Source organism: Podarcis erhardii, assembly GCF_964252035.2.
Source record: "Podarcis erhardii genome assembly, chromosome: 1".
Lineage (NCBI taxonomy): Eukaryota > Metazoa > Chordata > Lepidosauria > Squamata > Lacertidae > Podarcis > Podarcis erhardii.
The window spans coordinates 24,057,249-24,335,363 of NC_138497.1; the positions used below are offsets into that span (position 1 = coordinate 24,057,249).

At 42.9% G+C, this 278,115-nt stretch overlaps 4 protein-coding genes and 1 long non-coding RNA gene across 7 annotated transcripts; 1 reads left to right on the forward strand and 4 right to left on the reverse strand.

Annotated features, from left to right (window-relative positions):
* Nucleotides 1-2,689: 2,689 nt before the first annotated feature.
* PSMC1 (proteasome 26S subunit, ATPase 1) lies at nucleotides 2,690-17,149 on the reverse strand. The gene is made up of 11 exons (XM_081863786.1): nucleotides 17,046-17,149; nucleotides 14,771-14,824; nucleotides 13,365-13,461; nucleotides 12,301-12,425; nucleotides 11,235-11,420; nucleotides 9,637-9,765; nucleotides 7,803-7,899; nucleotides 6,613-6,802; nucleotides 5,474-5,625; nucleotides 4,281-4,435; nucleotides 2,690-3,021 (listed from the first exon to the last, which is right to left on the reverse strand). The coding sequence occupies exons 1-11, from the start codon at nucleotides 17,046-17,048 to the stop codon at nucleotides 2,887-2,889; spliced, it is 1,323 nt and encodes a 440-aa protein (XP_081719912.1). The 5' UTR covers nucleotides 17,049-17,149; the 3' UTR covers nucleotides 2,690-2,886.
* A 44,643-nt stretch (nucleotides 17,150-61,792) lies between these two features.
* On the reverse strand, nucleotides 61,793-227,005 carry LOC309344993. Its single transcript, XR_014157965.1, has 2 exons — nucleotides 226,970-227,005; nucleotides 61,793-62,573 (listed from the first exon to the last, which is right to left on the reverse strand). It is a non-coding gene; the product is annotated as an uncharacterized lncRNA (long non-coding RNA).
* Nucleotides 62,941-127,402, reverse strand: KCNK13 (potassium two pore domain channel subfamily K member 13). The gene is made up of 2 exons (XM_081864025.1): nucleotides 126,172-127,402; nucleotides 62,941-64,442 (listed from the first exon to the last, which is right to left on the reverse strand). Exons 1-2 carry the CDS (start codon nucleotides 126,515-126,517, stop codon nucleotides 63,520-63,522), a joined length of 1,269 nt encoding a protein of 422 aa, XP_081720151.1. The 5' UTR covers nucleotides 126,518-127,402; the 3' UTR covers nucleotides 62,941-63,519.
* On the reverse strand, nucleotides 133,167-157,281 carry TDP1 (tyrosyl-DNA phosphodiesterase 1). Of its 2 annotated transcripts, XM_081861661.1 has the most exons (15): nucleotides 156,209-157,280; nucleotides 154,916-154,959; nucleotides 154,075-154,130; nucleotides 152,780-152,876; nucleotides 152,152-152,186; nucleotides 148,374-148,466; nucleotides 145,936-146,106; nucleotides 145,535-145,613; nucleotides 143,752-143,937; nucleotides 143,256-143,304; nucleotides 142,520-142,586; nucleotides 141,651-141,758; nucleotides 141,399-141,501; nucleotides 140,733-140,841; nucleotides 133,167-133,635 (listed from the first exon to the last, which is right to left on the reverse strand). In XM_081861661.1, exons 1-15 carry the CDS (start codon nucleotides 156,747-156,749, stop codon nucleotides 133,562-133,564), a joined length of 1,812 nt encoding a protein of 603 aa, XP_081717787.1. In that variant the 5' UTR covers nucleotides 156,750-157,280; the 3' UTR covers nucleotides 133,167-133,561. The 2 variants fall into 2 exon arrangements, with proteins under 2 accessions (XP_081717787.1, XP_081717788.1); XM_081861662.1 differs by lacking the exons at nucleotides 133,167-133,635; nucleotides 140,733-140,841 and having other exon boundaries at nucleotides 141,651-141,754; nucleotides 156,209-157,281.
* EFCAB11 (EF-hand calcium binding domain 11) lies at nucleotides 157,457-216,696 on the forward strand. Of its 2 annotated transcripts, XM_081866824.1 has the most exons (7): nucleotides 157,457-157,615; nucleotides 161,743-161,838; nucleotides 166,134-166,179; nucleotides 171,575-171,676; nucleotides 172,406-172,496; nucleotides 215,324-215,430; nucleotides 216,407-216,511. In XM_081866824.1, the coding sequence occupies exons 1-6, from the start codon at nucleotides 157,544-157,546 to the stop codon at nucleotides 215,400-215,402; spliced, it is 486 nt and encodes a 161-aa protein (XP_081722950.1). In that variant the 5' UTR covers nucleotides 157,457-157,543; the 3' UTR covers nucleotides 215,403-215,430; nucleotides 216,407-216,511. The 2 variants fall into 2 exon arrangements, with proteins under 2 accessions (XP_081722950.1, XP_081722949.1); XM_081866823.1 differs by lacking the exon at nucleotides 215,324-215,430 and having other exon boundaries at nucleotides 216,407-216,696.
* Nucleotides 227,006-278,115: the final 51,110 nt, after the last annotated feature.

The window sequence follows — 278,115 nt, forward strand, 5'->3', positions numbered from 1 at the left end:
TATTTGTATAGTTGAATTCCTGGTCTGTGCTGGTAGCCACATTTATTTGCAAATAAATCCCACCATAATCAATGGGACATACCATCAAATCTAAGATCAAGCTCACAGTTACGTTCTTTGGAGCTGCACAGGACCTGGATAAGGGAAGACTCTTGGCATTACTTTAAAAAGCCAAGATTCTTTGGGGAAAGCCAAGGCATTTAACCCATTTTCCAAATTGACTTAAACTCTTCTGTGAAGCAGGATAAAGTCCCTTTCTCTTAGAAAGTCCTCCTACCCGCTTGCCTGGTTAAAGCTTCTTCTGGCAGAAACCTTAACCCACATTTGCTGTTAACTAGCATTTGGATACAGGTTCCAAATACTGCTGAACGGTGAAATCACATCTACCATGGCCAAGATCAGTACCTTAACCACAGCTGACGTAACCAGGAGCATGCAACTGCAGTTAAGATCCTGGGAATATTTATGGGTGAAACCCAGTGGTGTCCCTGTTAGAATTCCTGTTCCATGATTGCAGTCATGGGATTGTTGTTTTTCACATGATGATATATGTTTTGGCTACAAGAGTGGGAAGTGTCAGAGACAGGAAGTTTGTGTTACTGTGTTCCGTGAAGTGGGACTATTGTCCTTTGTTCATTCTCTTTGCTGTCTAATGCTAGAGAGGGAGCCAATCAGACAGCAAAGAGAATGAACAAAGGACAATAGTCCCACTTCACGGAACACAGTAACACAAACATCGTGTCTCTGTCACTTCCCACTCTGTGGAGTGAAAACATATACCATCATGTGAAAGACAACAATCCCATGACTGCAATCATGGAGCAGGAATTCTAACAGTCCCACCAGCAGAACTACTTCCCTTCCCTCTGCCCCACTTTGATCCAGAGGATTGGAAGATCCTCTAGAGCAGAATGGCAGGGGGAGGGAGGAATTGCAAGGAAGAGGAGAGGAAGGAGATGTTGCGTTCATAAGAAGTCCACTCACACAACAATGGATGTCCCCCTAAGTGTTCTCATCATAGCCACAGAATGACATGTACAAAGAACAGTGGTTGCTCTGGCAACAGAGCAAACAAGCTTAATTAATCCACGCCGTTGTCAAACTGAATAAACAGTACATGGATGGACGGAGAAATGTGTTGCTCAGGAGTGTCCCAAGTATTTGTAAGCACAGCTCACCTACAACTAGTGACGAAGAGAGGAGATGGCCCTGTCAGTGAAATACAATCTGCAGGCAGCCACCTGCTCATGGCAGCTCCTTTGTGATTATACTCCTCTAGCAACATCTATTTCTAGTGCTTAGCGTTGTCACAGCCTGTCTTGTTCAGCTTGAGATAATACGAGAGCAATTTGCTTTCGACGTGGTTTAAATTGTTCACCGGAGCCATGAGAAACCCCCTCAGGCTCAGAACACATGCTTCATAATTCAGAAGGAGAGGGAATCTGCTAGCAGTTAATGGTGCACCTTGTAGTGCAGCAGAGAGGTAAAAATACGGCCCCAGCTGTTTTGAATAATACACATACACATAAACGCAATTCAAACCCCTTTCAGTTTTTCTGCTGCTTTTTGCTTTCTCAGGAGGAAAGAAGTGCCTGTAGGCTTGTTACCTGTAGGAACTCTCCCCATACCTGAATGCCAACAACAGCTGTGGGTTAACTTCCCTCGCTCCATGAATGCACGACCCAACCTGGAGAATCTCTGTAGGACCCCAAAGCCTGGAATTCCAACAGCGGTTTGACCATGGAAGTTATGTTTATGTCTCTGTGATTGACATAGTTATTCAGACTCTGACTGCCCTGTACCCACAGACAGCACTGGCCGTGACATCTGACTCTCAATCCATATTACCATTTTGTGAATCTGGCACATTCTTAGAACCAGGCAGGAAGTGATGAAAGATGCAGGGTGTTCTGTTCAGCCCTCCAAGTCATTTTGCTTCTTCTGGTGCATCTTACTTCCACTGAGCATCTGTTACCACATGCTGTCTAACTGCTTATCTGGATGGATTTTCCAATAATGTGGGCTTTTGAAAGCAATCCCAGCAGAATGTTTTTCAACATTATTTCGGCATTCTTTCTCAGTCTCTGTGCAATCACATAAATGTCTGTGCAGCTAGGCTGGATTTTTGGCAGGCTTCCCACAACCACCCTTAAGAGCACATACCAAAGGACATGGTTTCCCCACTCAGTTCTTTCCACTACAGTGGTAGCCTCCAAGCCTTGTTTTTTTATTATTATCCAATTTCTACCCAGCACTTCCTTCAGATTCTCTTGCTAGAGTGTTTTTTTCTGTTGCAATTACCACACTTAAGTACCCATTTCTTCAGCTTTTATCCTCCCTTTCTCTTTTGCAGTTTTATCTGCCTCTCTCTTTTTGTACATTTAGTGCTGTTTCTTTCCTCAATCACCTTTTTGTGCATCCCCACCCAGACTGGGTTTATGGCTCAACATGGCGCTTTCCCATAAGTGCCTGTCCCGTGACAGCAAAAAACTTAACACCTGAAATTTTGGAGATTCGTATTTGTGACTTAAGCTATTTACTTCTAGTTGCACCCAGGACTAAATGTAACCACCAGCCGTGGAAAAGTTATGGAGTCAATTGGTTTGCAGACCAAGAGGCAGGCAGACAGGCCAAGATACACATCAGAAACCATCATTGCTTAAAATCTTAACCCATTCATTCCAATCCATTTGGAAACCAAGGTTTTAATGGCAAATAAAGTGTTTAAAACTACAATGTGGAGGAATTCACTTAAACAATGCTTCAAGCAGCAAAAGCTTTTTCTTTCCGCCCAAGGCATTTAATTTCTCATGCTTTTCCTGTACTCTGAAAGGAAGGTTCCAATAATTTCTCTTGCCCCAGGACAAACAAACAAAAGGTAAAAAGTTACAGATAGAGGCCCTCTGGGGTGCCTTCTTGTTTCTTATAAAGAACATTCTCTTTTGATTTTTTGAAGTCTTCGTTTGTTACTTTCATTCTCCGTTCCCGCAGAGCCATCAAGCCAGCTTCTGTGCAAATAGCCTGCCAGAGATGGAAGCCTCTGGTTAGAAAATTATGAATCTCACTTTTATTCAATGCAGTGAAAAAATAATTTTCAGTAAGCAATACTTGCAATATTGTCCAGCTAGGGCAGCAATCCTATGCATACTTACTTAGCAGTAAGCAGCACAGCACTGGCAGAGACTTACTTTTAAATAAACCTGCACAAGATCGGGGCATAAGTCTGTCAAGGTTGGTTCATAGTTTAACTAAACAAAAAGGCAACTGGACTGTAAACACACAGTAATCTTTACATACTATTTTTGGTTCTTTCCATCTCCATACTGAGCTCTCACAGAAGCAGAGCCCAATGAATCTTTTCAGCATTTGAGTGAAATGCCAAAATCGAAGTTTTTACAATGAAGTGTCATTGGGTTTAAGCAAGAAAATGAAGGAGAGATCTTGTGAGTCAGCCATGGTGCACCCACCAGTGAAAGACAAGGAAGCAAAACAGGCCAGAGCCTTTTCAACTCTGCAACTCATCTCTTATCAAGACATATGAGCAAGTGTCTCCATACCTCCCTGTCTGAGCATCATACTCAACTGCAGAGGTCCTCTTAGTTTTCCTGCATTCGGGGTTAGCCCCCTTCCTATCAATTCCTCCAACCTGTGCCAATGCTGGCAATATTTCAGCTCTTGTTAAAGCATGCCTCATGAAACACACCCAAGCCTTTTCTGGTGGTTAATGTTAGGAATTAATTAAAGGGGCCCTTTTGATTATCAGTTGCATTTTATCTATCATATTGTGATTTTAATGTTCTATCCTTTTAACTTGAACACTTGAGATGGATTACAATGAATGCAAGGCCTTAGCTGCTCCCTCCTTCCCCACGAAAGGCATTCTGCAAGTGTCACTGATTCCTATAAGCTTCTAGTAAAATTTGGCAAAACATTCAAGAATTTCTTACCCTTGTTCCATGAGTTTTGGCCCCTCATACCAAAGACAGGCCCACTGCCAAACATCAATGACTTTCTAACTCAGGAGGAGGCAAAATAGCTGACCAACATGGGAAATACTTCCATGACACGGGACATTTGTTATCAGGCAAACTGGAAGATGCCAGTTCATATTTTTTTTAAAAACTAACCCTTTCAAAAATCAAGAATGTTCAGGTAACAGTTCCTCTAAAATCTGATAAAAATAATGGTGTTTGTGAGAAGGGATAAAACATATGAGGAAAGGAGGCTGAGATGATTCACTGTTAAGAGGAGAAACTTTAATTGGTTATCAAGCATCTTACCTTAATATCTGCACCAGAAAGATCGTCTTTAGCCATAATCAGCTCATCCAGTGTGACATCATCTGCCAAAGTCATTCTGCTGGTATGAATCTGAAAGATACGCTTCTTTGTTTTCTCGTCGGGCAGAGGGAATTCAATCTTCCTATCAATACGTCCTGGGGATTGAAAAACAAAATCCAGGCAGCTTAGATTTTTACTGAGATGGAAGGATTTCCTTGGGAGGTGGCTTCACACTGCGACTAAACAGTTTACTTCTTAAAAAAACAGTTTTATCCTGGAAATGATGGCATGCCATCTGAAAAGCAAATAAGCAACTGCAGCATAAACCATTTTGGGCACCTTCTACTCCACAGCTTATAGGGATGCAGGTGGCACTGTGGGTTAAACCACAGAGCCTAGGACTTGCCGATCAGAAGGTTGGCGGTTCTAATCCCCATGACGGGGTGAGCTCCTGTTGCTCGGTCCCTGCTCCTGCCAACCTAGCAGTTCGAAAGCACGTCAAAGTGCAAGTAGATAAATAGGTACCGCTCTGGCAGGAAGGTAAACGGCGTTTCTGTGCGCTGCTCTGGTTCGCCAGAAGCGGCTTAGTCATGCTGGCCACATGACCCGGAAGCTGTACGCCGGCTCCCTCGGCCAATAAAGCGAGATGAGCGCCACTACCCCAGAGTTGGTCACGACTGGACCTAATGGTCAGGGGTCCCCTTTACCTTTCTCCACAGTTAATATGTTCCCCCTGACTAATGGAGATAAGCATCCCCTGAGGTTAAATTTCATAAACTACATATTTCTCTTACATTTACACCCTGCCTTTCTTCCATGGAACTCAAGGTGACCCATTGAGGGTTTCCAGGCCATCTCCCATGTAGGTACTGACCACACCCTGATTTGCTCAGCTCCAACAAGTTTGTTGTATTATTTGTCTTCAGAACATACCCCAGGACCTAGCATGCAGAACTGTAACTGCTCACATCCCTCATTTTTCACGCCTCCCTCTCCCCGGCTTCTAAATCTAGATTATGAGCCACTGAGGGAGAGGAACTTGCCCATTTTTGCTTGGATAAAAGTGTCATGTCCAGTAATAACATCAATAAAGAGTAAGCTACATAAAGGAAGCAGTTTATTGAGAAACTGCAACACAGTCAATAGTCAAACACAAAAAAACAAGTGGAAATAATTTCCAACACAATGATCACCTGGCCTGATTAAAGCTGGATCCAGTGTTTCTATTCTGTTAGTGGCCATGATCACTTTTACATCTCCACGTGAGTCGAACCCATCTAATTGGTTCAGCAGCTCCAGCATTGTTCGTTGGATTTCCCTCTCGCCCCCCGAATTTGAATCGTATCTTTGGAGGAGAGAGAATAACATGAAAGTAAGTTGCATGCAGCAGTCTCCACAGAAGATCACATTTCCCTTTATCTCTAAATAAAATCACTGAGCAATCACAGGCAAATAAGTTATGGCACAAGCAATAGCTACACAGAGATCTCCCCCAACTTCTTTTTTAAAATTTCCAAACCCAGTGGATGAGATACCGCATTCCACTGGATGGGTAAGAGGCTGGACTCAAAGCTGGTAAGCTTTGCTTACTTGGCACCACATAGCTGTCGCAAGTCTTTTCTGCCCCTTCTCATTCCCCCTGCTCTCAGCTGAAATAGCACAAAAAGCCTTCAAGATGGGGAACAGGTGCTTTTACAATACCATCAGATTTCATGAGCATAATTTGCTCTGTTTAACACAGCTGCATTTCAGTAACTTCTATCTGGTCTTCCTTTGAAATTTTAAGTGACTGCCTTAGCCTCCAGTAATTATTACAACAGGTCTTACAAATGGCTCAGTTAGAGAAGTCTGAGAGTGCTCTGGCACCTATATTACATCAGAAGTTAGCTTCATAGCATCTTCAAACTTACTCCTACAATGAGGGGTAGAATTTTTAAAAAATGAAAGATGGGATTATCAGGATTATAGGCAACTTCTGGTTTAGGCACAGCCGAATTGACGTGCGATCACATACACGGTGCCGAACCTGGAAGGAGCCCCCAAACGTCATAAAGACGTCATGAAAAGGGGTGGAACGGGCGGAGCTGGCTTACATGTGCTCTACAAATGGACTCAGGGGTCCAGAATGGAACCCTCGCACAAAACAAGGATTGGCTGTGTAGCAAAAACACCTGTGAGCAAAAGGAAAGTAACCTTTGGGGAGCGCAGAATGCAACACAGCTCCTGTGTCCCAACTCCTATCATTGATTGACTGGAAAGAAAGGAAAAAATGAAACCAATTCACAGAATTGCATTTGTTACATCCCACATTAAAGCGACAACAATGTCCTACCTTTTGGTACCTATAGCATCGATTTCATCGATGAAGACGATTGACGGGGCATGCTCCTCAGCCACTCGAAAGAGTTCTCGAACAAGCTTTGGACCATCTCCTAGGTACTTCTGTATGAGTTCAGAACCAACCACTCTCAGGAAGGTGGCAGAGGTTTGGTTTGCCACTGCTTTGGCTAATAATGTTTTACCTGTTTGATTTCCAAAACACAGTTGAATTTAGAGCTTGCAGACACAGTGACTAATCTGCATTACACTGCTATGCATGCATGCAGTTTGGAACTATCCACAAGGTACCCATATTGTCTATGAGAAATTAACTTCTGAGGTTAGGCAATCTTACAATTCAGCTACAGCCTTGGAAGTACTTCAAAAAGGTTCCTACAACTTGAACTCATGCTTCCTGGGGGAGATGTATGCTTTATATTTATATTTTGCTGGAAGCTGCCTAGAGTGGCTGGAGAAACCCAGCCAGATGGGTGGGGTATAAGTAAAATAATAATAGTAGTAGTAGTAGTAGTAGTAGTAATAGTAATAGTAATAGTAATAATAATAATAATAATAATAATAATATGATGCTTGACTGGAGTGCTGGTGTAGAGAAGCTATTTAAAGGAACGTCTGGAAAACATGGCCATAACTGGTGAAGATGTTTTCTAAAAAAATAATAATAAATATATTCAAGGCAGTATACAGCCAAAAATTAAAACAACCAAATCAACACATAAAATATCCAAGTCAGTTTAAACCCCAAGACAATATAAAATAAAAACAGAACTATTAAGTAGACAAAGAGCTGGAAAAACATTTTGCAAACTCAACTTACAAAGGCACAACAGTCGTCAAAGACCTTAACCTGCCCCCAAAGATGCCAGGGAGGTAGCAGCCTTGGGCTTCCTTGCAGAAAAAGCTTTCCAGAGTTTCAGCACTGCAGCAGAAAAGGCACTGTGTCTTGTGGAGCCAATCTAGCCTCCACAGAAGATGGCATTTTCAGCAGCACCTCATATTAGCTTATCACACCCCACATTTCAGAACCACACTGTTATAAAGAACAATGCCAGAGATAGTAGCAAGACCTTATTGCTCCAGCCTCCAGGCAGAATATCTATGAGCTGTGTACCAATCATGAGGTGAAGCCTGGAGTGTCAACATTTAGAGACATATAGAACCAGAATGACAGAAGAGTAATACCTGTGCCAGGTGGTCCATACAGAATGACTCCTTTGGGTGGCTTGATACCCATCTCTTCATAATATTCAGGATGGGTCAAAGGGAGCTCAACAGACTCCTATAAGAAGAAGCAACAACATATCTATCTGTATATTAGCTCTTCCTAGCTGAAAAAAAAAATCACAGGCTGGGCAGTGAATTAATGATCAAAATTAGAATTTTCAAAAGTGAATGTTAACACTGAGTATTTTAAAGCAACAAATGCCGGCAACTCCAATGTTTCCAACAGACACCAGTGTGATGAAGGAGCTGGAGCGTCAAGCTGAGAAACAAGAGCCCCGAGAAACAGAGATCTGAAGCGTCACTCAGCTTGGATAGTCCCAGGCAATTCTCTGTAAGCCTAATTTCTCTTACAGGATTAAAGTGCACAATTTCTTTGCAAGTTGCTATAATACATACATACATACATGAATGTTTTTCACCATCATCTGGGTCTCAAAGTGGCTTACAATGATAGAAACATGAAATATTACAATATACAAAAACTTAAAACGTATATTAAATTTCAAACATTTAAAATCTCATAAATTAAAACACCAGAGAAGCTTTCATGAGGCAAAGGCCTCCTGAAATAGGGTGGTTTTAACTAGGCACCTGAAATACAGCAGGGACAGTGCCTGCTTGACTTCTAGTAGAAGGATATTCCATGGAGTTGCACCCACAATGCTGAAGGCACAACTTCTCACTGGCATGAGCTGTGCATCTGCTCCATGGGGGACCACTAATAGTGCTTCCTCTTATGATCTCAGTGATCAGCTTGGGACTTAAGGCAGTCCTTGGGGTTTCTTGGGCCGCAGCTATTCAGGTCTTTGCACAAGAACTGTGAACCTGGTCCAGTAGCAAAGAGCAAGCCAGTGCAGGTCTTTTAACACTGGTGTAAATGTTAACAGGCAAAAGCTTACAGTATTATTTATTTTAGGATTTATAAACTGCTCTATATTCAGAGAATACTCATATAAAACAGTACAGATCATATACAGTAAAACTTCCGTGAACGTCTGACTTGTCTAGCGTCCATTCCGGCAAACGAAGTACCGGAACGGATTACATCCGAGCTTGCCGCTTGCTCATGCACAGAAGTGCTAAATCGCGCTTCGTACATAAGTGCAAACCACTCCACGTGAGTGCGTAGATGCAGCGCTTTGCCCTGCGTCCTTTTCGGCTAATGGCTGGGGCTCCAGAACGGATCCCGGCCGCAAAACAAGGTACGACTATAAACAGTATTTTTAAAAAATGAACAAGAATTAAAAACTGCAGAGATAAAATATACTCGTTTTGAAAGGCTTGGGACAGAAAAAGATGATTTTTCAACAAACACTGGAAAACAGAACAGGAGGTTGCTTCATTTCTAAAGGAAGAGAATTGTAGTGGGCTGGTGCCTCAGCACTACAATCACATGCTCAAGCCGCAGGGACATGTGGCACCATCAAGAGAGATCATTACCTGGCCGCCTCTCCGCTAAGCAAAATACAACTGAAGTTCCTGCAATAGTTGCTGAATCAAGTAAATACCGGCACGGGTTTTTTATTTATTTCTTTTTTTAAAATTGTGACATAATCAAACGTCCTTCTTCTCCCCCCTTTTTTCTTCTTCCAATAATATTTATTGAATTCCCTACAAACATATTACATACTATAAAATCAATAAAACAAAAATAAGAAAGATAAAAAAATAAAAAACAACAACAGATATAACAAATAATAACCAAAGATATAACCACAAACACATATACAATGAAAATTAATTAATTAGTTAAACTTCCAACTTCTTTCATCAGTGCTGAAAGTATAAATACCTTTATTTCTTGAATCTGGTTATCTAAGCCTCCAATATCTGCATATGTCTCTTGAGGGGCTTTCTCCACCTTCATCACTGTCACTAAAGGATCTGTGTCATCCATGAGGACTCCTATCACAGCGTGGACCTAATCAAAACAGGCAGCAGCACCAATAAATAATATTGCATGTAATTCACTTGGGTCTGGGTTGGAGAGAAACAGCACATTTATCTGAGTGTTTGTCCCATTACTAGCAAGGAGGCAAAGCATAAATGTCATTGACATAGGTCTGTGGGCCAGCTCGCTTGGTCAAAATCAACGCCAGAAAAGGATGCCCAAGACCACCCCAAATCAGCAGCGACCTCTGCTGCTTCTGCCTGCTCCAAAGTACAGTGCTATCTGGCAGATCTCTACACCACAGCCAAAGTTTGTTTGTTTATTTATAATAAACTTACTGGTCGCTTGTCACCCAAAGGCTGCATAAATACACTGTACCATAGAAAAAGAAGAGGGGAATCAAATAAAACATATGCCATATCGGGAAAACAAAAAATGAAACACCAGCCGCCAGTTACAGTAACAGAATACATTAGCAGCACACAAACAAAAAAGTTCTCGCTCGGAAGAGTCAACAGCAAACACAAGTAACATAAGCTACTGAGGCCAGGTTTTGGTTGCTGCATATTGGGCCCTAAACATGTCTACGAATACAAATGCATGCAAGAAGAATAGTGTGATCTAAGTTACGAACAGGTACAATTCCAGCATTCCAACAGTAACTTCAATGAAAATGTCAACTGAATTTCAGACGCTGCTGCCAAACTGCTGCAGCCCTATCGGTCAACAGGGCAAGTTTGCTACATATCCAATTAAGCATGGCTCAGGCTACATCATTACACCATGCTGCAACACCAGCGACAAAAATTAAAAGAAACTGGTATTGTCTGCCACTTTCCATTGACTAAGCTTTCCAAGGGAAGTGGCAGAGCAGATGACAAGTAATTATCCTCTCATGAAAATGATTTCACAGCTGATCAAAAGAGGCACTTTTCTTTTTGCTTTTCTTCATACCTTTCCATTCTAATCCAAAGAAGCAACAACCTGGCGCTGTTCAAATCAGTAGGAATCTAGAATCTCATAACTAGCTGACCTCATGTGATCAGCTCTCTCTACACAGGGGTGTTTACTTTCTCTGTTGCCCTCCTCCGAGTTCTCCATTAAGTTTGAATCCTTTTCAAATTTGTCATGCCCAGACTACAGCAGGTAGTCAAAATGTGCATGGTGCAAACTCAAGACTGCAGCAGAGGGAAAGGCAAGAAGCAGGCTGGGCTGAGAACTAGCTCCATTTGGTCCCGTCTCTCTCTGAACTGTTTCTATTCCATTTTAAATATTGGTGCCCAAGTTTGTTTTCTTCTTCCTCCTCAACCTTTTTTCCTTTTGTGCCATGTATTTTAGATTGAAAACTGGCACGCAAGGATTGTCTTACTTGCTCCTGGCGGCTCTGGGAGATTTTTGAGCTTCAGAGTGGGGCACAATTTTTAAAGATAAATAAATATTAATAAATGTTACGCACTTTCAGAGGCAGACTACTCATCTTTAAATATGACAATAATTACCTTATGATTAAGCAGAACTGAACACCCTGGCTCCAGCAAATCCTTGTCTACAAAGGAGAGAATGCTAACATAGTGCTCTGATCCCACCGACGTAGACACGATAGCATGATTATCATCAATAATCTCCTCCAGTGTCCCTACAGACATCGGGGTCCCTCTCAGATCATCCACCTTTGATCTCTCTTCCTGCAAACAAAAATAAAATGTAGGTATGCATGGATTGACCATCACCCTGCCAACCTTCTATGTCTACAGTAGAGAAAGGACTGATAGGGCTCCATTTGGTGGCAGTCCCTACCTACATACAAGGGCCTCAAGCTAATTCCATTATGTTAGAACAGAAAGTCTGCAAATAGGCAAGATAGCAAGAATGTAAAACTGACAATAGGTTCTGCTTAAGTTTGTGCTTCTTAAAGTCCTAAGTAATCAAGCTTGTTTTATGCCACCCTATCTTACCTAGAGTAGGTGAGTCCTGTGCATCCTTCTCAATATAAATCTATATTGTATTGAGAACCTTGGATGTCATTTTAAATGGCTTTGTTTGTAAACCTTATAAATAGAAGAGCAAGCTAAAAATGTGATGCATTGGATTTTCCTTTCTTTCTTTATCTTTATTTGCCAGACCAATAGCTACTATGGTATACTAAACTTGCAATGTAGTTTCTTTAACACACTACCTGAGAACACCTATAGGGCTTATTCTGTTATGCTTCTAACAGAAACATGATTATTCTGCTTCATAGAATAGCTTGAGCCAATAGGACGAGGGAAAACTGTAGCCCTCCTAATGTTGCTGGACTACAGTGGATTTTCAAAGTGCAGAAATAACCCACGTCCATTTTGTTCTCCATATAATAAGCACAGTTTCAGAAACATGGCAAGGTCATTCACGATTCTGAACAATTTATTGTGGAATGAGATTTCCTCAGGCAACGCCTGTTTCACTAAATGAATAGAAGAGGCAGAAGGTAGAAAGTATACAAACAAATGGCTTGAGATACAGACTGGAGCAAGTTAATAACTGGAGATGGATAAGTACAGAGAATATTTGCCTCTCAACATATACCTCTTGCTTTTCTTCCAAAGGTTTCATCTGTTCCTGGTTCCTGATGAATTCTTCCTCCATCAAAAGGTAATCTTTTATTCTTTCCAGCTTCAACAGTTTGAGTCTGCACTGGGTGTGAGGGGTTACTATAAAGAAAAAGGCAAAGAATAAAAATATTCAAATTCTGTGAGTGAAGCTTTGGGGAAAACACTGGTATCTTCATTCTTTGGGATTGCCAACTAAATAGGATTTTTAAGCTCTAACCATTTGCCTGGGTTTCCTGCTTTCTACCCTTAGCTACTACTTTCCTGTGAATGCAAGGGGAGCTATCTTATTCTGAACTGCAGTGAGAAGGAGCTACTGTACTAGATGGAAGCATGTTGAGATTTCATGTCGAGACTCTTGTGTGGAGAGGTTATATGCCAGCAAGGTGCAGCAGAGTCTTCCGGTAGAGGAGCCATGATGATGATGATGATGATGACAACTTATTTTTGAGGGATAAATGTGTTCATTATTTACTTTACTTACTTAGGTTAGTATATTGCCCAACATCTTAATGTTACCACACAAATCCCATAAGAGATTTTAAAAACAAATAATCACAATAAAATTAGAAGAAATAAAACCAAGGGTAGCAAACCACATAAAACAGCATTAAAAAGCACTAAGAGCACAACTCTAACTATGTCTAACTCAGAAGTCCTACTGAATTTAGGACTTCAGCCTAAAAGATTTAGTTTCAAAGCAAAAGGATTATAACAAAGGGTGCCAGGCAAGCCTCTCTGGAGAGGGAATTCCACAACCAGTACAGTACCACTGAAAATGCCCTCTCTCCAGTAATCACCCACCACCACACCTCATTTGGTGAGCACACTCAGAGAAAGGCCTCTGAAAATGACCTCAGAGTCAAGGTAGGTGTATTTGAAAGGTTGTTTTAATATGGCTAAAATCTGCTCTGTGCTTCCAGTATTTGCACAGTAATCAGACTATAAATTCTAAAAGTTGAAAATGACTAGACACCTACAGGCAAACACGTCCTCTGTGATGGTCCCTTCCTGAAATATGCACAAACCAGCTGCACTTACCCAGTGGAAGTTTGCTGGCAGCATCTGGTCCCTTTGTCTTCTTCTTCTTTTTCCCCACTCGAGTTGGAACTGGAGGCTCATATTTCTTCTTCTTATCCTTTTTTATTTCAAGAATCAGGTAGAAAGAGTCAGAATGGTGAAAGAATTGACCCCAATGAAACCTGTGCAAGAGTTAGCAGTGCAGTGTGAAGAAATATGATTGCTGACCAGGGATGGAGACCTGTGGTCCTTCATATATTGTTGAACTACAGTGGTGCCTCGCAAGACGAAAATAATCCGTTCCACGAGTCTCTTCATCTAGCGTTTTTTTTGTCTTGCGAAGCATCCCTATTAGTGGCTTAGTGGATTAGCGCTATTAGCGGCTATTAGCGGCTTAGAAAAAGGGGGGGAGGGGGAAAACTCGCAAGACGTTTTTGTCTTGCGAAGCAAGCCCATAGGGAAATTCGTCTTGCGAAGTGCCTCAAAAAACGGAAAACCCTTTTGTCTAGCGGGTTTTTCGTCTTGCGAGGCATTCGTCTTTAACCACTAGTCATGCTGGATAGGGCTAATGAGAGTTGGAGTGCCACAGGTTTCCGACCCCTGGCCTAGACCAGTACAAGGAGAAACACTGAAGCAACTCCAATCTGCAACTCTTACCAAAAATCTGGGAAGCAAGTTATTAATACAGAGCTCTCTGATCAATAAACTACAACCACAGGTTTCTGACTGTGTCCTAAGTGACCTCCAAAGGTCCACTATAGACAATTTCCAAAGGTCCACTATAGACAATTTCAACTCCAGCAAACAGGCTGAGATAACACATCCTCCTCCATGCTGCTGTGATTCTTGGCAACTGGAGCTAATGCTTCACATCTTACTATGTATGGCCTTAGAAATCAAGATCCAGGTGGCTGGAGAAACATAGTGTGTCTCGGAAACAAATCAGCGCATAAAATGCTCACAATTTGTCCAAGAGGACTGCTACTCAGTTGGCTCCAAACAACAGAAGGCACAAAATGAGATGTATTAGTTATGCGGTTGGTAAGATTACTTAAATACTGCTATGGAAAGGACAGAGGAAGTTTATGTTGGTGAAAAACGTTTGTTTAAAAGTTTCTGATTACAAACTCTTGATAATCACTGTAGTACTAATGGATTCTAGATTATTAAATTCAGTATTTTCCTGTGTGTCAATGTAACACAATGGTGACTGATAATGTTTTATGATTAAGGCATTATCTATATGCAGCAAGTAAAGCCATCTACATTGCAAAAAAATGGGGATACTGTAGCACAAATTCAATTACACAATGATACACCCGAGGAAATGCTGCCCAATTAGCACAGAACAGATTTTCTAAACAAAATTGTATTGCCGCATTTCTCCAGGAATTACAACTGATAAAGACATTTTTACATTTTCTTACTTTGTCATCCTTCTTGCCACCTCCAGGACCATGTCCACCACTCTGACTTTGACCCTAATAATGGGAACAAACAGAAGATCAAATGGCATACTAAAAGTCAGTCTACTTCACATGCTTGAAATATACAGGGACCTCCCCCTCCCCCCCTTACACACATCCCACTCACGCAGAATCGCATTTACGCGAGTCGCCGCATCATAAACAAATAAATTGCCCTTCCCTTGACCAGTGGCACAGGAGGCACTTTTTCCTTGCCTCCGCCATCCTGGCACCAGTGGACCCATGCCCTCTATGGCCAGCTGCTGCAGCTGCACACACTAGCTCCCCTCAGGCAGGCAGGCCAGGCAGTGGCCCGAGCAATTTCCAGGGTGAATCTGTCTCTCTCCTCTCTGCGCACTCTCCCTATTAAAATGGGGGTTCTTCCCACATTACATGATTTCATTTATGTACACAGGGGCCCAGAACATAACCCACACATAAGTGTGGGGGGGGGGGAACCTGTACTAAACATATTGATATTCAAATATTTACACCATGAACCAAGTCCCATTCTACCTGTAAGTTTGTAATCCTATCCGCACATCTGAGGAAGCAAGTCTCAATGAATTCAGCAGAAATGACTTTTGAGATATTTAGGATCATACTGCATGCATGTTTAGGACTGCAGCTTAAGATGTGCAAAACAGATGCAAACTTCCAGCATCTTAATGAAATTGGAAGTACAGACTATGATCTGCCACACTGCAAAAGAATATAACTTTTAGTTTCAACAAAAATTCTTCACAGTGAAGTGCTTTTAAACAGTAGTTTAAAACCAAACTGACAAATTCTCAGTTGTGTTTGGAGAGCTAGTCATACTATCCTAGTGATATGCAGTCCAATCCTACATATGTTTACCTGGAAGCTTTATAATGTTCTGTGGGGTTGCTTCCAGGTAAGCGTGCATACAACTGCACTAAGGGCCAAAAGCAGGATGTCCTCAATTCAAATCACTCCACTACCATAACTGAGTAAATGGGCTTTCACAGCAACCAGGGCAGCTTACGATAAAAGCCAATGCGACTGCCCTGCACAACCAACCTTCCAATGAGAAGCAACCATGTGGGCTTTTATAAGTTAAAAGCTACTGCTGCGTTTTTTGTTTTGTTTTTTAGATCTGCCAAGTGGTTAAAGAGTTTTACCCTTTGACTCAACGGTCTCTTGGAATCACAGCTTTACTGGGGTAAACAGGACACAAAAACCTCCGTAAACAAACAATTCATATGCAGAGACCTGTACGCGTGAGCCACGATTCACACACATGTGAGGCATGAATACAGTGGGTGCTCGGGTTGCGAGCGTTATATGTGCGGGAAGCACGTCCGCAACCCGCAGCGCCCGCAACCAGCAGCGCCGTGTCTGCACACACGTGGGTCGCGATTCAGCGCTTCTGCGCATGCACCAAAACCCGGCCGTAACCCATTCCGGTACTTCCAGGTTCGGCGCGGTGTACAACCCGAAGTGTCTGTAACCTGAGGTATGACTGTATATTTGTGTGCATAAGGCATGTGAGATACTCAAACAAAAACAATTATTATTTCATTGTTTGTACCCTCCCATCTGACTGTGTTGACCCAGCCGCTCTGGGGCACAAATGTCTGTGCAGTCCAGTGGTACCTCCGGTTACGTACTTAACTCGTTCCGGAGGTCCGTTCTTAACCTGAAACTGTTCTTAACCTGAAGCACCACTTTAACTAATGGGGCCTCCTGCTGCCGCTGTGCCAATGGAGCATGATTTCTGTTCTCATCCTGAAGCAAAGTTCTTAACCCGAGGCACCACTGCATTGTATAGATAGACGGGCAGGTGTTTGTGTGTGTGTTTTCCACACCAGAGGCTGGCATTGGCAGATGCGACTAGTGGCCACATACGTCTCACTTTAGGCGTCACCACAACCGACGAGCGCCAAGGCCGTCACAGCCTAACTCTTGACAGCGAGCTCCCAGAAGGGGCCCGGATACCTCCGCGACCATCTTCGCCGCCGCAGCCCGGGGGCGGTGGTGGAGTGGGCCCTCGAGGCCTTCAGCCCCGCTCTTCCTTACTCTCTGGTCCCCCCCCGCCCCCATCCACCCCGCCTCGAGTAGGGGGCGGACCATGACACCGCATTAAATCCGCGAAGCCCACGCAGAGAGACGGAAGCGGCAGGATCCTGGTCCACCTCCCCTCCTCGCCACCTCTCGGTTTCTCCAGGGGAGGCCCAGCTGCGGGGCCCGCAGACCGAAGAATCCCCGGACTCACCATTCTGCTCACTCACAGCCGGCCGCCGGAAACTGAGCGGACCCTTGAAGCGCCGGAAGCGGAAGCGGGCTCGCTACGGGCCGCCGCGAGGACCAAAAAGCATGCGCGAAGCAACAGCGGAGCCGATAGGGGGCGGAGCCAAGGATGGCAGGAGCCTATCAAAAAGAAGGCTCGGGGAAAAGGACGCCCGCTTGTTTCTATGGGAACGGGAGAAAGGGCACTGTCGTAGATGTTTTGATTCCCTGGGGGTGGAGGACGGGTTGTGTGTGTTGCAGTGTGCCCCAAAAGGGTATATTTAGAAAATAAAATAAAAATGCTTTAAATGAGTTGATCTTGGAAGGGGCAGGAAACTTTTTGGAAGAGAGGGGTTGCAATGGAAAATCTCTTGGCGTGGATTTGGGAAGAGAAAGGGAATTAACATTTTGATAAATAAAGGATCGACGCATGCTGATTTACGTGCAAAAGCTCTGTTGTTTCGGTTAAAAAAATAAAAAGGATTTATGTGAAGTGCATGCTCATATTAAACGGCCTGCTGATGATCTGAAGAAAAATGTGTGCGCGTTGCCAGCACAGTTGAAGGCGATATGATTGGAACATGCAATAGTTTTTTTCTGATGCAAAGACAGGAGTAGCCTCAGATCTGAGTCGCTTTCCACGGCCCTGGAGCGAAGTGATCTCTGGTGGGTCCCCTCCTGCATTGGTGCCCACCACAGGGTGGGTGTGGAAAACACACACACAGAGTTTTAATTACATAAAATGCCTCATCTCGGAGCAACACTATATTAGGGAAAACTTGATAATTAAAATGGTGAATAATTTGCAGATATACCAGTAGGTTTAGAATTCTGTTAGACAGAGCTTTGAGGTTAAGGATAGGAGAGGCAGAGGGAACACTGCTTTCCTCCTCCTTTCCCTGAGTGTGACCCATACACCCACCCCCAATCCAGGGGGTTGAAGAAATCCCTAGAACAGCAGGTATGCGAGGTGCATGGGGAGAGGAGAGATGGAGAACAGTTGCACAAGCAGAAATCTTTGCACTGATGAAATATTTGCCTTAGTGCTATGTTAGTCACCAGGGGGCTCTAAAATTAGTTATACTCCCAGGTGGAGTAAGGAGAAATAATTTGTCAAGCTTACTGAAATGTGTGTCCTTTAGCCTTCTGTGACACCGGTGTTGATTCATACATTATAATATTTAATTCCTATTAGTTTTCTCTATTGCCTAGTTTTCTTAGTTGCCACTTAATTAAACCATTATTTTTCTTTTTAAGATTTATACTTTGTTTACCACAACTTGTCTTCCTAGGTTCTTCTTACAGCCTCCCATGGAATTTAAGGAGAAAATAATAATAGTAATTTTATTATTTGTATATATGAAAAACAAGCCTTTTTTGTCTGCTTTAAACCATGGGTAGGCAAACTAAGGCCTGGGGCTGGATCTGGCCCAATCACCTTCTAAATCCGGCCCCTGGACGGTCCGGGAATCAGTGTGTTTTTACATGAGTAGAATGTGCCCTTTTATTTAAAATGCATCTCTGGGTTATTTGTGGGGCATAGGAATTCGTTCATATATTTTTTTCAAAGTATTGCCCAGCCTCCGACAAGGTCTGAGGGACAGTGGACCGGCCCCCTGCTGAAAAAGTTTGCTGACCCCTGATCTAAACTCTCTGTACTTGCAATACTACAAACTGCTTTCAAAAATGTAGGAGAAAAAAATAAGCCAGCAGAGGGCTCTGCATAACTAAATTTCATAAAGTTGATACATTGCAAGCAGAGGCCAAATTCAGGATGGATTTACACAAACCGTGCTCCCTCCCCCCCCCCCAAATGTTTAGGGGTACTCTCACTTTCCTACTCATATAGAAATACTGCCCCTCAATGAGGCCAAACATAGATTCACAAAATGTTTAGGGGTATGCGTACCCCTGCGTACCCCCCAGAAAAAAAGCACTGCACAAACCTATTGATTGGCTACATTGTCACAGTAGTTAATAAAGATCACTCTTGCTTCGCTCTGTTGTAACCCAAGAAATATTATGCCTCTGGCACAAATGTTACTTAAGGAGGAGGATTTGTGCCTTTCAGGATATGTCAGAATGGCCTCAGACTAGTTTAGTCAAGAAACTAAACTCTACCACTATTACATAAATGGGTACTCAGGACTTGCTCACACCCCTATTTTGATGGAGATAAGCATGATCTGCAGCCTGATTCTATGAATTTACTTGGAAGTATTTATATGGTACCATCAGTGTACAGCTTTCTACCTGGCGTAGCTGATTAATAAAGGATAGCAAATGTAAACTGCGAGGCTACAATTCCATAAAATCATGGAATTATAAAGTTGGAAGGAACTTGAAAGTCATCTAATCCAACTGCCTGCAACGTGCTGGATCTGCAATGTCAGATGCATCTGCATCATCCCTTGCAGATGGCTGTCCAATCTTTGGTTAAATGTCACTCCAAAGAGAGCCTCCCAAGGCAATTACTTCCATTGTTGAGCAGCTCTTACCATTAGGAAGATATACCACTTTAAAAGAATATTTTGTTCCCTCTGGAAATTGGTCCTTGTGTGTAACTTCATTCAATATCTCTAAAGTGCACCTGTACTGAAGCTTTGCACTTACACCCTGACATTCCTGCTTCTTGTGAACATCCAAATCTCTTCCAAAGGAGAGTAATCAGGGCAATTATGCTAAAGCTCTGGGGACAGCTCACACACAACCATTTGCATTTAGAGCACATGCTAGGGAAGTTGTATTTTGCCTTTTCAGAGTGACCGTGTTACTCAGCATGCTTACATGAAAGTACACATTCCTCTGAGATCAGCATAGCTGTCAAGCGTCCCTTATTTGGTGGGAAGGTCCCTTATCCCAGCGCCGAGTCCTGCTGCTGTCCCTTATTGATGATGTCCCTTAAATTTCCTGGGTTTCAAAGGAAGCAGCTCCTCTCCCTCCCTCCCTGCCAGCCAGGGAGGAGGGAGGCTCCAACTGTGTTGCTTGGCTGCGTTGCTCACCCGATAAGGAGTCTAAGAACGACTGGGGGGGGGTGGAGCTTGCATGCCTTGTGCCGATCAAATTGGCCACGTTGCCTGGGGACTTGCCTTTGCTCAGCGCTTCCCAGCGGAGAGGCGACAGTGGTTTTCCTTGCTGCATCCCCTTTGCCGGGTTGCTGCGTTGTGGAAACCACTGCTTGAGGCTTCGTTTGGCTGCTGGCTGGGATTTCTGCCTTTGGCTCGGAGGGGCTCAGAAGTTGAACATACCTGTGCCCGGAAAATCTCTTATTTGGGCTGCTGATCCCTTATTTTCGAGGCTGCTGGTCCCTTATTTTCAAAGCTGTAAGTTGACAGCTATGGAGATCAGCAGGACTTACCCCCAAGTACATGTGCTTAGACAAGGCAAGGCATGATTTGCACCACGCTCCTCTTTACTGAAGAACAGAGATTTCCTGTTTAATCTGCCAATTTTGCTGGTAAAAAGTATATATGCCAACTTCAGGGTGGGTGTGGAAGCCCTGCATCATCATCATCATCATCATCATCATCATCATCATCATTATTATTATTTTGCAGTATCTGTTCCTGCTAAATCTGAAAATGGCATGAAAATATTTGCTTGCTGGCTAGGTGGCCGTAAGGAAATATAGCCAGACAGTTTTTATATCTGAAAACTGGCCGTCTTGAAGAAACAGTTGAAATACTGTGTGAAAGATAAGGAAAAACAGTTTTGATTCCTTATGACTACAGGAAGACAAAGCTAATAGGATATTGTGTGACTAAGCAGATCTCTTGCTGAGAGCCATGTTTAGTCTTGCCCTGCAGGGACACCACAAGGGCATTGAACACTACAAGGGACTGTTGATGAAGACGGGCATGCTCTTTGGTTCATGATTTTAAAAAATGTTGCTTCCTGTCTAATAGCTTAGCCTTCCAACAAAGCTCTGATGGCCAACCTATGATATTGACTAGGGCCAGCACTACCAATAGGCAAACTGAGGGAGCCACCTGATTCACCATCACCCATGTTGAATTATGATTCATCTGCCAGTCTAGTTGTCTTCTGTATTTGAAATGGGGACGGGGACTGTTATGTACTGAAGTTCTCACCCTGGGCCAGCAGGGGGATACTGTAGATAGTTTTCACTCAGGTCTGCATATGCAAATAAGGAATTGAAAGTGACTTTCAGTGATTGGATAGTTACAGAAAGTTGTTACTGTTGCTTTGTAGTTGAGCTCTATATAAGCAGGTTGGCTGAACCCTTCAGCCCAGTTCTGTTCTAGTCTATGAATAAACAAGAGCTGTCTGAAGAATCTCTGTGTCGTCTGATATGTTCACCCACAACTTAACAGGAACCATCTTGTCCTCTGCCAGTTGTTTGCCCTCCAGATGTTATTGAGCTATAGCTCCCATCATCCCCTGGTCATACTTGCTAGGGCTGAGAAGAGCTATAGTTCAGTAATATCTGGAGACCCAAATGTTCCCTACACCTGTCCTTCACCTTAGCCAGCCAAATATCTGGGGCTGTTAACCACATCATTTGCCCTTAAATATGTTGTATATCTTTCAGAAACAGCTATCATAGGGGCCCCTTTCTCCTTGCTATATGATCCTGATCCTGATCAGTCTTCCTGTGCCTGCAATTTGTCCTTAGGCATCCTTCCCACAGGCTGGACTTCATTTACAGTACTTACCAGCAAATACAAGCATACATGGACAGAGATGGTATATTAAAATATAAAACGAGGGATGAAACCTAACCTTTAAAGAGTCAAGCATTTTCTTAAGGTCTTACATGTGAAATTTATTTAAGCTGCCAACAAAAAAGGAGGGTGCCGATAACCTTTCTGCTGTGACCTCTTACTGCCAATCGATCAGTGTGGGGATGCAAAGCCAGAGTGGCAATTAATTATCCTTGAGAGTTGTGCTAAAAGTGGTTCTCAAACTTCTTTTTCTGGGCCACACTTTCAGGAGAAAAATTTGCTCACATCACACCAATTTCCCTCCCTTAAGAAATACATTGGAAAACAAAAATAAACAACTCCTAGCAGTGCTTGATTTAGAACACAGTTACTTTATAATATGATTGTGGGACATCCAAAAAGCATAAATCAACCACTTGAGAATATGAATCATTCTCAAAATATAATTATAAACAAGCCTCTTACATATGTACCTTAAATATTTATACAAACTCAATGTGACCTTGCTTTTGCTGGGTAATCTCTTTTATATTAGGTCTAATTTGAGACAAACAAATTCTCATCTCCTCATCAACACAAAGAAGCCTTTTCCTTTGCTGATTTTCATATTTTTCAGAGTTGAAAATCTCTCTTCACAATATGTCTGTACTATACTACACGGAAATGTTTAAATGTTCCTTTGATTGTCTTTGTCCTTGAATATTCCAGCCACACTTGCCATCCTTTCGTGCCAGTGTGGTGTCCCAGACCCACTGTGCTAAAAGGCCTTTTGTTTTAATACTATGGTATTAGGAATGTTAACATGAATAAAATGGGGGGGGCAGGTAAGCCCCGCCCTGCATAATCAATCTCATGATGGGGTGCACACACACCATTTGAATAGCAATGCCCATCAACTTGGGGGGCGTTCCTCTCAAATATTTTAGTGGGGTGCGATGACTCCTCAGCCCCTAGGAGTTGGCTCCTATGTATGGTATAATAATTTCTCTTTTAGGCAGAGGTGTAGTGGTCTGGGGTCAAAGATCCCTTACCATTCCCTTACTCCAGTGTCTTAGAGCCCAATTGGCATGATTTTAGCCATTGAGAAGTTCTTTGTGCTGATTGGAGCCAATCAGAGAGAAAGGAAGTGAGTATTGGTTCCTAGGCTCACTGAAGTAGGCATGCAGGAAGAATACTGAGGAGGATTTGTTCTGTATGCTCCAAAGCTAAACATTTAGGAACTCTGAAAACAGAAGCTGCTTCTGTTTCAAGAGAATGGTGTACAAATTTTGTTGTGTGCAATGGAACTTATTTATTTATTAAGTTTATATACCACCCTTCATCTGAGGAACTTCAAGGAAAGCACAGAAGGCTAGAAGAACAAAGTTGGATTCCCTTGGATTCATAGGATGCTATCCTTAAGAAAGGAGCTTCAGAGGAATGTTTTGCCAACAGAAATTCATCAGGTGCCTTCTGTTTTAATCTTTGAACATCATCTGAAAACCATTCTGTCACTAAGTTTATCCAGGCATTTAAGAAACTATCTATCTGTAGTAGTTAATTGATCCCTAATTTTATTTTATTTTTAATTTCACCATTTAATTTTTTTACATGGTTTTTATTGTGCATACATGTGATTGTTGTAAACTGAAGGTGTATGAAATAAAGATATAAAAATACAAGAATGCAATGAAGGCAGACAAACTTTTAGATCTGACAACAGAACACAGTACAGGAAAGCAAGGTGAGATCTGGAATAAGCAAAGGAAGTCCCTGGAATCAAACAGAGTCAAGCCAAAGTAAATGATCAAGATTCTAAGCCCTCCTTTTTGCTGTGCCAAAGGCACATAAATATTTCATGAAAAAAACCCTTTGCTGAAAAAAAGAGTCAATTCAAAGAAAATGCAAAAAACAAAAGATGCAAGAACATCAAAGCAAACAGTAAAAACAGGCTCTGTAGCAAGGTAAAATATTCATCTGCTTTATACATTAGAAATGGACATATAGCAGCAGGGAAAACAAATGATGCTCAAAGTTGAAAATATAATGCCAATTGACAATGGTCGTGGATGCTTCCCACCTATATTGAATATTATGCTTGTGGTGATGAAGCCTCTCAGCATAAGGCTACCAACAGCAGCTTTGCAAGAAAAAATTGAACACCCCCCCCCCCAACATTCGTGATATAAAAAGGTACAGGATTTCAGCAGGACATTGCAGGCTATGTACAGAATGAAACAGTGTGACATCTCCAAAACTCTTGCTGAAAGTTGGAATCCAACAACATCTGGGAGGCTACAGGTTTCTCATCCCTGAGGCAGACAGAAAGAGGGATGTTATGTATTGAAGTTCTCACCCTGGTCACCAGGAGTATTGTGTATATAGTTTTCACTCAGGTCCACCTAAGTTAATTTAGGCGGGAAACCCTGGGGTGTTGCTATCACAATGTTGACAGCCGGCTGCCTATAAAAGCAGGCCGGCTAAGCTGTTTGCTGTTCAGTTCAATTCCAGCTTACTATAAAGAACCACTTGGAGAAATCTCTGTGTCGACTGCTATGTCCACCCACAACTTAATAAGGGACTTGAGCTTTTTATAGGTGTCTGCCCAGGGGCATAGTGTAGAAAGGGCCAGGAGGGCCGTAGTCCCGGGAGCATGATTTTGAGGGGGAGCAGCCAGGCACCCACACGCAGGGATCCCCGCCAGGGGTCTCTGGGCCCTGAAGCCTGGGCTTGCCTTGCCACCACACCCCCAACACCCTTGCTGAATGGCTGCTTGGTCAGTGTTGGGGCGATGTGCCTGTCAAGGGCCAGGTCAGCTGGCTGACCGGGCTCCCCCCGGTGCGGGTGGGCAGGTTGCACAATGCGGCGTGGCCCTGTCAACCCTCCCTATTCATTTCAATGTAATTATATTCCAAAAGGGATAATTAAGACCACAGCCTCAGAGCTAAATGCTGTGGAGCTGCTACAAGAACACCATATCTGATTCCTGGGAAAGGAAGCAGAGCTACTCAGCAGAGCTACCTTTCAATAATAATAATAATAATAATAATAATAATAATAATAATAATAATAATAATAATAATAATTTATTATTTATACCCCGCCCATCTGGCTGAGTTTCCCCAGCCACTCTGGGCGGCTTCCAACAAAACACTAAAATACTATAACCTATTAAACATTAAAAGCTTCCCTAAACAGGGCTGCCTTCAGATGTCTTCTAAAAGTTTGGTAGTTATTTTTCTCTTTGACATCTGGTGGGAGGGCGTTCCACATTGCGGGTGCCACTACCGAAAAGGCCCTCTGCCTGGTTCCCTTTAACTTGGCTTCCCGCAGCGAGGGAACTGCCAGAAGGCCCTCGGCGCTGGACCTACACTTGATCCAAAGTCCCATTGAACTAATGCATAGGATCACAACACCCACCTATGATACTAGACTTTCAAGAGTCTCTTGGAACTCAGTGGGACTTATTTCAAAGTGAGCATTGACAGAATTTCACTGTAAATGTCTTAGAATTTCACTGTAAATGTGCTCGGTTGAATCTCTTTCACTTCACACACAAATATACCCCCGGGCATATTTGCCTGTAATTTGGCTGGAAGGGATTTCATACATTTTGGCCAAAAGAAGGGAAAGTTAAAGCTTTATTTTACACAGAGCAGCTCAGAACCCAGATTAGGTATTGGAGAGAGCACAGAGCAACTCAAAACAGTTAAGATTTTTTTTTTAAAATGCACAGCTAGTCAATATTAGGTGTATTATCTTTAATGACATGCTTTAATGCTCTGTAACATTTCTTGATTCACAGGTCTATTAATGCGTCTGATGACAAGAATTCAGTTTGTTCGGATTTCATGAATATTTCATTGCCACATGTCAGGATACTGAACAGGCTAAATAAGGTTTAATTTCTACCTTTATTTCTTCAAGCACATTATTATAAGCACCAAGATGTTTTTTAAAAATAAAAAAAGGACAGAGTCATATCTTGTGTGCATTGCAAGGGTGTTTTGTTCCTCTGATCAGGGGCATACTTAGGGGTTGTTCATGGTGGTCCCCCCACCAAGGGTGCAGGCCAAGGGAGGGGGTACAAAAATCTTGCCTTTCCACTCTGGGTCTGAGTAGTTAGGAGCTCACCCATCCATCTGTGCAATCCCCTGGGCTTCTCCTCCGAAGAGTCTCTGGGCCCTTTAAGGAACATATACCTACCTGGAGATGCCAGGGATTGAACCTGTGGCATTCAAAATAAATGCTCCATCACCAAGCTACAGCCCTTCTAGTGTCAGCAATCCTGCATTTCCCTTGTTCCCTAAAGGGCTCAGAAACTCTGCTCTGCTCAAGGATTCAGGCAACGATTTCATCCACCAAGCTCATGCAACATCAACTCCCGGTTGTCAATCCATCCCCATCATTCGGCCTGGACACTGAGGTCCAGCGCTGAGGGCCTTCTGGTGGTTTCCTCACTGCGAGAAGCAAAGTTACAGGGAACCAGGCAGAGGGCCTTCTTGGTAGTAGCTCCCATCCTGGGGAACACCCTCCCATCAGATGTCAAAGAAATAAACAACTACCTGACGTTTAGAAGACATCTGAAGGCAACCCTGTTTAGGGAAGTTTTTTTTTTTAAATGACTGATGTTTTGATGTATTTTTAATCTCCTGTTGGAAGCTGCCCAGAGTGGCTGGGGAAACCCAGCCAGATGGGCGGGGTATAAGTAATAACTACTTCTTCTTCTTCTTCTTCTTCTTCTTCTTCTTCTTCTTCTTCTTCTTCTTCTTCTTCTTCCTCTGTTGTTCATTTTCCAGCTTCCCATACTTTACCAATCTTCCCAGGGCTGTCGCATGCAGCACAACAACAACTACATTCTGTTTAATAATATATTGGGGGGCTGATTTCAATCTCACACATAAACTGCAAACACCAGCTCTAATTGTTTCAGAGAGTCGAAGTTAAAGAGTGTACTGTTGTCAATCAGCGCATCCCAGAACTTGAGGCTGTGGGTGCAGTGGCGTAGCGTGGGGGGTGCAGGGGGTGCCAGCCGCACCGGGCGCAACATTTTGGGGGGCGCACTCGCAGCTCTCTGCCCCTACCTGGCTCACTCCCGCTTGCAGCGGCGGCAGCAGCAGCAGCCTGGCGAATAGGGCGCGCGCGCGCAGGGCGCATGGAGTGGCAAAGGCGAAGGAGACGAGGCAGAGGCTGCGGGCTGGCGGAGGAAACAGGAGAGATTCAGATTGCAAGCAAGCCGGGACGCTTCGTCGGCTTGGGGAAAGCCCTGCGGGGGCCAAGGGCACGCGCCTCGCTTTGCTGGGCGCAGAGGTGGGGAGGGAAGAATCTCCACCCCTCTCTCTCTCCAAAGGGGATTTACACCAGCTGAGCTGGGTTTCGCCTCCTCTGCCACGGCCTGGGGACAGCTCCTCGGAGGAGAAGGACGTTGGGGAGCGCAGAGAGGAATCGGGGGGGCCGCAGCTCCAGCCATTGCCCATCGCCAGCAGTGTCCGTGCCTCCTTCGGGGGGCTCCTCAGGGGGCTCCTTGAGGAATCTGGGCAGCAGGATCTTGGAGACGCTTTGCCTGCGAGGCAGCTGCCCACAACTCCCGGGGCCAGCCCGGGCAGCCAAGTGAGACCCCTGCTTCTTCAGAAATTTCTCCAAAGGCTTCATCCTGCCGACGGCAGTGGGGGCACCCCGGGGCTCAGCTGGGCCCCAGGACGAGGGCCCTTTTCAGCTTAGGCCAAAATTGGGGATCAGGGGCGGCGCACTCTGCGTGCCTGCGGCGGGGGTGGAGAGACGTGCGATCAAGAAGGTGGCAGGGAGCTGCCTCTTTGAAGAAGGGAAACGTGTCCTGCGTTGGGGAGGGGGGATGGAGCGGGGGCGCTGCTCTGGCCAACCTTACCGAGCGTGGAAAGGCTTTAGGGGGCGGGGTGCGCGGGGTCCTGCTTGACTCTCCCTGCAGGGGGAGTGACCAGAGGCGCCTCCGATGGCTTCGCATCCTGACGCCCTCCTGAAGTGGTAGGCGGCGAGAGGCAGACAGGTGGATTGCCGTTTACTCTTTGGCCACGCCAGAAACGTGGCGAGCGGGCGCAACATCTGGGGGTTAGGGTTAGGGGGCGCAAATCCACGGGTTAGGGGGCGCAAATTACTTGCCTTGCCCCGGGTGCTGACAACCCACGCTACGCCACTGTGTGGGCGTTGATGGCTTTGCAAAAGGGGTTTGCATGCCCTAACTAAGACGAGCTTGCAGTATGCTACAAAATTAAAATTCATACCCAAATGCTGTTCTATTGCCAAATTCAGCAGGATAAAAAGATAATCAGAAAGCTGCACAGACAAACACGCAAGCAGTTCTCAGGGGACAAGAGATGTAACCGAGTGAGATATCCCTGGGGAGAAACAATTGTGAAAGTGCCTCTAAAACTTTATATTGACTAGTGCAGGAATATTACAGCTAATAGAGCGTGTGACGTGATCTTCATTTAATTACTACTGATAGCTCATGATGTGTGTTTTTCTTCCAGATGAAAAGCAAAGTTGCAATTAGGAATTATTTTGTACTGCAAGCGAATGAGTAAGAGTCATTTCTTGCTCTAGAGAGCTTTTATGTGAACAAAGTAACAATGTCTATTATGAAGAGTTTGGGCTATAGGGCGTCAAGAACATAACAATTCACTGAGAAGAGAGAAGGTTTTATGGCTTTGCCATCCTCTGGTCCCTGGGCTGGTGACCCAGGTCTCCCTCTGGCCTCTGTGTTGTCCAATCCAGAGAGGTTGATCTGATGTTGGATTTCTCCTCTCTACTACTGTAGAAACCAGTGGTGACTGGTGCCTATTGGGACTGGGAGGGTGGAAGGCTGCAAGGCCAACAGAAGGTGGAGCCAGAGCCAATCTCAGGCCCAATCTGATGCCTGATCCCTCCTCTCCACGGCTGCAGAAAGCTCTGTAGCCCTTGCTCTAGCAACATCAGAGCTCTGGTGCAGTAGGCCTGGGATGGATCAGGAATGCAGAAAGTGTGGACTGGAGCGGAGCATGAATCCACAGGGCCTGTAGCCTCCAAAGCACTCCCTGCAACCAGGGAGATAGCTGCACCAGCTCCAGGGCTGGCAGAGAGAATTTCCCTCTCATCATTTGTAATGGGAGAGAAATGGTTAAAGAAAAGCCCAGAAAAGGGCAGAGGAGCACAAAGGCATTGGATGAGGTGATTTGTCTGCCTTTGGTCTTCCTTCCCCACCACTTTAGGATTGCAACCTTAATTACTTGATTCAAGCCAAAGATATTATCTGAAGCCACTTGATGTAGTTTAGTGCCTGAGTCTCTGCAGGAAGTTTGGGCCTAGTCCTTTTTTGGATGGGAGACTGCCTTGGAAACATGTGCGCTCTGCTCTGAACTTAGAATTAAACTTTCTATAAGGATTGTGCTATAAGGCCCAGTTATACTGAGGCCAATTCATGGACCACCATCAATGTTCTTCCTGCCACAGGGATAGGAGGCAATGAATGCTGTTTTACCACATCCCAAAGCATTATAAATTAAGTTAATGTTGCATGTGTATATTGCTACATTCACATCCATTATTGAATAACTACGTCTTTAGTTTCAATCAGCCTCTGATTGCAGCGCTATCACGAGGTAGTGGGGTTGACATAACTGGTGTAATGATGTTTACTGTTGATAATGCAAAATGAATTGACTTAATTACTCAAATCAGACATCACCTCCCTTAGCCACAAATCCTCTCTACACCTGTTTTGGCAGCTGCTGGTGAAATGCCATGCTCATGGGTGACACTTCTGCCACTGTTTGCACAAAGGTAAGAAATTTTCTGGAACTGCTTATGAAGGAGTTCTAGGTACATGAAGCTAGAGCCAAAGATTTACTGTAATTCGTTAAGCAAAGTGCTTTGGATCCTTCTTTGCCATCCAAGGAGGAATAATGTTCAATATGGTAGAACTGGTTAAGATGCAGACAGTTCACTCTAGTCATGGAAAATAATATTTGGGGTATAGAGAGCCTTTAACTAAAGGGAGACAATGAAAACATAAAGCCCTTCTGGGTGAGAACCACACTGGGAGCGTCCGCAGTACCCAAGGGAGAGGTGCAGTAAGGCCCCTGGATGTTTGAAGACTGTGTCTTGATCCAAACTATTGGAAATTGATGCATCATTTGGAGTATGTGGGTATTTCGTATACTAATTTCTTATTTCTCTGTTAGGCATTATTCTCTTTCCTGTTTAGTTTAAAGCTGCTAAATTAGATTGGTTTAGTTGTATTTGTGTTTTATACAAACTTGTACAAATTGGGTTGCTTGTACTTACTTATTAATATTATTATTTCTAATAGTTTCACACACACATATATAAGTTGTATACAACCCTTCATCCAAAAATCTCAGGATGGACCACAGCATAAATATATGTATCTAATTGTATTATTTAATTGTTCACCTACTATATTGTAAACCACTTTGGGCACAATTTTGTGGGAAAGTGGCATACAAATAAACATGATGATGATAAAAACCCTTATTTTCTAGGTAGTGCTGCTGTTAGGGCAGAACTTTGGGGGGGGGGGCAGAAGCCCAGGATCTCACTCAGCAAAATGAGCCACAGGGTCCCCAACCACAGCAAGTCTGCCTTGCCATATTTTGAACTAAGTGAAATAATACACACAACCATTTAAAGAGTCACCAGTTCCACAGGATCATTAAGTCCAGAGTCCAAAATTACCTAATTGCACCACTACACTCAGGCTACTAGCAGATTTGAGGGGGTTTTTTCCAGTAAGACCATGGCATGACGAGGGTGGAAGGGAAGGGTTGATACCACCACATGTGCCATGGTACCAATTCTGCTTGCCCTTCCCCTCACAGATGATAGTGGGGCAGAGAAGGTGGAGGAGGTGGAGACACAACCAAGGAAGTAACTGGGCTAGGTGGGAGGTAGCCATCCAGGTGCCATTGACAACAGACACAATAGTGCCCACATTCTCCTCCCTTCCTTAACATGCACCTCCCATCCAGAATGAAGGCAACATGAAGGAAGGGACAGAGGACAGGGAGTGGCTAGGTAGAGGAGGGCAAATTATTTTTTATTTGTCAAGGTTGTTTTACTTCTTCACCACCCTCTTTTGGCACAGAGAAAGTTCACATGAGAAAAAGTGGCACAGTACAGCTCTGAGTTGATGGAAGACTTGGCTGTTAGAAGATTCTGGGTTGGAGGCAAACATCAGGGGCAAAGGGCAGGTGTTTTTTTACTTCATAACCCTTAAGAAAACCTTTTTGGCTTTTATAAACAAGGATCATAGAAGTAATAAATGATACAAATAAACAGACCAAGTCTTCTCATGACATTTGCATATCGCAAAAATAGGGTAATAAATTTGCAGTGGTATCTACAACATACGGTTCCTTATTAGGGGTCAATGTATAAGTTCTTGATTTGTGAATTGCTTTAAACAAAAGCAAAGGGGAAACAGGATAGAACAGAGTTAACAGATAACATTCAACATTGCATAGCTAAACGCCTAATCAGGAGCCCTGGTGCTTGTGCTTAGATTAAGTATGAGTAATAGCCATTTTCCCTCTTACGTCACCAGTGAAACAATATAAAGTGTTGGTACTTCACAACAATGTTGCCGCATGCAACACTTTTCTCAACCCACAGAGCAAGTCGATTCAATTTGAAAACTTGACATAACATTCCATCATAAAAAGTGTTGTTGTTTCTGAACGAAAAACCACCTCTCTCTTTGTGTCTGCATGCGCATGTTTACCTCTTCCTTTGTAATTAATTGGAGAGATAGCAGAGTGTTTACCAAGCACTACCAGTATATTGATACACAGTTTTCAAACGCCCTTTGACTCTGAATGTCAGGCTTAATTAAGTTGCTTTGATGCAGTTTCTACAGAGGGAGGCCTAGTTTCCAACCTTGTCTTAGGGTCAAAGTTTGGCAAACTAATATCAGTGTACTGGAAGAAGCAAAGATCACCAGTGTCGAAGCAGTGATTCTTCAACATCAACTTTGTTGGACTGGTCATGTTGTGCAGATGCCTGATGATTGTCTTCCAAAGCAACTACTCTATTCCAAACTTAAAAATGGAAAGCATAATGCTGGTGGTCAACAAAAGAGGTTTAAAGACTGTCTCAAGGCAAATCTTTAAAAATGTAGTATGAACACTGACAACTGGGAAACACTGGCCTGTGAGTGCTCCAGTTGGAGAACAGCCTTTACCAAAGGTGTCATGGGCTTTGAAGACACTCGAACTCAGGACTCAAGGGAGAAACGTGCTAGGAGGAAGGCACGCTTGGCAAATCCACACACTGATCAACTCCCACCCAGAAACCACTGTTGAAGGATGTGTGGATCCAGAATTGGCCTCCACAGTCACTTACAGACTCATTGTTAAAACTGTGTTTATGGAAGACAATCTTACTTGGCTATGAGTGATCGCAGAAGAAGAAGAAGAAGAAGAAGAAGAAGAAGAAGAAGGTTAAAGGTAAAATTAATTTGGTGTCTCAATTTAATACCCCAACCTTACATCACCAGAGCCATTTTTAATTTGAAATAATGTCTGGTCTCAGTAATAACAAAGTACTAGGGCAGGGACTTGTTGGAAAGTCAACTGGACTGTCAGTTTGCATTTCTTAGTGCAGAAAGTACCGTATTGATCTGATGTGTAAAGATCTTCCCTATTCTAATTAATCCAAGAGGGTTCTGGAAGCTTCTCTGTGTGAAAGAAACAAACAGAAGGTTCATAATGTTTGGGTTATTCCTTCAGAGAACCTGAGTACAGCTGGTTTAAACTGGTTCTCTTATCTCTTTCTCTCAACGTCATGCTGACTATAAAAGGAAGGCCAGAAGGAGCCTGGGTTTCACTTTCTTTTTCTATCTCTTTTCCTTCTGGTGTGGTGTTCTGTACATGCAGGGGTACCTCGGGTTACATGCGCTTCATGTTACAGGCTCCGCTAATCCAGAAATAGTGCTTCAGGTTAAGAACTTTGCTTCAGGATGAGAACAGAAATCGTGTTCGAATTGATGCTTTTGAATTATGGTGCTGGAGGAGACTCTTGAGAGTCCCATGGACTGCAAGAAGATCAAACCAATCCATTCTTAAGGAAATCAGCCCTGAGTGGTCACTGGAAGGACAGATCGTGAAGCTGAGGCTCCAATACATTGGCCTCCTCATGAGAAGAGAAGACTCCCTGGAAAAGACCCTGATGTTGGGAAAGATGGAGGGCACAAGGAGAAGGGGACGACAGAGGACGAGATGGTTGGACAGTGTTCTCGAAGCTACCAGCATGAGTTTGTCCAAACTGCGGGAGGCAGTGGAAGACAGGAGTGCCTGGCGTGCTCTGGTCCATGGGGTCACGAAGAGTCGGACACAACTAAACGACTAAACAACAACAACAACAACACTGTAAAGTTTGCATATTGTTTTGAAAATTGCAAATTTGTTCAGTTCTCCTTGAAATGTGAATTGAATCACATAGGAGAAGATACTTGATGGCAGCAATGGATTCTGCCTTTGGGAACATGGGAAACCAACTGCTTAGGTTTTGAAAACCAGGGTAAATAAAAGTGCTTTAAATTGCTGCTTTAAGGAAAGCTTTTGCACAGGTAATGAGCTGAACTTGAGGAACCACCTCCCATGTGCTTGGGAAAGTTAATGGCAACCTGTAAAATTGCCCAGATGATTAACTGATAAACACTTAAGCTTTTGAGAGTTTTTGGTTTTATCCCATCTCCTAAATACAAGAGCCTTAGTTGTGTTATAGCTGTTTGCGCATATATGGTTATGAAGTACGTATATAAAGCAAACTCATAGTCTCAGCGTGGTAAGTCTCTCCAGAACAACAAATCTCACTCTCCACATTATGACTTAAAAATAACAAAGGGCGCTTGAACTAAAGGTATGGATAAAATCACATCTAGTTTGACCCTTACTGCCAAATTGTATGGTAAAGTCTCATCAGTTCTGTACTTCCCTTGCAGCTGGTGATGCTGGTCTAGAGAATTACTATGTGATTCTGCCAACCCACTTAAGGGAGCCAATTAAAGACATTAGAGGAGCTCAAGAGAGTCTTGCCCACACCAAAGTATTTTTCAGCAGCAACCACCGTAACATTTTTACTGGACCCAATTGCAAAATGTCAATAAGGGAAAGGGGACATGCCATATAATCAGTTAAGGAGTAGAACTGCCAATAGCAAATTGAAAAGGTAAGTTAAAGGCAAGGCTAGGCCATGCTTAAATTAAAATGGCACCTGGAACAAAAGTACTAACAATAATCTTGACTTCCTAGACCCCACAGATGTCTTTCATATGTAGATTTTGAAAAATATATGGTCAGCTGATTCCAGAAAGAACATGGATGTGGGCAAGGCTGCAGCAATCAAGCCTTGAGCTTCAGGAATCAAGCAAGTCCTTAAGCTATTGCCTAAAGGCAGATACACACAAAACACAAGAAGCAGCCTTATAGTCAAGCAGACCATTGATCTGAGAGATGGAGAATTAGTTGCTCTCTATATGTTGTTGAACTCCAACTCCCATCAGCCCCAGCTGACCAGGGATGGTGGGATTTGTAGTCTCCCTACCCCCTAGGAGGTTCTTCATCAAAGTCTAAGCCAATAATTATTTGTAAGCTCTTTGAGATGCTCTCTTCTGCATCTCTCTCATGCTCATTCGCTCATGGTTGCTACCTAGATTTGGGAAGGACCATAGTTCAGTGGTAGAGCATCTGCTTTGCACACAGAAGGTCCCAGGTTCAATCCCAGCATTCCTGATGGGTCGGGGCGAGACTCCTTGTCTGAATTCTTGGAGAGCAGCAGCTGCTGATAGCCTGTGTAGACAATACTGAGCCAGATGGATCATTGGTGTGGTTCAGTATAAGCAACTTCCTATGTTCCTAGACATTCTTATGGTGAAACATTTCTGCTGGGAAATGGGAAGGCTTTACACTTCATTCAGAATCACAGTTGAAAAATATGGTTGCATATTGGAAGAAAATGAGAGGGTAACATATGATGTGGTCTTGTGAAAGGACATGCTTTGAAGAACACTGATATACTTGCGGTTTTCTGGATACGATCAACTTGTGATATTATTGAATGGCCAGGCTTTCAAGACATCATGTTAGGTAAAGGGACCCCTGACCATTAGGTCCAGTCGTGACCAACTCTGGGGTTGCGGCGCTCATCTCACTTTATTGGCCGAGGGAGCCGGCGTGCAGCTTCCGGGTCATGTGGCCAGCATGACTAAGCCGCACAGAAAGTTTATCTACTTGCACTTTGACGTGCTTTCGAACTGCTAGGTTGGCAGGAGCAGGGACCGAGCAATGGGAGCTCACCCCGTCATGGGGATTCGAACTGCCAACCTTCTGATCGGCAAGTCCTAGACTCTGTGGTTTAACTCACAGCGCCACCCGTGTCCCTAGGCATCATGTTACCACACACACAAAAATAGATAAAAGTTGCCTTGTGAATATTTTACCCTCAAAAAGACATTGTACAAAATTAGCTCCTATTGTTTATGGAGCTGTACCTTCACTCCCCATAATTGCGGTGATCCATTATTTTGCTAATTAACAACATTCCCTCTGTTATTATGTATTATCTTCAAAAGGTCTTTTAAGTGCATTTCCCCCTCTAATGTCTAAACTCATTTGCAGAATAAGAGGGAGACCTGCTTACACTCCTTTGTAATTGCCCTAGGAATTCAGTATGGAAGCTATATCATAATCCTGGGCAGAAGAGTGTAGGCTGAATTGATAAGCAGTGGGTCAACCTCCCCCCTCCCTACATATCTCTAAAATACCGTTCCCTCTTAATGGCTCCATCAGTGAGCACAATGCAGAGAATGGAGGCTTTTAGGCACAGGGTTTCCCTACACACAGGCAATAGTACATAAGTAACTGAAAGGAACATTCATAGCAATCTCAGGCCATTATGTTTAATGGAAGTAAAACCGTGCCTCCTTTTGAAATGAAATAGTGTTACAGTGGTGGGAGGAGACAAGAGAGGCAGATGTTTTATACTCTGCCAAACCTCCTGGGAAGAACTCAGGCTGTAGATGCTGAGAGGTTAATCAAAGGGTTTTAGTTGCTCAGTACATTGTGAAATTGAACGTGGAATTGTTATTTACATAAAATCAGGTAAGGATAAGCAGTGCAAAGTACCCAAGCAATATAGCCTTGTGCAATGAGGAAGGGTTGTTTTTCCTTATTCGACTATAACCCTGTTATAGCTTTCTCATTATGGTATCCTGTTGCATGTTACTGTGGCTGATAGCAAATTCGTCAGCAACTCTTCAGGATTTCAGACAGGGGGATATTCCTCATCCTGCTTGGAGATGCCAGAATTGAATCTGGGGGCTTTTGCATTTGAAATTTGTGCTGTGCTGCAGCCTTTCTCCTTAAAAAACACACCACACATATTTATCCCCACTGAGGAACATAAGTACATTATACTGGGCCAAACCACAGGTCCATTTAGCTCAGTACTGCTTGCTCAGACTGGCAGCAGCTCTCCTGGCAGGAAATTTTCCCCATCCCTACCAAGAGACACCAGGGACAACCTAAGACTTCATTCCTGCAAAGCAGATGCTCTACCCAGCGGCCCTGTTTCAAGCCTCAATACTGAACCTGAGCACAACAGCAAAGGCCCCTGGGTCCAGACTCTCCAAGACTGCATCTAGCAGTACTTCATCTATCCCACTGGGAGTTCAGCCTTCTCACCCCTTAAGACCTTGTGCTTCTTTGGGCTTGCTCACCAGCGCAGGCAATTTGGTTCACAATAAGTTATGGAGATGCTATGGAGTTCTGGACTCCAGACCAGGGGGCTGCCCTTTTAGGGTTCTGCACTTCTCAGCAAGAGAGAAGAACCTGAAATGACTGGTATACACCCAAAGTGTTGCGTTCAGAACTGTATTGTCAGAAGTACAGTACATTCTTCCCTGGGCTCTATCCAGGGTGCTGAAAACCCTGCTTGTGTCTGTTTTTGTCTCCTGGAGCCCTAAACTTTGGTTGCACCAAAAGCAGGTCATGTTGCCTAGCTCCCATTTATTGAGGGAGTTTGCTACAGAAGCTGCCTCCCTATTAAATTTCCAGCACCTACTGAAGGGTTTTTTATTTTTTTATTTTTCTCCAGCAGGCATTTTAATTGAATCCTGATTTTTATAGTTTTAAACAAATGTTTAAATTTCCATTGTATTGCATGTCTTGTACACTGCTTAGAGACAATTCTAATTAAGCGGTATATAAATAGTCTGAATAAAATAAGTAAATCATAGCAATGGTTCAGGCTTTCTTAGTGTCAAACTAGGGGTGATGATAATACATGTGTGAGCTTTACATGGGGAATAGTATATTTTGTACATGAAGATACCCTCATATGAATAAATTTAAAGCGACAAAATATTTTCCAAGCATTCTAAAACGTAAGTGCAGATTATTATAAACATATGAAGCTGTCTTGTATACTGAACAGAAACACTGATCCATCTGGCCCAGAATTGTTTGACTGCTCCCATCAGCCCCAGCCAGCATGAGATGACGGGAATTATAATCCAACAAGATCTGCAGGTTTCCCACCCAGATGTGAAAGTCTTAGACAAGGTCTTTCCTAGCCCTGCTCTCTGAGAAAATGTTCTCTAGAAAATTGAAGCTGGTTAGACCTTCTGCATTTGCTAGACCCTTGGGCTGTGGGGCCACCCTTGTGAAGAGAACTGTCCATAAAAAGTTGCCTTTCACCAAATTTCTTCAGCCTATTCCAGTTGATAGAGGCTTTTCAAGATCTCCAGCAGAAAGTTCCCCCAGTTCTGTTTTCTGGAGAAACTGGAAAATGGCCCTTAGATCTTCTGCATCTACCATTAAACTGAAGTGCCCTCAAATCTAGAAAATATATGACCAGAACAATGGGGAATACAAGAAGCCAGACTCAACTGAAGGATAATCAGCAACTATGTTATGTTTTTGTCAGCATTTGATAGATTGATCGCACAATCATTTTCTGTCTGAAATTCAGCAGTCTTTTGTTAGAGTATTCACAGCTCTCCTGCAAACTATCTGCTCACTTAGCCCATTAACATTCAAGGGAGCTGTAAAAACCCATTGCCAGTTGATGGAGCAACAATTAGCATGACATAATTCCATACTAACTAATAACAAATCAAATTATTTTACCCATGTTTCTCATGTAGGCTCTTAAAAATGACAATCATACACAAAACCGAAATGTAACACACACACACACACACACACACACACACACACTCCCAAGGCTAGTGTTGCAACTTGGATTTTAATAATGTGACAATTATTTTACTACATACAATTTATCCCGAGATGGATGACATTTCCAATTTTAACCAATCCCATAAAATTTTTCTAATTATCACTACACTGACAATGGCTTTTTACAGCTCCCTTGAACTTTGATGCAAGTGTTAGCAATTTATTGGTTGTTATTATTAAAACTAATTATGTACAGAAAAGCATAATATCGTTCTGCTACCACTGGAGATTAACATTCATTGGTCTGTATTTCTACTTACATTTTCCTGTTCTAAACCGAAGATGAAGAATATTTTAATCTCATGATCTTAGCACACATGCATTTGGGAAAGTGGTTTGTCTGCCTGTTCTCTATGGATTTGGGTGCCTTTTGATATGTTGTTCACTTTGGCATGAGGGCTCCTGAGGTGGAGGAGCTAGCTGGTTTTCAGCTACATTTGGACACCAGGTGCCATTTTGAATCAAGATGGCAGACTGAAACTTTGTCCAGCTTGGTGTGGCAGGTCCAAACTGCAGTGACTTGGGTGCCAATTTGATGTGACATTGCCCATTTTGGTGTGACAGTTTGAAAATGTGTTGATTTGGATGCACGGAAGGGGGCAATGATATCTTCAGACACATCCAAGTTGGTGCAGCTTAGAATGGCCACACCAAACTGGTTGAGAAGTATCTTCAGAGGCATCCTACTTGCCACACTTGCCCATTATGCCAAATTGGGTGTGGAATCTGGACTCCCTAATTGCAGGATCTGGCTGTTTTCTTTGATGCAGAACCCAAGAAAGTGGGGACATGTATGCATTTTTCTTTCAGATGCAGAAATGGCAGCCTGTACTAGCCCTGGAACCATTAATTGCATGTGCCTGATATCTTTGCACAGATCTTCTGTTGATGAAAGACGGATGCTCTTCCGTGTCTCTTTCCATTGAAGTTTGAATCTGTATATTCTTGCCTGCAATAAATTAGGTTGCACATTAACCTTTACACTTGCAATCAGTAAAGACAAACATGCAAAAGGGGGAGGCAGTAAGATAACTAATGTATTTGGGCCCAAGGAAATGGATGCTAATTCACAATGCTGTGGACTTGATTATGTTGATAATTTTTGTTTTTGCATTAACGTTCCACTCAAGTCCTAATAATGAGACCCTGAACTGATAGAATATATCTACTAAATATTAATCTTTATATCTGACTTCTTTGTGATAAGAAAAGCACCCAGCATCTCATCTGTGTTTTTGTTAGACAGATCTGAACTTTTCTGATGAAAGAGCATGTCAGATACTGCCATTATGTGCTTTGCCCAGGCAGCATCAATGTCATCCAGCCATTACATTCACTGCTTTGGAAGGCTTTGCAATTACACTCCAAGTAAGCCAAGACCAATTCCTCTTTTACCTGGCTTTTATTTTTCCTAAAAAGTTCACTGCTTAAGTTAATAGTAGATTCTTGCTTTTACAAGCTGCCTTTCCCCATCAGACACATTCTATAGAGTGAAATTTGGGTTTGGGTGGAGATAGAATGGCCAGTGGCACATCACCAGAAAAGCAGAAGTGTATCACTTTTTTAAAAAAGAAAATACAAAAGATGGTGCAAATCTGCACTGAATTTGCATATGCAAATATATTCAAATTTAGAAAGACTAATTATAAATGAAATATAAATATATCTTACCATAGTGGGGAAGACTGTGACCTGCTTAGTCCAATATCCAGGTGGAAATTCAAGGCCCCTGTTCTCTCTTGTAGTTCTTTATCTTTAAACCTGACTTGGACATCACTGAAGGCAGAGGACTGGCCTCTGAAAACCCATCTAACAGGAGGTGTTATGTACTAAGCTTGGATCCTAGAGCAATAGGCAGGTAGGATTCTAGAATGCAACAACCTGATTGGCCTGCAGGAGCAGCCCAATCAGACCCCAGGAGGAAGCTAATCAGCCTATTAGGCTGGTAGGATAATAGGATGCAACAACTGATTGGCCTGCAGCAGCAGCAGCAGCAGCAGCAGCCCAATCAGGCTCCAGGAGGGAAACATAATCAGCCAATCAGATGGTACTCATTGTGTAAATAATGCATATAAAGCCTGAGGTTTGGGGGAAATTCAATCACTGTTCCTATGAGCTGAAATAAAGAGCGTGAAATTGCTACTCGACTCTGTATATTTCAGGAGGGATAACTCTGCACTGTCTCTCTGAGACTAACGATTGCAGAGGCTATTTGAGCTTGGGTTCCAGCCCTGCCAGGAGATGGCAAAGTCTGAACAGGGACCTTTTGCTTGCAAAGCATGTGTTATACCACTAGGGATGTGGGAGAAATTCAAAACAGATTGCATTTCAAGGCAATTTGTACTTTCTGAAACACAACCAGAAGAACTGAAACAGAGCCATTGTGTGAAATTCACATTTCTTTGAATTTTACAAGGCAGTTCTCCAGCCAAGCATTGTGCGCAAAGTGAGAGGAAAGTGTGCATAAAAATGCATATATCCATGGAAATAGCATACAAAAATTGCATCAATAATAATAATAATAATAAAATAAATAATAAATTATTATTTTTTCTACCCCGCCCATCTGGCTGGGTTTCCCCAGCCATTCTGGGCAACTATCAACGGAGCATTAAAAACAGAATAAAACTTCAAACATTAAAAACTTCCCTAAACAGGGCTGCCTTCAGATGTCTTCTAAAAGTCGGATAGTTGTTTCTTTCCTTGACATCTGCTGGGAGGGCATTCCACAGGGCGGGTGCCACTACCGAGAAGGCCCTCTGGTTCCCTGTAACCTCACTTTTCGCAGTGAGGGAACCGCCAGAAGGCCCTTGGCACTGGACCTCAGTGTCTGGGCTGAATGATGGGGGTGGAGATGCTCCTTCAGGTATACTGGGCCAAGGCCATTTAGGGCTTTAAAGGTCAGCACCAACACTTGGAATTGTGCTCGGAAATGTACTGGGAGCCAATGTAGGTCTTTCAGGACAGGTGTTATATGGTCTGTGTGAGGAAAAGGCCAAAAAGAAAAACCTGAGGTAATTTGTTTACCCAGGGAGGTTCTGATCATATAGCCTGGCCAGCAAGTTTACCATTACAGCAGCGTTGTAATCATCTGGAACTTGGTTTTTGTAAGAATAAAACAGGGGGATAAAGGATAAAAATGGGGAATCCCCAAACTTGTTGGGGGAACAGCAAAGCATCGATGTGATGGAGGCAAAGGCTGCTTGTTTGCTTCTGTTTTTGGACGGCTGGAGAGCAGCTGCCCCACCTGAATGACAGGAATAATGTTGGCAGGGACAGGTAATAAAAGCTTTCCTTAAATGACAGGGTATTGACCCATTTTATTAGATGGAGAGACACCAACAGGGCTGCATGCCAACATATGGCAAAGTGCTGAATGATTACCAGCTCTTAAATGAGTCAGAAGCCATAAAAAACCATCAAAACATATTGTAGCCAAGCATTAAGAATAACTGCTTTGTTCTTTTTCTGCAGTGGACGGTGGGATTTTGGGACCATCTCTGTTTGCTTTTATAAATTCTTGGTATTTTGGCTTCTTTTAAGATTTTCTTTCTCTGTATTACATGTTTGTTAGTTGATCCTCAGCTGTTAAAGATCATGGCAATAAGCTTATCTCACATTACACCATCTGCCAGCCTGGCCCGTAGTCTTCTAACGTAGTTTGGTGGCTTTCAGATTGCTCATGCAGATTCACTATTTAATTAAGCAGCATTTAACATGTAGCCCATCTGGAGAGAGAGAGAGAGAGAGAGAGAGAGAGAGAGAGAGAGAGAGAGAGAGAAGAAAAAAATCTGTGGATCAGTTGCAGGCTTGCAGCCTATGAGCCATGTAACTGATGGCAACAACCGAGGGCTACTGTTTCTTCCTACCTCCTCTGTAAAGCAACCCTGTGTTTTCATTCTGGTGCAGAGGCAAACAGAACCCCTTTCGGTCTGACGCCTGCATGACCCTGTGGCCCATGGCGGGGGGGGCTTCTGGGGCCAGCATTCCAGTGGGGCCAGAGGCAGACGTGAGTGAGCAAAATTATTATTATTTTTTAAAATAATATTTATTAAAGTTTTAAATGTTACAAAAACTCCAAATTAAACAAAAACTTGACAACACATAATAGATTTTTTTTTAATAAAAAACAGAAAAATAGAAACAATTAAAAAACACAACTAATCTTCCCATAACTTATCTTTCATTTGCTTGTTTCCTTGACCTCCTCGCACCTCCCTTTTTTGTATTCTAGTTCGGTTAGCTATTTCAGCAAATCCTTTCCATCTTTCCCAATTTTTATCCTATAATTTATCTTAATATAATGTAACTTTACCTTTCCTCCTTTCATCCATTAACAATCTAATTTTACTTAATCCTTTATAATATTTCTGCTAAAGCCACATAACTTCATTCCAGCCTCCTTCTAACATTCCTTCATTTTACAATGTTTCTGTAGATAAACTTTAAATTTCTTCCAATCTTCTTCCACCAACTCTTCTCCCTGGTCTCGCATTCTGCCAGTCATTTCCGCCAGTTCCATGAAGTCCATCACCTTCATCTGCCATTCTTCCCGGGTGGGTAGATCTTGTGTCTTCCGTGAGTGAGCAAAATTAGGCTGACAAAAAGATTTCTTTCTTTCTTTCTTTCTTTCTTTCTTTCTTTCTTTCTTTCTTTCTTTCTTTCTTTCTTAGTACGCTCCATTGCAGCTGCACAAAAGCCACAAAGTTTCTGCATTCCTTAGTTACTCATGCATCTCTTCAAGACTGGATTAGTGCAGCGTGTTGCATGTGGGGCTTCTAAACCTGGATGCACCCCTGAGCATCTGATCCTCAACATTTAGCTCTGGAGCCAACTGACGATTCCCAGGTAAGATCCTCCCCCTATTGTGTGGGCAGGTAGTCCCTCCCCCTACCTGGCCTGATCACCTTGGCAACGCCTCCCCAGGCGGGATTGGGCAACTGGCTGAGGTAGGTGGAGACCTGCAGGTATCCCACCCGGGGAAGGCAAAGCCAAGCCTGTGCTAATGGTGCCGCATAAGGTGCAGGGGGCTGCACGTGACCACGCAAAGGGCGCCCCCCATTTAATGTGGGGAGCGGTCATTCTGGGATAAACTAATCATGCTTTGCCTTCCTACAGCCTCTGAGAAACAGCAAATCCAGGGATCAATTGGTCCTTGAGAAGCACCTTATGGCTGGTTCAACAGGTCCTTATTAAGGAGAAGCCCAGTTGCAGCTGCTTCAATGATAACACCAGGAGCCCACCAGGTCCCTTGTTTCGGCTAATCTGTAACCCAGAAGCACCAGCCACACACTGCGGGAACCTTCACTTCCTTCTTAACAGCCCTTGCTGCTGAGCATTGTGTTGCTCAGTCCTCCATTGTGATCCTTCCTGTTTTGCTAATGCAGGGAATCCAGAGAAGTAGAGCCTTCCTAGCGCTGCCATGTGATACCAACCCTGTTTTATGCAAGGACGACTTTCTGGTATCACTGAGGTTGGGTAGGAAGCTATTGTTTTTATTATTTATATATTGCATATACACCCCACCTTCTTTTCTCCAGTGAGTTCCAGGTGCTCTGCTTCCTCATTTCACAACAACCCTGTGAAGTAGGTTAGGCTGAGATGCAGTGTCTCACCCAAGTCACCCCATGAGCTTCATGGATGGCTGAGTGGGGATTTGAACCCTGGTCGTCTGGCTCCTAGACTGACACTCTAACCACTACACCACACTGGGCCTTTAAGCAGCAGCTTATAATTCTGGGCAACTCTGTATTGCCTATATTGTGTAATTGGGGAAGTGGCAGTGATGGGGAGAGCAACAGGAGGACTGTGCTTTTGATTTCCACATTTAAAGTGCTGTGGGGACTGCAAGCCACGGCTTGTGCCATTGCAACCACCGCTGGTCCATAGGATGTGAGCTGCATGCAACCTAATTTGGCAGATGTTCTCGTTTGTGATCAACAGAGCTCTGTGAGAGAACTCATTGTCATTTTATGTATACTGAACAGGGTGTCAGTGTGATTTGAGCACACCTGCTCATCGAGTCCCTGGTTGACCCGCAGTCCAAATGAACTGCTTGCTTCAATCTGCTGACTGGATGCTGCTGTGTTTAATTTAAAACCTTTATTTACTTATGCTTAAATCCCCACAAGGAGTTACAAAAGTGGGAAATAGGAGATGAGACACAATCAGTTTATTTAATAAATATGCCTATTTTCAAGGTATGCTTTCCTAACAGAAGGCAGATATTTCATTCTTTGGAGTTGTAAAGCTAACACACACACACACACTTTCCTATCCACACTATTGAAGGAAGCAACAATATGTTGGCATGACCTCATGTTTCCCCCCACCCTGGTTCCTTGGGCAAGGATATCAGCTCACATAATGTCTAGACATTGCTTAAGACTACACAGCAGCCCAGGCAATGCCTTGTTCTTCATTCAAGCACCACCCCAAAGTTAAATGTACATTGCTTTGAGCGAGAACAAGGGATGGGAGCCCTTTGCATAAATCCCAGATTTACATGGATAAAGGCGCCTGACTCATTACGCGGTAAAGCAGACATCAGTGGGAGAGGGACTACTATTCAGTACAGACTGAAGCCAGATACATTACAACCAGCTATTTCGCTGCAAATTCCTAAAATCAAAATTTAATTGAACATGGGTTTCAATTAAAGATTATAGATTGGGAACACTACATAAGAAGAACCTGCTGGATCAGGGCGCTGGACCATCTAGTCCAGCATTTGGTTCTGTGTGGTGTAGTGGTTAAGAGCGGTGGACTCGTAATCTGGTGAACCAGGTTCACGTCTCCGCTCCTCCACATGCAGCTGCTGGGTGACCTTGGGCTAGTCACACTTCTCTGAAGTCTCTCAGCCCCTCTCACCTCACAGTTTGTTGTGGGGGAGGAAGAGAAAGGAGAATGTTAGCCGCTTTGAGACTCCTTAGGGTAGTGATAAAGCGGGATATCAAATCCAAACTCTCTTTCTCACCATGGCCAATCAGATGCCTATAGGAAACCGGCAAGCAAGACCCAAGCACATCACACTACAGTGGTACCTTGGTTCTCAAATTTAATCCGTTCCGGGAGTCTGTTTGACTCCCGAAAAGGTTTGAAAACCAAGGCGCAGCTTCCAATTGGCTGCAGGAGCTTCCTGCCCTCAATCGGAAGCAGCAGAAGCCATGTTGGATGTTCGGCTTCTGAAAAACGTTCACAAACTGGAACACTCACTTCTGAGTTTGCGACGTTTGGGAGCTGATTTGTTTGGGAGCCAAGCCATTCAACTACCAAGGTACCATTGTACCTGGTATTCTCAGCCTTACCAGAAGATGCTGTGGATCGAAGTGGGAACCTTCTGTATACAAAGCAGATGATGTACCACTGAGCTATGGCTCTTCCCTCAAATTCACTGCATTTTAACCATAAACAACAGCGGGTTTCTTGATTGTTATTCTCTCACTGAGCTCACATAGAGCACAAGAAGGATAACGTTATTCATTTGGCAACATCAGCAATGTTCCAGGAACCCAGCGCCAGGTGCCCAGTGGTACTTTATTGAAACGCCCAGATTCCACGAAGAGGTCCGGGACATTTAGCACCTTTTCCAGCACTGTTCCTTGTTGCCTTAACTGAATACATAAACCCTTTTGCAGCATAAGAAGTCTTGCTCTATGAAACAGGATAGGGAGAATCCATCTGAGAAGAAAGATGCTGTGAATTATAAACATTTTGGCACATGTGCAAAAGAAGTGCTGTGCTGTTGTTTTCCATGTGAAAGAAAGCAGCAAATGTCACTTGTGGTCGAAGTGACAGAAGCAAAAACTTAAGTTTTTTCATGTAAGCTAAGTAAGACTTTCCTTGTCATGTTTCAGATTCAATTCAAATAAACTCTCAGGACCTCAATGTACCACACAATCAGGCAAAACCAGAACCTATAATAATCTTGATTCCAATCAGACGTGCTAATCTTCAAGAAGTACATTGTGGTGCAGGAAGACGTGAAAACTCATTTGGCTGCTGCACATCGGATAATTAACTGGTGAGGGTTATGTCTGCTTAGGGGGGGAAAGGGCAAAGGCTGCAAGAAAATGCAAAGGAGTGCAAGTGGCACATTTTCAGAAGTGCCCATAAATATTCATCAGACTTAAATGCCCAAGGTCCATTGTGTCTGAATGGGGTAAGTGACGTAGCAAAACTCAATGATATCTGTTAGATTACAAAGTCACTTCTCGTCATTCTCATCAGTAACCTATAGTTCTGAATTGCCATGATGACCATCACTGCATGATTAAAAAGCTATGAGTCAGCCAGGAAGGAGGACCAATAATGGGTGGGGAAAGAGTTAACATGATAGTTTAATAAGGTATAGGTTGTGAGGAGGCAAGATGGTTCACTTTTTACTTGCCCTTGCTCTTGTGTTATAACAGCAGTTTGATCCGACCTCCATGCAGTTTCACCTGTTGATTTCCACAGATCCGTCAACAGTTAAAGACATAGGAGCGGGCCAGACCTTTTTTTCTGATCAGTTGGCAATTCCCCAGTCAAGGCAGTCCTCCCTTGATTTAGTGCCAGGGAAAATTCTGGCCCGGAATAAATCATTGCTAATGGGAGATTGCCTAAATAGCAATGGGGTGGAAGAACTAGCCAATAGAAATGCAAGGGGAGTTGTCAGTGATTCAAAGAGGCAAAAGTGCCATGGGATAAAGAGCATGTGCCAAAGACAAATGGAGAGGGATGCCATCCATAGGTGTTCCTCTGGTAATGCTAGTAGCCTTCGGGCACAACATGGACAACCTGAAGACCCCGCCATAGAATTGCTGTGTATGGCAATACTGGGCCCCAGTGCTGGGGATATACTGTCCCTCCCCCTGCCCAAGACCAAAATGACCAGGATGATCTTGAGGTGGAGAATAAAGTCAAGGAGAATCCAATATATGAAATGGTATAGTAATAGGTGATTTCAATTGCCCTTACAAAAACTGGGCAAACGTATATTCTGATCATGACAAAGAGGTAAAATTTCTGGATATCCTAAATGACTACAGTGGTACACCTGGTTACGTACTTAATTCATTCCGGAGGTCCGTTCTTAACCTGAAACTGTTCTTAACCTGAAGCACCACTTTAGATAACGGGGCCTCCTGCTGATGCCGTGCCGCCGCAGCACAATTTCTGTTCTCATCCTGAAGCAAAGTTCTTAACCTGAGGTAATATTTCTGGGTTAGCGGAGTCTGTAACCTGAAGTGTATGTAACCTGAAATGTATGTAACCCGAGGTACCACTGTACACCCTAGAACAGTTGATTATGGAACTGACCAGAGGGGAGTTTAAGCTTCCCATTTACCAATCTCCATATCTGTTTAACGATCAGTTGCTGAAAGACAACAACAAAATAACAACAAAAAGGGAGACATTTTGTTTTTCCGGGAGATGCATTATTGTTAAGGTTGCAGTGCCATACTCACTTACTTATTAATAAGCCTCGCCAAACTTACTGTTAAGTAGACACATTAAGTGCCGTAAATAAGTGTCTGTCAAGACAGCAAAAATACCACAACACTTTCAGAAAGTATACTATGCAGTGTTGTAGCACCCAAACCTCACATAATCAAAAAGGAGATCTTTCGGCTTGCTCAGTGCAAAACATGTTTCTATTTTAATTCAAGGGGTTGAAAACAACCCTCCCTGCAGCTTAGCATAGCACTTGGTGACAAAAACCATTGACAGAACTAGGAGTAAACCTGCAATGAAAACACGAATAATCTTAATTTAAGCACATTAAGATTATTTATTAAATGTAGACTACCCACCTTCTCCAAGAACCACAGAGCAAAACACAAGGTACTCCTGCATCTGTTCTATCCTCACATCAACCATGTTGAAGTGGGCTAAGCTGAGAGATGGCGTATGGCTCACACTAAAACAGGACATTTTACGGCAGAGGTACTCTTCATGCTCTAGGGAGGGTCTCCTCGTGAGCCACGAGGATGCTCTAGCTCTCTCCCGCCATTTCCTGATATGATTTTGTTTGTTTGTTTGTTTATGTCACAGCGTTGTATGCAAACACGGTTGCATGCGAGTAGAAAGCATGTAAGTGGGGCTGCCTGTACACAGGCCCATGACAAAAAAATTGCGTATATGAGAGAGATGCAAATTTAGGTCTCTAAGCAAGTTAAGGTTGGAGCTGGGACTTCACTGGAACTTCAGTACACCTAGCAATCCTGCAAGGAAGATTTAAAAGCAGGAGAGGAAGCACAAAAGACTCAAGGTATCTCCTAACACTACCCCTGGTTCAGTGCACAGACCTTAGGAGTTGGTAATGTGGAGTTCCATGCCACAAAGCAAACCTCTGTTAAAAACAATGGAGCCAGGAGACTTCGTCTGTGGCCTGCTGAAATGTCTAGTGAATAACCTGTGACCACAAGAGCTGTCTTTCTGACTGCTAAATCAGATTACCTTATCTGATTTCCACAAAATATAGGCTTGGCATTTTGTGAAGTTTCTCTTAAGGTTGCATTTAATGGTGGGGGCACGATGATGAACAGCATCAAGTCATTCCAGTGACTACAAAAAGCTCTTTAGTTTATTTAAGTTACATACGGGCTTCTGGGAAGCAAAAACCACAAGTCATTTATTACGGCAGATTCAGATAACTACTGACCAATCATCTTGATGTCAATGCCAGAAAAGGTCCCAGAATAAATAATTAAAGTGTCATTCTGCCAGCACTTAGAAAAAGATTGTGTGATTACTAAGACCCAGTATGGGTTTCTCAAAAACAAGTCATGCCAGACAAATATCATTTCTTTTTTTGATACAGTCACAAGCTTAGTGGATAATAATAATAATAATAATAATAATAATTTATTATTTATACCCCGCCCATCTGGCTGGGCCTCCCCAGCCACTCTGGGCGGCTTACATAAAAACCAAAAAACCAAAAATACAGTAAAAAAAAAAAATTTTATCACACGTTAAAAACTTCCCTGAACAGGGCTGCCTTAAGATGCCTTCTGAATGTCAGGTAGTTGTTTATTACTTTGACATCTGCTGGAAGGGCGTTCCACAGGGCGGGCGCCACTACCGAGGCGGCCCTCTGCCTGGTTCCCTGTAGCTTTGCTTCTCGCAATGAGGGAACCGCCAGAAGGCCCTCGGCGCTGGACCTCAGCGTCCGGGCAGAATGATGGGGGTGGAGATGCTCCTTCAGGTATACTGGACCGAGGCCGTTTAGGGCTTTAAAGGTCAGCACCAACACTTTGAATTGTGCTCAGAAACGTACTGGGAGCCAATGTAGGTCTTTCAAGGCCGGTGTTATATGGTCTCGGCGGCCGCTCCCAGTAACCAGTCTAGCTGCCGCATTCTGGATTAGTTGTAGTTTCCGAGTCACCTTCAAAGGTAGCCCCACGTAGAGTGCATTGCAGTAGTCCAAGCGGGAGATAACCAGAGCATTCACCACTCTGGCGAGACAGTCCGCAGGCAGATAGGGTCTCAGCCTACGTACCAGATGGAGCTGGTAAACAGCTGCCCTGGACACAGATTTGACCTGTGCCTCCATGGACAGCTGTGAGTCCAAAATGACTCCCAGGCTGCGCACCTGGTCCTTCAGGGGCACAGTTACCCCATTCAGGACCAGGGAATCCTCCACACCTGCCCGCCTCCTGTTCCCCAAAAACAGCACTTCTGTCTTGTCAGGATTCAACCTCAATCTGTTAGCCGCCATCCATCCTCCAACCGCTTCCAGACACTCACACAGGACCTTCACTGCCCCCACTGGTTCTGATTTAAAAGAGAGGTAGAGCTGAGGATGAGGGGAATGCTGTGGACATAGTGTATCTTGCTTTCATTAAGGCTTTTGACAAAGTTCCCCGTGATATAATTGTGGAGAAGCTGGCCAAATGTGGGCTGGACGACGTTACTGTCAGGTGGATTTGTAGCTGGTTGACTGACCGAACCCAAAGAGTGCTCACCAATGGTTCCTCATCATCAACCTGGGAAAAAGTGACAAGTGCGGTGCCACAAGGTTCTGTCCTGGGCCTTTTGTTATTCAATGTCTTTATAAATGACTTGGATGAAGGAATTGAAGGGATGCTCATGCAATTTGCAGATGACACCAAGCTAGGAGGGTTAGTTAATGCTGTAGAAGATAGAATCGGGATAAATTGCAGTGGAAGCAGGACTTAGTTTGGAGTCAGACTGGAGTTAGGCAGTGGCGTCACAACGGGGGGCGGGGGGGGGCAATGCGCCCCGGGTGCCATGTCTGGGGGGGGTGACAAGAAGGCACCCCGCGGGGACTCGTGGCAGCGTGAGCAGTCACCGCGGTGGCACAGCCACATGTGAAGGATCCTCCGTTCGCGGCTGCAGCCGCGAGCGGAGGATCCCGGCGGCAAACCGCTATGTACAGAGCATGTGTGGTGTCGCAAGCATGCACTGTACGTAATGACACCGCACATGCGCTGTACATAGCCGTTTGCCGCCGCTGCCGCTTCAGCGCCGTATGGACGGTGGTGGGATCCCTCCATTGCCGCTATAGCCGCATGTAGAGGATCCTCCATTTGCGCCACAACCGTGAGCAGAGGATCCCGGTACTGTCCGTACGGTGCTGGCAAACCGCTATGTACAGCACATGTGCAGCGTCACGCACGGCACATGCGTCATACATAGCGATGCCGCACATGTGCCCTACATAGCAACACCCCACCCCGGGTGTCGCGACGCCTTTGTTCACCGCTGGAGTTAGGATCAGGATATTAAATTGTTGGGCATTATTAAAACGACTCTTACCGTATCTGAGATAATGAAAGACAAATAATGTTACTTTTTCACATATCAACAACCACCCATAATTAAATTATGAAAACTGCTGACATAAGAAGCTGACATAAGAAGCTGCCTTATACCACATCAATCCACTGGTCCACCTAGCTGAGAATTGTCTACAGCAGTGGTTTTCAACCAGTGTGTTGTGGCACCCTGGTGTGCCTCGAATGATGGTCAGGGTGTGCTGTGGGCAACACTGGCCTCTGTCCCTCTTTCCTTCCCTCCCTCCTCTGATGCCCTCTTGCATCTCTGCCTCCCAAAGGCTTGCACAGCTGTTTGTTGCAGCAGCCCTGGCTACAGGCTCCCCAGGCGAATGGTGCCTCTGGGGCCAGCGAGGGGGGGGTGTTTCCAGGCCCCTGTGGGACAGCGTGAGGAGGCCCCTCTCTTTGTGGCGGGGGGGGGGGACAGCTCAGAGACCGGGCGGCAGCTGTGTTTGCTCAGAGGACTCCAAAAGAGAGGGGAGAGGCAAGGAGGCTGAAGGAACACTCCATAAGGGAGGGTGTTTGAAAAAGGGTGAGAGGCTGCCAGCTCTGCAGGCAAGGTGGGATGTAACTGGGCTCCTGAGCCCCACAGGGGTGTTGCAGAAGGAATGCAGTTGGTCAAGGGAGCCGTGGACTCAAAAAGGTTGAAAAACATTGGTCTTCAGGGACTGGGGATACTAGGGATTGAATATGGGATCTTCTACATGCCAAGCAGATGTTCCACTACTGAGCTATAGCATCTAACTGATTGGGAAAAGGATGCTAGGCTGGATGAACCCTTGCTCTGATCCAGAGCAAGAAGAACACTCTTCTTGTGTTCTTCCGGCATTGTATTGAAAATAAGGCCGCATCTACACAATAGATGGTAAGCAGTATCATACCATTTTGAACATTCATGGCTCCCCCCCCCCCCCAAAAAAAACCCCTGGGTTCTCAGAGTTCTTAGGAGACTCCCTTTCCCCCTAACTGAGCTACAATTCCCAGAGTGGTTTAACAGCCAATCTCTCTTCCCAGGGAACTCTGGAAACTGTAGCTCTTTGGGGGAAATAAGGGTTTCCTAACAACTCTTGGCATCCTTCACAAACCACAGTTCTCAGGATTCTTTGTGGGGAAGCCAGGACCGCTTAAAGTTCCATGATACTGCTTTAAGTATATGGTGCAGAAGGGGCCTAATACCCAGATAATGGGTCGTAGCTTTCTTATCCTGCAGAGAAGAGCCTTTTCTCAACCCAGCGTGCAGCCTTATTGATTGGCTGGTTCTAAGCAGAAAGAGATGTAATTGTAAATAGCAACAAGCACAGCAGGTAAAGGTCTCTTTCCCAAAGGTTGAGCTATAAATGTACCGACTGCTATTTGTGCATTGATCTTCTAAGTGCACACACACACACACACACACACACACACACACACACACACGGGGAAATGGGGGAGTTTGGGGGAGTGAGAAAGATTGAGTGGGGCAGTCACGGCAACCACAGGTTTTGCAATAGCATTTCATGCACTCTTAAGGCTGGAAGACAAGGACATGCACAAGACTGAGGGCCTAGGCATGATGAAACATTTTATGAACTACATTTGAAAGCAGTTCCTATAATTGTCAGGTGAACTGAACATGAAGATTTCTAAAATAATAATTTCTAGTTCATCTAATTTATTAAGGAATAATCTCTACTTTCTCTTCAAGTTCATTCTCTTACATCCTCCCCCCCCTTTAGATTCTTTTAATGGGGTAGGAGAGCTAAAATAATAATAATTCACATCTGGTAACCAATGCGCCCCTTTGGTTTCAGACAGTACATGGATAGAAGAGTCTTAAAAACCCAGAACAAATTTTCATAGTATATATTTTAGTCTGGGAGGCTTGGTTTGGTCAGACTCGAGTATACACTTTCAGAGTTAATGCTAAATACATTACAGTGGTACCTCGGTTTATGAACTTAATCCGTTCTGGGGATCCGTTCTTAAACTGAAACCGTTCTTTTTTTTTTTTTTTTTTAAATATTTTTATTAATTTCACAGAATAAAAAAGAACAAAAAATAAAATACAAAAGTTTCATAAAACATATTTCTTTTACAGGATCTTTTGGACTTCCCCACATCTTCCCGAATCTGCATTATTTATAAAACCAACTTCAGCATTTTGTTATCTTATTTCATCACTTATTGTATCTTTCATTTTGTCATATTACCCATTTCAATATATTTGTAACCCAATATTCATAATATGAAGTCTTCAACTGTGTTATTATCTTATTTCATTACTTATTGTATCTTTCAATTCATTATTATATCTTTCAATTCATTACTTATTGTACCTTTCAATTTCATGTTACCAAAATCAAAGTTATTGTAACCATAGTCTTATATGTTATAGTTAAAACATAATGCAATAAAAATTTTCCTTAATTTCACCTCTCTTTTCTTGTACCTTAGTTTTCATTTCACCTAATTACCGTTGCTGGGGCTAGTATTTCCTAAAAAGTGCATTTTCTTAACATTCATAGAGCTTATAATATTTTTGCAAGTAATCCTTAAATTTTTTCCAGTCCTCTTCCATTTTTTCTTCTCCCAAGTCTCGGATTCTGCCAGTCATTTCCGCCAGTTCCATATATTCCATCAACTGCGTCTGCCATTCCTCCAGTGTGGGTAAATCTTGTGTCTTCCAACACTTTGCGATGAGAATTCTTGCTGCTGTTGTAGCATACATAAAAAAAATTCTGTCCTTCTTTACCACATTCTGGTCTACAATGCCCAGAAGGAAGGCCTCCGGTTTCTTAGGCAAGGTATATCTAAGTACCTTTTTTAACTCATTATAGATCATTTCCCAAAAGGCCTTCACTTTCGGACATGTCCACCAGAGATGAAAGAACGTCCCTTCCGCCTCTTTACACTTCCAACATTTATTATCAGACAGGTGATATATCTTAGCAAGCTTGACTGGGGTCATGTACCACCGGTATATCATTTTCATAATATTTTCTTTCAGGGCACTACATGCCGTGAATTTCAATCCGGTGGTCCATAACTTTTCCCAGTCCTCAAACATTATATTATGTCCAATATCCTGTGCCCACTTTATCATGGCGGATTTGACTGTCTCATCCTGTGTATTCCATTTAAGCAGCAAGTTATACATTCTTGAAAGTAATTTGTCTTTAGGTTCTAACAATTCTGTCTCTAATTTCGATTTTTCCACCTGGAACCCAACCTTTTTGTCTGTTTTAAAAATTTCCCAAATTTGGGCATAATGCAACCAGTCTTGCACCTTGCTTTTTACATTTTCAAAACTCTGCAGCTTCCAATTGTCACCATCTTTTTCTATTAATTCCCAATATTTTGGCCAATAGGCCTCCATGTTAAGTCTCTTACGTGCCTTGGCCTCTACCGGTGAAAGCCACCTTGGTGTTTTGCTCTCCAGTAAGTCTTTATATTTTGTCCAGACCATAAAGATTGCTCTTCTAACAATATGGTTTTTGAACATTTTATGAACTTTAACCTTGTCGTACCACAAATACGCATGCCACCCAAAAGCGTTATCAAACCCTTCCAGATCTAGGACATCGGTGTTCTCTAACAAAAACCAGTCTTTCAACCAGCAGAAGGCTGCAGATTCATAATATAACCTCAAGTCTGGCAGGGCAAATCCCCCCCTTTCTTTCGCATCTGTTAGTATTTTAAACTTAATTCGGGGCTTTTTGCCCTGCCAAACGAACTTAGAGATATCCTTCTGCCACTTTCCGAAGCATACCACTTTGTCCACAATCTGCAGGGTCTGAAACAAAAATAACATTTTCGGCAAAACGTTCATCTTTATAGCTGCTATTCGGCCTAACAAGGAAAGTTTTAGTCTTGTCCAAGTTTCCAAATCCCTTTTAATTTCTGACCAACATTTCTCATAGTTGTCCTTAAACAAATTCAAGTTTTTAGAAGTCAAGAACACCCCTAGATATTTTACCTTTTTAACCACATTTAATCCTGTCTCTTTCAAAAACTCATCTGTTTCTGTAGATGTTAGGTTCTTAGTTAAGACCTTAGTCTTTTGCTTGTTCAACTTAAATCCCGCCACCCGACCATAATCAGATATTAAATCCAAAACTCTTTTTGTGCTAGAAACTGGCTCCTGTAATGTTAGTACCAAATCATCTGCAAATGCTTTCAGTTTATATTGTTTCGCTCCGACCTCAATGCCCCGAACTGACCGGTCCCTTCTAATCATATTCAAAAGCACCTCCAGGACCGAGATAAACAATAATGGGGATAGAGGACACCCTTGTCGTGTCCCTTTTTCAATATTGAATTCCTCCGTCACCACATTGTTTACTATCAATTTAGCTTTTTGATCTGAATATATTGCTTCTATACCATTTTCAAACCCCCGTCCCACTCCCATCCCTTCCAAGTTTTTCTTCATGAACATCCAAGAAATGTTGTCAAAGGCTTTCTCCGCATCAATAAAAATTAACGCCGCTCTAGTGTTAATATTTGTTTGTAAGAGTTCCAAAATGTCAATAATGTTTCTCGTGTTGTCAAACAAATGCCTACCCGGGAGAAAACCTGGTTGGTCTTTGTGAATCACTTCATTCAGTACTTTTTTAAATCTATTTGCCAAAATGTCTGCAAAAATTTTGTAATCCACATTTAGGAGTGAGATGGGACGGTAGTTCTTAAGTTGAGTCTTTTCAGTTTCTTAAACTGAAACCGTTCTTAAACCGAGGTGCACTTTCCCTAATGAGGCCTCTCACTGCTGGTGCCTTTCCACCGTTCGGATTCCGTTCTTAGACTGAGGTAAAGTTCGCAAACTGGGACAATACTTCCGGTTTTGCAGAGTTCTGGTTTTGCAGAGTTCCTGTTTTGCAGAGTTCGTAAACTGAATCGTTCGTAAACAGGGCTGTTTTTAAACCAAAGTACCACTGTATTTCTGCTAAATGAGCCACCATAACTGCTAGAGGGACATGAAAATTTGTGTCCCAGGCTTTTCAGACTTATCTACCTATGTACTACCTATGTAGGGATGCGGGTGGCACTGTGGGTTAAATAACAGAGCCTAGGACTTGTTGATCAGAAGGTCAGCGGTTCAAATCCTCGCGATGGGGTGAGCTCCAATTGCTCAGTCCCTGCTCCTGCCAACCTAGCAGTTCGAAAGCACATCAAAGTGCAAGTAGATAAATAGGTACCACTCCAGCGGGAAGGTAAACGGCGTTTCCGTGTGCTGCTCTGGTTCACCAGAAGCGGCTTAGTCATGCTGGCCACATGACCCAGAAGCTGTATGCCGGCTCCCTCAGCCAATAAAGCGAGATGAGTGCCGCAACCCCAGAGTCGGTCACGACTGGACCTCATGGTCAGGGGTCCCTTTACCTTTACTTACCTATGTACTATCTGGTGCATTGGTTGCCAGATGTGAAATATATTGGCATTCTTTTCAGCTCTCCTACTCCACTATTTGGGCCATTAAATTTAAAGTTCATAATTGTTAGGAAAAATAAAGGAAACAATTCACATCCCCGTATCGTTTTTTAAAAAAATGTTTTCTAAGTATTCTTTTCTATATGTTATACTTCAGCACAGCAGCTTGTAACATTCTGAATGCTGCAAAAACCCCCACAAAACCCTGCCAAGCATCATTTGGAGCACATTTCAGCTTGTCCCGCTGCAGAAATGCTTTGAATGCTATATTTAAACAGAAAGATTCTCTAACCATGTCACCTTTGTTACATTTCCTCTATTGTAATCATTGTTTAAAAAGCAAGAAAGTTATTTAAAGTGTACCTGCTGCAGACCACAAGCAGGCTACTCATTGAAGTTTGCTTAAAAGATGGGGGTAGATCAATTCAGTTATTTTAAAAAGCATTGTAAAAATTATACATCTATAATATTTTAAAGGGCATATTGAAGAATAGAGATGGGCTCACTGAAATGTTTCTTGAAGATCAGATGAAAGATATCCAGTAAATCTTAACAGGAATTCTTTGTTAAATTTCTGACGTCAGACTCTTCAGAACATTAAAGGTAAGGTTGTAAATTTTATCATTGGCAAATTCATTGAAAATGGACAGCGTTTTCTCATTTTATGTAACTGTGCAGTTAATGCCACCCACATCCCTGACAACCCCAAGAGTACTCTTAGGACTTGCATCCTACAAATTGCTCCCTAATGCAAGTCCCTCTGCTTACTTTTCCCATTTTCTCCACCTTGCCTTGCTCTTTGAAAAACTCTTTCAAGCCAGGTGCTAGAATTGCTCAGGAGACAAACAAAATCATCACAGGGGTCTCAAAAGGATGCAAGGGCCCATCTTAGTACATCATCCTTTTGGACTAATGCAACAGCTTCCACATTTGTTTCTGGATTGTGAGCCTAGCAAAAAACTAAGGGCCAAAGTACAGCAGTGCCTCGCAAGATTAAATTAATCCATTCCGTGAGGCTCTTCGTATAGCGGTTTTTTTGTCTTGCGAAGCAAGCCCATTGACAGCTTAGCGGATTAGCGCTATTAGCGGTTTAGCGGCTTTTAGCGGATCAGCTGATAAGTGGCTTATCAGCTGTTAAGCAGCTTAGGGCTTAGAAAAAGGGGGGGGAAAGGGAAAAAAACCCTGCAGGAACTCGCAGGACATTTTCGTCTTGCGAAGCAAGCCCATAGGGAAATTCGTTTTGCGAAGCGCCTCCAAAATAAAAAATCCTTTCGTCTAGCGGGTTTTCCGTCTTGCAAGGCGTTCGTCTTGTGGGGCACCACTGTATATGTTACATAAACACGTCACTGAAACAGACATGTAGGGTTTTAGGAGCCCGGGAAGCTGCCTTACACCAAGTTAGACCATTGATTGGTCCATCTGATTCAGTATTGTCTGCACTGGCAGGCAGTGACTCCCCAACATTTCAGAAGAAAGACTCTTCCAGTCCCACCTGAACACGCTGCGGACTGAATTTTGGACTTCTTGCACACAAGACACATACTTAGTATCACTAAAAGTGGCCCTTCCTCTGAACTTTCATCAACGGAGGGTAGGGTAGGGGTGATAATTAAGGAGATCAGAGCAGGTATGAAGTGAACATTGAACTCTTTCTTCCCTTTTGGAGGCAAATCTGCCTTCTGAAACTTGCAGTGTGGGCATTCTCTCTATTGGCACCAAATTCCCCACAAAGATGTTTGTAGGGTTTTTTTAGGTTTTTATTGTGTTCATTCAGATACCAACCCTGCTACAACATACAATGTTGCCAGGTTCTGCATAGCAGTGTTCAAAATTCGTCGGTTGATGACGTGTGCCGCAAACTAGATTTAATGAACACCCATATCAGAGTGCTTTGTAAATCGATAGTCATAGCCTTTTATATACTAACCTTTTATGCTCTTCCACATCCATTTAATGCTCCTAACCCTTCATTTAGCTTCTTTTAGCTTCTTTTAGTCTTTTATATATACCTTCTGTTTTAATAATTTTAGCTTTCCAAAACCTTTTTACAGATTCTAAATGACTGTACCCCACTCTACTTATGCTGGTCTATGACCGTAATAAGGGTTTGATTGATTATTGTGTTCACTGTACTACGTTTTAGTACAGTGGTACCTCGGGTTACAAACACTTCGGGTTACAGACTCCGCTAGCCCGGAAGTAGTACCTCGGGTTAAGAACTTTACCTCAGAACAGAAATCGTGCGGTGGCAGTGGGAGGCCCCATTAGCTAAAGTGGTACCTCAGGTTAAGAACAGTTTCAGGTTAAGAATGGACCTACAGAATGAATTACTGTATTTTTCGCTCTATAAGAAGCACCAGACCACAAGAAGCACCTAGTTTTTGGAGGAGGAAAACAAGAAGAAAAAAATTCTGAATCTCAGAAGCCAGAACAGCAAGAGGGATCGCTGCGCAGTGAAAGCAGCAATCCCTCTTGCTGTTCTGGCTTCTGGGATAGCTGTGCAGCCTGCATTCGCTCCATAAGACGCACACACATTTCCTCATACTTTTTAGGAGGGAAAAAGTGAGTCTTATAGAGCAAAAAATACGGTAAGTTCGTAACCAGACTATTGTGTTTGTAAGTCACTTTGAATAATTTCAACAACTAAACAGACACCATCATGATCTAATGAGGTCCCTGCACATGTGAAGCATCCCTGTATTAAATAAACAGTTCAAAAACAGTTGTAACAACTAAAGGGATGCAGCTCCCAGGAGCTGTAATTCTGCCATCAAGAAATGCAAACATGGTAAGGACAGTTTGCAGGCTAAATGTTTCTTCACTGAGCAATGAAGGTGAACAAGCTCAAGGTGCCTGAGCTTTTTTCTCCTTGACGTGAACTTTCAAAATTTGATTGCCTCAAAGTTTTTTCCATTCAGAGTAATTTGCATTGTACATTTCACCCGTGTAACAAGATCACAAAGTGCTGCTTGTCGTGGCCTGCTGAAGCTTCTGTCTGCACACCAATTTCTGCAAGTTATCCAATAGAGTTAAAATATTAAAGGAAGGCAACCGTAAACTTTGCTTGCGCTATTTTGAGCCACATGACAGTAAAGACTCTTAATGGAATTAGGTGGAGTGTGAAGCTCGGATCAGAATGTTAATGTAGCCACAATATACATTAAGGATCTAAAAAACAAACAAACACAAAAAACTTCAATCCATGGAAAGCGGCATCTTTTCAGTGCAGGTGTACCAGGTGCAGATGGCATCCTCCCCCCCCCCCCGCATTGCTAATTGCTAAGGGGTGTAGTAATATAAAGGAGTTTTTAAAAAATGCCCTGTACCCTCAGGTCACATAAAATACTAAGGCTACAATGCTAACTGGGAGAGGGCACTGTGGATACAAAGCTGGTTTTCCTGGCTTGTCCTTTGCCCTGCTGGGCTGCGTGTGTGTGTGTTTGCATTAAAAATGTTTCCTCTCCTGTAATAACAGAATGGAAAGATTTAGACACATTCAGAAATGTGTTAAAAATTCATTCAAAGGTTTGTTCAGTGGTGGCATGATGAGTCTCTAGTATCCTTCAGCTTGCTCCCAGCTGCTTCATAGAAACCTGAAAAGTTCAAGGTTGGAAATCTAGCTATTGGCTGCATTTAAATTTTTTAATGTTTTAATGTTATATTTTAATCTTGTTTTTAAGTTGTATTTCAATCAATTTGTTTTTATATTGGTTGTTAGCCACCCTGAGCCCGGTCTTGGCTGGGGAGGGCGGGGTATAAATATATTATTATTATTATTATTATTATTATTATTATTATTATTATTATTATCAATGGCTAAAGGGGCAGGACGAAAGAAGCTCATTCATTGTTCAGGGTTGATCTCATTTTCATGTCATCTTCTGGAATTTGTCCAAATATTTTTTTTGGGGGGGGAATATATAATTTTTATTAAAGATTTTCCTGGTTTACATGCATTGTCTCTTTTTTCAGGTTGTAAAGTCTTTTCTACAGATCAGTTACATTTGGTATGAGACATTAGTGTTGTGGACAGTATAAGGTCGGGGAAGAAGAAAGAGGGGAGAGGAGGGGTGGTGAAACTTCTATTCTTTTACATAGTGTATGTGTGGGGTTTTGTGTCAGCATCAACTGGATAGGTTCTCTTTCTCTTTGTTTATTACATAAAACGTTTGGCTTTTCTGTTGCAGCAGGAAGAATAGTGGCTCTTGTGTCTTCCTTCTTAGAGGCAGTGAGTCAAACCCTCCCTCTTTCTTCATTCAAGGACTCTTTCTTACAAAACCTCTGGCTCATCCTAAACAGAATTTGCTTGCCTTTTTGAACTCACAAGCCAATGTCCAAAGCACATAACTGAAAAGCCTTCCATTCCCATACTGCACTTTGGATTTAATTTCAATCCATTTTTTTGTTCAATTACTGCCATGCAAACATTATCAGTTTTAATAGCTTTGCACAGGAGTAAATGAATGTGGCTCTGATTTCCCCCACAACCACTTCTTTTCTATATAATATCTCTGTTCTCTAATGTCCTCCAGCCATTATTGATCCACCCAATTTCCTGTTCCAGTCTTTCTCTCACCATTAAAGCCATTCTCATTAGGTCCCCACCTGTTCATAATGAGCACTTGGGTAGTTTCATTTTGCAGAATTAGGAGTTTCCATCTTTCCTAATCAAAACCCTGTCATTATCATCACCAAGATATGTGAACCAAGTTGGGGATGAAGTTACATGAATGCTAAAAAGGAACTTGCCAAAGCATTTCATGTCCAAGGACACTTGTGATAAACCCTTGAGAAGTTATCACTGGAATCCGTGCCAAATCAAATTCATTTGTTGTTAACTATTTATTGTATAGCACAACCCAAAGGCCTCAAACAGCTCGCATTACAGTGTAAACACACAGCTTGGTCTACCTGTTGCAGTTTCCCAGATGCTTGATCCAACCCATTTTTGTGAGCAGAGGGGATTTCAATGTTACTCCTGATTGCTATAATAACTGTATACCTGAAGGAGCATCTCCACCCCCATTGTTCAGCCCGGACACTGAGGTCCTCCTCCGAGGGCCTTCTGGTGGTTCCCTCCCTGTGAGAAGTGAGGTTACAGGGAACCAGACAGAGGGCCTTCTTGGTGATGGTGCCTGCTCTGTGGAACATCCTCCCATCAGATGCCAAGGAGATAAGTAACTATACAACCTTTAGAAGACACCTGAAGGCAGCCCTGTATAGGGAAGTTTTTAATGTTCAATGCTTTATTATGTTTTTGTATATGCTGGAAGCCATGCAGAGTGGCTGGGGCAACCCAGTCAAATGGGTGGGGTATGAAGAAGAAGAAGAAGAAGAAGAAGAAGAAGAAGAAGAAGAAGAAGAAGAAGGAGAAGGAGAAGAAGAAGAAGAAAGTTTTAACTGTTTTAATGGATAGGTTGTATTCCTCACAGAGGAAAACAAAATCAAGGCTTTATACTAAAAGTGCTCTATACTACTATTTTTCCACACCTAATACTTCTAAGCGTTATACTTGCCATTCTTGCAGCTGTGTCATGTCGGTGGCTGATTGCCATTTAGTGATCAACCAATATCCTGAAATCATTTTCTCTGTGGGTTGTTTTCAACTACTAATTCGGCAGGTAACAAACATCTTTTATTGTTTGCTTCCAAATACATGGCCTTACATTTTGCAATGCCCATTTTCATTCCATTTCTACCATTTCAGTTCATGAGGCCATCCAATTAGTCCCACGTAATTTCTCAGTCCTTTGGAGAATTACAGTACCTTTTAAGTTAGGGTCATGTTCAGGTTGGAACAGCACACTCCCACGTTCTTCCTGTGGTTATTAATAAAAATGTTTTCATAAAGCAGGCCTTAATACGGTTCCCAAATGACCTCTGCTAGCATCTCCTCTCCAAACTGAAACTTTTCTGTTTCCCAAACTCATGGTCTTATAAAGTTATAAAGCTACAGCCTAGATAATAAAATATCAGTGTTACGTTTCTCCTGTTCCTTCCTAGCCGCACATTATATTTTGGCTTGACTGTAAACAGCAAGTCTATGAAATTATTTTGACATGTGTTTGTGCTTGATCATTTCCATGCTTTTCCATTTTACTACCCCTTTTGTAGATTTTGAGAACGTCACCTTTTTGCAGAGATCTATTGATGGTAGTGATAGCAGCTATGGATCAAGTTTCATAATAGGAGCACTTGCATTTTGAAACCTGGGTGCCTGGTGACTCTATGGGATTTAACTTAAATTTAATCTAGTGTGTCTGATGGCAGAACACTGCCTCACAATGAAAGACACATAGGCACGTATCTTTCCTTGTGAGGCAAAGTTTTGCTATCAGATACATGTGATCCTAAACAGGGCTGTTTTCCCCCAGCCAGAACTCAGTTCCGGCACCTCTCTTTCTAAGAGAACGAGGGAAGTGATAATGGTGAGTTCTGGCACTTCTTTTTCTAGAAAAATAGCACTGATCCTAAAATGTGCAATAAAACTTCTTCCTTTTTTTGCACACAAACCCACACATGATACCACTGCATGCAGATCTCCCGATTATGTCTTCTGCACATGCCACACAGTGTAGGATTCCAATGCATGCAAGAAGATAAATGGTCTGGGCAGCTGAAGGAGAAGAGATCCACTCTCCATTTCCAAATTCACAAGGCTTTTGCTATTCAGGAGCACAAAACTCAGGTGGCTAGTCACTCTTGGACCCAGTAGCGAATGACTGTTCACTAGTGAAATCAAAGGCAAGTGACTATTTCGGGGGGGGGGGGCCTAACCTGGTGTTCTCCAGATGTTGATGGACTACAACTCCCATCATCTCTGACCACGGGGATCAGCTGGGGCTGATGGGAATTGGAGTCCAACAGCATCTGAAAGCCACAGAGGAGTCACTGCTGGGCTATTCAGCTATCCACCTATGCGGTTGCTTCCTGCACCTTCCGACACACACAGTTGTTCTTGTACCGCACTTTCTGGTGCACAACATCTTTGGATTGGGACTACTACTGCAACTTTAACTGCTTGCTCTCCTGAGCGTTTTCAGGACTGAGGTGCCAGCCAAAACAAAGCGAGCAACGCATCTGCATGGTTTCTCTCCATTTCCCCTTGCTCCTAACTCAGACCTAAACTTAAATACATGCGGAAGAAGCTTGTTAATTGCAGCTACACTACATGACACCACTGGGATGTTCTTTGGCAGGGTCTGCAGGGCAAGGGTGGATCGGCGGCGCAGTGCAAAATGCAAGAGGTCCAAACTGCCAGCAACAACACTAAAGGCACCTCTTCTCAAGAGGTGGCCTGCTCAGTTAGTTCTGTCTCTGTGATGACATTTGACCCTTCATTATCTGTTACCCAGTGATCCCCTCCCAGCGTGGATGTCTCTATCCGTACTGGTCTCTGCCAGCCTGTTGTTCATAATGCCCAAAGCGCCTACGCCGCCAGCAAAACCGTTTTGTCTAGAAGCGATGCTTGCTCTGGGGCAGCCATTGGCACTGTCGGACAACTGTTTTTGCATGATGGCCAGTGACACTTTGTTAGACGCTAAGAGGTCTTTCATCGAGATCATCTCGCCGGACAGCCTGCGCCCATCTGCCTCGCTCTCGAGGACACCATCTGACTCAATGGATATGTTGCGTTGGCTCCGGGCAACTCCCGGCACCACAACATTCCTTCGCGACCGGAAGAGTTTTCTTTGGCACCTATGACACGTGCTGTCCAGTTTCCTTAATATCCAATTCACAGACTGTTTGATGACGATGGAGATCACGTTAAAGAGGGAGTAGATGCAACAAACCCCCATGAGTACGAACAGGAAATTGCCAAATTGGTAAAGGCCTCGGTTCTCATAGTGGGTGTTCTGGCCACTCACCAGGTCGCCAAAACCAATGGTGCTGAAGGCCACGAAGCAAAAATAAAGAGAGTCCAAATACGTCCACCCTTCCATGGGAGAGTACAGAGCAGAGGCACAACAGGAAACAATGATGGATGCAATGCACAAGATAAGCATGACGTAATATACGGACGGCTTCCATCCTGCCAAGCTGTCCACTTCGGCGGTCCCAGGAGTGTGATGGCTGTCTTGGGCAAGGCCCCCCCTCCGCCTTAGTTGCCTCTCGCGGCAGGACTTCATGACATAGGCTATGATGGTGATCAAGCGCTCCAGGAACAAGTTGAAGAACAAAATGGTCCCTGCACAGCCTATAAGGCCATAGAATATCAGGAAAAGCTTGCCTGTGACAGTGGCCGGTGTGGTCATGCCAAAACCTGGAAGACAAAAACAACAGGGAAAAGTCACATGGGCAAGACTTCTGAGCAGAACAGAGGAACAGGCAAAAGGGCAAGGGATGCTGAAAATAGCCATTTTCATGTAAGAATCTTTATTTATGTATTTTGTGATTTTATGTCATGAACCACCCTGAAACCTGTGGGAACAGGGCAGTATACACATTTAATAAATCATCGTCGTCATCTTTAGATGTGATCTCAGTAACAGATAGGAATCATCATAGTCATCCATGTAATGTTCTTGAGTGCTTCATAAACTTGATCTAGTATTTGTTACAACAGCCCTTCAAAGGGTATTATCTCTGTTTCGCAGATGAGTGGCTGGGTCTGAAAAAGTGTGGTTTGTCCAATGGTACCCAGTGAGTTCATGGGTGAGCTGTAAACTGGAGTTGGGTAGCACCAACAAGATCTGAGTGGCTCTAGTCATTCATTTGTGGATGGTTGACTTACTGGGATCCATCTCCTCCTGTTCTTGTGGAATTTAGAGATTAACTTTAAATGAGACATTTATCTAAATTGCTCGTACTGTTTCTTCCCATTTTATTAAGTTACCTGCTGGTCTTTTCCATCCTTCTAGGAAAGATGGGCTGGATGTCACATACACTATTTGGAAGGTGGGTGGAATGGCATTATCGCCTGCACTCATCCATTCCATTATAATTTAAAACAAAACAAAAACCGACCCCAAAGTTCCCCCAAGAGGGGTTCTAAAAGCCCTAATGGTGTGTACTCCCTCACACAGTTAGCAGTTATGCAAAAGGCCTCCCTGGTTCGATCCCTGGCATTTCCAGGTAGAGATGGGACTCATCTGAAATCCTGGAGAACCTCTGTTGGTCAGATTAGACAGGAGAGAACATCTGGTTCTCTCCAGATGTTTTGTGACTATAACTGCCATCACCCCTGAATGCTGGCTGGGGCTGATGTGAGTTGTAGTCCAACAACATCTGGAAGACACTTTGTTGGCTACCCCTAAATTAGACAACAGTCAGCTAGATGAACCAATGGTTTGACACAGTACAGGGTAACTTCCTGTGTTCTATGCATCTGAATGTGGTGGCATACCTGTAGTACCTGAAGTAAAGTGGATGGCTGTAAGCGGTAGTATCTTTTCTACTGTGAATTGTCTCTTGAGGCAGACTTGTTAGGCTTGTGTCCTTTAAGGAGAAGAAAACATTCCCCACCCCCATTTCTTCAGATATTTGGCAACAGTTATATATTTACCCATATTTATTGTTGAAGCTGCTTGCTGTGGTTATTTTGTGAGGATTGACTGAAGCTACTAAGGCTTTGGGATATTTATTGTTGATTTAAATATGTGGCAGGGCCAAAATAACAGCATATAAATGTGAAAATCAAGCAATCAGTCAGAGGCAACCGGACACTTTCAGATCAATCAAAACTATGTGTAGACATTTGTTTCAGTTCACTCCTAGTAACTTTAGATTTGCAGCCTTTGTCTTCAATTCAATCAGAGCATTTGGATTTAGGTCGAGTTTGTGCTATAAATCTGCTTCAATCTAGTACAGTTGCTTAGTATACTGTCATTTATATCACGGGACATAGTTGCTCCTCCTGGAATTGCTGCTTCTTTTTACCTCGGCGGCTTCCAAATGCTTGCTAGCCATTTTTTGTTTCCTCCCCAACATAAGGAGAACTTGGGATCCTCAAAGAAAATAAGATTCTTCTTTCTTCCCCTTTTCCTAGAAATGGAACACAGTGTCCCAAACCCTCAACTTTGAGGTTAGAAACTGACACGGGACTTCACAAAACTGAGGCCCTCGTTGGTAGAGAAGAGAGCATGATGATACTAAGAAACAGTTACAGTTTATCTTACATTTTGTCACCCTGAAAGTCTGTAATTTGGGGAGGACAGAGTGCTAGACTCCCTTTACTTTCCCAGAGTTTGCTCTAAGTCATTACCTCCTACGCTTTTGCTAAACTAACAAGGCAGTAGATAATATTCACCAAAAAGCACATCCCTTATTGCAACGTGATGTCTTTGTCCTGTACATTTAAGAGTGTTAAGAGTTTCCTTTGAGCTCCTGTCTGCGGTCTCTCTTGGCAAGGTTCCTGTGCTCCATTAATTACAGCAATGTTCATGTGGGTGTGTAATATGCTAAGCAAAGTGTATTTGAGTTCTGTGTTGTTAGCCAAAAATAAACAAATCCCTAGATTAATATAGGAATTAGATACTCATGACAGCACCACAACTTATATTATTACACTCAGTTTTATTCTGGTAATTTGTATCTTCATTATTTTTGGTGGGCAAGGAAGCATACAGCCACTGTGGTGTTGTGGTTAGTGTGTTGGACTAGAAGCTGGGAGACCAGGGTTCAAATCCCCAATGGACCACAAAGCTCACTGAGTGAGCTTGGACCAGTCATTGTCTCTCAGCCTAACCTACCTCATAGGGTTGTTGTGATGATGAGAAAAGAAAAGGGAGAACCACGAACCACATTGAGCTCCTTGGAGGAAAGACAGGATGTAAATATAATTAAGTAAATCATTTTTATGTCGGTGCAAGGCAGGGGTTGTGTTTTGTTGCAGCACCTTGATTGCCCTCTATCTTCTTAGAAGCATTCCATTTAATTGGGAGAACTAACTTGATAGTAGCTGGAAAGTCCCTTCAAAAATTTCAAAATTACCCCCCTCCCCAATTCCACTTTCCTATGAAGAATGAAGAGGTCAAACGTGCAGATAGCACAGGCACTAAATGTTATGATTTTTGACTACCATGAGTATTGTGAATGGGTCTATCACCAGACAGCTGACTGGTGAACATGGACTTAATGTAGAAAAGCTGCAATTTTCCTTAAAGGCTGTTATTATCCTTTCGGTGTCTCAGCCTTCAAATCTGAATTAGGCCAGAATCAGAAGTTTTAGCAGGATTTGGCTGAAACTGGGACAAAAGTGCTATATTTCTGGAACCTTAAGCATCATCAGCAAGTACATTGCCTGCTTTAGGAGTAAAATTGCTTCTAAAAACCCTGGGTTGGTTAAAAAAGTTGAGTGTTATGTTGGTTAAAGGAGCATAGGGACTTTCCCTTCCTCACATAGAGCTACAATTCCCAAAGTGGTTTAACAGTCAATCTCTCTTCCCAGGGATGTCTGATACCATAGTATTTTTGTGGCTTTACTGCAGGCTTCCTCAAACTCGGCCCTCCAGATGTTTTGAGACTACAATTCCCATCATCCCTGACCACCGGTCCTGCTAGCTAGGGATCATGGGAGTTGTAGGCCAAAAACATCTGGAGGGCCAAGTTTGAGGAAGCCTGCTTTACTGCATATGGGGAAAATGAACATCTTACATTCTCTGGAAACCATCAAGTTTTAACAATGTACAAATGCATTGCAGGGGGTTGAACCAGATCAGGGGTCAGCAAACTTACTGCTCCTCAGGCTGGTGTCTCCAGCGCTGATCGCGCGATGGGTGGGGGAGCGCGGACCCATACGCGTTCGCACATGCTATTACCTGCGCACTTCTGGGTCAGAGGAGCACTGGAAATAGCTTGTGTGCATGTGCACAGGCCTCCTCTGACCCGGATGTGCACAGGAAATAACGCTTGCGCATGCGCAAATAATGCTTGTGCATGCGCACAAGCTGTTTCCGGTGCTCCTCCGACCCAGAAGTGGGCAGCCGCGCAACGCAGTGTCGGTAAGAGTGGACGTCGGGCATCGCCGCAGGCTGGATAAATGAGTCCCTTGGGCCTTATCCGGCCTGCAGGCCTTAGTTTGGGGACCCCTGAACTAGATGATCCTTGTGGTCCCTTCCAACTCTATGATTTTATGATTCTATTCTCTGCTTGGAAACCTGCACAGCAACAGATATGGCAAGACAATGTGAATCTCTAGTGCTCTCCCATTACAAGGAAACTGACCCTGTGAACACCCTGGAATGTTCTCCTGCTTGGCGAAAAGAGGAGCAGATCTGTTTCGTAAGAACATTCAACCAGCATCAAGCTTTCCCACACCGAACTCTTTTGTGTCTCAGTGGATTTCCTGCATCAGCCAGGGAGGTTGGACTTGATAGCCTTTGAGACACACCAGAATCACAGGGTCGGAACGTAATTATTTCACTTCATTTCCATTTCTCCTTGTGGTGGACCTGATTATATCTGCATGACCGTGTGGCGCAGTTGTTTCTTTGTCTTTGTTCTTACACAAAGGAACTGTGCACTCACTTTTTAATAACTGGGCCATTTTAAAAAGACTCCAATTTAAATGATGCATGCACACAAACAAACAAACAAACAAACATGTAAACAACTGGATACCCTTTCGCTTGATTATTAAGCAAAATATGCCTGCTAGAAGTAACATATGAAACCTCACCCACACAGAATTAAACACCTCCGCTTCTTTATCAGAATATTCTGTCAGCACAGAGAAACGGAAATACAGGATGCTAAAAAGTATCAGGTGTTTGACGATGGGCTCAAGTATGATGAAGTGAAGATAGCCTTCCCTTTCTCATTTACAGAACCATTACTGCTAATCTGTGCTCATTTTCAGAGAAAAATGAGCACATTTGCACTAGTTCACATCCACATGGGCAAAACTCCCCTTCCTTCCTTGCTTTGTTATTTGCCAGATAAGGCCACAGTCACACACCACATATTTAAAGCACCATGATGCTACTTTAAACAGTCATGGCTTCCTCCAAAGAAGCTGTAGTTTGTTTACCTAGCTGACTGGTGGAGAGCAAAGCCACATTAGAAAGACAAAATATTTTTGCTAATGTTTGGCTTTATAAATTAGTTATTAAAATACTGCATTAATTATGTGGCACGTAGCAAGCCAGGAAAATACTCCAACAACTGAAAATGCAACACACCCACGATTTATCCAAACACTTCCTTTCCAAAATTAATTGTGCAGCTTCATGCCTGTGTACTACTCAATAACTCTATTTCCCCAAACGCTTTGATTACAAACATATTACATTTTCAAAAGGAGTGTTAGGAATGCCTCTAATGTATGCTTCAGAACACGCACGGAACACATTACATTTCAAGTTTAAAGCACCATATAACATTCCAGCAAGAGCCCAAAGGGGTGTTGTGGGCAGGTGTAGTAAGTATAGATTAGGTCAACCAAGAATCAGGACCATGGAGAGCTCAGTTACAGATAGGTAGCCGTGTTGGTCTGCCATGGTCAAAACAAAATAAAAAAATTCCTTCCAGTAGCACCTTAAAGACCAACTGAGTTAGTTCTAGGTATGAGCTTTCGTGTGCATGCACACTTCTTCAGATACACTGAAACAGAAGTCACCGGACCTTTCTATATAGTGAGAAGGTGGGGAGGGGTATTACTCAGAAGGGTGGTGGGAATGGGTGATTGGCAGATAGCTGCGATGAGCCTGTTGACGACTCTTAACGACTGCAATAGGTCTAACAGGAAAAAGCAAGGGGTGAGAAGGTGAAAAATGGCTTTGTCATGTATAATGTATAATAAAGTATACTTTATTAATATAATACTTTATTATATAATGTATAATAAAGTATACTTTATTATTTAAGTATGTATAATGTATAATAAAGTTTATTAATGTATAATAAAGTATAATATATAATATCATATATTATACATGACAAAGCCATTTTTCACCTTCTCACCCCTTGCTTTTTCCTGTTAGACCTATTGCAGTCGTTAAGAGTCGTCAACAGGCTCATCGCAGCTATCTGCCAATCACCCATTCCCACCACCCTTCTGAGTAATACCCCTCCCCACCTTCTCACTATATAGAAAGGTCCGGTGACTTCTGTTTCAGTGTATCTGAAGAAGTGTGCATGCACACGAAAGCTCATACCTAGAACTAACTCAGTTGGTCTTTAAGGTGCTACTGGAAGGAATTTTTTTATGGAGAGCTCAGTCTTTGATTTAAGACAGGATTACATATATGACTTGCAGGCATACAGTTGCTCCTGCCGTGTTCTGATGGATTGTTTGCTTATAGACTGTCCCAGAACAAAAATCTCTCCAAAAAGAACACAGAAGAAATTAAATACAGCACTAAAATGTTAAGATAAAAATGTGAACATAAAATGCAATATTGTTATTATCCACCTTGGTAGCTCAGTTGGTAAAGCATGAGGTCAGGGGAAATTTCCCATCTGTTCTTGGCCAGGAGCGGCTATTTTGTACGGTTTTATTTTATAGTTTTAAATATATCGGTTAACTGTTGTTGTTTTTGCTGTTTTCATCGCCTTGAGACAGTTGTATAGAAGGCTATTCCCATATGGATTAACAGAGATCATATGTAGAGTCATCTTTCAGAATAGGTATTTTTTCTCTAATACGTATGCATGTATGCTCTGTAACAATATGCAAATACTACTTGATTGTAAATAGAACCTCAGGGTGGTTTTCAAAAAACCCTTCAAACATTCAAATTAACAACTAAAGAAATTACAAAATTACAAAATAATAATTAAAATCTACAATAAACTAAAAACAGATGAAAACTTCAAACATAGTATATTAAGACATGTTTGTTATTATCAAGAGAATAACAATCTCGTTTATAAACAATGCATGATGCTGCTCTTAGGATACCGATGATTTATAAAATGCCTTAAATGACGAGGCTGTAAAAAATGAAAAGATTTTATATCACTGTAAAAAAATGAAACTCTGAACTCACTTTAACTGAAACAAGGCTGCATTTTAATGTTGTATTTTAATCTTGTTTTTAAGTTGTATTTTAATCAATTGTTTTTATACCTGGTGTTAGCCACCCTGAGCCCGGTCTTGGCTGGGGAGGGTGGGGTATAAATAAAAATTTATTATTATTATTTATTATAACCCCTTAACACTCTTGCATCACCCCTCTTAGTTCTGGCCAAATGATCACGTATAAACCAGAAAGGAAAGTTCACATTTGTACAGCAACACAGAAAACTGTGAATAACCAAGAAGAGTTGAGAAAGACTTGTGAAGTTTCAGGGCTTGTTCCTACAGGGTAACAGCTGTTAGATAATAACCTCTAAAACCTGACTGAGTCAACAAGTCCCTAGGCCATGGCTTCTCAGATATAGACATTATGTCTGGATGCAGCCAGTAGGGACTTTTGGTGTGGCCATCAAAGCATCTATTCACTTTGACTGGCATGGAATATGACTGTGCTGTGATCATACCACAGCCATCACATTGTCCTGTGGCCTCAAACATAGCAACAACCCTGCTGGATCAGGCCAATGGCCCATCTAGTCAGTATCCTGTGACCAACCAGATGCCCATGGGAAGCCAACAAGCAACAGCTTTCTCCCCACTTGTGATTCCCAGAAACTGACATTCAGAGGCACGATACCTCCAATCGTTGAGGCAGAACACAGCCATTACTACTACTAGCTGTTGTTTATTTATTAAATTTGTATACCACCCCGTACCCGTAGATCTCTGGGCATTTGTGCCTCTTATACTACCTAAGTGGTACGTTTCCGAGCACAATTCCGAGCACAAGTGTTGTGCTGACCTTTAAAGCCCTAAAAGGCTTCGGTCCAGTACAGTGGTACCTCGGGTTACATATACTTCAGGTTACAGGCTCCGCTAATCCAGAAATAGTACCTCGGGTTAATAACTTTGCTTCAGGATAAGAACAGAAATCAAGCAGCAGCAGCAGCGGGAGGCCCCATTAGCTAAAGTGGTGCTTCAGGTTAAGAACAGTTTCAGGTTAAGAACGGAGCTCCGGAACGAATTAAGTACGTAACCAGAGGTACCACTGTATACCTGAAGGAGCGTCTCCACCCCATCGTTCTGCCCAGACACTGAGGTTCAGCGCCAAGGGCCTTCTGGCAGTTCCCTCACTGCGAGAAGCCAAGTTACAGGGAACCAGGCAGAGGGCCTTCTCGGTAGTGTCGCCCTCCCTGTGGAACGCCCTCCCACCAGATGTCAAGAGAACAACAACTACCAGGCTTTTAGAAGACATCTGAAGGCAGCCCTGTTTAGGGAAGCTTTTAATGTTTAATAGGTTATTGTATTTTAATATTCTGTTGGAAGTCGCCAAGAGTGGCTGGGGAAACCCAGCCAGATGGGCGGGGTATAAATAAATGATGATTTTTTCCTTGGCTAAACCGACAGCCCCCCAAGGCCTAGACATTCTAATATGATCCAAAGCAATAGTCATCCCCAAACTTTGTTCCCCATGGATCTCTTAAAATTTGCTGAGGATCTTGGTGGAAGACTTAAGGATTTTTCTGCCCATTACAGCTGTGCTAGGTGCTGCATGATTTTTAACTGTATTTTTACAGACGTGCCATGGACCACTTGAATGAAGCTCATGGAACATTGGTGAGCCATAGATCAGTTTGGGAACACCTGATCTAAAGAAAATATAACTGGGTTGTTTGAACAAATAGTTTCCCCAGAAGGAAAAATCACCACCCCTTAGAACAGGGGTTGCCAACATTTTGGGACCGGCGGCCACATATCAAATTTTGGGAGAGCTCTGGGGTTGCCGGCCACAAAATAGCTACAATGGAGAACGTGGAATCACACCAAATGAGTGAGACAACCACCTCTGACAAATTTATGCTTACTACAGGAAGTCAGCTATGTTTTGATTGTGGAGATCACAGAATACTGATCACACACACAGTGTTGCTATCTAACTGGGAGCATTCTTCAGATGTGTGTGTGTGTGTGTGTGTGTGTGTGTGTACATATCACACTCATTCCTCATTTCACATAAATTGCTTAGAAGTTACCCACACATTTTGTCCCATAACTTTGTTTCTAGGAGGGTCAGAGACTTGCTTCTTTTTTTAAATGAAAACTGAGTTTAGGAAACCTGCCCAGTGGCACCAGTGAAAACCTTTGTGGGTACCAGGACACTTGTGGGTGCCAGGTTTGAAATTGTGACCCTTGCCTTATGTCTTAGAGCAGATATAAAACCAACTGATAAATTATTAGTAATATACGCAGCAGCTTCCCCCCTTATCTTAATCACAATTTATTTGACATCTTTTGAACACTAGCTCTAATTGGATGCATGAAAATTCAAACACCCAGTCGGAGTAATTGGAAGGCAATTATATTTGCATTACTGTATTTGTGTCAGACAGCAACATCATATGGATACAGAGATATTTAGTTTTGATTTCGACTTTGAGGAATAAATTAGTTCTAGGTTTTCCTGCAGATTCAAGCAGAAAATTTCATCAGTGGAACAGCTACATATTAGCTCTGTATTTGGATGTTAACAAACCACTACATTATCTTCCTAATACGACACCCAGCGGCCTAGGTTTGAACCCAAGGCACTGAAATCCAGTTTGGTTGAAATGTTGGCTCTAAACTTTGAAGATAATGGTTCTATCCTCACTTTCTTATAAAGCTCATTATATGGGTTTTGTGAGGAGAAGCTGCCCAGAAGGAGAGATAAAAATCTAATAAACAAAAATAAGTGATCAATAATAATAATGTGTGTATACTGCCTTTTTTATTTATTTCATATAATTTATACACCACTTGATAAAAAACAACAACCCTGGATAACAAATAAATAAATAAAACCATATCTGTAAACCATGTTTTCATTTCATGAAAAAAACTTGACAAATGTTCCTCCTTTTTCTATCATGTCCAAGTCTAAAAATCAAATAGTCCTCCATTAGTGGTGACTTAGAACTCTAAATTGTATGTATAGAATAGATGGGTTAAGTTTCCCTCTTTCTGGCATCTGCAACAAACCCAGAGCCAGTCAGCTTACTGTTATTGTCCTTGCATTAAATAAGAGCAAAGAAAGATGTGTGCTTGGGGACGCGGGTGGCGCTGTGGTCTAAGCCACTGAGCCTCTTGGGCTTGCCGATCAGAAGGTTGGCGGTTCAGTTCGGGGGGCCACTAGGTGGCGCATCGGAAGATGGCTGACAATAACATCTCTCCGACCCACACGAGGTAATTTGGAGGCTATGATGGGGGTAATTAGCCTCCCTAACCCCCCCAGGATTGTGGGGGGGACGGCCCTTGCCTGCTGTGCCCTATACCACCCCCGAATTTGTGGGGGTGGGGGCACTAGGCACAAAGCCCTCCTGTGGGATTTTCGGCACTCCTCGACGCCGTTCCCGATTCGCGCCGCTGGTTGCAATGATCTTTAAAAGGAACAATTTGGACATGATTAATTGCACATACATCAAGGAAAAAGGGGAGTAAATACTGCTGACAGAAGAGATCTCTGATAACAAGACAACAATAAAATACGAGAAGAACGCCAAGATACGGTATGACAAATGACTGAGGGGGGAGGGGGAAAAACCTGCCTCTACCTCTTTATGTGATTTAACAAGAAACCCCCTCCCCTAATGAGTCAGAAATTAAGGACTTAAGCTGTGGATTTAAGGCTGTGTGGAGATAAACTTTCGATCCAAAGCAATGTTTCAAGATGAAGCTGGAAAGTTAAGAGTTTTGGAGTGTCGCACTCAGAAAAAATACCGTCGCCATTTTGTGAGGCATTGTGGGAGCTCTTGGGTCTGGGAGGAGAAAGAGAGAGATAGAGTTGTTTACATATCGTGAATCAACTCCTCGGTGGGACTTAAGAGCGACAAATGCCAAAATTTACGATGGAAAAAGTGATGTTATCTATGAAGGAGATATATGGAAACCATCTGGACTTAGTGAGGAACGGGAAAGCCACACAGGAATATAACACTTGCTATCGGCTTAAGGAGACTAACAGAAGAGATCGTAAAGGAAAAAGAGAAATTATACGAACAAGATATGATGTGGCAACACAAGATAAGACTGGATAGAATTATGAACTTTGTTTGGACCGATTGGGACTGATTTGGACATTAACGCAGTAATAAGAAGATGATCTGAATTCCCCTTTGGATCTTGAAGTATGGGTTCCCCCAACAAAATTTAAAAATTTGGCTTTGTAATTCGGAATTTATATGATGTGATTTAATTTGATGTGATTGGCCAGTTAATAAAAATTATTTAAAAAAAAAAAAAAGAAGGTTGGCGGTTCGAATCCCCGCGATGGGGTGAGCTCCCGTTGCTCTGCCCCAGCTTCTGCCAACCTAGCAGTTGGAAAGCACACCAGTGCAAGGAGATAAATAGGTACTGCTGCGGTGTGAAGGTAAACGGTGTTTCTGTGCGCTCTGGTTTCCTTCACAGTGTTCCGTTGTACCAGAAGCGGTTTAGTCATGTTGGACACATGACCCAGAAAGCTGTCTGTGAACAAACGTCAGTTCTCTTAGCCTGGAAGCAAGATGAGCGCTGCAACCCCATAGGCGCCTTTGACTGGACTTAAGCGTCCAGGAGTCCTTTACCTTTTACCTTTGCACAGAAACCTCTGGCTGAATGTGGCCTACTCTACATCAGTTGCTCCGCCCCCTTTTGCCTCTGGTCCTGCCCACCACTAATACGAAGCTCCTGGAAGGTTGCCCATGAGAGACTGTAACTCTTGGGCTGAAGAAGTTCCCCCTGCCCTGGATAATTTGAAGCCAGTTGCTCCAAAGTCATTAATGCTTATCTTTTCAGTATCTGCTTCTGTACGGTAAAGCATAGTAAAAAAAATTCTGCTTGCCTTCACATCCTGGTTTGTTCATGTTCTGCATGACCTGTGATAGCTGAAACAGAACACAATACTCCAGCACAATATTTTTTTGAGTCAGCTACTTCCCTTCCCACTTTTTGTGCTGGACATTACTTACAAATATTACGGAATGGGCATCTAGCTTTTAGATGCTTTTGATTTTTTGTAGTTTAACCAAAATGCTCTGGTTAATACTCTACGGAGTTTGCAGGATTTTCAAACACAGACCAAAACCAAACTGATTGAAAAGGTCCTAAAATAAAATAGAAAAACATCACCCTGGATTTAATTTGTGATGTGAATTATGACCATCTCCTGCAATTGTTTGAAGTGGTACTTGTCAAGTGATACATTTAATTTATTCCAGCTTCAGCTGGTTCACGCATTAAACGCAGGGAACATACACCTATGCATATTTAACAGGATTTAATCTTGGGAAGAGTGCTAGCCTTAGTGATGTTCCACATTTATAGAAGCCTCCATGCACCTGTAGCAGTCTCCAGTTCCAAAAACTAGAGCAGGTGCTCAGACTCCCCCTTTAACCTATAAAATGCTGTGCCCTAGGGAAGTGGAGATCTGCCATTGTTAACAGGTGGGACCAAAGCTAAAGGTGCAAATACTGTGAAATTCAGGCGATGCAGCTGGAACATGATTTGGGCATACTCCTCCCCTCCTATTGTGTGGCCTGAATATATTTCTCTAATGTTTAGAACAGGACAAAATGCAATTATTCTAAGTCTGGTTGGATGAAAATGGTTGCCAGTTGTCTTCCTGACACCCTCCCTTTCCCGTACGTGTTTGTCTTCACTGGATTACATGTTACTGGTTCAACTGCGGAGCATTTCCCTGAGATGCTTCAGAGTATTTTCAGCATATTTTCTAAATCGTTTGCAGTCCCCACCAACTTTATGTAACCCACTAATATGCTGTGCCCACAGCGCCATTCAGGTGTTTAAGAAGGAGCTGGGGCCCCTGAGAATAAACTATAATGCTTGGGAGCTAATTTGTCACATCAAATACAATATACCGAAGATGCTTTAAAACAGAAGAACTTGGTGCTAAAATTGCACGCCATGCTGCTAAGAAGCCAGTGTTTTTTAAAGAGGCAGGCATCAGGCGCCCCTTTTCCTCTTCCTTGGCTGTTTTGTATGGTTCTCTATGCTTGAGCAGGCTGCTCAGTTTATTCCCGGGAGCTGCAGGAATCCCTGCTGAGTCCCAAAACTTGATCCACAAATGCTGGAAATTCCTCCAGTGTTTCAACTATGAACACACCACTCTGACAAGTGACCTGGCTCCCTGAAGAGATCTGTCCCCTCACTTTGACTGATGCTTGAGCTGTTAAAAATTCTACTGCTGTCATAATTTCTCACCTGTACGCTAGAGAAATTTAGAGGGTGTCCCCCCCCCTTTAAGGCTTCTTAAAACTACATGGAATGAAATACCAAAACTGAAAATACTGTTTCCGTGTTATATACATAGAAATACACTGTGCTTTTTAATAAGTAGTGATTTCTTTCTCCTCCTCTCTTTTCTGTCTGATCTCAGATGCATTTTACACCAAGAGCTATACAGTGCTGGCTCCCCAGAAAGCATGCCTCTGTGAAACAGAGGTGACAATACATAACCTTATTGGTTATTATTATTATTTTTTTGCTACTGAATTACTTTCAGTGCAGCCTTGTGATGGGGATTCTGTGGAGTACCAGATATGCTGTATTTGAACTTCCATCAGCTCCAGCCAGCATGGCCAATGGCTAAGAGTGATGGGAGGGACCATTTTTCCCATCTCTGTTTTAAGCGGTGTGCAAATTTCTTAGATCTTAGATTATTCATACAGGTGTTTTTTTTACAAGTTGGAGCTGGGGGTGGGGGGTGGGCAGGATGGAACTACATTAACTTGAGTTCTCTTATTGCCCCTCACACCAATATTCAAAATGGTCACTCAACAGCACTACAACTCATACATCTGTCCAGATACCCTTTCCTTTGTCTCTCCTTAGCTTTCTAACATTTGATGTAAATAATATGAGCCTTCATAAAAGAACTACATGGCCCAACAGAAAGGTTGAAAGGAAATACTCTAATTGTATGGACACTTTTCAGGCAGCTGCTTTGTTTATAATTCCCCCACACCAATCTCTCTCATCAAACTTCCAAACTGGTTTTTTCCTGTCTAACTATCCAGTGTGGTGTAGTGGTTAAGAGCGGTAGTCTCGTAATCTGGGGAACCGGGTTCGCGTCTCCGCTCCTCCACATGCAGCTGCTGGGTGACCTTGGGCCAGTCACACTTCTCTGAAGTCTCTCAGCCCCACTTACCTCACAGAGTGTTTGTTGTGGGGGAGGAAGGGAAAGGAGATTGTGAGCTGCTTTGAGACTCCTTAAAGGGAGTGAAAGGCGGGATATCAAATCCAAACTCTTCTTCTTCTTCAGTCTAACTATCCAACGAAGTCTCTTGTCTACACAGTGAGACAATCCCACTTAGAACAAAAGCTACTAATCATATGTAAGTGCTGCAATTTCCTCAGCCAATATCTTCATCCTTCCCTTCTTCCGGTCTTCACCTTGTCCAACACTGTTCCTTTCTTCAAAATAAGAATTATTTTTATGCCAATAATGAACATTAACAGCATTATCCAGTGGCATCAGGGCACTCACACAACTGCCGTTTGTTCTTAGGATAGCAGGAGAACTGAATCCAATGATTGTTTTGTGTTTACAAAAGAAGTTATGCAACCCCTAGCACTACTTACACACCACTGCCTGTGCTGTCACCTGCCAACTGTCTCCTTTTGCTAATGTTATAACCTCAGTCATTACCTCCAAAAAATTCTAACACGCCCCCTATTTTGGGGGACTCCAATTTCAGAAAATGGGGGGAGATGGCCAAAGTTTTTGAGCTTTTTGGGGGGAGGGACTAACAAAAATCACTCACACGACTGACAAACGCAGCCAATCGCACGCAACACTAAACCGCCAAGCGTCTGCCCACTCACAACTAGTCACAGAAATATAGACACAACACGTAGGCTAATAACTGTTAAATCATATGTAATAGAATAATGATATCATTCAAAAGGTAGAAATAAATCTATTGGAGTTCATATATACAATGTAACAAACTAGTGGCGCAGAACGTCAAGCCATGCTTTCAAGATAGGCGTCAAAGGTCATTTGAGAAAACCTTACTTCTTAGACTTTTGAGACATCTTTTGTTGAAACCTTTGAATAACCATTGTGAGACTGACCTTTTGAATGATATCATTATTCTACTACATACGATTTAACAGTTATTAGCCTATGTGTTGTGTCCATATTTCTGTGATTGGTTCTCATTGCAACACAGGGGTTTGTTTTTCGATCACAACTAGCAGCAGGAAATCGCACGCCCAATTGTCGCAATCCACAACAGCCCTTGCCGCAGCCACCAATCACCAACCCAATTGCCGCAGCAACAGCCAATCGTAAGCAGCCCTTGCTGCAGCCACCAATCACCCACCCTATCGCTGCTCAAAAGTTCCTGCTCATGGCTGCAACCAATCGCTCGCCCCCCGCTCTGCACTACCTGTGTATAAGATGACCCCTGATTTCGAATATTATTTTGGAGTAAAAAAACAAAACTCGTCTAATACACGGAAAAGTATGGTACTTTTCTCTAAACACCGTTCCTAAATATTGATACTGAACTCATCTACAAACTAGCAACCTTTTCAAAACCAGAATAAAGCCAGGGATGGGACAAATCATGTGTGCTCTTAATTTGATCACCTTGGAGAAAAATAGACTAGAACCCGTGGACCTATAGATGTTGCTGGGTCACAACTCTTTGTGGTTGATAGGAGACAATGATCCCATTTACCCAAGATTTGAACAGATATGAACTGAACAAGCAGCATAAAGACATGAAGAGCTGCCTTAAAAACGCTAAGACAGGTGCTTTTCCACTGAGGTTTAGAGCTATGAAAAAGGCAGGAGAGGCAGAGCTTCACATGGGTGCAGTTACAGTATGCAAACTTGGTCTGACTTGCAGCTGGACTCCCATACAATTTATATTTTCAGTGTATATTTTCATTGTAAAGCCTATTGGTATGCAGTTGAGAAAAAGAAAACATATGCAATAGTAGTTTTATACTGCATGTACATTATGTACTACATAATTTTGCATGACAAAATTCTATAGATATCTCACTATATATATATATGTCCAAACTATAGTTGGTGTTGATTTCAACGTATAATCCAGTCTGATTCTGGCGGCAAGTTCTGACTGCAGAAAGTTCACTGCATCCAATAGATCAAACACAGCTTCTTGCCAGAATGATCTCATAGTAAGATTCTTTGTCTCTCAGTTTTCTCACACGACAGACATTTATGTAAGACAGTCCACCCACTTTCCTCCCTGGATACCTTTCCCATGCTTAATGTTTACTTATGCATGTGGCATCTCACTTATGATGCCTCGATATGGCTAGAAATATGGTTCTTGCTTGCGCTGCTTGTTCTCCCAGTGAGACTCTCTACTCCTGGTGCTTTTTCACCCAGAAAAAAAATGAAGCTGCCACACAAACATTATGAAGCTGAGGGATAGTTTATTCCAGCAGTTTAGTCCCTGAGGGGAAAGCACTCATATTTCATATTCTTGACAATTTCGCTGTCTTGTTCCCTGTTTCCAGTAATCTGAATCCAGAGCAGGAGGGGGAAAGAGAAGTCATATGATGAACAAATCCATCATCTAAGCTAGAAAGAAATGTATTGTGAACGGCAAAAGTTATATTGGTCTGAATGCATCTAACCCCCATTGGCATTAATGTATACACTCTATGCATACTTTCCCCATATACATGCATTTTACATAGTTTTTTGGCTGGAGATCTGTGCTGCGAAATTTGGAGAAGTTAATTTCATAGGATGCAGTATTAGAGTTTGGGGTTGCATATTGTTTTGGGAAATGCAAATTAGGTAGGTCCACATTGAAATGGGAACCTAACTAGACCTATCTCCCAACCTTAATTAATCTGAGAATAATGGAGCCACCAAACAGTTGCAAATCAGTAGCAGAGGCAGGTGCGCCGAGTTGGGCCCCACATCGGGGGGGCTGTCACGTGTGCATGACATCACACACACAACACACACCCCCATCGGGCCCCGCCTTCTGGGATGTGCAGGCGCCTGCCAGGACACTCTGGCAATCACAGTGGGCAAAAATTGCCCTCCAAATTTCCTGCTTGGTGTACCAGCACCCGCTGAGGGGCAGCGATGGATTGCAGTCTCCTCAATATTGGGGGGGGGGCTGTGCCCCCCGCCTCACAATATTGAGGGAGCTGAATTCCCATGTGCCCCATATATCTGGCACCACTGAACGGGAGCCTGAGATGCAGGGGAGAAGAAGAAGAAGAAGAGTCTGGATTTGATATCCCGCTTTATCACTACCCGAAGGAGTCTCAAAGGGGCTAACATTCTCCTTTCCCTTCCTCCCCCACAACAAACACTCTGTGAGGTGAGTGGGGCTGAGAGACTTCAAAGAAGTGTGACTGGCCCAAGGTCACCCAGCAGCTGCATGTGGAGGAGCGGGGAATCGAACCCGGTTCACCAGATTACAAGTCCACCGCTCTTAACCACTACACCACACTGGCTCTCACAAGCAACAGGAGAAGCAACAGGTGGCAGAATGGTCAGTGCTTAACTCTCTCCTCGCCTTTCACTTTCCCCAACATTCTTGGCATCACAGGGAAAAGCAGCCGGGTGTTGCAGGAAAGGGTTAGCCCCCCGGTTGTTGTCATTTTATTTCCTGCAAACTGCATGCCCCACCCTAGCACTCTGTATATTCAGATTTTGTATATGGGGTTTTCTGATCTATGTCTGTTGCCAAACACCTGCTTTCAGCATGTGCCTAAGTGCGCACCGAGCATACAGGAAACACAGCTTCTCTTCTGCTGGCAAGAAAATGCCGCTGTATTTATGTGGGTGGTGCAGAGGGGGCTATTTAAAACCCTGCACCTTGGATGCGGCTGTAGAGAACACTATGTTCTGAGCACACGAAGGTTGAATCTGCCACTTCGACTGCAGCACATGGTCAAAAGGACTCCATCCTGACTAATAGCAACACACAACCAGAGAAGTTGTGCCAGAAGCAGGAACAAGACAACCACTTAATGAGCAGGTTATCTAGAACTCTGCTTTCCTGTCAAGGCCACAGAAAAAAACAGTTTTCAGCATGTTTTATTACATTTATTAACCACTTCCCAAATTCCCATAAGACACCCCAGAGTGATTTGGCAATAAAAACATTAACATTCAAAACTTATATAAAAGCAATTCTTATGTTCTGTTCAGATGGACCGGGATGCAAATCTCTACTTAAAAGGCTTGCTGCAAAATGAAATTATTTAATAGGTGCTGAAAAGATAAACAGCACAGGGGAGGGAGTTCAAAAGAGGACATGCCACCATATCAAAAGGCCTGATTCTGACATCATGCAGAATGAACCTCCTGATGAGATAATAATCTGCATCCTGCCAAAGGCAGGGACTGGCTGGTTAGATATCTTTTAGGTATCCTGGTCTCAAGCTGCATAGGGTTTTGTACACATGTACCAACACCTGGTAGCTAATTGGCAGTCAGTGCAGTTCTTTCAGCAGCGGTGTAACATAGAATCATAGAATTCTTGAGTTGGAAGGAACCACGAGGGTGATCTAGTCCACCCCTTGGCAATGTAGGGATATTTTGCCCAACGTGGGGCTCGAACCTACAACCCTGAGATTAAGAGTCTCGTGCTCTACCGACTGAGCTATCCCTCATTTCATGATGTGACGTGTCTGCACTATGCCATGAACAACTTGTTTTGCAATCAAGCTTTTGCCAATACAGTGGTACCTCGGGTTATAGACACTTCAGGTTACAGACGCTTCAGGTTACAGACTCCGTTAAACCAGAAATAATACCTCAGGTTAAGAACTTTACCTCAGGATGATAACAGAAATCGTGCAGTGGCAGCGGGAGGTCCCATTAGCTAAAGTGGTACCTCAGGTTAGGAACAGTTTCAGGCTGAGAACAGACCTCCAGAACGAATTAAGTTCTTAACCTAAGGTACCACTGTATAAATTACAGACAAATGAGCCACACAAACACACTACTGTTTTACTGGTCTTACGTTGTATTTCTGTTTTAGACTGCACATCATTTAGAGATATTTACAAGCAATACTAAGTGTTGCTGACTGCTTTAAATAAAGTAAATAAAATACTGCTATATGAATGAGCCTAGCGACGTGAGAAGAAGACTGGAAGCTTTTGCTTCTATCTTTAGCTAACCGCAGTTTGCCGTTACATGGTCAGACAAACTGTGGACAGTTTTAATTATCTATTTTATTTATTAAATTTATATTCTGCCTTTCATCCAAAGATGAAGAAGCCAACTTCAGCCTGTGGTTTATGAGGCTTGCTTGCTTCAATAAACAACAATTAAGATCAATCACAGGTTAGGTCTAATCGTAATGCGAAACTATAGCTAACTGAAAATGTGCTCAAGGATGGGTAAAATATCTTCCTCCATCCCAAGAGAATTTGGAAGCCATCAAAGGCTGGGAACACATTATACCCTTAAAGCACATGCGAAACACATTTTTCTCTCCCAGGCCCCCGGCCACCATAATTGTGGGCATTGTAGTTTGTTAAGGGTTTGTTAAAGGTTGCTGGGAACTGTAACTCTGTGAGGTATATTTTATGTATACATAATATACCCCTCACATCATTCTGTACTCATGCTGTGTTCAGTGTGACCTGCACATTTATTTTTATTTTTTACAGTATGGAGTGCTCCCTCTCCACAAACTAAAGCCCTTACTGGCACCTGAGCACCTTAACCCTCACTGGGCTTTTTATAAAGGACTTTTCCCCCGCCCCCACGCCCCTTCTGTTTTCTTTCCAGCAATTTTTTGTATGCCTGTAGGCTGTACAGTGGTACCTTGGGTTACATACGCTTCAGGTTACAGACGCTTCAGGTTACAGACTCTGCTAACCCAGAAATAGTACCTCAGGTTAAGAACTTTGCTTTAGGATGAGAACAGAAATCGTGCTCTGGCGGCGCAGTAGCAGCAGGAGGCCCCATTAGCTAAAGTGGTGCTTCAGGTTAAGAACAGTTTCAGGTTAAGAACGGACCTCCAGAATGAATTAACCCGAGGTACCACTGTATGCCCCTCAAACTGATACCTGCTGATACCTGCTGACTGTGTGTGGCTGGTGGGCCATTCCTGACTACCTCAGTAGTGACACGCAGAGAAGGGAGTTCGCTATGAGTAGATAGCATTGGTTCACAACAGAACATTTTGACTATGGAAAAATGACAGTGTGTGTTAATGAGGCAATTGCAGTCCAGCAGATTACACAAAACCAGCAAAAAAAATGAACTGAATGGGGTAACCTGACACCACTGAAAATATTATTTTGTTCAGAAAGGTACATGCTGCCTTTCTTGGGGGGGGGGGGGCAGAATCAAGGCAAAGCATGGGTCACATTGATGGATGTGCTATTTTCCTTACCCTTTCCCCCTCAGCAGATGAATCCACTGCTTAATCTATCCCATGTCACCATCAGTTGGAAGTATCTTAGAAAAATAAAATAAAACTTACCCCAAACCAAATGTCCCCTGTGAGACAAAACAAAATAAATTTAATTGTCTCCAGACAGACTTGCAGGAGGCAATATGCAATTTGTCACTATGAGCAGCTTTCCTTAGCAAACATCTGCTCATTTGTTTTCAGGTGATGGGAAGGTGGGGGGGGGGATGCTGTTCAGGCAACTTGCTCCTCCTTTTGTGCATTTTACAAGAACCAATGAAAGAGGAAGTGCAAGAGCCACACTTTCTGTTTTCACACTTCCACAGGGCCAAGAGGAGCGTATTTCTTCCCACCGTGAAGCTGCATGTGCTTCAGATGTGGGGAGGACAAAAAGCCCCCCTCATGCCACCACGAACATACTTCAGAAACAGGCAATGTATTTTTCGATTTGCTACTTCCTGTAATCCCCAAAGAGGTGCTACAGAACTATGGCTTCACATTTGCCAAAGCTGTGGCACGGTGAGATGAACACAGGAACAGAGGAAGCTGCCTGATACTGAATTAGACTTGTAGTCCACTTGTAGTCCACTACACACTTGATCGGCAGCAGTTCTCAACAGTTCAGGCAGGAGTCTCTCCCAGCCCTACCCAGAGAAGCTGGGAATTGAACATGGGATCTTCTGAATGCAAAGGAAATGCTAACAACAACAACAACAATTTATTATTTATACGTCGCCCATCTGACTGTGTTGCCTCAGCCGCTCTGGGTGTCTCCCGACAAAAAATACTAAAACCACAATTCAGCATCACACACTAAAAACTTCCCTGAACAGGGCTGCTGTCAAGGCTCTGTCAAGGCTTCTGGGAATGACGATCCCTCCCCTGTGGCAGTCAAAGGCAGATAACCGAAAAGAGTTCTTATTTATTCAGTCTTCACAGAGAGAGACAAAGGAACACTGTCTCTATAATAATGGTGTTGCTCCAAGTAAAGTCCCATACCTTCAGTCCCTCCTAATCTATGTCACCCCTGCGCCGGTTGGTCGGTGATTTCTGCCTCTGAGATTTCTGTTCTGCTACTCACACATCCCGTCCGGTTTTGGGAGAGGGGGGAATCAGGAATGCTTTCAAGAGACACTGAGTCTGTTAACTGTCTCTCTCTCTCTTCCCGCCCCCCCACCTTCTCCTTCCTGCTGCTTCCCCAATATATCCCAGCTTTTTACTTCATCAGCCTCTGAACTATGCCCTTCAGCAAACCGCTGTTCTAAATCTATACAGTGGTACCTCGGGTTACATACGCTTCAGGTTACATACACTTCAGGTTACAGACTCCGCTAACCCAGAAATAGTACCTCGGGTTAAGAACTGTGCAGGAGGCCCCATTAGCTAAAGTGGTGCTTCAGGTTAAGAACAGTTTCAGGTTAAGAACGGACCTCCGGAACGAATTAAGTACTTAACCCGAGGTACCACTGTACTGTCTGCCTCTTCCTGGGAAGGTGCAGAGAGAGGGGAGAGTGGCTCCCACCTTTCCTCCTCAGTCCAGCCCCTGACAGCTGCCTTCAGATGTCTTGTAGAAATCACATAAGTGTTTATGTGTTTGACATTTGCTGGGAGGACGTTCCACAGGGTGGGCACCACTACTGAGAAGGCCCTCTGCCTGGTTCCCTGTAACCTCACCTCTCACAAGGAGGGAACTGCCAGAAGGTCCTCGGAGCAGGACCTCAGTGTTCAGGCTGAACAATGCGGTGGACATGCTCCAGGTATAAGATGCTCCTTCTACCATTGAACTTATGGCCCTTTTCCATAATGGCCCTGTGCTTATTAGCTTCTACTGCGCTGTGATGCTCTAGAGAAGAAAGCAAACTTTCAAGAAGCTTCTGGTAGAAAGTTATTCATCTCTTTTAGCATACTATTTACCTGCACTCCATGAAAGCCTGGAAGGGAACACCCACCTGAGGGGCAGGAGGAGCTATATACCGATAGGTGCATGACAATGTAAAGACTCAAACTCATGCTAACCATTCTGTATATCCAAAATCCAGTTTATTGCCCAAGGACAGCAATAAAAAGGAGGCACATGGAATTGTAATACAACAGCATACATTCACTGTCCTTTGAAGTTTATTCACTTATTTTTTTATTTTTAAAAGATTGATATTTATAAACAGTGGTTTACAAAAATAAAATAAAATAGTAAAACCAATTCAATAAAATTGGAACCTGGACAAAGCCAGCCCCCTGCAAACAAGAACTCTACAACAAAGCAACAGATAAAGTAGTCCCATTTGCAATGGCTAACTGAAAAACATCCACAGTTATACTTGCCTTCGAAAGGCTGTCTAGAAGAAGGTGGTGGTGTGAACTTTTTACTCAGATGATTGTTCCACAGTGTCAGGGAACTGCCATCAGAGCTAGAGGTGGAGGGAAGGCTCCGGAGGGATGCCGGAGAGGGTCCCAGTAGGGAGAGAGGCAGCCCATCTGCTGGGGAAGGAAATCCGCATAACACCAGTGGAGAAGGGGGGCAGATGGGGGATTCGGAGAGGAGGCTCCAAGACTCTTCGCCAGAAACCAGCGGGGAGAGCACGGGTCCTCCGCTGCCCACTCCCTCCCTGCGCAGAAGACTTCCGCGCAGGGAGAGTAGGAGGAGACTTGGCGTCAAACAACTTCTTTGCTGGAAGAGATTCAAAAAAAGCCCACTGACGGATTCTGCTAGCGACTGAGACAGCCACGAAGTGAAGGGCTGTCCAGACAGAAAGGGTTCAACCAGGTAACCAAGCCAAGAGTGGCGGCAACTTACGCACAAGCAACCCCTAGAACCATTACACACAGCAATGGGGCTACAGCAGAAAAGACCCTGCCAGGATGGAATAAAATCCACCCTCCCCATATGATGGGGTCCAGAGGTGCCCAGTGTGTTACATGATAGGGAAAAGGGAACTGTTCTGATGTGTGAGCAGAAATGTGCTGTGCATTGGTGTGGACGTCACTGGATGTCACCCATAGCCTTTTGTTTTCAACTTCTCTTTCCGCTTTCAATTGATGAACACCCTTGGGGGGGGGGATGCGCATCAGGAAACATCAAAAAGACCACTGCATAATGTTTGTAATGCAAGCCAGGATCTGTTCGCCAGAACGAAATGTGATAGGAGGTGCTGATTTTTTCACTAACTGTTAAGAGACCGGGTCCTGCTGAGCTGCTGTTTCTGTTTTCATCCCTGTGGTTCTCTCAGCTTCGAGTGCCAGCATTCTGTTGCCTGTTGCCTGTGGCAACGCCTACTTGAGTATGCCTGCAGTGATGGCAGCAGTGATGTTCTGCCCGTGTAGGAAGCACAGTAAGACCACCGAAAGAGCTCCACTTTCTAAGCCTTCTCTGCCATCAAGAGATGAAATCCATTCCAAGCAAAGACGTTCAGAGGAGTATGCAAACATCTAATTATCTCCGGAACAATGTTCATTATGCGTACCAGTGACGCACTGAAAGGGCGTCAGGGACTTTTAATTCAGCAAGTGGATTTTGCTGATCCCTTTTGTAGTGTGTGGCGTTTTACTATGGGTGGGAGTTGGCGGGCCAGAAGGAAGGCAGGACCTACTTGTAGAGATCTCTGGTTGAATTGCAGTAGATTTGAAAGTTACAACAACAACAAGTCCACATTAGGTTGTTAAATCAAATAAACATTGGAGGAGCACCAGGTATGGGCTTTCGTGTGGAGAGGCCTGTTTTAAACGGGTGCTGGAAAGTACAGTGAAGGTGCCTGCCTGATATCAATAGGTAAGGAGTTCCAAAGTGTAGGTTATGCTACATATCTATTAGACTAATAGATATGTCACAAAAGGATAAGAATACATGTAGATAAAGAGTTTGGATTTGATATCCCGCCTTTCACACCCCTTCAGGAGTCTCAAAGTGGCTAACATTCTCCTTTCCCTTCCTCCCCCACAACAAACACTCTGTGAGGTGAGTGAGGCTGAGAGACTTCAAAGAAGTGTGACTGGCCCAAGGTCACCCAGCAGCTGCATGTGGAGGAGCGGAGACGCAAAGCCGGTTCCCCAGATTACGAGACTACCGCTCTTAACCACTACACCACCGCTGGCTCTCAAGACCAGAACTTTAAGCATCAACAATGCTAAAGCAGAAGAAAAAATCTACCTCCTGCAAAAAGAGAGGTAATCTTGAAAGGTGGGATATAAGTAACTGTAATAAATAAATTAGATTACCTCTCTTTTTCCAGGAGGTAAGCTACAGTTAGAACTGGATATGGAACAACTGATTGGTTCAAAATTTGGAAAGGAGTACAACAAGGCTGCATATTGTCTCCCTGCTTATTTAACTCATATGCAGAATTCATCATGCGAAAGGCTGGAATGGATGAATCCCAAGCCGGAATTAAGATTGCCGGAAGAAATATCAACAACCTCAGATATGCAGATGACACAACTTTGATGGCAGAAAGTGAGGAGGAATTAAAGAACCTTTTAACGAGGGTGGAAGAGGAGAGCGCAAAATATGATCTGAACCTCAACATCAAAAAACTAAGATCATGGCCACTGGTCCCATCACCTCCTGGCAAATAGAAGGGGAAGAAATGGAGGCAGTGAGAAATTTTACTTTCTTAGGTTCCATGATCACTGCAGATGGTGACAGCAGTCACGAAATTAAAAGACGCCTGCTCCTTGGGAGAAAGGCGATGACAAACCTTCACAGCATCTTAAAAAGCAGAGTCATCACCTTGCTGAGAAAGGTCCGTATAGCTAAAGCCATGGTTTTCCCAGTAGTGATGTATGGAAGTGAGAGCTGGACCATAAAGAAGGCTGATTGCCGAAGAATTGATGCTTTTGAATTATGGTGCTGGAGGAGACTCTTGAGAATCCCATGGACTGCAAGAAGATCAAACCTATCCATTCTTAAGGAAATCAGCCCTGAGTGCTCACTGGAAGGACAGATCGTGAAGCTGAGGCTCCAATACTTTGGCCATCTCATGAGAAAAGAAGACTCCCTGGAAAAGACCCTGATGCTGGGAAAGATGGAGGGCACAAGGAGAAGGGGACGACAGAGGACGAGATGGTTGGACGGTGTTCTCGAAGCTACAAACATGAGTCTGACCAAACTGCGGGAGGCAGTGAAAGACAGGAGTGCCTGGCGTGCTCTGGTCCATGGGGTCATGAAGAGTCGGACACCACTAAACGACTGAAAAACAAAAATAAATAAATAAATTTGCTCTGCAAATAGAACTTTGCCTTGTATTTCTGGAACTGAAGCTCTTGTCTAGAGACCGTCCCTCCCACTTGTTCTGTAACCCCATCTGACTGAGGGCACTATCTGGGACACTGCATATTTACTCACCATGTTAACATTTAAAAATCTGCAGTCAAATGCTCTCCTGCATGTGCTGCCTTTCTGCCAGTGCACAACAGAAATTGTGGTGGAATCAGCTGAATTCTCATTCCATTTCATGCACAGGCAGAACGCGTCAATAGCACGGTTGCAAAATGCTGCAAAGAAAAGTTAATTTGCTTTAAAAACCTACATCATTACAACAACTCTCAGAGGAATCATCTTAATTTATTTGGCAGCATATGGAATCTTAATTAAAAGAAACCCGAAGAAGAATTATACAGACTCCATAAGTACAATTTATGCTATGAGAAAAGCATAATAGTTCTGTAAATCCTATAACTAGAAATGGGACATGTGGCTGTTATCGCACTTTATCCATATGGCACCAAATTACCTTTGGGAAAAACTTCAAAAATATAGCAAGCAAACCGTTTCAAGAAAAGCTGAGAATGTACATGCCTTGTTTAGCTATCACTGTTGCATTACTATTGAGCCTCTTATGACCAGAAATAAGCTTCATAAGACATAGAAATATTCTGAATTGTGTATTGTGTGCATGTATTGTGTGCATCGAGATTGTGGCCCTCTCACCAGCCCTGACCGTTGGCCATAGTGGATGGGCTGAAAGGAGTTGGGAGTACAACATCTGGAAGGCAAAAAGTTCGCTATCCCTGATATAAACCAGTCTCCAGACTAGCAGCAAATGTCTATATTGTCTATTCAAATATTATTAAATCAAAACTTTCTAACACTCCTTGACAGAGCCACTCTAGATTTCTATTCAAGCTTCTTAACACCCAATGTATTCTCTCTCTCACTGATTCAGTCATTCCACCAACTTAGCCTATTGCCTAGTTAAATGAAAGATGCTCCTAATTTTGTTATGCATAGAAAAACTCTCTCCCTTCCTGCTGACTGCACCACTGTATCTGCATATGAGAAGCTTCTTGACCTATCTAAATCATTCCCTGGACCCACAACACACTTGAATCAGTGGCAACTGCCCAGGGCCACCTCCAGAGGGTAGCATTTGCCAGGATCCTAAAACTGCCCTAACATTTCCACTTTCCACAGGGAGTCCAAAATCAGATGCAGCCCGTGAGAATTCTCAGTTTGCATTTCCCACACCTTGCTAGATTAGGGGGGCACACCGAGAGTGCTGTGTCTGAGGGTCACCAACATCCTGCGGCCAATAGTGCAACCCCTCCCCCTAATGATTTTGGGTGGTAAAATTACTGGTGTTTCCTGAGTAGCTCTATTTTCAATACATCTGTGCTGTTGCTGGAAAAGCTTCTGGAGCCTTTTCTTATAAGGTCATTCCAGGAAGCATTTATTCATCCATTTCTGGTTCATATTCGGGCAGAAGGTGCGATCTAGTGTGCCTCAGGTGAGCTCTGGGGATTAGGCAGAGGTAAAGGACCCCTGGATGGTTAAGTCCAGTCAAAGGCGACTGTGGGGTTGTGACGCTCATCTTGCTTTCAGGCTGAGGGAGCCAGCTTTGGTCCAGAGGCAGCTTTCCGGGTCATGTGGCCAGCACGACTAAACAGCTTCTGGCGCAATGGAACACCGTGACGTAAGCCAGAGCATACAAAAATGCTGTTTACCTTCCTGCCACAGTGGTATCTATTTATCTACTTGAATTGGTATGCTTTCGAACCGCTACGTTGGCAGAAGCTGGGACAGAGCAATGGGAGCTCACTCCATCGCACGGATTTGAACCGTTGACCTTCTGATCAGCAAGCCCAAGAGGCTCGGTGGTTCAGACCACAGCACTACCTGCGTCCCTTACCTTACCTTTTTACCTTACCATTTTTTTACCAGTTACAGATAGGTAGCCGTGTTGGTCTGCCATAGTCAAAACAAAACAAATTCCTTCCAGTAGCACCTTAAAGACCAACTAAGTTAGTTCTTGGTATGAGCTTTCGTGTGCATGCACACTTCTTCAGATACACTGAAACAGAAGTTTCCAGACCCTTCTATATAGTGAGAAGGTGGGGAGGGGTATTACTCAGAAGGGTGGTGGGAATGGGTGATTGGCAGATAGCTGTGATGAGCCTGTTGACGACTCTTAACGACTGCAATAGGTCTTACAGGAAAAAGCAAGGAGTGAAAAGGTGAAAAATGGCTTTGTCATGTATAATGAGATAAGAATCCAAGGTCTTTGTTCAGACCAGGTTTCTCCATGGTTTTGAGTTTGGTGATAAGTTGTAATTCAGCAGCTTCTCTTTCCAGTCTATTTCTGAAATTCCTTTGTAGTAAATTCCTTTGTTCCTTTTTTTACCTGGGGACTACAACTTCCCTGAGCCTTCTGGGAACTGCCCTGAGACCTCCAGGTATAGGGCTGCATATAAATTCAATTAATAATAATAATAATAAATAATAATAATACAGTGGATCCAGCAGCCAGATCCTCAACACTTGTGTACTTCAAACACATTTCAATGAACAAATCAGAAGGAAGGATGGTATAAAAGGATTCCACCCACTTGCTCCACCAACTCCCCCCCCAAAAAACTTCCTAGTTGTTGCAACCAAAAGAATAATTAGACAAACAAACTGAAATTTTACAGGAAAGGAAGAATTGAGGAAACACTATCAAACAGGCCAATGTTTAAATCTGTGCATATTCAGAGGAACAAGGGGAAAGAAGCAAAACTGTATTTTCCTGCAAGCTAAATAAAAGGGAATGGAGGTTAGTGGGAAATGGCTGACAGATGAGAAGTGCCAAGCTGTCCCTAGGCACCCGCCTGCCTTCAGCCGAGTGCTGTAATGTATACCTAGATGACAGACATCAGGGGCCAAGTGGTGTGGCCTGTCTAGCAGTTCCTGGTTACAAATCACAGACTTGGTGACTGACGCTCAAAGGGTTGAGAAATCTTCATGTTATCCTATCACTGTCAATTTAACAGCACCAAAACAACTTTGTTCATGGTGGATTGATTGATTATATTTCTACGCCTCTTTAAATTCAAATGAATTCCAAAGCGGCTTACAGACAATAAATGTCAGTATAGCATGATAGAACATACTAGAACATCACAAACACAGCTTTTTTTAAAAAAATAATATTTATTACTTTTCCAACAATTTAAACACTACAAAAAAGAAGAACAATACAATACAATACAATACAAAAACACTACATAACACTAACACATTAAACAAAACAAAACAAAAACAGTTTAAAACACATCAAATAATTTCAGTATCTTATCTTTCATTCACTTATTTCCGTGACCTCCTCACACCTCCCTTTTTGTATTCCACTTCTATTAATTGTTTCAGCAATTCCTTTCCATCTTCCTCTGTTTTCTATCCTATAATTATCTTAGCACATTCTAACCTTATTTTTTCCTTTAATACTCTATTAATCTATTTATACTTAATTCCTTGTAACATTTCTACTAAAGCCATATAACTTCATTCCAACATTTTTCTAGCATTCATTAATTTTACAGTATTTCCATAAATAATCTTTAAACTTTGTCCAGTCTTCTTCCACCGACTCTTCTCCCTGGTCTCGGATTCTGCCAGTCATTTCGGCCAGTTCCATATAGTCCATCAACTTCACCTGCCATTCTTCCCAGGTGGGTAAATCTTGTGTCTTCCAATACTTCGCGATGAGTATTCTTGCTGCTGTTGTTGCATACATAAAAAATGTTCTATCCTTCTTTGGCACCAATTGGCCGACCATGCCCAGGAGAAAGGCCTCTGGTTTCTTCAGGAAGGTATATTTAAATACCTTTTTCATTTCGTTATAAATCATCTCCCAGAATGTCTTAATCCTTGGGCATGTCCACCAAAGGTGAAAAAATGTACCTTCAATCTCATTACATTTCCAACATTTATTATCGGGCAAATGGTAAATTTTTGCAAGCTTGACTGGTGTCATGTACCACCTATAAATCATTTTCATTAAGTTTTCTCTTACGGCATTACATGCCGTAAATTTCATACCTGTGGTCCATAACTGTTCCCAGTCAGCCATCATTATGTTATGTCCAACATATTGTGCCCATTTAATCATATCAGATTTCACCATTTCATCCTGAGTGTTCCATTTCAACAGCAAGTTATACATTCTTGACAAATTTTTAATTTTTGAATCTAACAATTCTGTTTCCAATTTTGATTTTTCCACCTGGAAGCCAACTTTTTTGTCCAACAAACACAGCATTATTCATATAGAATAATCAATGAATCATCAGTGAAACAATTGCAATCTATAAAACAATGTTAACAAAACAACAGCTAAATAAAATTTTAAAAAAAGCTGGTGCAGCAAAAGCTCCCTTCTGAAGGCTTCTAGGGCTGGAGGATGAGGCAAGGCAAGTGGAAAAACCCAGTACCTGCTGGCCAACAACAGAGTCTTCTACCCCACGTAACCCCAGTTCTTCCTCTGGAAACAGCTCCCTTATGATGCATTAAAGGTAAAGGTAAAGGGACCCCTGACCATTAGGTCCAGTTGCGGATGACTCTGGGGTTGCGGCGCTCATCTCACTTTATTGGCTGAGGGAGCTGGCGTACAGCTTCCGGGTCATGTGGCCAGCATGACTAAGCCGCTTCTGGCAAACCAGAGCAGCGTACGGAAACACCGTTTACCTTCCTGCTGGAGCGGTACCTATTTATCAACTTGAACTTTGATGTGCTTTCGAACTGCTAGGTTGGCAGGAGCAGGGATCGAACAACGGGAGCTCACCCCGTCGCAGGGATTCGAACAGCCCACCTTCTGATTGGCAAGCCCTAGGCTCTGTGGTTTAACCCACAGCGCCACCCGCATGCGCCCAAAGAAAACAGGGCTGTACGATAATTGCCCTGTCTCAAAATGCTGATCTAGAGCAGTGGTGAGGAGCCTGTGGCCTCCAGATGTTGTTGGACTCCAACTCCCATCAGCCCCAGCCAGCAAGGATGATGGGAGCTGTAGTGCAGGTTCCCTACTGCTGATTTAGAGTGGCATTATGCCGTTGGCTGGCTTTCTGTAAGAATATATGGATAATACATCCTCCCCTTTTTGTACATGTCCTCTCAAGGTACCAGGAGAGGTTCACAAGGGTGAACTGATGTCAACCTTCCCTCCCAATACAACTGTATTACTGGTCACTCAGGGTGCCAAGGAAGTGAAAAGTGTAAGAAACATACACTGTTTCAATTAATGTCTGGCTTTTGAAGCTACCTCAATTTTTCCCTGTGGGCTTCCTGTAATTGGCTTGGGGGAGCTCCCTGGAATTGGCCCCCCAACACACAGGAGGAGAAGAGGTGAAATCGTTTGGTCTGGCAAGCTGAAATTCTAGCTGTGATGGAGCAATCGCCCTATGCGGTGTTGAATTCCTCCCTGTATTTCATTTCCACTTTGTCTCCAATGGGAACCTCAAATTGGTTTTCCTTCTCTTTGCCCAACAGCATTGCAAATGCACTTACTTCAAGTCCCCCGGTGCAGGAATAAATAAGCCAAATAGTTCTAATGAAATGCTGAATGCGACATTTCTCTTTTAGAAGTTCCGTTCTATCAAAATGAAGAGAGAAATCAAGGGTGTATTGAACCACGAGGGGAGGAAATTTAGAGCCGCAAGCAAAATTCTGTCCCAAAAGAAAACACAGGCATATCTCTAGACCTGCCTTGTTAATTGGTTTATGAAAGCAATTAAGCAGGGCTGTAACCAATAGGCATCAATGTAGTGCAAGAAATATGTTCTACACCAAGAAACTTTTAAGTCATATCACTCGTAGAGTCACACTGTTGGATGGGAACTCAAACGTCATCCAGGCCACCCCCTGCCAATGCAATAAAATCCACTACATGAGAATATAAGAGCTCTGCTGGATCAGACCAATGGCCCATCTATTGTGGCGATCACACAGGATCCCTGGATGTTTAACGGTCTATTGATCCCTGTGCCACCACTGTGGTCGCTTCCCCGCTGCCACCAACCAGTTACTCTCTGGTAAAACACTGAGTCCAGTCAGTTGTTAAAAGTGAATAAAAAAACAAAAAAAAGTTTATTTTACAACCATTGACAAGTTTATGGTTTCTCAGCTAATATTCCTGTCAGTATCTTAGCTTTAGTTTCTTTACCGGCCTATACCTTCCTAATACCTTCTGACTGATTATCTCAACTGTTTGACTGACTCCTCTTAACAAATTCTCTCACTCTCTCACACTAGACTAGCCCAACCCACAGACTTATCTTCCCTCTCTCGTCTAACTCCAGACTGTCTTCTCAGCCACTCCAACTCCTAACTCCCACAAAAAACCCTCCGCCCCTTGGGTTCCCATTGTTTAGTCATTTTACAATTAGTTAACCCTTTCCTTATGAACCCAGTATGATGTCACACACCTAGGAGGGCAATCGCCACACCTATTCTCACAGAGGCTGATCAGATACCCATGAGAATACCACAAGCAGGATCTGAGTGCAACAGCACTCTCCCCTCCAGCAACTGCTATTCAGAAGTTTACTACTTCCACCATTGGACGTAGAACATAGCCAGCATGGTTAGTAGTCACTGAAAGCCTTATCCCTCCATGAATCCGTCTAACATTCTCTTAAAACCATCCAAGTTGGTCACCATTACTTCCTTCTGTGGGAGTGAGTTCTGTAGTTTAACTAGGTGAAGCATGAAATGTTTTCTTTTTATTTCCACATCCAGCTTCATTGGATATTCAGGAGTTCTAGTGTTGTTGTTATTTTGAAATCAAATGTAACTTAGTTACAATATCAAATGCATATCCATAAAATGAGATTATTATTTCATAGGAGTTCTAGTGTTTGGTAGGGTTGCCATAGTTTGAAAAAAAAGGGACACATTTGCTGACTTCTACTTTTAGTAATGGGTCACTTTGACAACTCTCATTTTACATATCCTGGAAAAAGAGGACATATTCTGGAAAAAAGAGGACGTATGGCAACCCTACGTGAAACCTTCCTGTGCCCACTTCCTCTGTGCATGATTTTATATGCTTCTGTCACTACTACAGGTGGCCATCCAGCCTCTGCTTAAAAATCATGAACTAGACGTTCAGATGATGGGACAGCCCACAACCCAAAGCACTGCTGCCATTTAGAGAAGACCATACCAAGCTAAATGGACACACAGTCTGAGAGTTCTAGGAACACAGGGCCCCTTGTTCTTCAATGCCACATCCACTCCTCCTTACTGGTGTGTGGAGGCTGGCTGGTGGGAGACAGGAGCAGTAAAACAAATAATGCAGAAAAGGGAAGCGTGCCTAATTCCCTAACAGGATGTTGTGTCTTTTGCACCCCTGTTCTATTTTCTGAGAATGTGGCACACTTTTCCTTTAGGAACAACTATCACAGTAGTAGGGACGCGGGTGGCGCTGTGGGTTAAACCAGAGCCTAGGACTTGCCGATCAGAAGGTTAGCGGTTCGAATCCCTGCAACAGGGTGAGCTCCCGTTGTTCGGTCCCTGCTCCTGCCAACCTAGCAGTTCAAAAGCACGTCAAAGTGCAAGTAGATAAATAGGTACCACTCCGGCGGGAAGGTAAACGGCATTTCCGTGCGCTGCTCTGGTTCGCCAGAAGCGGCTTAGTCATGCTGGCCACATGACCCGGAAGATGTACGCCGGCTCCCTCTGCCAGTAAAGCGAGATGAGCGCTGCAACCACAGAGTCGGCCACGACTGGACCTAATGGTCAGGGGTCCCTTTACCTTTACCTTTATCACAATAGTAAGCTGGAGGGAGGGGAGGGAGAGAAGGTCAGGGTGGCTGAATCTGCTTCTGGATCTCTGTTTTATTCCCAGTACATTTCATTCCCTTTTAGTAGCTGGGTCCTCTCTTTGCTTTCCAAGGTTTTTCTCTTCAGTGAAGGCTGTCTTTGATGTTGAACAAGTCATCATCAGTATTATGTTTGCATTTGTTATTTATTTTTACCCAAAAAAGCATCCACAGCATCCTAATGGATTCAACTCTCCCTGATTTTCTATCTCTTCTCTCACTTTCTTTGAATTTCATCCCTTCCTTCCCTTGTCACCTGCTGCTGCCTGTCTTTCCCCCTAACCTTCTTTTGTAAACAGCAGCAGCAGCAAATTTTTATTAAAATTTTTCTAACATTCTTGCACTTTTTGTCCTCTGTCGCCTCTCTTGCCTTTGTTGTTCTCCCTTCTCATTCGGGCTGCGTGCAGACCCCTAGATCTTCTCTGTGGCTCCCACACCAGGCCAATTCAGCCTGTTCTGCCCCGGAAGCTACCACCCAAACCTAGATCTGTCCCCAAAATAATTCGGAGGTAGGACTAAGGATTTTTAATGGGTTTTAAAATCCTATTTTAAAATAAGGTTTTTTAAAAAGGTTGGAGGGGTTGAGCATTGGCAGTACGCTAATCCTCCTACTGAACTTCTAAGTAGAAGGAACCAATCCTGCGCAGCATCAGTCATTGCTCCCAAGTAAGTGGCTTTTCTGCATGTGAGGGAAGCCAATCGTTTGTTAAAGAGCAGCAACTGGCACTGTGCAGAATCATATCCAACCCTGTGTGGCGCTACTTTTCAAGGAAAGCTGATTGCAAAGCAGCTGCACCCAACAGAATTGATGTCTTTGCTCAGTGGAGGCACGGATCCTGCAGGGCATGAATGAATGTTTATTATTATTACAGCTAAACAGCCAGCATAGTAAAACCAGACTTTCAGCATAATTTTTACACAAACATTAAAATGGTCAAAGTGGAATTTAAAAATCAACAGGGCCTTTTTTCAGGGAGAAGCTCAGTTCCGGCACCTCTCCGGTGGGTACCATTCAAAGCAAATGAGGGAGGTGTTCATAGTGAGTTCTGGCACCTCTTTTTCTATAAAAATAGCACTGACAATCAATATACTCATTAAATAGATTTAAAATGCGTAGTCAAGGAAATATAAACTACATTAAAGGTTATTTTTTTTAAAAAAATAGAAGAATTTGACTGTGAGCTGTGTCAATTTATGACTGTTTGTGGAACTGTATAATCTTTTGTTTCCTTTGACTTATGGCTATTGCACAAAATCTAGCTACATTTCTGGTGACATAGGGATCCTGCAGGGCAGGTTGCCAGGCAGGAAGGACAGCCATGGCGTTGTCCTTATCTTCTCCTGGGAAAATGCAGCAGCCTTATTTTGTTGTGTCCAGAGGTCTCATACACTGCCCTGTTCCCCCATGAAAACACCTACTCAGAGCTAATCAAACACCAGTTGGAAGTGGCTGGCTGACTAAGGACTGGCATGGTCCTGGAACCACCTCAGGACTGATTTCTCAGCACTAATTTGCACATAGTATGACAGTTATCACCCAGCTCTTTGAAGCTCCTGGTGATTCCTGTGGTGCTTTTGTGAGGAGTATGGCAGCATTACCAGCCCAGCCTTGGGCTCATGTGAAATGCTGCAGAGATTAAAAACACAGCAGTTCCATCGACCAAGGAGAACCTCATAACAGCAGTATCTTTCAAACAGGTTTTAAAGTAAAATTAGAAGTGTGAAATCTCATCAATGGAGGGGTGGATGGAGTGAGTAGGTTCTCGTCTCTTACAATTCTTTTGCCTTCGCAATAACAATTATCCCATTTTATGGGGGCCAGGGGAGCCCCCTCTCCTGTGCACCAAAGATGAGGCATTCTCCTCCTCCTCTGTGTCTTCAGCACTAGTAATAATTAGCTGTTAACTTTGAGCTAGAAATAGAAGAAGTCTCTGGGTGCAGAAATAAAGCGCTGCTTGACCTTTTCAGAGCAGCAATTTCTAACCAGAAAGTTGCAAGGATTCATTCATGGAAAATAACGAGGTGATATTAGTGTGTTCCTGAGAGGAGGCATCCGAGAAAATGTAGTACAAGTGAAACAGAATTATTAGTCTTTGTTATTTATTGAATTTATATCCTGCCTTCTCTCTCGAAGTGTGGGATGAGCAAACAACTAGCAGGAAGATGGACAAATACCATAAAAACGAATCAGACCAAATGCAGAATGAACCCTGACAGTTGTAAAATTGCCCCATAAACAAATTGCAACAAATGGAAGATTGGACATGGTGATTCTAAACTACGTACAGTGGTACTGCGGGTTATAAACTTAATTCGTTCCGGAGGTCCCTTCTTAACCCGAAACCATTCTTAACCTGAGGTACCACTTTAACTAATGGGGCCTTCCGCTGCCGCCGGTGTGTGATTTCTGTTCTCATCCTGGGGCAAAGTTTTCAACCTGAGGTACTACTTCCAGGTTATCAGAGTTTGTAACCCGAAGTGTTTGTAACCCGAGGTACCACTGTATGCTTTTTGCAAGCAAAGCAGGACGAATGCGGAGTAAACAAGTAATTTGGAATACCATTAATCAGGGCAACCATTTAGTCTTTAAAAGATTTGGGCTGTCATTCTTCACCATTTTTTGTTTTGTTTTGTTATTAATTGGCTAGAGATAGACACTTCTAACCTGAGTTGCCATTTTTCAAAGAAAACCTGACACTAAGGAGAACCCTTTGAAATAAGAGAGGCATCTCACGGCAATCCTAGTATTCAGATAGGCAAGTAAGGTAAGGTAAAGGTAAAGGGGCCCCTGATCATTAGGTCCAGTCATGACCGACTCTGGGGTAGCGGCACTCATCTTGCATTATTGGCCGAGGGAGCCGGCGTACAGCTTCCGGGTCAGGTGGCCAGCATGACTAAGCCGCTTCTGCCAAAATCAGAGCAGCGCACGGAAACACTGTTTACCTTCCCGCCGGAGCGGTACCTAAATATCTACTTGCACTTTGACGTGCTTTCGAACTGCTAGGTTGGCAGGAGCTGGGACCGAGCAACAGGAGCTCACCCCGTCGTGGGGATTCAAACTGCCAACCTCCTGATTGACAAGTCCTAGGCTCTGTGGTTTAACCCGCAGCGCCACCCACGTCCCAGGCAAGTACGGTATGTATGTCTATATGCCAAGGATACAGTACCTGTGGCCCTCCAGATGTTGTTGTACTACAACTCCCATCATCCTTGAACATTGGCCATGGTAGCTTGGGCCAGTGGGCATTGGAATCCAACTTCCTCTGGAGGGTCACTCATTCCCCATTCTTGATATGCACTCTTAAAGCCATTAGGTCAAGTTAATTTAGCGCTACTGCATACACTCTACTTTTAGAGATTTTATTTTAGGTATGCACCTAAAAATGTGACATCTGAATGTGGCAAAGAGACATTTGCATACACACACATTGTGATTGGCTGCAGCTACCTCCTGAGTGTGCACACTGGATGGCAAAGCCAGGTTTAACTTTGCATAATGTGTTGAATGGCACTCATCTTTATTGATGCATAGGTGGAAAGGCAGTAGGGGAAAATACACAAGTTTCACTGGGTCCAGATCTCAGACCTACTAGCATTGGCAAAGTAGACAGAGTCGCATGGTGTCCGGCGAGGGTTCTGCATTAGTTACGTACTCCCATGCAGTGAAGAGTTACAGCAGCAAAAGCATTGATCCTGTTTGAGAACTGTGCCGCACAGTTTTGTTCTATGTCTATTTCAGGCTCTTTTGTGCTACATTTGAAGAAGAAACACTTGCTATTGAGATAGGCTCTGCATCCAAGGCCAAGTTCTTAGAACAAATTGTTCTACATTCTAGGATGCTGATGAATGAACAGAAGTCTGTGTCTAGTCACCATGTGTTGCTTGCCTGTTTTGGGCCCCAAAGTGTACAAAACATGACCGTCATTTGCCCCCAAGCCCAAGATGTGTAAGTGAGCCAAAGCCATGTATCTTCAATGAGATTTGTGCCAATAAAACACTTGGGCTCTGGGCTGAGATGAGGAAGTGCAAGGAGGATGCTACAGAAAATGTGTTCTCCCTGACAATGAAATCACCTCAGGGTCAGAACAGCCAAAGACATGCAGCTGAGTCACTGTCGCCCTGGAGGAGGGTCCTTGAATGTGACCAAAGTTGCTCTGGGTTGTTTTGTGTGATTGTTACTAAAGCTCTTGTTCCAATTGTTGCCTTCAAGTTGATAAGCCAAGCAAGCAAAATGGCTGCATATGGAGAGAAGGGAAAAAATTTCAAAACAAAAGGAACCTGGTGCCGGATGGTTTGCATTTTGATATCTGCATGGTGCCAGTTCATAGGACGGCTGGCATATGTGCGCACACATATGCATGTGAGAGAAAGGGAGTTTGCTAGAGAAAGGTCTTGTAGATGGGGACGATCTGTCTCTGTGGGCAGAACTTCCCCCCACCCCAGCAGAATCCTTGCCAACTCACATCAGATATGGAAGACCAAGTTTTGCTCCACATAACAAAACTTCCATGTGTAGCCCATTTCCCCCCACAAGGGCAAAAATCCACCATTCACTTTGATGGGATAAATTGAAGAAGTGGACCCAGTGGTGCCAGAGGGAATAAGAGCGGCATCTCATTCCAGCTCTGGGTAAGCCGAACAATGAAGATAAAGCCTTCTCATATCTGAGGAGCCCGACACCTGCATCTGCACAGCCTGGGCTTCATTTCTCGGACACAGAAATTGCAAATGGGAGCCTTCCCCCTTAGGAACAATGAGAATAATAGATGTGAATCCCGCCCCCATTCCTGCCTACTATCATTTTTAAAAATCCTGCCATGCTTCTGAGATTTCATATCATACTAAGTTTGGCCCTCAGAATGGGGAGGCGAGGAGCCTAAAAGCAAAAGTCTCTTTCTCTCTTACTGTAAATTTGTTTGTCTGTGTGTGTGAGAGAGAAAGCAATTGCCTTTCTGAATGTGAGGGATGTGGAACAGTTGTGTTTCATATCAAACTCCAGTCAGCATCTGTATTGGACTTGAAATTGTTTTTATATATGCAGGTGTTTTATATTAGTGTTTTTTTATTGTATTGTGAAATTTGCTTTTCATAAATGAAATAAATAATAATAATACTACTCACAGTAATTCTGGCTGTTGTGATTGCTATCGTTGCTGGAATTACACATTATGTCTATGTGGATGTTTTGATTGTTGCTTTTTATTGATTTTAATGGATTTTTACACACTGAACTGCTTTGATATAAAGCAGGATCTAAAAATTAAAATTAAAAAATACTTTATTTTGTCACAACCACAGCCCTGTTCAGTGTTTATTGCATCCATAGGATGTGATGGCAATTTCCTACGGAGTATGATTGTTCTGGGCCATGCAAAAAACAAACAAACAAACAAACATCTAAAATGCATAAAACGAAACTTGAGTTAAGTAAAGCTTACTGCAAAGGCATTGAGTTTTCCACTGAACCAAGTAAAGTTCTCCTTTTTTCCTTTATCCGTCATTTAGATGGACGTCAGAATGAAGAAAATCTAGTTTTAAGCATCTCCAGACAATTATTTCAAATCCTTGGTTACAGTAGAAGCAGAAGCTTCTGTGGAGACTGATGCTTAGGGGAAATGCAAAAGAGCCGAGAGGAAGCTTATAGGTTATTTTAGCTCACTAACATTGGATTCTGCTCTGATGTAGCCCTAATAGGCAGCAGCATCTGGCAAAAACAGATATTTGTCTTACAGTGAATGTCTGTTTGAAGATGCCGATAAGAGGACATTTTGCTCACCTCTCCTTCCTACTGACAATACCGGGGCTGCGGGTGGGGCTATGGTTTCTGCCGCTATCTCAAATACTGCTGGGCCTCCTTTATGCTCTTGCTCCTTAATTGGGACTTTCTACCTTTTCTTAAAAGGGCAAGTTCTTTTTGTAACTCTTACCTTCCTTCACCTATTCCCATTTTTCCCTTCATGTTCTCTGCAGAGTGGCAGCATTTTGATGCGGTTCCAGTTTAGCAGTTTGCTCAGGGGCTGAGAAGTTAGTTGTCTACTCTGCCTGTCAGTCTGGTGAGTAGATCACTCTTTCCCCGGGAGAGGAGGCAAAGGTTTGAGAGGAACCCGCCCTAATCCTTTCCATAGGAAGCATCATCCAGTGAAGTTGATTTCACAACAAGAATTAGATTTTTTTTTTTTTTTTTAAAATCCATTTTGTAAAAGCTGAGTAAAAATTCTTTATGGGTGGGTAAAATCCAAACCAGAGACATTTGAAGGGACAGGTCTGATGACATCCCTTCTTCATCCTTCCCAAGAACAAATGATAACTCAAAATATACCCCCTTACCCAAAAGCCACTCTATTCTGGAAGCACTTAGCATGGATACTAGTCATGCTCCTTGAAGGATTTTGAAGCTCAGTACTTAAGTGTACAAGATCACACTCTGGCAATAGGCTAAAGGACAGCAGAACAGGTGGTATCCAAGGCCTGTGTTCCATTAGTGGAAGGTTTTATTATTGTGCAACGGAACTCCCCGCCCCATCCTCTCCCCCCCCCATGAGCACCAAGCACACTCCCAAAATCCATACTGGAAGGTTGGTGGAACCTCTGGAACTGATTTAGGGGGTCCCTGGGGGGGTGAGGGCAGAAGTTCTATTCTGCTAACAGAAATCTTTGCACTAATATGATATATGGCTGGGCAGGGGACATATCTCAATGATATATCAGTAATACACACAGTTTATATGCAGAACAGCGGTGCAGTTAGGTAATTTTTGACTCTGGTCCTACAGGGTAGGAGCTCTTTAGGTGGTAATGTGGAAAGCCAGTCTTCCTGGGTTTGAGGGGTCTCCTGCACATTCTTCTGAGTGGGGCCCTGGACCTCTGCCCCAATGGCACCACTGATGCAGAAGGTCCCTGGCATGTCTAGATCTCTGGGAAGAAGGCTTCTGAATGAAGATCTGGAGAGCTACCACAGGTTAAGAGCTAGCACAGAGCTAATATCATTGATCTATGATCTGACTCAGTGTAAGGCAGCTTCATGTGAAATTAACATGAGGAGAGGATAGTAGCAGGCTCATAGAATACATATTTTGCATACAAAATCTGCATCTCTAGCAAAAATGATCTCTGGAAGTAAGGTGATGAGAAAGACCTTTCCCAGAGACCCCAGAAAGCTGGTGGTGGTCAGAGCAGAATAATACTTGGACAGACAGACGACTAGACACAAGAGAAGGCGATTTCATATATCCATTGAATGAGTAGTGAATGCACTTCTGACACCACGTTATTTGTTTAGTTTGGCTCCCTGCTAAGGCATTATTGGCAAATAGGGTAGCCAGAGGACTGTGCTCCTGCACTTTTAATAGTTGTGTAGAAGAGGGAGCAAACTACATGTGGGATGTAATCCACTGGGAGCAGTCAAATACAACATTCCTTGTTTTCCTAGAATGGACATGCCAGGGGATGTTGGTCCAGCCAGTCAAAACTGGGCTGGAACATCCTTCCCTTGCATGTGACTAGAGGTGGGTGTGACCTTACCTGTCCAGGTAACAAAAGGAGGAGTCATGCAGCACTCTCTCTCTTGTTCACTTCCTTCTTCGTTGGACCAGCTTTCTAGCTAGGAATGCTAGAATGCACTGGGATTATTTCCCCATATGGGGTAGGTCCACATGTACATATTTGTAACGAAGTCTGCCTTCAAGAATTCAACTGTGAACTGATGTGAGTAAACTTCTTTTCTTGACTTTAAATAAGATTGTCAGGTCTTTATTCTTTTAAGAGGGATTAAAGGGAACTTACCAGGAATGTACAATTCGATTTGAAACAGACTGAAGTGTATAATAGTGAGGCGGCTTACATGAGCCTGCAACAAGCTATCTGCTGTGCATGTAAGAAAGGGGAATGTAACTCTGCTACATGAAGGAACTTGCTAGCGCAAGTTAGGAAGGATATTAATAAATAATATATCCTCTCCTGCCACCCTGAACATTCCCACACTACAACGGTTGAAATTCCTTCTTCTACATAAGTATTAAACATGCAGGAGCCCTGCTCTCTTTTGCTCCTGGCCACCTGATACCCAAAACATGCCAATAAAATGGGCATAAGAAGCACATTGTCAAGGAATAATTCAAACCACTGTCAGTGTTTCACGAAAACTTTAATCCTCATAAAATTTAATTCCAATCATTTTTAATATTCCACATAATCCCATGATTACTCTGGTCCAAATGACAGATTAAGAGTCTTCCCCTTGAAGAATTCATGGGGGTTTAATTAAAGTCATTATTTGCTATAGGATTAATACCTGCATATTTTCTAATGGATGTGTTTAGGAAATCAGGAAGATTACAGCTGTAGCTACTGTGATGCTCTTCAGCTCTTGGGAGGGAAAAACCCCAATCTCATTTGAAGAGTTATTCTGGAAAAGGGATAAAGACAGAACAAAATGAAACACATGCACCAACCCTAGGTAACAAGACTTCTCTTTACTAATAAAATAAAGCATACTGGCAATGTTACGTTAGCACATTCTAAAAAAGAAAAAGAAAAAAAGGAGAGGTTATAGACTGTTACAAGATCAGAGAGTCCTTATATAAGATAGTACCACCACAGAAGGTGTGAAGAACGTAACAATGGCACTCTTCGTTTCAAGAACAGAAGACTACAAAAAGAAGAAGAGTTCTAAAATAACATAATTTTATCAGAAATACAGCTCGGGGGGGGGGGGGGGATGAAGAGTGCAAGCACTCCTTAGAAAATCTTTCCATTTTGCTGATTCCAAGTAAATTTCTTATTGGAACATGGTGTCTATCGGTAATTATACTGGATAGTTCAAGTGTCCTGGCTTACAGCTTAAAGCCTTCAACAGAGACTAGTTGTCATTCGTTTTCAGAAGAGCTTCCAAGACATACTGCTAGTTCAGCTAACCCACAGCAGTCTCTATTCTGCAGATGGTATGGTTTTTTTAAAACTTTAGGGTCACTGAACGTCCCTCTTCTGCACAGCATGCTGCTAGCTAAAGACCTGTGCATGATACCTCTGTGGTGCTGCCGCTGCCACTTGCCCTTGGTTCCTACACTATCAGTTGTGCCAGAAGCCCAGCATCTTGCCTGTTGAGGTTGACTCCTGACAAGATAGAAGTACTGTTTTGGGGAGACAGGAGGCGGGCAGGTGTGGAGGACTCCCTGGTCCTGAATGGGGCAACTGTGCCCCTGAAGGACCAAGTGCGCAGCCTGGGAGTCATTTTGGACTCACAGCTGTCCATGGAGGCGCAGGTCAATTCTGTGTCCAGGGCAGCTCTTTACCAGTTCCATCTGGTACGCAGGCTGAGACCCTACCTGCCCGCGGAATGTCTCGCCAGAGTGGTACATGCTCTGGTTATCTCTCACTAGGACTACTGCCATGCGCTCTATGTGGGCTACCTTCGAAGGTGACCCGGAAACTACAACTAATCCAGAATGCGGCAGCTAGACTGGTCACTGGGAGTGGCTGCCGAGACCGCATAACACTGGTCTTGAAAGACCTACACTGGCTCCCAGTACGTTTCCAAGCACAATTCAAAGTGTTGGTGCTGACCTTTAAAGCCCTAAATGGCCTCGATCCAGTATACCTGAAGGAGCGTCTCCACCCCCATCATTCTGCCCAGACACAGAGGTCCAGTGCCAAGGGCCTTCTGGCGATTCCCTCACTGTTAGATGCCAAGTTACAGGGAACCAGGCAGAGGGTCTTCTTGGTAGTGGCGCCCGCCCTGTGGAATATCTTCCACCAGATGTCATAGAGAAAAACAACTACCAGACTTTTAGAAGACATCTGAAGGTAGCCCAGTTTAGGGAAGCTTTTAATGTTTAATAGACTATTGTATTTTAATATTCTGTTGGAAGCCGCCTAGAATGGCTGGGGAAACCCAGTATTTCCCAGTAATCCCCATGACAGCAGCAGCATTAACATGGAACAGGGTTGGGGAGCCTCCAGCTGTTGCTGGTCCACAACTCCCAACAACCCTTACTACTGGCCATGCTGGTGGAAGCTATCCAGCATCTGGTGACCCACAGATGTCATGATACAGGAAGACTGCAGGTGTGGGAACGCTACCATTTATGTATTTTTCAAGAGTGTTTACAAACTGTCAACGCCTAAAAAACATACAGTGATGCTATACAGTGGTACTTCAGTTCTCAAATGTCTCCGTTGACAAATGTTTCGGAACCTGAACACCAAAAACCCAGAAGTAAATGCTTCTTTTTCCGAACGTGCCTCGGAAGTAAAACAAATTCCGCTGTGTGTTTTTCAATTTTCTCAATCAAATTTGCAGACAACCCTTTGCGCCTTGATTTTTGAATGTTTCAGAACTCGAACGGTCTTCCAGAACAGATTACGTCTGAGAACCGAGGTACCACTGCGCGATAAAAACATTAAAACATCATAAAATTACAGATAAATAGAAAATTATTGGAAGTAACAAATAGGCTAAGGGGTAGAATAAGAATATGTGGTAGTAAATATTAAGGATTAGAATAATAATAAAGGAGAAGAGGTTAGTTAATGAAAGGAGTTAATATTTTTAGTAATATGAAGTTGGAGAACTGTTATACAGGTGATATAATGAAATTCAGATAGAGGGGATTTGAGGAAGTCAGTTATCAATGTTAAGAGGTTTAGGTATTTGAAGTAATAATTTTCTTTCGTGTTTAGTTTATTGTCTTTGTTGTGTGTTCTGTTCTGTTTTTTCTTTTTTGTGCATGTGGAAAATGTGGAAAATTAATAAAAAAAAAATTGGGGGGAAAAACATTGTAAATTTACAAGATGCATAATGAATGACCAGCACAAAATCAAATCATAATGTGAAGCTTCAGATATTATTGTTGTGATGTGGGAGCAAAGGTAATGTTTGCCTGCCCTGCGAAAATTGCCACAGTGTATTTCTGCTGCATCCACAGACTTTGTCAGGATCCTGGTGACACAAGGAGGCTCTATCTAGCACATTGTTTCCCAAGCTTCGGTCTCCAGCTGTTTTCAGACCACAATTCCCATCATCCCTGACCACTGGTCTTGCTAGCTAAGGATGATGGGAGTTGTAGTCCAAAAACAGCTGGAGACCCAAATTTGTGAAACACTGTTCTAGGTGTTGCAACACCACCAAAACTTTCCCCATGTTTCTTATCTCAAGTTTCCTGTATCACTCCCCTAAAGTCCCTGCTTCCAAAATCCTGTACAATTAGATGGTGACAGTTTCCAAGTTAAAATATATACTGCAACACAACAGTACTATAATTAACTTGCCATTTCCCCCTCTCCTTGTACCTTTTTGTGTGCACATGTGTCCCAAATCACTCGGCATGTCTAATGTTCTCAGCAAATTTGGCTATTACCTTCAATTACAAAAGCAATTTTCTCAACATTAAATTGGGGGTGCTTGGCACCATGTATGTCCAAACAAAACACTGTTGTCTTATTAGTATATATTCCATTATGTGATATTAGCCTCCAATGTAGATTGCAGAATGCTACTCAGCATGCATTCAGCTCGGAAAATGATGGTTGTTGTAGGTTTAGGCAAAATAATGGAAGTCACAGTGCTTAGTTTTCCAGGTCAACATGCACTGAGCAAACTATTTGGAAAGAGTCATCTATGCAGTGTATTGTTCAGTCCTAGGGTGCCAGATCTGTTACCAGAACATGTCACATTTTGGCAATAGACTAGGAACCATTGTGATTAGGATGGATCTGGATAGTTAAAAAGCAACTCTAACAGCAGCATGAAAATGCAAATGGCAATGACTAGGAAATAGCTAACTTTTATTGTGTTCTTTAATACAGAGCCTGTCCAACCCTAAAAGCTCAGAGGATAAATAATGAAATTAAAAGGCAACCACGCACATATACAAGAATAAAATACACTGTCTTATCTTTAAGCTTAAACAAGTTCATCAAAACTTTATTTTTAAATAAGTCTTTCCAACCAGAGTCATGCTTCATCAAGGAGCCATCTTGAATATCTCTTTAGCTTTTTTGGTTCCCCTGTTGGCCATTGACTAACAAGATGCCAGCATAACTGGGTGTGGGAGGGAGAGGAGGTCCACTAGTGGGACAGAGAAACATTTTTGTTTCTTTTCTTTAAAATAAGCACCATTTTAATTTTATTATTAATCAAGCAAGTGGCCTTCACATGTTCTGCAATGTTACAAATTTCACAGTCCAAGCCTGGGAAACGTAACTTGGTAAGAAGAGCCTGAGAAAGATACATAAGACAAAAGATGGCTGTGTGCTGAATCGGGGAACAATTCTAAATGCCTTACTTATTTGTGGAAAAAAACTTTTCCTGGGGGAGGGGAGGGGGAGGAGCGGTGTTTGAGATGAGCTGGGAATTAATAAAACAAAGCACAAGCAGAACAACAAAATGGACAAATTTACAGAAGGCTGGTTTCTGCGCACACGCCTCTCTGTTCCACCTAGGAGAACAAGAGAAATGATCAGAGCTCAAGGATGCACTCCAGCAAGGCAAAAACAGGGCGCAAAGCAGAGCCAGTGAGAAGTGTGGTGTCAGAAGAAGGTGAGCAGCCTGAGGAGAATTATCAGAGCCAGCTAGAGAGGCTTGGAGGTCCTCCACCCCTGGTCTACACAGTTCATACTCATATTAGATCCCCCCCCCCCAGAACACATGAATTTGAAGAAGAAGAAGAAGAGTTTGGATTTGATATCCCGCCTTTCACTCCCCTTCAGGAGTCTCAAAGCGGCTCACAATCTCCTTTCCCTTCCTCCCCCACAACAAACACTCTGTGAGGTGAGTGGGGCTGAGAGACTTCAGAGAAGTGTGACTGGCCCAAGGTCACCCAGCAGCTGCATGTGGAGGAGCCGAGACACGAACCCGGTTCCCCAGATTACAAGACTTCTGCTCTTAACCACTACACCACAACGTAACACAATGAGCAGTTAACCACTACACCACAACGTAACACAATGAGCAGTGTTCCCCAGATTACAAGACTTCTGCTCTTAACCACTACACCACAACGTAACACAATGAGCAGTGTTCCCCAGATTACAAGACTTCTGCTCTTAACCACTACACCACAACGTAACACAATGAGCAGTGTTCCCCAGATTACAAGACTTCTGCTCTTAACCACTACACCACAACGTAACACAATGAGCAGTTTGCCCAACGTAACACAATGAGCAGTGGTGTGTGGTCATTGGACTAAGACAGGGGTATGCAAACTAAGGCCCGGGGCCCAGATGCGGCCCAATCGCCTTCTCAATCCAGCCCACGGATGGTCTGGGAATCAGCGTGTTTTTACATGAGTAGAATGTGTGCTTTTATTTAAAATGCATCTCTGGGTTATTTGTGGGTTATTTATAGGAATTCGTTCATCCCCCCCCCCAAAAAAATAGTCCAGCCCCCCACAAGGTCTGAGGGGCGGTGGACCGGCCCACAACTGAAAAAGGTTGCTGACCCCTGGACTAGGTTTGACCTCTAAATGTTCCCCTGGCGCCTCCTTCACACAGCCCGGGAAGCTTCTGCCCGGCTTAGGGAGGGAGGTGTGAGGCTCCAATGGGTCCAAGATCTGTCCTGCCATCTTCCCAAAGCCTGCCCCACCCGGCTTTTGGATGGAGGCAGGAGGGCTCCGGCATCCTGTCAGAGCCCTGGCACCTCCTTCACAAAGCCCGGGAAGCTTCTGCCCAGCTTAGGGAGGGAGACATGAAGCTCGTGTGCATGACGTCAGGACATCACATGCATAACATCAACCTGACCCACCACAGCCCTTGCAAGCTAGCACCTCTGGCCCTAACAGTTCCCGTGAAAAAATTCACCGCATGCCACTGACAATGAGAAAACCACTGGCCTGCAGGCCTGATATGGCTCGCCAAGCTTTCCCTAGTGGCTGCCAACCTGTTTCAACCTTTCTGGGCTTGTCGATCAGAAGGTTGACGGTTTGAATCCCCGCGACAGGGTGAGCTCCCGTTGCTCAGTCCCTGCTCCTGCCAACCTAGAAGTTCAAAAGCACGTCAAAGTGCAAGTAGATAAATAGTTACCACTCCAGCGGGAAGGTAAACAGTGTTTCCGTGCGCTGCTCTGGTTCGCCAGAAGCAGCTTAGTCATGCTTGTCTGCGGACAAACACTGGCTCCCTCGGCCAGTAAAATGAGATGAGCGCCGCAACCCCAGAGTCGTCCGTGACTGGAGTTAACAGTCAGGGGTCCCTTTACCTTTACCTATGTCTTGTATGCAGGGCTTATTCTAGCATACAGCAGGACACTACAAAAGGGTGAGGGGTGGGGAGTGTGCTGGCTGCTTGCGCATGGGATGGAGGGGAGCTTAGAATAAACCTCGTGTTTGTGGTGTATGCACAAACCTTCATGTGTAGAATGTGGATGACCACACTCAACACTGGAAGGTTAGCTGCCCCACCCCAAAAAGGCTTTCAATCCTTGCTACCAAGCTACAAACAGCCCCCATATTACCTTGCCACCTCTCCCAATGTGATTTACAGTGGTACCTCAGGTTAAGTACTTAATTCGTTCCAGAGGTCCGTTCTTAACCTGAAACTGTTCTTAACCTGAAGCACCACTTTAGCTAATGGGGCCTCCCGCTGCTGCTGTGCCGCTGGAGCACGATTTCTGTTCTCATCCTGAAGCAAAGTTCTTAACCTGAAGCACTATTTCTGGGTTAGCGGAGTCTGTAACCTGAAGTGTATGTAACCTGAAGCGTATGTAACCTGAGCTACCACTGTATTTACAGCCTCTGAGCCTGGCTAAGGGGGAAATGCATCAAAAATAGACTTCTATGGCTCAGAAGAAAAATATAAAACACATCCCACCTACCAATTTGCCCAGGCTAATACCCCCAAAGCAGTATTTGAGGGCACCAGGTTGCTGAAGGATGATTTAGCACACTGTTCATAGATGATGGGATTCGAGAAGAGCAGCTTTGTCCAAATATTTTTTGTCATTCACCCACATAGAGCAATGCAGACTGGCAGAAAGAACAAACGCCTAACTCCATTAGTCTGTTGATAAAAGGTTCTTGGGCCTTTGTGTCACACGGCTCTTTCAAATTGAGGATTCAACTTTGCTTGTGAGCCCAGGTGGGTATCGTTGCAGTCCTCTATATATGTGTGGCTTTCATGAGCAAAGAATGCCACTTGAAGAAGACAAGACTTCTGCACAATTTATTTCAGATGCATATTTATAGTTTTCAGAAGCCCTGGTCCCCGTCTGCTTTACACAGAGTTAAACTACTTTTGCAAGTTGACAGGAAGACTTAAGAATTATATTGCCTACAGGGTCTTACCAACTGAGAATAGAATGGGTAGATAATATCAGCATAAACTGTACATTCCCCATCATAATTTGTTATCTTTCTAAACAGTGCAAAGCAAATGGAAGTGGTTCCCCTTTGTTCCTGTTCTAGTTAGATAAGCCATGGAAACACATTTTGACATCAAGAGGAAAAACTTGTGGAAATTTGCCATCAGATATATTTTCGGAGACCTTTATTCCAGTATTTTCAAATCGGAAGCGCACAGTTAGTTAATAGAAACAGAAGCAGATGTGTGGGAGGCAACAGGTTCAAAAAGTTAGTTTGGGCATCTGACAGGAAAAGAGAACTTTATTCTAGGGAGCATAATTGGACCATAATCCAGACAAAAGACCCATGCAAAATAGGTACATGTGTAAATTTCTGCTACTAAAATAAATAGAATGTAAGGTATTTTAATTTAGAATGATGCACGATGGACACCCCCCCCCCCGGCAATGTTGGGTGCAATTCGGCACCACTGCATTAATACTATACACACATACAAAGATAGGCTTGGTTTTGCAGCTGTTTTGCCCTATTCATTTAACATTTGTCTTAAAACAGCAGAAAAAAAATTCATGGGGAATGTGGCCTTCAATGGTTTTCCTAGTTAAATGAATCTGCCGCTGATGTCTTGTTTTATATTGTTCTTAACCTCAGCTTCTGTTATTTTTTGAGCTATTTTGTAACTGTTTTCTCTATATCACTTTGAGACATATGCAGAAGGTGATTAATAAATAACAACAATAACAGCAGTCATGATGGCTGTGTGCTGTCTTCAGTATCAAAGGTGATTTGCTTCTGAGCTCCAGTGGCTGTGAATTGCTTGTGGTCTTACCATGGGCATCTCATTGGCCCCTGTGAGAACAGAATGCTGGACTAGATGGGCCTTTGATCTGATCCAGCAGTACTATTTGTGATGGCCTGCGATTCGGACTCAGATGCTGAACCTGAGGGATCCCAGCCTGCACAGGAATCCCTGCCTCCAGAACCAGCTGAGCCGGGGCTGGGGCATGAGCCTGAAGGGTCCTCACCTGTGCTGGATCCTCAGGTGCAGGCACCAGCTGAGTCTGCTCTGGCTCCTGAGGTGATGGAGGACCCATTGCCTGCAGGTGCTCCACTCTCAGCCCCGTCAGGGGAAGCTGAGGTTGCCTCTGGGTCCAGTAACCCTCCAGTCTTTCCTGAGTTACAGAGGCTCAGGGCAGAGAGGCGGAGGGAACTAAGTTCCCGCAGGAGGAGTGCTCGCCTCCAGGACAGGAGAGGCGAGTCACCAAAGGATCGGGGCCGCCCTATGCCTCGGGGCATATAGAAGCCAGCCAGCCCCAGTCCCAAGTTGCGGGAGCAACATTGTTGGTTGCTAGTTCCTGCCAGAACCCTGGCTGCTTTTCTGCCAGAGCTCCTGACCCGCCCTGGCTCCCTGCCCTGCACCCAGCTTCAGCTACTACGGACTGCCTCCACGTTGCACCTTTGACCACGGACTGGACTTGGACCTCGCCTCTTGGGTAACCCACGGGACCAGCACCCTATTCTTATGTTCTTGTCTCATTGGGAAAGGTGGAAAGTAAATGTCAGAGGCAGCATGTCTCTGAATACTGGTTGCTGGCAAATGTTGTGTTCATGAGCTTTCCATGGGCAACTGGTTGGTCATTGTGGGGAGCAGGATGTCTCCTTATGTTCTTACCAACTTAGATAAACTACGGAGGATAGTTTTCATTATCACAATTTCTTGCATTTGTCGTTAAAAGAGTTACGTTTCATAATAATTAATTACTCTTGCCCATAATGAGGTGATGATGAGAGTCCAGTTTGGGGCTTGGCTAATTGGAAACGTAGCAGTAGCATCTCAGTGGTTTTCAGGTGGATATTCTGACAAATCTATGACTTTGTTTCATCTATTATCAATTAAACAAACTGTGAAGCAGCCAGAGGCCATGGCCTCCTCATATATCAAGGTGTATTAGTGACGAAGGAGTTTTATTATTAATAGAAATGTGTCTTAAGAAAGCCTGTTCCTGAAAAACTACTTATTACTGGGAACATAGAGTCCATTTCTCTCTTGAAGATCTTCAGCACTACTGATTTTCAGCTCATAGCTGCGTATCGCTACAAATAAGCCAGTGAGTAAGCCATTCCCGAGAAAGATCAGTTCAAAGGCAGAAAAAACAAGCAAGCTTTAGATTCATGAGTGTGTGGTAGACTGAAGGCAAACCATACCTAAGAAATCCTACTTATGCCTATTTAGGACTGGAATGAGGGACACTTATTTGTACTACAGCAGAATTCCCCAAACTGGTGTCTCCTCCAGAACTTTTGGACGCCAACTTCCATCACCCCCAGCCAGCATGGCCAATCGCAAAGGGTGACAGGCAGTGGCGTAGGAAGCGGTGTGCGTTTTTTTTTTAATAAAAAAAAACCAAACTGGGCTCACGACACTTTTTTTGAAAAAATAACCCCCACACCCCCTTCCTACACCACTGGTAGCTAGGAGAGGCAGGGGGTACTGGGCGTCACACCGCGGGGCCTGCAGAGTGCCAGAGCCACACGTCTCTCCTGAGGGGGAGGCGGCGGCCGGCTGCTTGCAAGCTCCACGTTGCTTTTTTGAGCAGCGCGGGGCTTGAGTCTGCCCACTGCCTCATCTGCCCTACAGCTATGGGGAAGGTTGCAGAGAGGCTCCATGCAGTGTGCCCTGCCTTTGCTCACCCCGCCCCCATGACCAGCTTGCCGCGCCCCCATGGGCGGCTCGCCCCGCCCCCGGCTGCAGGGCGTGCTGTGTGCCACACCGGGCACCTGAGTGGCTAGCTACACCTCTGGTGTCAGGTGTTGCAGTCCAAACATCTTGAAAACAGCAGTATGGGGAAGGCTGTTCTAGAGTATTTTGATTGATTTTGTTGGGACCACTTCTCATTAAGTGGTTGAACAATTTGATTTATATTCCGTTTTCTTCCAGGGAACTCAAACCAACATGTATCAGCTTCCCTGAAGGTCTCCTATCCAGGCATTCAGTTGTATTAATTGTTTTGATGAATTTGTTGTGTTTGCTTTACTTATTTGTTTGATATTATAGTGTTTTCAAAGCTACAATGATTACTGTGAGCTCAACATTTGTTGTTGGAAAAGCAGAATACAAATGTTAAATCAAATAAATCCATATCGGCCCCATTTAGCTTCAGGTAAGATTGCTATACCATGCGCCTAAAGACCATGACTTGTAACTAATTTAAAATTTTAAGGAGAGGTTTATTAATCACTTAAATGGTGTAGTCTTATTAAGTGGGCTGGTTTGGGCATAGCAGGTAAAAAAAGGTAAAGGTAAAGGACCCCTGGACTGTTAAGACCAGTCAAAGGCAACTATGGGGTGTGGTGCTCATCTCACTTTTCAGGCCGAGGGAGCTGGCGTTTGCCCGCAGACAGCTTTCTGAATCATGGGGCCAACATAACTAAACTGCTACTGGTGCAACGGGACACTGTAACAAATGCCAGAACGCACTGAAAAACCATTTACCTTCACACCACAGCAGTACCTATTTATTTACTTGCGCTGGTGTGCTTTCGAACTGCTAGGTTGGCAGAAGCTGGGACAAAGCAACAGGAGCTCACCGACCTTCCAATCAGCAAGCCAACCAAGAGGCTCAGTGGTTTAGACCACAGCACCACTTGCGTCCCCTTAGTAAGCCATGCTTTATAAAATCTCATCTGCATCTCACTTTGTGGTTTGGAGTAAAAGATTAAACCAGTCCCCTGGTTCAGATGTGTATGTAACGTATACCTCAGCCCACATAAAAGAGATTTCTACCCAGCACCCAGCTTCAAAAAAAGTATTCCAAATAATCAAAAGCAACCCACAGAGGCTCAGCATTAAGTTTGAATCCCTGCAAAGCAGTGTTCTACAGATGCCATCATTCACTGATGACTATTCTACACAGGAAATGAGGCGCCTGGTGGCCAATTTCATTGAAATGTCTCAAATTACAAATACATTAGTCCCTGCATGGCATTAAAAAAACCAAAAACCTTATGTAAGTGTGCTTGCTGTCTTCTTTGTTTTGCAGCAAATGCAAATTTTGCAATTGTTTTCTAGAGCAGAAATAGTCTATTTAAACAACAACAACAACTGTGGAGTGGGCCAGTTCATGACTTTGCTACCAGCCCTGGGGACCATCACTTGACTGTGTAAGTTGCTTGTGATAGCACAACAGACCCTAAGATAACTGGGAGCAACAGCCACTGGAAGCAGCAGAAGAAGGTGTAAGTCATTGCTGAAGGGGTGAAGAGTAAGAAGCTGGCTTAGCCTTCACTGCAAAAACTCAGAAGGTTTGTGATGGAATGTGTGTTGGTTGCCAATTGGAAAACCAGTAAAGCTTCAGGTTTTCTTATTTGAACCTCAGATGTGGCACCTGCAGACCTCCCGAGAAGCTGTCCTGTCTACACTGACACATCATCTCTTGATGTTCATTTCCATGAATGACACGAAAGGCTCATCCACACTAGGCTTCTGCCCATGCTTTCCACGCTCAGACCTGTGTTTCCTAGTCCCCCCGTTTCCTAGTCCTCCGCCCCCCGTTTTCCCCAGGAAAATGCACTCTCTAATGCTGAATTGGAGCAAACGATAATTCGGGTTTCTGAGGATTGCCAAGAGCGTTAAAGAGCTGGTTTCCACGAGGAAAGTAGCCGGGTGTGGGTGGGTGTAAAGAGAACCCTGATAAAAACCGGAAAAGCATGGTGGGAAATGAGTGTTGATGAGTCCTTACAAGCACTGGTCAACATCTCTTGCATGGGTGAAGCTGAATAGCAGCACCATTTAGGAACATAAGAAGGGCTGCAGCTCAGTGGTAGAGCAAACACTTTGCACAGAAAAGGTTTCAAAATTCAATCCCAGGCATCTCTAGGTGGAGAAGAAGAGTTTGAATTTGATATCCCGCTTTATCACTACCCAAAGGAGTCTCAAAGCGGCTCACATTCTCCTTTCCCTTCCTCCCCCACAACAAACACTCTGTGAGGTGAGTGGGGCTGAGAGACTTCAGAGAAGTGTGACTGGCCCAAGGTCACCCAGCAGCATCAAGTGGAGGAGGGGGGAAGCGAACCTGGTTCACTAGATTACAAGACTACCACTCTTAACCACTACACCACACTGGCTCTCAAGAGCTAGAAATGCCCTCTGGCTGATACCCAGGAGAGCCTCTGCAAGTCAGTATCCCCAGTTATAAGCTAGATGGCCCAATGGCAGAGGCATACTCAGGGTCCCTTGTGCCCTTGGCAAAGAGCTATACTGGCATCCCTCCTGCCCGCTGAAAGAAAGAAGCAGGCAAGGTTGCCTGGATAGGAGGAACGTGCTCCCTGCCTAGAAGTCACTCCAGTGAGTCCCGTTGACCCCTCCAGCAGCTTTTTCTGCTGGAGATCCTGGTGGATTCCCTGAGCTGAGGGAGAAGGAGCTCCAGGTGTCTTGGGAGGACTCCCAATGCCTGATAGGTGATTGCTGCACCCCGCCTCAGGCCTACACCCCCGGTGGGGGCTGGTTTCGCCAACCCCTAGGTACACCTCTGCCCAATGGTCTAACATGGTATAAAGCAGTTTCTTAGATTCCTGCAGGATCAAAGGTCCAACCTAAGATGCTTCTTAGGGACTTACATGCAGAACTTGAACGCAAGCAGCCTCTCCCTGCTGTAGCAATTGGTGTTCAGTGGCATGCTGTCAGAAACAGTTTATCCGGGGACTTCCGGTCGGCGCCAGCGTTTAATGGCGGTCCTAGCCTCGAGCTCCGAGGCAGGACTGCTCCGTAAGTTCGGGTCTTACCCGCTACGGCAAGCGGGGGACCCCTAAAATCACAGGCGCTGAAGCCTGTGAGCAAGGAGATTCGGTGGGCACCTTTGCGCCCCCCCGGCATCGTGAAAGAGCCTTTTTAAAGGCTCCGGAGCGGCATCAGGGTGAGCGCGGTGCTGAGGATCGCTACCCAGCTTACGGAGTGAAGCCGCGTCGCCATTGACGGAGAGCGCCGATTCCTTTCTGAAATTAACGATTGGCAACAACAATATCCGTGAGTAAGAACGGAAAATTAAAATGGGACTTTAAAATTTAGAAGATTTGGCTGAAAACGGGAAAGGCAAAATTAAGGAAGTCAGCCTCCCGGATCTGCACGATTAACGGAGCAATGAAAAGACTGAGCTGTGCTTAAAAGGAAAAGTTATTTTAAACTTCATCAGACCAGACATCGAAAGGATCTCCCCCCTGTAGAGCAGGGGAAAGGGGGGAGGAAACAGAATTAATCTAACCTGTAAAAGAAAGAAAGTGTAAGGAACGGGAAAACTTCTGCTGCCGACACTTCTGGTCAGGCTGCCGGAGTAGCGATAGCCTAGAAAAGGAACTGTCAAGCGAGCTGTCAAAAGACAGCGGCTACAAAATAAGACTTATTCGAAACATATTAACGGGACTTTGGTGGATTACAGTTTTAGTAGTAAAGTGTTACAAATTAGAGACTTTTGGTGGGACTTCCGCCTTTGGACTTTCTGTTTATTTGTAGCGGGTGCCTTTGGATGGACACAATTTCCCCCTCTAGAGGGCTTTAGCTGCACTACGGTGTATCCAGCGGGACTTTCCACTTGCAACTTTCCTGTGTGAATGACCTTGAGTTATGAGCAATCCGCCAGAAGAGATTTCAACAAGAAGTAAAACAAAGCAGGCTCAAAAACAAGCTCAAAAAAGAGGCTCTCTATCAGGAGCGGCAGCTGCACAAGAGAAAATAACAGCAGCATCAATGGATTCAATGACACAGGCTCTGCTCAGAATAAATCAGTCCTTAGAAGTACTCACCAAGCAATCTGCAGAACTTACTAAACAATCTACAGAGAACTCTAAGAAACTGACGGAGTTGACAACAAGACTAGACTTGAACACAACAACAATTTCATCTAACACAGATTCTATAAACCGTTTGATTCAAGAGTCTACGGAAACAAGGAGAATAGCCGAGAGCGCCAGGACCACTGCCGAAGAAACCAAAGGAAAGTTTGCGCCTATTGTAAAAAAAGTACACGAACATGATGCAGCTTTAGCCCTATTGGAATTGGAAAGGAAAAGCAAGAACTTGAAACTAAGATTGGTACCAGAAGAGGAAGAGGACAAGCTTGGGGAATTCCTCACAGATAAATTTCAAGATTTTTGGAATGATGAGCTAGATGGAGAAGAAGATGAATTTGTAATAACCTCAGCCTTTCGGATTGGCAGGAAGCAAGGGAAGAAGCCAAGAGATTGTTTAATTACCCTGAGATCAAAGGAACAAAGAGACAAAATATTGAACCTACATTTCCAGAAGGCCTTAGTTATTAAAAATTCTCAGATTCAGATTTTCAAGGATATTCCTAAATATTTTTTGGAGGTTAGAACTCAATTCAAAGAATTAGTTGATCTACTCAAACAGAACAATATCCCATTTAGGTGGGAATTCCCACAAGGGCTGTCCTTTAATTTCAAAGGGAAGAAAATTAAAATAAAAACAAACCAGGATAAAGAATTTTTTCTGGAAAGAAACCAAGAGGACCTGCAGAAAGGAACTGTTAGTGAGAGGGAAATACCGGACATTTCAAATCTATCATTTGGATTGAACCAAGCACCGACCGAGGAGGAACAACAACTTGGTGCAGTCGGTGGAAGAGCTACCCAGTAACAAAAATGTCTCTGCAACTCCTTAGCTGGAATTGTAATGGTCTAAACCATCCCCGAAAAAGGGGCCAAGTATTTCATCTATTAAAGAAAGAACACTTAGATGTAATCTGTCTACAAGAAACCCACATTGCTAGGACACATAGAAAACTTTTAATAAATAAGAGACTAGGACTAGAATTCATTTCATCAGATAAAGTCAAGAAAAGAGGAGTTGTGATCTATGTTAAAGAAAAATTTGACCCAAAAATGATCTTTAAGGATGACCAAGGAAGATACCTAGCAGTGGAAATTCAAACTCATGGAGAAAAGATTTTGATTGTTGGAGTTTATGCACCAAATGAGGGGAAGGCTGAATTTTTCAAGAAGTTGCATGAGACTTTAATGGACTTTTTGGATTTTAAAATCATAATGATGGGCGATATGAATGGAGTCGTATCCACAAATATGGATAAGGCCCAAAGACAAGTAATATCTAATGATGGAAGACTACCAAAGACATTCTTTGAACTGACTGACACTATGGACTTGATTGATATTTGGAGAACTAGGAACCCTCTGGAGAGGGAGGGGACCTTTTTCTCTGAAGCAAAAATGACATGGACCAGAATTGACCAAATATGGACTTCTAGTAATCTGGCATCAAAGGTTAAAAAAATAGAAATCTGCCCAAAAACCTGTTCTGACCACAATGCTGTGAAGATGGAAATGAAACTGACAACAGCTGGAACCTTTAGATGGAGAATGAATGACACTCTTTTTGGAGATGAGGAAATTTGTAAAAAGGCCCAAAAAACACTTAAAGACTACTTCGAGATTAACTTGAGATCAGATACCGAAAAAAGAGTAATTTGGGACGCAAGCAAAGCCGTGATGCGTGGCTTCCTAATACAACAGAATTCAATAAAGAGGAAAAAACAGAATGAGAGGAAAGAGAAAATCTGGAACCTAATAAAAGAAGGGGAGAAGAAACTGAGATCTAAGCCTAAATCTCATGAGATTTTAAGAGAAATAAAATTTTATCAAACACAATATATGGAACTGATGAATCAGGAAATAGAATGGAAAATTAAACAAATGAGGCAAAAGACTTTTGAGTCGGCAGATAAATGTGGGAAGCTACTGTCTTGGCAATTGAAAAAGAGACAAAAGCTGAATATGGTGACATCACTCGAAGTAGATGGGAAGTTTATAAATAAACCAAATGAGATAAGTAATTGCTTTCAAAGTTTCTTCAAGAAATTGTATAAACAAGGGCCAAAGAATGAACAAGAGATAGAACAATTTATTGGAAAATATGGCTTAAAAAAAATTTCTGAAAATAATAGAAGGAGTTTAAATGAGAAAATCACAGATCAAGAAATAGAGAGTGCCATCCAGGATATGCAACTGGGAAAATCACCAGGACCAGATGGATTAACCGCGAGATACTATAAAGTACTGAAGGACTGGCTAATACAACCATTGAAAGAAGTCTGTAACCAAATTCTCGAGGGGAAAAAGGCTCCCGAATCGTGGAAGGAAGCATTTATCTCACTTATACCAAAGACAGAAACTGAGAAATATCAAGTTAAGAATTACCGCCCTATATCACTTTTGAATGTGGATTATAAAATTTTTGCAGACATTTTAGCAAAAAGATTTAAAAAAGTTTTGTTAGAGGAGATTCACATGGACCAAACAGGCTTTCTACCAGGCAGGCAATTGTCAGACAATGTGAGGAACATTATAGATATTTTAGAACTTTTGGAAACTGACATAAATAGAAAAGCTGTCTTGATTTTTGTGGACGCAGAGAAAGCCTTTGACAATATTTGTTGGAGCTTCATGAAGAGGAATCTCCAAGGGATGGGGGTAGGCAAGAACTTTGAAAATGGTATAAGTGCAATTTACTCTGAGCAAAAGGCTAAACTAATTGTAAATGGTATGGTTATGGATGAAATCCCAATAGAGAAAGGGACACGACAGGGATGCCCAATTTCCCCTCTATTGTTTATATCGGTACTGGAGGTTCTCCTAAACATGATTAGAAGGGACCAGCTGGTTAAAGGTATACAGGTCGGAACTAAACATTATAAGTTAAGAGCATTTGCAGATGATCTAGTTTTGACATTACAACAGCCAGAAGCCAGTACAAAAAGAGTTTTGGAACTTATTGAAATATTTGGTCAAGTAGCAGGTTTTAAATTAAATAAACATAAGACAAAGGTGCTGGAAAAAAATCTCACGGTGGGGGAAAAAGACAGTTTTCAAAGAGAAACTGGTTTGGAAATTGCTAAAAAGGTAAAATATCTGGGGGTGAACTTAACATCTAAGAATGTGAACTTATTTAAAGATAATTATGAGAAATGTTGGGCTGAAGTGAAGAAAGACTTTGATACATGGTCAAGATTGAGACTTTCCTTGTTAGGCCGAATTGCTGTTATTAAGATGAATGTATTGCCGAGATTGTTGTTTTTGTTCCAAACATTGCAAATTCTAGATAAGATGGATTGCTTCAAGAAGTGGCAGAAAGACATATCTAAATTTATCTGGCAGGGCAAAAAACCCAGAATAAAATTTAAGATTCTGACTGATGCAAAGGATAGAGGGGGCTTTGCCCTGCCGGACTTAAAACTTTACTATGAAGCAGCAGCTTTTTGCTGGCTGAAATCATGGCTACTTCTTGAGAATACAGACATTCTGGATTTGGAAGGTTATGATAATAACTTTGGTTGGCATGCATATTTATGGTATGACAAGGTAAAGGTACATAGAAATTTTAAAAACCATATTGTTAGGAAAGCATTGTACAATGTATGGAATCGATATAAAGATTTGCTTGAAAGTAAAACACCCAGGTGGTTGTCACCAATGGAAGCCAAGGCGGTAAAAAGATTGAACATGGACACAGATTGGCCAAAATATTGTGAAATTATAGAATATGATGGTGAAAAGCTAAAGTTACAGAGTTTTGAGAAATTGAAACCTAAAGTCCGAGACTGGTTACATTATTACCAGATCAATGAAACCTTTAAGCAGGACAGAAAATTAGGTTTTCAGAAGGAGAGGTTAAAGTTAGAAACAGAATTGCTAGAACCCAATACTAAGAATTTGTCTAGAATGTACAATCTGCTGCTAAAATGGAACACACAGGATGAAACGGTTAAATCAGCCATGATTAAATGGGCACAAGATATTGGTCATGATATCATGTTTGCTGACTGGGAGCAGTTATGGACCACAGGCATTAAATTTACGGCATGTAGTGCCTTGAAAGAGAATATAATGAAAATGATCTATAGGTGGTACATGACCCCAGTTAAGCTTGCAAAAATATACCATTTGCCCAACAATAATTGTTGGAAGTGTAATGAACGCGAAGGAACTTTTTATCACCTTTGGTGGACCTGCCCGAAGATTAAGGCCTACTGGGAAATGATCTATAATGAAATTAAGAAAATCCTTAAGTGGACATTTGTAAAGAAACCAGAGGCTTTTCTCTTGGGCATGGTAGGCCAAACGGTTCCAAAGAAAGATAGAACGTTTTTTATGTACGCAACAACAGCAGCAAGAATTCTTTTGGCGAAGTATTGGAAGACTAAAGAACTACCTACTCTGGAAGAATGGCAGACCAAGGTGACTGAATTTATGGGACTGGCAGAGATGACCGGCAGAATCCGTGACCAGAGGAGAGAGACAGTGGAAGAGGACTGGAAAAAATTCAAAATTTACCTTAAAAATTGTTGTAAAATTACGGAATGTTAAGATGTCAAGGGATTGGATACAAAGAATTACAGCTATAAAAATTGAAATTTATAAAAAAATTTTTAAAGAGAATTAAATATAAAAAGGGATGAAGAATTGCTAAAAAATTTTAAAATAAGGATGCAGTGAAGGGGAGGTTTGGGGAAGTCGTGTTATGTTTATTTGTTTTTTGTTTATGTTGTAAAACCAATAAAAATTATTTTAAAAAAAAAACAGAAACAGTTTATCCATCTTATACAAAACAGGGATAGGGAAACCCAGCAGCAGCAGCAGCAGCACCCCATGTTGTTATTTACGACTCCCATCAGCACCAGCTAGCATGGGACCAATGGCCAGGGATGATGGGAGCAGTAGTTCAGTGACACCAGAACAGCCACACATTCCCCATCCCTACTATATGAAATTCATGAGTCCATTCTCCCAGTGCAGATCCTTATACAGCCAAAATGGCACAATCCATTCACAAGAGGGAAGTACCAGCTGGCTCAGGGAAACCCAGAAGTTTGCAGAAGTAAGCTATAAATAAATCGTTTTTAGGAAGGAAAACAAAGGGGAGATATTTCAGTGAGGACTGAACATGCTCAGTGGATATTGAATGCTAGTAGATTCCAGAGGGGAGAATGGAATATCCTGAAAAAGGGCAAGGCTGGCTGGCTAGAATTCTGAACAGGACCCCTCCAGATAGCAAGTCGCCAACAGCCATTTACAGGGCTTTTCCACAGGAGTTTGTATAATTCACTTTCCATACTGAATCCAGCCATTAAGTAGGTTTTTACATTCACACCTCCCCTCAAATGCAGGAAAAGGAAAAGCGCTGTCAGTGTCGTGAGTAAAAAGTAGCCCCAATACACCAGCAGCCTAAGTGGGATGTCTCAAAGACATCACTTACGCACACCAGACTGTAATTAACCCAAGCTATGAAAGAAAATGTGTCCTGTGCATGAAATAACCTGTGGAGCTCACTGTCTAAAGCAGAAAACTGCACAGCTGGGATACTTTAAAAGTCAATCTCATCCGCTAAATGCTATTATTACAGAGACTTGTCAATTCAGTTAACGTCAAAGCTTGTTATATCATAACATAGCTCGTCAAGGAAAAATATTTTCAAATGCTTGGGATGGGAAATATATGTTGGAGGATTTATATCCTGGGCCTCTTCATATATGGTCTCAATAATATAATGCAAAAATAAAATGTAGCTATAAACATCTGAACAAATCCATTTCTCATGTAACAACACACACACACCGAACTTTTTCACAGGTTTCACATCTCTGGGCAGCTGAACTAAAGTTCATGAACAAAGACAAAACCAGAACCAACAATGAAAACGGATCAAACTAGTCATTGCTAAGGTACAGTTAATAAAGGAATAAAGGAGCTTGGTGGTACTTCACGGAAATATTATAAAAAAGCAAAACATACAGCAGGTGGACAGAGCCTAGAGAGAAGGAAGGAAGGAAGGAAGGAAGGAAGGAAGGAAGAGTTACTGGAAAATTGACTTGCATTGCCAATGCAGAGGCATTAACATTGGACTTCCCAAAGTGAGCCTGACTTTGCCCTAGCGAGATGAAAGTGAGATGCTTTTCTAAGCACAAAATCCTCCATGTAGATATGACAATAACACAGGCATGTTCTTCAGAGCACACCCAGTCCATCACAGCTTCCAACACTGAACAGTGAAACGCACATGTGCTTTTTACTCGGCCACCCCCCCCCTTCGTACATGACAGTGTTTTCCGATTTGGAAAAGTGCTCGCAAGGCGTGAGAGAGATGCCCCTTCTTGGCGATGGAGGAAGAGAAAAGGGAGAGGCAGGCAGAGAAGAGGCGCGACCGTGCGCTCCCCTCCGCGGCTTTCTCCCACTTACCTATGGTGGAGACCACGGTGCTCACGAAATAAAAAGCCCCCGGGAAATCCCACCGGGGCAGCGTGTTGTTGATTCGGATGCCGGCCACGTAGGCGCCCTCGTACTCGCGCAGGAGCTCCTGCAGCTCGGCCGGCGTCAGGTTGAACCTGTGCGAGAAGTTCTCCAGCCTCTCCAGCCACTCCTCCTGCGCTCGCAGCTCCGTGGGCCGCTCGAGGGCCGAGAAGACGGCCGCGCCGCACAGCAGGTACGAGACGATCAGGACGGCCAGGAGCGCGAAGCGGGCGTTGTCCTCGTTGAAGGCGGACAGGCCGGGCGCGGGGCAGCAGCACGCCCCGCCGCACCCCATCTCCGCCCGACGGCGCGCCCTACCGGTGCGCCCCCCGGAGGCCCATCTCACGCGATCCGCCGCGGGCAACACGTCGGGCGGGCGGGCGGGCGGGCTGCCGGTTCCCAGAGCCTGGCGGCGGCGGCGGCGGCGACAACCACGCGATCCTCGACGGCGAGCGGAGCCCCAGGACTCCCCGAGGCGACTGTGGCAGAGCAGGGCGCCGAAGCGAAAGGCCACGAGGGCATCGCAGGGGTCCCGTCCGTCGAGCCTACCTTGGATGGAGTTCAATGGTCACCCGAGGCAGAGACGGGTGGCTGGGTGGGTGAGTGGGAGGCTTGCTCCCGAGTAGTACCGCCCGCTCGCAGTCGAGGGCTCTTGCAGTCCCAACCTCCGCTCCTCAGACCTCGGGGAAGTAGTTCTCGTCGCGGTCCACCCGCCAGTTTCTTTTTCCGAGCTACAGAGCACGTGGCCCGACTCGCGATTGGAAAAACACGAACTCCGCCCCGAAGTTCAGCTTTCTGGGGAGTCGTCGTGCGCCCGGCGTCGGAGCCTGCTTTCTGCAGAGAGCCTCGCCAAACACGACGTGATTCAAAAGGAACAAGGGAATGTTTCTCTGATCATGTGCAGAGCGCATTTCTCTCTCTCCAGCGAGCCAACACAGCCCGCGCTGACCTATCCCAAGCGTAGATCAGGGACGGTTTCAGCCCCGGCATCTTTTATTCGGTCTTACCCTGAATCCACGACGGGTTTTTCCTCTCCCCCTCCTCCTGTGTTCCTCTCCAGCCCTCTAAGGCAGCTCCCACGACCTGCGCCGAGGTTTAAGGCAAGGGCAGCTCCGCCCTCCGACGCCGCTCTCGGAGCTCAGCCTTCCCAAGACCTTGAACTTGCGGCCAACTCCTCTAAGGACCTTCGCCCCGGCCCCCTTGCGCCTTCCCACCTCTTCCACCTGAAAAGTCGGACGCCGAGCTCCTTGCTCTTCCGAGCGCGCAACGCTAGGGGCAGGCGAGGGGTTGGGGAAGGAAGCGGACCCCTTTCTGGCCGGGTTTGGACTCAGGCAGCGGCAGGGAAAGACTCCGGGGACTGACCGTGGTCCCGCGCGGATGGATGGAGAAGATGGTTGCCTGTGCCATTTCACACCTGGCGGGGATGTTCCTAAGGAGACGCCCAGATGTGATGCTCTTCTTGGGAAGCTCAGGCAAGCAGGACTGTGCTACTCGCGGCCAGCCAGGCGCGATCTCCTCCCTGCTTTGCAGGCGGTCCTCGCGGGCAAAACAAGGTTTGCAGGATCCTGCCTCCGCCTCCGCGCTGCTAGAGCCCCGAGGGGACCAGCTTGTCTCTGGATCGGTCCTGATTCGGCCGAGAGAGATTTCTGCGTGGCGCCTCTGTTACGCCCGAGAGGGTCTTTGAGTCGAGAGAGGCTGCAGGAGCAGGTGCCTTCAAGCCCATGTTTCTCTCCCCCAGTAAAGTCCCGGGATCCTCCAGCCTCCCAGCAGCTTGGAGTCGGAGGACTGCGATTCATTTAACGATGTAACAAAAGCAGTAGTTAGTTAGTCGGGAGATTGCTGTGTTCAGCGGCTGACACGCTCCAGTTTTAAAGGTCGCTAGACTCTGCCTTCTGCCTGTCTCTGCTTGATGCGTTATTGCCATTTGCAGCCCAACTTTCCTCCAAAGGTCTCAAGGTGGCCTCCCCACCACGGTTTTGCACTCACAACATGATAAACCTGGAAGCCAACCAATGATGAGGAACCAGTAGCTCTTACAACAACAACTTATTACCTGTACACAGCCCATCTGACTGAGTTGCCCAGCCATTCTGGGCAGCTTCCAACATAATACAGTGGTACCTTGGGTTACATACACTTCAGGTTACATACGCTTCAGGTTACTCCACTAACCCAGAAATAGTGCTTCAGGTTAAGAACTTTGCTTCAGGATAAGAACAGAAATTGGGCTCCGGCGGTACGGCAGCAGCAGGAGGCCCCATTAGCTAAAGTGGTGCTTCAGGTTAAGAACAGTTTCAGGTTAAGAACGGACCTCCGGAACGAATTAAGTACCGTATTTTTTGCTCTATAAGACTCACTTTTTCCCTCCTAAAAAGTAAGGGGAAATGTGTGTGCGTCTTATGGAGTGAATGCAGGCTGCGCCGCTATCACAGAAGCCAGAACAGCAAGAGGGATTGCTGCTTTCACTGCGCAGCGATCCCTCTTGCTGTTCTGGCTTCTGAGATTCAGAATATTTTTTTTCTTGTTTTCCTCCTCCAAAAACTAGGTGCGTCTTGTGGTCTGGTGCGTCTTATAGAGCGAAAAATACGGTACTTAACCCGAGGTATCACTGTATAAAAACCCAGCAAAACATCAGAGCATTAAAAGCTTCCCCATACAGGGTTGCCTTCAGAAAGTCATATAATTGTTTATCTCTTTGACACCTGACAGGAGGGCGTTCCACAGGGCGGGTGCCACTACCAACAAGGCCCTCTGCCTGGTTCCCTGTCACTTCACTTTCCCCAGTGAGGGAACTGCCAGAAGGCCCTCGGAGCTGGACCTTAGTGCCAAGGGAAGTGGAGATGCTCCATCAAGTATGCAGGACCAAGGCCGGATTACATGTTCCGCTATCCCTAATTTCAGAATGCAGGATGTAATTTTGAATGCAGTCTTTTACACGCTCGCTGTGTGCTGGATCCAAAGCTGTGACTAATGGATAAATAAGATATTTGGTGATGTTAATGCTGTGAGCCGCCCCTGCCCCCCCAAACTGGGCAATCTTATACTCATGGTGTATATATGTGCAAATAAAACCATATATCCTAAAGACACCACAGTCTCCATTCCAAGGAAAGCAAACCCTGGAAAAGTGCTGGCACCCCTGGAGTCTCTCGCTATTCACAGTATTTATTGTGGCATAAGCTTTTGTGGACCCGAGGCCACTCTTACCAGATGCACAAAATTGGTGGTGCTAGACTTTGAGGTCAAAGTGCAGGGACCCACCAAGTTGTTTTTTTAATTTTCAAAAACTTTTTATAGGAAGAGGGCAATGGGCCAGGCACATCCATGGCTGCAGATGCTCATTTTATTATTTTTACTTTAAATACTTTTTTCCTGCAATGAAGTGTTGCTTATGCCATGCTTATGCTGCCATCAGGGCAGTGAGATGTAAACCCTCATTTGATCACTATAGTTATAATAGTCCTGCGATATTTTTGCAAACTGGTTTGTGGGCTGTTGCTTTTGCTCTGTGTATCAGGAATGTAGAAGCAGTTATAAAGCATAGAATGATAATGGCGAGGTAGGAGGAGAAAAATGTTAGCTGTGGGCTTTACAGCTAAAGAACACATAATGGCCTTATCAAGATCCTTTATGCAGCTAAATCCAGGGAATAAAATTACCTAGTTGTTATCCTCAATTAGTAGCTCTATATGCACATGGGTGTAGAGAACGGACTGTAAATAGTGAAGTTAAATGGGAGTGAAATGTGGAAAATAACAGCTTGGGACAATTACATTAAAGATTAAGTGTATGCAAAATAAGCAGTGACTATTCACAAAAGCAATAACTGGTAATTTAAGAATTATTTACTAACCACACTTATAATTCTGCTTTTCTATCAGTGCACAAAAGGTGGTTTATAGACAAAAGTAATGCTTTGCATGCCAATACAAGTGATATGAAAAGCAGCGGCGACAGGGAGGGAATAAGAAAAAATTCTGGTCCAAACTTTGCCATGAAGTTATGTAACTATTATTCCAAATCCATGTTCCTCTCTTCTTCACCATCCTGTTTGGAACACAGCATGTGTTATGAGAGACTGTTCACAAATATCAGCTGTCTGCAAAGTTGCAGGAATACAAAGCTTTTCAGGATTGCATATACAAACTTCCTGCTCCAGTACTTTGGTTTTTTTATTTATTTATAGAAATGGGATCAAAGATAGCTACATTTAATAATATGAAATTCCTTTACATACCAGAAGAGGGGACTCATATTGTGAACATGGCCCACTATCGTATTTCCTCACCAGGGGATGGAAGAGCGGCGCATACATTTCAATAAATAAGAGTTTTAAAACATTGGCCCGAATTCTCTGTCAGCAGAACTCCTGGTTACAAAATATTACCACCAGCAAAAGGGAGGATTTTTGCCAGCTTCCTTCTGCAGCCCCTTGGCCCCCTAGAAAGTTACTTCAGATGATGGGGTAATTGCTGCCACATCCAGATGAGAGCGGGGGAATACAAAAATTCTCCCCCTCCTGCCAGTAGATCATCTTGGCTGCGAGTCCTGGAAGACCTTGCAGGCCTTTTCCCACCTGGCCTAGGAGGCTGGGGCCCTGACTGACTCCAACTACAAAAGCTGAGACTGTTGAACAGACTCTTGGGTTGGGGTATTGTTTTGCGGGGGTTGTTGCTGTTTTAGATATTATTTTGTATATTTATTTTAGATCTCATGATTTATGTGGAAATAGTTTAATTTTGTTGTGTACAATTTATTGTTCAGACTACTTTTGTTATGATTGTAATGTGTGATATTTCTCATGTTGTTAGCGGCTTTGAGCATGGTTTTAGCTATGAAAAGGCAGACATACAAATAAAATTATTTATGTATGCACATCGAAAGCCCTTCCAGAAACAGAAGTCCTTTTGCTTTCAGAAGCAGTTATTTGGACCCAAGCTGTAATTTATTGTAAAAGACAATAGATATTGGGAGAAATATAATTTAGAAGAGGAAGCAAAATGCTTAATATACAGTTACTAGGCAACATCTTTAGTACTGGGAGATTGCCTATATACAATGCCACTACTACAGAGAACCTTAATTCTTTATATCTACTCAGTCAAATGGCTCAAATGGGAGGCAGTCTAATTACTGTTCGTGACATTGAAAACAAAAGCGGAATAGCTGACATTATTCCTTGTTTAGTGCAATTTTTGTGAACATTCCTAAATTTTTATATGCATGTAACTGAAGTCAGAGGGTAGACCTATGCATTTTATTTTCAGCTATCAAGCTACATTAAGAAGTCCAAACATTACCATTGTTGGAAATAATGCATGGTTATGAATACCTTTTCATAATATTTTACTCAGCAGAGTTCTTGATTACTGCAAGGCTTTCATAAACTCTATACTCTTGTTCCTTTGCATATTTGAGGTTTTCCCGTTTTCACTTCACACCTGTATTGGTAATGAACCACCAGTATGAAAGTACTTCTTTGCATTTGCATTATTTGCATTCATTTCAGCTCCTTCAGGTTGAAAAAGTTGAGTGAGGGGCTGTGATATACAGTGGTACCTCAGGTTAAGTACTTAATTCTTTCTGGAGGTCCATTCTTAACCTGAAACTTCTTAACCTGAAGCATCACTTTAGCTAATGGGGCCTCCTGCTGCTGCCACGCCGCCAGAGCACGATTTCTGTTCTCATCCTGAAGCAAAGTTCTTAACCAAAGGTACTATTTCTGGGTTAGCGGAGTCTGTAACCTGAAGAAAATGTAACCTGAAGAATATGTAACCTGAGGTACCACTGTATTAGAAAGGATATCCAGAATGCAATATGCTAGGACTGAAAACCAGGGCCTATCTAGGTAACCCAACCATTGTTCTTTGGAAAGCTTGAGGAGTACCCAAAATTTGACTGTCTATGTCCTGCTTCTGGACTTCCCATAAGCATCTGCTTGACTGTTAGGAAAAGACAGTGTTGCACCAGATAGGCCTTTGGCCTGATTCACCATTTTTTATGCTCTTCTGCAGAGACCCGCCTTCACAAAAACTGTTAGGTGTAAACACCATATACTTGAGCTATTAAGAGTAGAACCCTACAATTTTCTCGATGAAGTAAATTTGCACTTTGCCTACACTATGCCATTCTGTCTCCAATTAACTAGAGCCAGAATGGAGATGGTACCATAATTTGTTTTCATTTCCAACGGCAAATTAGCCCTGAACAATTTTGTGGCTTGTTCCCAGGCATGAACAGCTTCCCAAAAATTGCATGCAACCTCAAGGCTCACTCATAAAACCAAAGCACAGTTTAAGACTGAACTAACCCATTGTTTCAATCCTAAAGATGCATGCTTCCAATTAAGCCCTATTGGAATCAATGAGACTTGGGCTACAAAAACCACTCCTATTTCGCTTCCCAATATTTTTAAACCATCAGTTAAACCTGAAGCTCAGGGTCCACTTCAGTATCTCATCTCATAGTGAATGATCGGTTATTGCTTAGAAACCAATGGATTATTATTTCTACAGTATTATACAACATCTGTCAACACAAGAGCTTGGTTTTGTACATGTTTACACAAAAGTCACTCCCGGTTAGTTCAGTGGGTCTTATTTAGGAGTGGGCACTGAACAGGAGATAGTGTCATTCTGTAGGCTAGATGTTCCCCATACACAATTAGTTACCGCTCCCTACTTTTAACGATGAAATAGGAAGCCTAACTATCTGAGACTACCGCCATAGCAACAAACTACTTTATCTACAGCATATGCTTTTATCAGGATTTCATCCTTATAAAAATATGCAAAAAGAAAAAAAATATATGCAATGCCTCGGCTGAAAAGCATTGTACAATGAATAGCATCTGTGGGGGAATAAACTCTATTTGTGAGCACAAGACAGAGTGTCAGGAAAGAGGAGAAGCCTAAGCTCATACTTCAATGACTGAAGAAACCAAGAACTTTTATTCACTTTATTTCAATTCTGCACAAATTTCTCCTTCATCAGGGCCACTATTTCCAGGATAAAGAAGGAACAGGGCTGAAAATATTCAGGCTCAGTACAAAGATAGTCTGACCCAATTGCCATGGGTCATTTAAAAAAAAAAACAGCAATGATGTTTATAAATTCAATTTTAAAAGCACTGCATTATCATAAGCTCTGGCAATATTCATCTATATGCCCATTATTTTATTCAAAATGTTTTCAATCTATAAAAAATGTACTTTTTAAAAAAGAGAAGTTAGTTTACATCCTATGTAGAAGTCCATGTTATTAAAACCAGCAAGTCCCACAGGTATATGTATTGGTTCATATTTAAAGATGCTGAAGTTTCAGGGTGAACTTGGGCTATTCATTTAGGGACCCACATATTTCCATGTGTATCAGGCGCTTTGGTGTAGGGAATATTCCAAATCCATGGGCGATCTGCAACGAGGAAGAAATGGGCAGATTTACACCACAGATACAAAACATGATGAGCCAACTGAGAAAATTAAATTAGACCTTCCATTCCTAGATTTTGATAGGAGTTAGATGTTTCACAGCCACTTCATTTTTTCACCAGCTATTAACCTTTAGAAATGAGGTTTTGCTACTCAGAAACTTGTTTGAGGTATGATTAGCTTTGACCTTTATAGCTTCGTTAGTGGGGAGTGCCCAGCGCTGCCCAGTTATGTTTAGAAACCAAAAAATACTGTGATTTTTAAATGGACAGTCCAATCTGTGGGTTTGAACCCGTCGCACTAAACTCTGGGTGAAGTCAATCCAAGGTCAAGTTTTCATCTGCCATCTTGATTCAAAATGGCACCTGGCACCCAAACAAGGCCACTGTTCCCATTGTGCCATGTTTGGCATTGATGTCTCGAGAGGAGACACAATCTATGTCAAAAAACAGTCATGTCAAAATGAAGTTTTTGTCCATCATCGTGATTCAGAATGGCGCCCATCATCCAAAGAGAAATTAAATCTACTGCCCTTACTTTGAGAAGCCTTTCTCAAATTTGATGATGAAATCTTTGAGGTATGATTAAGCTTTGATCTTTATAACCACACAACAAAACACACAAGTAGTTCGTCCCTAGGAGCATCACCCTCTTATAGCAAAGTTTAATGTTGGGGCCCATAGCCAAGGGCACTAACTGGAGCATTAATCAATATATTGAATATGTATATGCCAATTTGCTTTGTCAGAATCTGCAATATTTCATTTTCAGCTTAGCTTTATCTTAGATGCTAGGAATGGTTAATGGGCTGTAAGACACAATACACCTAAGCAATACTTACCAAATCCATTTACTGTTACAGCACTCAGACAATGGGGGATACTTTTATAGCCCTATTAATACCCCACTTGAAACCAAGCCTACAGCATTGGGGAGAAACTGGAATGCACAAAGAATACTTCTACACTTCAAAAGGAGGAGCAGGGAAGTTCAGGGGTTGGGATAGTTTTGTAAAACCAGGTACAGAGAACATTATTTCATTTGTAAAGAAAGGTCAGAACTGCATGACACATTACAGCAGAAGGAATACCAGGGTACAATTTGATTGATGTAACAGCAGCAAGACTATTACCTGAAATTTCCACAAGTGCACAAATTTCTCAACTATGATTTTAAAAAATAAATTTGTACCCAACCCTTCTTTGCAATAATCCTGAAAAGTTGGTTAACCAAGGCAACTCAGAGGGCTTCATAGAAGGGCAGGGACTTATAACCAACACTATTTAAAAAATAAGTCTACCGTATATACTCGAGTATAAGGCGACTTTTTCAGCACATTTTTTATGCTGAACAAGCCCCTCTCAGCCTATACTTGAGTGAGGCGGGCCGTGGAGGGACGAGCGGCCCGAAAGGAGCTCTTTCTTGCTGCTGCCCGCCTCTCAAAAGGGCAGGCACAGGAGCCGCAGTTGGGAGAGGTGCTGTGCTGTGCCTCTCCCAACCGCGGCTCCTATGCCTGCTCTTGCGAGCGGAAGAGGCGGTGGTAAAGAGATGAGCGGCCCAAAAGCAGCCCTTTTGGGCTGCTCGTTCCTCCTCCTCCACCTTTGCCGCTGTTGGCAGTGGCAGTGGCGGAACGAGCAGCCCGAAAGCTGCCCTTTTGGGCTGCTTGTTCTTCCTCCGCTGCTGCCGCCGCCACCGCCACCACAAGGGTTGTGGTGTGGTGAACCGGATTATACTTGAGTCAAATTTTCCCAGTTTTTTTGTGCTAAAATTAGGTGCCTCAGCTTATATTCGGCTCGGCTTGTACTCGAGTATATATGGCATATAGACAGGCTTTTATTGTAGCTCATATAATTGTTTTGCAGTTTTCTCCTCTGGTTTTACTGATTTTGTGCTGTTTTGATTTCAACTGCTATTCATTCCCTTGATTTTTATTTTTTAATTGAATAGGATTTCTACATAAAATTACCAATTTACTCTCAATTTTACATCGGGGATGTCTTTGGAAGTACTGCCAAGACTTTTTGGTTCCATCAGGCTTCCTATCAATAACTCTTAGTGCTCTAAGCTGTCACATATACATAACATTTTAAAAGCTTTCTGACAATAGATGTACTTTTAATTGCTCCATACTATTGTTTTTATTCGTGTTTCAAGTTTCCTCGGAAATGTGTTACCTTGAAAGGTAGGAAATAAATCAATAAAGTAAATGGGATAAGTAATAAACCCAGGTAAAAAGGGAATAAAGGGGGACCAAAATGATCAAGGTTGAGGAAAAGTTGCAGCATTTGGGACTTCCTACTTTAGAGAAACTAGTTCAGAACCTGTCCGTTCTGAAGGAAATCAGCCCTGAGTGCTCACTGGAAGGACAGATCGTGAAGCTGAGGCTCCAATACTTTGGCCACCTCATGAGAAGAGAAGACTCCCTGGAAAAGACCCTGATGTTGGGAAAGATGGAGGGCACAAGGAGAAGGGGACGACAGAGGACGAGATGGCTGGATAGAGTTCTCGAAGCTACCAGCATGAGTTTGACCAAACTGCGGGAGGCAGTGAAAGACAGGAGTGCCTGGCGTGCTCTGAACCATGGGGTCACGAAGAGTTGGACACGACTAAACGACTAAACAACAACAAGTTTAGAGAAAAGGTGACATGATATGAGTTTATGAAATTATGTATGGCAGGGAGGAAGTGGGCAGAGAAAAGCTTTTCTCCCTCTCCTGTAATGCTACAACTCGTGGACATTCAATGAAGCTGAATGCTAAAAGAATCAGGACTGACAAAAGAGACTACGTCTTCACACAGTTGCATAGTTGGACTATGGAACTCTCTCCCACAGGAGGCAGTGGTTGACACCAACTTGGGTGGCTTTAAAATGGGATTAAACAAAGTCATGGAAGATAAACCTATCTACGGCTCCTAGCCATTATGGCTATGCTCTGCCTCCACAGTTGGAGACAGCAAATGCATCTGACTACCAGTTGCCCTCTTGTGCCCAGGTCCTGCTTGCAGGCTTCCCATGGGCATCCAGTTGGCCACTGTGCGAACAGGATGCTGGACTAGACTGGCCATGGGCCTGATCCAGCGGGTTTTTCTTAGGTGGCTGAGCTAGAAGGAAACAGGTCTCTACAGTGTATTTGCAGCTATGGCACTTTCCCTTCTATTCCAGTGCAAGTTTGCAGTTCCTATTCTCTCAGCAGTCTGCATGTCATTTTGGTGGCTGGCACAATACGCAGACTGGAGAAACCCAAAATAAAACGCCCAATAATGCAGAATCTTTACAGACTTATAGAATCTATTTAAGTGTGTGCAGCTTTGCTAACCAAGGATTCCTGCCGTGTTTCTACTCGTCTTCTACAGAGCCACTACGAGGCAGGGAGAGAGACAAATCGGTGAAGTCAAACAGAGGCACAATGTTTAAAAAACAAAGATGACCAAGCAGAGGCTGAAGGAGCATGTCATCTACATAACCATCAAGGTCCCCATTAAAGGCCTTCCTCAAAGCCTACATACAGTGCAGGGCGTTGGGAGTTTGTTTGCAACAAAGATTCTTCCTCTGGCGAAGCTTCAGGAGGTTGATTACAGACTATCAAAAGGGCTGTCCAATACAAGCCAAGTTACAGTATCTGAGTGATACCAAGGTCATTGCTAACAATAAATACCTTGGATACACTCTGTAACAATAGGCAATATGTGCTGCAAAATAATAATAAGGACAAAGCAATTTGGAAACCTCACACAGTAGTACATACAGCAGCAGTACATTATGTACAGCAGAACAGCGCTAGAAAACTGCATTCATTCTAGTTACGGTACAAACTATAGCCTTCTATGGTCTTCTCATTTGCTAATGAAAAATGGCCTTATTTTAACATACAAGAAAATAAGACTAATACAACTTTCTCTGAAGATTTAGACAACGTTACTGAATTGAAAAGTGTTAAAACAATCCATTAACATTTATTTATACTGCCTTAACAACGAATGTGAGACGGCACCTTAGAAAAATTAGTGTTTAGTTAGGCCTGTCTAACAGGTCTATAGCAGGGCATTATTTCGGTCTACTTTTCCTCAAAGTTGTGTTGCTGTTTTTAACACTTTTAGACTTCCCACTAGTTATTCATAGAGCTTTACAAAGAGGTGTCACACTTCAAACCCTATGGCTTCACAGGAAAGGAAGCAAAAGGGTGTAACACAAGGAAAAGACACAGAGGAAGAAGCAAAGCATGCAGACATATATTTAACCATTCCAAAGGGAGACCTCACATATTGGTATATCCCCTGTTTGCTTTTTTCATGGTAGTCCTGAGTTGTACAGCTCTGGTCCACAACAAGAAAACAATGAAGATTTTGCAGAGCTGAGTTTACAGCTTAAAGTCCTGTCTGGTTTCTTTAAATAATACTTCTCCACAGGATGTAGACTGATAGAGATGCCTAACCGCGTTGTCAACTTAACTTAGGCAGCATTCCTTAGGTACCTTTCCCAACGTCTCCTAAAGGGCTGTCAACAGGAACACCTTACATTGAAAACATCGTGCTCTGCTAGGACTTGGCACTTCAGGTTTCTTGGGATACTTCACTGGATAAAATCTTGCGGCCCTTTGGCAGCTGTGCAAGATTTTGCTTACTGGAAACCAGAGGAGGGTGGAGAAGAAGGGAAAAGACATTTCAAAGCCTTTCCTTGAAAAGAATCCTCTCAGAGACCCTCAGGGGTTTTGCAATTCTATGTACCAACCTTTGAAAAGCTACCCCACTGGCAGAATTCTAATGCACACAAAGACATGCTAAAAACCCAGAAGGGAAAGCAACAATGCTTCACATTTTTTTGCTCCTTCTGCGCAAAGTGATGATACCCATTTGTAAAACAGACATAGCATTTCATCTTAAGTATATTAATCTACTGCACAATGAACAAAGCAACCTTTGATTGTATCAGCCAGAATAAAACACTCCTCTCAAACTGCACATAATAGGAAGCCATGAAATTATGTCTCCTGCAAATGCAGCAATTTGCAATGATTTAAAGAGAGACAATGTCATATAGCAGGTCAATTTCTGAACCTTTGGATTTACGACATTTTTCACTGCCAAGAAGAAAACGGGGGCTAGTCAGCTCCTCTCAAAGTCAGGAAACGAAGAATCTAGAGTTCTCCATAAGCAAGACTGTTCAATAAATGGGACCAAGGTTGGCAGACTGCATCAGTGGACCAAGGAGGTAAAGTGCCTGACAACAGCGAATGAAACTTTCAGTACAATCCTTTCCTCGAATGAAACTTTCAGTACAATCCTTTCCTCGACTTGCACACATTTTCTCCCTTTGTGCTGGTGGAGCACAAAGTTATATTTGCCCCAAAAAAACCAACATTCCATCACAGCAGCATCTCAGGATCACATCAGGAGGTATAGAAGTCTTATTTCTCTCTGTACAGCAGGATTTACTAGCAGAAGAGCAGAAACTAGGCAGAGCTGAGCAAGAAGCAGGAAGAGGTTGAAATGCTATGCTCACTTGGGACTAGTCCCAGCAAAATGTTACACCTGAATAAGAGGAGGCATCAATGAAAGCACTCTAGAGCCAGTGAAGATCCCAGTCACACCACACCATGATGGGAGGAAAAGAGCCCTATCAATGCTGCAGCTAATCATATCACCATCAGGAAAATAAAAGTCCAAACAAGGAAATACAGCTTGCTAACAGCACTCTCTCCCTTCACAATTCCAGAGACCTCGGGTGACACACATGGGATTTTTTGATAAGATAGAATGATGGAAGGGCACGTAGTGGAAAAGGTAACATTTTGTACAAACAGCAAGCCAAGGCAAACAAATACAGGAAGGATGAAAGTATTATGCTTTCTTAAGACTTCTTAAGGACACGGGTGGCGCTGTGCTCTATACCACAGAGCCTAGGGCTTGCCGATCAGAAGGTTGGCGGTTCGAATCCCCGCAACGGGGTGAGCTCCCGTTGCTCTGTCCCTGCTCCTGCCAACCTAGAAGTTCGAAAGCATGTCAAAGTGCAAGTAGATACATAGGTACCACTCTGGTGGGAAGGTAAATGGCTTTTCTGTGTGTTGCTCTGGTTCGCCTGAAGTGGCTTAGTCATGCTGGCCACATGACCCGGAAGCTGTACGCCGGCTCCCTAAGCCAATAATGCGAGATGAGTGCTGCAACCCCAGAGTCGTTTGCGACTGGACCTAATGGTCAGGGGTCCCTTTACCTTTAAGACCCCTCATAGATACGTCACAGACAAACACCCATCTGGAAGCCCAATGTCACATTCTTGTAAATGAATTTGCAAGGCACACACACAGGTATGCAAGGGAGGGAAAGGGAATACATTTTTGAAAGCCCAATTTCAGCCTATAAGCTACCTGGCACAAACGGAATCATAGGACCAGCATATCAAAGATTGAAAGGCTATTCTATTTGTTGCTACTTGTGTCCCATTCTTTTTCCAAGCTCAGACCATCATTGTAACAACACTTGGGCAGATCCATAATGACCTACCTGAGGGTTTTAGAGCCAAGCAGGATTTCCAAAGCTTGGCTGTTAAGTCCCATCCCCAGATGTGAAGCACTAGTTGCCACAGCTAGTCTTACAATGTGGACGATCTAGTCCTTTTGATGAGTGGGGTTAAAGAGCCAGACAATTCCAGTACTTTAAAAATTACTTCCATTGGTCTCTTTTGGGTTAGTCTCACTTTCTAGATAGCATCTAGAGCCAGTGTGGTGTAGTGGTTAAGAGCGGTAGTCTCGTAATCCTGGGGAACCAGGTTTGCGTCTCCGCTCCTTCACATGCAGCTGCTGGGTGACCTTGGGCCAGTCACACTTCCTTGAAGTCTCTCAGCCCCACTCACCTCACAGAGTGTTTGTTGTGGGGGAGGAAGGGAAAGGAGAATGTTAGCCGCTTTGAGACTCCTTAAAGGGAGTGAAAGGCGGGATATCAAATCCAAACTCTTCTTCTTCATCTCCCTTAGCTCCCATCAACGATTATAGTTTTTGTTTCTGCCAAGAGCCAAAGAATAAAAAAGATCTTTTGCTCAAGTGTGGTACTTGTCCTTTTCCCCTACATTTGAGGAGGACATCTTACCTTTGCTTTCATACTTCTCTGGGGGCAGATCATAAGGTACAGGAAATGATAACACTGGCTCATCAGAAAACATGTTCTCCTTCACTTGGAAGTAGCCTGCATCCAAGCCCTGTGAAAACACACACACACACACACACACAGAGAGAGAGAGAGAGAGAGAGAGAGAAGTGGTGTTACATTCAAACCATCACTTCACTTCCTTTCATGAGAAACTATCCATGAGGCTCGCAAACATATATTCTGCTTACATTTCCTTCTTCCATTCTGTATTCCTTGGTACCACATTTATATCACTGTGATGGGCTCCCTGGTTAGCAGCTACAACATATAGCCCTGTATCCACAGTTAGTCATACTGGAAGTAGACACATTGAAATTAAAGGACCTGAGTAACTTAGGTCCATTCATTTAAATGGGTCTACTCTGATAGATGTTAAATAGCTCACCCAAACTAAAGAAACAGATATTTTATTAGCTTTGTAAATGTCTTGTTCCAAACTGCACAAGACCTCAAAAGGGCAGTTTCACAACTTTTTGGAACTGTGATAACAGATGCACATTGCCTTATGGACTGATGTCATAATGGTCTTTATGTATTTATGAATACATAAAAAGACTTGATTGCATTCACTAAATGAACCATTATATGGAATTAGATAAAACTCACAAATTCTGATGGCAGGAAGAGGACTCCTAGCTCATATGATCGGATCATCATCTGTGTGCCATTTTTCTCAAACACTCCCCAAGCAGCTTTAGAAAGATTGGCACTAGAGAGAGAGAAACTCAATGAAAGAGGGACCGCCCATTTCTGAGACTCACAACATTGCTACCTATTTTAATTAAAAGAGGGCAGAGGGACCAAATGATAATCAAAGCAGCTGTTCCGGAGGAAATACAAAAGAAGTCAAAGACTTGCCTTGTAACTAGAAACCATGCAATCTTCTGGAAGTCTGGAGATGATCTCATGTAGGTCTTAATGTGCGGCATTGCGTGGCTACGACCTGATGTCTCTGCTGACCACTTGCTCAAGTATTAAAAAATGAAAAGGGAAGTTTTAGGTTAAACCTTAATTAAGATGTTTCCAAATTCACATCATTCCCAAGCGTTTCTGCCAAGCTTCAAATAAAGGCCAACCCCCAAGTTATAGATAAGAGTGTACAAAGTTTGAAGTGGCTACCCACATCTATTTTCAGTATGCACAGGAAAAGTCTTCAAACATGGTTTATGCCCTTATTACTCGTACTGTGCAAAGCAGCATTCTGCAACCATTCCTAGAGCATATGACCTGATAATGATCAACTGTGCAGGTTTAGCCTCATTGCTAAGCACCCCACCAGCACTCTCACATGCAAGAACTGTCAATGGGCACGATGCATTTAGATTCCAGTCACAATTAACTAAACCTTTTACCCTTCAATGTACAGATTCACTGGATTCAAATTACACTTGACTTAAACCAAGGAATGTATGTATGTTTACAAAAAAAAAAATTAAAAGCAGGAAGAGCACATTGTTGCTGCTCATCACTGTCTTCTTTTTTTCTTCTTTTTTTGCAATCGAGACATAAAATAACATTCGTTGGATCAGGCCACCTCAGTTTCTGAGAAAGCTTAAAGATTATATAGGAATGTACATCACAATCCAATGAGTTTTAAAAATGAACTTTCCAAGGCTTCTCTGATTTCCTTGTTTGTATGCCTATTTCTCCTGCAAATGTAACGGATCTTTTTAAAAAACAAACAAACCCAAAATGTCATTAAATCAAGAGGAGATAATTTTACTTACTGGAAGTAAGAGTGCAGCCAAAGCTGTTTTTGTGCTGTTTGTATACTGTACGGAAGAGAACCACCAGCTTAGAGAGAAAGAAAAGACCCATTACTCATAGTTAAGTGTGGCATTGAAATGGTTTCTCACAATATAATAATGAATTATTCACAAATTTTCCCTATACATGCACAAAAAACCAGATTTAGTAGGATTTTAAAAAGCAATTTACACCCCAGCCTCTTTAAAGAATACTCTATATGCAGATTTTCAATTATGTGAAATGGAACCTGCAGTACATAAAATAAACATCAAGATGGAACAGTCAATTGGAAGTGACACGGAAAATGCCAGCAATAACTTGCTAGTTCACATTAGTAGAGCATAAATTAACTATTCAATATGTCTTCCATATTTGATAAATGTATTTAGTTATGAAAATATCAAGGCCAAGACAGTTTTTTTCTGATGGGCGTTTGGTTTGTGTTGATTCTCACCTCCCACTCTGTTTTTTTCATAATGTGTTGATCCTCTATTCTTATATTCTTAGGCACTTTATATTTTATTACATAATTAACTTTCGAGTGTGATCTGCCTCAGGAGCCATTATGAGGGTTGAAAGAATGAATAGAGAAAAATGTTTTTTTTAAAAATAAGTTTTAAAATACCATGAAACTTCTAGAAACTCTTTCTGTTGTTTTCCCCCAACTTTATAATATCCCCTTTCTACACTGCACCCAAAGGCATATGTTTTTACCTGGATAACCTTCTAAACTCTGTCTCACGTTGTCAACTGATGGGTAAACCTAAAGTAACAAATTGTAATAACTAGTTAGTTATAATAAATTGTAGCTCAGTTGACAGCTATACTCTGTTGAAGCACAATTAAGCTCAAGCCATTCGTGCCAAGTAACAAGGTAGCAAACAGCTTAAGCCACAGCCCTACTTGGAAAAAGATCTGCAGAAATAAGCAAGACTCTCAGAATTAAAAATCTTTTAAAAAAAATAAAATAAAAGTGAGCAGTGAGTTTTTGCATACAACACGAGTATGGTGTTATACATTAACTCAGGAGAATTTTTAAATGCACAAAGTATATCAAGTTCAATGAGACTTAAACATTTGTCTTTTGCTGCATTCAACTCTAAGAACTTCAAAAGGATTTGGAAGATTACCCGCTAGCTGAAGTTTTGAAGGAAAATGTGTGGGGTTTTTTTTAATTTTTAAAAAGCAGTAAGTAATAAGCAAGCAATACCAGGTGAACAGGAACATCATGATTTGTCAGAGTCTTTGTGTTGTTTCCTAGAGAGGTCAAACTGTCTCTAAATTCTGAACACAGCCATTTGGACTGATCAGCTCCCAAAGATCCAATGCTCGAGAACTGTCCTATTACAGGCCAAGAATGCTGATCAGGTAGCTGGGCTGCATGCTCTTTCAAAACCTATTGGGTAGAAATTGGATACAAGAACAAAACATCACCACCTTTGGCAATTCAAGTTGTACTGGACAAAGTCACTTGATTAGCTGAAGTATGACAAAGGGATTGCTTATTATGAAGGACGTCATTAATCTGATTAGCTACTCAGCCAGCATCTCATCCAACCCTGCTTTACAACCAATGGATTCATTATAGGTATCTGTGCTGAATGCTTAGTTTCTCCCTAAAAAATACCATGACAGTGTTCCCTCAGTGTTTAAAAACAGTAGGAAAGTCATGTTATTATGTCAACAGCAAAAATGGCCAAATCCTTGGGTACCTTACAGAATCACAGAATCAAAGTTGGAAGGGACTGCGAGGGTCATCTAGTCCAACCCTCTGCAAGGCAGGAATCTTTTGCCCAATGTGGGGCTCAAACCCACGACCCTGAGCTTAAGAGGCTCCTGGCATAAGCTTCCATGAATTAGTCACACAATTGCATGGTCTGGTAAGCTGGTAGGTACGTAGAACCAGAGAACTGCAGAGTTGGAAAGGACCTCAAGGATAATCTAGTCCAACCCCTTGCAATGCAGGAATCTCAACTAAACCATCCACCCTCTGCTTTAAAACCTCCAATGAAGGAGCATCTACAACCTCCTGAGGGAGACCACTGCTGAACATATCTTACTGTCAGAAAGTTCTTCCTGATGTTTAGTCGGAATCTCCTTTCTTGTAACTTTAAACCACTAGTTTGAGCCCTCCCTTCTGGAGCAGGAGAAAACAAACTTTCTCCATCTTCCATGTGACAGGCCTTCAGATATCTGAAGATGGCTATCGTATCTCCTCTCAGTCTCCTCCTACATATACTTGGGGACAAACTGGGAAAAGCAGGGAAAAGACACCTAGTTTTATGAACCCACAGGATCTAGTTAAGAGCATAATCTCCTCCCAATTTCTCCAATATGATTTGTGGCATCACCTACCAGCAGTGCCCTCTTCTGCCATTTTACACAGACCCAAAAGATTTTTTTTGGGGGGGGGGGGTCATATCAGAACACCAATGACAATTCAGAAACTAATGGAACATCAGACCAAGAACATTCCAACTCACAAAAGATTATGCCTCAATACCTCACTATGGTCAATGTCTCTATTGTACCCAGAAAGCTAAAGATTCTCACCTCCATGCTATATCAGGAGGTATGGTCTTCTCTGGCCACACACTTCTCTGGTCTTCTCTGCAATTCTTTTAGCTGAATGTAACCTGCCACTACCTTTCGTGTACCACCAAATTTTGTGTACCACCAAATAGCCCAGTTATCAAGATAGCTTCTCAAACTGCACAATTCCCTCGATGTTCAGCACAGAAGGCAGCTTCCTGTTGCTGTACTCTAACTCTCCGCACTGGAAGAGTAACACTAACACCAAGTATTTTATAGATATTCCATTTACATTTGTGTAGCAAGTTAGAGACATGGTACTACCCTGAGCCACCAACTGAAGATGCACCTTTCTCTCCTTGTCAGTTTCCGCTGTCAACAAAGAACTACTGGAGGCAAGCCTTGAAAAAGAAGAGCTTCAACAATACATCCTTAGAGGGATAGGAATAAAAATCCAGTACCTTTCTAAGTCTGAGATGACCCCATTTCTCTTTTTCACTGCCTTGGTATCGACCTGGAGTTGACCCAAGAAGATATACTCTACACAAAAGATGTAGACACAAATGAAAGCATGCCGAATTATGGTAAAGGTTACAGTGCTTTCCAAATTGCACTATTATCAGGCATTAAGTCTTCTCAAAGATGCTACTGCCTAGTTAACTTGTTCCAACATGCAAAGAGAAAACGATTTTTTAAAAATGCAACCAGCTTTCAGTTAGAACCTTAATTTTATCACTGCTCCATTCTCACTGCACCCCTTCCCTCTATCATTCTCAACATGCTAAAAAAAAAAAAAAAAGCAAGCCAGGATTAAGAATTCAGTGCAATTCGTTGCAAAAGAAACCCCTCTCAGATTATGTACCTTGTCTCTGAAAGATCATGCTGCTTGATTATTTCAACCCATTCATTGAGAGTAGGAGAACTGTAAGACCTCAAATAGCTTATTAGGTCACACTTAAAATTGGTACGAGATTCACCAGCAGACTCAGCAGCTCCAAGTGGCAGTTTTGGATACAGAGGGCTTAGCCATATTCTGGAAGACAGAAGTAAAAGAATGGCTGATGTATCACCAAATGATTATATTGCATTTAGAACAACAAATAGTTTTGTTAAAGACTCAGTGTGATAGCCAACTAATGCTGGATCTTGCCCTAACGTGTTATAGAAAATGCTTTCATGAAGCAGAGTTAATTTCTATCAAATTCAAAGAATAAAGGTTTCCATTCTTTTCTCTCTTTTTTTTACAATTGTGGTGCATCATCTTTCAAAAGTAAAGCTCAGGGAACAGGCTCATTCTGCCCTTATTTAAAGGAAATATCCAAGCTTAATTATCTGGAAAATGTTTCAAATCTTGAAGCGAGATTCAGCTAAGTTGTTGCATGCACGGAATGCTGTTCATTCGTGCAACCGGACTTGCTATTCCTCTCCTTCCCAATGTTCCCTAAATCTTCTCCGGACAGCTGAGTAATTTAGCCAGCTTTGAAAACTGCCTAAATATGTCCTTTGTTTGAATATCCTAGTAGCAGATACAAAAATGCAAGTAGCAATAGGTGAAACATTATGTGGTAGATAACTTTGCAATATGCTACTTTTACCTCTAACAACAATATAGTTATTATATTATAGTTCCACTGAAGAGACAGGACCTTCCCTAGCTATGTAGACAATTTTTCAATACGAGCTGCATTGTCTATTGCCAACAAACAAACAAAAGAGCTCTTGTATCACTTAAGTCTATCCACAATGTCACTGATACATTTTCTTTGTTTCTCACAATAATATTGGTACAGTGGTGCCTCGCAAGACGAAATTAATCCGTTCCGTGAGGCTCTTCGTATAGCGGTTTTTTCGTCTTGCTAAGCAAGCCCATTGACAGCTTAGCGGATTAGCGGTTTAGCGGCTTTTAGTGGATCAGCTGATAAGCGGCTTATCAGCGGATCAGCTAATAAGTGGCTTAGGGCTTAGGAAAAGGGGGGGAAAAGGGAAAAAACCCCGCAGGAACTCGCAAGACATTTTCGTCTTGTGAAGCAAGCCCATAGGGAAATTCGTTTTGCGAAGCGCCTCCAAAATGGAAAACCCTTTCGTCTAGCGGGTTTTCCGTCTTGTGAGGCGTTAGTCTTGCGGGGCACCACTGTATAATTTCTGTATCAGGAAAGAAACTAGAAATCCGACTTAGAATCAAATCTTATTTTACTACTCACCTGCTAAAAATGCAGTAGGGGAAAAAAGTATGCTTTATAAAGAATAAAACTTACCTGGATCATATTCTCTATAAAAAGTAAAGACTGCATTTTATGACTTCTGAGCAGCCTGACCCAAGCAACTATCGTCTCAAGGTGAACTTAAGTTATTAGAGCAATAAACTAACTAGGGGTCCTCTATTTATATTTATAAATATGAAACAGTCCAAGATTGACAATTCCCTGTAATAGCTGTAATCTTAAAATTCACTGTAGATAGAATTCATTAGAACAATCTCCTTGAGGCATACCAATGAATAGAGTGAAGTGGTACCCAGTGACTACTGACATTATTCAATGGTGGAATACATTCCTGGAATTTTGCTGGTAGGGTTATGGAAGAAGATCTCTACTTTAGAAATCATGCAGTAATCATTCATACTCTCACCTATTGTTCTGGCCATCATACCATCTACGACCAAAATACAGATAAGGTGATAATAAATCTACAATTCATTATTTTGAAATACTTCATCCTGTGTGACTTTATTGTCTTGTTTTAGATTCGACATTGGATAAGGAATGGGGCTTATTAGCTGTACCATTGTCTGGACTGGAGGTTTGCCACTGGGTTTTATAACGGAAGGCATTTGAGGCAAGCCAACAATGGATCCTCTGGGAAATAAGGCAGCTCAGAGACCATTAAAGAGGAAATAACATATGTCATGTAGCCATAAACCACAATATTAAATGCCTTTCTAAACAGTGAGTGGTTGTGCATAACCTCTGAGAATCCTGGACGTATATACATTAAACACATGCAATATACAAGGTTTTCAAAAAAACCCAATGATACAAATGACAGTCATACAACATGCTGTTTTTTTCTGTGAGCTGCCATGAGATCTCACGACGAAGGGTGGTAGATAAAGCTAATAAATAATAATATATTCTAACATTTGCTATGGAAGTCAAGAGTCCTTTAGGGAAGTTTTTAAGGACTGATGTTTTAATGTATTTTTAATCTCTGTTGGAAGCCGCCCAGAGTGGCTGGGGAAACCCAGCCAATTGGGCGGGGTACAAATAATAAATTATTATTATAATATAATAACTTTCTTACCCTTGTGTTTTCTGGTACCAATCATCATCAATAAGGTTGGATGTATGTATCACCACGCGAAGCCCTTCTTCGTAATGTAACAACATCATTTTCCTATACAAAAGTGTTATAAGTATTACGGGAAGGGAGCACCAAATACAGCAAAAATGAAAGAGGGCTCAAACCCACAAATGCAACTTCAGAGCATTCAGGGTGTCCTCAGATATAATACTTTATATTATAGCTATAAATATGTTTACGAGGACATTGACTTTATGGCTGTTAAAATATTTCTTCAATCTGGCGGTAACACTCAACTATATATCTCAAACAGTTTCAGTCTGGATTTTGACCTAGGTAGGGAACTGAAACTGCCTTGGTCATCCTCCCTAAGAAGAAAGGGGCAAGAATGATTAAGGTGGTGTTGGAGGACTTTTGCTCAGACCCGTGGCATTTCAGATACAGAGTTCCTTAGAGCTCTATTGTGTCCACTGTGCTGTTTAACACATGGTGCTGCTGGCAATCAACTCTATTTCTTTCCATTAGAGTCTGGCAAAGAGGAGGGAGTTCTGAACAGGCATTTAGAGAGTGAGCCCTGAATTAGACAAGATCAAACAATAAAAGCAAGGCACAGCTAGTGGGTGGATTATCCGTCTAGGAAGGTGATATACATCAAGTTTTGGGTGAAACTGCACGGTATCCTAAGGGGCACATTCATAACATGTGGATACTAACAAATACAGTTTTTATTGTAGGTACCCAGGCTACATCGCTAGGATGAAGTCAGGGGTGGACTTTCATAATATGGTGCCTAAGAGAGGATAAAATTTACCCTCCCCCCATTTATTTTTTACACGACGATTCCTTTTGGAACAGAGTTTGTTAAAAGTGCCCTCGCCTTCCATTCTGCATGTGCTCTCAAGTGCACTATTTAGTGATCCCTCAGCTCGGCTCCCTGTGCTGGGGAACCACCTGCACAACCCTAAATCCGGCAATGAAATAATTTATACCAGCAGCTGTTCATGTATCAGCTGTAACATCTCTTGGACAGACAGACAGGCAGACAGCTATCCATTCCCGGAAAACAAATAGACTAGATGACTAGAATAGTAGAAGTGCAGAACAACAGCATTTTATTCTCTTCAGGGAAAGTAGGAAGCATGGTGTGGCGATCACACAGGGTCCCCGGATGTTTGACGGTCTATTGATCCCTGGGCCACCACTGTGCTCGCTTCCCCGCTGCCACCAACCTGTTACTCTCGGGTACACACTGAGTCCAGACAGTTGTTAAAATTAAACAAGTTTATTTTATAAGCATTAACAAGTTTATAGTTTCTCAGATAATTTTCTTGTCGGTTTCTTAACCTTAGTTTCTTTACTGGCCTATACCTTCCTAATACCTTCTGACTGATTATCTCAACTGTTTGACTGATTCCTCTTAACAGATTCTCTCACATCAGACTAGCCCAACCCACAGACTTATCCTCCCTCTCTCTTCTCTGACTCCAGACTGACTTCTTAACAACTCTAACTCCTCCCCTTGAGTTCCTATAGGTTAGTGATTTTACAATTAGTTAACCCTTTCCTTATGAACCCAGTATGATGTCACACACCTAGGAGGGCAAACGCCACACATGGGTTTTATTTTTGCAACTTTTCTGGCCCTTGTGACTGCTGAGGACACAACAGCAGCCAGCACTTCCACGTGAAAGGCACCAAACTAGAAAGGCACCCTTTATTCCAATGACCAACCAGATACCAGCAAGGTGTCTACAACCAGGACAACAGTCCTCTCCCACTGTTGTCCCCGCCCAACAACTAGTATTCAGAAGCATGCTGTGCCTTAACCTGGAGTCATCATGACTACTAGCCAATGATAACCTGATTAACCGCCATGAAAGAGTGTTTGGTTGCAGCAGGCTTTTAATAGAGGGATATATTCTTGGCAGCCACCCTTACTAAAAAGCACTGACTATCTTTTTTTGCTCAGTAGGACAATAGTCACAAGGCCTTCCCAACCCAAATTTTATATTAAAAAGCCAATTACCTATCCTTCTCAAAAAATCTACTCAGATTGTCTTTTATTATTTAAAAAGGAAATATTGTTAATTAGGTCCACAATTGTCCTTTCCTGTTGGTGTAACTACCATATTTTCTGTGTCCTTTGTTTCAAAAACTTCAGTAAGTAAATTATAGTAGAATGCTAAACAGAAAGCATGCCATGTGTTGCCTTGGCTTATTCCCCTCAAAGAGCCAGGTTGCCTTAGAAACTGGTACTTGGGAAGGAAAATGGCAAAAAAATATGCTTAGCTCATAATGCTGACTCATTCCAAGACCACACATAATAGCATTGCTAATGATATGAACACATGAAGTTGAAAAACAACAATAGCTTACTCATAAATTGAACAAACTGTGATTGGGGTTTTTTTGGGTGCTGGTGTTTTACCTGGTTTGAAGGGATGGGTGGGTTGGACAACACAAATTTTTATTTTATGAAATTGATATGCTGTGGAAAAACTGTTTTAGTTTTCCAATTGTGCAGCAATGCAAGTATATACAGTGGTACCTCGGGTTAAGTACTTAATTCGTTCCGGAGGTCCGTTCTTAACCTGAAACTGGTCTTAACCTGAAGCACCACTTTAGCTAATGGCCCCCCCCCGCTGCTTCTGTGTCGCCACCGCCCGATTTCTGTTCTCACCCTGAAGTAAAGTTCTTAACACGAGGTACTATTTCTAGGTTAGCGGAGTCTGTAACCTGAAATGTATGTAACGTGAAGCGTATGTAACCCGAGGTACCACTGTAATCATGTTGTGAGTCCCCCCCACCCCAAGGAACAGCCAATAATGTAGCCTAAGGGCAGGGAAAGTCATGTATTCATGCTGCTGCCTCACATGGCAAGTGTTCCTAGATGTTACGGCAAGGAAGTGGGGAGAATTTGCAACCAGAATTTGTGGCAACATCCACATGGCAACACGTAGGTCACTTCTTAGCATCATATCCGTGTTAGAAGGATCAGGACCACTCTTTGTGCTGTTACAATGCTGTACACAGAAAACGCCATTTAACACAAAAGGCTATATAGACAATGCACAGGCTTTTATATAGCCACTTAATTGTAACAGGCAGCCAGAGGAGTTGTTAGGCAGTGACAGCTGTGGGCTAGCAATATGGTTAATGGTCCCCTCCCTTACCTCACTGATATGCAGAAATGAAGCAGGTGAATATTTCCCCAACACTTTACCCCGCCCCCAAATATAGAAAGCTTCACCTGCTAGTAAGGTTCTGTGTTAAAGGCACAAGATCAGGAAAAGACTATAAAGCTGACAACCCTAGCTAGTAACTTCTGTGCACCTATTTGCAAGGCTGATTTAAGGTATACATAACAGAATCAAGGTGCAATTGCAACGGGACACTTCCTTTTCAAGACTTTTGCTTACCTTCTTTCATTACCTGAACAAATCCAAAGGCCACTCATTGTGTGCTGTGAGTACACAGGGGCTTTTCAGCTCTTCCCTTCCAGCTGCAGGCAACTTCCCCAAAGGTGGGGGCCCTCTGGAGCAGAACTCCATGAGGCATGAGAGACTGCCACTAGAATAAGTTGAGTCAATCATCCTCTTGCTTTGAGCACAAATACACCCCAAGTTGTAAACAGTCAGAACTTTTCCTATTATACTGAGATTTAATTTTTATTGTTTATCTATTTAAAATCATTTGTACCTCCCTCTTCCTCTCTAAGGAAATAGTTCCTTAGTTATTACCATAACTGGCTTTCCCCAATATAATACAGATTACTTACGTGTGGTGTGTTCCAAAGGCAATATCCAACTTTGCCTGAAATAAAAATGCAATTTTTAAAAAGTCTTTTCCAGTACAGAAACTCTTAACATTATACAGTACTGCCTATAATGATTTAGGATCAGTTTTTTATTTTGCTTTGGCTTACTGCTCCCTGGTGGACTCAACACATATTACACTATAGCCGTCTCACCCAATACTAAACATGTCATCTTCAAATTCTAAAAGTCAATCTACAGATTTTGCATGCTGTTCTCTATTGCCAACTGTTCTATTATAGCTTCAAGTATCTTAGGCTGCATATAGAAGACTCAAGAGAGGTATACGAGAGACCACAGGGAAATGGAGAACTCTGATCAAACAAAAATATTTCCCGATTGGTAACATTGCCATAAATATAGTCCTTCTTACAGAAAACTATTAATGGACTGAGGATCAACAGCCACCCCCAACCAGCTGCCCTCCAGATGTTTAGGACAGCAGCTCCCATCATCTCCGACCTTTGGTCATGCTGACTAGGACTGAAAGAAGCTGTAGTTCAAAACACCTTGAGGGCACCAGGTGGGGTAAGGCTACAGAAGAGAATACTTTATCTTTTGTAAATATGCAGGCAAGATAAAAATAATTACCTGGCATAAGCGAACATTTTTATAAGGATGTGCCTCTTCATGTAGTGCAGCCTTGGATTCTCGCTTCTCCCCATGGATTATTAATAAAGGTTTGTCCCTTAGAGCAAAGGAAACTTCATTAGACAATTCACTGGTGATAAGGACCACACAAACCTCCAGCTGAACTACTGGCTATAAGCTGCTTAATTATGCTGGAAGTATGTATTGTCAACTCCAACTGGAAATGCCTCTCAAGATTTTCAAAAAAGTGTTTTCTGACAAGGGACATTCCCAGCCCAACAAGGGGCGTCAGGGATTGAATCTGGGACCATCAGCATGTAAAGCAATTGCTCTAGCATGGAGCTACATCCCTTTCCCATGTCAGTCAATGTGACTGAATGATTGGGAGTGTAATGTGGACTCCCTCACCCTCCTTCCTGCAGGTTCCCTCATGCATCTTCCTTCACTCACTTTCACGGTCTTCTTTGAGGTTTTCTTTGCATCAAGTGGTACATAAATTTTATGAAATACCGTATTTTTTGCTCTATAAGACGTAACAGACTACAAGACACACCTACTTTTTGGAGGAGGAAAACAAGAAAAAAAATATTCTGAATCTCAGAAGCCAGAACAGTAAGAGGGATTGCTGCGCAGTGAAAGCAGCAATCCCTCTTGCTGTTCTGGCTTCTGTGATAGCTGTGCAGCCTGCATTTGCTCCATAAGACGCACACACATTTCTCCTTACTTTTTAGGAGGGAAAAAGTGAGTCTTATAGAGCAAAAAATATGGTAAATACTTTAACCAGGGGAACACATTATGTCCCTGTAAACCATAGTTAGAACCAGGATGGCCCTCACAACAAGTTTGAAACAGATATGCAGATATACAGATATGCAAACCATGGTTGCAAGACAGCCCAGTTTGCACTGTTACATACATAAAACAATGCTGCAGTTAAGAACTGCAGACTCAGTCCAAAAAAATTGGAGACAATACCCCACTATTATTCCCCAGCAACTTATATTCAGTGGTAGACTGCCTCTGAACGTGGAGACTCCATTACTCATCACTGATAAATTTATGGAGATGAAATCTCTAAAAACCAACATCACATCATTACAACAAATTTAATCTCACAAGAAGTATGTAACCTAGACCATTTTTATGTCGATTCAATTGAACTTTAAGAAAAGTTCATCATCTTGTCAACTGCCCTGAGACTTTGGATGAAGGGCGGTATGTAAATTTAATTAATAAATACAGTAATGTGAAGAAGAAAAGCACTACAAGAGGGAGCTCCTCTCAAAGAAGCATACCTGAATTCCTTTGGATACTGTTTGACAAGCCACTCCACATCTATACAATAGTTAAACTTTGTCATGAAAAGAAAAAGAAGGAATAGTTAGAACCTGTGTGCTACCTTTCCCCATAGCAATGCTTACTGAAAGTTTAGAGCAGCCTTGTCCGACCTTGGATTTCCCAGATGTTGTAGCTCAACTTGTGGAGACCCAAAGCAGGGGGACAGTTGGTTTAGAGAGATTTTTATTTCCTAATTATAGGAGTCATTATACACACTAAGCAAGAAAATGCTTACCCATGTAACTAGCACCTTTAAAATGCAGGACATGCTTAAGTAAGGTTTTTACTGCTGCACATTAATTAGGCTTCATCTGCCACACAATGTATGAATATAAGCAGTCTCATTTATTTTCAAGGTATATGCAGCATTAGCAAAAAAATCCATCCAACACGGCAAAAAAATTATCTAACTAAATGCATAAAAAGGTGCAAATAGGAAAATAAAAATTGAAACCTCTTCCCAAATATTAGGACAAATCATGTTCAGCAGAAAGTTATGATGGGGCAAAACCTTTATTAGGACCAGTTAAAATGTCACAAATGTCAGCAAGCTTTAAAGTTCATTACACCCTTTCCTCTGAAAAGCTTGCTTGATGCTTTTTGACATTTTATTTGGTCCTAATAATGGTATTTCCTGAGATGGTGTTTGATTTTTCCCGCCAAATGGGCAAACAAGCTGACCAAAAAGTTATGTGCATCTTCAGAAAACTCCTTTAAATGCCCTGCAAATCCTATGGGTAAGGGAACAAGTAATACTGCATTGTGTTTTAAAATAGCAACATGAATGTATAAAGTTACCTGAGCAGAAGATACAAGAGTTCCAAAGAGGGGAGACAAAATATCTGTCATAAAAATTTAAAGTTTTGTAAATAAACATTTCTACTGAAATAAACATCAGCAAATTTGTTTTAACAACATTAACCATAAGTCAAATTCAGGGTTGAGACATGTAACTGAAAACAAGCCTACCTCACAAAAGTGTAAACTACTATTTGTTCTTTAACAAGCTGCACACTGTGTCAACATATTCATCAAATGATCTACCACTATCCCATACGTTCAGGCCCTAAGTGTTTATGTGAAGTTAGGATTTTTTGTCCCACTTACAATGGGACACTTACATTTATCATTTTACACCCTACTGGGTGTTAAGTGTCATTTTAATCTCTGGTCACAAATTTTGAAGAGATGCTTTTCAGAGCTTTTCACCTTTTTATTCTTATCATTCTGAACCATTTGTTGTCAGAAAACCAGGCAACCTCAGGATCAACCCCAGCTACAGGACATCCATGAACAAAGTTAAAAGCAGAGATCCCAATACTAATACTCAGGTGATCCTGTTTCACAGATCCCTCCATTACAAGAACTGTCAATTTATTATCTCCGTCCTCTTCTGTAACCAGTTAGTGATTCCTAAGAGGACATGTCCTCTTATCCCCAAACTACTAAGCTTATTCAGGAGTCTTTGGTCAGAGATTTTATTGAATAAAAACACCTGCTAGAGATTTAAAGGTAAAGGGACCCCTGACCATTAGGTCCAGTCACGAACAACTCTGGGGTTGCAGCGCTCATCTTGCTTTATTGGCCAAGGGAGCCGGCATACAGCTTCCGGGTCCAGTCACTTTTGGCGAACCAGAGCAGCACACGGAAACGCCGTTTACCTTCCTGCCGGAGCGGTACCTATTTATCTACTTGCATTTTGAAGTGCTTTCGAACTGCTAGGTTGGCAGCAGCAGGGACTGAGCAACGGGAGCTCACCCCGTCGCGGGGATTCGAACCGCCGACCTTCTGATCAGCAAGCCCTAGGCTCAGTGGTTTAGACCACAGCGCCACCCGCTGTTTAGTATCACCTAAAATGCTATGCTTTTCGATTGAAACCACTGCTAGTCAGCAAAAATAAATAAATCAAGTGGTGTACATGTGTGTGAACCGCAAGCTAGTTTTCTGACCACTGCAACTTTCATTTGTTTCACACATTACACTGCTATGCCTCTATATACCAGCTGCAGTGACATTTATACCATCTCTTAGAAAAAGCTAACACCCAAAATGTGTATGCATTTATCCCCATTCCGGTATACCATTACTTACCTTTTATGTGTAGGGATCCAGAATTGTACTTTGCCTTAATTCCTTTGACTTTAGTGAGGAAGAATCTGAAAGGGTTTCGTCCATTTAATAGATCCCAAGCATCTTGTACTCTGTCAGATGGCTCTGTCGTTTCGTGGCTTGGTGGAAGTTTATGGTTTGATAGGATCCCCTTAGGAGCACAATGCTCTTCCAGCCCGACTCCAGCTGCTGCACCTCCTTTCCCCCTTCGCTCTTTCAGATCGTCTTCATCATCATCATCATCACTACTAGAAAGGCACCAACCTAAACCTTCTTGAGAAGGCTTCTGTTTCTGAGCCGGGGCCACTTCCTGCGGAAAGCTTCCATCGCTATGTTCCAGGGGAGATGCTTTTCTTTTGTGAGCAGCTTTCCTGGCCTCTGAGCAAGGGTAACGGGGACCCTTCTCTTGCCCAGTTTGCTGCAGCAAAGAGGTGGACGGCATCTCGCTGTTCGTTTGTTCCCCTGCACTCTCATCATCGCTACTAGACACTGTCCATTTCCCATGCTCACTTTCCTGAGACATGATATCGTGCCTGGAGGATCAGGGTGGGTGGGGTGGGGAGCAGAGGTGATACCTAGGAGGAGCTCAGGGGTTACTATGCCCACCTCCTCATAACAACCCCTTTCACTTTCCCCGTTGTTTTCGCTTTTTCACACGTTCTCCTCCACAGCCCACACAATCTTCCCTTCAGACAAGTGAACTTCCAGGTCGGAACCTGCTCTTTCTTCCTATACCTTAAAGGGCCAGTTAGCTACGGGTGACCTTTCAAAAATGTCTTTTTTTTAAAGGGCTAACCCGGGTGAAGCTGGCGCGTTCACCTACCGGGCGGCTAAAAAAAGCGCTAAACTCAAACGCCTATTTTTTATTTTATTTTCAGAGCGGCTGACATAAGAAACACGGCAGAGGAAGAGTTTGGGTCGCTTCTTGCAACCGAAAGCGGACGGTGTCCTGGCAGGAGCCTTGCAGAGCTATCCCTTTGCGGAGGCCGCCATTCCCTCAGGAAGGAAAGAAGCAGGGAAAGAAACTCCTCAAAAGCGCGTTCAGGGCAGCGTGGAGGAACCAGAACCGCGAAGGGCGGCCCTATAATAGAACGAGCTTCCGGTTCCGGGAGAGTAACCGCCCGCCTCGAAACCATATGACAGTCGCCTCACCCAATCAGACGATTCCTTCGGCCCAGATGGGGGAGAGAGTGGGTGGGGACAATAGCGGCTTTCCCGCCTCGCGCTTCCAGCCAATGAGGGGCGGCGTTGGGGTTGCTAAGGAGAGCGGTTGGGTTGCCATGGGAAGCTTGGCGCCGGTTTGAGGCAGCGTCTGCGATGTGCGCTTGGCGTGAAGAGGCAGAGAGCGGACTAAGTGGCGAGGAGAGTAGCAGGAAGCGGTGGGTTAAAGTAGGTAACGAGGTGTGGGGTGTGTGTTTGTGTTGGGTGTTCCTTAGCTGCATTTGTGTCACACTTTTCCTCCGCTCTCTTTCGTCCTCACAACAGCCCTGTGAGGTAGGCCAGGGAGTGACTGGCCCGAGACCATCCCAGGCAGCTTAGTGGTGAGTTGGACATGGGTCTCCCCAATACGTACTCCTAAACATTTCATCATAGATGCTGGAAATCCTCGGTATTTGGATGTTTAGTCTTTGCTTGAAGGTCAGTAGCGACCCCCCCCCAACACAAAACCCCCCAATATTTACAACGACGACAACAAAACCGTTTATTTATACCCCGCCCCTCTGGCTGGGTTTCCCCAGGCCCTCTGGGCAGCCCCCAACAGAATATTAAAAACACAATCAAACATCAAACCTTAAAAACGTCCCTAAACAGGGCTGCATTTAAGTTCCTCTAATGTTCAATCAAAATGCACCCTCTTCCATTGTAAACACATTAGGTATAGCCCTCCCATCTAAGGCAGAAAAGATAAAGGCTTTGCCCTTTTCTAAAGCGTCAGCCCTTCATTAGAAGATATTTTGAGGAGTGCTATAATCCCACCTCAAACGGACGCGGGTGGCGCTGTGGTCTAAACCACTGAGCCTAGGGCTTGCTGAGCATGTCAAAGTGCAAGCAGATAAATAGGTACTGCTCCGGTGGGAAGGTAAACAGCGTTTCCAAACATCAGCTCCCTCGGCCAGTAAAGCGAGATGAGCGCTGCAACCCCAGAGTCGTTCGCGACTGGACTTAACTGTCAGGGGTCCTTTACCTTTACCTTTTTATAATCCCACCTCAGTCTCTTTCCTTCTTCAGGGTATGCTTGTTCAACGTTTCCTCATAAGGACTTCATTTCCTATACTTCTGTCGCCTTCTAGTTGGTCCACATCCTTCTTAAAGTGAGAAGTCCCAGACCTGGACACGTTACTCCAGATGAATCTAATGAGGAATTGTTACTTCTCATGACTTGGAAACTATCAAGAGGCTTGGGTGCTTGTAGGCTGCACTCTGGGCTAGACCAAAGACGAAACAAGGCTTCATTCCACCCAGGTCAAAGACTCAGTTTGGCACACACAGAAACCCCATACACTGGGAACCTCAGTTGTGTCCCTCTGGAGGCTTCACCTGGCTAGTCCCTCCATAGCTAGCCAAATAATTAGACACTAGCCAAATTATCTGCAGTGTGTTGGTGAAAGGTAACTGCATTTCCAAAAGTATTAATTCCACAGTTCACATCACACGAACAATTGCCCTGATATATCAGAATTAATTGTAAATACTTAAGGTAAACATGCACATGTTTGCAGACCTAAATATCTTGAAGGAGAAGCCCTATTCTATTCAAAGGGAGTACAAGTGGTTGTCCTACAATTACAGACCTTCCCTTCAATTGATTTATTCACCTGTTTAATGTGTGCTTCACCTAAGGATAGAGACAGACCTGGATAACAGCTGTGTTTTATATTTTGTACTTCCAGAGACTTGGAATCAGCCATATTCTTCCTTACCTGTTGTCCGCTGTAGCACTTATTTGAATATCTACTCCCCCACCAATACTCCATCTTTGTACTCTTACCAGATGCAAAATCATGAGATCACCATCAGCCAGTTCCACCCCACCCCATCCCCTCACACTTTGTTTACCATCTGTAGCCTGATGAAGAATTATTGAAGTTTGTACACTATTGTTATAAGTCTTGGGTGCAAGTTGCCCATAATTCTTAGAATTATTAAAAGTTAGAACGAATCAAGGTTTGATTAAACTGTGCTGGAAAACCCTGGATTTAGCTTATGCTAACAAGCCAGGCTGTGTGAGTGAGAAAGTTGATTAGAGTGTACTGCTGATAATGCCAAGGCTGTAGATTTGGTCCCTGTTAGGGACAGCTGCATATTCCTACGTTGCAGAGGATTGGACAAGATGATCCTCAGGGTCCCTTCCAACTCTGTGATTCTATAATCAGTATGGTGATGGCCTTTTAATGGCAAACTCCCGTAGGGAATTTCACAAAACAAAAAAGAATAAGCAGAGCCCCTTGGAGGATTAGTAGAGCATTGGATCCTGTATATTCAAAGCCACTGGTGCCCCACCAGCAGAACAACAATTTGGGGGCTTTTTGTTTGTTAGCACCAGCAGAACTACTGGCAATACCTTACTGCTCACCTGGACACAGCTGCTACCTATAATAAAGAGAGATCTATGGCTGCCACCATCAACATTGGGATTAAGAATTGCATTCCTATTATGATTTTTTTTTGACCTGTGGAGTAATCCTATGCACGTTTACTCAGAGATAACACTTACTGTGTTCAGTTGGGCTTTACTCCTAATAAGTATTCTTAGGATTACAGAATTGAACACACATTATAATACTCTGGGAAGAGATATTTGTCCCACCACCTTAAAAAAATGCTGTGCCAAGAAATATGGCAGTTTTTCTGAGCAGTTTATCCTTTGTTTAACTATTACTACAGTTAGAAAGTTTATTTTTTGTTTTGCACATTCACCTCATACCAGTGCTAGAATTTCTGTGAACATTTAGAACTAGTTGTCTTTCTGCTGTGTGGGTGTCCAGGATGTGAGAATTGCTTCTTGCTCACCTGCTGTTTGAGAGTTTCTTATCTCTGCTGTATTAAAAGATTATATCTAGGTGTTAAAATTTCGAAAGCTATTAGTTGCTCCTTTGTGTGTTTATCCAAAAAGTCTAAAGTAGTCCTGGTGTGTTTTCAGGACCTGATAATTTGCTCATGCATTTCATTAACAGTTTTCTCCACCAAGTGCTTCTATTGATAATCAGTAGGCAATCTGCCATTTTTCATTTCTGTTTGGGTTACTTCATAAGCATGTTCCTGCATGAGGCTGTAACAAATAATAAAGTCAACAAGCAGAGATTTCTATTCACTGGTCCAAGTGTTTAATGAGAAATCTGGTTAGTTGATTCATTCTTAGTCTCTCTCAGCATTTTATCTTTCACAAGCATTCAGAGTACATTAGAATATTTCTCAACTGCTGGTATCTCTGCAGTCTTGCTGTTATCTAACTCAAGATTGCTTTTGACAGCATTTTCGTTACTCTTTGATGGACATTTTAGTGGTTGTTAAAAAGTAAAGTCAGCAGTTGTTGTGACCGGGGGGGGGGGGGGGGCTGAGATGCTGTAGAACTGGATCTTTGTTGTAGGTTCCCCACCAGCACCCTTTGGCAATCTTTTCTAGATCCTAAATTCATTATATTTAACTATCGGGAGCCTGTAAGGTGTTTGGCAAAAATAGTAAGAAGGTGCCGCTGCTGAGCAACAGCTGGCGGGGGGGGGGGCAACAAAACCTATTTGTTGACTTGGGCCTTTTTTGATGTTTAGGACAGTTAACCTGTTCAGCTGCTTATTTTGTTGTTTTTATCTGATGAATTTTTATAACGTGTTTTGTTATTTTCTGATTTTTATTTAATTTTATTTCAACTCGTTAACCACTTAGAGAGTTTTTTTCCTCTCTAAAAAGTGAAGCAGTTTATCTTAGAATCATTGAATTGGAAGAGACTCTGAGGATCATCTAGTCTAACTTCCTTCATTGCAGGGTATATGCAGCTGTCCCACATGGAGATCAAACCTGCAACCTTGGTGTTATCAGCACTACACTATAATCAACTGAGCTACCAAGTATATAAATTATCTAAATAATATCAGTGATTTTAAGGGCAAAATATAATAATCTCTGGGTCCCTAGAACAGTGTTGTACCTTGATCCCCTTTTACTGTTTTATTGTGGTGGCGTAAGAAGCTTGGGCTTTTTTTTTTAAAAAAAAATTAATTGAAGAGATATATATCACTTTAATAAAAACATCACATCTAGAAATAATAAAAGCTTTCAAATCCACATTTAAAATAAAATATCCAATTTTTGCTGACATGAGTCATTAAAATGAATGATTCTAAATCAAACTTTAAGGATCACAGGCTTTTAAAACACACCAAACTAGAGCTGGGCAGTGAATTCTAATCCAAGATTAGACAGAAATGTATGTGATCAAACTTGATTACTCATTTTCTTTTTGCCAAACATACTTCAAGAAATTCTTGTTTTAAAATCATTAATTACCTTGTTGTCTTTAGGCATTTGAGGCATGTGATGAAGACCACAAAGGATATTTAAACAGAGAGGACTACAAGGTGGCTGTAGTGATGCTGTTTGGCTATAAGCCCTCAAAGGTAAAGTTTATTTTCTTCCACCCTGTCTTGAGGATTGGCATATTCATTAAGCACCCTAAAATAATATATATAACATAAAATAATCAGATAAATATTCTGTAGTTTACGTTTCTTGAATTACGAAAAGTCTTCAAAGTACTGGGGTGTTTTTTCTCTCTCAAATTGCAGGAAATGGCAGTGAATGTTGGCCTTGCCTCCATTGTGAGTTCTTGTATTTAAGTACCTGTAATTGACACAAATGTCTCTTATTTTAAGGTGTAATGTTTTATTATGTTTTTGTATGTTGGAAGCCACCCAGTGTGGCTGGGGCAACCTAGTCAGATGGGTGGGGTACAAATAATAAAATTATTATGATATTATTATTAAAGGAGAGTCCCTTAAAGCACAGCACCCCAGCCCAATAGAAGTCAGTGGGTGCATCCTACAGAATCATCATAGATATCACTTGTTTCTAGCTCAATAAAGTATCCCTGAGATTTTGCAAGTGTAATGTCCATCACAGCGCGGGTGGCGCTGTGGGTTAAACCACAGAGCCTAGGACTTGCCGATCAGAAGGTTGGCGGTTTGAATCCCCGCAACGGGGTGAGCTCCCATTGCTCGGTCCCTGCTCCTGCCAACCTAGCAGTTCGAAAGCACGTCAAAGTGCAAGTAGATAAATAGGTACCACTCCGGCGGGAAGGTAAACAGCATTTCCGTACACTGCTCTGGTTCGCCAGAAGCGGCTTAGTCATGCTGGCCACATGACCCGGAAGCTGTACGCCAGCTCCCTTGGCCAATAAAGTGAGATGATCACGTAACCCCAGAGTCGGTCACGACTGGACCTAATGGTGAGGGGTCCCTTTACCTTTACCTATGATGGACAGAGCAGATCAGCAACAAAATGCTGCAGCGTGGGGTGCTCCTGTTCACAATTCCAGTCTGCTATACTGTCTGGTCCAAACCTTCAGTTTAAAATTAAACTTCCTCGATTTTTTTTTTTTATAAAACACATAGTTGTGTGGATTCCTTATAACCGAAACTGAGCCACCCAGTGTAGGGATGCTAACTTGGCTGTTTCTCTATTTGAACTAAAATAAAAGCTAACCTTGGTTATTCCAGATTCTGAGATGGGGCAGGTCTGCCTCAGCTATTTTGCCAATAGAAGCTGCTTTTCTTTGTTCTTCAGAAATCAGTGTTGCATGGTGTAATTCACTCATATATCTTTATCTACTGTTTCTACATCAAAGCAGATATTTCTCAATAGAATGTGTAGCTGGCTTGACCTTCTAAACTTCAAAGTTGCTTAAACAAACAAATGTTGCCCCACATCCCAGTCAATTATGCAAAATAGCTAAATAGAATCCTACCATATCTCAAAAACATATGCACAAGTAGATTGGGAATTAAAATTAGAAACTGCTATTGAAAGGTTAAATAAGTAAATGAAAATAAGAATTTCAGATGAACATTGCATTCACAACCAGTATGTTGCGCAAGTGACAACAGGAGCTAAGTCAAGGCACACTTGTTTTTAAAAGTTAGATCTTCCTAACTACTGTGTCAGTTGAGACATAATGACAAACCACAGCTTGGTGCTAAGTGAACAAGCCTTATGCTTACACCTTCCCTCCATCTCCCCTTGTTCTACTCTGATTTCCCCTCCAACATCTGGATTAGCAGCAAACAAGGATTGCAAGCCTAGTTCAGCTGCTGTTCATGATCTTAGACTCTGTAAGCCGTGGTTTGTCCAGTTAGGGTGTAATGCTAAAATATGGCTTGCCACTAAACCAGGGAAATTCAGCCTGTTTCTTCAGTCCCGAGGACAATTAACAGCACAATGCTGTACAAGTCTGCTCAGAAGTAAGTCTCATTAAGTTGAAAAGGAATACATAGGGTTTCAGCCTTAACTGAGAAATAAGTGCTGTTGAACTCATTGGGGTTTACTTCTGAGTAGACATGCTTAGGATGACATTGCTTATTGATTTCCAGCCTTGAAAAGATTTGCCTAATGAAGTTTTAACAGATTTTTGTTTCATATTACCATGTATAAAGATGTGAATCAAAGTAATACCTTTTGTGACCATGAGATGTCGTTGTTAATGCTTTCCATAGTGATTTGGAAAGTAGCTGATCTTTGATATTTTTCAGTGACTTTATTAGAAATTCTGAGGCTGCACTTACCTGTTCTCTAATCTGTGAGAAAGCTTTACTGAGCACAGTTGGATTTGCTTCTGAGTAAATATGTTTAGGATTGTACTTTATGTCTGTAGTCTACAGTCCATTTGCTCCAAATTTGTTCTGCTAATTCTAATAGAGTAAATGGCTTCTAGATTACAGTCCAGCTACTGGTTCAAAATAAGACCATTAATGAAATTATATTTCATTTTCACATAGTCGTATTGCTTTTCTTTCTATGGAAAAAGATGCTAGACATGTTGCCATCATTAAAGCCTGTAATAAATAGCCTGATTTGTATGGAAAGCAAATAATGGTAGGAGAAACTGATCTTAAATTTTTAGATACATTTTTGGTATTTGTTTCCCTTTCAAAAGTATAATGTTATAGACTTGTTCAGTTCAAAATTATATAGAAGTTATTTCTTTTGTAAATGAAAACACATCTGTAGATCAATTTCTCTCAGAGCATCCATATTTTTGGAATGACCTAATTGCAATGCACGTTGACAATGAATGATGTGGAATTTGATAATTGATATGCTATGCAACCCTAGCTTCCCTTTTCATTTACATCTATCGTTCTCTTCATTCTTAACCTGGTTAAACTATAGGTTTATCAATCAAAACATAACGAGTGGCATCCAATGATGTCTGCCTACTTGCACAATTGAAATCCACTTGCACAGCAAAATTTCCCATTTGTTTTCTCCTCCCCACCCCTCCCCAGCTCTGCAGGTCCTAATTCTAAAAAATATTTTTATTTGTTCTGGCGTGGTCATAGCTTGACCTTCCTGCAAGCTAAAATGCACACACCCACAAAATAAATTCTGTTGTTTTATTGAGTTGTGCATCTGTTGTGAGCAATCAATGCAGTTGGCATACACATTTGGAGTGGCATTGTATTTAGCATGGACCAATGAGGGAAGGAGAGCATTAGACTCAGATAATGTGGGCCTAAGAGTATGCTTCCTCTAAAGCCAATTCCACTCACCTTCTCCCATGGTTCTTTAAGCTGTAATTGGGCAATCCCCTCACAGCTGAAAGGATTGGCTGTTGGGACTCGTCATTAATATGCTGTCATGAATCTCATGGAGACGTCGTGGACAGCGTGGTCAGATGAGGCGGAATGAAAGGAGCTTGGAGAGTTGGAAGCGGCTGACTCAGAGGAAGGCCCTAGTGAGATGGGGAATGAGAATTTGGGACACCAAAAGGAGTTACATCCAGAGGAAGCTCCCAGTTGAGCAAGAAGTCTGGGTTCTAGGGTCCCAGTTGAGCAAGAAGTCTGGGTTCTAGGGACAGGTCTACTAGTCTGTTAGGAATGGCCCATCTTTGTGATAGTGGACACCTCAAGTGCTATGTTACGAGCTACCAAGATAACTCCAGTGCCCTCCCTTGTCAGCGAAGAGCCCTCTCCTTCAATGGAGACCTCTAAGAATAAGTCCAATGGCAAGCTGTCTTCACTAATTCATTCTCCAAGGATTTGGAAGTGGTAGTGTAAGCAAACCATGAGTGTCTAGCCCAGGCATAGGCAAACTCGGCCCTCCAGATGTTTTGGGACTACAACTCCCATCATCTCTTGCTAACAGGACCAGTGGTCAGGGATGATGGGAGTTGTAGTCCCAAAAACATCTGAAGGGCCGAGTTTGCCTATGCCTGGTCTAGCCTCTGTGGTGGAGTGCCCATTTGCTTGTGCATTCCAGAGACTTGGGACACAACCTGCACAAATAGTCATGCCCACCCTGCTCTTGAAAAGGAGAGCAGAGGGGAATGCCAACTGTTGAATCAATATATTAGCTAAGCTTATCCACGTCTCGTAGTTACCTGCCAGCTTGTAACTTGTAACCCCATGTTGGAACACTTTTTTGATTTCACAATTAAAGCATTAAAAACCCCATGCTCCTCTCCAACATGTGCACTGCCCGTTTGGTTTACAATCTCAACTTAATGGGAGTTCAGAGAAATGGATCATGCCTTTCATTTTCTGACATCTGAAGTAAACAGCTGAACTGAAGGTAATTGTGGGTAAGACTGTGATAACGGTTTTGCAGAACTGGCTTATGTAGAGGTAGCAAATGAAACAATGAATTGAAAGAAATGTACCAAGTCATTTCTTGATGGTGTCATTTTTGTCTATTCTAGGTGGAAGTGGATTCAGTCATGGCATCTGTGAAGCAAAATCAATCTGGTATGTACAAGCATCATATTTTGATCTTCACTCTCTTTTTAACTAGCGATAAGAGCTCAAACATGACAGAGTTAGAAAATAAGTATGGGATAGCTTTAATTACTAAACTTGTGAGAAATAATATATTGAAAATTATGCATTCAGGTTCACTTTTGGTGTACAATATTGAGCTAAATACTACAGATTGAATGCTGCCCAGCTCAATGGAACTGGATAAGTGATCTTCTCTACAGCACTCCCCACCCCCCACCCCTTATTGTGGTGTAGAGGTGAAAGTAAGGAGCTCCAGTTTCAAGTCACAAGGGAATGGGAAACTGGATCATAGTCACACTTATATTTCATAGCACGAATTATTTATTTAAGAAATTTCTATCCTATTTAAGCAAAACCTCTCAGAGCTGCTAACATAATAAAGATAAAACAACAATAAATTCTTGAAACAATAGTGACAGAAAGACAGCTAAGTCTGGTTAAAACAGAATATAAAAATTCACTATCTAGAAAGAGGGAAGGGAAGGTGGGATCTAGGCTGATATCAAGGAAAATAGAGAGGAAATAGAGAGGAAAGGGACAGGGCAAAATGTCCCAGGTTCAGTCTTCAGGTAGGACTGGTAAAGACCCCTGTCTGAAACCCTGAAGGTTTGCTGCCGATCAATTTAATCCTGAGCTAGATGGACCAATGACCTGACTAGGTATAAGGCACTTTCACATGCTCCAGAAAGGGTTCGCTTACTCAGACAAAGAAAAGGCAAAAATGATAAAAGAATGAATATTACACTTTGTACTTATCACAGCAGAAGTAGTGTTTAAAAGTGCCTTTTACAAGAGGGGTTATAAAGAAGATTTAGACTTCTGGGTTGGCGCCCCCGGCAATGGCGGAGCTCCTCTGATCGGGAGGAACTTGCTCCGTGGAAAGTTGGGTCTGAACCACCACGGCGAAGGTGGAGACCCTTTGAAATCACAGGCGGAAGAAGCTTGTGAACCTGGGATTCGGCTGGCACCTTTTGCGCCTCCCCTACTCGCGGGGAAACCCTGTTTTGGGGATCCAGAGCGACGTGGGGTGAGCGACGCGGTGCTTTGAATCAACCGCTTCTTTCACGGAGTGAAGCCGCATTGCTGCTGCCGGAGAGCGCTGACTTTTTCTTGTGGACAATTGGATTTTAAACAACAACCCGTGAGTAAAACGGAAAATTGGATCTTTAAATATCTTAATTTGGCATCGAAGGGGGAAGGTTCAAAACAGGAAGTCTGCCTTCCCCTTTTGTAAATTGACTGAAGCAAAGAGCTTACAAGTTAAGGTCTTGGAAAGCCTCATGTAAAGGATTAAACTTCCATCGATTGAAATTATTAGACCCCCCTTGGAAGCAGGAGAAGAGGGGGGAAATTTTGGACCGTGTATCCTGCAGGAAAGAGTGATTAAAATTAAATTACCACTGCTCTGAACCTGGGAACGGGCTCCCAGTGATTGACATTTCGGGAGAGTTCATTGACAGCGAAGAGAACGGATGTTGACAGTCAGTTAAATAAGAGAAATATATTGTTTCCATTGTCCGCTTCTGCGTTTAAAAGGGAGGAAAAGTATCTGAAAATTGAAACTATCTTTACTTTTCGATCTGTGTTGGAAAAGATTGATACAAGTGGAGACTGTTCCCCTCTAGAGGGAGCTTTTGAAACTGTTACAAGAGTGGAGCTGGGAAATCTCCAGCTGCTTGATAAGAACTGTGAGAACTAGAGATTGACCTTGGATATTCAAGAATGTTGACAGGAGAAGCCTTATGGACTGCATTTTCTAAGATAAGCCACTTGTTGGAACAGCTTCATAAAAAGATGGATGCTATGACTACTAAAATTGACATTTTGGAACCAAAAGTGAGCACCAATACAAAAATTATTCAGGATTTGGCACAGGAATCTATTTCAAAAGGACAAATTGCTGAAAAGGAGAAGGAGAAAGTTGCTCTTCTTTCTTTTCTTTTTGTAAGCTTTAAAAGTAATAAATATTATTAAAAAATATATATAAAGAAGATTTAATTAATTTTCCCTCTGGTTGCCTTAGAGCAAGGTTGGTTTTTTTAAATAAAACAAAAGCAGTCCTTCAGCTTACAGAAATATATGTTTATATTTGTAAGGGACCTGGGGGTAGAACCTAGCTACTTTAATCTGACATTCTTCCTTCACTGACGTGATGTACCTGAGTGGCATTCCTCACTCCAGCTTCCATTTCACACCTTCCGTTTCTGCTTGGAAGTCAGTCATCTTATTCCTAACAACATCTTTGATGAAAGATGAGAAACTGAATCTGAACTTGAATGGAAACTTCAGTTCAAATGAACACACATTGGTGTAAGATACTTTTACTAAACCGAACAAAATCTTTCATGAAAAATGAATGAAAACCATATGCTGCTTAAGGTTCCTTTGCGACTCGGCATTTTTGAGACGAGAAGTCATGTGTGATCTCACCTCCAGACCTAAGTGTTTGTTGGAAGATTTTGCAAGGGGGCTTGTTGCTTGCAAGACAGAATGCCTTGCATTGATCATAGTGACAGCCTAGCTCAGGATTATCTTATGATGTGCCAGTGCAGTTTCTCTTCAATAGGCATGGATAATCCTGTGTTCTGATTTCTGTGAGCCTTCTAGATGTATTGTGAAATTACACACACATTATTTTGAATTGTCCTGTGTTTCCTATATCCCCAAATCAGTTATGAAAGCCCCTGTGTAGATGTGACTTCAGAATTACGTGAATCCTTTAAGCTGCTAAACTGACGATGTAAGAAGAGCCCTAACTGGAGCAGACCACGGACCAATCTAGTCCAGCTCTCTGTTTACCACTCAAGCCAACCAAACACCTATGGGAAACTCGCAGACAAGAGATGAACACAGTAGCCTAACAGTGTTTGTGTGTTCGTATGCACAAACATTTATAAATAGCCAGATGAACAAGGGAAGATACGACATAAGAAACCTAGAATGAAAGGAAATAGAATAGAATTTCACACTTCTCATCTGCTAAGTGTGTAACCAGCACAGAAGGCCTATGTGCATAGCATTTTAAGCCCTATATTACATTCATAAGACTAAAATGCAAGCTGGTGGCCTGGAGAATTTAACTTTATCTAATGCTCCAATGAATCCATATTGGGAGATGAGTGTCTGTTAAGCATGGGTCACTTCATAATGTAAGCCAGCGTGCATTAATGAAATTGGATATTCAGGCAGGCAAATGCAGTATGTTTAGGCATTCCCTGCTATTAAAAAATTGCACATCATAAACAGAACCTGATGGTTGAAGACAGTGTGGTCTTACAATCCTTGAAATAGACAACATCCCCAACCCTCTGAAACAGATTTTGGAGGGTGCATGGAAGTCTGCAAGGGTGAGGATAGGAAAAGATAAGTCCATTTGTGCAAGTGAATTGTACAAGAAGAATGCCACAATTGAATATTACCCATAATGTTTCCATAAGTGAATTGTGAAAACAGCATTCAGACAAGCAGTTCATAGGGTAGCAGGTAAGGGTGGTGTTCCTACCTGTGTAAATGATATGATGTGGGAATGAATCCTGTAGTTCTTACATTATTTAATATTGAGATTCTGTTTCCTTGAGCTGTAGATGTTGGAGTGGCGGGTGGTGCTGTGGTCTAAACCACTGAGCCTCTTGGGCTTCCCGATCAGAAGGTCGGCAGTTTGAAAGCCCCAAAATGGGGTGAGCTCCTGTTGCTCTGTCCCAGCTCCTACCAACCTAGCAGTTTGAAAGCACACCAGTGCAAGTAGATAAATAGGCACCGCTTCAATGGGAAGGTAAACGGTGTTCCGTGGACTCTGGTTTCCGTCACGGTGTTCGATTGCGTCAGAAGCGGTTTAGTCATGCTGGCTGTGGACAAACACCCACTCCCTCGGCCTGAAAAGCGATATGAGCACTGCAACCCCATAGTCACCTTTGACTGGACTTAACCATCCAGGGGTTCCTTTACCTTACACAAGTGCTCCATGTTATCTGAATAAATCATGACGGGAGTGAGGAGCAATAAGGTTTGGGCTTGTATGCTCCCTTTTTTTCCTCCAGCATGGCTGCAAGGATGAGTTCAGAAGCTTTCACTTTTAAAAAATAATGTCTGTACCCAACAAACCTATTCATTTTGTATACAGTTTATTTGAAATAAGTTGACTTCAAATCATGAGTTATAAAACTAGTTTCGTTTAACAAACTATGTGTATCTGAAGAAGTGTGCATGCACACGAAAGCTCATACCTAGAACTAACTTAGTTGGTCTTTAAGGTGCTACTGGAAGGAATTTTTTAATTTTGTTTTAACTGCCCTGTGTTCCTCATAGGAAAGGTGGTATGTAAATTTAAAATAAATAAAACCACAGTTGAGCGGTTGGACATAACACTAAATTGTGTTTAATAAAAAATGGAAGCAAAAAATGTTGAATCTCCTCACAGAGGGAGATGTGCATGAGCCCAGGGCTCGCTGCAACTTATCTCTCTCACAGTGACCCATGATTTATTGTGACATTTGAACTGGCCTTATCTATCTATCTGTGCTCATTAACTGTGTTCTTGATTTTGACAAGACCACAGCTGTACCTGTTCTCCCTGTCTAGAGGAAAAAAACACGGCATAGGGGTTGAAAAGAAAATACACAATCAGATTTTTCTGTTGACTTAAAGAAATTACGAAAGAAAACAGAATTCTGACTTTGCATTTTAAATTGTATCATTGGCAGAATAACTTCAAATCAATTCCAAGTTGTTTAGTTCAGTGCCTGTTTTTACACATCAACAGAGCAGAACACAAAATCAGTTGTAATGGAGTATTACAGGAGGTACTAAAAAAAATAAGATCCTTTCTATTTATGCCACACATAGTGCAGTATAGCAGCTTAAAATCATAACTATAGTAACAGCCACCTGTTATAGCCCACTGGTTTCTCTCTGCTTATACCCAACTGGTTTCCCACCAGGGGATTAGATTCTTATAAGCAGTAGCATTATAACCCTGTTTTAGGCTGCAATCCTATAGCTACATATATGCCTGTAAGTCCCATTGAAATCAACAAAATATACTGTGTAAATATGTTTAAGCCTCATTATTTGTGCAGTAGAAGAGAAGTGAACTGCAGTAATATATGTTCTTTTACTTAACATATTAAGATTGCAGTCCTCCCCCTTACTGGAGAGTTTGCCACACGGTACTTACTTTTGAGTAGACATGTATAGGATTGCAGGGTAAGACTGCAATCCTGTGCACACTGACTGGGGAGTAAATAGTGACTCCTCCTTCTGAATAAGCATTCACTCCAAAAGTGCTATGCTGCTTGTGTTGCAAATAATTTTTGGAGGAATAATGATAAGCATTTGACATATCCCAAATTTCTTATTTTTCTAGGTGTATCACTTGAAGAATTTCTAAATCTTATGAGTACAAAGAAGGCTGCACATTTTTACCAAAGCGAAGTAAGGCAGCTATTCACTGCTTTTGACAGGCAATGTAAGTTTTGCTTTCATATTAATTCCGCAAGTCTTATTGTTTTCCATCACTGTTATCCTCACAACAAGCCTGTGAAGCAAGTACAGTCATACCTTGGAAGTTGAGCAGAATCTGTTCCGGAAGTCCATTCAACTTCTAAAACGTTCGGAAACCAATGTGCGGCTTCTGATTGGCTGCAGGAAGCCTCTGCAGCTAATTGGAAGCCACGGAAGCCCCGTCAGATGTTTGGCTTTCAAAAATAGTTTGCATACCAGAACAGTCACTTCTGGGTTTGCGGCATTCGAGAGCCAAAACGTTTGAGAACTAAGCTGTTTGAAAATCCAGGTACGGCTGTATGGCAGATACTGGCAGGCCCAACATCATCCAAGAGCTTCATAACCAAGAGGTGGTTTGAGTTAGGTTATCCTCAATCTTCGTCTGACCCTTTAAAGTGCAATACCACACTAGCTATTTATGAACATGAAGAGCTCAAGAAAATACAGGTTCTTGTGTTTCCTGGTATTGGTTATTAAACTCAAACACAATAACCAGGTCTGGAACTAAATCCCCTCTAAATTTATGTGCACTTGAGATGTCATGTCCTTTAAAAAAATAATAAGAGGGATTCACACTCTTAGGGAGCCCTTGGTTCCAGGCTTTATATCTGTCTTAATCCTGATTTATAGATTCACTACTCTTCTAAATATTTAAATGTCTTTCCTCGTATACCTTCTCCCCCTCTTTATCAAGGTAGAGGATATTTGTCTTTAGAAGATTTCAGAAAAGCTTTCAGTGTTGTGGCCCCAAAGCTGCCAGAGAGGACTGTAGTTGAAGCATTCAGGTAAGATGAACAGAATCATTTGGTTGTGTTTCTAAACTGCAGACATGGTTCAGTCCAAACCACTGCAGGCCTTGTGTCTACAAGCCAAAGGATCTACTTAGTGGAAAGCAGAGCCATGTTTCCTCTTCTCTCCGCACAGCACAGTCACACAGAATGGGAGACCTGCACACAGCTCCTATAGCCCCGTCCTCTGTCAAAGAGCTCAGGGCAGCTAGTAATATTTGAAAACAATAAAACAAAGGAGAAAAATTACCATGTAAAGCAAATGCCGTTAATAGTAAAACAATCTCGGCAACAAATAGTAAAATCAGCAGAATCAGATTGCATAAAATGCCAAAGAGAATTAAAAGGTCAGCAAGGCTGAGCAGCTGCTTAGCTGAGAATGGATAGGGAGTTCCAAAGACAAGGCACCATGACTGAGAAAGCCCTTCTCTGCTTCAGACAGTACAGGTATTCTGAGCACAGTGCATCTTAATGGTCAGTCAGGATCATATGGTAGCAGGAGAACTCTCTCCATTAGCAGCTGTTCTACCTGGCTGCATCTAAGGGACAAGTGGCATTTATTTATAAAAAATATTTTTTCGACTGCCCTTCAAACAAAATCTTAGGATAGTGAACAAAAATATTTACAAATGAGATAAAATGCCATTAAAAACAATACAGTCTGATCATTAAAATGCCTGGTTTATCTTAAAAGCTTAAACCCCTGAATAGGTCTGTTGATACAGAAAAGTCTCCAAAGACATCTGAACATTAGAAATGACAAAGCCTGCTGAATCTCTCCTGGAAGAGCATTCCACAGTCTTGGCATTCAGTATATGCACCTTGAGTGCATTGGCAGAAAAGCAATATAGCATGATGTAAACAAACAAATAATAGATATTATGCACCTCAGAGCACCTTGCCTTCTATTCACACTGCATTGCTATCAGTTGGAGGTGCACTGGCATGCACATCTCAGGCAGTACTTGTGACATGTGTTGTTATTACTTGTTGAGAGCTCTGAATCCTAACCACTAGACCACCAGGGAAGCGGCTATGTTATTATTACTTGTTAATACCTTTTCTAAAAATCGCAACCACTGTTTGATGAGAATGAATGTATATTCAGGAGTTTGTATAGTATTTAAAATTGCAGGCGTTGAGTCAAGGGTTTAAAAGGAAATTAGTAATTTTTAGGGCTCATACAGTAGTATACTATATGGTGCTGCTACCCTTTACCTTATACTATATGAGCTACTTTTACATTTGCAAAAATTGTAAGTTTTTTTCGCTTAGAGATTGTGATAAATGTGTGTTGTCCCTTCTGTGCTCTGGATAAAAGGGGTCCAAGTAATTCCATAATTCAGAAGATTTATATAAAATGAAGTAATCTTATATATTTTGCATCAAACTACTCATGGTAGGACAAACAAAAACGTATTACAAAGAGCTCCAAAAAGATCTCTCCTAACAGGGTGAATGGGCATTAAAACAGCAATGCAGTTAATTATAAGTGTCAGGGACGCAGCGGGAGCGCAGGGAGGGGAGGAGATGGAGAGCGAGGGGGAGCAATCCGAGGGCAGCGTAGGAGAAGAGGACAGTAGCCCGAGAGATTCCATGAGCCTCTCCAGCGAATCAGAAGATTCACAGAAGGGGGCGCCGGTGGCCAGGGCAAGGGGGGCCCCAAGGGGGACACCCCAGAAGCAAGGGGCCAGCGGGGACTCCCAGAGCAGCAGTTGGAAATCAGGACCAGCTTCCCCACCAGAGCGTAGTGGGGGGAGGAGTCCCAGGCATTGGGGCCAGCGTATTCACCACCAGCGAGAGAAGATGAGTTAGGATTGACCACGCCTCCATCGGAGAGCGAGGGAACAGTCAAGAGGAAGGTTGCCGGCTGGGCGCGCGCGCCAAGTTCAAATGTACAGGCGAGCGGCACAGCAGGTAGCCCGGATAGGGAACCAGGTCCTAAAGCCCGCTGGAAGGAGGGGCAAGAATCGGGGGGGTCAGCGTCAGAAGAGTCCAGAAAAGGTGAAACCCCAGCGGGCAGGAGGGCCCAGAGGAGGAAGGAGCTAAGGAAGAGGTGGAGCAAGGCTAGAGTCTTAAACTGGTGTGGAAGGGGAGGAGACTCAGACAGAGCTTCGCCGGTCTAGGGTTTAAGATGTAGGGCTGCGCGCTACGGCTTTGAAATGGAAACTGAACTTCAATAAAGACTTTTGTACATAACCACAGCCGGACGTTGGTCCTCTGTGAGCTGGGACCTAAGGGCGGCTCTGACAATAAGCAACTAGAAAGTGGCTCACATTTGAGGCAAACTTTGCATATATGCTTAAAGGGTGTAAATTGGCAGTGATTGCCCAGGAAAGAGATACAGTGGTACCTCAGGTTAAGTACTTAATTCATTCCGTAGGTCTGTTCTTAACCTGAAACTGTTCTTAATCTGAAGCACCACTTTAGCTAATGGGAGCCTCCTGATGCTGCCGCGCTGCCGGAGTTACCAACCAACTGCATCTGGCACTGTTGATTGGTTACGGCAATCTGGAGAGAGCTGCACCTTGAGCCTGGGTTCAGACAATCAGAGAGAACCCTCCTTCCCGCTTTGCTCAGGCACGGTGTCCTGCCTCTTTCTTGCATCCTCCGAGCCCTGCAGCTCTTCCCCACTAGAGGCGGGGCTTCCTTCCTCTGCTGAGGAAGTGCTGCTTCCCACGATTTTTGGAGGCTCTCTGTAATCCATCTGCCCTTCCACCTCTCACCTCTCAGCTGATGGGAGTTCCCTGACAGACTGGCACCCCTTTTTAAAAGTAAGGTTTTATATGGCAGATTTAGAACAGATTAAATAAAAATCATACAAAATAATCCAGCAATGTGCATCTCGTGAGTCAAGTGACTTGAGAGGGGAGAAGATAAACTGTGCTCAGCTAAATGTTGCTGCTTTCTATTCTTGCTAAGCATTTCCAGTTGTTGCAAAGTTTTGACATGCAGGAAAAACTCTCAGGGCTATCATTAGTTAGAAAATATTCCCTACTAAAGTGCAGAGCACAGGCCATTAAGAGATAGTATATTACATGCCAAGCACTTAAGAATATACAACACACTTATACAAACAAATCCAATAGTTGCCTGCTGGGGTCAAGACACAGGTGGTTGTATGAGCCAGTGAGAGTGTTTATGCATGTGCTCATGCGAATTACACACACACATGCATATATATAATGAAAATAACATTTTTTTTTAACTGTACACATTAATTTATATGTTACTTGAAATAGCAGTGTTTTGAATGTCTGCTTTGCTTTGGGGAGTGCAGTCCCATTATGTGTTTTACAAGCTAGTCTCTGACCGTAATAAATTATTATTATTATTATTATTATTATTATTATTATTATTATTATTATTTAGACTTCTTTTCTTCCCCTTGATTAAAAGTCTTCTAATTTGTATAAATTATAAATTAATTTGTTATAAACAGAATATTCTGAATACGACACATGCCATCAAAGTTTTACCAGTTTGTACACAAAATCTTTATCATGTGGAACACCAAAATAAACATGCATTAATAGATCAGTTGAACCATTTGGTGGTGCTAAATAGCCTTTTCTAGGCAAGTAATAAAAAAGGACAAACTAATACATGCTTTTGATATTGTTTAATGGAAATCAGAATTGTCTTCCATCTTGCACAGTATGGTTTTTCAATGTAGCTTTTCAAGATGTTCATATTAACCAATGCTGTTGAAATCTGTGTAATATATTCAATTTATTATGGTCAACATACTAGAAATAATAACAAAAATAAAACTGTACAGTGCATCATTATTTTAAGTACAGAGTAATACATAAAACAAGGTATAAAAAATGACTTTGGCTCAGGGATGCTTATATAGAAGATAACATATGAGTTAAGTAGCTCTCCCTCCCCAGTGATCATTCCGACTTGAGATAGGTAAAATCTGTTATACACATGTAACCGTTTGTCTTAGGTGAGTTTGAGGTTACTGTTAAGCTCATTATTTGATTTAGTGTCTAGACTGTAGAAGATACATTATTATTATAGCAGTGAATACATATCAGTTTCCTTTTAAGCTGTCTGTTATCTTAAGTCTGAAATGCACATCGGGCACTTCATGTGGGCTAAATCTGGAAAAGTGTTACGTTGAACTGATATTAATTTCCCTCCCTCTTGTTCCTGAATTCCAACAGTCAACCAAGCCTAGCAAACAGCAGGCATACTAGGGCTGGATCTAGGCACATCAAAGAAGCGGTTCAGTTAAATGAGTTGTAAACTTCATATAGGGGAATCCCAGTGGCGAAAAATGAGACTCCACAGCGCCATCTGGTGTCACAGTTCTATAACACACATATTTATCTTTACGCTGCATAGTATTGGAGCTATACAATTACTGGTAGTGCTGCTCTTGTCCTGCCTGGAGCCTCTTTGCCTAGGGTATCACTAGTGTAGGTACATGGCTACCTTGTCAATATTAAGTGTTCCTGGTGTTTGCTGGCTACTTCAGCTTTCTGGGGTGGTGGACAGAAAGGGAAGGTAAAGCAATTTGTTGACTGCTAATGTATAGACTAACTTGATGTCTTACTAGCATGGAACAAGTGGCAGTTTTTGTTTGGTAGCATAGACTTCAACACTTTTCTTTTGTTAGCTCAGGTTTAAATTGATGTAGCAGGTCAGAAAAAATGATATGGCAATAAATCACTGTATTTCAGCAAAATGTATTGTGTTTATGCTATAATTCAAAATGGGCATCTCCTGTACAAGTTGTCATTCAGAGACCAGTTAACAGAAAGGCTTGCATATTTTGTTGTGAAGTGCTCGTTTTATAAGTGTGAACCCATAAAAATAATAATGGAAAGGATGAGAAGAAGCACAGGCCAAAAAGGGAGGAAAGTTTCACACGCTGCTGCAGGTGGGCAACGCTCCATAGTGTGCGTGCCTCCCACAGCAGCATCGGGGGGGGGGGGAGTTGCGCGCCCGCCAACCAGCTGGCATGGAAGGGAGGGAGGGGAGCGGGAAAACAACAGATCTTTGGGTGAAAGAGAGAGAGCATGCACAGGAAGGGACATGTGTGCAACTTGCTCACCATACTTCCTTTTCCGGGCTGGGAGGGAGGAGCGATGCCCTTGGTCTAGGTGGACGCCGCTCTCCGCCTCCTTGAGGCTCCTGAAAGACACGGGCAGGAGATTCTCTGTAGTGATAGTGCGTGTGATTGGTGGCTGTGACAACGGCTGTTTTCGATTTGCTGCCATTGCGGTGGAGACAATTGGTGTAAGTCTGTGATGCTGGTGAGCAGTTTTCTGCAATCCCTCCCCAAAAACCTCAACAAATCTTGATAACCCCCCCCCCAAAAAAGCTGAACATCTCTGGACAATCCCACCCCCGCCCCCAGCTCTTAGTGGCTGTTAATACAACCCTCCAGTGAACCTTCTGGAAAATGTGTATTTCCAAGATTTGGTAGCTCATAACTACTTTTTTTTTTAGTAATACCAGTGCTTTTTTTCTGGGGGGATGCAGGGGGGTGGGAGATGAAAATTCACTGTATTTATTTTCCCCATTTAGAACGGTATTTATTTCCCCCGATGGTGATTTTCTTGAGTCAGAATGAGAGTATCCCTAAACATTTTTTTCAGGAAAAAAAATACTGAATTTTACCATAAAATTATGTATCAATGGAAAGGGCTACATTAACCCTAACATATGAGGTTTTTTCCCTAAACTGAAACCTTAGTATCCAGGTTAAATTGCCATGTTGGCACTTTGTGATAAATAAGTGGGTTTTGGGTTGCAGTTTGGGCACTCATTCTCTAAAAGGTTTGCCCCCACTGATCTAGGAGAGGTAAAATTCTGGTCCTAAATATTGGCTGCCTTGCAGCATACCGGGTATCTTCAGAAAAAGAAGAGGCTGATGAGTAAAGCCTACACAAATCCGAAATGGAGTCCTTAAGGCTGTTGGATGGAGTCTTGTATGCCTCCTTCCGGCAACTCATGCATCTGAGCTGGTGACAAACATATTGCTCTGCCTTTCTTTGGACCACATCAGCAAGACCAAGAGAGGGGTCTGTCCTATTTTCTGGGCAGCCCAGGACTGCCATACACATTGCCCAGGTTTGCACACCGGGGAAGTCACTTTGGTGCTGCTAAGGCAGCAGTTTGACTTCTCACCCCCCCCCCCGAGGTGCATCCCATTGTCTCTTGAGACAGACAGATGCCAACAACAAGTCCTGGACTGTTGTTTTCCCATTTCCTTCTCCATTGAATATGCATGCATCCACTTTTCTAACAAGAGAATAAAGTTTGCCTATTGCTGTCAAAAAAATACCACCCACAAGCAGTCTTTAATTAAAGAAGTTATTCAAACATAAAGTTGTTAATCAGGAATATTTTTTTTTATCCTTAGTTTTGCCAGTTCACATCTATAGAGAGTGATGTGATGACAAAAATGTAGAAAGGAATAGATGCTATTCTGCAAGTCTTGGTGGTATCAGTTGAGCAAAAAGAATTGCGGAAACAGGGTTCTGCAAACAGATTTCTTCTAATGCGTGTATAGAGACCTATCTGTATATTAGCTGAACAAGCGTTCTTATACATTGAGATAACTCATGGATCCTATACTTTACCTCATAAGAATCCCTACGTGGCTCAGTCTTCTGCACTACACCTGATTATTATTTTTGCTTCCATGGTTCTTTGGATCAGGGTATGTGAGATGACATTAACCAGAAGCAGATAGTACATTCTATTGTGTTCTGCATTTTATGCTAGTTTACACTTGGATGAATAGGATCACACACTAGAGGCATACTAATGCCTGGCATATTTTTGTCTCCTCTGCTCCAAAATGACCTCATTGTTTCTGGCCTATAATTATTCAGTAATATGAAAATAACCTGGTTTTGTGTAGATAATCTTCACTCAAGATCTTGTGCTCTTTATGAAATTTTGATTTAGACATGTACTGCAGAGCAGAGTGAATATGAAACATTCATCTTCCCATGGCTAGTTGCCATGGGAACATAGTATACAGTGCAATGTCATTCCAGTTCTAGAGATGTCTGCAGTAGTTTTTCTTTGTTGCTGTCCTTTCTTAGGCCATTGTGTTGCAGGCTGCATATTTAAAGGTGCATGCAGCTGTATGTACATGTAGCATCATCTTTACAGAATAGTCTCTAGTGGCTGACACATCTGCTGGCATGCTTTTCTCCTAAGTCATAACTCTTATTTGGGTCTGGAATAATAGTAAAAAGTTCACAGTTCTTCACATTTTGGTTCTATAGAATGAGATGCAAAATGTATCTTTGTTAGCCCAAACAGACCATGTAGACATGTTCTGAAAACAGGGCACTAGCTTACATTAGATAAATATGCAGAGAAAATAATTCCTTTATTTTCCCCTACAGCCTTCTATATCCCTCCCTGAAGTAGATTGTCCATTCATTAAGAAATTACTAAAAACCGATCCATAGATAGAAAATATTTGACAGGGTCATTGGAGGGAAATGTACCTGAGACAAGTATTTTATTTCAACATGCTAAATGTAAATTGCTTTATATTTTTATTTGAAGACTGTTTTTGAATTTCAGGCCACAGTTGACTGCAACAGGAATTAATTTCCTCCTGCCTATTACTTTATTCACCCCATATTCACCCCTCCATTAAAAAAAACCCTTTCATGCCTCATTATTCAGCTTTTGTTTACTTTCATATATTCTCTAAAGATTTTATGTTCAAATAGCTCAGATTTTGTCAGTATCTTAAAAAACTGTTTAGCTTATTTCAAATATAGATTTGGTTTAGTATGTTCCTTAAATATTTTTGCTTTTAGAAATCCCCAAAGTGTGCTCCTGTTCTTCTCTGTGTGACCCAAACACCCGTCTCTTAAGAAGCCCACTGTGGCTCCCTCCTACTTCCTTTTGTTGTCATTGTGAGTAGCTTCTAAATTAAACTCACTTAATGGTAAGGAATCTGTGTGTGTTCCTTGACCCAGGCTTGTCCAGATGAAGACAAAAGCTAAGCTTACAGTTACAAATGGGAAACTAATGATTTGAGTACTACAGGTGCAGATACGATGCAATATTAATTGCACTTTTATGGAAGCATGTTACATCAAAATCAGTGGGACTCTTCAACCTAAATGTGATTAGGAATGGATGTTAGAAATCTTATTTTTCCAACATCATTGTCCTTTTTCTCCCTTTAAGCATTTATGAAAACTGAATGTCGTTCATTTTGCAACCCTAGGATTTATGGCCTGCCTCTGCTTGTAAAATTAATTATATCCTTATGCATATATTCTTAACTTATACAGTCATTAATTTAGTGAATTTTGCTGTAGGTTTTGGTAAACTTTTTGCTATGCTAGTATTTGTGCTTGTATAATTTTCTTACCTCTGATCTTTCTATTCGTATATTTTAAGGTTTGGATATTTTAAGGTTTGGATAATTGTTAATTTCAGAGTCATGAGTTTAAGCCCCATGTTGGGCAAAAAAATTCTACATTGCAGGGGTTTGGACTAGATGACCCTCAGGGTCCCTTCAAACTCTACAGTTCTATGATTCTATGTACATGTATACGTGTGTTAATCATTATTGGTAGTTAGAAATTATTTAGGGAGGAAAATGTGGAGAGGGCAAGTGTAGATATTGCAGAGGAAGGAACAAGAAATTGAAGGCATAGTAAATTCAATTGTGATAGCAGTTTGAAGTAGAATAGTACATATGGGAAAAAGAAAATGTTCCAAGATAACCGAACATACATCTTAATGTTATGCATGTTGCTTAGCAACAAGCAATAAAAATGTGGACTAATGTGTTAAAAGTAATTCAAGAGGGGAAATCATGTATGTCTTGTAATCAAGTATTGCAAGGGGTTAAAAGCAAGATCTGGAGAATAAAGAGCAAGTGTCCAAAAAGCTGCAGAAAAAATATGAAAACAGATTCTTTTCTCTCATCATTTTACTTCAAAGTAGCTGGCACAGGGGGAGTCACTGGTTTTCAAACAGCGGCGCACCATTCACTTTTGTTTGTTTGTAACATTTTATATTCTGTCTTTCCTCCAAAGAGCTCAAAGCAGTGTTCTGTCCTCCCCTTCAACAGAACAACTCTTAGACTAGGCTAGGGGATAATGACTGGTCCATGGTCACCCAGTGAGCGCCATGGTTGAATGCAGATTTAAACTCAAGATATCCTGGTATCGGTGCAGCACCCTTAACTGCTGTACTGGCTCCTTTTTGCAAATCTCATATTAGGAACATAGGATGTTGCCTTATACTGCATCAGATGGTTGGTCCATCTAACTCAGTATCGCCTCCTCCAAGGTTTCAGACAAGGAGACATTTTCAGCCTTACCTGGAACTTAAAGCTGAGACCTTTCGCATGCAAGGCAGATGCTGTACCACTGAGCTACGGCCCTTCACATTACAGCATTTCCAATATATAAATCACTTACAATGTATAATAAAAATATTTTAAGCTCATTTCAAACTTTTCCTTTTTTATAGTAATTTTTTACTTAATTTTCAGAAGTTAAACATGTATACTTCAATACATAATAGGTTTGTCTTTTCCTGACTTCCCACCCAATTTCCCATGGTGTTTTAATTTCCTCCCCTCTGCTGTACAGTGCCTTCTATTTCTTATACCAAATGCATCAGTACTGTATTCTCCAATTCCTTCTACTGCTCATATTTCAAATCCTGCTTGCGAGTTCATCAAACTGTAATATTTCCTTAAATAGTCCAAAAAGGGCTTCTATTCTTCCACAAAGCAATCATCGTTAACTTCTCTTATTTTAGTTGTTGGTTTCAAACATTTCCATGGTTCAAGGTAGGAACAGATCTTTGGAGCACCATTGTAGCACTTTTCTGTAGTGAAACATCAAAATAACAACATTGTTTGGATTGTGATCTTACGGTTTTATATTATGCTTTTATGCCGATGGCCCATGGTTAATCCAGTTACAGTAAGATAGGAAATAAAAGTGTGAGCAAAATCTTGAGTATATCTCCAAATCTGGGAGAGCTGTGTACAGCTATTAACCAAATGAAAAACAACAAAGCCAGTGGACCTGATGGGATACCTGCCAAAATCATCAAAGTGGGCGGAATTGAACTTACACAACAACTTCACAAGCCCATTGAAAAAGTCTGGGAAAGAGAAGAAATCCTAGCAGACTTTAGAGATGCCAAAATTATCAGTCTGTTTAAAAATGGTGACAGAACTGATTGTGGAAACTATCGAGGCATCTCTCTATTAGCTGCGGCTGGCAAAATTCTTGCAAGGAGCTTAGCAAACCGTCTCGTAACAATATCCGAGGTGACCCTTCCTGAATCCCAAAATGGTTTTCGGCCTTCTAGGGGGACAGTGGACATGATTTTCACTGCTCAACAGCTTCAAGAAAAATGCAGAGAGCAAAACCAAACCCTGTATATGGTGTTTATTGACCTAAGGCTTTCAACACTGTAAATCATAATGCCCTGTAGACTGTCCTTCTGAAAATTGGCTGCCCATATAAATTTGTAAACATCATTCTGCTCCTCCATGATAATATGACAGCAACAATCGCAAATAACAATGGCTCTCAAGCTTTATTCAAAACTTTATTATTGCCTCAACTTTATTCATTATTTTCATTCCAATGATCCTACACTTTGTTGAAGGGAAACTCCCCACCGGAGTAGAAATCATATATCGAACAGATGGAAAGCTCTTCAGTCTGAGCAGGCTAAAAGCAAAGAGTAAGGTTACCGTAACTTCCGTCATAGAGCTTCAGTATGCTGATGACAACGTAGTGTGTGCACACTCAGAGGATGACCTCCAAACCATCCTAAATATCTTTGCAGAAGCTTACGAAGCTTGGCCTATCACTCAACATCCAAAAAACCAAAGTGCTATACCAACAAGTACAAAATAACCCCTCTGCAGCGCCACAAATCCAACTCAATGGCATAACGTTGGTTAATGTTGATCACTTCTCCTACCTAGGCAGTTATCGTTCCACAAGGGCCAACATTGATGCCGAAATGCAGCATCGCCTGAGCTCTGCGAGTGCTGCTTTCTCTCAACTGAAGTGCAGAGTGTTTGAAGACCGGGACATTTGCAGGGAAACCAAAATGCTTGTTTACAAAGCTATTGTACTACCAACCTTACTATATGCTTGTGAAACATGGACCACTTATAAACGCCATCTCCAACTACTCAAAAGATTCCATCAACGGTGCCTCCAAAAATTTTTACACATCACTTGGGAAGACAGGCGAACTAATATCAGTGTACTGGAAGAAGCAAAGATCACCAGTGTTGAAGCAATGATTCTTCAACATCAACTTCGTTGGACTGGTCATGTTGTGCGGATGCCTGATGATTGTCTTCCAAAGCAACTACTCTATTCTAAACTTAAAAATGGACAGCGTAATGCTGGTGGTCAACAAAATAGGTTTAAAGACTGTCTCAAGGCAAATCTTAAAAAATGTAGTATAAACACTGACAACTGGGAAACACTGGCCTGTGAGCACTCCAGTTGGAGAACAGCCTTTACCAAAGGTGTGATGGGCTTTGAAGACACTCGAACTCTGGACGCAAGGGAGAAACGTGCTAGGAGGAAGGCACGCTTGGCAAAACCACACCGTGATCCACTCCCACCCAGAAACCTATGTCCCCACTGTGGAAGGACGTGTGGATCCAGAATTTGTCTCCACAGTCACTTACGGACTCATTGTTAAAACTGTGTTTATGGAAGACAATCTTACTCGGCTACGAGTGATCACCAAAGAGGAAGATATTCCCTTTACGCAGAAATTTAAACATACTTAGACAAAGAATTCATTGCTTTTCTACAGACTTAAAATGTATGCTTAAGATCTCACCATTTTCTTGATTCCTTATTTTTCATACTTATTGCAATTATGCATACATGATGGTTGACTTGGCTCAGGAGAAGGCACAGCTGACCTGATTTCTGTACGTAGTGGTAGTAGACTTTGCAGGCCTCCAAGGAAGCCATTTAACTGTTATGTGTGCCTTCATTTCTCTTTTCTTAATATTGGCATGCTTGGCAATTTCACATCTGTAGTCTGGAATCCTTCTGTGCCACATCCACAGGGACCTTTTATAACAAAATCTAATGTTAATGCAACAGAGCTGTTAAAATGAGTCAACCAAGAATAATTTTCCCATTTTAACAGAAGTGAGCAATGAAGAATCTGCTATTCCAAAACATATAATTAAGCATGAAGAAAATAATGTATTGAAGCCTTTTCTGGCTTTCATTTCTTTTTCAGTTTCATTATCCAGATATTGTAAGGTGACAACTCAGTGTTGAATATAAGCCAGCACTGTGGTACAACTGGAGGCTGAGGCTAGTGGATTGCTTGAGCTCAAGAGTTTGGGGCTGCTGTGAGCTACGCCAAGGTTACTAGAGCATCAACAACAGAAGTTAGGCTATCCCTGTCCAGATAGGGGCTCAGCTGGGCCACCAGCTGAAACTGATGGAAAGCTGATAATATGCCCCAAAGCTGATGATACGGCTCTTTACTTTCTTCATTTTTTTACTGGCTATACAGTGGTGCCTCGCAAGACGAAAAGAATCCGTTCCGCGAGTCTCTTCGTCTAGCGGTTTTTTCGTCTTGCGAAGCAAGCCCATTGACGGCTTAGCGGATTAGCGCTATTAGCGGCTTAGCGGCTTAGCGGATCAGCTGATAAGCGGCTTAGCGGCTTAGAAAAAGGGGGGAGGGGAAAAAGTTGGAAAAACTCGCAATACATTTTCGTCTTGCGAAGCAAGCCCATAGGGAAATTCGTTTTGCGAAGCGCCTCCAAAACGGAAAACCCTTTCGTCTAGCGGGTTTTCCGTCTTGTGAGGCATTCGTCTTGTGGGGCACCACTGTATTAAACTGTAAACAGAACAAGTAACGATGCAGTCCCAAGTCACAAGTAGAGTAAGGGAGAGACAGTGAGGAAAACCAGAATTAGCAGATATGAGGAAGTAAAAGTGTGTGCTGCAGGGAGAGGAATGTTTCATTTAGCAGGCATGAGAGAACAGGTGACTTTTAAGCAGGATTTGGGGTTTCGTTTTCATTTATGAAAAAGGAAATAGATGGATTTGTGTGGGCATTGGTGACAAGGGAATTCCAGAATAATGTGACATGATGGAAAATGGAGTTAGAAAGAAGGAAGGGAACATGGGTTTGAATGAAAATACTGGAACCAGCAGAACAAAAATAAAATGAAGGGTATAGAAAAGAAGAAGAGATGGGCATAAGAGATGTAAGCAAGAGAGTTTATAGATTGATAAAATTCTGCTTTCATTTTTTTTATTCTTGTAATTTAATTAAATTTCTATTCCACCCTTTCTCCCAAGGGAGCCCAGGGTGGCAACAAAGCAGCAAAGCAAAGCAATTTTTAAGAAATAAAATAAATAAAAACATTCAAAACAGTCTGATATCCTCACAGCTAATAATTTCAAGGTTGCCCAGAACAATATCTTTCAGATACTGCCTGTACAGTCATGTTTCAAAATTCATACTGAATGAGGAAGACAGATGGACTACACCTGTCTCACCAGAGATGGCGCTCCATAAATGGGGAACCACTATTGAGAAAGCCTTATCATGGAAAATGACATCCTGGGCAGGATTTCTTCTTTTAAATTACTACGGAGCAATACTACGGAGCAATACTTGAGACCTTCTAATTGCAAAGCAATATTTGCTTAATATTTTGGCAGTATTGCCCACCTCAAAAGCCCAGCCAACCTTGGTATCTCAGTGGGGTCCAATAACAACAAGATTTCCCCCCTTACATTTCCTCTGTTTATCCTCTATACCATAGACGTTTTAGTATCTTCCAGACTTGTATTAGGATATATGACTTACCTTATGGCAAGTTAATTTTAGCTTTTTGCTGCCATTTCACATCTTTACAGCCACAGTCATGTGAGATCCACGGCAACTCTAATGATCTATTTCTTCTTCCTTTTAAGAAGGACTGGATTCATTTTGCTTTGCACAGCAGTTTGAAAGTTCACACAGGGAAAAATATTTCATACTATTTATTACCAGTTATGAATAGTGCTTGGATAACAGCACTTCTAGAAATTCTGCAGAATTGCCATCTAGCATGCTGGGAAAGGAAAATTTGCCATGGCTGGCAAGCATTTTTTTCCTCTTGGAAAGTAACCCTAATGAACTACGGCAGTGCCACCTAAGGTCCTATTTCAATCCCCAAAAGTGACTGTAGTTCTTTGCCCCATTTATCTCCTTGCAGAGATACTGTACCTGTTTCTCGAGTTGATTGATGACAGTTATGTGTGGGGTTTCCTTTGCCTTTTGGAACCGCTAGCCAGGATTCAGAGTGCTATAAAATGAATTCTACACACAGAGCAGGGTGGTATTCTGAGGTTTAATTCTGCAGCCCTCTTCCAGTGCTCCAAACCTCTGGAATCTGCAAATGCTGCACAGAAAAATCCTGAAATAAAAATCTCAGAATGCATGTGTGCAACAAGTGGAGAAGATGATTTGAAGGTGTTCCACTGAAATTGTAAAGGATATGTCACAAGTTTGCTGGCCTGAAGTATTCAGGATATGATGTAATGCTATTCGTTCTCTGCAAGTGATAGGACAAATAAAAGTAATGTTCTAGGACTTGCAAGTATCTAAGAAGATGACTTGAAAAGTGAACTGAACTATTCTTGAATGTGATTAAGAGATAAAATGCATGGGATTAAATGGATGAAAGGTTCAAGAAAATGTAAATGGGCTCCACTGTGGATCCCGCTTAAAGTTTTCCAGCTCTTGTATTATGTTCTCTTCTGAGTATGGACAGACAACTAGTGTTACTGAAGGGATTGTGATGTTTTAAAAATAATAACATTTCAAACCAGTAAGACATGGACTCCAATATAGTTGGTTTTAAGCAGCTCCCTATTAGTGGATCTTTGCCAATTTGCTGTTTCTAAACAACCCAAAATTTAAAAAAAACAAAAAACTTGTGGGTTGTAAAAGTTGCTGATAGGGAAACTGCCTTTGATACCAACTTTTTTCTGTTGCTTTTTAATGAGTTTTCCTTCTTGCACTAAACCTCCAAACTTCTACAAGATTCAGGGGAATTGGGGCATCAGTGTGGGGATTTACAACAGAGAGATTGTTTCCTAGGAAGGAAAATTCTTAAGCTACATTTGTTTCAAAATCATTCATAAGTACATAATTAAGGTAGTTCCTTCTCTTTGGAGTATTTTTTTCTGAATTTGTAAATCTCTGTTCTCTGCTTTCACATGCCTTGTTCATGTCACAGTTTTAGCCCATGTGGCTTCAGGATTGTGTCCAATGCTGTGTAAGTGGGTTTCTGCTTGTGCAGCAGAATGTCCTTTCCTCTCCCCTCCCAAAAATAAAACCGCTCCGGGTGATTCCCCCAATACTCAGGAAGATTTGAATGCACACAGAGGGCTGTAGGCAGCAGGAGAGTAAGGGGAATTTCTGTTGTACACATGGAAGCATGTTGCTCGGACGGCACTGCAGCATGGGATACAACCCTCAGTTCTTTTTAATCAAGTAGTAACTTATCCATCAACAATTTCATTTCAATTAATGCTGCATGAATGAAATGTCCATTGTGTGCAATCATATCCCTTTATTACCAAGTTATTAAAGTAACAGCCCTTATGCATTTTGCTTGGAACTTGAGAAGTTAATGGGCTTAAAGAAGGTTGCAGAATATGAGATAGAAACAGTTACGTTCTTGAGTAGTATGGAAAGCTGGAGCAATAAGAGAAAAGTCTTCATTCAGTGCTTTTCTCTGCAAGATACGATAATAACCTTGAGCTCAAAATTTATTTATAGTATTAATAGAAAGAAATGTCTTGGGGACAATACTGTGAATAACTTTGCAGGCGCGCCATTCCGAGAGTGAGAGAACATTAAATTGATATCCAGGTCTACTCATTTCTTCACAAAAGATTTTTTTATTTTATGGAAGAAATATTAAGTGCATTGTTTTGTGGGATGGGGTAGAAAGAAACAAAATCTGTAGAGTTGGTGAATGTTCAGTGAGAGCTCCACTACCCAATATAATATTACGTTCAGGTGGTGCAAGCCACCTTCTTCCTTTCTCCCACCTTCTGTGTCTTGTCTCCTGCTCTAGACAATCCCACAAAAGCATTTATAACCCAGTGCTTTGTCCCAGTCCCATTGGGGCTTTGCCTACATATAAAAGCACATAGAATTGAATGTGGGTGAAAGGAAGAGAAGCCCACTGGGGAACACACACACACATGCGTTCCTTAGCAGATACGGCTATCTTTGCAATGAATTTGATTTATCATGCACCTACCACCTCTGTGTCAGGACCAGCCCAGAATTTCATGAAACCTGCTCAGAAGACTGCACCATATTGCCAGCCCTTGCATATGTGGGTTTTCTCATGTGGTGTGTGGTGTATTTGCTGTTTATCCCATGCCATGGCATGGGAACTTGAGAAGTGGCAGTCATACCAATCCCTTAATGGAAATGTTGAGTCCAAACCAGCTTTTCCCAATCTCATGCCCCCAGATGTTTTTGAGTTCAGCTCCCATCATTGGCTGTGCTTGCTGGTAGTTCAAAACTTCTGGAAGGGTACCACATTGGTCTAAACTTGTAGCGTATTTGGTGATTGGAGGTTTGTTTCCACTCATTTTCTCCCATGTTTCAGAAGCTGTTAGTGGAAATAATTTGAGACAGGAATCGGCCTTGCAAACCTATGTGCTGCAGTTCTCAGCCTAAAGTCATAGCATTCTGTTGATTCTGTTTTCTTCATATGCGACCACTCCCAAGTTCAGACTGAGACATTTAACCTTTTACTAGTGTGGCACTCTAGAACTTCAGTTAAATTACCATATCTTTCGCCCCATAGGACGCACCGCCCTATAGGACGCACCTAGTTATTTTTGGGGGGAAATAAAGAAAAAAAATTATTTCCCCCCCAGGCACAGGGCTGGCGCGGGGGAAGCCCGAGCTTCCCCCGACCCCAGCCCCCAGAAGAGCCTGCTATCCGCAAGCCTAGGGAGCCGCGCCAGTCTCCCCAGGCTTGCAGTCATGTCCCATTAAACTTTAATTAGTTTAATGTAAATGCCCAGTGCGCTTCCATCGTCACAAGTCCCACTACGGCAGAGCATTTCGCGCAGCAGTTTAAGAAGGGCAGGAGAGGCAGTATCTTTTCAAAGAGGAGTCTTGGAGCAAGCGGTTTGGAACTCAAAGATAAGGTTTATTTACAAAAACAAAAAACCCCGGCGACGAACCACACATATCAGCAAACACGCCCAAAAGGGGAGAAGGGGAAAAGGGGAACAAACACATGGGAGACTGACTATTTATACAAACTCATGTTCCTGGAAGCCTAATGACCTCCAGCTGCTCAGTGATTAGAGCGTTTCTGCTACCTTTTAACCCTTTGATAGCAACACCCCCTCTCGCTCGTAACACTGAGCTGTACCAACTTTAATTCAAATTTAGACCTGAACAGAAACATTTATGAAATTGCGGACCCAAAGCTTTCGTAAAACCGTCTGCGAGATTTTCTTGGCTTGGACAATACTTTAGTTCAATTAAACCTTGTTTTACACTTTGGCATACATTTTGATAACGGATATCCAAGTGTTTTGTGTGTGCCTTGAATTGACCTGATTTAGCTAGTTTAATACAAGGTTGATTGTCTTCCCACACTCTGATAGGTAGGGAACATTCTCCAAACAATTCTTGTACCAGTTGCTTATAAAATTCCAGTTCTCTACATACATCTGATAATGCATTAAACTCAGATTCAGTTGAACTTAAAGCTATAAGTGACTGCTTTCTTGATCTCCAACCAATTAGTGCATTTCCAAATTTTATCGCCATTCCTGACACTGATTTTCTGTCTGGTCCAGCATCTGCCCAACTACTGTCGGCCCAACATTCAAGTTGTGTGCTGCCCTCTGCTGATAGTTTTAAGCGAAACCTTTTGGTAGTTTGGAGATACCTTAAAACTCTTTTTACTCCTTGCCAAGCATGCATTGATGGTTTTTCAGCTTGTCTACACAGCATGTTGACAGCATATGTTATATCGGGCCGAGTCCACTGTGCAATGTGGAGTAAACTGCCTATCGCTGACTGGTAAACCCCGGGATTAGAGAACTCTGCCTGTTGCTCGGCTTGAGCATCCTTTATGTAACTTAACTCCATTGGGGTTTTAACACCAGCACAGTTGTCCATTTTAAACCTTTCCAGCAACTGCTGGATCTTAGCTTCTTGGCTGAGCCAATAGTTCCCATTTTCATCTTGCTGAATTTTAATTCCTAGATAAACAGATACATTGCCTAGTGATTTTATCTGAAACCTTTCTCCAAGCTTTGTGGCAAATTGTTGTGCAAGTTTATCATCCTTTCCACTGTATAATAAATCGTCAACAAATATCAAGACTGCTTCTTGTTCACATCCCGAGCCTTTTAGATAAAGACACGCATCTGCTGCGCTCTTTCTGAACCCCATGCTCTCTAGAGCATCATTTAAGCAGGAATTCCAATTACGGGCGGACTGTTTCAACCCATAAATGGATTTGTGTAGGCGCCAGACCTGGTTTGGCTTGTCTCCTTCAAAACCCGGTGGTGGTGTCATATAGACTTCCTCCTGTAAGTCTGCATTTAAATAAGCCACATTGACATCAAAATGAAACAGCTTATTTCCCTTCTTAGCTGAAGAGGCTAAAAGCATTCTTAGTGACTCCGATCTTGAAGTAGGGGCATAGATTTGAGAATAGTGAACACCTTTGCGCTGCGAAAACCCTTTTGCAACTAGTCGGGCTTTATACTGCAACTCTTCAGTAGTTGTGGGCTTTAAACGATATACCCATCGACAACCTACAGCTTGTTGCCCTTTTGGAAGCTCTGTACTTGTAAACACACCGAGAGACTTCATTGAAGCCATCTCTTTTTCCATTGCTTCCTGCCACTTTGCGGCTTCTGAGCTTGGAAGCTGTTGTACTTCCATATAGCTATCTGGCTCACACTGTGCCATATTTACGTATACACTTGTCACCTTAAACCGCTCTGGCGGCTTGCCCTTTGTGGCACGGTTTGACCTGCGCAATTGTTCCTCTTGTGCCCCCTCTGACCGTTGGCTGTCAGAATCTGTCTCAGACTTAATATCTGGATGTGCCTCTAGGGATAAAGACCTCCGTTTAGATACCTCCCTTGGGCTTGGTGTTGCAGGCGACCTGCTTCGCTTTTGCTGTCTGCTAGGCCTACTGACTGGCGATGTTGGAACACTCCTAGATTCTGGCTTTTCTACCTTAGGAGAAGAACCTTGTGCCTGGTCAGAATCTGTATCTGAACCATGTGCACCATCCCCTTCTGGCTCACTACTCTCTGGACTTTCATTCTCAGCATGAATGCCTAAATCATCTCTCAAAATGTCAGGGTTAGCATGTAAGTGAGTCCATCCGGATTGCTCACAAAATTCAGCGCTCCTACTGAGGACCACTCTTGTAGTATCCCCATTTGGGTTCACGAATCTCCAAGATTTGGCATGTGGTTCGTACCCACAAAAGATGAGTTTCCTAGCCCTTGGACCTCCCTTTTTCCTTAACGCTTTTGGGATAAGTACATAGGCTGGACATCCAAACACCCGAAAGTAATTAATTTTGGGCTTCTTCCCATATAAAGCAAAATAAGGGGTAGTGCCAATTACAGAATTATATACTCGGTTCAGAATATGAGTAGCTGCCTGCCAGGCTTCCGCCCAGTAACTTTGAGGGAGTTTAGCATCAAACAACATAGAGTTTGCCAACTCTTGCAGAACCCTGTTTTTACGTTCGGCCACGCCTCCTTCTTGGGGGGAATAAGGTGTAGACAGACGATGCTTAATTCCCTTTTTCTTAAAGAAATTCTGCAACACAGACCCGGTAAATTCTGACCCTCTGTCTGTCTGAAAAGCAAGTACTCTAGTACCGAATTCAAGTTCTACTGCATGAACCCAATTTTTAACTGTTTCTGCAGTATCTGCTTTGGTTTTGAGAGGAAAAAACCATGTGACTTTTGTTTTGTCATCCGAGAGACACAGTGCATACCTCGAACCTCCCATGCTAGCAACAGGCATTGGGCCACATAGGTCCATATGCACAAGTTGGAATACTTTGACAGATTTCCTATCTGAACTGGGATAGCTGCATCTATGAACCTTCGCCCTTTTGCATGCAGTACAATCCAAATACTTAGTACATTTGTTCATTTTGCACCCTTCTGATAATTCAGGTTGCTTTTTAACATACTGAAAATTAATATGTCCCAGACGGCGGTGCCATAAATGAACACAAGAATTATGGGTAGGCAAGTTCACACAACCAGCATGAACCTGTTCAACTTCATCTGGACTTGTCTCAAAATAATATAACCCATTTCTGCATTCCACCTGCAAAAGAGATACGTTATTCTTTGAAATAGTGCAAACCCCATTTTCAAACACAGTTTTAAACCCAACTCTATCAAGTTCTGACACAGACAAAATACACCCCTTCAATCCCTTTAGCACGTAGGCATCGATTTCTGTTTGCAAACAATTCAAGAACACTGTGCCTACGGTCTCTAAGGAACGTTTAGTTGAATCTGCCATTGTCACAACTTTAGGGGTTTGCAAATGTCTGCAATTCTGCAAACGGACACTAGATGGCGCCACCAGGTGGTGAGATGCACCACTGTCGATCAACCAGCGTAGATTGCTGCCTTGGCCACGCCCTTGCATCAACGCCATTGCTGAAGCCATGTGCTGTGTGCTGTGGGAGTAGCCACGACCTCCTCCTCTTCTTTGACGTCCCCTGGAACTCCTTGTCTGGTAACTAGGGGTAACGGCCTTGGTGCTGTCTTTACCAGGTTCACGTGTGCAATTCCTGATTAGATGGGAAGGGGAACCACAGCGAAAACAGTGTCTAGCTGTAAAAGCATTTACTGTGTTCTCAAACTCAGCATCCCCACTCTTAGGCACAGCATAACTCCCCTTTGAAGACAAACCTCTTTCTCTTTGCCTTTTATCCTGTTCATCTGCAAGCCGAGATGAAATGTATTCAAGGGTTAATTCAGTTGAAGGCATAGCTTCCAAAGTTAGAGCTAGAGTTTCATAGCTTTTATCAAGAGAAGACAACAATATGTATGACTGCTGCTCCATAGAGAAAGGAATGCCCAGCTGTCTTAGTTGATTAAAGGCAGACACCATTTTGGCAATATGTTCTTTCACACACGCTCCCGGTTGGAGACGTAAATCAAACAAACATCTTGTAGCATGGATCTTGGCCCCCGCAGTGTTTCTGGAATTTAACCGCTGCAGAACCGTCCAGACCTCATGCGTGTTCTTTAACTCAGAAACGTAAGGCATTTGCTCTGGTCCCACTGCCAAAACTAGTAGACCTTGGGCTTTCCTGCCGCGTTTCTGTGAAGCTGCTGCTGCTGCTTTGTCTTCTGCAGAGGCGTCTGCAGCTGCCTGTAAAGGCGGTGCTTCAGTGCAACTCCACAACTCTTTTGCTTGCAACCAAACCCTTACTCTAGCCTTCCAATCTTGCCAATTTTTCCCATTGAGTCGCGTAAACGGGACAGAAAAACTTTCCTGGGACTCTGCCATCCTCCCTGGGGCTTAGGAACGATACTCACACACCTGTAGACCGTCTCCCAGCTGCTGAGGTGGCTCCTTGAGGAATAAGACGTCTTCCAGCGAGTACAAACTGCGCAGTGCCTGTTTAAAACTTTTCTAGGCACGTTGCAGGACTCAAGCTGCTTTGAAGGCTTTCGTTGTCAGCAACCGCTTCTGACTTGGCTCCAGTCCTTGCATAAATCACTCTGAACTGCACTCCTCAGCTCCTTCTTGACGTACAAACTCCCATAACCTGTCCCATTAAACTTTAATTAGTTTAATGTAAATGCCCAGTGCGCTTTCATCGTCACAAGTCCCACTACAGCAGAGCATTTCGTGCAGCAGGTTAAGAAGGGCAGGAGAGGCAGTATCTTTTCAAAGAGGAGTCTTGGAGCAAGCGGTTTGGAACTCAAAGATAAGGTTTATTTACAAAAACAAAAAACCCCGGCGACGAACCACACATATCAGCAAACACGCCCAAAAGGGGAGAAGGGGAAAAGGGGAACAAACACATGGGAGACTGACTATTTATACAAACTCATGTTCCTGGAAGCCTAATGACCTCCAGCTGCTCAGTGATTAGAGCGTTTCTGCTACCTTTTAACCCTTTGATAGCAACAAGTCAGCTGTGCGAAGCCCGGGCGCGCTGAGGCTTCCTAATGCAGGCAGCTCTGCACAACCCTCCGGAGCCCGGCGCAGCTTGGCGCCGGCTCCGGAGGGTTGTGCAGAGCTGCGCGGACCCTGGGAGGGCAGGCAGCTCTCCGCAACCCTCCGGAGGTCAGCGCGGCTTGGCGCCGGGCTCCGGAGGGACGTGCAGAGCTGCGCGGAGCCCAGGAGGGCAGGCAGCTCTGCGCGACCCTCCGGAGGCCGGCGCGGCTTGGCACCGGGCTCCGGAGGGACGCACAGAGCTGCACAGAGCCCGGGAGGGCAGGCAGCCCTGCGCAACCCTCCGGAGGCCGGTGCGGCTTGGCGCCTGGCTCCGGAGGGTTGCGCAGAGCTTCCTGAAGCCTGTATTCGCCCCATAAGACGCACCCACATTTCCCCTTCATTTTTGGAGGGGAAAAGGTGCGTCCTATAGGGTGAAAAATATGGTATAATTAAATTTACACTCCAGTTCTTTAACTGAGGAGGACATCCTCTGTTAATTTTATTTCAGTTCTACAGTATTAATGTTTTTAAATTATTGCCCCCCCCCATTTTTAGCTGTTTCCATTTTAGTTGTAAGATGCCCTGAGTCCCTGTCAGAAAAAGGTGAGATATAGATAAGTATAAAAAAATAAAAATTGTTTGATAGCACTCTTGAATAAGTGTGTGAGTAACATATTGCAGTAAGAATCCTCAGCAAAAACAAAAAAGCACTTTATTTTTTAAGTATCCACACATTTTCTTTCTAAAGAATGCAGTCTCTGCATAGGAAATATTACTTCCTGGGCTGTCTTCTTTTATTTATCTTTGTATTTTGCTTTTATCATTGTCAACAGATTTGCTTAAAGTACTTCGGTCTGAAATAGAATATGGGTATGGTCTTGGAGTTTAAAATATTTTCAATCATTGGGGAAAATATAATTCTAAGAAGAGAATTTATAAATAATGGGATAATAAAATCTTGAGATAGAAAAGTTATATTAGGTCAAGTAGTCAATTTCCCTTTGCCACATGAAGATAGTTTGCTTTCTATTAGGTATGTTGTTCACATTGATGTATGCCAAGCAGAGCTCTACTTTTTCTCCTGGGATATCATTCTGTGGGAATGTAAGATATTATTGAGGAGTTGGGGAGAAAATCAAGGTCAACTTCAAGCTATTCCGGAGCCTAGCAAGTTCTTTTAGTAAAGGTAATATTCAACATCAGCATGTTTCTATCTAATGTTTAAATATGGAACTATGCCATGGCAACCTAAAACAGCAAAATGATTGGACATTATAATGGGAGAAGAAATTTATAAAGAAAAGTTACTGGCAAGCTATATACAGACCCCAGCATTTATGATTATTGTCAATACAGAACAAGAGTACCATTTTGTAAATCTGAGTAGTCTTCAGAATTGGAAAAGGGATAAAATTAGGATGGAAAGAGAAAGGAAAAAGATCCTTTTAGGTTTTCCCATGTGGTCTGTGTCCACCCTCTTGAAAACTCCAGTGATAAAAAATAATAATAATTCTGCAGCAGACAGTAAGAGACTTATACTAAGGAGAACAGAAAATATTGGACATATTTACTTAGAAAAGAAGAAGGGGAGTGAAATGAAGAAAGAAGACAGTCAATATAGATTTAATCTTTTTAATTTTAATTTTTGATACCTAAGGTGAAGAAATTATTACAGATTGCACAACTTATTTCTTGGCAAGAAATTAATATTTGCAGATCCAAAATGTTAGTTGGAACTGAGAAATATTTGGAAATGTAAAGCTTGAAAGAATATAAATGTATTTTTACGTACATATCAACCTCTAACTGAGGACAGCTAGGAATAAACTTCTATTAGAAACAGCCTATTCTATAATGGGTCTTTCCTGTGACATATTTGCTTATTGAATACTGCTGGAGAGGAGATACTTAGACCTGAGAGATCACTGATTTGGCCATTATGACAATCCCTTTGTTTCTTTATTTTGCTTTCCATAGATTATTGTTGACTTAGAAGGATAAAGGAAAAGGAAAAGCTATTTCAGCTCAGAGGATGGATTAGGCTCTGTATCCAATCCAGTTCTAATTTTGCAGGGCTTACTTATACCACAGCAATAGCAGACCCTTCTGTGTGATCAAAAATCTTTGTCTTCTATGACTCGTTAAAAGATCATATACTGCCTTACATACTGTTAAGTAAGAATATAATCGATAGTCTTCAAAATCTATTATGAAGTGTAGCATTTTACATTGTTTTTGTTTGTTTTTCCTTTTAAACAGCTTCTTAATAGCACGGACAACAAATTCTGTTTGTCAATGAGTGTGTGATTCAAATGTGTCAGTTGAACTGATATTCATAAATTGGTACATAACTCTGTTTCTAAACAAGCCTGAAATTCGGTTAATAACAAACATTTTCATAACATTTCTAATCGTATATTCAATTGCAGCATACACTTTTTACCAAAATGTATTCTTTGTTTTATCAGTTTCCTATAATGGTAAATGAACACTTCTTCAACAAGTGGCACAAAGCTTGAATTTCTTTATTTAGACTCTTAAGTAAAAAAATGCAAGCTTTATATCACTTGCATTCCCCCTAAATTTTTGGGATTACAGTCAAAGCAGATAGCCACCAGTTTTCATGAATAAAATTTGACATTCCATTGCAAAAAGCAAAAATGAACTAGTTCATTCACAAATAACTAATTTATATAGCAATAGTACACTGTTGAAATTGGTTCCGCAGCCAGTTATTTAGACTGGTGTAAACAGGTATACGGGACGCGGGTGGCGCTGTGGGTTAAACCACAGAGCCTAGGACTTGCCGATCAGAAGGTTGGTGGTTCAAATCCCCACGACGTGGTGAGCTCCCGTTGCCCAGTCCCTGCTCCTGCCAACCTAGCAGTTGGAAAGCATGACAAAATGCAAGTAGATAAATAGGTACTGCTGCTGAAAGGTAAACGGCGTTTCCGTGCGCTGCTCTGGTTCGCCAGAAGTGGCTTAGTCATGCTGGCCACATGACCCGGAAGCTGTATGCCAGCTCCCTCGGCCAATAAAGCGAGATGAGTGCCGCAACCCCAGAGTCGGCCACGACTGGACCTAATGGCCAGGGGTCCCTTTTCCTTTAAACAGGTCTACTACTTGCATTTGGGAGCTTCTAAACTCCACCTTTAAGCAGAATTCTTATGGTGGTTTCAAATTGCCTCCTGGGCTTTTGGATCGGAACCCCATTGGGTATGTGAAGCTCTTGTCCCCTTTCTCTCATCCATGAGCAGAAGTGCTTTCCACTCGCATACTGAGAATGACAGTATGTTACAGAAATTCATTTTTTATTAAAAAAATAAAATCTGAATATTTTAGTGAGCCCAACTAAAACCCCAGTTCAGGCAAAGCTAAGCTCTTTTAAGTTCATTGATTCCAGTAGTAGAGAAAGGAGCCCACCCAAAACATTTCATTGAAGTTAAGGAATTTAAAAGTGCTTGTATGGTAGTGCCAATTTTTCTGTCGAGAAAACATGCCTACATTTGAGTTGTTGCAATATGGAATAAACTGAGATTTTAATCAATAGTTCAGGCAGATGTTGGAAGTGTAGATTAATGCAGAGCAATTTCTATCAATTTTCTGGTTTGTAGCTGCCTGGCACAATTTTCCTTTAATAAACATTAGAGCATGCCACTGTTTATAAAAGCTGCAAATTTTGTGGAACTGCATATGTTAAATATAATGTTCTGTTGCTCCATCTGTTCTTACTAAGACAGCTATGGTAGCAATCTATATTATCTAGCCCGATGAAATCCTAATGTGTTATTTTATACTTAAACAGATGGGTGAATCTAATCGATAAGGAGTTAGGAAATAATGTTCACTAGGAAACCATAAGCATAGATTTTTAAAACAATCCATTATGGGTCTAACACTATTTTGACCTAAATGTTTTGTAGAAGATGCATGTACAGCTTGAACCTAAGATCTGCTACATCAGTGAAGTGTTGAATGGGATGTATCATTCAGGTGCTGGTGCTTGATAGGGGTCATAATTTTCATGCAAAGTTGAGGAATGTAGCTCTATTAGGAGCAGCTACCACTTCTTGTGAGTAGTAACAACTATGAATTACTGAAATTGGATGAGACCAGAAGTAGGATACAAGGAGAAGCAGTGCATACCATGCTACAGGCATTCCAGCCACTGCAGTGGCGTAGCAACCCCTACCAATCACCTAAAGCTGATGAGCTTTTTTTAGGAGATCACAAAATTGTAGAGCTTTTTTTTTGGGGGGGGGATCAGCCAAAGTTGTTGCACACCATCTTCTTAGGCACAAATCTGCCATGGACCACCATAAGCATTTGACACTCTGGTCAACCAATGTAATACAACCACCACACAGAGAAGCCTCCTTAGAATTTCAGAAGAGTTGCGTTTTTTGAGTCTGGAATTCGTTTGTTGTAAAAATGCAAAGTGTTTCAATTTTAAAACCCAGCATTTTCTTAAATGTTTCTTAAATGTTTCTGGAATTTAGATGAACAAGTCCAATAATAGGTAAGCAACTTCTGCCTAATGATATGCATTTTACTATTACTGTTTAACTGCATTCATATAGCTGCTTTGTAACAGAAGTTCTCTGGACAGCTCACAAAGGAAAAAATCATAATAATTTTAGCATCTTTAATACTAAGGCCATAGCCATCTTTCCCATTGGTCTTAGTGGTTTGTTGTGCCAGGGCGCTGGCCTCTCAGGGGCACCCTAGTGAGTGGGGGAGCTGCACGGCTTTGCTGGCAGCCTCCCCTTTCCCTGCGTGCCCGCCAGCTGCGCCCCGCCAACTATATGGCTGGCGGGTGTGCAGCTTCCTTCCCAAGCCTCAGCTGGAGGAGAGTGATTTCTGCAGAGGCTTAGGAAGGAAGCTGTGCACAGCTTCCCTCCCAAGCCTCTGCATCTGCTAAAGATGACCCTGCTCCCAGTCGTTGTTCTCTTCCTACTTCCTGGCGAAAGGTGGTGCACAGCCTTCCCAGGCTGCCTTCTCAGGCGCCCCAACGCTGGAGAGCATGTCCGCCAGCATGTTTTCCTGCTTGATCGCCGCCACTACGCCAGAGATTGGGGTGGTGGGGGAGGCAGAGGACATTTCCCGCTGTCCCCTCCCTTGTTTTGGAGTTGCGGGGGTGCGGAGGGATCTTTGCACCACGGCGCCGGATATGCTTAAGTCAGCCCTGACTCAGGCTTATATCTGCATGTACTAATCAGCATATGGTGACTTAATAAGCAAGCAACCAAACTGTGGCAAGTTCATCCTTTCTTACACATTATATATATTTTTATACAGTTTGCTGTCCAAATCGTCTTGTACATCCTTAGAATGTTTGCTGCATTGCTACCAGAAACATAATGGTTCAGCCAAGAGGCAAAGACTACGGATTGATCTCCTTGGTCTGTCTCCCTCTCCCATCCCTACCTGTTAAAATGAGCATGGTGCACTTCATGGTTTCTTTATTTGGAAGGCCTTGCTATGGTAAAAATCCATGTGGCTGGAAGCATAATTTCCCTCCTTGATATGCATTTGTTCTAGCTAGATTGTAACATGCCAGAACACTGCTGAATGAAGTGAAAAGCTCTTCAGTAGCTGATGTTAGAGGATTAAATGATGACCATTCCTGTCCCATTTCTCTTATCTCATAATCAAGCTTAAGATGGCACTAGATGGCTCTGTTAGAGTGATTATATATTTGAAATAGAAATTATTTGATCTCTACTTAGGTATCGCAGCATTTATAGAAGACTCGTTTCTTTCTCTTTAATGCTGAATATATTTGTGGTGCTTTATAGCTTTCTACTTAGATATATTTGTGCTTAAAGTGTACTTCAGTCTAATAGGGACATGTGCTGCAGGGGAAATTTCAAGCTTTTTTATTTACACTGCTGCTAATAGTATCTTTCAGAATAATTGAAGTGCACTCACAATATGTAGGCATAAAGTAAGGAAATTGGTTCACTCAGGAATTGAATAATAGGAATTTCACTTCAAACACTAGCTGGCTAGCTCTGTAGGATGCAAATTGTACTCAAGATAGTTTTTTCTAATAATGACATGAACTGTCAGGAGATAGTATCATTTACAGAATTCTCTGCCTGTATGTGTAACACACATACACCTGCTCCATCCACTGTTTTGTAGCAAGATCACATGCTTTAAACTGCTTTACAACACAAATCATTTAGCAATTCTCAGAACTGAAATGTCATTTGCTTGATAGCCATAACAATGATCTCCTAAATCGTGTCTTTTGGCTAAAAGTCTCCATGAGTTTTCAATACCTGTGTGGGTACCATTTGCAGTATGCTAATATGTTCTATGCTGCTTAATTTACCCTGATATTGCCCATAAATTACAGGCAGAATCATAAGGTTTTCTCACTTTCCTAGAACCAATCAATTTGCATGCGGCTCTCTCTGACATCAGAATGTTTGGGTCAATAACAAGCAGCTTGTACCACTAACGCGTACTAGTACTAAGTGGCTGACTCACCCTCAAATGCAACAGATGCCCTCCACTGTTCTGCTCAGATACCACAGTAAGCCAGAAGGTTTATAGTTCATGGTGGAGGGCATACGTTGCAGGCTCAACCCTTGCATTTCCAGGATGGGATGAGAAAGACCCTTGCCTGAAACCCAGGAGAATTGCTGTCAGACAGTGGAGGCAATACTGAAGTTAATGGACCAGTGGCTTGGTTCAGATTCCTATGTTCTAAAAGTTAGTTGAAGACAACCAGGAACTGATTCACATTAGCAAGTGTGTCCGCCCCCCCCCCCATATTATCACTTCTTGCTTCCTTGTGATTCACATGATGCTCATTCCCACATGAGTTGGTACCACTAACTTTTGACCCTTCTGGGATTTCTCAGAGAAGTTTTATGCTGACTCTATTGTGTTTTGCTGCTGGTCTTCGTCTCATGTGCACCAGCTGCATATTTCCACTGATACTGGTGAGAGTGGCTTCGTTCCTACAGAACCAGTTCACCATCATTTCCTCACCTTCCTCCTGCGCTCCATATTTGACCTTAGACTGCATCTGTCTGAAGAAAGAGAACTCCCTATTGAATGCAATCCCTTGAGTCAGGGCTTTTTTTCAACCAAAACTCACCGGAACTCAATTCTGGCACCTCTCAAATGGGCAACATTGCTCTTCTAAGAGAACGAGGGAGATGTTCTTGGTGAGTTCCAGCACCTCTTTTTCTAGAAAAATAGCACTCCTTTTAATCATAAGTGACTGAAAGCATATTTTGTGTGCCATGTTCTGCACTTACTTGTGTGATGAGAAATGGGTATACTTTTAAAAGAATGCTTACATTTTCTCTTAAGTTCAGCTTTCATTGGGAGTGAACTCTGTACTTTTTTGTTCCCACCTTATTTTATTAGTTGCCCAGAATAATTCAGACATTGAGTTTCCTTAAATATATTGTTGGAATACTGTTGTCACAATAGAAAGAAACCAGCATCAGGTTTAAAAAAGAAGTCATTCCTGTTCAGTTTTTGAATCCTTCAATTTTCTTACCACAATGTATTGCCTTTTATATTTAATCCCATCATTTTAAACTAGTTTGTGATTTAATCCCATCATCTAAAAAACCAGAGAGCACTCCACACTATTTCAGGGGGTAAGTGCCTACAGATCTTGATGATATTATGACAACTTAAATGGTTCCTTAAGGGCTCCATCACTCAAAATAGGGATTTTGACTGCAAGTAATCCTATCAGATCTGTACTATTTTAGTTGACAAAACTACAGTAATCCTCTTTACAATTCTTCTATATTTATTATTTAGCTAGGTTTTCTTAACGTCTGTGTCTTCTAAGAAGTGAAATTAATACACATGTTGCTACCTAAACAGCAGCACGCTGCAGGAAGCTGATCAACAAAGTAACAAGCATTAGAAAAAGAAAGGACTGACTGATTTATTAAAGGAAAAGGCAGTTTCCTGCAGAAGCTGTCATCCTCGAATCTTCAATTGGTGGGTCATTTCATCCTCAGCAGGGACTCAATGCATGAAGTCTCATCTTTACTCTCTATGCTCAATCAGTACGGCACTTCTGCCTGTACTGCAGTAGGAGTTTAGATTCCTATTGAAACACATGAGGACATGATTTTTTTCATAACTTTTCAATATCTGACTGTACAATTGCTATTATAAAAAAGCTTTTTGGGCCAGTTCTATTTGCCATATCCACGAAAGTAGAGCAAGTGAAGGTATTTGTTTCTGTCTAGGGTTGCCCTAAGACAGTTGTTCATACATTTCAACTTTGAAAAGGGGTGCTACCATTCACAGCTTCTTCCAAAAATAGCAAGATGCATTCTAAAAGCAATGTTGACATTTGTAAAGCTTGTCAGCAACTTGTCCGTTATTTGTGCAAAGACAATTTCAGCCAGAGATTACCTGCTTGCCTGCATACATAGAGAAAAGTAATAAAAATGCATCTGTGAATGCATGTTCGAGATCTGATGGCTAGGTGTCTATTAATGCCTTTGTTCTAGAGGCCACTTCACCACTGGACCTATCCACACAAAAACGAAACCTTTCCTTTAAGTGTGGTGTATGTTGCTCTTTTTCTCTCTGCTCTTCTCAATGATAAGCTTGTCCATTACAGAATAGAAGGGCTGTGTGCAGAAATTGTCACTGGCACTCAAATGGGTGTCATTAATATCCATGCCAACTTTTTATTTAAAAAAAGGATTCTCAGTTGTTTACATTGTGTAGTCTCTTGGTAGTTGGATGGTAGGAGTCCTTTTGCCATTATTTTGTTCATGTTTGTTTTTACTATACAAAAGTATTCACAATGTCATGGGATGGACTCAGTTACTAGCCATTTAGAACAGCTGGAGGAGAAGCAACCATTGTTTAGTTTTCCAAAGGGCCATGCACTGGGCTAAGACGGGGTTAAGGTTTCCAAGCAGCAATATTTGGGGTGGGGTCAAGACCTGGATTGAGACTTTGGTGGGAAGAAGAAGCTAAATGCAGAACATGAGAAAGAGAAATAGGAGTGGGGGTCTAGTATGCCAAAGAAAAATTGGGCAGGGCAGGGCAGGGGAGGGAGTTAGGCTTGACTGATTTTAAGGGAGATGCCTAGATAGAGATTTGGAGGGAAGAAGGATACAGAAAGAAAGAGAGAGTTAAGGGGAGCTACGCTGATGGGGGATATCTGTCTATCTGTAGATATACATCTACAGAGAAGGCTGCACATTGGCATGATTGCATGGCTGGCATTAGGACAGTAAGCACACTCAGCTGTCATTGATTTCTGTCTTCATGAAACAAGCACCTCATAAAAAAAATTAAAAATTATCAAAAAGCTCTGCCCTTTCATCTTAGGGCTGGACAAATCTGTCATGGTTGGTTTCTTATTTTTCCAATCTTACGTTCAGTTCTCTATATTTCCAGTTTGCAGTTTTTAAAAAGTTCTCGTGAGAATTTACCATCTTTTTAGTGCCTGCAGTGACACATGTTTATATGCACCTTTGCCTAATATACCCATTTTAGCAAAGCAGTTTTCCCTAATACAATGCATTTTTTATGTGACCCTCACTACTGCAGTATATGACTTTTTTTTTTTAAGTGCACTTTACCCAAGTATATGTGTTTTTGTACATATTACTTGGCTGGAGAACTGCATTGCAAAAGTTAGAGAACTGTGAATTTTGGAAGAGAACTGTGTTTTGGTTCATGTATTGATTTGAGGAGTTTGATTTATGTAAGTTTTAAAATGTAAACTGAATCTAATTTCTCTTACATCTGTACCTCATCTCATATTCATACACAGACAGCCTGAGATTTATTCATTTTGTCTTTTTATCTCTAAGTCCCACAAAGTATCTCCTTGTCTTCTAACTTGTTCACAGAGGTAAAGAATCGCATGTCTCCTCTCTCACAGACTATGCTGGAAACTGTAACTAGGCAGTGAATAGCAGTCTTATGTGTATAGATCTTTGATTATGGGAAATATATGATGTAAATATTTATAGATCTGTCGGGGGGGGCTGTGATTATGAGATGCCCAGGGCCCACTAAGATTTTAACCTGTCCCTGATCATATATGATGGTTATCTTACCAACATGGCTACAGGAATGTCCTATTGATGAATAAAACTGAAAGAGAGCTGAAAGAAAAAGAGGAAGGGAGAACTGGGTAAGTTCAAAAGAGGAAGTGGTACAGTCAAGGATTCAGAGAGAAGCAGCATAGGGCAGACTAGTGGTGCAAAGCCTTCTGGGAGGAGATTTTGGGGTTAGCACTCTTCCATCTACTCATGGAGCTTCTTTAACTACTAACCTCAAAATTTGGGATCCCCTCCAAACCAGTGCCAAAGTTTTGCAGTCCTTTTTCAGTGGAAACCCAATGTTTGACAGTGCTCCCAAGCTGTGTAATTGTTACTCACATTGGGGGCAGGGGGCCATAACTATCACCCCCAAACCCAACATTGTCCAATTCACTCCAAACATGGGGTTTTTGCTGCAAAACTTTGGAACTGGTTTGGAGTGAATCAGGCAGTGTTGGGTGTTAACTATGAACCCTGGCTTAATGTATCAATTTCTCAGGGGAGGGGGCACTGCAAAACACAGGGTTTTCACTGCAAAACAACTGCAAAACTTTGACACTGGTTTGGAGCAGATGCCAAATTTCAGGGTTCGTAGTTAATAAAGCTCACTCAGGCTACAGCCTTGGCAGGAGTTATTTCCATACATTCCCAGCTCATTCCCAGTTGCTAAGCACAAGAATTGAGCCATCTAAATGTTTCTACTCTGGAATTATATGTCATTAGCTTTTTAAATTCTAATGCCAGCCAAACATTATTCATAGTTTGGAGCTTCCAGGCAGCTCATATTGCTTGCCCAACAGATTAGTGAAAATGATTAGAAATCTTGAGTGTTTAGATAATCATGTGGATGGTCTTTTGTTGTGGTCATTTGCTTAACAGCAGTCCCAAACCGTTTCTTTCAGCAGAGAATAATGGTGTTGTAATGGATGCCGAACAAGCATTAGACAAAGGAAAGCTTTTGCTCCAAAGAGTCTTTTCTCATTCCAGATTAAAAATGTGGAAGATAACGTAAAGGGAAGCAGAAATGGGGGGGTGGTGGTGGAGTGAGGCTGAATGTAAAACGTGAAGCATATTAACTGGGTAGAAAGAATTTGAAGGTGTAGCTCTAGGTAGGATATGTTGAAAGCCGGGACCTTCAAAGTGGCTTTCTCTGAAATGTTCCACATGCAGATAGGCAGAGCTTTATAGTCTGAATATGTGAATGAGATGGTGGGGAGTTGGATATGTTAGGCACTGGGGATGTTTTTGAACAAGCCAGGCCAGTACAAAAGGTTTGGGTTCTACTTGAACCAAGATGGAACCAGATTGTTGGTGGTTAAAACCAAAAATGTGACAGAACACCTTTTAAATTGATTGCCGGGGTAAGGCTGAGAGCAGGTGAGAATCATCCAGTTTGGAAGAATTCCCCCAGGGATGACAGAGGAGTTGTCTATGGTTATTTAAATAGGGGAGGGCTAGAACTAGATAAATGGCAAGTAAAAGGTGACATGATGGAGATATATACAAGTAAACGTGTACAGAAAGTGCACAGGGAGATGGAATAATTCTAGAACTTGGGGCCATTTCAGGAAGCTGAAAGTTGTACGATTCAGCACACATGGAAGTATTTCCTCACACAGTGCATAGTTACACTATGGAATTCGCCCCCACAAGATGTAGTGATGCCAGTTACAGATAGGTTGCCGTGTTGGTCTGCCATAGTCAAAACAAAAAATTCCTTCCAGTAGCACCTTAAAGACCAACTAAGTTAGTTCTAGGTATGAGCTTTCGTGTGCATGCACACTTCTTCAGATACACTGAAACAGAAGTCACCAGACCCTTCTATATAGTGAGAAGGTGGGGAGGGGTATTGCTCAGAAGGGTGGTGGGAATGGGTGATTGGCAGATAGCTGTGATGAGCCTGTTGATGACTCTTAACGACTGCAATAGGTCTTACAGGAAAAAGCAAGGGGTGAAAAGGTGAAAAATGGCTTTGTCATGTATAATGAGATAAGAATCCAATGTCTTTGTTCAGACCAGGTCTCTCCATGGTTTTAAGTTTGGTAATAAGTTGCAATTCAGCAGCTTCTCTTTCCAGTCTATTTCTGAAATTCCTTTGTAATAGAACAGCTACTTTGAGATCTTGTATAGAATGTCCTGGGAGATTGAAGTGTTCTCCTACTGGTTTCTCTGTCTCGTGATTCCTGATGTCAGATTTATGTCCGTTTATCCTTTGGCATAAGGTTTGGCCTGTCCTTCAGCTCTCTATATTGGACAAATAGGCCAAACCTTACGCCAAAGGATAAACGGACATAAATCTGACATCAGGAATCACGAGACAGAGAAACCAGTAGGAGAACACTTCAATCTCCCAGGACATTCTATATAAGATCTCAAAGTAGCTGTTCTATTACAAAGGAATTTCAGAAATAGACTGGAAAGAGAAGCTGCTGAATTGCAACTTATTACCAAACTTAAAACCATGGAGAGACCTGGTCTGAACAAAGACATTGGATTCTTATCTCATTATACATGAAAAAGCCATTTTTCACCTTCTCACCCCTTGCTTTTTCCTGTAAGACCTATTGCAGTCGTTAAGAGTCGTCAACAGGCTCATCACAGCTATCTGCCAATCACCCATTCCCACCACCCTTCTGAGTAATACCCCTCCCCACCTTCTCACTATATAGAAGGGTCTGGTGACTTCTGTTTCAGTGTATCTGAAGAAGTGTGCATGCACACGAAAGCTCATACCAAGAACTAACTTAGTTGGTCTTTAAGGTGCTACTGGAAGGAATTTTTTGTAGTGATGCCAGGCCATTTGAATGGTTTTAAAAGAGGGTTCAACAAAGTAATGGAGGGTAAAGCTGTCTGTGGCTTCTTGCCATGATGGTCCTGTTCTACCTAATATGAGAGAGAGTATTCTGTTGGATATCAGGCATCACACGTGGGGAGAGCACTTTTACTCCTGAGGGTCCTGCTTTCAGGCTTCCCACAGGCATTTGGTTAGCCACTCTGAGGAGAGGATGCTGATCTAGATAGACCTTTGACCTGATCAGAAGAGTTCTTCTTAGATTCTTAGGAATTTTTTTTTGCCTTGGGAGACTTCTGACTTAATATGGCAATTATATGGGTGTTAAGATTTGAAGAGAACAATGCAACTGATTTTTCCTTTGTGTTCTTTGAAAGATATGGTTTCTAATCCTTAAAGATAGTGGAATTTTTGAAGAGTGTGGCTATATCAGGAGACATTATTCATGAGACTGTTGTTTCGGTACTCTACTTACCAGATAGGAAGTGTGCAAGCAAGCCAATATTGTTTGGTTTATCAACCCATAGGATGGGTTAATATAACCTAATGCCAGTCATAGTCCGAGCAGTTCCATTGAAATCAATGGACTTCTCCTACTAAGATCCATTAGTCTTAACGTGTCTACTTAGACTATGTCTAGCATTGGATATCACCAGTAGAGAGGACAAGAGAGGAAAAGGACACATTCCTGTCCACACAAAAGTCCATTGTATCAGTGGAGCTGCAGCATTGGATACAGCCCAATTGTTTAGAAGGAGACCTCCCTGATGGCTTGAAAACATTATCTGAACTTGAAAGTCCGTTTTATTTGATGTTTTTCTATTGCCGTTATATTGCTCTGTACCTTTAAATTGAATTACTGCAATTCAGTCTCCCTGTAATGAGCGCCACCTGGGAATGGTTACTTATGCTTCAGGTTTCATGCAACTGGTAGCAGTGGTTACATATCCTCATGACCACTGCTCCTTGTGCATTTTTCTAATCTATGGGGTATGTACCTTTGTCCTTCTTATTGTAGTTAGAGCATATGGATTGTAATGTGTGAAGTTTATATAGCTTGCATGTACACAGGTCATTGTTTCATATTTGAATTCTCTTGTAGTTGTGCTGAAGAAGATTCCAGAGAAACAGTCATTTTATCTGGGATCACTGTCCTACGTTGTTATTCAGTTACTACTTTGGCCCCATGAATGCCTAAAAAGTTTTACCTCTTAGCCCACAGGATAGCACCTATTACTTTGTTTCAACCATAGACTTATTATACTTTTACAGATTTTCAAAGATTGACAGACGTGTGTTCATTTGTTTTCAAATATATTAGAGAATTTACAAGTGTACACATTTGGTTTTTGTTGTACTAAGTAATGTATATTATGCAATAAGAACTACAGTGCTATCTAGTATACTGGTCTTCATTTTGCTTGTGGTGTTTGTTGTGTTAAGTTTGCAACACAGGTTGTTTGTTCTGTGTTGGTGAAAACATTATCTGAACTGGATGGTGGCTCCAGGAGAACTTTTTTTTAAAAAAGAAACCTGTCTTGCATCTTTGTACAATAAGGGTCAGTGTTGGGAGACAAAGAATTTATGAGACCCATTGACTGTAGGTAATCATTGATCCAAAGTTATATTCTTAATTCTGCTTTCATGTGCACCATTATAAATGGCAGCATGAAGTCTGGAATAACTGTCAATACAAAGACACTGGAGAAACATTCTCGATTTCCCAGGAGAAACATTCACCTGTTTTAAAACCACACAGGCAAGTGAAAGTCATTATTAATCCCAGAGTGTGACAAGCCATCAGCTGAGTGTCTGTAATTAAACATATGACATTGCTGTGTTCCTTACAGGGGGCACTTCATTGTCTACAGAGAGTCCAAAAGGGATAATCAGTATGTTTCTGGAGAAATAGTAATAGGAGCCAGTATAAATATATCCCCACCACATAAGGACAAAAGGATTACACATTTGTCAACCTACTCTTCCGATTGGAAAAGGGCAGTAGAAATAGATTAGATGACCTTTTAAAATTCACTTCCATTCCTAACATTCTGGGAAATAGTGTGTGCTATAATACCAAAATAGGCACAGTATAACTTTCCAACAGTAGTATGTCTAGTGTGAGGAGTCTGACAATCAAATATACAATTTCTACACTTTAGGAACAAAAGGAATCTTCCCATGTAATTTAGAAACATGGAATCAAACATTAGGTGATTGGAAGCCCAAAGGAGGTTCACAATCTGGAACAAAGTGGTGGTACCTATCCTGGTTTGTTCGCCTATTTTATCATAGAATCTTTGAGCACACTGGATACAGAGACAGAACTTTGTCTGTCATGAGTACTAATAATCGACAGACTGTCCTTGCATTTAGCTGGTACATAAATTATATTCGAATGATATATGTTGACTGCATTTGTGTGTAACACTAAATTGTGATTTGGTACTATGTGAATAAGCCTTCGGCCACACAGCCTTCTCAGGAGTTGCTCTGAGAAGTTGCTTCTGTTTTCCACTAGCCCATGGGTTCTTGTTATGTCCAAACAGGGACAGACTGTGGTTAGTTTTTGTATATTTTGTCCAAACATATGAACTTTAGATTGTGGTTTATGATCCTGGCTTGTTCAAATAAACCATAGTGAAGACATATCATAGTTCCCACTTCAGGCTTTAGACCTCTTCCTTGCAGCTGTACAAGAGAAAGGAGGGAGGGGAGAAGCCAGATAGCACACATAAAAGTTTAGCATTACAGTGGTGCCTCACAAGACGAAATTAATTCGTTCCGCAAGTTTTTTCTTCTTGCGAGTTTTTCTTCTTGCGAAGCACGGTTTCCCATAGGAATGCATTGAAAATCAATTAATGCGTTCCTAGGGAGACCGCCTTCAGACCAGGTCCGGGGACAGTCTGAGGGCTGGCGGGGGGAGAAGGACTTTTCTCCCCACCGCCAGCCTTCAGAACAGCCTTCTGAAGGCTGGCGGTGGGAAGAAAAGCCCTTCTCCCGCCGCCAGCCTTCAGAAGAGTTCCTGCAGGGCTGCCTAGGCTGCGGATAGCAGCCTGCTGCCCGGCGTGAGGGGCGCTCTGAAGCGCGGGGCAGACATTCGCAGCTTGGGGAGCCCTGCAGGACTTCCCCGCAGGGCTCTCCAAGCTGCGGATAGCAGGCTGCTGCCCCGCACGAGGGGCTCTCTACTTCAGAGCGCCACTCGCGCGGGGCAGACATTCACAGCTTGGGGAGCCCTGCAGGACTTCCCCGCAGGGCTCTCCAAGCTGTGGATAGGGGCAGCAGGCTGCTATCCGCAGCTTGGAGAGCCCTGCGGGGAACTCTTCTGAAGGCTGGCGGGGGAGAAGGGCTTTTCTTCCCACCGCCAGCCTTCAGAACAGCCTTCTGAATGTTGGCGGTGGGGAGGAAAACCTTCCTCCAACCGCAAGTCTTCAAGACAGGTCCGGGAACAGAGGAGAAGCGCTGCCGCCTTCCCCTCTGTTCCCGGACCTGTCCTGAAGGCTTGCGGTGGGAGGAGGGCTTTCCTCCCCACCGCCAACATTCAGAATGCTGTTCTGAATGTTGGCGGTGGGGAGGAAAAACCCTCCTCCCACCGCAAGCCCCAGGAACAGAGGAGAAGCGCTGCGCGCCTTCTCCTCTGTTCCCGGACCTCCCACCGCAAGCCTTCAGGACAGGTCCAGGAACAGAGGAGAAGGCGCGCTGCGCTTCCCCGCTGTCCCCGGAGATTTCCCTATGGGCTTTCGTCTTGCAAAGCAAGCCCATAGGGAAATTCGTCTTGCGAAGCCGCTAAAAATCGGAAAACCCTTTCGTCTTGCGGGTTTTTCGTTTAGCGAGGCATTCGTCTTGCGGGGCACCACTGTACATGAAGCAGGGCATTATGTCTAATTCAAGGAATATTTTGCTCATGAAATCTAGGATCATAGTATCATAGGGCTAGTGGAAAACAGAAGCAACTTCTCAGAGCAACTCCTGAGAAGGCTGTGTGGCCGAAGGCTTATTCACATAGTACCAAATCACAATTTAGTGTTACACACAAATGCAGTCAACATATATCATTCTAATATAATTTATGTACCAGTTGGTAGAGACCACAAGGGTCATCTTGTTCAACCCCCAGCAATGCAGGAATCTCTTGCCCAATGTGGGGGTTGAACCCACAATCCTGAGATTAAGAACGGATCTATGCTGGTTGTCTATAACGTTTAAAATGTGTTATTAAAATGTGACACTAGAGGGTGCTGTAGAGCAGCAAGCCTTCAGTAATGGAAAATTGCACTGAGAGTTATATAGCGTTATATTTAATGACGTTTTTACAGATCAATGTCGATCCAGCCTAAGAGTCTCATGCTCTACTGACTGAGCTACGTCCTATATAGTATATCTGCAGCTAGGTATCTTTAATCTAGCAGTCCCTACCCTGCTAAACAGTATACCAAGTGTAAAGCTCCTCTAATTAAAATCAGGGCTGAGCTAACACAGAGAGGGCAGGGTTATTTTGCAAACATTTTGGTTGATCCTTGTGACAAACCCCATCTTCTGATGTAGCTCAACAGTGCCTCCTAGCATGTTTTGGGAGTTAATAGACATCCAGTGAAGCTGAACGTTGGAAGTTTCAGGAGAGATAAAAGAAAGTACTTCCTCATGCAGTGCATAGTTAAATTATGGGACCAGTTTCATAAGGGGACAGTCATGGCTACCAACTTGGATGACTTTAAGGTGAAAAGTCATGGAGGGGAAGGTGCTAACCATGATGGCTGTCCTCAGTTTGAGGCAGCAATGCTTCTGAATACCAGTAACTGGAAACCAGAAGAGGGGAGAGGGCTTTAGCGCTCAAAACCTGATTGCTGGTTTCCCACAGGCATCTGGTTGGCCATTGGCCTGATCCAGCAGCCTCTTTTTACATTCTTACACTATCCTCTTCAGTTTACCCTGAATGGATAACTTTCCCCTGTATTGTCCTTAAATGCACATTCTCCAGTTAAGCTCTTTTCTACAATAGTTCGGTAGTCTGAATTGGCCACACCTTTTGTAATGTAAATTCATAGTCATTAGGGAGGTGGAACTAGTGTGTTGGTAAATTTCTGGTTGGCTACATGGACCTCAGACATGGAATTTATTTTGCCATTGGACAACACATTGGTAGGACATCACAGGTATGCAGAGCTTCCTTTTTTAGCAGTCTCCCACTGCTCTTGGCTCCGCATTCATCTCAGGGCATACTGGGCATGCTGCATGGTGAGCAGGCCTTTCATTCTGTGGTCTCAAGGTGAACAAGTCACTTGAGTACTACTTTGAGAGGTATAGAAGCATCTCCCTTTGGAATGAATGGTCTAACCATGATGCTGCAGTGTGACAAAGCAGCATCCTGATGAGAGAAGAGAAGACTATCATGGCTTTTATGGATGGCTCTGCATCTCAGTAGGTTTGTACTGTTCATGGGCATATTTGGAGTGTGCAGAACTTTTTTTTTTTTTTTTTTAAGAGCAACACTGCAGGCAACACACTGAATATCTTCCTTTTTCAAGTATCTACTTGCACAATACATTGAGATTTAAAATATTCCAGCTGGAGAGGTTCCTTACCATAGATGTGGGAGGGAACTTAACCAGCTTTAGGAGACCTTAATTATCTAATTTAATAAGAGGGTAATTTATATTCTACAGTGAGTTAAGTTGTGATACTAATTACTTCTACAGTTCCAGTAAAAGATCAGCCTTAGGTAGCAAATGCCACAAAATCTATACTTAAGTTTTTCCAGTGTGGAAAGTTAATGAATAATGTACTCTAAAGTGTAGTTACTCTAGACTACAAATTTGTATATTTTGTTTATTGAATCAAAAAGGTAAGTATTTCATTCGCTACAAGTATGAGTTAAGATGGAGGTGTTGCCTTCATTATGACTCTTCACTTGTATGATGCATCGAGGAATATTACAAGGCAAAAGCACTGCATTTGGCCAGCAGGGGCGATGGTTGGAGCAGGGTGTTTACCTGTTTCTGGGGATGAATTTCTACAACTAAACCCCTTGTGTGGAGGAGACACTGTTTCCCACTGTTTCTCCACTATCACTGTGTGTGACAAGGAACTAGAGATATATGCTGCATGTTCTGTCTTACGAGTTATGATCTCACTGTTTTAGAATTTTAAAATGGCAGATGCTGACTTGCACCATATCTGTACAGCTCAGGACACCAATACCTCAAAGATTGCTTCTCACATGAAATAACCTGGACCATGCAATTGTCAGCTGATACTATTCTCTGTGCGCATCAAGTTCAGAGTTGATGTAAATGTGCAGTCAATAGAGACACAACCATTGATTGAAGGTGCATAGCCCTATATATACCAGGAGCACCTCGACCCCCATTGTTTAGCCCGGACTTGGAGGTCCAGCTCCAAGGGCCTTCTGGCAGTTCCCTTATTGTGAGAAGTGATGTTACCGGGAACCAGGCAGAAGGCCTTCTTGGTAGTTGTGCCCTCCTTGTGGAATGCCCTCCCATCAGATGTCTAAAGAGATAAACAATTACATTACTTTTTGCAGACATCTGAAGGCAGCCCTCTTTCAGGCAGCTTTTAATGTTTGATGTTTGGTTGTGTTCTTTTATATTCCGTTGGAAAGTGCCCAGAGTGGCTGGGGCAGGCCTGTCAGATAGGTAGAGAACATGAAATAAATTATTAGTATTAGTATTAGTATTAGATACTGCATAAATGCATTCCATGCATGCCGTCCCTGTGCCACCCATGCCTCCTCCCTGTTTTAATCACACCTCCGGCATATCTTCAGCGGATCAGCTCTGCCAGCAGTGTTTCACCTGCATATCTGTCATGGCAGTAGCAAATTTCACATACTGCTAGCCCGGCAGGGCTTCCATCAAATCCTATGGCACCTTATTCAGTGGTTCCCGAGCATATTTTTGCACCCTAAAACTCTTTTTCATTATTAACTTTATTTGATTGAGTATGATAAATAAAAAACGTTAGACCTTGGTCAGATGAACTGTTACAAACAATGTACAGTGGTACCTCAGGTTACAGACTCCGCTAACCCAGAAGTAGTACCTCGGGTTAAGAACTATACCTCAGGATGAGAACAGAAATCGTGCGGTGGTGGCACGGTGGCAGCGGGAGGCCCCATTAGCTAAAGTCTTACCTCAGGTTAAGAACAATTTCAGGTTAAGAACGGACCTCCGGAACGAATTAAGTTCGTAAGGTACCACTGTATAATCAAACTAAATATCATTTATTCTGTTATAGTGTAGCACACTAAAGTCAGAAAGGAATTGCTTTTGTTTGCATTCTAGAATAGTAGCTTTATTGGTATGTGGTACCAAATAAAATAAAATCCTCTGAGCATGACTCCAGGGGGCTTACTTCTAAGTAGATCTGCATAGAACTGGGAATTCTAATTATGCTGAAGATTGAAGCAAGGCCCTCTTTATTCTGGACTAGTCAACTCAGGACACTTTTGCTTCTGGCTCCAATTGTCCTCAATCCTTCCACTACCTGCTTTCGGCCCTCAACACATTACAGGGGGAATACAGCTCTCAACAGAAAAAATGAGCCCAGCCTTGCTTTGTATAAATAACCTGATTCACAATCACTAAGAAGATGTTGAATTGCCACTCTACACCTTAAACCACAGTATCATTTAATATGGATTAGCCAACTGTTTAACTATTGTGTTAAGTAGTTGAAACTGTCTTTTATTTACCACTCTTCTAAAGCACATGGAAGAGCCCATCATTACAGCCTCCTATTGATTCTCGCCTTTCTTTTGGACTCAAGTGCTCCAATATGGATTGAAAATGCCGTCCATTGAACGTTCAGAAGAGTGAGAATGCTTTAACCATACTTTGACCAAGGTTTTTTTTTTTAACTGCAAAACAGTTGTTGAAGCATCTTAAATGATTACGTTAAGTGAGCTTGTGGAAACCTAACAGTCAGTTCAGTCACACATATTTTGAGAAAATATCAAAGGTTTGATCAGGCTCCACAGCAAGAATTAAAAACTTGTTATCAATGGCATATGAAAACTATTCAGAAAAGGGTCTGTTCTGAAAGCCTGTTTGATTTCATTCTTGTCATACTGAAATGTTTTTTGGAGAAAATGTCTGAGCTTTTCATCAGCATATTTTTATCCAGGTGAAGAACAAGCATCCTGTTTAGTATTATCCTGGGGAATCTGATAATTTAAGATACTCTTTTCAATTAGTCACAGTAGTCCCCTTTGGGAATGTGCCTGACCAGTATCTCCTAAACAGTCCATGGACTGAAAACTGATGAAGGAACTAGAGGACGGCTTTTATAAGGCCAGAATGCTAAGAGCAAGAGACTGACAGCAACTTTGTTTTTCCTCTCATGTGACATCATAGCATGCCAAAATAGGTGGGATATTGGAATGGTATCGCTACCCTGCTTCCATTTTTATATGAGGAATGGCTGTTCTGTTTACCTTCTGCTACAGCTCCCTTCCTCCCTAATTATTGGTCATGCTGGTGGAGACCAAACAACATAGGGCCACAGGTTGCCATCCCTGTTTTATACCCTGGTCTGGCTCCCTGGCAGGTAAAGAGTTTAGTAAGGAGCAGGTGTGTTGGCAAATGCATACAGCATAGCACACTCTTAATAGTTCTAGGTTCCTTGTTATGGAAGCCATATTAACTTTCCACAAAACGGATGGCATAGTCAGATGTTGCTGCCTTTGCCTTCACCATGTATAACCAGAGATCCACAATAAGAAAGAATGGTGTTAATAGAATTCTAGGTATACATTCTCTGAATTAAGTGTCAATGTTTTTCTTTTGTAGGGAAGTTGATCAGGATTCTGATGGCCATATTAGCTTCAAAGACTTTGAATCGGCGATGAACTATGGACAGGATAATTTGTCAGCGCTTCCTCTCATCTAATGAAAAAACTCCATAGCCAAGGTTTTCTAAAATCTACAAAACATTTTCCATCAGAATCCTTTTTAAACAAATCAAGGTAGATATGCTGCCATGAACAAGCTGTCTTTTGAACCTTCTATGGAATGTATTATGTCTTTAAACATATATTCTGTTTTTCCAATAAATTGTTTTTTGACTTCTGCTTGCTTTACATTTGCTGATTTTCCTCTTCATTAATATTGTTAATATGAGCAAAGCCAGCAGATGCAGCTGATTTGTTTAGAAGTGAAAAGGGGCAGTTTTTTATACTGTGAATGAATCCATCTATATAGAACAGGGGTGCACAACCTGCAGCCCTCCAGATGTTTCTGGACTACAACTCCCGTCAGCTCCAGCCAGCCTAGCCAGTGATCAGTGATGATGTGAGTTTTAGTCCAGAAACATCTGGAGGGCTGCAGGTTGTGCACCCCTGATATAGAATAACCACATGCAACTCAGGAAGGGGGTCTGTGGTATTATCTGTCTAGATTTTTATTTATTATACATAAATGTACATTGTTTTCAAGCATTTTCAAAGTGCTTTACAGAAAAAATACAAAAGATGAGCACATAATCTGTAGTCTGGTTGTCCAAAAAAATATTCTTATGTGGCCCTTTGTATGCCACCTTTCATCTCAACGAGCTTTGTTGGTAACAATCCTGTACAGGGGAGTAAGTTCCAATGAAATCAGAAGCCCTTGCTTCTAAATTCACATGTGTAAGATTGCTGCTGCTTCTTTGGTGATCACTCGTAGCAGAGTAAGATTGTCTTCCATGAACACAGTTTTAACAGTGAGTCTGTAAGTGACTGTTGTTCATGGTGAAGGTTTGCCAAGCGTGCCTTCCTCTTAGCGTGTTTTTCCCTTTTGTCCTGAGTTCAAGCGTCTTGAAAACCCACAACACCTTTGGTAAAGGCTGTTCTCTAATTGGAGCGTTCATAGGCCAGTTGTCTGTGTTTATACTACATTTTTTTAGATTTGCCTTGAGAGTCTCTTTGAAGTGTAATGCTGGTGATTTGCCTTGAGAGTCTCTTTGAAGTGTAATGCTGGTGGGTCTCGTTGACCCACCAGCATTACACTTTCCATTTTTAAGTTCGGAATAGGGTAGTTGCTTTGGAAGATGATAATCAGGCATCCGAACAACATGACCAGTCCAATGAAGTTGATGTTGAAGAATCATTGCTTTGACACTGGTGATCTTTGCTTCTTCCAGTACACTGACATTAGTTTGCCTGTCTTCCCAAGTGATGTGTAATTTTTTTCTGAGATGGAATCTTTCGAGGAGTTGGAGATGGCGTTTATAAGTGGTCCGTGTTTCACAAGCATACAGTAAGGTTGGTAGTACAATAGCTTTGTAAACAAGCATTTTGGTTTCCCTGCGAATGTCCGGTCCTCAAACACTCTGCACTTCATTCGGGAGAAAGCTGCACTGCTAGGCTTGCAAATAAACCTGAGTGGCAGGTTAAAGAGACTCACTCACCCAATGACATCCCTAGAGCTTCACAGCGGATGTAAACCTGGGTTTCCCACATTCAGACCCATACGTTAGGCAAAGGACTGCACTTGTTTTTATTATCATCTGCCGTAATAATGCATAGCATAAGTCCAGCACGTCTTGAGTTCCTTGCTTTGAAGCCAAAACCCATCTTCTGGGCTGGCATGGCAGCAGCTGTTGGTCCTGGTATGTTTGCACTTGACCCTTGACCTTGGTCACAGCATAATGGCTCCACAAATGGGTTGCTGCACAAGCAAATCAGTGCAGCCTTCATGGCTTTCCTGGAATTAAGGGAACAGCTATCTGCATGAACCAAACTGCTCTAGATCAGCTTTCCCCAGCTAGGTACTCTCCTGATGCTTTGAACTACAACTCCCATGCTGGCTGAGGCTGATGTGATGCAAACCATCTGCAAGGCATCAATATTGCCTTAGCCCAACTAAATATAATGTTTAAGGATGGCCTGCTAGATAGAACCCAATGCCATTATTCACTGGTTCTTCAGTCAATTTCTAATAGTATTTTGTTCTCTGACATTCTGAAATGGTATTAAAGAATGTCACACCTCTTGTCATTTACTTTAACATTGGAGGGAAAGTTGTGTCCAATCATCCATAGACAAACGTGGACAACACCCGCATGCCGTTGTATATCGTAATTCCCAGGTTCATCTTTGTTGCATGTTTGGAGATGTCAAGTGTGAAGAGGACACACATGCTCCCACCAGCAAACATGCCTGCAGCTGGAGAGAGCAAATCAGCTCTTCTCTGAGAGAGTTTGGCAGAAGAATAACATTGTTTGCTATAACTGTGTTCTGTGTAGTATTGTCTTGACAGACAGCTCAAGCAAAACTTCACAGTTCTTTACTCATAAATGAGATGTGAAGTTTGACACCAAATGAAGATATCCAAAGAAGAACTAGGACATTAAAGATTCAGCACTTGTCAGAAGGCCTCCATAGTTAAACAGGAATTGCTATGACATTGCACTGTTGCACTTCAGAGCAACTCAGATTTCTGAAGATTATTGTTACCTCTGGATCTGAATGACATCACTTCTCATTGAAATGGCAATCTGCCATCTCTCACTTGAGTGACTTGCTTATAATATTTCTCTTGCAGTATGGTTTCAGATGGAGGTCTTCAAACTGTAGCTTACAGCTACCACTACTAATTTTTTTTTTTTACTTTTCAGCACATGGAAAGGTCTCAGTACACATAATGAGAAATATCACAGGAAAAAAAACTAAGAAAAAGTACCTTTGCTTCATCTTTCAGCCCCATAAGAACAGCAGACCCATCAGAAAAGCAAACACCAAATCCAAACATTTGAAAGCTCACTTCTTTTCAACTCGCTTCTGAGGTTAGGCTGGCCCTCAAGTGCAAGAACGGTTGCTGTCTATCTGAATAGGAATCTTTCAAAAATCTGAGCATGGGTTGAAAAGAGACATTGAAAGACGTAGGACCACACCTGATGTTCACCTGTGGGGATGCCTCCTCTCATTTACTTTTCCTTTCCTTAGGCAAAATATTTTCATATTAGAAGTGTCTGGATGCATGCTATCCTGCCAGGAAGTTTATTTTGATTTGTTTCTGATAAGAAAAAGTTCTTCATTATAAGTTCACTTATGTACGCACTGCTTAATATAGTGATGATATTTATATTATCAAACAAGGTCTCAATAAAACAATACCAAAGCAAAAAAGCTCAATACAGAATAACAAGTCAATATGTTGAAGTATCTTACTCCGAGGCATTAATTTGTGGGGTACTCCAGGGGTTGCCAGTCTTTGTGGGTTTATGGGCACATTTGCAAAGGAGAAACACACACACAGACATATGCAGCCAAGCACACATTGCAGCCTACTCTTATTGACTGTGATCAAATGGTTTTTAAAGCCTAATTTCAGTGGCAGAGGCATACAGTGGTGCCCCGCAAGACGAACGCCTCGCAAGACGGAAAACCCGCTAGACGAAAGGGTTTTCCGTTTTGGAGGCGCTTCGCTAGACGAATTTCTCTATGGGGTTGCTTCGCAAGACGAAAAAATCTTGCGAGTTCCCGCGGTTTTTTTTTTTTTTTGCTTTTCCTCCCCCTTTCCTAAGCCGCTAAGCCGCTTATCAGCTGTTCCGCTGATAAGCCGCTTAACAGCTGATCGCTAAAAGCCGCTAGACCGCTAATCCGCTAAGCTGTCAATGGGCTTGCTTCGCAAGACAAAAAAAACCGCTAGACGAAGAGAATCGCGGAACGGATTCTTTTCGTCTTGCGAGGCACCACTGTATATCTGCAACCTGCAGACGCCATATATCTGCAACCTGTGGACGCCATGTTGGGGACTCCTGGCCAACTCCATAATCATCTTTCCTATACTACAGATACCAGATTATTTTGAGCAGAGGTGCAGATGCCCTCCAGACTCAAACACTGAGGGATAGGGAATCTGTGACCATGCTGATGGGAGCTGGGATCCAATATCATATGAGGTGCTGCAGATTCCTTATCCCTAATTGTGGCAGTACTCCGTACTAGCAATCTCAAGCTCAGAGAAGCAACCCAAAATGGCCATTATGAAGGCAATGGCTGGTTGTAAAGTGGTTTGTAATGGGGAGGATGGGTGCATAAACAATCAACCACACTTAAATAAAATAAAAATAAAGCAGCAAAACCAGGAGTTCTACCTAGTAGGAACACATCTGTCCCTTGATTTCCCTAGTTTTCTTGTCCTTAAAATGAAGGGAGGAAAGAGAAAATTCATGTAGTTCAGTGAACAGATAGTGAAATTTGGATTAGGGACGCCTAGATTCAAATCATGCCTCTATCAGCCTCATTCTATATTATTGCTAGTAGGGAGTGCCCAGAAATGGCCAGGTATCTGTAGAAACCAAAACATATTATGATTTTTAATGGACAGTGTAATTTGTGAGTTTGGACATGTTGCACCAAAAATTGGGTGAAGTCAGTGCAAAATCATGTTTTGTTCCAATATTCTCAACAGCTGGCCAAACCTAGACCAAAAAACAGGAAAATCATGCCTAAGTCATGTTTTGGTCTGCAATCTTAATTCAAAATGGCCAAATGTTGACATAGACCACCATCCTCATCTTGGGAACACTTGTGCTGAGTTTGATTGAAGGAATGGGTTTCCCAAAACCCAAAAACTGACTGTGCAGGCAGTTTTAAACTGCACCAAAATCCCTATTTTTCCTTAGCTAAAATGCATAAACTTGAGCCGTTGAGCAAATGCATAACAAGAACACAACTCTCTCCTTTTATCAGTTTGTGACGTCAAGGATGACCCTGACTATACCAGTAGAACAGAGAAAACACGTTTGTGCCTTATCTTATGTTCTGACCACAAAGACGCGCAGACCCACGTCTGGGAATAACGCCAGAGTGTGTTCTCGGAAATGGTGACCTCTGGCTCCAAGATAAGAGTAGGAACAGGAATATCCTTTTATGGTCAGGAGTGCAGGAAGGAAATCCCTTTTATGGTTAAGAGTGCCGGAGCAGGAACATCTGTGATGTCAACCTGCGTGTACAAGCTGACGTGGCTGGGGAAGGGGGAGAGGGTGTCTGGAGGATATAAATATTGCATGAAACTTCTCATTTCTTTGGACTTGCTGTGGACTCACCACGCAAGTGCCTTCTGCTATCCGGAGAGCAGAATAAACTCTTTCTTTGAACCAACTTCGGTGTCATTTGACTTCCTTCCTCCTGTCGCGGAGCAACGCAGACCCAGTCGGTGAACTCCAATAAGGCTACATGATGATTGCACATTGAGAGGTGACTGAACCCACACCATAAAAAAGTCACAAAAACCATGGTTTGGTCCACCCATCTTGATTCAAAATGGTGTCCAAGCGGTGATGAAGTCCACCGGCCCCAACTCAAGAAACCTTGTGCCGAGTTTGGCAACAATATCTTGAGAGGCAGCTGAACCTATGCCCCAAAATGAGTGAAGCCATGCGAAAGCAGCGTTTCAGTCTGCCATCTTGATTTAGAGGTACAGGTGGTGTCCAAACATCGACAAAGGCAGCTGAACCTATAGAAGACAAATGGACAAACCATTTCCCAAAATATATAGCAGATTATTATTATATTATCATAACCATCATCCCACCCTTTGCTCCAAGGTGGGTTATAAGCATTTAAAACACGTTACAAACTTTGTGCCAGGATGTGGGAGGCCCCATTAGTGAAAGCGCACCTCAGGATAAGAAGGGTTTCAGCTTAAGAACGGACCTCTGGAATGAATTAAGTAACCAAAGGTACCACTGTATATGTGTTGGAAGCTGCCCAGAGGGGCTGGGAAAACCCAGTCAGATGGGTGTTTTGTTTTTTGTTTTGTTGTTAGCCTCAGTGATCTGTCTATACAGTAGTATTAGTAGTGACCTAACTCAGAGATTGATTGTAGGACTAAACAGAATATGGGCCCCTGAAATTAATTTGTTTGATAGCTGTGGTCTAAACCACAGAGCCTAGGGCTTGCCGATCAGAAGGTCGGCGGTTCAAATTCCCGTGACGGGGTGAGCTCCCGTTGCTCGGTCCCTGCTCCTGCCCACCTAGCAGTTTGAAAGCACATCAAAGTGCAAGTAGATAAATAGGTACCGCTCTGGTGAGAAGGTAAACAGCGCTTCCGTGCGCTGCTCTGGTTCGCCAGAAGCGGCTTAGTCATGCTGGCCACATGACCCGGAAGCTGTACACCGGCTCCCTCGGCCAATAAAGTGAGATGAGCGCCGCAACCCTAGAGTCGGCCACGACTGGACCTAATGGTCAGGGGTCCCTTTACCTTTACTTTAGAAGGCTCCAGGTTCAATCTCTGCCATTTGCAGGTAGGGCTGGGAGAGAATCCCGCTGGAACTCTGGCCAGCGGCTGCCAGTCAGTGTAGACAATACTGAGCTTGATACACGAATGGTCTGACTTGGTGAACGGCAGCTTCCTATGTTCCCTACATGTATTCCCCCCTCCAAGACGGAAACGGCAGTAGCTAGAAACACATTGCTTATTTGCTGAGTTTTATTTTAGGCAAATTAACATGCTAGCACAAATGTAATTGGGCTTATTTTTAAAATCCTCCTGATGATGCTTTGGTTTGCCTTGTGGGATCGCAGATAGAAAACTAGCATCTGGTGTTTGAGGCTGCTGGGGATTTGCACCATATTATGTGTAATAGCTCCACTGTAAATAAACAAAATGAATAATTAAATGAGTATTAAGGTGGCCCGAGTGATAACATTTTAAAAGCATTCTCTGCAGAGGAACTGGTGTTATGTTTTTTAACACAGGGGATGCATTCCTAGTTAGATTTTGCTAAGGGGTCCCCTTTACCTTTCTGGACATGAAGCAAGGTGAATGTCCAGGCAGAAATCTAAAAGGTACACTAATCGGAGTATTCAGCCTTCTAGTGCCTAGGAGAATGGTCTTGCAGTCAGAAAAATAAAGTACCTCTCCGTGGAATATGCAATGGAATAGATTTTGTATGTTATGTTGGCTAAACCCAAATCAGTAACTGTGTATGTTATGGAAATTCCCATTTTGGTGTTTTATAGCTCTTATTTAGGAAAAGTGGTGTTTGTTTTTCTTATTTATAAAAATGTAATAAAAATATTTAAGGGAGGGGAGAGAATAGTCTGTGCAAGGAGACAAAAACGTATATTAAAACCATAAGTCTCATTAATGTTAACTTACTGGACAAACATTATATATTTCTTAAAAATACTAGTTGCATTTGTATACCATACTTCTCAGAAGGAACTCCAGTGTGGCTTATTTGTGCTTTTTTCCCATTTAATCCTCACAACAACCATGTGAAGTGAGCTAGACTCAAGGCTTCCCAGACAATTTTGTGATCAAATCACCTTGATTCGTGCACAACTGTCTCACCGCTTATTCCACACTGTCTCACAAAATGCCTGTGAATTGCCTCTGATAGAATTCAGGAAGCCAGCAACTCATTTATAAGAAGCAAAGGCCTAGGATTAAAACCAGCCTGAAAGCTTTGGCTTTGAGCTAGCATCTCTACCAATGCCACATGTAGAGGAGACGGTGATGTAAAGGCACTCTGGACATGCTCAGGAGCACCGTGTTCTTACTAGCCTTTGGCACAACCCTCTGGTCACCATGCCCTCAGGTAGAAATTCTAAGCATACTCACCAAGACTTACGGAACTCAACAGGGCTTGCAGCATCAGAATAGGATTGCACTATATTTCTGAAATAATTATATATTCTTTCCCTTGTTTACCCCCGCTGCCACTTTCCTTCCTTTCCCCTATTATTCAGCCCCTCATAAGGATAAGTGGCATATCTGGCTCCACTAGTATATTGAGGCAGTGAAGCTTCTTCCAAATATAGCCTCTCACCTGGTTACCTTAAGTATAGGACTGCATCCTAAAAACACATCATAATATATGCAATACCTTTTATTCATCGCAGTTGTGAAAGAATGAGTGTAGGGATCTTTCCAAAATATAACCTTAACATGCAGCTAATTCTGTTTTTTAAATGATGATAGAATATTCAGAAGGGGGAGGAGCAATTATAGATCCCCCCATCTATTATTAGAAATGTTTAAACCCCTTCTAAACTTTTAAAAGCCAGGTATTCTGCCTCCTGTAATATCTTCATTCTCTTTGGCAATAGGACCACCAGTCTTTAGATACCCTGCTACACAAAATGTGGCTTGCCCATTGTTAATCTGCTGGCAAGGACAAAGTATTTTTAGAGCTGTCATTTGCAAAACGGTACCGGACCTTTATTGGTCTTCTGATTAAAAGAGGTTTTAGTTTGGATCCGTTAACTTGCATGTTGTGCTTACCAAGTTGCGTGCTCCAGTTCGGAATCATAATGAAACAGATTCTTGGGATAATCATAATGCTAATTTGAATTGATCCTTTGGAGATTTGGGTTTAGAGATATGCCATGAAATCGGTCGATTAGCATGAAAAAATAGAACCAAGTGTTATTCTTGGATTTCTCAATGGACACGAATGCTGCTGAGGACCTTTTGAGATACCATATCTCAGAAAAAAGAAAAGAAGAGAAGAGAAGAGAAGAGAACAGAACAGAAGAGAAGGTTGGAGGGAAGGGGGGAAAGAGTTAAGTCCACAAAAATTCATTTAGGACTTAATTTTCAGCCAGAGGATCCTAGGTCACAGACAGTCTTGTAACCGTCTTAGGGTTGAGCTAAATAAACTTCAGCATGTAATTTCTTAAAAGAGTTTTGGGACATATCCTTTGACCTGCAGTCCTGCCCCCTAATTTCCAATATACAGTGTTGATATATGAGGCTGTCGCTCACACACTGCTATAGAAATGCATTCCTACAACAGGTGCACATATGTGACACCGTATATTAGTCTGTCCTGCTCTGCTGCCTGTCAGCTGTGATCCCATTAGGAAAGGTTACTGCCAGCAGCGATGGCCAACACGATGCCCCCCAGATAATGTTGGACTCCAACCCCAATCAGTGTTGGCCAGTAAGAACAAAGGAGACCTGCTGGATCAGACCAAAAGCCAGAGGCCAACAGTAGGTGGAACAAGAGCCATCACGGGCAGAACCAAGTAAGTCTACTTTTGTCTCCCTCCTCCCTCCTGCTGAGTTGTACAAGTGCATACCCTCCAAGTATCCATCTTTTCCAGGGACAGTCCCGGAATTACAAAGCCATCCCAGCTTCTGATTTGATCCCAGAATGTCCCTGTTTCCCCCGCCAGTGCCAACACAACCAAGTTCAGAGAGTGTCAGGTGTGCATGCAGGAGCCAAGCCCTGTGACCAATAGGACTTTGCAGGACTGGGGCCTTCCTAAGTTTGTTCTGAAGAGGCAAGGTGTGGCCTCACAGGTGAGGCCGATTGGTAACTCACTGCACCTGGTGGCAAGAGCTGGGAAGGGATATAAGGTCAGCATTTCCCTCCGGCTCTTTGCAACAGCGCACGCTTCCTGCCTTGCTGCATTTGGCTTCTTGATCCTTGAACCTCAGCTTCTTGACTCCTTGCTTCCTGGCTCTCTGATCCTCGGACTCTTGGCTTCCTGACTCCTGATTCCTGGACCTCAGTTCTGCTCCCACCCCACCATCTTTCCCCTGGTCCTGACGTCCCTTGCCGGGACTTCAGTCGCCCGTGAACCGGACCATGACAGGGAGAAGGGTGAGCTGGCACTTGCCCTGAGCTGCAGTGGCGGCAGTGGCAGCTGAGAGGGAGCATCTCATTGCCTTTCCATCGCCACCGCCAGCCTCCTCCCTTGGGCAGCTCGTAGCAGCTGCTGGAGAGCGGGCGAGCAGGAGGAGAAAACAATATTCCCTCTTCTCATTGTATGCATTTGTTGGGATACTTAGACGTGCAATTCTTCTTGCTCGATTCAATTATTTCTTTTTTGCTATCTGCCCATTGAACGCATTCACAACTTCAGAATTTCTCAGGAACAATAGCGGGGAGCCTTGATGGTTCAGTTTCCCATCCCATAAATTATGGAAGGGAAATGCATTAATCCTTTAAGTCCGTGCATTCCAAACCTAACAGTAATGGAAGCTGAGAAAGTTAGGTGGGGCTGCAGTTTGACATTATGACAGCTTGCCTTTCACAATTGATTTAGAAACTGCTTCTGATTCTTAGGAAAGGGCAGGGTATCCAATCTGACATCGTTTCCTCCTGTTAGGTAAACTTAACTTGAAATAACAGCTGCTTCCCAATGTATATCAGGAACAGAAATATCTATCCCCCATTTGTTTTCCCGGTTTGTTTCCATGGAGCTGGAACAGTGGCATAGCGTGGGGGGTGCAGAGGGGGCCGGCCGCACCGGGCGCAACATCTGGGGGTTAGGGTTAGGGGACGCAAATCCACAGGTTAGGGGGTGCAAATCCATGGGTTAGGGGGTGCAAATTACTTGCCTTGCCCCGGGTGCTGACAACCCACTCTACGCCACTGAGCTGGAACTCACCAGAACTCAGTTCCAGCACCTCTCAGGTGGGCACCATTGCCATCCTAAGAGAACAAGAGAGGTGTTCATGGCGAGTTCCGGCACCTCATTTTCTAGTAAAATAGCATTGGGGTTTCAATAGCTACTAGCCATGCTACTGTCCTTCCAGCGTTGAAATACACTCGGAGTTGAGAGTGGATTTTATGCTCTTTATTCAGCTCATAGTGGTGAGGAGGAATGGAAGTTCCCCCACAGTATCTGCTTTATATACATTATTTACACAATGGGCTACATGTGATTGGCTAATTCCGGGATTCTCCTGTAGGCCAATCAGGTTGTGGATTCACTTCCATCTGGAGCTGGATTGGGTGGCTCCTGCGGACCAATCAGACTGCTGCATTGTTCTAGGACCAATCAGACTGCTGCATTTTGGATCCTATTCAACTCAGTACATAACACCCCTCCCCTCTAAATTCCAGTCCTGCCTGGGAGGTTGCATTCATAGTCCTCAAGGTACGCCGGCCGCCTACGTGTGTGTTCAGTACATAACAAGCGTAAAGGCAGAATGCCTCTGAATACCAATTGCTGCCCATCAGCAGTACAGCCCACCACCAGTTAGCTCCTCGGAACAGATTGAATCAGCACCTAGGTCTGTTGGCCACAGTCTTCCCTACTATGGCAAGATGTATTATATTTCTATTTAAATCATAGTAATGAGAGAGGGGAGACAAATGCAAATTGTTTGCAAATCTGAGTCCTCACTTTTGCGATGTGCAAGTTGCCACCTTAATTTGTAGACTGAATCACACGCATGGGGGGGGGGGTTATGTCATGTTTAACTACATCTTTACAGTAGTCCTATATTTAGGGTGCACTGCGGTCACGAGTGCAATTTCTTTGAACTCAGTAAACATGTTTAAAGGTAAAGGTAAAGGGACCCCTGACCGTTGGGTACAGTCGTGGCCGACTCTGGGGTTGCGGCGCTCATCTCGCTTTATTGGCCGAGGGAGCCAGTGTACAGCTTCCGGGTCATGTGGCCAGCATGACTAAGCCGCTTCTGGTGAACCAGAGCAGCACATGGAAACGCCGTTTACCTTCCTGCTGGAGCGGCACCTTTTATCTACTTGCACTTTGAGGTGCTTTCGAACTGCTAGGTTGGCAGGAGCAGGGACCGAACAACGGGAGCTCACCCCGTCGTGGGGATTCGAACTGCCGACCTTCTGATCGGCAAGTCCTAGGCTCTGTGGTTTAACCCACAGTGCCACCCGTGTCCCTAAACATGTTTAGGACCATGCTTAATTAATTGCTCTTGGGGAAAGTACAGGGGCAGGGATCTGAAGGAAGGAGAACACTCTGTTTGTTATCTGATCTCTGGCCATGGAATCACAGAGTCGGAAGGGTCTTGGTGACCTTTCTAGTCCAAATCCCTTCTTGATGCAAGAAAGGCAGAGCTACAGCCTCCATAATAGATGGCTGCAAGTTCTGCTTGAAGACCACCAGTAAAGAGAGCCCACCACCTCCCTGGTTAATTGGCTTCATTGCCCAAGTGCTCTTACCGTAAAGAAATTTATCCTAATGTTCTGCTGAAATCTACCCTCCTGTAACTAGGGCCCACACATTCATCATACATTGAAAGCACATTTATGCCACTCATCGCTCTCCCCCTCCCACCCAAGAATTCTGGGAGCTGTAGTTTACTAAGGGTCCTGGGAATGGTTAAGAGACTCCTATTACTCACCCTGAGCTACGGTTCCCAGGGAAGCAGGATTGATTATTAAACCACTCTGGGAATTGTAGCTCTGGGAGGGGATTGGGGTCTCCTAACAACTCTCAGTACCGTTAACAAACTACAACTTCCAGGATTTTACTGTTAAATTGGTATAATAGCGCTTTTATCATGTTTTTAATATTCTTTTGGGAGCCGCCCAGAGTGGCTGCGGAAACCCAGTCAGATAGGCGGGGTATAAATAATAATTTATTATATTATTAGTAGTAAATGTATGCTATGGATGTGGCTTTATGCTCATTTAAGCTTTGCCTTGCCTTCTGGAGCAGTAATGAACAAGAGTTCTCAGAGTGAAACGGAAGCCATCTAGAAAGAAGAATAAGAAGAAGAGGAGGAGGAGGAGGAGGAAGAGAAAGAAGCAGCGTATTTGTATCCTACCCTCCTCCAGAGAGCTCAAGGTAACACATATTGGGATATTTACTTTGGTCCTCCTAACAACCATCAAATCAGCAAATCAGGCAGAGAAAGAGAGTGAGCGATTTGCCCAAGACCACCCAGTGAACCTCTTGGCTGTGCAAGGATTTGGCCCAAGTCCAGCATTCTCTTTAACATTTGCTAATTCACATTACAAACAGAAGGCCCCACGTACCCTGCTATTAGATGTACACCCCCCAAATACACACAATGAGGCCAGACTGGGCCAAGATGTCTGACAGGCGGTATCTGTAGGAGTTGTAAACAATCTCTAACAAAGCCCTTTCCAGCTTGTCGTTTGCAAGAGATCTTTTGTATACTTTTGACCAGCTTTCATGCGCACCTGCTACCTGTGCTCCTGCAGCGTTTTATTGGCACATGTTGAAAACAGCGGCTCACGCAGTCAAGTGCATAAAACAGGCAACTGTCATTTTGACTCTTTTCCTCCGCCGCTTCGCTCTGTTCTTTGGAGCCATTGCGGGAAGGCAGAATATCACTCAGCGCGTTTTAATCTGCAGGAAAGGGTTGCCTACGGAAGACGTTTTGAAAAGTGCACGGAGCGTTGCTTAAGAAAAGGAAAAGGTGGATATCGTTGAATCAAAGCTATTGGGGCCTAGCCTTGTTCTTAGATGGGGCAGGGGAGAACTTAAAAGTATTTATGTAGAAAAATTATCTCTAAAAAGTCAGTGACAAAGAGCTGGTACAATCAAATGCGCTTGACCCTCCCCTTTCTGACACAGCTTTGATGCAGACTATAGCTCTCATTGGCTTTGGCCAGTATAGCCATTCCCAGTGGGTCTGATTGGATTTGTAGAGCAAACCATCTGGAGGGCACCAAGTTGGAGCCAGAGGACACAACAACCTTCTCTTCCAACTGACCTCCTTATTTAGTTAGCTAGTTTAGAACACTTGTATCCCATTTTCCTTGCTTTGAAGGCATCCAAAGCAGTGTACAAGATACACATTAAAAAACACACCAAACCAACGCCTTTTATCTATGCACAAGGTCGTGTGTACAGTCTTAGGGTTGCCATATTTTGAAGAGCAAAAAGGAGGACTTCCACTTTTAATTATGGATCGCTAAGATGACTCTCATTTTACGTACCCATGAAAAAGAGGACGTGTCCTGGGAAAAGAGGACATATGGCAACCCTAAGAAGGGAAGGCATGTGTGCAGTTTTTGTATCTATCCAACCCTCCCTCTCCACTTGGGCTGTATACACATCGGGCCTTTAAAGTACCTTCAAAGCACATTGCTGCCCCACCTGCCATTCTGGGAACTACAGTTGCCAGCGCCCACAAGAAACTACAGTTCCCAGTAGTGGGTGGGAATGTGCTTTAAAGGTCTGGTGTGTTTGCAGCCTTGGTCAAGTAACACCGAGCTCTGACCATGGCAGCACTTTTTCCAGCTGCCTTGTTCCTGGAAATTGCTGCTAGCTATGCTCGTGATCATCCAGTTTGACACAGTTTTTCACGATCAAGGTAGGGAACCTCTGCAGAAATTTCAGCAAGTGTAAGTCTTCAGGCGGGACGCGGGTGGCGCTGTGGGTTAAACCACAGAGCCTAAGACTTGCCAGTCAGAAGGTTCGAATCCCCGCAACGGGGTGAGCTCCCGTTGCTCGGTCCCTGCTCCTGCCAACCTAGCAGTTCGAAAGCACGTCAAAGTGCAAGTAAATAAATAGGTACCGCTCCAGTGGGAAGATAAACGCCGTTTCCGTGTGCTGCTCTGGTTCGCCAGAAGCGGCTTAGTCATACTGGCCACATGACCTGTCTGCGGACAAACGCTGGCTCCCTCGGCCTATAGAGTGAGATGAGCGCGCAACCCCAGAGTCGGTCACGACTGGACCTAACGGTCAGGGGTCCCTTTACCTTTACCTTTAAGTCTTCAGGCAAGCTACACCTGCTGGAATTCCCTCTATTAAAATTGCAGGAGCACTGTAATGGCTGTAGCTCATTGGCAGAGAATCTGCCTTGCGTGCAGAAAGTCCCAGGCTCAGTCCTCAACATCTCCAAGCAGGTCTGGGGAAGAGCTTTGCCTGAAATGCTGGATGGCCACATCCGGTCAGTGTAGACCATTCTGAGCCAGATGAGCCTAAGGTGTGACACAGTATAAGGCAGCTTCCTGATTCCTGTCAGCATTTTTACCTGGCCATCCTAGAGTAGGGGGAATGTGATTGGAATATTTGTTTTACTCCCTTTTCTTTTTTTAAAAAAAGTATCTATCAAGGGGTGTGCAATACATTATGAGAGGCTTGCAATGTTTAGCACATCAAAATTAGGAAAGTTCTGTGTTTTCAGTCAGCGGTATAACAACCTACTAACACTCTGACTTTACGACAAGCTCCTCCCTTATGGTAGAGTTACGGATCCTTCCTTTTCTACTTGCCAAAACATGAGCGAATGTCACTGCTGGGTTCTATTGAGGAGAATTGTTTTGGCTGAAATATGACAATCACAGATGGTACCACAAGATGCAAGCTTCCCTCCCTTTTCATCCGAACAATAAACACAGGGTCTCCCGATGGTGTGTTCAGGAAAGAATAGGAGATTCAGCTGACATTATATCAACAGGAGCAACATGCCTTGGGGGGGATTGCTTTTGTTTCATCCTCTTCAGCCACCTCCAAGTGAGTTAAAACTCCTGCCCAGTCTTTCTCCGTAACATATTGCTCCACATTCCCTACGGAGTATTCGAAACTTCCAGGGCTGTTTTATACGTAGTCTGGTCCTCTTGAGTGCTGAAGGGCAGGGTTTTTGTAAAATCTGTTTGTTTACAACAGCCTTTCCCAAACTGGTGCCCTCCAGAAATGTTGGCCATCATCCCTGACAGTAGTCCATGCTGGCTGGGGCTCACAGATGCTGTAGCTCAACAGCATTTTGGAAGTACTGGGTTGGGGAAGGCTGGTTTATAATATACAGGTAGGACAGGTTAAGGAACAAGGAAGCACCCAGACAGTTGGTGGCTAAGTTGGGGACTTGTGGTTGTTGTACACTAGAACAGGCATAGGCAAACTCGGCCCTCCAGATGTTTTGAGACTACAACTCCCATCATCCCTAGCTAACACAATATGACAAAATTGCTTTACATTCCCTTGGGAGAAGGGAGACACACTTCTACTCTCAGTTTTGCTGCTGGTGTCCCAGTGGGAAGATGTTAGCCAGAAACTCTTATCAACTGGAGAAAGAGCAAAGGAAAGGGGTACATTCACCTCCATGAACACAGTTATGAATGCCTAGATTAATGAAGCTAATGTACTGAGAAGAGCTCACAGACACAGAAGCGTCCAGTGGAGTCTTCCAGGAGTCTTTTCCTGCCGACCCAAGTGAAGATGGGGTGGATGGGTGTGGAAATACAGTCTGGAGCTTTTCATGACTTCTGATTCATCGAGTGGATGAACACAAAAGCTTGCTAGTGTAACTCCTCCTATAGTTATCATCTAGGAGGATCCCTAGTCACCCAGGCCTTCCCTCGGTGACAACAGCTCACCCACCAGCTTGCAGCCTTCCCACAAGTATCTGGTTGGGCCTGATGGTTCCTCTTATCTCCCTATGTTCTTAATCCTATCAGAAAGGAAAATTTCATAACATACCCATAATTCAGGTAGGTTGTTACGAGACAAATTTACCTGGTAGGATGGTCACTTACACATCAACCCCCCCCCCCCAAAAAAAGAGGAAATGGACCACTAAGGGAGTAATATTTGAATAACATTTGCCTGTGTGGTGTTGTTGGGGGTTAGAAAACCTTGCTGTAATTTCAGTGGCAATACAGTGCATCTCACCATCGTGGGGGAAGACTGGGAGCAGCTGACTTATGTGCCTGCTCAGCCTTGCTATTCAGATGCAATCTGTTGGTGGGCATCTTCAAGGCTTCTGCTGCTTCTTGTGGCATTTCCCCGACAAACTGGCCTTCCCAGCAGAGGATGTGTCCTCTGTCAGCCCTTTGAACAGAACCCTTCACGCCCCGGGAGTGTGCAGCACCCCTTAGCGTCTCTGTGAAATCATTGCCACATGTTCAGGGTTGTTTTTTTTAATATGAAAAGGAGAAAGAAAAAAAGGGAAGGGCTTCTTTTCATTTATGTCAGGGGAAGCAAGTTTCAACAGATATTTTTAAACAAAATTAATAGTGCCTCTTTCATAGATGTGTGGCACCGAACTGTAAAAGCCAACCTAGTTATTAAGTATGCTCAAACGGCAGTCTTCAATCCCCCAGAAGCCTGATTCACGTAGGTGTTTATTTGGGTTGCTACAGTCTGTTCTCTCTGCGGAAGCGGGGGGGGGGGGGGAGAGCGCTGAAGCTAGGTGAGCTGCATCTGTTCCTGTGCAGAGAGACGAAAGAAAAGCAAAACAAAGAGACCTGGTGATGACAAGCTGATTGTGGCTGCCAAGGATCTTAGAATTTGTGCTTCAGAGAAGCCTCTTTTAATGATCTGAATATACCCAGCCAAGTTTTGTTTGAAACCCAACAAAGCGCAACAATAACCCGCTAGGTGTTGGAGCTCCTGAATCAGACCTTCTTCCTCAAGCTAAAGTGTTTCCTTTAGAGCTTGGTTGGCATCGCACTTGCATCGAAGAGAACCGTCCTTAAGTGTTTGCTCCCCAAGTCTTCCTCTTCAAAGTGGTAGCTAATTGAGGGACATCAATGGGAGCCAAGCAGCCATTGTTGCAAGGGCCACCAGTCACACTCATAAAGAGATGCTTCATTGAAGTGCAGATATCACACCTGCGTAAGAAAACCAGCGCATAATCCTGTGAATCAGCCTTAAGCATTAGCCAGGTCACAGCCTTTCCTGCCACAATATGGGCTGTGTACACGCCATACAAAGAGTTGTGGGAACGGTAGTTTGTGAAGGGTGCTAAGAATTATGGCAATGTGTAAACTAGAATTCCCAGGATTCTTTGAGGGGAGAATTCTTGAAATGTGTGTTGTGGTGTACGCACATCCATTGTCTGATCTCAGGTGCTCTGCAGGTAACCACGAACAGAGTTGGCATGAAGATGAGAGTATCCTTTTTCTTGACACAGGACATGGGACCCTGGGTCTCTTTCAGTTTCCCGAGAATGAACTGTCTGAAGTTCCACATGGTTATTTTGCTTGATCAGCTCCACTTTTTCTGCTAGTTGGATGTGGGCGAGATACCTTATTGCTAGATATCTTACAGGGTACACATAGTAGAGCTGTGCCAATCAAGAAGCACAAACTCTTTCACACAAACACTTGTACATGTATAGATGCAGCTTGCACTTGAGTTCAGTGTAATGTGTGAACAACCTTTTAGTTAAAACAAAACAAATTCCTTCCAGTAGCACCTTAAAGACCAACTAAGTCAGTTCTTGGTATGAGCTTTCGTGTGCATGCACACTTCTTCAGATACACGTGTATCTGAAGAAGTGTGCATGCACACGAAAGCTCATACCAAGAACTGACTTAGTTAGTCTTTAAGGTGCTACTGGAAGGAATTTGTTTTGTTTTGACTATGGCAGACCAACACGGCTACCTATCTGTAACTGAACCTTTTAGTTAATTCAACTGCTGAACTAATTGCTTCACGTGGGTATAATATTGATATTATTATAAGTAGTGGACATTGCTAAATAATCTGCTGGTATGATTTACATTCACTTAAACTTTTGGCATTTTTGAATTGTTTGAATTGGTAGTGTTATATTATAATGTGTTATAACTATGGTTACTGTACTTAAATTGGCGATCCTGTGAACCACTTTGAGCACAATATATCTGGGGTAAATGCCATTTATAATAATAAATATACATTTATATTTATATTTATTATAAATTGAAAATAAATGTGGCCGCAGACACAGCATACATTTCAAACACATGACTTTCCCCCAAAGCATCCTGGGAATGCAGTTTGTCAAGGTTGCTGGGAAACGTAGCTCTGTGAGGAGTAAACTACAGTTCTCGAGATTTTCTGGGGGAAGTCATGCACGTGACCCATTTCATGGTGCTGATTAAGTTTTAAGTTGTGATTTTTAATTGTCATTTCAAACAATATTGTTACGTGCAATTTTAACACTGTTGTTTTCCACCCTGGGACTCTTGAGTGAAAGGGTGGACTACAAATCAAAATATAAATAAATGTAATAGAGGGGATACCATTGCAGTAGAAGAAAAACACGTCCTCTGTCCGTGTCACCGGATGACTCACTAGTCTCTACTCAAAGCATCTTTATCTAGGAGAAGGCGAAAGATATATCTCTGTGGGCAGAGCAATCCCAAGGCATCTGCAAGCCCTTCCCCGCTGCCCTGCCTTTCCTCCCTGACACCCCATCACGGTGGGCGTTTAGCTTATATTTTATATTTTTATTAAAGACTTCTTAGTTTACAAAAATCCGTGCATTGTTTCTTTTTTCAAGTTGCAGATCAGTTCATTTGTTGTGAGACATTAGTGTGTTACATACAGTGTTAGGTTAGGAAGAAAAGAGGGGGAAAGAGGGAGGGGGGATGGTGAGTGGGGTGGGGTGGGGTCAGGTGGCAATGCCTCTATTCTTCTACTTAGTTTATGTGAGGGGGTTTTGTGTCAGCATCACACGTGTGGGTTCTCTTACTATTCGCTTGTTGTATTTCCTTGGTGGTGAAAGGTTGGGGGAGGCCTAGGGTGTGGTTGGTTGTCTTTGGTTGTCTGTAGTGAGATTTGTTTTTGTGTGTGTGTGTGGTTTCTTTTATCAGGTTAGCCAGATTGATTCATATGCTGTTGGCAGATTCTTGTTGTCTTGTTGGGCTGTGTATGTGATAAAAGGGAGCCATACTGGGGTAAAGGCATATCCTTCTGTTTGTCCCCATGTCAGTTTCAGTTTATTGGTTAGTTTTTCTAATACAGTGGTACCTCGGGTTAAGAACTTAATTTGTTCTGGAGGTCCGTTTTTAACCTGAAACCGTTTTTAACCTGAGGTACCACTTTAGCTAATGGGGCCTCCCGCTGCCTCCGTGCGATTTCTGTTCTCATCCTGAAGCAAAGTTCTTAACCTGGGGTACTATTTATGGGTTAGTGGAGTCTGTAACCTGAACCGTATGTAACCTGAGGCATCACTGCAAGGCTGTTTCCCATACTATTTGATACCATTGGTCCATGTTTAGCTTATAAACCCTAAGCAGTGGTAGATGCGGGAGTCGCTTGCTGAACACGAAGAGCAGTCCCGAGTGCTGTGAATTTTTTTCATAAAGTTTTCATAAAAAGAGAGAGCGGGAGGGATTTTATTTATTTATTTATTTATTTATTTTTAAAGCACCAGCAGCTGAGCTCATCTCTGCTGGAGTTGCTCGACCCTGGAAATAGATTTGATCCCATCCATTTTCCTTTGATGGTGTTACTTGGAAACATTCTGCTCAGTTCCCTCAGAAATAAAGACGCAATGTGTTTAATGCAGTGGCCTGACAAGTAGTACTCCTCTTGTGTGCTCTTTATAGCGGAGGATGCTCTGGCTCCCTCTCCCAGCCCTTCTCCTTTCATTCCTCTCTCTTGATACAAAAGGCTTCCCCTCTTCAGATTCCTGCTTTCTTTTATTCAGACCTATCATCTCCCTGCAGGGACTCCACTGACAGTGATTGAGACTAAGGGATATAGTATCATCTCCATGCTGAAGAGCGTTAATGGGAGTTAAGTGCATAATTCCCAGCAGAATGAGCTAAGAATATACAGTAGAGCCCTGTTAATTTACTCTTTGGTCTTTCACAAAACCAAAAGGAGACGCGGCTCCTCTTTAACCTCTGCTAGTCATGCAGTTTTTGTGTGTGTGTGCTCTGGCACATAAACGACGCTTTGCATTTCCCTGCATATGGATACTTTGGTTACAGAATCATAGAACTGTAGAGTTGGAAGGGACCCCGAGTGTCATCTAGCACAACCTTCTGCAAGGCAGGGAGCTCAATTAGATCATACATGACAGATGGCAGTGCAAAGCTAATGGGGGCTGCTGAGCAAAATGATGGTTTCGTCCCCGCTTATTATTATTTGTTTGTTTGTACAGTCATACCTCGGGCTACAGACGCTTCAGGTTGTGTTTTTTCGGGTTACGGACTACCAAAACCCGGAGATACCGGAACGGGTTACTTCTGGGTTTCGACAATCGCACATGCGCAGAAGCGCTAAATCGCACTTTGTACATGGGCAGAAGTGCCAAATCGCAACCCACGCATGTGAAGACGCATCGCTGCAGGTTGCGAATACTGCGGGTTGCAAACGTGCATCCCACACGGATCATGTTTGCAATCTGAGCGTCCACTGCATTTTAAAAAGTTATAGCCTGCTTCTCTGCTCTGCACTGCAAGGTTCATAATAACGCTGAAGCAAAGTGGTAATAAAACAATAACCATAAACATCGTCACAGAAACCAGAAACCAATTTTGGAACGTGTAACAACTGCGGTCTGGTTATGCAAGCATACAAAAAAATATTTATGGGTAGTATTCAGCTAGCTTGACAATCCTGTATTATAATCTCTTCTACAAGCATAGAAAGATAGACTCTCACACTAATAAGGTACAAGGAGGGAAGTCCTAAGATGAATCAACAGCAGGTAGGGGAAGAAAACAGTAAAATTTATGGCAGTTCCACAGATGAGCATATTCTCCTTCACAGTGATGGCTTCGTACAATACGGTCTGTGTTCCTCTTCATGTGGTGAGCAATCCCATTTCATGTCACCAAATCTATTGTTTGTTTGCTTGTTTTTGTGAAATCTAGTCCTGGATCAGGATATGTGCAGTCTGTAGTGTGTCTACCAGTTCCATCTCGTACGCTGCCTGAGACCCCACCTGCCCATGGACTGTCTCACCAGAGTGATGCATGCTCTAGTTATCTCCCGCTTGGACTACTGCAATGCGCTCTATGTGGGGCTATCTTTGAAGGTGACCTGGAAACTACAACAAATCCAGAATGCGGCAGCTAGACTGGTGACTGGGGGCGGCTGCCGAGACCACATAACACCGGTCTTGAAAGACCTACATTGGATCCCATTACGTTTCCGAGCACAATTCAAAGTGTTGGTGCTGACCTTTAAAGCCCTAAACGGTCTCGGCCCAGTATACCTGAAGGAGCGCCTCCACCAGGACACTGAGGTCCAGCACCGAGGGCCTTCTGGCAGTTCCCTCACTGCGAGAAGCAAAGCTACAGGGAACCAGGCAGAGGGCCTTCTTTGTAGTGGCACCCACCCTGTGGAACACCCTCCCATCAGATGTCAAAGAGATAAACAACTACCTGACGTTTAGAAGACATCTGAAGGCAGCCCTGTTCAGGGAAGTTTTTAATGTGTGACATTTTAATGTATGTTTCATCTTTGTTGGAAGCCGCCCAGAGTGGCTGGGGAAACCCAGCCAGATGAGTGGGGTACAAATAAATTATTATTATTATTATTTAATACTTGTATTGCTAAATTTATAGCTACGCCCCACTGGCCATAATTAAATTTGGAACCAGGACTAGGAACTCTTCTAGAGTGTATACCTCTTGGCTCCGAATGTAACTCAGGAAGAATAATGTGCAGTTAAAAATGAAGTGAGAGGAGATGCCCCAGGAGAATAGGAGTTTCCGTGCATTGATCCTGTTTTGCACTCGGTGAACTAGACTGAAGAAGCCATGAAAGACAGACATGGCAAAACGTACTCTCCTTGAAAGTCAAGTCTGTGAAAATATATATATATAACTTTCGTGAGAGAGACACCTCAATACCTTTAACTCTGATATAAAATTACCCTTATTGCAAGTGAACTATTGCTGAGAGGAGGAGATTTCCACCGTTGTCAAGATGAATCCTTAAAGGGAGAGACAGACAATTGTTTTTTAGGAGCTGAAAGTGGTTTAAAAGAGTCACAACTACGCCTTACACATGTAGGTGTTTTATCAGCTGGTGGAGAGGGAGGTGAGGGGGCATGGAGAAGCAATTTAAACTTCCTTGCCTGTGGAACTGAGGAAAATCTCTTTTGGGAAGCTGGTACTTGCTTATGGGGGAGATAGTTTTATGTGTGTGGTGGGGCTTCCTTCAGTGTTACAATGGAACAGAAGTGTGGTGGGGAGAGTGCAACTTTAACACTTTTTCTCTCAGCAGGAACAATAACCGCATCTTCGGGAGAAGCACTTGTCAGTAGAATAAGCTTAGGCCTTGGAGGAAGTCTCTGGCCTGGCAGATGTTCCTTTAGATAGGTAGACTCAGGGTCACCCAGTAAACCTTTTAGCTGATCAGGGATGTAGACTCAAATCTCCACTACACCACACTTATACTAACTCTCTATTCCATAACTGTCAACTGATCTTAATAAATGGATATTATGCTATGCACTGCTGCTCTTTGGTGATGTGTGTGTTTTGTTTTGTTGGCACCCATCTGTTTATTTATTTTATTATGTTTATATAAGGGATGCGGGTGGCGCTGTAGTCTAAACCACAGAGCCTAGGGCTTGCTGATTGGAAGGTCAGCAGTTCGAATCCCTGGAACAGGGTGAGCTCCTGTTGTTTGGTCCCAGCTCCTGCCCACCTAGCAGTTCGAAAGCACATCAAGTGCAAGTAGATAAATAGGTCTTACATCCGGCGGGAAGGTAAACGGTGTTTCCATGCGCTGCTCTGGTTCGCCAGAAGCGGCTTAGTCATGCTGGCCACATGACCCGGAAGCTGTCTGTGGACAAACGCCAGCTCCCTCAACCTATAGAGCGAGATGAGCGCGCAACCCCAGAGTCGTCCGCTACTGGACCTAACGGTCAATGGTACCTTTACCTTTACAGTGGTACCTCGGATTACAGACACTTCAGGTTACAGAAATAGTACCTCATGTTAAGAACTTTGCTTCAGGATGAGAACAGAAATCCAGTGCTGGCAGCGCGGCAGCAGCAGGAAGCCCCATTAGCTAAAGTGGTTGTTGTTGTTTAGTCTTTTAGTCGTGTCTGATTCTTCGTGACCCCATGGACCAGAGCACGCCAGGCACTTCTGTCTTCCACTGCCTCCCGCAGTTTGGTCAGACTCATGTTTGTAGCTTCGATAACACTGTCCAACCATCTTGTCCTCTGTCGTCCCCTTCTCCTTGTGCCCTCCACCTTTCCCAGCATCAGGGTCTTTTCCAGGGAATCTTCTCTTCTCATGAGGTGGCCAAAGTATTGGAGCCTCAGCTTCACGATCTGTCCTTCCAGTGAGCACTCAGGGCTGATTTCCTTAAGAATGGATAGGTTTGATCTTCTTGCAGTCCATGGGACTCTCAAGAGTCTCCTCCAGCACCATAATTCAAAAGCATCAATTCTTTGGCGATCAGCCTTCTTTATGGTCCAGCTCTCACTTCCATACATCACTACTGGGAAAACCATGGCTTTAACTATGCGGACCTTTGTTGGTAAGGTGATGTCTCTGCTTTTTAAGATGCTGTCTAGGTTTGCCATCGCCTTTCTCCCAAGGAGCAGGCGTCTTTTAATTTCGTGACTGCTGTCACCATCTGCAGTGATCATGGAGTCCAAGAAAGTAAAATCTCTCACTGCCTCTATTTCTTCCCCTTCTATTTGCCAGGAGGTGATGGGACCAGTGGCCATGATCTTCGTTTTTTTGATGTTGAGCTTCAGACCATATTTTGCACTCTCCTCTTTCAGCCTCATTAAAAGGTTCTTTAATTCCTCCTCACTTTCTGCCATCAAGGTTGTGTCATCTGCATATCTGAGGTTGTTGATGTTTCTTCCGGCAATCTTAATTCTGGCTTGAGAATCATCCAGCCCAGCCTTTCGCATGATGAATTCTGCATATAAGTTAAATAAGCAGGGGGACAATATACAGCCTTGCCGTACTCCTTTCCCAATTTTGAACCAATCAGTTGTTCCATATCCAGTTCTAACTGTAGCTTCTTGTCCCACATAGAGATTTCTCAGGAGACAGATGAGGTGATCAGGCACTCCCATTTCTTTAAGAACTTGCCATAGTTTGCTGTGGTCGACACAGTCAAAGGCTTTTGCATAGTCAATGAAGCAGAAGTAGATGTCTTTCTGGAACTCTCTAGCTTTCTCCATAATCCAGCGCATGTTTGCAATTTGGTCTCTGGTTCCTCTGCCTCTTCTAAATCCAGCTTGTACTTCTGGGAGTTCTTGGTCCACATACTGCTTAAGCCTGCCTTGTAGAATTTTAAGCATAACCTTGCTAGCGTGTGAAATGAGTGCAATTGTGCGGTAGTTGGAGCATTCTTTGGCACTTCCCTTTTTTGGGATTGGGATGTAGACTGATCTTCTCCAATCCTCTGGCCACTGCTGAGTTTTCCAAATTTGCTGGCATATTGAGTGTAGCACCTTAACAGCATCATCTTTTAAAATTTTAAATAGTTCAGCTGGAATATCATCACTTCCACTGGCCTTGTTATTAGCAATGCTTTCTAAGGCCCATTGACTTCACTCTCCTGGATGTCTGGCTCAAGGTCAGCAACCACACTACCTGGGGTATACAAGACATCCATTTCTTTCTGGTATAGTTCCTCTGTGTATTTTTGCCACCTCTTCTTGATGTCTTCTGCTTCTGTTAGGTCCTTTCCACTTTTGTCTTTTATTATGGAAATCTTTGTACGAAATGTTCCTTTCATATCTCCAATTTTCTTGAACAGATCTCTGGTTTTTCCCATTCTATTGTTTTCCTCTATTTCTTTGCATTGCTTGTTTAAGAAGGCCTTCTTGTCTCTCCTTGCTATTTTTTGGAAATCTGCATTCAATTTCCTGTATCTTTCACTATCTCCCTCGCATTTTGCTTGCCTTCTCTCCCCCGCTATTTGTAAGGCCTCGTTGGACAGCCACTTTGCTTTCTTGCATTTCCTTTTCATTGGGATGGTTTTAGTTGCTGCCTCCTGTATAATGTTACGAGCCTCCATCCATAGTTCTTCAGGCACTCTGTCCACCAAATCTAAATCCTTAAACCTGTTCCTCACTTCCACTGTGTATTCATAAGGGATTTGACTTAGATTGTATCTTACCGGCCCAGTGGTTTTTCCTACTTTCTTCAGTTTAAGCTTGAATTTTGCTGTAAGAAGCTGATGATCTGAGCCACAGTCAGCTCCATGTCTTGTTTTTGCTGACTGTATAGAGCTTCTCCATCTTTGGCTGCAGAGAATATAATCAATCTGGTTTCGATGCTGCCGATCTGGTGATGTCCATGTGTAGAGTCGTCTCTTGTGTTGTTGGAAAAGAGTGTTTGTGATGACCAGCTTGTTCTCTTGACAGAACTCTATTAGCCTTTGCCCTGCTTCGTTTTGAACTCCAAGGCCAAACTTGCCAGTTGTTCCTTTTATCTCTTGACTCCCTACTTTAGCATTCCAATCCCCTATAATGAGAAGAACATCCTTCTTTGGTGTGATTTCTATAAGGTGTTGTAAGTCTTCATAGAATTGGTCAATTTCAGTTTCTTCAGCACCAGTGGTTGGTGCGTAAACTTGGATTACTGTGATGTTAAAAGGTCTACCTTGGATTCGTATCGAGATCATTCTATCATTTTTGAGATTGCATCCCAGTACAGCTTTTGCCACTCTTTTGTTGACTATGAGGGCCACTCCATTTCTTTTACGGGATTCTTGCCCACAGTAGTAGATGTGATGGTCATCCGAACTGAATTCACCCATTCCCATCCATTTTAGTTCACTGATGCCCAGGATGTCAATATTTATTCTTGCCATTTCAGTTTTGACCACATCCAACTTACTCAGGTTCATGGTTCTTACATTCCAGGTTCCTATGCAATATTTTTCTTTACAGCATTGGACTTTCCTTTCGCTTCCAGGCATATCCGCAACTGAGCGTCCTTTCGGCTTTGGCCCAGCCGCTTCATCAGCTCTGAATCTATTTGTACTTGTCCTCCGCTCTTCCTCAGTAGCCTTCCAACCTGAGGGGCTCATCTTCCAGCGTCATAACTTTTATATGCCTGTTGTCTTTGTCCATGGAGTTTTCTTGGCAGGGATACTGGAGTGGCTTGCCGGTTCCTACTCCAGGTGGATCACGTTTGGCCAAAACTCTCCACAATGACCTGTCCATCTTGGGTGGCCCTGCACGGCATAGCTCATAGCTTCTCTGAATTATTCAAGCCCCTTCGGCACGGCAAGGCGGTGATCCATAAAGGGGAGCTAAAGTGGTACCTCAGGTTAAGAACAGTTTCAGGTTAAGAACGGAACTCCAGAACGAATTAAGTTCTTAACCTGAGGTACCATTGTACCTTTTTCATTTATGTTTATACCATGCCTTTTTCCCTTATAGGAACTCAAGTCATCTTACAGATAAAACATTAATAGAAGTAAAACTATATATTAAAAAATTACAGGGGAGAAGTCAAACCACTGTATTCCCTGGGGCACAAGCCTAGGCAGTGTGTATGGAGGCAGTCCTGGGCTACCCATACAACAATATATATGGATCAACACAGCTGTTGTAGCTATGCAGGCTGTCATAAAGATCACCTTCAAAATTTGCCGTTACCCCACTGGTTTAATCTCTACACAAATCCTAGTTTAAGAGAAAGGATTTCCTTTACGGTTGCAACAGGTGTGGGTATGGGTGGGGGGAGCCAAAAGAATCCATATGCGAGGGCAAAATGGATTTTTATTTTATTTTAAGAAAATGGTCCACAGACTGATGTTCCAAGTTCCCAAATGCTTCTCATTTCTATAGCTGTGTGTATGTGCTGTTCTGGAGTTTAAACATATTTGTGGAATGCCTGCTCTGATTTTGATTTTAAAATATGCATGAAAACCCAGCACACTGAATGTAAAGAAAGATGCATTTAGCACCCTATGTAGCTTGGCCTTTGCTCCCAAAAGGTTGTGCCCATGGGGACTGGTTTAAGTTGATTTCAGTGGGAGAAACTTTAACAGCCACTGAATTCTCACTTTCAAATCAAAGGATCTTAAAACACACTTAACTTCAGCTGAACCATACAGTGGTACCTCAGGTTGCATACGTTTCAGGTTACAGACTCCGCTAACCCAGAAATAGTGCTTCAGGTTAAGAACTTTGCTTCAGGATGAGAACAGAAATCGTGCTCCAGCGGCGCAGCGGCAGCAGGAGGCCCCATTATCTAAAGTGGTGCTTCAGGTTAAGAACAGTTTCAGGTTAAGTACGGACCTCCGGAACGAATTAAGTACTTAACCTGAGGTACCACTGTACGTCCATAATGATATGGAGACAACATTTCCGAGGGTTTTAAACAGAGGGGATGAGTTCATTGAAATAATTGCTGCTGTAGTAATGTAAAGTGGTTTGTGGGACTCCCATGCGCACATGAGCACTAGGACCCAGCAGGAAGATCCCTCCTTTTCTGTGATTTTCCAGTACCTCTGACACAAGGATAAGTCTCAGTGTGCATGGAGTCTGGGCTAGGGCTGCGTTCTGTCTGGAGGGATCATTCCAAATGCTCAACAAGACCAGAATGAAGGGATTAACTGTGTGAATATAATAAAAACTGCAGAAGCAACTAATGCAGGAGGCAGCGAGTGGGGGTTGGGGGGGGCAGGGTTGGGAAACCTGCACATACAAAGATTAAAAGGTAACTAAAATGGTTCTCATTTCCTGTCTTTTAATCTTTGGCTCAGGATTTAGCATTGTCATTAGAAGCTTATAAAACATCCAGCAGCTGCATTTGTGAACACTTGGAGTTTGAAGTTTCTGTGTCGGCAGAGTCTGTTTTCCTGACATTCCCTTGGTTTTTAAGCTGACAACTGCATGCAGCTCATGGTGATTGCGGGAGGAGTATTGATCTCATCCTGTTCAGTTGCAGAAGTTCATTTGGAAACAGGAGCAAAACTTTTTTGAGGAGCCACAACTCTGTGGGCGAATGCTGTTGTCCTTTGCTTTTTAAAGCAAACAAACAAATTGGTGCTAAATTTATTCTAGAAATGCCCAACATGCTAACTTTTGCCATTTACTTGACACAGATCCAGTAACACCTTTTCAAGTTAATTCTAGCAAATAACACGGGACTCAGCTACATTTGTAAAGAGAAAGTGCTTTATATGCGTTATAACACTGTGACACTAGATGGCGCTGTGGAGTCCCGTTTTTCGCCAACGGGATTTCCCTGCATAAAGTTTACAATGCATTTAACTGAATCACTTCTTTGATGTGTATAGAGATTGTTCAATCCTGATATACAAGAAAGACTCTCACAGGCTGCTTAGTTTTTTTTTTTTTTTTTTTTTATAAATATTTATTAAAGTTTTTAAATATAAATGCACAAATAATAAACAGTCTTACTTCTATCACAGATATAATTTCATCACTTCTTTGGGCTCCCTCACGTCTCCCGCTCCCATTTAGATCGTTAAAAGTTTTTTCCAAACAAATTATCAACTTGTTTACAATCTCATGTCCACTCATTCAAATATAATCTAGCACTTCTTCCAAAAAATTTTATATTTTCTTTAGTCTCACTTATCATCAAATTTCAAATCTAATTTAGTGGTGGCCAGTTTTTTATAATCTAGCATCCTTCTTAGCATTCAACCAAATTACAATGTTTTTGTAGATACTTCTTGAATTTCTCCCAGTCTTCCTCCATCTTCTCTTCTCCCAGGTCACGGATTCTGCCAGTCATCTCGGCCAGTTGCATATAGTCCATCAGTTGCATCTGCCACTCTTCCAGTGTGGGTAGATCTTGAGTTTTCCAGTTTTTTGCGATGAGTATCCTTGCTGCCGTTGTTGCATACATGAAGAATGTTCGGTCCTTCTTTAGTTTTTTGTTGGGTTGTTTGGATCCGGATATTTCGTGATAAAGATGCACCAAAAGTGTGCAGTCGTCATAGCAAGTGCATCTAAAGTAGATGTGCTGCTTTGCTGTGTCCCTTTTTAAATTAAGATACTGTACTTTTAAAAAGAGAGAATCCTTCTTTTTTTTTTTAAAAAAAAAGTCAAATCCCACCCTACAGTAAATATCACTCCTATTATTATAAAGTATTGTTATAGTTGTATCCCACTATAATTCCAAAGAGCTCCAGGTTGTATACAGTGGTACCTCAGGTTACATATGCGTCAGGTTACATACGCTTCAGGTTACAGACTCCGTTAACCCAGAAATAGTGCTTCAGGTTAAGAACTTTGCTTCAGGATGAGAACAGAAATCGTGCTCCGGCGGTGTGGCAGCAGCGGGAGAACCCATTAGCTAAAGTGGTGCTTCAGGTTAAGAACAGTTTCATGTTAAGTACGGACCTCCGGAACGAATTAAGTACTTAACCCGAGGTACCACTGTACAAGGTTTTCCCCTCCTCATTTTATCCTAAAAACAACCCTGGGAGGTAGGTTAGGTTGAGAGACAGTGGCTGGCTTAAGGTGACCAAGTGAGCTTCATAGCAAAGTGGAGATTTGAACCTGGTTTACTAGGTCCTCTGTAATCATTCTCAACCAAGTTACAGTCACTCAGCACCTCACAGGATTACCTAAGTCTTGCTGAGTATTGTGTTTAGAATTATGCGTAGTTTTGGAAGTAGTCAGATTTACAGTTCTTCATTGAAACTGGATTTCATAACATTTCAGCTACAGTGGTGCCCCGCAAGACGAACGCCTCGCAAGACGGAAAACCCGCTAGACGAAAGGGTTTTCCGTTTTGGAGGCGCTTCGCAAGACGAATTTCCCTATGGGCTTGCTTCGCAAGACGACAGCCCATAGGGAAATCTCCGGGACAGTGGGGAAGCGCAGCTCGTCTTCCCCGCTGTCCTCGGACCTCCTCCGAAGCCTGGCGGCGGGGCGGGGACACCTCCTCCCGCCGCCGGGCTTCGGAAGGATGCCCCGATGCCGGGCGGCGAGGCGGGAACGCCTCCCCCCGCTGCCCGGCATCGGAACGATGTCCCGAAGCCGAGCGGCGGGGCGGGAAAGTCTCCCCCCGCCGCCCGGCATCGGAACGATGTCCCGAAGCCGAGCGGCGGGGCGGGAAAGTCTCCCCCTGCCGCACGGCATCGGAACGATGTCCCGAAGCCGAGCGGCGGGGCGGGAACGCCTCCCCCCGCCGCCCGGCTTCGGGGCGGGAAAGCCTCCCCCCGCCGCCTGGCTTCGGGGCGGGAAAGCCTCCCCCCGCCGCCCGGCTTCGGGGCGGGAAAGCCTCCCCCCGCCGCCCGGCTTCGGGGCGGGAAAGCCTCCCCCCGCCGCCCGGCTTCGGGGCGAGAAAGCCTCCCCCCGCCGCCTGGCATCGGAACGATGTCCCGAAGCCGGGCGGCGGGGCCGCGAAGCCTGGGCGCGCTGGCAACTCTCCGCAAGGAGCGCTCCCGCTGCTTGCGGAGAGGTCCGCGAAGCCTGTCCTGGACCTCTTCTGAAGGCAGGCGGGGGGCAAAAGTCTTTGTCCCCCCTGCTTGCCTTCCCAGGGGCTTTTAAATCGCCCGGACAGCGGAGAAGTCCTCCGCTGTCCCGGGCGATTTTAAAATGCCACCCGCCAGAAGAGGTCGGGGGAAGGCGGTTTCCATAGGAACGCATTAATTGATTTTCAATGCATTCCTATGGAAAACCGTGCATCGCAAGACGAAAAACTCGCAAGACGAAGAGACTTGCGGAACGAATTAATTTCGTCTTGCGAGGCACCACTGTATATGGCTAGAATTATAAGCAAAGGTTTGAGAGGAGTATGTCATTGCAGCTATCCTATGAAGGTTGTCACAAGCGCGGGATTCTAGTCAATGAGCAGGTTTTTTTGGGTTAACATATAAATGACAACATTTTTCTGTGTGTCTGTCCCCTGACTTAAAATCGCTGTGTTCCATTGTTGAAATATGTACAAGCACACAAACGCATGCAGAAGTATTTTTCTGTTGCATTCAGATATTGATAGGAAAATATCTCTCAATTGTTCTGCTGTTTTCTTCCACTTCCTGAAATACTGATTTCTAATTTACCTGAACTTTGCCCTGGATATTTTGGTTGGTAGTGATGATGCATATTTTCTTTCTCTTTGGATAAAACAGACTGCATTTAGCCCCTCCTCCAGTCTAGTCATGGGTCCAAGAAGGAATTTAAGTTTTGCATTAGCAGGATACTGTCATAACTGTTGATGTTGTTGCTCATGTACCCTGCATTATGGAAACTTTAATCGCAGCAACCCATGAGATCATGCCACTCCCTTTAGGTGTGAACGCCGACTCTGTCTGAGAATGATTATATCACTAAATATTTCTTCCACACAATGGAGTGAATGGAAAGTAAATTTAAAAAGTACAAACTGTGGAAAGGAGTTTGTGATTGATTGGGTTTTTTCTAAACCAGACAGTATCTGCTAGCAATCTCTACCATTCAAAAAGGCCTCCGTTTTTATTTCAGAAGGTGAGATTTATTAATAGCAACAAAAATTGTCAAGCCGTTTCCAACGGGAGAAAACAAAAGCCCTTTTAAGGTCTTCAATCTCTCGTTGTTCCACGTCACTGGAGTAGCTCTGGAGTGGGAAAGTCCTCAGAAACTGGCAAACCTTCGAAAGACTCCTCTGATTGGCTTAGAAATTTAGACACAGGAAGCTGATGGCATCTAATAAGAGACAGAGGAGACCCTGTTGTCATGGAAACTGAGAAGAGTACTCTCCCTTTCCATTTGGAGCAGGGAAGTGGGGAGGGTTGCATGTCATCACAAATGCCTGCAGAAAGCTTTGGCTTCTGTTGCGTTTTCCACACGGCATCTGTTGAAACCTGAGAAGGTTGCCTGTCAAATCAAGGCCATTTCACAGCTGAAGGGGGGCGGGGGAACCCAGTCAGAGTCTGTCTAGTACAGTTCAGCGGTAGGTATTACCGCATAGGTCTGCAAAGAACAAAGAGGGCAGAGAAATAGCTTTGTCTTTAGTCAGGCAAAACTCCCATAGATTCCCACAAGAGGCTCTTGTCAGTCAAAGCTGCAGCCCTGAACTCTCTGGCATGCTCAATGGCTGAAGGTCTGGGCCTCTTTTTGCTGATGGATCCCCTTCGGCTGAAAGGCAGGGAGGGTATCTAGTGAGATGTCACATGGATTTAACTGAGAGCTGGTCTAGCATAGAGGCTGAGGTTCACAGTTCAAATCCTGCCATCAGTTCCATAATCGGTTTTAGGCCAGCCACTGTTGAGTCAAGCTCAGCTCCTTCTGTGGAGATAATCTGGCCTACCTCATAGGGGTATACAGTGGTACCTCCGGTTACATACACTTCAGGTTACATACGCTTCAGGTTACAGACTCCACTAACTCAGAAATAGTGCTTCAGGTTAAGAACATTGCTTCAGGATAAGAACAGAAATCGGGCTCCGGCGGCACGACAGCAGGAGGAGGCCCCATTAGCTAAAGTGGTGCTTCACATTAAGAACAGTTTCAGGTTAAGAACAGACCTCTGGAACGAATTAAGTACTTAACCCAAGGTACCACTGTATTGTAAAGATTACTGAGTAATGTGAGCATTCTGAGTCAAGGGAAATGCGAGAGAATTGCTAAGGATCACAAATGCAAGATTTTATAATAATATAATAATAATTTATTACCGTATTGGCCCGAATATAAGCCGCACCCGAATATATGCCACACCTTTAAAATTCAAGGGGAAAAAAGAAAAAAAGACAATACCCGAATATAAGCCGCTCCCTTAAAATTCCGCAGTCACTCACACCCATTCCGTTTTACCGTATGTCTATTTCAGCAGCAATATCATAAAAGCCAGTTTTTGTAAGGTCGTGAATTTAAGCCATACTGTAACCTTTTCACAGTCGGAATTTGGAAAAAAAGTGAAGTTTATATTCAGGCCAATACGGTATTTATACCCCCCCTATCTGGCTGGGTTTCCCCATCCACTCTGGGCGGCTCCCAACAGAATATTAAAACACGATAAAACATCAAACATTAAAAACTTCCCTAAACAGGGCTGCCTTCAAATGTCTTCTAAAAGTCAGATAGTTGTTTATTTCCTTGACATCTGATGGGAGGGTGTTCCACAGGACGGTGCCCCACCGAGAAGGCCTTCTGCCTGGTTTTTGAGTTGCAAAGTTGTTATATCAGAGTGATGTTTCCTTTCTAAAACCTCATTCTCAACAGATGGGACAGCAAGCCTGTTTCATGACTGTGGCTGGTCTCTGTGTTGGGCTCTTGTTTTTCTTCTCTCTTTTTTGCTGCAGCTGCAGGGTGATAGATGGCCATATCTCTGCCCAACAACCCTCAGATCACCAGTTCAAGATATACTGAAGAGGGGAATGTTGCAATGAGTACACATTGTGGAGTGAGTTATGGGGTCAGCATGTACGTCATCAGTGTGATTTATTGACATATTTAAAAACATATTAAACTGTATTTAATTTATTCCTTCAGCTTAAATTCAACCCTTTGTCACACGGTCAGGTTACATAGCTAAAACAAAATATTAAAGACTTATCATAATCTATTGAGTCTGCTTGGGAACTAAACTCCTTGACCTTTGAATTCTCCATTCTTCTCTATTGTGTGTGGTTTTCTAAGGAACTAGCTGACCGCACTAAAAACTTTTTGATGCTCGTGCCACACAGGAGAAATTAGCTCCTTCTAGAATTGGACCTTGCCAACAAAGGTCCGTATAGTTAAAGCTATGGTTTTCCCAGTAGTGATGTATGGAAGTGAGAGCTGGACCATAAAGAAGGCTGATCGCCAAAGAATTGATGCTTTTGAATTACGGTGCTGGAGGAGACTCTTGAGAGTCCCATGGACTGCAAGAAGATCAAACCTATCCATTCTTAAGGAAATCAGCCCTGAGTGCTCACTGGAAGGACAGATCGTGAAGCTGAGGCTCCAATACTTTGGCCACCTCATGAGAAGAGAAGACTCCCTGGAAAAGACCCTGATGTTGGGAAAGATGGAGGGCACAAGGAGAAGGGGACGACAGAGGACAAGATGGTTGGACAGTGTTCTTGAAGCTACCAGCATGAGTTTGACCAAACTGCGGGAGGCAGTGGAAGATAGGAGTGCCTGGAGTGCTCTGGTCCATGGGGTTACGAAGAGTCGGACATGACTAAACGACTAAACAACAACAAAGAATTGGCCCCTCAGCATCTGACAACCAAGGGCCTAATTCTCCTCCAACTGAAAGCACTTTTACATGTGACCTTGACAAAGAGTCTTCCGGATCAATCCAATACATTCATAATAAACTTGTTCTCCCTGTGTAGCTAACACAGCACTCCCAGCACATGTGAGGGAGGTATCAGCAACTTGAGGGCAGAAAAACGGTTTGCAGAAGTATTTAAAAAAGACTTTCGGGGGGGAGGGAAAGTGGAAGCTCTGAAGACTGAGGATGCCCAGTGGCCGTTGAATGCTATTTACTTACATACTTATTTATGCATGTGTGTATTAAATTGCAAAGGAGTCCTTGCTGAGAAAGAAAAAGGGGGAAACCATGTTTGCGGGGGCAGGAGCGAATGGACTGGAGTACCCTATGACTGGGTGGAATCATGAACCATGGCATTCCACACTACAACTTTTTGGAGGACTCACTTGCATAAGCTCATTCCACAGGGCTAATGGTGATTCACTCGCTGCTTGGGCAAAGTTACTGAGATACACAAAACCGTAGATTTCAGTCCACATATTCACTGAGCCAAAAGTTTTTTTTTTTACTTACATTTAACATAAAATGAAGGATGCCAGGCCCAAAAGCAAAAGGGGGTTTCTTATCTAGAAGGAAGTTCACAAGGAGGAAGTCAATCACTGGCTTGTTTTTAGAAATGGAAGGAAATTAACTGGAATAGGCGTTTCTCAATTCATAATATGGAAAGGAGAATTCCTGGATGCCAAGATCCAAGTTTGGGACAAGTACTCTTTGGTGAGAGAATGCCAGCAGAGATTTTAAATCACGAAATATGTAAAGTAAAGTTTGGAAATATAGGCTTAGACCTTTAAAATATGCCCTTTAAAGTGAGTTCCAAAATTTCTCTCTTCCCCCAGCATATGAAAAGACTGCACATTTGGGAAGTTAAAAATTGTTTACTTACAAACTCTCCAAAGGTCAGATCCACCTGCTTCAGGAAAGTTGCAGAGTCAGTAACACTTAGCTTTGTTACAAAGTGGTGATAGTTCCTAAATGATTGGTATCACCATGGCTTGTGAGAGCCATGTAGCTAACCTGGAACAACCAACACTATAGGCTTGATTGCCCATTTCCTCCCAAGGTAAGGGAAGTGGGCATAGCTAAGCCTGGCAGGACAGCTTACTCTATGGTATTAACCCCTTCACGCATTAATTAGACTTCAACATAGTGGTTAAATGAGGCTGGTTACCCCACATCCACCACCAAGGGAAGATGTTGGCCCAAGCAAGTAGGCTAAGGGTTCTGGAACAAAGGGGAAAGGAAAGCAAGGGGAGCTCAAGAGCTTGGAAGATGACCAAGGTGCATCAAGATGTGCTTTCTGGAAAGTTATTTAGTTCTTAGGTCATTGTTAATTCTGATTTCAAAAGAAATTGCATTCCACTGAATATGCTTAGGATAATAAAGATTTCGTTCCTATTTGTAATTATTTTTTTACTACAATAACAATGCATGTACAATCTACTAAATATACTAATCAGTGACCTAATTGCTTCATCACTTCACCTCCTTGAAAATGAAAAAAGTAAAGAAATGCTGATTATTATTTTTCTGTGTAAAACAATAAATAAAGCTACCAGAAACTGATATCACAGAAATAAAATGCAGGAGTTTTCCTGGTTCAGACTTTCCTATGCCCCTGGGAAATGTAACACCCTTGCCTTGGGGTCCCCCACCCCAAACACCAGTGCAGTCTTTCTCAATCTGGATGTTTTAGACTCCAACTCTCATTAGTCCCAGGGATGATAGGAGTTGTTGTCCCAAACACCTGAAGAATACCAGGCTGGGAAAGGCTGTACTAGAGCATAAAAAAGGTGAAAAATCTGACTAGAGACACATAAAATGTACTAGTGGCCAGCAGATTCTGAGGGGAAAATATTGCTATCATTTGAATTTCATGCAGTTTTTTCTTCAGCAAAAGAAACCCTTTGACAGGATTGAAAGATTACACCCTTTCTCAACAGCAAGCTGACCCAGTAAAGATTTATTATTTCATCCGGGCAGCAATGTCCTGCACAAAGAGAGACTCCATCTCACAGAAAGTTAATTTTAACTTCTTCCATTTTTTAAAGGGGCATAATAGAGTTTCAAAAGCTGGTTTGTGTTAGTGGTTAAAATGTACTAGTTAGTCTGGACAAATACTATATATACACCTTAGAAAGAGATCAGAGCAAGGTTGGAGAACAAATGCTGAAAACGTAGCTAACAGTGGACAAATAATCCAACTGTTGCGCTGTAACAAGATGGATAGAAGTAATTGGGGGATCTGCTAGAAATAACTGAAGGAACTGTTAAAGAGGGAGAGAGGGAACATGCAAACTCAGTTTCTTCCACCCATCACCCCCCCCCCCCGTACTGTGCAATAGAAAACTGAATTTTGCCACGGGTTGTACACTCAACAGAAAACTAGACCCACCTCCCTGAAGTCTATACTCTTGCATACATATCTGTATGTTGGTTGTATTCATGAACGTTTGCTATACAGTGGTACCTCGGGTTACAGATGCTTCAGGTTACAGACTCCGCTAACCCAGAAATAGTATGTCGGGTAAAGAACTTTACCTCAGGATGAGAACAGAAATCGTGCAGCAGCAGTGGGAGGCCCCATTAGCTAAAGTGGCACCTCAGGTTAAGAATAGTTTCAGGTTAAGAAAGGACCTCCAGAACGAATTAAGTTCTTAACCCGAGGTACCACTGTATTCACATGTTACAGGTGTGTAATTAAGATATTTTACATATACTAGTATATATATTGTAAAGCATAATATTTGAAGTAGCTTTAAGAACCTTGAGTGCTTCTGAAAGGAGTATTGAGGGAACAGCGTCAATATTAGTATTATTGACTATATCTTCTTGGCTATGAAACTAAAACTGCTATATCGAATGGGGAGGTCAGCAGGAGATAATGTGTCGGTTGTGCTCTGGTGGCTGACGTAGTGATGTTTGGCTGGAGGCGCAAGTTCAGGAGCAATCCAGCCATGAGTCAGAGAGTCACCCTCCAAATGGCATATTATCCCTGCAAGTAATTTGCATTCATGTAGCAGATGCCTCTCCATTGGTGGCAGACAAGTTCCTTGTCACCAGCTGGGTCTTTGAGCTTTGGTGTTGCCGGCCCAAAATGTGACTGTTTTAAAATAAATATATGACATCATGGCCCCAGCTATCAAAAGAGTTTAAAGGTCTGACATTTGGGGTGAATGATATAACAAAGGTGTGTATCTTGGATATTTTAATTCACAGCCTTTCAAATGCAGTGGGTTGTAGCCCACGCTAGTCCTACACAGAGTAAAGGTAAAGGGACCCCTGACCATTAGGTCCAGTCATGGCCGACTGGGGTTGCGGCGCTCATCCCACTTTATTGGCCGAGGGAGCCGGTGTACAGCTTCTGGGTCATTTGGCCAGCATGACTAAGCCGCTTCTGGCGAACCAGAACAGCGCACAGAAACACCGTTTAACTTCCCACTGGAGTGGTACCTATTTATCTACTTGCACTTTGATGTGCTTTCAAACTGCTAGGTTGGCAGGAGCAGGGACCGAGCAATGGGAGCTCACCCCGTCGTGGGGATTCGAACCGCCGAACTTCTGATCAGCAAGTCCTAGGCTCTGTGGTTTAACCCACAGCACCACCCGTGTCCCCTACACAGAGTAGACCCATATAAATTAATGGGTGTGACTGACATAGGTCCAATACTTTCAATGAGTTTACTTTGAGCAGGTAAAGGTAAAATGTAAAGGACCTCTGTACGGCCAAGTCCAGTCAAAGGCAACGATGCGGTTGTGGCACTCATCTCACTTTCAAACTGAGGGAGCCAGCGTTTGTCCACAGACAGGTTTTCCGGGCCATGTGGCCAGCATGACTAGAATCACAGAATCACAGAACTGTAGAGTTGGAAGGGACCCTGAGGATCATCTAGTCCAACCCCCTGCAATGCAGGAATATGCAGCTGGTCCATACAGGGATCGAACCTGCAACCTTGGTGTTATCAGCACCATGGTCTAACCAACTGAGCTATCTAAACCGCTTCTGGTGCAATGGAACACCTTGATGGAAGCCAGAGCCCATGGAAATGCTGTTTACCTTTCTACCACAGTGGTACCTGTTTATCTACTTGCACTGGTGTTCTTTCGAACTGCTAGGTTGGCAGAAACTGGGACAGACCAACAGGAGCTCACCCAGTCGCAGAAATTTGAACTGCTGACCTTCTTATCGGCAAACCTAAGAGGCTCAGTGGTTTACACCACAGCACCACCTGTGTCCCTAGGAGACAGCTCAGTGCTCTCCATTTGTCAACATTCTCTCTGCAAGCAGGAGGGATGGATATTTTCCATATAAAAATTGATTTAATTAAATTCTTAAAATTTTAATTTTCACTTGCAGACCTCCAAAATGTGCCATAGGACCATTCTAGAAGGGATGATTAACACATCCCTTAAGGTTGAGGTGTTGGGTTTTGGTTGTAGCTGAACATCTGCTGGGGGTCCATACTCCAAGATGGTGCCCACTGAGAAGAACTCCCTGGACCAGCCGCAGTGAGGAGGTAGACTCACTGAGGGAGGGGAGCATGGATGGCGTTTAGTGCAAGGGCCCTCAAAAACTTGGAGCCAACACTTAATAGCATTCAGAAGACTTGTTCATACTTATGCTTGTCCCGTGCCTAGAAAGCACAGGGCTGGGTGGTTTTCTACTCCTGTGCTTTCTAGATACAGATCTCAGTGGTTTTCCATTTGTCCTGCTTCTTTCCCTAGAAAAATCTGCTCTTTAGTGCTGAATTGGAGCAAACGTTAATCCACAGAAAACCTGATTGCCATTTGCTCTGATTCAGTGGTGAAGATCAGGTCCCCCTGCCCCAAGGGAAAGCAGTGGGACATGCAGAAGTCTGGATGATCCCTTAGATTGTTGTGCAGTGCTCCCAATCATGCAAATATTTGACACAACTGCTATATGGAGACTTATGAGTGCATAGTGCAAGCAGACTGTGAGCAACTGGATGGGGTACAGAACATTACATCAATAGCTTTACTTGTGGGTACTTTGGATCAGGATGGAGGGAAGGGACATGTGGATTTGATGAAATGATCCCTATTCTTGCTTCTCTTTTATTTCCATAGCAGTACAGACCACGAGTCAACACGATGACCATCTATCTCAGCCCTTGCATGCAGTAACGAAAAGTTATTCATTTTTGGATTAGGATTAGAACGTGCTTTATATGGGAACATGCACTCAGCACAAGAGCTCCACTTCACGCAAGCAAGAGCCTTGTGCGTCTTTGTTGCAAAGCACAGGCGAGAAGAGGTTGTTGATGATCATTAGGAAAGGGTGAGTGGTGCAAGTCCCTACCTGAGCGCCTTGATTACTGTGTTTAGCCCCTCCATAATGAATAAGGACTTCCACTACCTTTGAAATGTGGCTCGGCTGATTAAGTGTCGTCTTGGCTGTTGTAAGAAAATGGTGATTTGCAAACAGAAGCAACACTTCTCTGCAAGGAGGCATAAGTGTGCTTGATTTTGCTTAGCGTTGCTATCTTCTGAGTAGGAGAGAGGGGAGATTACTTTAAGAGCTACCTTTGTGGAGCATGGTGCTGATTCCTGCACCTACCATTGGCGCCAGCGGCGTATAAAATACGAGTGTGGAAATGGCGGCAAAGGAGAAAGTGTACTTGATATGAGGTGTATCATTCTCATCCACAATCACCTCCCACAACTCTATGTTCAGGGTGAGATCAGGAAGGCCTCTTGGGCTCCTGAATCTCTGATCCTATCCTCTCACCATGCAAAGTATAAATATTCTGTGAACTGAAAGATTCTGTGTTTTATTTGAATGTGGGCACCAGAGTTTGGATCCCAGTGCCAGGGAGATTCCACGTTCAGATAAATGTAGGCAAAATCTTCCAAATCAGATGCTACAGTCTAGCCTGGAGTATGATGTGGGGTATGGACCAAGCCCAAGCCACACACTTGGCCTCACCTGGCATAAATATTCCAATGTGGGTTGTACTAATAGCTATTCAGATAGTTATTTTTTGTTATTAGGTGTATATGGGGTGTTAGAGGAGGGTTGGTCTTTATGGTGGGGGACACACATCATGCTCCTTCTGGGATGGTTTATCCACCTTTGGTCACCACCCCACACTCAGCTCTCACCTGGGGCTCCTAGAAGCTGTTAGCATGTGACATAACAGTCTGGGAACTGGCTGGCTGAACCAGGTGAGGGTAGCCAATGGGTCTCAAACTCTTGGTGAGTGTCAGGTGTCAGGGACTCAGCTTCCTCCCCACCCCACCCCCGGCAGTAGATAAGCAGAACAAAGTGAAAGGAGTCTCTTACCAGTTAGAAAATTTAATGAGCACAGCAAGAGGACAAAGAATCCATTTCGAGAAATAAAGGTGCTCCCAATTAAGGATTCCATCCACTTTCCCACATTGTCATCCACATCACTCCCGCATCTCACAACCACTTTGCTTTCTGTGCTGCCACCTTATCTGCTCCCCTTGACCTTGGGCTGAGCGGATGGATGCTTTCCAGTGAAAGAGAGTCTGCAAACTCTCTCTCTCCCGCTTCTTCTTCTCCTAGCTCTTCACCACCCAGTTCTTCCCAACTTCTGTCTTCTGAATTACGTCCCTCTGCAAACCACTGTTCCAAATCTATGCTGTCCCACTGCTCTTGGGAAGATTCAGGATCCTGATCAGGAGTAGGGGGAGACTCCCGCCATTCCTCCTCAGTGCAGCCCTGCTCAGCACAATCCCTGTCAGTGAGTTAGGGGCTCCCCATGCATGTGAAGACAGGCTTTGGTTCAAAGATGAAAATGTGGTGGGAGAAGAGCTGGTCACAGCAGGAGGGGGAGAGTCCCTAGATTCTTCAGCAGCCTGCCTCTTCTCTGTCTTCTGTTCCTGCTCCCCTCTACAGTCTCTGATTCTGGACTGCTGTCTGGTCCAGTTCCTTCCTGCCCACTAAACCATGTTGCCTCTTCCGTTTCTAACACCTCCTCCTCCAAGTCTGTCCCCTTTTCTTCCTCTGACCACTCATGGTCATCCCACCGTCAGTCCCCTGGCTCTGAGCCTTCTTCCCCTGCGGGTTCCCCAGTTGCTGCCTCCTACCACTGCTCTGCTTCCAGCCAGTCCAGGACATTCAGCCTGAACCTGTCCCTATCTTGTCTTGACTCAGTTGGCCTTGGTTCCAAACTGAATCTCATTCTTCATCCACCCTGAATTCCGCCTTGCCACATAGCAGGACAGGGATCACCAATGAAAAGTCAGCAATGCCAAGAGCAATTTGTTTTTCAAAAAATTATGCCTCTAAAACCACAGGAGAAGATGTTAGCGGTACTGAAACCAGTTGACTTCTCCCATGGGCCACACAACAAATCCCATTATGCTACTTGCATGACTAATGCACATATCCCATTAGAAGTCATGTAGGAATAAATCCTTCTATATGCAGAAATACACTTGGCTGCACAGTTTTATGCTGTAGTTACTTCAGATATTGAGCTTGCAGTACTCAGCTTGTCTTTGACATTTATATTTTATGAGAAGAATTTCAATTATAAAAAGATAACTGACCCAAAAAAAGAAAGTAAAAAAAAGTGAATGAGAGTGAAAAAGTGAAAATAGTCACATTTCCATACATTAGTACAATCTTATCCTAATACAGATATATTTAGCAATATCCTAATATATTCTTCATAAACGCATTCCAAATGTCATTATATTTATCAATTTGTCAATTGAGATTGCTCGTTGCTTAATCACGAAGGCGCAGCAGGGTGCTCTGGTCTAAGGTGTTGGGGAGGACCTGTGTCCCTCCAGATGCTGCTAGACTACAACTCCTATCATCCCTGATCTTTGGCCAAACTGGCTAGGGCTGATGGAAACTGGAATCTAACCATGTCAGTTTCCTCAATCCTGGCCTAAATGTTTGAAAATGTGCTGTGTCCTTTCTAAGACTAAAGACAGTAAGGCCTGAATGCACTTTAAGGGAATTTACTTTTTTATTTCTTTCAAATTTGCCATTCCTGGCCAAATTGGTCAAGCTGACATTGGTATATCTTCAGGCAGTTTGGGATGTGATGGATTACCTGGGTGTATTTTAATCTGGTTTCAGGATAAGGTCCATGATCCAAGGTCCAAGGCTGCCCTAGTTGGCAACTTGCACTGAGAGATGCAGGATCATGACCTGTTGGTTTTTGTGGGTCCCTTGGTTGCTTTTCAGCTTATTGACCATGATATCCTTCTGTACCGTTTGTAAAGATTGGGAAGACTTAGTCAGGATGATCTAGAGTAGAGGCCCTTCTCTAGACACCCTGACATGAGTCCCGAGGAGATGCCTTGGAGGGGCTGGTCGGCTCAGGATGAGGGATGGGAGGAGTTGGAAGGGTTACCCTTTGACGTCCTCAGGGTGGGACCAAGCTGGTTGGAATAGGCTGCGTCAAGGGTCATGAGAAACAGAGGAGCAACCCAGGGAGGAGGTAACAGGTGGGGATTTGGATCCTGGGGAGAGTCCCAGCAGTATGTCCCATCTGTGCCCATGTCACCTAGGCACTCTGGGTATCACCTCACCTCCAACTCCTGTGCCAGTTCACTCCCAGCACTGGCCCAGCCTTCAACGAGGTGTCCACCAATCAGTCCGGCTCAGAGCCGGTGCTGACACCTCCTTCATTGCCTGAGACATAGAGATGTCCATGCTGGTGTGAACAGACTACAGGCTCAGCCCACCTGAAGGAAATATGATTTGTAGATGAAGAACACAGCCCTCCCTTCAGAGGTGAGAAAGGTTGTGAGTGACCTTCTCAGTGATGGGGCTGTGTTTATGGAATATGGTCCCCAGTCAAGTCAGGGAGGTACCAATAGTAGTACTTTTGGGACTAAACCCATTGAATTCAAATTCATAGGATCGTGGTGTTAGTCCTATTAGGCATTGTGATATATCGGCTTGTGTTACACACTCTGTGTTTTAAACCCTTATAATCTTCCTGCAGAATCAGTTTCTCGTATCTGCTTTTCATAATCTATTCTCCTTTTTCTGAAATACCTCAGGCTCAGCACCTTTCCCCAGGTAGATTATGTAAAATCAAAGCATAATCAGTTATCACTTTTAATTTCCTCCAGTAGCTGTGTCAAAACAGTGTGAAGACTTAAAAAACAATATTCAAGAGGCCCCAATAACCAAAGATGGCTTTCTCATAAGCTCACCCTTTTTTTGCAACAGGTAGCTAATAATAATTTTGCAAACCAATGGTGGCATCCAACTAACTGCTTCCATTAGGGCAAGGATTTCTGCCACCTCTCCTCAGACTTGTCCAGGGCCCTCTCCAAATCTGCTCTGGAGGGTTAGAACAAATTTGGGGGGCATGCAGAGGAAGTGGGGGAGTTCTATTGCCCCAGTGAAAATCCTTTTGCTGATGGAATGAGTTAGCTCAGTACCACCTGAATCGTCTTAAAATGGAGTTGAAAGGGGTGTCAACATATTACATTCAAATACAGTATAAACTTTCATACACATCAGTTGAGCTGTTCACCTGTAGCTTTCAACAAGTGTAGGGTCTGTGCACTTATATACACAACAGCTGAGCTGTAAAAGTCAGCAAGTGTACACTCTTTCACACAAACACTTATACCTGTGCAGAGACAGCTTGGTTCAGTGCAATGCACGAGCAAGCATAACATCCACTTTGAACAGCCATCTAAAGGAGTTGTCTTTAGCAGTCAAAATTCACTTATATGAGCTGTCTGGGCTCCTATCACATGCATTCCCTTTCCCATCGGTTTCATTTTCCTAGACAGGAGAAGAACAAAACTCTCTGCCAGCTGGCAAGAAGACATAGAAATATAATTTGTCACCTGGGTGTCCCGAATCTCAGTTGTCTAATTGTTCTAAATAAAACTCTGGATGCAAAAGGTCAGAAATTGAATTGGGCATATACTCTGTGCTTAAAATATATAAATATTGCACTGAAGCAACCACAGTTCTGTGCCAATGAAAGCTGAATATCTCAACTCTTGAATGTGCAGGCATGAAACTATAGATTTTATGCATGCTGACATATACAGAGAAAAGGAAGGAAGAGGAAAAAAACTTGTTCTGAATGGTCCCAAAGGCACACTATGCTGTCACCATGCCAAAGTTAAGCAGGTCTGGGTCTGGTCAGTGCCTGCATGGGAGACCATCAAAGAATCCCATATGTGCACTTTGAATTCAATGATGGAAGAAATGTAGGATCTAAATGTACTGAAAGAAAATAGAGAACTGAACTTGGGAAAAGTTCCAAAGATATTACATATTTATTTTCATAAGTTTGTAAGCCTGCATTCCATAAACGAATGAAGCACAAGGAGTGATGTACAGTGGAACCTTAGTTCTCAAACTTAATCTGTTCCAGGAGTCTGTTTGACTCCCGAAACTGTTCAAAAACCAAGGTGCGGCTTCCGATTGGCTGCAGGAGCTTCCTGCACTCAGACAGAAGCCACCGGACATTCGGTTTTGGAAAACATTCACAAACCGGAACACTTACTTCCAGGTTTGCAGCGTTCGGGAGCCAATTTGTTCGACAATTAAGCCGTTCGGGAACCAAGGTACCACTGTATTCATTATGAGATGGATTTGTAGGATTCTAATGATTGACTGCATTACATCAAGGCTCCCCCCCCCAAGTATAATTCTGCAGTGTTGCCTGATATGGTCAGGGATGTGGAATTAAAAACTCATGAATTTGTAGACAGTCACCATCCAGAAACTGATAGGATTTGTTACTCCTGGACATCTGTGAGGCATTTTTCATCATCATTAGTCATGACATTGTAGCCTTATTGGAATTCACCGATTGGGTCAGCGTTGCTCCGGGACAGGAGGAAGAAAGTCAAACGACACCTGAGGTTGATTCAAAGAAAGAGTTTATTCTGCTCTCCGGATAGCAGAAGGCACTTGATTGATCAAGTCCACAGCAAGTCCAAAGAAATAACAAGTTTCATGCAGTATATATATCCTCCAGGCACCCTCTCCCTCCTTCCAACCACGTCAGCTTGTATACGTAGGTTGACATCACATATGTTCCTGCTCCGGCACTCTTAACCATAAAAGGGATTTCCTTCCTGCACTCCTGACCATAAAAGGATATTCCTGTTCCTACTCCTATCTTGGAGCAAGAGGTCACTACTTCCGAGAACATGCTCTGGCATTAGTCCCAGACTTGGGTCTCTGCGTCATTTGTGGTCAGGACATAAGATATGTCTGTGTCTGTTCTACTGGTAAAGTCAAGGCCAGTCTTGCCATCAAACTGATAAGGGAAAGAGCTGTGTTCTTGTTTTGCATTTGCTCAACGGCTAAAGTTTATGCATTTTAGCTAAGGAGAAATGGGGATTTTGGTGCAGTTTAAAAACTGCCTGCACAGTCAGTTTTGGGTTTTGGAAACCCATTCCTTCAACATCTTGAGTGCCAGGGGGTACAGTCTTATAACACTTATTTAGGAGTAAGTCCTTGCTTCTGAATACAACAGCATAAGATTGTACTGTTAGTAGGGATTAAGGTCCAAGGAATATAGCAGGACTTGTTTCTAAGTAAACACAGAGAGATTTAAGTGCTTAGTTTCTGGTTAGTACTAGACATTTATTCATTTATATGCAACATATCTAACCCACCTTTCATCATAAAGGATCGCAGGCTACAATAACATTCCATTTAAAATACAACAGTTTCAAAAAGCAATAACTAAGAGAGCAAATGAAAGAAAGAAATGCTATCCAAAAAGCTTTAAAATGTACCTGAACTGACCAGCTAAAAACACACACCGAACAAACCATGTTTCTAGCTGATACCAAAACTAACAAACAAAAAAGAATTGCTGCCAGATGTATATAAGAGGGAAGGCCAATCTGCAGTTAGGATGTCAACAGAGAGAAGGCCCTTGCTGGTGCTAAGACTCTTTTGTTCCTTGTGGGGAATGGCTCTATGGACTACTGCAAGGTGCTATAATGCCTCCGAATTTATTTAATGTACCTTGATGGGAGAGACTGATGACACCAAGTTCTAGATTTAATTTTTTGTACATATCATCTGAGTGCATTGGTTGGTGACCTAACCAGTGATAAATTGAGCGAGTTTGAATAAGCTGAAATGCTAATAAATGTAATAGAGGAGATGTCTTGGATGTACTGTATAATGTACTGTATAATGCAGTAGGAATAAGGGTGGGAACAAAAACAGCACAGAAGTAAGGGTGGGAAGTCAAAATGCCAAAGGGAATTAATATCGAAGCTAATATATATATAAAAAAATTGAAATTCAGTAAAAATCTAAATTGGAAGATCATAAATAAATAAACTGAAATTGAATTCAGACAGGACTTAACTGATGATGCTGGGAGACCTATGTAATCTGGCAGAGGTACATAAACCTTTCTGGGACAGGATCACAATTTCTTTGAAAAGTCAAGTGTACAACTTAGGAGTGGTACTTCATCTTTCTGTGGTCTTGGTGCTCAGGCAGCAGTGATGGGTTAGGAGTGCTTTTTATCAATTGCTTTTGATATGTCTGCCGCCACCATCACACCTGGACCTCTCTGTCAATTTCAGCACACCCCACAAGTTTAAAGAGTCATTTATGGCAGTGGACCCCAAACTTTTTCCCTCCTTGAACCATGTGAAAAATGCTGAGGGTTTTGGTGGACCACTTCATGTTTTGTTTTTGGGTTTTTTTGCCTGTCGTAGCAATTGTAATTCCATATATTTCAAAGTGTAATAGAGTCAAAATTGCAAGAGATTAAAGAAGCAATAAAAATACAATTAGAAATCAGTCTGGATATTTCATGCAAAGGATGTCTTCCATCTCCAACCACAAATCCACAGGAATGCCATGAACCACCTGAGTTAAGATCATGGACCACTCGAATCATTGGAATCCAAAACCCCGTGGTGGCTATCACCCATTGACGCATTATCATTTAAAACGTCAACAATGAAAGGAACATGGCCAACATATAGAGATTTACTAATAGAACAAGAAGGAAAGTTGAAACTGAAAGATTATGATGAGATAAAGGAACACTTTCAGAGCTGGTTGTACTACAGGCAATTAAATTAAATCTTTAAAGAAGATAATAAGAGAGGATTCACTTACACAGTTTCCAAATTCCAAAAGGATATCATAGATGATAATTCCAAATTATTAAAGAAGGTGTATAATATTCTGTTTGAATGGGAAACTAAACATGAGGAAGTCAAATCAGTAATAATGAAGTGGGCACAGGATTTAGGTCACAACATACAATTGCATAAAGCTTTGGAAAGTGAATTTGAAATTTACGGATTGCATATTGTTGAAAGAGAATTACATGAAAATGATGTATAGGTGATATATTACTCCATTAAAACTGGCAAAAATGTATAAAACAGAACAAAAGAATTGTTGGAGATGTAAAGAAGAGGAAGGTACATTTTACCATATGTGATGGGATTGCAAGATCATAAAATTTTGGGGGGAAATGATATACAATGAACTGAAAAAAATGTTTAAAATAACCTTTGTTAAAAAAGCCAGAAGGCTTTCTCTTGGGTATTTTAGGACAAGAATTCGTGAAAGAAAATTGGACATTATTTATGTATGCTACAACAGCAGGAAGAATTTTAATAGCACAGAATTGGAAGACTGGAGAAATACCATCAAAAGAACAATGGCAAGAAAAGTTGGTGAGCTATGCAGAGTTAACAAACTTAATGGATAAAATGCGTGAAAAGGACAATAGTGACTTTGGAAAAGAATGGGAACCTTTTACAACTTATTTGTGGAAACAAAAAAAAACATGGACTCATTGGCAGGAGTTAAATAAACATTTACAATTTTATTTACAGAGAACAAATAATATAACAGGTGATAACAAAGTATTATATACAAACAGCAGAATGTAACATTTGATGTAATAATCCAGAAATGGAAGTTGGGGAAAGTCACAGGGAGGGGGGAAATTGGAAAATGAATGTTATGTAATGATATTGGATATTTGTTATGAGAATTTTTTTTTAACAAAATTATAAAAAAAGAGATCATGGACCACTCACTAGTGATCCACATACCAAAGTTTGGGAGCCCCTGATCAATGGCTTTCCATTTTAATCAGTTGCTTGCTGGTACCTTGGTAGATGTCGGCTCAGTTTGACATCAGAAATGTGGTTAGGAAAACACAAACTTGAAATTGAAAACTTCTGTCTGCTCAGTGGCTCAGTACAGAGGAGGATATAGGGGAGCATCACCTTGCCAACAAAGGTCCGTATAGTTAAAGCCATGGTTTTCCCAGTAGTGATGTATGGAAATGAGAGTTGGACCATAAAGAAGGCTGATCGCCGAAGAATTGATGCTTTTGAATTATGGTGCTGGAGGAGACTCTTGAGAGTCCCATGGACTGCAAGAAGATCAAACCTATCCATTCTGAAGGAAATCAGCCCTGGGTGCTCACTGGAAGGACAGATCCTGAAGCTGAGACTCCAATACTTTGGCCACCTCATGAGAAGACTCCCTGGAAAAGACCCTGATGTTGGGAAAGATGGAGGGCACAAGGAGAAGGAGACGACAGAGGACGAGATGGTTGGATAGTGTTCTTGAAGCTACCAGCATGAGTTTGACTAAACTGTGGGAGGCAGTGAAAGACAGAAGTGCCTGGCGTGCTCTGGTCCATGGGGTCACGAAGAGTCAGACGCGACTAAATGACTAAACAACAACAACAACAGCCAGTTCTCCCATACTGGGTGCTGAGCTAAGAGAGTACTGAAAAATTGATGTAAAATGGAAGGTGAGAGGTGGTGGCGCAAATTTTGGCATCACACAGGGCACTGCTGAAATTCGAAAGGCCAAGTCCGCCACTGCCCAGTAATTACTTAAAAGTGAAAGGAAACTACTGATTGCTCTCAGGAATGATATTACTCAGTTTCTACAGCCACCCAAAATCTGCATTTCCATGGTTTTGGAAGACTGCTTACAGAAGGCTACATGAAGGCAGGAGGGGGAATAACTTCCATTGAGACAAGCTCGCCTTTTCTGTATTCTAGCAGAAACAGGTCTTTAACAATACTTCACCACAAACAGAAATGCATAGTCACCACAAATGGTTGGGGCTGTATTCTGCAGCTGGTATCTCCTGCCGTGTGTGAAACCCATTGACAAGGTCCATTGATGGGAAAGTGTGAGGATTTTGACTCTTTTTTGCTGAAATTGCTTGCTTTGAGTGCTGCAGTGGCTGTTCTCTTCCCTGCTGGAACCCTGATAAGCAAGCAGAGAGAGGGGAAACATGGAGATATGAACTGTGTTTTCTTTGACGTGATCAGCGACTTCTGTGACTTTCCCTCCCATCCCTCTGCTAGAGCTTTGATAAGCAGCTTGCTTTTGCAGACAGCCAAAGAACATTGAGGCTGTTCAGCGGCTGTTTGTAAGTAGAATTTGCAGGGTGTCCATTCTCATCCCCCTTTATTTCTCCCCAAACTGCCTGTCTGTTAAGAGTTGCATTCTGAAGTTAAATGTTGGATTGGGTTTAAGCATGTGCCTGTTTTTGAAATACGGTATCTACCAGGAAACGACAACTCGCCCCTCAATATTCAGGGGTGTTTGGCTCCGCCCCTGGCTCCTCGTGGCACCGCTCACATGACATCACAGAGCATCGCTCACAAGAGTTCAGGACATTGAGCAGAGTCCCACACAGACCTCCTCAATCCTGTTAAGAAGATGGCACCTCTGGTCTGATCAAGCAGGGTTCATATAAATTAGTCAATATTCAACACCCCTGAATATTGAGGGGCTCAGCCCTCTAAGAAAATACTTTGGGGGGTGAAGCTTCCTTGGCCCCTAGGGGTTGGCGTACTTGGGTCAGACCAAAGGCCCATCTAGTCCAACTGTGGTGGTGCCTATGGAAAGCCCAGAGGTTTGAGTGTAACATTCCTCTTCCACTCACGTACCCAAATAGCTGGTGCATGGAAGGTAGTGTGTAACCAACATTAGTAGCCATTGATAGCTTTATCTTCTATTGGCTTGTTAAATTCCTTTTAAAAGAATGTCTAAGTTGATGGTGATCATCACTACCACACCCTGCGGCAATGAATGCCATCATTTAACTATATAATATGTGGAGAATTGCAGAGGGCCTTCTCAGTAGTGGCGCCGGACCTGTGGAATGCCCTTCCATCAGATGTCAAGGAAATAAACAACCATCTGACTTTTAGAAGACATCTGAAGGCAACCCTGTTTAGGGAAGTTTTTAATGTTTGATGTTTTATCGCATTTTTAATATTCTGTTAGGAGCCGCCCAGAGTGGCTAGGGAAACCCTGCCACATGGGCGGTATATAAATAATAAATTATTATAATAAATTATTTTTGTTTCCTTTTGTTTGCCCTGAATATCCCACCACTCAGCTTCGTCGGAGAGAAACTTTTCTTTCTCCACTTTCTCCATGGCATGAATAACTGCGTATATCAATCTTTTGGTGCTTATTGGCCCTTTTTCAAAAGCGAAAAGGCCAAAATAGTCTTTCCTTGTAGCGGAATTCTTGCAGCACCATGATCATTTGGGTTCTTCTTTTCTACACCTTTTCTGAGATGCATCCTTTTGGAGATAATAATAATAATAATAATAATAATAATAATAATAATAATAATAATTTATTATTTATACCCCGCCCATCTGGCTGGGCCTCCCCAGCCACTCTGGGCGGCTTCCATAGAAAGCAAAAATACAATAAAATATCACACGTTAAAAACTTCCCTGAACAGGGCTGCCTTAAGATGTCTTCTGAATGTCAGGTAGTTGTTTATCGCTTTGACATCTGCTGGAAGGGCGTTCCACAGGGCGGGCGCCACTACCGAGAAGGCCCTCTGCCTGGTTCCCTGTAGCTTTACTTCTCGCAATGAGGGAACCGCCAGAAGGCCCTCGGCACTGGACCTCAGCGTCCGGGCAGAATGATGGGGGTGGAGACGCTCCTTCAGGTATACTGGACCGAGGCCGTTTAGGGCTTTAAAGGTCAGCACCAACACTTTGAATTGTGCTCGGAAACGTACTGGGAGCCAATGTAGGTCTTTCAAGCAACAACCAGAACCGTACACAATATTCCAAGAGGGGTCACACCATAGATTTGTGCAAAGGAATTGTGATATTCACAGTTTTATTTTCAGTTCTTTTCCTAATGATTCCTAACATGAAATTTCCCAACTGCTACACACTGAGTAAAGCGACGCGGGTGGCGCTGTGGGTTAAACCACAGAGCCTAGGACTTGCCGATCAGAAGGTCGGTGGTTCGAATCCACACGACAGGGTGAGCTCCTGTTGCTCGGTCCCAGCTCCTGCCAACCTAGCAGTTCGAAAGCACGTCAAAGTGCAAGTAGATAAATAGGTACCGTTCCGGCGGGAAGGTAAAACGGCGTTTCCGTGCGCTGCTCTGGTTTCGCCAGAAGCGGCTTAGTCATGCTGGCCACATGACCCGGAAGCTGTACGCCGGCTCCCTCGGCCAATAAAGCGAGATGAGCGCTGCAACCCCAGAGTTGGTCACGACTGGACCTAATGGTCAGGGGTCCCTTTACCTTTACCTTTGCACACTGAATATTCACCAGAAACCCAAGATCCCTCCCCTAGTCAGTCATTGCCAGCTCTGAGCCCATGTATGTGGGAAGACATCTGAAGGCAGCTCTGCATCAGGAAGTTTTTAATGCTTGATGTTTTGTTGTGCTTTTATATATACTGTGGGCCATCTGGGGTGGTTGGGGAGGCCCGGCCAGATGGGCAGGGTAAGATGATGATGATGCGTGAGAAGTTAGAATGTTTTGCCCCAGCAGGTACATGCATCTCCTCACACTTACTTTCTTTCATTGAACTGTGTTTGCCATTTTACCACCCATTTTCAGTAGATCTTCCCAGAGCTCTTTGTGATCCCTTTCTGTTTTTGCCACCCTGAATAATAATTTGGCATCCACAGCAAACATGGCTACTTTACTGCTCACCCCTAATTTAACCCACATTGAAACTGTTCAGCAGACATAACAAGTAATGGATGGAAATGTCCAAAGGATAATCTTTTAATGCAGAGATTCCTGGCTCTTCAGTGCATGTTTATTTATAGATGAATGCAAACCATTCTGAATTAAATTAAGGGATACAAAGCATAAACTTTGTTGGTTTCTCTTTGGCTCTTAATAGCGCCCAATTTTAGAAGGATCCAATGTTAGATTATGAGCAACATGCACAGAAAAAAGAAATGGAATCTGAATCAGTTTTAGAATTAGAAAGTGTATTTGATAGGCCTTCCTTGTGCTCTGAGCCTTGCCCTAAAACCAAATAATCAGAATCAGAATTCATTCCATAAACAGCTTACATTTGAATAAGAGGAAACTATTTGAAATTTGGACGTGTTGAAATTTCTTGAAGAATTGAAATATTTTGTAGAATATTTGGGGGAAAAACATAGTTAAAACATATGCAGGATTTGAAGTATAGCAGCTGATGAGAAGTGGTAATTTAATAATTTATAATTAATGTATATAATGGCCAAAATAGAAGTAATACAGGAACTTTATAAGGTAAGAAAAGAATGCCATGGAAGGGAGGATAGGAAGTCAACCGATACGATATATATGTTCTGATGGTTGTTTAAAATAATTTGCAAAATTTGAAGAGCTAATAAAAAAGATGTGGTGCGTTTTTGTTTTTTAAAAAAGAAATTAAAAGTGCTGTATTATTTGTATTTTGTATTCTTCATGAGGCAGCCTTTAATAGAAATACTTAAAGCTACGTTGGCATAGGTGTTTCTACGGCGCTTGAAGGTATGCATGAGAAATAAGCAGTGGCATAGCAATGAACCTATATTGCCACCTGAGCAGAAGAGATCCATTGAAGAAGAGATGGAATTCAAGATCAAGATGAGGAAATATGGATGGAAATAAAGGCCTGCGATACCATTTGTTGGCGATCACAAATGAGAGAGGAGCCATGGTCTTCATGTCCTGACTGAGGGCTTCCTAGAGGGAAACAGGATTCTGGACTAGGTAGGCCTTTAATCTGCTCTACTAGAGTTCTTCTCATGCCCTCAAGTTGACTGTAATGTTGTCTCCACCAGCAAGCCCATGCTCAAAACAACAGGAGGCTTTAGAAGGCCATGAGAACCACTGATTGTTTTGGGATCTGTTCCTGACTTCTAGCCTCCAAAGATAAAGAACACCTTTTGAAGTAAGGTGGCCTCCCTATAATTAGTTTTGTCTAAAGTCTCTTGCAATCTGTCTCCCAAGAGCGCATCTAGTCCTTTCCTCAAAACATTTATATTGTGTTGCTTCAGCAAAGCATCTGGCTGCAAAGGAGTTTCACAGGTGCAACCACAACATGCACCGCAATAATAAATCCCCTTTAGAAAAAAGAAAAGGGGAAATACGTGTCTCTCAAACCAATTCAGGTGACTAATGAAGACACTATCTTATGGCTTTAAAAGCTGCACGCTGCTGCCTTTTTTTCAATCCTAGCTATTTCTTCACTGTTGGAAGGTAAAGAAATCTCTGATAAAATAATAATTAAATGCCGACAGTACTAAATTTCCACCCAGCATGAGCTGCCAGCAGTTACAAAACCAAAACATTAGGTCACTTTTTTTGAAGGGGAAAAAAGCCTGATTAAGTACCTAGGTAGACTTTTTTGATTAGCTGTTCTTTCCAGAATATGTAGCAGTAATAAAAGGGCAGGCTTGACAGCAGCAATTGGCTTTTTAAGGAGAAGGGTAAAATATTAATACCCTGGTGCAACTTTTGCTAACCTGTTGGCCATCAGCACAGAGCTATAATTCCCAGAGTCCCCTGGGAAGAGGAATTGATTATTAAACAACTCTAGGAAGTGTAGCTCTGCGAGGGGTATGCTGTGTCTTAATACCTCTCAGCACCTCTAACAAATGACAGTTACCAGGATTCTCCCAGCCCAGTAATGTCTGAGAGCCAGTGTGGTGTAGTGGTTAAGAGCGGTAGACTCGTAATCTGGTGAACCAGGTTCACGTCTCCACTCCTCCACATGCAGCTGCTGGGTGACCTTGGGCCAGTCACACTTCTCTGAAGTCTCTCAGCTCCACTCACCTCACAGAGTGTTTGTTGTGGGGGAGGAAGGGAAAGGAGAATGTTAGCTGCTTTGAGACTCCTTCGGGTAGTGATAAAGCGGGATATCAAATCCAAACTCTTCTTCTTCTCTTCTTCTTCTGACTGGCCACTGAAAGTGACGCTCCAGGTTCTCAGGCAGATCTTTTATATCACTTGTTATCTACCGGCCCCACTGCCCAATCCCTTTTTAAAATCTGGAGCTGACACAGATTGAATTTGGGCCATCTGCATGCAAAGTGTTTGCTCCAACGCTGGATTAAGGATCGTCCTTTCAGAAGGCATTTCCTCTCACTCCTATATTTATAGCAAGAAAGGTCAGCTGAGCTGAAAATTGGCTTGGACCAGGTTCGCCAACTCTAGGGGGCAGAGGTGTATTCAGCCCCATCAATATGTGTTTGAAGGGAGCAGCCCAGCACAATGTCACAGAAGGCTACACCGGCCTGCACGATGTCAGGGGACTTCCCTATAGGACTGGCTATTTTTTATGGCAGCTCCACTCCCATGATTGCTTAACCATCTATGCCTTCTCATTTTATCCTGTTGTTTCCAGATAACCTGGTAGATGTACGCTCAGTTTGAGATCAGAAATATGGTTTGTTGTTGTTGTTTAGTCGTTTAGTCTTGTCCGACTCTTCGTGACCCCATGGACCAGAGCACGCCAGGCGCTCCTGTCTTCCACTGCCTCCCGCAGTTTGGTCAAACTCATGCTGGTAGCTTCTCTTTACAGCATTGGACTTTCCTTTTGCTTCCAGGCATATCCGCAACTGAGCGTCCTTTCGGCTTTGGCCCAGCCGCTTCATCAGCTCTGAAACTACTTGTACTTGTCCTCCACTCTTCCTCAGTAGCATGTTGGACGCCTTCCGACCTGAGGGACTCAAAAACACCAATTTGAAATGGAAGGAGTTTGTCAGCTCAGTGGTGCAGTAGTTAAGAGTACTTAAAAATAAAAGGAAACTACTAATTGCTCCCAGGAATGATGTTATTCAATTTATACAGCCACCGAAAATCTGCATTTGCATGGCTTTTGGAACACTGCTTACAGCACGGGTAGGCAAATTAAGGCAGCAAATATGAGGTTGGTATCAAACAGTTGCCAACAGTTCAGTTTCCAACTATTCTGCTGGCAATGTGGCACGCATGTCTCCTAGTTTCTCCCTAGGCATTGCCCCATGCCAAACCAAGTTTCAGATCCTATATAATGATGCCCAAATCTGACCGTGTTTAATTCTTTCCCCTTTGCATCAACTTGCAGGTGCCCAGGAGGAGCTGGTGTGTGCCCTCCAGATGTTCTTGGACTCCGATTCTCTCATCAGCTCCAGCCAGTGTAGCCAGTGACAAGCAGAATCATTGAATTGTAGAGTTGGAAGGGACCGCAAGGATCATCTAGTCCAACCCCCTGCAATGCAGGAATCTTTCACCCAATGTGGGGCTTGAACCCTGAGATGAAGAGTCTCATGCTCTACAGACTGAGCTAAGTGGTGGGAGAAGTTGTAGTCCAACCACATATGAAGGGGCTACCTGGGAGGCATGTCCAAAGGATGTTACGGTGGAAGTGAACAGTTCTGCTGTTCCTTCCTGTGCTCCATTCACCTTCTTCATATTCAGACTTTATCATCTTCTTCCATTGCTCTCTCAGTGAGCTTGATTCCCGTGGAGCTAGAAATGTGTGCATTGCTGCATTACTCATTATTCTAAGAACTTTTCTCCCTCTCCAACAGCCCCCCATGTTATGCTTTGTTTTTATTAGTAGAAAAGAAACATACAATAAGTATTAGTACAAAAGAAATATACAATAAGCATATTAGTATAATTGGTACAGAAGAAATATACAGTGAAAGTGTGATAAATATAATTAATCACTCAAAAGAATATAAAATGGAAATATCACAAAACAGGAAGATCAATCACACTGGATATGCATTTGTGTGCTGCATTCATGGTCTCACTTTATATGCAACTCCTCAGTAATAATAATAATAATAATAATAATAATAATAATAATAATAATAATAATTTCATCTCCCCCATGGAAGCCAGACTAACTCTCCAGCCTCTCACTTAGGCACTCTACTTTCCACAACCAATCATCCATGGGGATGCCACACCCTAGAATTATTCAAAGGGAGGAAACCCCTTCAGGGCCAACTCACCAAGTCTGGCCTTCCAGCTTGCAACCCACCATCAACTGTGGCCTCCAAATAAATAGGCTTTCCCTTGGAAATGAGCTACAGCTGCATCAGAGTTCTTATTCTTCATGTGCAGGATGATCTGGCCCAAATTTCTGGCTCCTCCAAGTTGCCGGTGTTTTTCAGGTGCAGCAGAAAAGGGCTGGGGAGACTAAGGTTGACATCCTACCTCCCAGCCAGCAACAGTGTTGCTACTTTAAAAATACTGCTCCCATTTTATGCATTAAGAATATTTATGAAATGTATTCCAGACAGAGACCACACTATGCTTTGCCATACCTGCAATGGAGAAGACGGACTCTTTTGCCAAGAACGCAGAGTTTTGCATAACATGATTTTTGTTTGGCTGGATTATAACATCATCACGCATTTCTGCAGATTTTGGAATGTTAACATGGTGGCATCTTTGCATCAAAAGCACCTCTGCTCAAGTTAGAATTTTATGTATTATCAGTGTTTATTTCAGCTCACTTAGAAGGGAAAAGGAAAGAGGGAACTGAAAGGGCTCGGATGTGGTTTGATGTCTTTTCGGCACTTTTATTAGCATCTTCCAAGGGCAACTGTAAAGTCTGCCTTCCCTTGAGGAGCTCTATAATACAAATATATATGTTAGATCATTATGCAATACGGAAAGCGATTTCTCAGGGACAGTCCTGCTGGTTTAATGTCCAGATTACCTGGGTTTTCCCCACCCCTTGCCCCACCTCCAAGGATAAATCTGCTAAATTGTCTATCGTCTGTTCTTTGATGGGACATGGCTACTGAGTGATAATATGATATATTATTTTTTCGAGCAGTACAGCATGAGATTTCATATTTCCTACTGCCTCCTTTACCTTGAGTGTGTGCCCAGGCCTAAGTTCACAAGAGCCTCTGAGACATATCTTTTAATGCCGCGGTCTCAAGAGAAGACGTGAAGGCTGACTTCTGCAGGGTAACCCATTTGGCCCCATGAAAGCATTTTAAGAGGAGGCCACATATTCTGCTTCACGGAAGCCAACAATGCCCTGTCCCTGCATATCAGTGGCGAGCCTTACCCATGTGAGCAGATAATAAGCAGAATGTGCCTGCCTTGGAAGGATTTGAAACTTAGCTTGGCATGGGGTGCTGCCTAGGGAGAAACTAGGAGACATGTTTACATCAAGAGAGTACAGACACAGAAGGGAAGGGTCTAAGTAGGGCCGGCCTCACCATGAGGCAGCCAGAGGCAACTGCCTCAGGCGGCGGGATCCGATAGCAGCACATCCTGCAGCCGCTCCTGCCACTTCATCAGGAGCTCGCAGGCCTTGACAGCAGCCCGGACACCATTTTGGAGGCTCATATAATTCACTATTACAGGAGGCACTGATGCACGCCAGCTTAAAAGAGGATTCCACAAATTCATGGAGGATAATGGCTACTAACTCTGATGGCCATGTTTTGGCACCGAAGCTGCTTTCGTCGCCCTGTATGATGACCTCTGTTGGATAGGAATAGGGGAAATGTGTCCTTGTCAATTCTCCTCGACCTCTCAGAGGCTTTTGATACCACTGGACATGGTATCCTTCTGGAGCAGCTGGGTGGCACTGCTTTGCGGTGGTCCTGGTCCTACTTGGATGGTCTTTTCCAGAGGGTGATGCTTGGGGAGTGCTCTTCAGCCCAGTGGAGCCTTAAGTGTGGGGTTTCTCAGGGTTTGGTTTTATCCTCTATGCTGTTTAAAATCTACATGAAACAGCTGAGTGATTTCATCCAGAGTTTCAGAGTTGTACCTTGGTTTTCGAACAGCTTAGTTCTTGAACGTTTTGGCTTCCGAACACCGCAAACTCGAAAGTGACTGTTCCAGTTTGCGAACTATTTTTGGAAGCCAAACATCCGATGGGGTTTCCGCAGCAGGAGCTCCCTGCAGCCAATCAGAAGCCACACTTTGGTTTCCAAATGTTTTAGAAGTCGAATGGACTTCCAGAATGGATTGTGTTCGACTTCCAAGGTACGACTGTACGTTGTCAGCGATCTGCGGGTGACACACAGCTCTGCTTCTCCTTTACATCTGCAGGTGTGGCTGTGGATGTGTTGGAGTGTTGTCTTGCCTCAGTAATGGACTGGATGAGAACCAATAAACTGAAGTTCAATGTTAGCGAGCGGTTCCTTAGACTCAGGATACTTCTTGTTAGAATTCCTGCTCCATGATTGCAGCCATGGGATTGTTGTCTATCACATGACGGTATATGTTTTGACTCCACAGAGTGGGAAGTGACGGAAACAGGATATTTGTCTTACTCTGTTCCATGAAGTGGGACTATTGTCCTTTTTTTTTTTTTTTTTTTTTGCTGTCTGATGCTAGAGAGAGAGGGAGCCATGTTGCAATGCTCCGTGTGTGTTTATATGGAAATAAAGTAGATTAGCCAAAATGCTGAGTTGCTGAGGTCTGTCACGCAAGCTGCGAAGACTCTTCAGATCCCTAAGTGTGCCAATGTCTGTTGGCATCGGTTGCTGTGATGTTCAGGCTGAATAAAGCTTTTGAAGCTCCCGAACGATCGACCAGGAGGGAGAGAACATGCCAGTCGGGCATGTGTCTCTGCCAGGGTCCTACTCGAGTGTAGGCTGAGCTCCTGACACTTCTTGGGGGTACTTCTGGATCCATTTCTGTCACTTGAGGCTCCGGTGGCCTCAGAGGCATGGAGTGCCTCCCCCCACCTTCAGCTGGTGGCCCAGCTGTGCCCCTATCTGGACAGAGATAGCCTGACCTCTGTTGTCTATGTTCTGGTAACCTCTAGGTTAGATTACTGCAACACATTATATGTGGGGCTGGCTCTGGAGGCTGTTGGGAAACTCCAGTTGGTGCAGAATTCAGCAGCCAGTTTTCTCACTGGGGTAAGACATTTTGAGCACATAATGCCAATCCTGGCCCAACTGCTCTAGCTATGAATTAGTTTCCAGGTCCAATTCAAAGTGCTGGTTTTGACCTAGTTACAGATAGGTAGCCGTGTTGGTCTGCCATGGTCAAAACAAAATAAAAAAATAAAAAAATTCCTTCCAGTAGCACCTTAAAGACCAACTGAGTTAGTTCTAGGTATGAGCTTTCGTGTGCATGCATCTGAAGAAGTGTGCATGCACACGAAAGCTCATACCTAGAACTAACTCAGTTGGTCTTTAAGGTGCTACTGGAAGGAATTTTTTTATTTTTTTATTTTGGTTTTGACCTACAAAGCCTTCAATGGCTCAGGATCCTGAGATCATCATCTGAGAAGAGAGTGAGTGAGCTGGATAGGATTCAGTGCCCCGCACCCACACGCTCTGTTTCCTGTCAAAATAGGGTTCTTCACCTTCCTTTCTTTATAATTTCAGCAGATCTGTGTTTAAACACATGCTCCATCAGATCTAGTGAGATATACTGTTGCTTTGATTATTCTTAGTATGCCAACAAGCTGGTTGTCAAAGCACATTAAGAACTGTCTAGTCTCTCCATTAACTTATATTTAGCTTGGAGGTTGTGAGAATAGTTCCGGATTCCAGATTTATTTTTATTTTATTTTAATGTTTTCCACAAAATACTGTTTACCACAAAATATTCCATTCCATAACAAAGAATTTCACCTTTCTCAAGGACACTGAATCCCCACCCCCACCCCACATATAAGGCTTAATCAGTAATTGGTGGGTTCCGCTCCTATTTTTTAGGCTTAAGCAAGTGATATTAACCTTTCAACAGATTGGCTCAGCATCCATCCTCCCTACTTAGCAGAATGAATGGAAGAATTCCAGTTAATTGTCTCAGTTACAGATAGGTAGCCGTGTTGGTCTGCCATGGTCAAAACAAAATAAAAAAATTCCTTCCAGTAGCACCTTAAAGACCAACTGAGTTAGTTCTAGGTATGAGCTTTCGTGTGCATGCACACTTCTTCAGATACCACCTTCAGATACCCCATTCACAGTTAATTGTCTGTGAATGGGGGACTTTTCCAGCGGACTGTTGGCAGGTGTTTTCTTTTGCTCAATGAGTCATTAGCAGTTCGTCCTTTCTGATTTGAATCCTGGGAGGGACTTCAGAAAATAAGACCAGGCAGGATTAGTGGTCACATCCACACCATACAGTCAAAACACATGGCTTCCCCCAAAGAATCATGGGAACTGTAGTTTCCCCCTCACACCGTTCCCATTCTGTGCACTCTTAATAAGCCACAGATCCCAGGAATCTCTGGGAGAAGCCATGTCCTTTAGATGCATGGTGTATATCAGTCCTGAACAAGTACACAGGTCACCTGGTCAGAGTCTTCCCTAGTATAATATGGATTGTATTTCTAGCTCAGCTGGTAGAGCATGAGACTTAATCTCAGCGTTGTGGGTTTGAGCCCCCTGTTGGGCAAAAGATTCCTGCAAGGCAGAGAATTGGACTGGACAACCCTGATGCTAACTCTACAATTTTACGATTCTCATCTGTATCCTCTTTTGTCTTCCATTTGTTGTTGAAGTTTCCTGCTTTCTCATCATGCCTACCCCCTTCCCCAAAGCAAACAATATCTACATTAATATGTTTGCCAAAAATATATCTTACTTATGCTACAACCATTTCATTTATTTCTCTTGGAAAGGGATATACGGACAGATGCAACTCTGGGAAACATCAGCAGAAGGCGGGGAAGAAGGTTCTGGCATGTAACTGACAATATGATGAACACCTCTGCAATTACTGTAATTTTAAATTAATTAATAATAAATTCCAGGCCTTCCTAAAGACCCATTTGTGCATTAGCA

What these genes read in the sequence shown, in the direction of transcription:
- EFCAB11 (XM_081866823.1), top strand. Translation starts at nt 157,544, where the DNA reads ATGTGCGCTTGGCGTGAAGAGGCAGAGAGCGGACTAAGTGGCGAGGAG. An exon ending in GCAGGAAGCGGTGGGTTAAA is followed by an intron (nt 157,616 to 161,742) that starts GTAGGTAACGAG and finishes TGTTGTCTTTAG; the next exon opens with GCATTTGAGGCATGTGATGA. An exon ending in ACTGTAGTTGAAGCATTCAG is followed by an intron (nt 172,497 to 216,406) that starts GTAAGATGAACA and finishes TTTCTTTTGTAG; the next exon opens with GGAAGTTGATCAGGATTCTG.
- TDP1 (XM_081861661.1), bottom strand. Translation starts at nt 156,749, where the DNA reads ATGTCTCAGGAAAGTGAGCATGGGAAATGGACAGTGTCTAGTAGCGAT. An exon ending in GTCATCTCAGACTTAGAAAG is followed by an intron (nt 143,938 to 145,534) that starts GTACTGGATTTT and finishes TCTACCCAATAG; the next exon opens with GTTTTGAAAGAGCATGCAGC. An exon ending in GAGTTTAGAAGGTTATCCAG is followed by an intron (nt 142,587 to 143,255) that starts GTAAAAACATAT and finishes TTTCTCTCTAAG; the next exon opens with CTGGTGGTTCTCTTCCGTAC.
- PSMC1 (XM_081863786.1), bottom strand. An exon ending in GTGGCAAGAAGGATGACAAA is followed by an intron (nt 13,462 to 14,770) that starts GTAAGAAAATGT and finishes GAAATAAAAAAG; the next exon opens with GATAAGAAGAAGAAATATGA. An exon ending in CAGTTCTGCTTAATCATAAG is followed by an intron (nt 9,766 to 11,234) that starts GTAATTATTGTC and finishes TGTTTTGATTAG; the next exon opens with GTCCACGCTGTGATAGGAGT.
- KCNK13 (XM_081864025.1), bottom strand. Translation starts at nt 126,517, where the DNA reads ATGGGGTGCGGCGGGGCGTGCTGCTGCCCCGCGCCCGGCCTGTCCGCC. An exon ending in CACCGTGGTCTCCACCATAG is followed by an intron (nt 64,443 to 126,171) that starts GTAAGTGGGAGA and finishes TTTGTCTTCCAG; the next exon opens with GTTTTGGCATGACCACACCG.